General features: G+C 38.5%; 4 protein-coding genes and 1 non-coding gene across 9 annotated transcripts; 4 read left to right on the top strand and 1 right to left on the bottom strand.

Moving 5' to 3' along the window:
- Window positions 1-993: 993 nt before the first annotated feature.
- On the bottom strand, window positions 994-64,075 carry RAB10 (RAB10, member RAS oncogene family). The gene is made up of 6 exons (XM_010948534.3): window positions 63,421-64,075; window positions 22,373-22,433; window positions 9,262-9,400; window positions 5,248-5,337; window positions 4,826-4,927; window positions 994-3,529 (listed from the first exon to the last, which is right to left on the bottom strand). Exons 1-6 carry the CDS (start codon window positions 63,545-63,547, stop codon window positions 3,446-3,448), a joined length of 603 nt encoding a protein of 200 aa, XP_010946836.1. The 5' UTR covers window positions 63,548-64,075; the 3' UTR covers window positions 994-3,445.
- A 3,449-nt stretch (window positions 64,076-67,524) lies between these two features.
- Window positions 67,525-67,686, top strand: LOC123614973 (U1 spliceosomal RNA). Its single transcript, XR_006722488.1, has one exon. It is a non-coding gene; the product is annotated as a U1 spliceosomal RNA (small nuclear RNA).
- Window positions 67,687-101,286: 33,600 nt separating this feature from the next.
- Window positions 101,287-136,106, top strand: KIF3C (kinesin family member 3C). Of its 2 annotated transcripts, XM_074341771.1 has the most exons (9): window positions 101,288-102,207; window positions 102,481-104,225; window positions 120,144-120,245; window positions 120,916-121,038; window positions 122,186-122,304; window positions 122,780-122,896; window positions 132,889-132,997; window positions 133,171-133,343; window positions 133,573-136,106. In XM_074341771.1, exons 2-9 carry the CDS (start codon window positions 102,690-102,692, stop codon window positions 133,664-133,666), a joined length of 2,373 nt encoding a protein of 790 aa, XP_074197872.1. In that variant the 5' UTR covers window positions 101,288-102,207; window positions 102,481-102,689; the 3' UTR covers window positions 133,667-136,106. The 2 variants fall into 2 exon arrangements, with proteins under 2 accessions (XP_010946840.1, XP_074197872.1); XM_010948538.3 differs by having other exon boundaries at window positions 101,287-104,225; window positions 132,892-132,997.
- Window positions 136,107-150,894: 14,788 nt separating this feature from the next.
- LOC105063863 (large ribosomal subunit protein uL11-like) lies at window positions 150,895-151,345 on the top strand. The gene has a single exon (XM_045511907.2). It carries the CDS (start codon window positions 150,910-150,912, stop codon window positions 151,342-151,344), a length of 435 nt encoding a protein of 144 aa, XP_045367863.1. The 5' UTR covers window positions 150,895-150,909; the 3' UTR covers window position 151,345.
- Window positions 151,346-167,855: 16,510 nt separating this feature from the next.
- Window positions 167,856-282,631, top strand: ASXL2 (ASXL transcriptional regulator 2). 4 transcript variants are annotated; one of them, XM_074341770.1, is made up of 13 exons: window positions 167,857-168,294; window positions 168,921-169,019; window positions 200,278-200,360; window positions 230,427-230,535; window positions 234,015-234,165; window positions 251,008-251,123; window positions 253,063-253,201; window positions 253,979-254,122; window positions 258,859-259,022; window positions 263,134-263,230; window positions 265,679-265,784; window positions 267,674-268,388; window positions 271,758-282,631. In XM_074341770.1, the coding sequence occupies exons 3-13, from the start codon at window positions 200,305-200,307 to the stop codon at window positions 274,233-274,235; spliced, it is 4,275 nt and encodes a 1,424-aa protein (XP_074197871.1). In that variant the 5' UTR covers window positions 167,857-168,294; window positions 168,921-169,019; window positions 200,278-200,304; the 3' UTR covers window positions 274,236-282,631. The 4 variants fall into 4 exon arrangements, with proteins under 4 accessions (XP_074197870.1, XP_045367789.2, XP_074197871.1 ...); XM_074341769.1 differs by lacking the exon at window positions 168,921-169,019 and having other exon boundaries at window positions 167,856-168,294; window positions 253,982-254,122; XM_045511833.2 differs by lacking the exon at window positions 168,921-169,019 and having other exon boundaries at window positions 167,856-168,294.
- Window positions 282,632-284,608: the final 1,977 nt, after the last annotated feature.

Below are 284,608 nucleotides of genomic sequence, written 5' to 3'. Positions count from 1 at the left end.
CTCTCCGCACTGTCAAGGACTGACCAGGACTCCCTGTTGTCTATCACACTGGCCAGTGAGACTCCTGGATTCCCACGCAAAACATAGCTTGTTTCTAATTTTTTTGTGGCCCCTTCCAAACCTCTCAGCCCTAGCCATTCAGTCCACATACCTAAGAACCAATTCATGTCCCTCTACCCTCAAAAAGCCACCCAACTCCTCTCGCCAACTGAACTTGCTCTTCTACTAATACAGCACTTAAAATCTGGATCACAACTATCTGGCTCTTATATATGGTTAGTTGAATACTGCTTCTTCTTTCTAATCTAGATCATAAATTTAAGGGCAGAGGTCATGGTCTGTTTTCCTGTACCAATCTCAAAGGCAGAATCACCGGCCCCACCCTAGGCACACAAGAATGTATGCTGGCGGGAGTGAATACAGAAGCATTAAAAGTGCTCTGGGTGATCCTTATAAAAACTGCAGTATGGAAAATATCCCATATATCCTTCCAGCAGAGGTAATCTTAACAAATATTCATTGACTAGTGAGCCCTTAATACAGGGTCAAACATTTCTTTCACCACTACTACATATGAAGAAAACCAAAGTTGTTGCTCCAGCATGAGAATGGTTCACAAAAAAGTAGGAAACACTTTACATGTTTCAGATAAGAGGACAGTCACTGCTAAAAACAAGGATTCACCCTTCAGTATGCAGCCCACCTTGGTGGCCCTGGCTCACAAACTGCCTTCAGTTAGAGCTGGCCTCTGGCACATTCCAGTATTGTTAGCTGGCAAGTGACTAGGGTTGTGCTCTGACACCAGGATCTTTTTATTAATGCAGTTTCTTCCGAAAATAATTCTTGAAATTGCCTTCCCACCTTTTCCTAGCTTGAAAAAGTTATTTCTCTTCTATTTCTGCTCCTCTAACATCGAGTTTGCTATTTTGCATTATTTTCAGAAGGAATCTTCCATCTTCAACTCCACAAATAAATGAAAACCAAGCCACACAGTTGGAAATCAAGTTTTGTTTTTATATGAACAGAAGTAGACCATCTAGAAATATTTCAGTTTATTTAAATTGTTAAGTAGAGTATGAAACCGAATTTGTAGCTAGTACCAGAGAATGGACTTAACTGTTTGGTGTTTAATGAGAACAGCTTCTACACAGGATCCCAAGAGACTTACAGAAAAAGGGGCAAAGCCCTAATATTAAGCAAATAAAACTCATGTTTCAAACAGGTTATACAAAAATTGATTTATACTCCATTTCCCTTTTTTTGATATTTAGAAAGTGCAGATTTAACAAAAGGTAGCCATATCCTTTCTATATACAATGCCGATTATAATTATGCGAACAACAAAACTGTCAGTCTGTTACCCAAAAATCCCAGTGTTTAGCTCTCAAACCTTAAGTCACTCAACTGAATAAGGATTAAAGAGGGTTAAAAATAAAAAAGCTACTGCCACATTCCAGATAAAGGAAAGCAACAAACACATTAAAATTAATCCAACAAGAGGAGGTTTAACCTAAAATTTTTTGAGAAGCTTAATTTAACATCATTTCATTTCATTATTATTTTTAGTGGAAAATTAGGGATTATTTGGCAATGCTGCTTTTACTAGTAGTAAACAATGATAAAGTCAAGTGAGGGGAAAACCTATCAACAACCACCAGTGAGGCATATAAAACTGTTTTTAGAGCACTATCTGAAAAATTCATGGATGTTCATAGAAGATACGTCCCTGTGTTGTTTATGTGCGCCAAGAGGGCATTAAAATGCTATTCACGACACAGAAAGACTTTTCAATGGAAGCTGCTGTCCTAAACTCAGCCTCTGCTAGAAATGAATCATGCTATTCACAATTATTTCAACAAAGGTATCATCTTAGGATGCTAGCAGCATAGCAAACCTAACTTACCCTATCCTAAAGATAAGCAATGAAGCCAAACTAGAAAAATGAAGTTAAAAAAAAAGGACAGGGTGAGAGACAGCTAAAGATCTTATCTTTACATGAAAAGCCTTTGTTGTCCTTTTCCCAAATCCATGGTGATACAAGTTTTCCAAAGGGATGTGAAGATAGGACTTAATAATAGTCTAAAGTATTTCTAAATCTTAAGGTAAAGACAACTTAACACTGAAAAAGTGTTCTTCAAAGGCCAAATCCCAATATATTTGGCAGACGTTAATAAATTTCACTCCTCTGTCTCACCTTTTTGAAACAACCTTTACTGGGCTACCACACTGCTAGAGGAGTTGCCAAAGTGGAGACTACTCAAATTTAGGTTAAGAAATTTGTTCTAGGAAAGTGAACAGGCTAATTAGAAAGACAAATATACCTAATTAGAAAGACAAACCACAACACCCTCCAAACACTAGTGCATGCAATTAACTCTTCCATTTCATAAACTCAATGGAGAGACAGGAAGGGAACAATGAGGGAAGGAGAAGAGGAACGTGAAGTCAAACAGCAAACAAAGGAATCTGGGACAGAAGGTTTAGGGGACAGAAAATGAGAGGAAGACACAATTAACTGACATTTGATAGTAGGCAGTTAGAATTCATCTTTCAGTTTACTTAGCAAGTTAAATCAGTGCTTTGTGTTAAATCTGACAAACCTACAAGTTTGCCCCTTTCATTTTTAAATAACTCATACCACGAAGTGGTGAGGGAGAAGCAAATAAAGCAGCATGCAGAAAGAGACACGAGGAAAAAGTGGCCAAGGAAAAGAACTGGCGGTAGGAATAGTTTTAAATACCAAGGCCACTTAAATGAGACGCAGCAAACCAAAGCCATCCTTTCTGCATTACCCTTTGTCCTCACTTAACTACTTTGAATATTATAGCCAAGCAAACCACAAACATTTTAATGCTTTGTATTTCGATGATATGTCTCCTGCACATGCTTCCACCAAAACAAACAAAAAAAGGAAAAACCAAAGAAGTTCCTTTCCACATAAGGCACAGGACAAAAATAACCCCATTTACATATTCAAGGCGAAAATGAGTGTTTTCCTGGCTTTTGTTTCTTTTGCTATGTCTATAGATTATAGGGACTCAAGCACATTATCCATGACAGAAAATTCCACTGTTGTACAAAATAAAATTGTTAATTCTAACTTTTATTCTTATACAATTTGCAGAATAGAGTTGAAATGATTGCTATAGGTTTTAATGTTGATAAGAACTGGATTATAATACAACTGAAATGCAGTGGTGAGTTGAGCAAGTACATTTAAAAATGAACTCACAGACATGATTTTTCTATACATTTTTTTTGTTTGAAGAAAATTATAAAGTCAGCAAGCAGTCACAGATGAAAGAACAAATAAAATAGGTGGACTGGATAGTTAAGATGGGGAACAAAAATATCTGTTTAGAGTTAAAAATGGACAGAGTGGTTTATTTTGCAGCAAGAAGAGAAAACAGGGTGGTGGATGGCAACTGATGGAACAGGAGACCGCTCAGCAACATTTGCTCTTCCAGCCTGTCACGCCTCCTCCACTGCTGATATCTACGTTTTCACTGTTGGGCTCTTTTACAGGGGTCTGCAACAAACACACAAGGAAAGCAGCCCGTGAAAAAACACTGCCGCGGGTAAACCAAGATCAATAGAAATATTCTCATAAATGTTAATTTATGTAACAAAATGCAATTACAGTCACATGAGATAGGTTTTCTCTCTCAGGCAAAGTAAAGAAACAGAAGCTTTGTTTCTGATCTTCATTTTGCCCTCTTCTTCCACGTTGGGAAATGTCCAGAGGCCTCCTGGCTTCCCTTTGTAGAGCTTCTGAAGTCTCTGCCCTAACTCCTGTGAAGAGATGTTACCCCTAGCCCTCCCCCCTGAGTACTCACTGCTTAAACAGCATCTAGCACATGTATAAAGCCAGTGATGGATCATGTCTAATTTCAGAGACGTGAAACAGCCCTTTTCTGTTTAGTTTTACTTGCCTTTTGAGACTGAAGCTTGTATCATGGTACCATAGCTTTAAAAAGGCAATCTCCACTCTGATATACTAACATTAAGTGGAGAAAATAGGGTGGGGCAAAACGCAAAATTGTATTATTCATGTTAAAAATGGTTACAGAAAAAATGAAAAGGAGAGACACCAAAATGTTAACAGTAGTAATTAATCCTTAGGTGAATTTATGAATGATTTTATTTTCCCCTTTGTATAATCCTGTATTTCCCCAACATCCTAAATACTACTTTTATAATCAGAAGAACATACTATTTTAAATGGATAGCTTATACCGTATGTATGAAAGCAAAATTTTCTTAGGGATAGCATACCTACAGTAAAGTATTCAAGTCTTCACTGTGCCTAGTGATGTATACGCCATGAAACCACCAGATCAAAACACAGGACAGAACATGCCCCGAGAAGGCTCCCTAGCGTCCCTCTCCAGCCAGTACTACCCTCCTAAAGGGAACCAGTACTTGGATTTCTATCACCATTGATCTGTTTTTTCTGTTCCTGATCTTCATATACATAGAACCATATTTTACATATTCTTTTGTGTCTGACTTCTTTTTCCTTTTACTATCAGCCTGGGTGATTTATCCATGCTAGTGTGTGTGTAAGTGTTTTTATCCTGTTAAAAGCTAGGAATTTTAAAAGGTAGGAGTACTGTTACCACTGCTAGATCCTACAGATTTCTAGATGGCTCTCTGTTCCAATTCCTTACTTCACTTTGGAGGATTAGATATTGGCGACAGGTAAACGTTTAGAAACAGTACCACCCAAACCCAATTTCTGTATGTAAATCAAGTACTTTAGAAAAGCCTAAAAGTTCAACTGTGTCGCCAGGTACCTTAGCAGTAAATAAAAACAGAAACTTACCTTTCGAAGAATATCTTCAGCTAACGTGAGGAACGCCTTTTCGATGTTTATATTTGCTTTTGCACTAGTCTCAAAAAATCTAATACCATGCTCCCTTGCAATCTAAAACAAAAGCAAAATATCATCATAAAATTATCAATATAGGTTGCCAACTGATGACTTTTGTATCTTAAATGATATTATTATTCTAAAGGTAACAGTCTCAACTAGGTTATAGAAAACAGGTTATTTCGATGGGCCAAGACTCCTTCAAAAATAAGCAAACAAAAAATCAACTCAAACAATAAGCTGTTGTTTCCAACAGCATTTTAAAAAGAATGTGAATAGCTCAGTGGACTCCATCACCACTATGGTAAAAACAATCAAATGCAATACCATCTTCACAAGGAAAGGGCAGCATATTAATTTCATTCAGAGCTTACCTGTTCTCCTTTTCCTTTAGGGACAACTCTTTTATCGTCCATATCACATTTGTTTCCTAGTAACATTCTTTCCACATCTTCGTTGGCATGCTAAAATGAAATAAAAAATTAATTTACACACTACCATGAATTATGGCTTAATAAAAATGACTTTTTCTCAATTTATGGTGTCATTTCTTTTCTTCTTTTTTTTTGTAATAGAGGCACTGGGGATTGAACCCAGGACCTCATGCATGCTAAGCATGCACTCTACCACTGAGCTATACTCCCTCTCCACTTCAGTCATCTATAGTCTGAAAGTTTTAAAGCAGTCATCTTGAAACCATATGCTAAAAGCCTATACAAATTCTTAAACTATCTAGAAAAATAAACACAATTCCTAAGGCATATCCCTGGTCAAATATTACTTCCCCCCTATAGAAGGCTGTCTAGTTTCTAGTTACGTTCTCAACAAAAGAGAGGATATATGCAAAAGATTTGAAACTGTAATTTCTTACCCATAATCTAAATCTAAGCTGGATCATGATTCTGGATAATGTGTATTACCCTATTAAGAAGCCTTAATTAAAAATTTTACAAAGCCCTTAAAGTCTCAAAAAGCTATACTGCCAGGGGATCTCATGCACAAACATCAGTTAAAATAAATGTTTGCTCCACCAAAGTACTACATCTTCTGCAGAAAAAGAAAAATCCATCTCTAAAATTGGTATGAATTTCAAGGGACCCTGAACAGCCAAAACGATCTTGAAAAGAAGTATGGAAGATGCATACTTACTGATTTCAAAACTTACTACAAAGCTACAGTAATCAGAACAGTGTGTTACTGGCATAAAAACAGATATGGACAAATGGAACAGAATTGAGTCTAGAAAAAAACCCTCATATACGCCATCAAGTGATTTCCAAGAAGAGTGCCAAGACCACTCAATGGGGAAAAGGATAGTCTTCCCAACAGATGGTGTTGAGAATATAGACATCAACATGCAAAAGAATGAAGATGGAGCTTTGACTAATACCATATACAAAAATGAACTCAAAATGGATCAGAGACCTAAATATAAGACCCAGAACTAGTAAACTCGTAGAAGAAAACATAAGGAAAAACTTATATGACACTGGACTTGACAATGAATTCTTAGGTATGACACCAAAAGCACACGCAATGAAAGAGAAAAAAATACAAAATAATTACATCTTCTTTAATTTCTTTTAACAACATTTTATGGTTTTCAAAACGTATAAGCCTTGTACTTCTTTGGTTAAATTTTTCATTTCTTTTTCTCTTTCTGATGATATTGTATATGAAATTATGTTCTTAATTTCATTTTTGGATTATTCACTGCTAGTGTATAGAAATACAACTGATTTCTGTATACTGATATTTGTTTCCTGCAACCTAATTGAACTTGTTTGTTATTAGTTCTAATAGTTTCATTTCTTGGTGGATGTGCGTGGATTCCTTAGGATTTTCTACATACAAGATCACATCATTTACAAATACAGCTTTACCTTTCAATCTGGGTGCCCCCCTCCTTTTTTCCTGTGCTTAAATGCCCTGGCTAGAACCTCCAGTATAGTGTTAAACAGTAGTAGCCAGAGCTGGCATCCTAATCATGTTCTTGATTATAGGGAGCAGGTATGATGCTGGCTGTGGGACTTTCACAGACATCTTTCATTAGGCTAAGAAAGTTCTCTCTACTTCTAGTTTGTTCAGTGTTTTTTATCACGAAAGGGTGCTTGATTTTGTCAAATTGTTCTTTGGGTGTCTGTTCACATGATCATATGCTTTTCGTCTTTTATTAATATGGTGTATTACACTGACTGATTCATATGCTGCATCCTGAGGTAAATTCCTCTTGATCACGATGTATAAGCTTTTCTTAAATGCTACTGGATCAATTCAGCTATTAAAATTTTAATTTCTATAACATAGTGAAAATTAGCCAAAGTCAATCTCTTACATATCAGAAGGTTTTTTTTTTTTATGGCTGGGTTTTATGTATCTTAGTTCTCATGCAGAGAAGCTTAAGCCATCCAGCCTATCAAGTTAAATGCATATGCCTGTGGCATAATAAAAACATATTTTTGGTCTTTGTCTTCATTCCTAGCACAGAGCTCCTAATTTCGTGAGTGATAAGAGTGTATCTTTTGTTATTCATAACAATCTGTTTTCTATTAACCTAAATTTATGCTAATGAAGGACTCATGGCAGGGTCCCTACAGAGCTTCATAATAGAGGCTGGTCACCAAAAGAACCAAACACTGAGGGTTGGAACTTTCAGACCCACATCCCAGGAAGTGAAGGGGGCTAGAGATTAAGTTCAATTACCAGAGGCCAATGATTTAATTAACCATGACTATGTAATGAAGCGCCCATTAAAACCTGGAAACAATGAAGTTGAGGTATCTTCCAGGTTGGGGAACACATCAAGGTGCCAAGAGGACTTGTGGTTGCCGGGGGGATAAATTGGGAGATTAAGATTGGCAGATACTAACTACTATATACAAAGTAGATAAACAACAAATTTCTACTGTATAGCACAGGGAACTATATTCAATATCTATAATGAAAAAGAATATGAAAATGAATGTATGTATATGTATGACCGAAACTTTACGCTGCACACTAGAAATTGACACAACATTGTAAACTGACTATACTTCAATTAAAAAAAAAGTTGGGAATATTGGTAAATAAAAAAACTAAATAAAAATAAATAAAAATAAATAAAATAAAATAAAATACTAAAAAAAAAAAAAAAAAAAAAGTGCCAAGGCAGTGACATGTCCAGAGACAGCCTGGAAGCTCTGTTTTCTAATACTCATGCATTGCCCATGCATTTCTTCTACGTAGCTATTTCAGAACTGCATCCTTTACAACAAAATCATAAATATAGTGTTCCTGAGTTCTGAGAGTCATTTGAGTAAACTATCGAACTTGAAAATGGATCATGAGAACCCTGAAATTTGCAGCCAAGTCAGACAAAAGTGCAGGTAAGTCTGGGGACACAGGACTTGCAAATGAAGGAAGAGCAATCTGTGGGTCTTAGACATGTGGAGTCTGAAGCTAAACTGAGTAGTTAGTGTCAGAATAGTGTCAGGTGATATCACAGAATCGGAAAACTGGTTGTTGCTACAACACTGCATAGTCTCTATATAAACTGCTCTTATTACACATGCTACTTGGCTAAACTATAAAATAAAGGCTAAGGCAATTAAAAACGGAGGCTTCTGCTTGTTTCCAAATCTGTGTCATTAACTGATATTAAATACTAAAAGGCTTCTTGTAGAAATGGAAAAGTTAGTCATGAGCCTTTAGGATTGCTACCACTGAAGATATTATTATCCTGGGTCTAATACTGGCTAAGACTTGATCTTTGTGTATCCAGCCAAAACTTGCTTTTAAAAGTTAGTCTTAATGAAATTCAAAGCACAGAAGGCAACAATAAGACATGAAAAGTAATTCCAACAAGAAGCTACCTATGCTGGAGCACAGAAACAGACGTGCTCTGACACACAACTTAACTTTATAAAAATGGACATCTTCACATGAAATGATATGGCACTATCTTCTTGGTTAGGTTTCTACCACATTAGTACTCTGTATATTTCAAAATGTCTAGAAGTGATATGACATTTTTATAACTTAAAAATATATTTTTTAAACTACTATCGAAAATGTAATTCATTCACTCAATAAAAATTCACTGAGAAAGAATTCGTTTAGAGAGGTGTGTTAAACCACTAGTAGCTTCTATTTGGGGCCATCTTATAAGATCATTGTATAGAGTTTTAGGGTAATTTGGTAATTGCCTTGAATAGGATTCTAGACAGATCTGCCCAAAATTTTAAGAAAAGGTAGGCCAAAAAGTAACATTACCCTATAACAAGTAGAAATACTCAATAATAGTGATAGTAACACTATATCCTAAAGATCAATTAGAATACTTATTCTTCTTAACTAAGTGCACAAATGTGTGCTTATGTAGGGTTTATGCAATTTCTAGGTCTTACCTCATCTATGTTTCTAAGCCATTTGCTGATGTTTTCAAAACTTTTACCATTGGTGATGTCATATACTAGCATGATACCCATTGCTCCTCTGTAGTAGGAGGTTGTGATGGTGTGAAATCGCTCTTGGCCTGCCGTATCCCTGAAATAAACAGCCAATAATTTGTATTGAGCATTTGGATATTACTACATTCTAGATAAAGGGCAAGACAGTAGAACAGTATGGTAAAACAGAGATTAAAATCCATTATATGACACAAAGCACAACAGAACCATTACTCAATTAATTCTTAAACAGTAAATAATTAAAGTTATTCATAAACATATGAATGCATAAATACTTTTTAGTCTAAGGAAATTAACAACCTACCAATACTGGGTGAAAATCTGGAAGGGAAAACAGTCAAAAGTGACATATAAAATTCTTGAAGTTATTTATGAATAATAAAATGAATACCAGTAAGTGTGATTTTAAAAAGTCTTGGAATTCCATTTATCTAGTTCCATAATGTAATACAAAAGCATGTGGAATTTTTAGAACATTAAAGGGCTATATGATAGTATAAACAAGTTAACCTTTAGAATCATTTACAAGAAGCTGTGAAGATAACCTCATTTATGAATAACAAGACAAAAATATGTGAATAGCAGTACTTTTCAATGCCGGCTGGCCAAAGATTTAAGAGACATATTTTGCTCCTGAAAATTTTCCCTCTTGTTTGCATCACTTCTTTTTATGGATCATTATAATTCGCATATATGCATATTTTAGTCTCCCCTATCTTTTCTTAAAAAGCAAAATTCAAACAAATAAAAAATTCCATTCTCAAATCTACAATCCCCTCCAACTAACACTGCACTACTCTGTTCTCCTTCCCAGCAAACTTAAAAAAACAAAAAAACTTTTATTTTAAAATAACTATTGCCTCACAGAAATTTTCAAAAACAGTACAAAGAAGTCCTGTCTCCCCTTCACTCAGCTTTCCTCAATGGTAACATCTTACATCATAGTACAAAAGCAAAACCAGGAAATTCACATTGGTACAATCTATAGGCCTTATTTAGAGTTCACTTTTTTACAGGTACTTGTGTGTTCTCTGCAATTTTTTCAGGGGGTAAAGATCTGTGTATTCACCATCACAAATACGACAGAAAACTGTTGTATCACTTCTCTCCCCCGCCACCCAAGTCCCTACACCCTGGCTAATAATCTGTCTTCCATTTCCATTTCCAGAATGTTATATAGAAGGAATCATGCAGAATGCAACCTTTTGAAATGGTCGTTTACTTTTTCTAGCATAATGCTACTGAGATTTACCCAAGTTGTTGCATGTAATACTAGTCTGTTCCATTTTACTGTTGAGTATACTCCATGGTATGGATGTATCACAATTTGTTTAATCACTCACCTGTGGAAGGACCTGTGTTGTTTCCAGTTCTGGGCTATTACAAGTAAAGCTGATATGAATATTCATGTACAAAAGCTTCCATTTCTCTGAGATGAATACTCAGGAATGTTACTGCTGAGCCACGTGGTAAATATATGTTTAACTTTCTAAGAAACTGCCAAGCTTTTCTAGAGTGGCTGTACCACTTTACATCCCCACTAGCAATGTATGAGAGATCCAGTTTCTTTGCATCCTCCTCAGCATTTGGTTTTCTCACTATATTTTAGTTGTTCTAACAGGGCACATAGTGACAGCTCATCATTTTAATTTGTATTTCTCTACAGCTAATGATAAATATTTTTTCATGTAATTATCTGCCATCCATCTATTCTTGCTGGTGAAATGTCTATTTATATCTTCTGCCTATTTTCTAATTGGATAGTTTGCCTTAAAAAAAACAAAACTATTGAGTGTTGAGGGTTCTTTTTCATACAAGTCCTCTGTCAGGTATGTGGTTTGGAAATATTTTCTCCAAGTCTGTAACTAGTTTCTTTTGACAAAGTCTTTTGTAGAGCAAAAAATTTTTATTTTGTTGAAGTCCAATTTATTGATTTTTTACCTTTTATGGGTTGTGGTTTTAGTGTTATGTCCAAGAACTTCTCACCCAATCTTATGTCCCCAAAATTTTCTCCTATGTTTTCTTCTAAGTCTTAAGGTTTTACATCTTATATTTAAATTAATGATACAGTTTGAATTAATTTTAGCACAAAGTATGAATTTTAAGTAGAAGATCACCTTTTTGCTCATGGATGCCCAATGCTCTAGCACCATTTGTTGAAAATGTTTTACAGAAATATCCTTTCTTCACTGAATTGCTTTTACACCTATGGCAAAAACCAGTAGGCCATGGTTCAATCTATTTCTGGGTTTTTTATTGTTACAATGACCTGTGTATCTATGCCTCTGCCAATATGGCACTGTCTTGATTAATGTAGCTAAAAAAGTCTTAAAATCAGGTAGACTAGTTCCTCTCACTTATTTTTCTGTCAGAGTTATTTTAATTATTCTAGCATTTCCGTATACAATTTAGGACAAGCTTGTCTACACCTACAAAAAAAAAGTCTTCCTAGCAAACTTCTTTAAATAGTTACCTCTAGTTTCTGCCTCTTCAAATTTATTCCTTAACGAATTCTAATCCAACTGCTATTACTACAATTCTACCAAGACTGCTCTTCCTCAGTCTGATTGGCAAAGCCAGTATCTAGTCCCTTTATACGTACAGTAATCATTCAGCAGGGTTCTACAGAGTTACCACTTTCTCTTGAAACATTTTATTCTCATGACTTTTCAGAAACCACGTTTCTGCTCATTCTCAGAATCTTTTTTGCTAGCATTCTAACATTCAGAGGTGTAGGAGCTGACATTCTCTACACAGTAGCCAAAGTCATCTTCTTTAAATATAGTTTGATCTTACCATTTTTCTGCTTAAAAATTTCCAATAGCTTCACTGGGGAAATAATGGAACTGAAACAACTGGCTATCTTTAAGCAAAAAAATGAAGTCGGACTCCACCTCATACCCTATACAGAAGTTAATTTAAAACAGATCTAAGACCTAAATGTAAGAGATAAAATTCTAAAACTCTTGTAAGAAAACATAGGGGGATATCTTCATGATCTTAGCTTTGGCAACTGTTTCTCAGATACGCTGCACCAAAAGCACAAACAATGGGAAAAAAATAAGTAAACTGGATCTCGTCAAAATTAAAAAGATCTGTAGTTCCATAGACACTATCAAGAAAAAGAAAACCCACAAAAGGGAAAAAAATATTTGCAAATCATACACTGATAAGGTATATCCATACAATGGAATGTTATTCAGCCATAAAAAGTAATGAAACATTCATATATGCTACAACATGGATGAGCCCTGATAGCATTATGTTAAAGTGAAAGAAACCAGACAGAAAAAAACACATTGTATAATTCCACTTATATGAAATGTCCTGAATAGAAAATCTACAGAGACAGAAAATAGATTAGTGGTTGCCCTGGCTGAAGGGTTTGGGCAGGATGGGCAGACTGCTAAAGGGTATGGAGTTTCTTTCCAGGAGTATAAATATGTTCTCAAATTGTGATAATGGTGAATATATTTTGTAAACATACTAAAAAACTATTTAATTGTACACTTTATATGAGTGAATTATAAGATATAAATTATGTCTCAATAAAGCCATTACAAAACAAACAAATGGAAAACATGACTAGGCTGAAAAAACAAACCAAAACTCCCAATGGCAATTCATTATTACCAGGACCAATTCCAAAATTCTTATCCTGAAGTTTACAAAGTGCTACTGGATTTGCACTTTTCACCCAAATTCTGAGGCACTCCTTTCCCTGACAGCTAGAGCCACATTTTTCTCATGTCCTCAAATTCACAAACTTGGCCCCACCTGAGAGCCTCTATACTCACTTTGCCCACAGCCTATACATGATTGGCTCCTCATCTCTGCATTTTAACCATCACCTTTTCAATGAAGTCTTCTCTGCCCATCCAATTTAAATAGTCATCCAGTCTCTCTCCATTCCATCTCCTTACTTTACTTCTCTGCATACCACTTATTACAGAGTTATTCACTGCCTTCCATGCCCTCTAAAATACAAGTTCCATCAGAGATCTGTACTGTTCACTGCAGAATCCACAGTATCTACATGGTGAGTAAGTACTCGAATGTCTGTTAATGAATCCGTATTTCAAAATCTTACCCAGCAGGTTCTTCATTAAATTTTAAAATCAAGGCACTCCAATCTAGTCACAGAACCCTTGAAAATACACATATTTTAAAAATAATGCTCACATGCCTAAAAATATGAGTAGCAAGGAATATAACAGAACTACCAATACATCAATATTCCTTATACTTAACTGTGGTGTACATTACATGTTCACACATCTGCCATCTATCTATTTATCCATCAATTCAAATATATACCAAGTGTCTACTGTGTGCTAGGCATTATGCAAGAATACATACAGAACATGGGTCTGGAGTCAGATCCAAGTTTATCCTCAGGTTCCAATCCTTTCAGCTGGGTGACCTTGAAGGTATTTAACCTTCCTGGATCTTTGGTTTTTTCACTCACAATTAGGAGGGATAACTGAAGTTATTTGTTACAGATAACCCCAAAGAACCAATAGCATAAAAATATGCAAAGATGTAATAGTATCATTATATGTGACTCAAAATTTAATTGTGCTTTCAAAGATGTCCTAAATAATAACGACCTCTGTAGATGCTCTACGTCTATGGCATGAAGAGCTCTCTCAAGTTAACACTTGTCTATGTTTAAGCTGTAATCAATACTGCCTTAAAAGGAAAACCCTGACTTTGCCTGAAGCCTATTTCTGCATAAAGGTAAAATAAAATGGTTTTTCATTAAGCCAAGTTAAAGATCTGGCTGGACTTTTCAATTTTCTTAAGAGAATCTCAGCCTTGTCACTTGCCCGCTTCATGTCAAAGTATATGGATTTGCCCTTTAAAATAACACAAAAATCTCATTTATTCACTCTACCAGTATTTACTACTCTAGGCTCTAGAGAAAAAGCTGTAAACAGAGCAAAAATTCCTCCCTTATTAAGAGTCTATATTCTATTGGGGGTTGGGAAAGAAAGGAAGGAAGGAAGGAAGAAAGGGAGAGACAAGAGAGAGAAAGAAAAAGAAAAAGAAAGAAAGGGAAGGAAGGAAGAGAGAGAGGGAGGGAGGGAGGGAGGGAGGGAGGAAGGGAGGAAGGGAGAAATTTATTTCTGGAATTACACTTCTTCAGGAGGAAAAGTGCCAAAAAGGCAAAAAGTAGAGACTAGGCACTGATGTTGGGGATGGTGTAAGCAAGCGAAATTGTAAACAAGGGAGAGGAGGTGAAGGGAATAAGGATGTGAGCCATATAAATACCTGCAGTAACAGCGTTCCAAGAAGAGGGAAGAACAAGTGCGAAGGTTCTGAAGCATGGTTGAAGAACAGTAAGGAGATCAATGTGACTAGAATGGAATGAGTGAAGGTAGACTAGTAAGGAGATAGAGAGATGGGGAAGGGAGTGCAAATCGTATAGGATTTTATAGGCCTTGGCAAGGACCTCAGCTTTTCCTCTGAGTGAGATGGGAAGTCCATTGGAAGGTTTTACAAAAAGAAATAACCTGGTTTCAGAAAAGTTGTTCTGTCTACCATGTTAAAAATGGGTGTGTGTGTGCAAAAGCAGCTAGCAGGTAATGAAATATCTATCTAAAAACTGCCAAAAGAAATGTCATTTAACAAAAACCATTTAACTGACTCAGTCTCAATTCTACATTGTACCCTTAAATTAGGTTAGATCAGTAAGACGCTACACACACACACACACACACAAGTACGTACATACGTATATGTATGCATTTGTATTTATATATGTTCTTAGACCACAATTTTTATCTCCATTACCTTTAATTGTTCTGTCAACTAATTAGAAGCATTACAAGTAGCTTAATGAAAACTTACAGTGCATTAGTTATGATCTGTTCTTTCCTCCTTTCTCTACATTATTTCTAAAAAGAATTAACAATACATTGTTGGTAGCCCTCCCTCCCTGACCCCATTTTTTTTTTGTGTTGGCCACCAATCACCAAGAAGTTTATAGGGAAATTTCACAAACTGACACAGCAAATGAGTTGTCCTCCAGGGATAGTATTTTTACATCTTCCATTTTTCTCAATTCTAAAATCTTGTTTTATTTTATTAATCTTACCCATTTAGTTACAAGTTGCCTTAAAAAAAGGTGTAATTATATATGCTTTCATAAAAAAAAACAATAAAAATGTGTTCTATCACAGTAGATATAGTTTAGTTCTTTTCTGAACTGGTAAAAAGTTTAAATCAACTAATAATTCTATCCCCTTAGAGAGGGGTTAAAGTTTCCTACCTAAAATCCCAGCCAAAAATGCACTTGTCCAAGACAAAGAATGTACAGGACCTGGGTTTCCAATATCTAAGAGCTATAACGTAGAAGGGATACATTTCAATTTTGCATCTCAACTTCTGTCATAAGTAATAAGAATTTAGGGAGAATATCTCCCACAGCATTCCACTATGAGTAACACCCTCAACACTTCTAGCTGTTACATGCTTCCTACTTCCCCATACATTCACATTATAAAATTAGTAAATTATATACACACCAGTGTCAAATCCATGACTAAATTCTCCACCAAGAAAGAACACACTATAAAGAAACTACAATGGCATCTTGAGAGGAAATTTTATATTATAATGCTGGTTAGTTATGAAATACTAATATAAAAGACACTGAAATATTAATGACCCCTCCGAAAAGAAAGATAATCATGGCAAGCTACTCCATCTGTGCTTTGATTTTTGTCTCCTCCATCTTCCAAAACCTCTTACACCCTATGCTATCCTTGCTAACTTTTAAAATTATCGTTTTCCTTGATCCTCTTAATACCAGCTCCTACCAACTGTTAAGGCAGTCAACAATTTATTTCAAACAAGAAACAGAATCCCTGCCTCACTACCTTAAGGCTAACTGGTGACCCTTTGCTCGGGGCTAAAAATAGTCAAAGCTGCTTATTCATGCTCAAAACATTTTTAGGTTTGCATACACACATACAGTCAAGGTCTAAAGACAGCAGGTTGACACCAAGAAGCAAAAGCAGGTGTTGATTATCTGAAGAGCAATTAAACATTCCATATGTTCACATTATCTTTTTATGTCACCATATTACACAGGGTTTTGAGCCTGTTTTCAAAACCACTCCCTTGGTTTTCCTTTTCTATTAAAATTTTTTTCTTCTCAGTCTACAAAGCATAATCACATTTCTGAAATTATAAACCAATGGCAACTGAATTTTCCTGACATAAAATAACAGATACCCAGCTGAGAGAATGCTGTAAAATCCTTTTTTTCCCAACTGACATATAATGGAAGAAGTGATATTTTCCCAGGAACTAAAACAGCTTATTTCCTTAATTGTTAGTCCCACATGCAGGGTCAGGGAAGCTGTGTAGTCTGGCTGCTATTATAACTGGTATTTTTAATCTCAGCAATGACAGCACTAGAACAGGCCAGAGACAACATTAATCTGCTCTGTAAGGCAGAGATCCCAAATTTATTAACTTTGTGCTTTTGGTAACATAATAAAGTTATTCCTCACATATATGCTATTTCTCTACACTCTAAATACCATGGGTTTAAATTATGCTCATCTTCATCCCCCAAAAAGGGTCGAGATCAAAAGCCTGATACCCGCCCTTGCAGAGCTTACATTCCAGTTGGGACAGGAACAAACAAGTTAAGTAAATATCTAATCCCAAATTGTGATAAATGTTAAACAAGGTATACAGGGTGGAGTGGTGAAGAATAACATGGGGGGAGGAAGGAAGTAATCTAGATAGAACGATCGGGGAGGACTTCTCTATAGAGCCGATGCTTAAGGTAAGAAGTGAAGTATGAACATTGAGTCAACAAGTATTTATTCAGCATCTGTATCTGCCAGGCTCTGTTGTAGGTGGTGATTATATAACCACAAATCAGACAAATGGGATCCCTATCCTCAAAAAGCTTACATTCTGGTTGAGGGGAAAATAAGGAATATATTTTTAAAATATGGCAAATTTAGATACTAAAACTTGCTATGACATAAATAAACTAGAATAAATGTGACAGTGCCTAGAGGACTGGGGTTGGTTTAGCTAGTCCATCATGCAGGGGCTCTCTCAGAGAATAATACTGAACTGAGACTGAACGAGAGAAGGCAGCAGCACAAAGATCTGATGAAAAGCATTCCAAGCAGAAGGAACAGCTGAATTACAAAGGCCCTCAGATGGGAACACGTGTAGCATATGCACGAAAGGAAAAAAATGGCCACAGGGGCTGGAACAAAACTGGTAAGAGGTCAGAAGGGGCAGTGGCCAAAACCTGGAGTTTTCAAATTTATTTCTGTTGAAATGGGAAGCCTCTGGAATGGAGTGGTACCTCAGAATGCTTAGTCTAGCTACAGTTGGGTGGGTTGAGGGGGGTCTACAGGGCATGTACAAAGGTCCTAAATTGGAAAAGAGCTTGCTATGTTCATGGAATAGAAAGGAGATCAGCTAGGGGTAGAGAGTATACACACAAGGGAGCACAAAATAAGGTCAGAACGGTGGGCGGGGGCCCACTCTAAACTGCGGAAGGAGTTTGGATTTGGAATTTAGACGTTCATTTGAAATATAATGTAAAGTCAAAATGGTTATAAACAGGTGAAGGAATGACAACCATGATCAGTTTTACATTTGAAAAAGGTTTCTATGGCTGTCACATGGGAAAGTAATGGAAGAAGGCAAAAGGGGAAGTAAGGACCTATTAGAATATTAAAAGCCTACTGCAATGGTCCAAAAAGTAACAGTGACTTGGACTGGGGATAACAACGGATGTGGCATATTGTGTGTGGAGTCCAGACGTATTTTAGAAACAGAATCAACAGTACTTGCTAAGTTGGATGTTGGGGTTAACGGAATGGGAAGACTCAAAGATGACTCCCATGTTAACTGGCACTTTGTGTAGGTAAATGGTTAATTCCTCTACAATGTGATACTACTGGTTTCTGGAAACTGTGTTGAAGGTTAAAATTTGCTGCTGGTACAAGATACAGATGCTAACAGTGGCAAAAATTTCTGACCCCCCCCTTAAAAAAAAACAAACAACAACAAAAACAAACAAGAAAACAAAAAGAGAAAGAAAAGGGAGACTCAGAGTCACTGACTGTTTTCCTGGCAGGACCCACTGCTCTATGGAAAATGTAGACAGCAAGAGATACTGTGGTAGAAACTTTCTAGAGATCTGAGACTTTAAAAGCCACAGCTGCTTCTCTATCAACCAAACAAGCTAATTTTAGGCCTACCCACATGTGCCTTGGACAGAGTGAGACCCATCTACACTGTTATGTAACAGCTAACCTAGAAGATTCCTGGAAAGAAAGGGAGAAGTGAAGATCATTCAAGGAAAGAAAAATAAGACAAAGCTTTAGCACAGACTAAAGAAAGCTTCCAAAACTAATATTCAAACACAGAATAAGAATTTTTGATGCCAAAACAAGAATCTAAATACATTCATTCAAACTAGAGAGAGAGAAAAATCACTATGCTTTTTAGTAGCAACTGGAAGCAAAGCAGTAAAGCTGAGGACAGCATTTTGAATTTTGTTGTCATCATAAGTTACGAGCAATGGGGTTTTAATATAAAAGCATTCTTGAACTACGTGGCTTATCCCAGATCTCTTAACCTGGCGCTACATGACTTCTTTTCTCCCTATAATGTTATATGCATGCCAACCCAAAGAAATAAAATCAGTTGGCATAATGCTAATCTATTAAAAACTATTAATCATAAATTGTAACCAGTCACTCCGAAACTTTATAAGAAAATGGATATTTCAAATTAAAAGCAGTCAGCTGTATACATGAACACCTAAACTAAATCAAATTTTCCTTCTGAAGTGTTTTTTTTCCTGAGAGAGGTTCTATTTAAAATATCTAAAAATTACCTCTAAATTAGAAATGTTACCATTTCTGTATACTTGAGTTTTATGGGTACAGGAGACATCTTTTCTAGATTAATCTTGAAGGACACACAGGACGACTTACTATTCCAAAAGAGCATCTTCTGAGGAAGGCTCTCTTTTTAAAAACAAGCGTTAGTTGTTATGTTTACTCCTAAAAGCTACAGAGACTAAAATGATAGGGGAAAATAATGTTTAAAGCCACAAGGTCAAGAAAGAGAAGGGAAAGTTTGTGGAAGACAGAGTATAGAAGCAGGAACAGGACATACTCAGCAGGGCAAAGGTTTTATATATTATATAAAGAAAAGTATACCTGAAAAAAACATTGTCTTGTATGCTTTTGTTTCTGTTATATACATACTTACATATACATGTACATGTATATTAAGTCACAGAGTCATAATGTAAAATGTATCTTACTGTCAAAAAAGTTTGAAAATTGTCTTAAATTGCGTACAATTGAGAAGAGAGGCAATCACTGAGGCAGAGCCTATGAGGGGCTTGAAACATGTTATGTAGGGTCAAGTTCAGAATAAGATGTGGGGCTAAAAATAAAGGGAGGGGGGAGCTAGTTGAAACTCAGAATAAGTAACTGACATCCTTTCCCTTGAGGTCACTTTAATTATAATGAAAGAGAATATGAAGCATATTTCATTTGCTGAATTATTTCTCAAACGGGGAAAAATCAATGATCAAGTAGATTATGCTTCAAAAAGAATCATTAAATATTAGAAAATGCTTTAAAATGTCTAAATTTTATTTAAATTTGTATTAAATTTTAAGGATGTTATAAAGATTGTATTTCTAACTACATGGTCAGGAAATGAAGACATTCTGGTTAGACACATTCTACTTCTAATTACACCAAACTTTTTGAAACTGTCTTTTGCATTCTGGGACATTGTTCTCTTCTAAATCTCCTTCTAACTCTCCAACTATAGCTTTGCAATTTCCTTTGCAAACTTCCTCCTCTGCTCAAAAATGCTACTATTATGGGTCATTTCCAAATGATAACAGCTATGACTTCTTGAATATTAATTCTACATCAGAGACTGTTTTAAGTGCTTTACATGTATCATTCGTGTATCCTCATAATCATTCTACAGTAGGTCCTATTACAGTAAAACCTAAGATAACACGAACTCAAATTTAACACAACTGCTGACTGGCAATGAAAAAAGGAAAATGACAGTAACTGAAAAGAACAGCAAAATCAATTGACAATTTGTACTGTTTACAGAAGGCAGTATAGCAATTAAGAATGTCACTCTCAACCCTACATTCTGAGATTTTAATTGCATCCCAGCTCTACCATTTACATGTTGTCAAGACTTCGGTTAAATCATCCCAAAATACCTCCATTTCATTATCCATAAAACAGGGATAACCCAAGAGAAAAGGAAACATTTGCCTAGACAAAGATTTACAGTGAATAAACAAGTTGTGATATATCTTAACAGTGAAATACTACTCAGCAATAAAAAGTAGAGAATTCACTGATACACATAAAATCATTGATAATTTTCAAAATAATTATGCTGAATAAAGAAGCCAGACCCCTTCCCCCCAAAGAATGACAAAGAAAAAATTACATTATATGATTACATTTGTATATAGCACTAGAAAATGGAAACAGGTCTAGTGACAAAAAGCAGACAAGTAGTTGCCTGGGGACTGGGGATAGGGAGGAAGGAGAGATTACAAAGAGGCTTGAGGAAACTTTTGAGGTGATGGGTATGTTCATTATCTTGATTGTGGTGATGGTTTCAGATTTTTACATATGTCAAAGCTTACCTAAACTGTACACTTTAAATACATTCGGTTTACTGTATGTCAGTTATACCGCAATACGGCTGTTTAAAAAAAAAAGGAACATATATTTCACAAGGTCACTGCATTTATTGCGTTAATACATATATGTAGAATACCTAATATTTACTGAAAAATACTGCATTATAATTTTATTTTCATTATTAGTAACATTTTATTTCATTTTTTAAACATCTTTATTGTATGATTCCTGTACAGTAAACTACACATATTTCAGACGTACAATTTGATGAATTTTGATAGATGTATACACCTGTGAAACCACCATCACAACCAAGGTAGCTAACATTTCCATTGCTCCCAAGAGGTGCAAATTTTGAACTCCTGATTTGTCCTTTCCCATCCCCTTTACCATCTGGTAACCATAAGTTTGTTCTCTATGTTTGTGAGTCTTTTTCTCTTCTGTAGGTAGGTGCATTTGTGTCATTTTTTTAGATTCCACATATAAGCAGTATCATATGCTATTTTTCTTTCTGACTTACTTTACTTAGAATGACAACCTCCAGATCCATCCATGTTACTACAAATGGCATTTTATTCTTTTTTATGGCTGAGTAGTATTCCATTGTGTCTATATACCACAACCTCTTTATCTAGTCATCTGTCGATGGACACTTAGGTTGTTTCCATGTCTTGGCTAGTGTATACAGTGCTGCTGTGAACATTGGGGTGCATGTGTCTTTCTGAATTATATTTTCCTCCAGATATATGTCTAGGAGTGGGATTGCTGGATCAGATGGTAAGTTTATTGCTATTATATATTGCTATTATAACTTTAAAGTCTATGATTCACACCTGAATATAAATTTAAACAATTTTATTGTATTTCTATGGGGCTAACCCTATACAAACTAGTGAAAACAGTAATGCCTTTAAAAAGTTATAAACACATTAAAGAAAATAAATATTTTAGCTTAAGACTCTCAAAACAACAAAAAGATTATATTAAATTTTTTATATTGAGTACGAGCAAAGAATTGTGCTAAAGGCATTACATAGATTATTTCAAGTAATCCTTATAACAATCTTTTGAAATAGGTGCTATTATCTCCATTTTACATATGAAGATAAAAGAGCCTTACAGTGGTATGTAACTTACCCGAGGTCAGTTGCTAAAAAAGCTAAAACACTCAGCCAGATTTCATGGATTCCAAATCCATGGCAACAGTTTTTTTTTTACTTCACTGAAAGAAGGTCACCTGACTGCTGGCTTAGAAAGGGAAACCTAAACAGTTGACAAGGAAGGCTATCACTTCCTAATCTTTAGGAACTTAACATTCTACTGCATGAAGTGAGTCAATTAGCATCACTTACCATATCTGTAGCTTGATCTTCTTTCCTTGTAATTCAACTGTTTTGATCTTAAAGTCTATTCCTACAAAACAGGGAAAAAAAAGGTAAATTGTATCTATTGCTCTGAACTTGGCTACACTACAATTAATCGGTGTAAAACACACTTTCAAAATCTTTGTTTGGTTCTGGAAATTCCCTAAGTATGCATTTCTGAGCAAATGTATCCAATTTTAAACTTGAGTAATATAAGATCCAAGATGGGAGAAGAAATAGTTATATAGAGGGAGTGAGTTATTACAATTAAGAAATTTTTAAAATTCTAAATATCTAATATTTTAATGAAAAAAATAAAAAGATGTTTCCTATTAGGAAAAAAATATAGTCTTCACTAGCTTGCAAAGCAAAAGAATACAACCAGGGATAAAAAGGATCATTTCATAATCATAAACAGGTCAATTAAGAAAGCATAAAAATAGTAGATATTTATATATCTGGTAACACAGAGCTTCAAAGTACATGAAGCAAAAGTACTGTAGATACCCCAGGATCCGTCTGCTCTTTAACTTAAAATCTTCAGCTTGGAGGCATTAGCCTGTTTCCCATACCCAATCAAAAGAAAAAGGGGTCATTTGCCTGACATTGATAAACCTCAGACTATGTCTACAGCCCATACTTTTGTTCTTTACTGAGAAAACCATCCTCAAATGACCTGGTTGTCAAGAACAACTCTGAACAAGACTCAACAATCCCAGTTAGGCACACAATTTGTTAATTAATCTTAATGACAAATCTGACAACCAATACTATTCCAGAAAACTTTCCTGAATAGAAGTGAAATTAGGACAGTCTGGAAGCTCTATACCCTTTGGGATAGAAACCAGGTACAACTGGAAAACTTTCAAGAAATTCAGGCTTTTTTAAGCCATCTGCCTAACTATTCAAGATAGAAACCTCATCCTAGACTCCTTGAGTTTCTCTCTCGATCTCATGTTATCTGTCCTCAAACTAATTAGCAGTAGTTGAAGCAGTTCTTCATTCTTTTCTGCACAGAAACCCTGCTGATGTTCCTACCCTTCTGGCCACTCGGCAGCCTTCATTAACAGTTTCTCCTCATCTCTCTGACCATTTCTGAAAATTGGAGTGAACTTCTCTTCTCCTCATTTCATGGCTTTAAATTCCACATACACACTGATAACCCTCAAATTTATTATCACAGCCCAGACCACTCTCTGTACCCCAAACTGTACCCAACTGCTTACTATCTCCAAATCCCATCTTTCACAAAGACTAAAAACAAAAGTCCTTAAGATAGTTCATAAGGCCATATGCATTCTGCTCACCTCCCCCTGTCCACTCTGACCTCAGCGTTTTCTGTAACATCTTATTCTTACCCAACTAAGGGTATTGGCGGCTTCCTTGTTCCACACACAGATCAGGCAGATTCCCACCTCAAGGCTTCTGTATATACTGTTCTCTCAACCTGGAATACTACTCTTCTCCATCAGAGCTCCTTCCCCTAGCTAGCAGATCCTAAGCTGCAACTTTTCCTCATGTCCCCCACTCCATGTCCATTGTTAATACTCTAACCCTCTTCCTTACTTTTTATCTTTAACATTCCTTAAATAAACTTTATGCATTTACTTATTCCTATTGTGTATTTTCTGTCTCTCTTTGACAAAAAAAAGATCCAACAAGAGTGGGGATTTTTATCTGTTTAATTCTGTTAAATTCCTAGCATCTAGTGCAATGCCTGACATATAAGCAGGCATTCAAAAAATGTGTTGAATAAACAGATAAATGATGTTTTCTAGAGAAAGTAACAGGGTCCCCAAGAAAAGACATAGATACTTCACCTTTAGAGTGAAACTCATCATTTGACAAACTCCACAACTGTTCACTTAGCTTCCAATGAGCTTTTTAGAGTTTCAGGCCAAAACATGGAAAAAGTTCCAATGAGATACTAAAATAAACAAGCAAAAACAAACAAAAAAGGGAACCTGGAGGAGACAGGTGCAATGCATAGGAAAAGATACAGTTCCTTTTATCTTTTCAGAACAAGATAGGTGGAAAAGGTAGGGGAGAAAAAGAATTTGAACTAGAAAACTCCTGGAAATTAAAGAAGTAGAAATAACATATTCAACAGAAAGGCTGTAAGAGAAAATTGATTTCTCCCAGAAAAATACAATAAAATGACAAAGAATGAAATATATGTGAGATATGACAAGTTAGAAGATCAAACCAGGAGGTCAGACATCTAACTCATAGAAGTTCAAGAAAGAACAGAGAAAATGACACATAGAATATAGTAATTTAAAAATTATGCAAGAAAATTTAACAAAATCAAAGGACTCTATTTTAGACTGAAAGACTCACCAAATGCCTAGCATAAAGAGTAAGATCTATACCAAATTACATTATTGTAAAATTTAGGGGCTAAAGATACTCTCAGGAATAAAGATAGTATTATAAAAGCTTGCAGAGAAACAAATTAGGCTATATTAAACAATCAAGAATAACAACTCCGAACTACTCAGACTTCTCAACAGCAACACTAGAATCCAGAATACAAAAAGATAATGTCTTGGGGGGAGGGTATAGCTCAGTGATAGAGTGCATGCTTAGCATGCATGAGATCCTTGGGTTCAACCCTCAATTCCTCTATTTGAAATTTTTCTAAAAAGATAATGTCTTTTAAAAGTATTTTTGAACTATAAATAGCCAAATCAAATGAAAGAGTAAAATAAAGGCATTTCCAGACATGATAGATCTCAAAATATTTAGCTCTCATGCATCTTTTATAAGGCAACTACTATGAAATAGGAAGAAAAGAAATCCACCAAAGAGAGTGAAGTAAAGGGTAGTTCAGACTGGCCTAGAGAGCAATCAGTTCAGAAAAGAATGAGGACAGAAAACAACTGGACAGAAAAAAAAGAGAAAGTTCTAAGAGGTCTGCCTCCTAAGAGGGGGAGAGGATGAAATGGCATCAATGGAGTTTGTATGAAAAGAATTCAGAGGATTTGGCAATTCTGTTGTAGAGTCTAGGATAAAGTATGGATAGTGCCTTGAAATCTATGCATACGTAACAAAGAAGAAACTATAAACTACAGTAAAAACAGAAGTTATCCAAGAAAGGAAATGCAATTATAGTATACTTCTTGGTTTAGAGTGAACAAACACATGTATTATAACTATTTGAGAAGATGAAGTGAGAAGCCTCAAGAGTATCTGGTGGTATAAGAATATTTAATTCTTACCTTCCATAACAATAAGAAAATTTCTCAAATTAACTTTTTAAAAAGTTAAAAACATAGGACTAGGGAACATGGGGTTGAATATCATAAGAAAAAGCCAAAAATGTTTGGGAAAGATAACACCTAGGTGATCATGGAACAGGATTTATTGCTGTTTCTCCTGTTGTCATTGGCCTTGAAGTGCTAGCTGACTTCTAAAACTTTGTAGTTGCTATATTAATAGAAATAAAAATTCAGTTAACAGAGGAAGAGGTATGTTTATAAATGTTCTCTCCACTACTCAAACACTCCAACTGGATCACTGAATTTCTAGCATGGCCCCAAGATACCCCTGTAGTCTCACTCCTTCTAGTCTTCCTTCTATAGTCACCCTGAAACAAAACTTTTACAGCTGTGCACTTTCTCCAAGCAGTACCTTTGTCACTCCAGCGTGTACTTTCTATACCCCCAAACAAATGTTGGAAAAACCTATACTTGAGATAGGGTAGAAGTTTTTGATAAAATTTAGGGATTAGAGTAAGATCAATAGCTTAGTCACAAACAGAAGCTAGGAAAACATATCACCCTTTAAGATTCTGCCAGGAGGAATCAGATTCTCCTTTAACACTATCACTTATTAAATGACCACAGGCTAGAGTAAAATTATAGGGTTTAATCCAACCAGTGATTCTTTTTCAGGTTCTGCTTATGTAAAAACATAGTAAAGGAAATCCCCACTTTTTACAGATTCTTGGGCCCCAGTTCAAACAAGTTATTTCAATTTACTGGAGTCTAACTCACTTATCAATGTTCTGCTCCTCAAGAAAGTGAGAAACAATATGAGCCAAAAGATGTGCCTTAATAATGTTGCAGGAGCACCATCCAGTGGCGAGAAGAGTAACTGCAACTTCTAGCCACTACAGGTATCAGTTTTCCAAAGCTTGGCTTCTGATGACACACACATCAATACATAGTAATTAATGCAGGCAGAAACAACCTATACAACAAACTGCAGACAACCAAAGTTTATAACAACTTATAGCTAAATATTCAATATCTGTGCCTTAATATCTGTGGTTATTAACAAATGGAAATCAAGTGTTTTCAAAACATCAGAAAAAAATAAAAATTATATACCTACAATCCTTTGAACTTAGCTTAGTCTGGAATTTAAGAGATCAAGTCTAGTCCTAGTTCTGTCATTAACAGTATAAATTTGGAAAAGGCCATTTCCCAATATGGACATTAGTTTCTTTACTAGGATGCAGATGTGAAAAAGCAGAATGCAAAAAAGTTCCCTCTGAAGATCCTTCCATATAACAGTAATAGCTTAGTAAACACTCTGATAATTTACAATGCGTCAGGCACTGTTTTAAGCCCTTTGCATAGATTAACTTATTGAACCATCAGAACAATCTTAGCCCATACTATTATTTCCATTCTACAAATGAAGAATAAAATAAAAATCAACAGCAGCAGCAAAACAACAAAAATACCCAAATACCCCACTAATATTTACTGGATATTACTAAGCATGTCACATATACCGTCTTGTCTAATATTCACAAAAACCCTTTGAGAAAGTACTAATATGCCTATTTTACAAAACAGAAAATTTATGGTAATTTACTTAAAGTCACAGAATAGGTGGCATAACCAGAACTCAATTCCATGTCTGCTGGATTTCAGATAATGCACACTCATCACTACTTTAAGTTCAGTAACCCCATTTTCTATTGAGGTAAAATGCACATAACATAAAATTCACCATTTTAAAGTGAACAATTCAGTACATTCACAACATTGTGCAACCACCACCTCTATCTAGTTGTAAAACATTTTCATCATCTCAAAAGGAAACTTCATACCCATTAAGCAGTGGCCTTCCATTATCCCCTCCCACTACTCCCCTGGAAGTCACCAGTCTGTATTCTGTCTCTATAGATTTAACTATTCTGGATATTCTGTATAAATGAAAACATGTAACAGGTAATCTTTTGTGTCTGGCTTCTTCCACTTACCATTTTTCACGGTCCATCCACATCACAGCTCAAATCAGTACCTCATTTCTTTTTATGACTGAATAATATTCCATCATATGTATATGTACCATAATGCACTTATCCACCCATCTGTTGATTGGATTGGGCCATTTTCACCTTTTGGCTTTGGTAAAAGTGTAGCTATGAATACACATGTGCATGCGTTTGAGTACTTGTTTTCAATTCTTTGGGGTATATATAAGGAGTGGAATTGGTGGGTCATATAATAATTTTATGTTTAACTTCTTGAGGAACCAATGTTTTCCATAGCAGCTGCACCATGTCACTAGCAATATATGATGGTTCAATTTTCTACACCCTAACAAATGCTTATTATTTTCCTGTTTTTATTTTAAGTCATCCTAGGGGGTACATATGACGTGGTGCCTCACTGTTGTTTTGATCTGCATTTTCCTAATGATTAATGATGCTGAATATCAGTTCATGTGCTTGTTAGCCATTTGTGTATCTTTGGAGAAATGTCTTGTCCTTTGCCCACTTTTAAATCAGGATGTCTTTCTGCTGAGTTTGTAAGCGTTCTTTGTATCTTCTGGATACGAGACTCGTATCAGATACATGATTTGCAAATTATTTCCTCCATTCTGCAGGCTGTCTTCATTTTCTTGATTTCCTTCGATGCATATAAGTTTTCAATTTTGATGAAGTCCAATTATCTATTTTTCTCCTTTGCTGCATGTCATAACTCCACTCATTTTTAACTTTTGAAATTCAAGGACAGGATACATGCCTGGGAACTGAGAAATTACTGACAAAACCAAAGCTAAATTCAACTTTTTCCAACTACATCCTAAGCTGTAATAGAGGGATAATACAAGCATTTCTAGTGTAATGTAATATATGCCTATACATGTATTATCTATGAACTATTTCATGTCATAGTAATGTGTGTTTCAGTAGAATAAATTAGACTATATACTTGGCACTGAACGAAACAGGTAAAAATCCTCTGTTGAGGCAATTTACATTCTGGAGAAGAGAGACAATCAATCAATCAAATGTTAATAGTGTTAGTAGTGATAAATGGTATAAACAAGAATGGAGGGAGAGCTATTTTATATAAGGAAATCAGGGAATGTCTTACTGAAGACCTTTGTGCAATGACCTAAAGAGGTTTGGGAACAAGCCATGTGAATATCTGGGGAGTGTTTCAGGCACAGGAAATAGTAAATACCAAGGGCCTGAGGGGGAAATATGCTTGAAGTGTTCAAGAAAGATAGTTAGGGGTTTGAGTACGGTGATAATGAGCCTTCTAATCCATGAATGTGGTAGAGTTCTCTGTTAAACAGTCATTTGAGCTTTATTATGATTAGTAACTTGTTAGATATATCTAATTTTTTTAGTGGTTGTGCTAGGGTTTATAATATACATTTTTAACTCAGCAGAGCTTATCTTCAAACAGTATTATACCACTTCTGGTATTAATATAAGAACTTTAAGCTCTCTCAGCAGTATTCTGTAGTTTTTAGTGCCTAGGTCCTTGTACATATTTAAAGTTTCATTTTCCAGTTGTTTACTTCTAAATATAAAATTCTTTCTGTGTACTGACCTTCCATCCCGTAAACTTGCTACATTAACTTATTAATTCTAGCTGCTCTTTTTTTTTTTTCGGGGGGAGGTTGCTGCTTAGAATTTTCTATGTGGGTGTGTGTGTGTATGTGTGTGTGTGTGTGTGTATATATATATATATATATATATATGTAATGTATATATTATATATATATACAAAATCAGGTAGTTTGCAAACAGGCACTTTCATATCATCTCCCTTTTGAAACTCTGACTTGTTTCTCTTGACTTATTGTACTAGTTAGAACCTCTAATATCCAATATATTGTTGTTTTGTACTTGATCCTTAAGAGAGAAAGCTTAGACTGAAAGCTTTACCATTAAAGTATGTTAACCTGTACATCATTGAGTAGATTGAGGAAATGTTCTATTCCTAGCTTGCTTAGATATCATGATGCAAAATGAGGCTGGCATTTTGTCAAATGTTTTTCTATACCTATTAAAAATGTTCATGATTTTTCTTTATTCCATTAAGGCAGCTAACTAAAACTGATTGAATGTGAAGACAACACTGGATTCCTGAAAAAACCCCATGTGGTCATGACATATATTCATTTTATAAGTTCCTGGAATTGATTTGAAATTATTTAGATGAGAGTTCTTATGTACGTGTTCATGAAGGACATTTCAATGCTAATTAGGAACAGGTCTTATCTTTGCCTGGTTTTCGTATTCAAGACAAGGCTGGTTCAATAAATGATCTGAAAGTGTGCCCTCCCCCTATATTTACTGAAAATAGTTTAAGATTGCTATTTTCTTCCTTAAATGCTTGATAATATTCACCCAGTGAAGCTGCCTAGGCCTTGTGGTTTCTTTCCAAGATTTTTAAATTTAAGATTCAATTTCTTTAATATATGTCTACTTACTTCAACCAATTACTCAAGATGAATGGTGAAATATCCAACTATATAATTGTGGATTATCTATTTCTCCTTCCAATTCTGCCAGTTTTTGCTTTAGAAGTTTTGAAACTGTTATTACATACATAAGTATGATAAACTGACAGCTTTATCAGCATGAAACATCTCTATTACTGAAAATATATCCCTTGCTCTGAAACCCACTTTGTCTGATATTAATAGTCATTTGAGCTTTTATGGTTAGTAACTTATTAGATATATCTAACTTTTTTAGTGGTTGTGCTAGGGTTTATAATATATATTTTTAACTTAACACAGCTTATCTTCAAACCATATTATACCACTTCTGGTATTAATGTAAGAACCTTATAGCAGTATACTTCTCTTTTCTCCCCTCCCATTACTGGGCTATTAGTTTTTAAAATTTTTTATCCTACATGTTATACTTCTACATTTTACTTCTAAATATTATGAATCCTATAAAACATTAAAATTTTTGCTTTAAAGAGTCAATAGTCTTCGAAATAAATTAAAATTTGAGAAAAAAGTGTTTTATATTTCCCCACACATTTACCATTTCTTAACCTCTTCATTCCTCTGTGTAGATCTGAGTTTCTAACTGGAATGCTTTCATTCAACCTGAAAAACTTAACATTTTCAATAGTGCAAGACTGTCAGCAAGAGATTCTCTCAGGTTTTGTCTGGAAAATGTCTTTATTTTGGTTTTATTTTGAAGGATACTTTTGTTAGGACTGAATTCTAACCTGACAGTTTTTCCCTTTCAGAACTTTATTTTTTTTAAACCTTTATTTATTTGGGGGAGGGGGGTCAGGTTAGTTTATTTATGTTTTAATGGAGGTAGTGGGGATTGAACCCAGGACCTAGTACATGCTAAGCACACACTCTACCACTGAGCTATCCCCTCCCCGCTTCCTTTCAGAACCTTAAATATATAATTCCACTGTCTTCTGGCTTGCAACTATTTCTTCATCTACTTCCCCGTCCCCCTTTTGGGAGAAACATAGATTTAAGAAACTTTTTATTTTGAAATTATCTTAATAGAAAAAGTTGCAAAAATAGCACAGAGTTCACATATATCTTTTATCCAGCTTCTCCTAATGTTAACATTTCATAACCATAGTAGATTTATCAGAAACAAGAAAGTAACACTGGTACAATGCAATTAATTTAACTATAGACCTAACCTATCAGTTTTTTCACTCATCTCTTTGTATTCTAGGATCTAGTCCAGGTTCCCACTTTGTATTTAGCTGTCATGTGTCCTGAGTCTCCTCCAATCTGTGACAGTTACTCAGTCTTTTCCTGTCTTTCATGATCTGGATAACTTTAAAATACTGGTCAGGTATTTTGTAGAATCCTCCTTTATTTTGGGTTTGTCTGATGTGTCCTCATAATTAAAGGTTTTGCATTTTTTGGTAAGAATACCACAAAACACCACAGATCTACTGTTTTACCTTTCCTGGTTCATTGTATCAAGGAGTATATATTGTGAATGTCTTCTTTCTGTTATATTAACCTTGATAATTTGGTTGAGGTAGTATCTACTGAGTCTCTCTCCACCGTAAATACATTGTTTTTCCCCTTGTAATTAATAATTTCATGGAGAAAATACTTTGAGATTATGCAAATGTTCCTCTTCACCCCTTTACCCACTGATTTTACCATCACTGGGCTGTGCCTGTGATAATTATTACTGCAGTATTTGTTAAATGGCAATTTTGTGTTTCAGGCATTGCTTTACACTTATTAAACCGGAATTCTTCATTTACAATTTGTCCCTTCTACCTACCTGTTTATTTGTGTTTATACAGACTAATTTGGACTAAGGGATATCTTATTCTACTGGTAATATGCAATACTATAATTTCATTTCAGCTTTGGCCATTAGAAACTCTTTCAGCTTGGATCTTACATCCTTTTGAAATATTTCATCCTTTTCTGAGCACTTCTTTGTTTTCTGGCACCAAAGATGTTCCAGGAGCATCTAGCATTCCCTGTACCCCAGTTCTGAAATCAACCCATTCTTTAAAGAGCCCTGGTTCCTTTTACTGAAAAATTGTATGTCGAGTCCAAGAACTGGGCACTAGATATGCTCACTGCTACCAGATAGTTACTGCTTCTTCTAGGACCTCCCAGAGGACAGACTGAAAATATATTTATTTACTAATCCATGCATATATACACATGTATATTTCCATAATCATCTGTAGGTATAATATATAAAACCATGAGTTCGTACTGATAATTCCGATCACAGTTCAACAACAGATTTCCTTCTAGCCTTCTTTCTTTCCTTACTTGTAACCTCTTTAACAATTAGAAAACCCTGGCTCTTATTATCTAAAATATATATTTACATGTTCAATCCTACTATATACATAAAGTAGTTTCAGACTTGCTAACCCACACCCTAATGAGAAATCAGATTTACTAACTAAAATACATTTTTTACAGTTCTTTTTAGTCTTACAGTATCTAGTCAAAATACTGTTTTCTAAAGTTACTTTGATTATTCTTTTCTTCATCCTCAGTGTGGTTATGTTGCTCATTTTTTGGTTCACATTGTTTTCCAATAAAAGTCAACAGTTGTTCTTATCTTTGCCCCTCTGTACATATAATGTTGTCTTTTTTCCCTCTGGCTTCTCTTAAGATTTCTCTTTGTAACTGGTTTTTAGCGACTGAATTACTATGTGCCTCAGTGTGATTTTCTCTGTTTATGCTACCTAGGTCCATAAAGTCTACAGGATTATAGCTTTCATCATTATCTGGAAAACTTTCAGTCATTATTTCATCAAATACTTCTTCTGGAACCACAGCATTCCCACCTCCCAACCTGGACTCCAAATGCACATATATGAGACTACTTGTTAATGTTTCACACATCATTGAGGTTCTCTCCCCCATCCCCCCACACCAGACTTTTGCTCCTCTGTGCTTCATTTTGGATAGTTTCTATTACCTTACACTGATCTTTTCTTCTGCAGTGTCTGATCTGCTTTTAAGCCCATCAGCTGAATTTTTCATTTCAGATACTGTTTTCCAGTTCTAGGAGTTCCAATAGCTCTTTCTTATATCTTACACTTCTCTTATGTTTATGCTTTCTTTTAAATGCCTACCTCCGTCTTCTAAAACCATCATCTCTGTCACTTCTGGATGTTTCCATCAACTGATTTCTCTCCTGGTTAAGGGTTACATTTTCCTATCTCTTCATATGTCTAGTAATTTTGGATGATACGCTGAACATTTTGTATTTTTATTAATGTATGCATTTTTTTTCAATGTTTTGTTCAGGTGGGCAGCTAAATTAATTGAGAATCAGCTTAATCCTTTTGAAGACTGTTTTTCAGCATAGTTTTAACGTAGGGCTGGAGTAGCCTCTTCTCTAAAGTTACTTTGGCCCTACTCCTAAGGAGTGCCATTTCTGAGTACTCACCCAAATGGTTCTGCTATTCAATGAGGTCTCACCATTCTGGTTGGTCAAAAACTAGAATGTCTCCCAACCCAATGTAAGTCCCAATACTTCTACCAAGTCTCTAGTAGTTGTTCTTCCTCTAATAGTTAGTTGTTCTTTGCCCAGCCCCTGGAGCACCACCCAGCTTAGTATCCAGCCAAAGATGTAGAGGAACTCCTCTGTAAATTTCTGGATCTCACCGTGTAACTTCATCTTCTGTGGTAATCAATCCTGCAAATTCCAATCTCTTCAGTCTCTCTCTATCTGACTTCTATCTCCTTGGCCCAGCAAGACTGCCACACCCTGCTTAGGTCCTAAATGGAATCTAGCTTCAGAAAGAAAGCCAGGGAGATTACAGGACTGAATTTATTTATTTTCCTTCTCTCAGGGAATGCAGTCCTGCCCTGCACGTTACAAAATACCTAAAAAATCAGTTTCATGTGTTTGTTTCAGGTTCCTAGCCGTTTATGGCCAGAGGGCTAGTCTAGTACCAGTAAATTACTCTGTTAGGCCCAAAAGTGGAAGTTCTCAACAGCTTTAGTGTCTTTCAAGGTTAAGCAACCCTTCATCTTTTTTGGAGTATGTTCCAGATCATTTGAGAACCTAATGAAAATCACAGATCCTTTGCCCATGCCCTCTCACCAATATGTATACAAAATTTGAAGTATAATTTCAGGGCATTCATAGTCTCTGCCCCAGGCCCTCTGCCTTCGATTGTTCCAGAGGGTTGTAATTTATGGTACTAGTGTACTACACTATCATTCTTTCAAGATTTTAGGGTCAATTTTTGTTCATTGAAAACTTGCTAAGGCTGGAATTAAAAAATATGAGCCAAGGATTTTTTTTTTTAAATCAAAGGAGACATTAAAAAAAGAAAAAGAGTATATTACAAAGTTCAGAAACAATCCAGCTATCATTCTTTCTCTACCTACAGCAGATAATATTTCTCACAATCTTCATAATGATATACTGGCAGTTTGATACTATAGACTGAAGAAACAAAGGTGAAGTAATCTGGATTTTGTACCTGACTTCCTAAATAGTGTTCTTTCATTACATGATTAATGAAAAGCAAATCATTTTCTTTTACTATTCCAGATCTAGTCCCTAGCAACAGCAATATTGATGCTGAATCATAAATATCTCTATTTCATATACATACTTGTCCTTCATTCTTCTTTAACTGTCAAAACCTGGCATTCTTCTAGGACACTAGTCCTTACAGTACAAGTCAGCTGTCAGGCCAGATGTGCATGAATAAATATCATCTCAGAAGTCACCCCAGTTCTATGTACTCAAAATAAATACTTGCTGATTTAAATAAGGAAGGAAGTTGAGAGGGCAGAAACAGAAGGGTGAACAGGAAAGGTCAGCATTTTGGGATGCTTGATATTTAATTATCAAAAATCAATTGACTGGAATGTAAGGGTTTATTTCTGAACTCTCAATTCTATTCCACTGATCTGTATATCTATCTTTATGCTTGTACCACACTATCTTGATTACTGTAGCTCTGCTTTAAGTTTTGAAGTCAGGTAGTTTTTCTTCCAATTTTGTACTTCTTTTTCAAGATTATTTCGGCTGTTCTGGGTCTTTTTCATTTCCATATGAATCTCAGGAGCCACTTGACAACTTCAGCAAACAAGCTAGCTTGGATTTTGACAGGAATTGCACTGAACGTGTAGATCAATTTGGGTAGTTCTGCCATTTTAATATTGTCTTCTGGTCCATGAACACTAGGGTATCCTTCCATTCACTTAGATCTTTTTTAACCACTTTCACAGTATTTTCAGTGTATAAGTCTTGCACTTCATTTGTTAAATTTAATCCTAAATACAGATTCTTTTTGATGCTATTGTAAAAATGGAATTATTGTCTTAATTTAATTTTTGGAAGTTTCATTGTGAATGTATAGAAATATATTTCACTTTGTATATTGCTCTTATACCTCATTTACAGACTTTAAAAAACCAAAGTAGCTATTCTAAAGTAACTGTACATTATATTACATTAAAATTGCATTCCAAATGACAATAAAAGTCATCCTAACAAAAAGTAATTTTATCCAAGTAAACCAAAGAAGTTGACATCACACAGTAATAAATAATAAAGCCCAAGAACTGCTGTGTCTCTAAGTCAGGATGAATAAAGTCTTATTCGTTACACACTAATTTTAGAGAAACTCCTCTAATTCATAAGGTCATTAAGATTTTCACAAGCACTACAGTTGGAGAAGACAGCTGGGATATCTGATGAATTCCACAATATCAGTTAAGAGGCAGTAATATAAAAGCAAGAGAAAAAACACCATAAAAACAGGAAATTAATATGCGTCTTTATGCACAAAAGATGTGATGTCTTTTCTCAACCTGCCAGATAAGTTTTCTTATTTGAAAATATAAAATTTCCTTTAATACTTATATTTGTAATATCCATATAGCATTTTAAATATTTACTTGGAATTTGCATTTTACCACCTACCAAATTTGGTAAAAATGAAAAAATATATAACCAATTTACATTTACATCTCACACAATTTCTGAAAAAAAAGCAAAAGCCATAAAAAGGTAAAACACAATCACACCTACTATGTCTTTTTATGTCTTTTTTTGTTTTGTTTGTTTTTGTATATAGCGGTTAACATCTGCAAATCTCAAACTCACAAATTTATCCCTTGCCATCCCCAAATATTTTCCTTCCTTCCTTCCTTCCTTCCTTCCTTCCTTCCTCCCTCCCTCTCCCTCTCCCTCTCCCTCTCCCTCTCCCTCTCCCTCTCCCTCTCCCTCTCCCTCTCCCTCTCCCTCTCCCTCTCCCTCTCCCTCTCCCTCTCTCTCTCTCTCTCTCTCTCTCTCTTTATTATTGTATCATCTATTTTATTTTGGCGGGGAGGGGAGGTAATTAGGTTTATTTATTTTTAAACGAGATACTGGGGATTGAACCCAGGACCTTGTGCATGTCAAGCATGCTCTAAACCATGTGAGCTACACCTCCCCCTCACACTTACTATGTCTTAATTATTTTGAATTCAAAATTAGTGCAGTAGAAATAAGCTTTGCTTTGTTTCACAGAGGTCATAAGATTTATTTCATTGGGGTTGGGTATTTTCAGAGGTAGTTTTAAATTTGGCATGAGGACTTAATTCCTTGAGTCCCTAATGAATTTCTCCCATTCCTTTATTCCTGAGCTTTCTTTATAATGCTCCTTTGACACTCTTCTAAAAAAGGAAGGAGAAACTTTTTCATGTCAAAGAACTGAGCAAGTAGATTCTATGATAAAACACCATTTAGCTCCTTTTGCTGTCACTTCCACTGCCCAAAACTTTGAAGGCACCTTCCATTCCAGAAGATGGTGTTCTCCAGAACATGGCAGTATTTTCTTATATTCTTACTTGGTACCACACATAAAGAGTAACTTTGTCTCAAATAACTATCATGATCCCTACCAAAGCTATTCCAATCATATTTTGATGATCTGTTAGGTTTACACTATACATCAATAAGCAAATACAAGCATAGTACTGACAGTGAATTCACTTTAGAAATTAAGAAAGGTGTACGGAGCACAATGGTGAAAGGATGCAGACAAACGTGGTCTCTGCCACATACTAGTTGTGTTGTATTGGGTGAAACTTTAACTTCTCTAGGTCTGTTTCCCCCACCCACAGTAGGAATTATAATTTCAATCACCAATGTTGTGTGGATTAAATGTGTAAAAAGCCTAGGTCAGCATATAGAAAGCCCTCAATTAAACTATTAAATTGGTTCTGAACAACACTCTAGCTACGTAACTTCAGCCTTCTCCCAGTTTAATGTTTTGCCATGAGTGAGTCAAACTGTCCATCCACTTTTTGGCCTGCCCTTATCTTATTCACCTAATACACCGCCTTGATCCAGACCAAACTGTATCCCAGGCAGCAGCATGACTCGCAAGTCAGCAATTCTCTTCTCAATTTTCCCAGAACTTCTAACCCTCTGTTGCTTTCTACCTCCCATCTCCTTTTATTGGGATTTACAACTTTTCACACATTAAAAGTCTTTCTAAACAGTTAAAAGGACTTCACATTCCATTTCTAAAGGCCACCAAATCTTCAGAATCTAGCACTTAGTTAACTGTTTCAAAATTATTAGTGCATAATGCTTATTACTCTCCACATAATGCCATGACAACTTGTTATTTGGTCACAATACTTTTACTTCAGAATAACATTTTGCAATAACATTTGTTTATTCTGTATTAGATAAAACATAGCTACTTTAAATTCCTGTTAATTTACTTGACTTCCCCAAATCTTTGCATCCTCCTCCCCTCTAGCTTTCAGATGAGGTTTTGCTTAATGTTTTCCTTTTTCTGGTCTTAACCACCCCCCCACCTCCCCACCCCCCAGTTTCAAGTAACCTCTTCTCTAGCTGATTTATCAGAGAAACAAAACATCTGGTTAAACAAATTAGATCTGTGCCGATCCACACAGGACACCGCCAGCCAAAGCACAAAACCATTTCATTCCAACAGAGAAGTGGGAGGAGGTGGGTGGGAAGGATCTTCAAATGGCCATCAGGCAATAAATAATGGAGGAGATGAGAACTATTTTCCCTACTGGAAAATAAAGGATAGTTCTACTTTTGACACCAAATAATTTAGGGGACATGACTTGTTAAGAATGTGTGATGTGGGGGGAAAGGGAAGTACTAATAAAATTTAAACATAATGTTCTCTAATTCCTCAGCAATATTCCACTTTCAGTTATCTCAACTTGGCATCTTTTTTCTTCTAGTCTTCAGGAAGCCTGTACTTTCATACTGCTGAATGTAACTGCTTCAAAATTTAGAACCAGGCTTGTCTCTTCAAGACCTCCAAATTAATCTGAGGCTCCACCCCCAACAAATGTGAAAGAAGAATCTCTGCCTTTTCCCCCAACTTCTTTTCCCTCCCAGAGGTCTCTGACTTTTGTTAATGTTTTTATTTTATCTAACATTTATATACTGCTTACTATGTGCCAGACATGTACCAAGCACTATATATACATACTAACTCATTTAATCCTCACAGTAGCTTAGAGTTTTTGTGGATGAGAAAAACTAAGGCACAAGGAGGATAAGTAATTTACCCAAGACTAATTTACACAAAGCTACTAAGTGGCAGGACTGGCATTTTAACTCCATCAGTCTGACTCCAAGTCCATGCTCTTAACTATGAATGCCACCACTTCCGTTTTCAACCTAAAAAAATAAAATCTTCAACTTACAGAATGCCTGTACAAGAAATTAGAGCAAAACTTCTCCCTCCTTTATAGGACCAATCTTATGTTGTATCCAGAGGTGATGGATGGCAAAGAAAAAGTGGGAAGAGTTAAGAGAGTCTTCAATCCAATAAAACACTACCAATGCTACAACAGCCTTTCAATTCACTGTTCCCTTTCTAAAGCCCCAAGGTTGTATGTAAGTTATTTTGAACATCATTTAAGTCACTTTTCTCCAAATCTCTTAAAGAAATGTTGCTTTATTCTCTCACAGAGGCATTACGGCTGGTACATTGCTATTTCTCTGTATGTAGGACTCTACAAATCATCTCTTGGACCATGCTAATATAGGAACTACAAAGACAATTCATATACCCCTTAGTATAGTTCCTGGCACATTGGTTAGCCTAAGGGTTAGATCATATTACTTTTATTACAGATAGGAAACAAAGGCCAAGAGATGAAGTTGTCTCCCTATTAAAAAAATATACTGTTAACAAAGCTAGTTTTCTGTTTTCAGTACAAGGTTCTGTCTACCACTTAAACTACCAAAAGATTACTACAGAGCAGAAAAAAGAAATAAAGCATTCCAGTTTATAGCCTCTGGAATTAGTTTAAAAATCCAAGGATTCATTCAGTCACTCAACTCAATCTCCCCATTCCATAACTTTCATCAACTACTCTTTCTTCTACTCTTTGTGCTACAGAACAATGATAGAAGGCACAAATCTAAAAAATTCAAGCCCATTTTTAACTTACATTCCTTTATATCAACCTCCTATTAATTGGTCATCTTGGTTATCTTTCATTGCAAACACAGAACAAATAGGGACATATTTTTCCATTTAAGGGTTCCCGGACTGCTAAAAAGCAAAGCATTCCACTTATAAACTTTTAAAATTAACTCTATTTCTAAACCAAAGAGAAATTAATAATTGTAATAACAATATAGAAAACATTAATTCCAAATTACAAAGGAGTACCCTCATCTGCTCTTTCAGTTACCTGAAACACCCACATGCCAGAGTGATAAATGCTTCTGCTTAGTGATTCCACAGCACGCCTACAGGAAGTCCTCCTTATCTAGATTCCAACTCACAAGGTTGCAAAAAAGAAGCTAAAGTTATAACAACATGAAAATACTAATAAATGGACAACTTAATGTTGTTGGTTATTGTTAGTATGTCTCTCACCAGATGTTCCAATAATACAGTGTAAACTTAACTACAAAGAGAGAGTGGAAATCCAGTAAAAGATGCACTGAAAAATGATAGGGAAGAACTGCTAAGCCACTAACAAAGGAACAGATAGTTAACAGATAAACAAAAATAGGTAAGAACGGCAGTAAAAGTGGACCTAAAATTAAAATTATTATGGGAGGAAGGGTATAGCTCAGTGGCAGAGTGTGTGTTTAGCGTGCACGAGGTCCTGGGTTCAATCCCCAGTACCTCCATTAAAAATACATAAATAAACCTAGTTACCCTTCCCCAGAGAAAATTAAAATAAATAATAAAAAATTATTGTGAATTATTATGATTAAGAGAGTCCCTTGAAGAAACCAATAAAACTTTTAAACATATTTTTATGACTCTTTATGTTCATATTGTAAAAGTCAAAAGATTCAAGGATCTTATTTATACTATTTTCTCAGAAAAAGTCTGCAACCATTCCAACACTAGATTCTTTTTCTCAGTGCTAAACAGTAACCAAGAATTAAAATTATTATCTAAATTTTGTCAAATACAAAACAAACTTGCTTTCGTTAAGTTTTAATTTCATTTCTCAACAATTTCCCGAATTTGTCTGTTTTCTATTATTTGCTAGGAAATATTTTCACTGTTTTAAATGGATTCCCTTTAATCAGTATCATTATTTCATATATTATCCTATCATCTGACTTTCCATTTTGTGTCAGTCTTTCCTACTAGATTATAAATTGAGTTAGGATGGACCATAGAAGCAACAAAAGAGGTACACCACTTCTCAAACTTTTTCTTGAGGGACCCCTTTACATGCCTAAAATTACTGAAGATCCCAGCAAGCTTCTGTTTATGTAGATAACGTCATTAATATTTACCATATTGGAAATTAAGAAAATTTTAAAATATTTATTAATGTATCTTGAAATGATAAACCATAAACATACTTATGAAAAATAACTATATTATCCAAAACAAAAATAAGCTTTGTGAGAAGAGTGGTATGACTGTACAGTTTTGTAACTTTAATGCCCAGCTTATTAAAAGACTACAATTGAATTATCGTATCTGCTTCAGCATTCAATCTGTTGCAATATGCAGTTTTGTTTGAAATGTATGAAGAATATGACATATATAAAGAAAGCCTAGTTGCATACAGATATGCAGTTGGAAAAAGAAGTATTTTAACAGTCTATTCAGATCATTCTAAATATTCTTCCTTGACACTACAAAACTCAACAAGTGGAATTTTCTTAAAGATTAGCTGCAATGTGGAATCTAAAATCATGTCAATGAATTTTTCATTCTGTTACATTAGATCCATCAATTACTTTACACTTTGAGTGGATTTTTTTAATCCATGTACGATTTTATAACATATATTGGTCATTTGGAAAAAAGTGGTTCACTAAGCTACACAGTCCTTCCAAATGTTGACACATCTCATTACATAACATGAAAAAATTCATATTTGTTAATATCACCATGGACCTCATCAGGAAAATCTCTAACAATTGGAAAGCTGTCAAGCTCATGGAAGCAGATTCAAGTTATCCAAATGTTTAATTTTCATTTAAAAGCATGAATTTGTCATTGGCAACAAATACTACTGTTCTATTCATCTGAGAAAGTGTCTGCCAAATACTCAAGTTTAAATAACCGTAGGACGCCAATTGTTCTTTCAAGGATAAATGGTGTTCCATGAAAACGGTGGTCAATTCAAACAATTTTACAAGGGTTTTTCCTTGGAACAACCATAACTGTCTCAGAATGAGGCAGAAATATTTTAATTTGCATCCCACTTTGTCACACAGAAAAAGATGTGTGTTCATAAGTTGAGATTTAATAAAAGTGAAAATTGTTTCATTAAGGACATTCTTAAGTGAAATTAAGCTTTGTTTTTCTCCTGTGCGTCCATGGTGGTGAAGAATATATAAGAATATAACTAGTCCAGCTAAATGCCACTGCCTTGATTCAAGCTTAAGACCAGCAATTTTACACACCACTGCTTCTGTACCATGGTGAAAATGGCAAATGGAATCTTAGAATTAATACGAAAATAGTTTTGACTTTCTGGTCAAAAATGATCCCCATGTGGGATCTGTGGAGATTCGAATTTTGAGAACCACAGAGGTACACTAACATTTATTGAGAATTTACATGCTGTACAATGTGCTGGACGCTTCCAGTATGAATTTCAGTTGCTCCCTGCAACAGTCTTCAAAGATGTGTTTTTTTAAACAGATGAGGAAATTTAGGTGGAGCCAAAAAACAAATTCAAATGTTTCTAATTGCAATGCTTCCTATTACCATGTTTAAAACCTGGCTCTGATATACCTGACATATTATCAAAAGCAAGTTATTTGCTTCATCACGTGAGATGATAATAGTTACACCTACCTTGCTCTCTTCACAGCATCGTTCAAGGCTAATAAGAAGCAGAAGTACTCTTTTCCTAAACTATATTAAGTAATATGAAACAAAAATCAATTCCAAAAAGGAAAAAAAAATCCTAGAGTTTCAAAAAGATGTACAGTCACTCTATCATGTGATTGTGAAAACTTACATACCTGTTTAAAAAAAGATAAAACCAAATTTAACACTGTATGCTCAAATCACAACTTTGATTTAATCTAATCTTTCCCACCATTTCCTACTGAGCTCTCTAGCTTATTCTTCTAAAGCAAGCTCTAATTTCTGAACTTCCCAGAAGAGCCAAAACCAAGTCCTCTATACTTTGTTAAAAGGCCAGGAAGTCAAACCCAGAAAGAGAGAACCTTAAGGTCAAGAAGGCCAACTACTGTGATAAAATCAAGGATGCATAACTTCAAGTCCAAGGAGCACGATCATTAAAATAACAGAGCTCTCACAGAATACCTGTAGTTATACAGCCATTATAGCTTAGTATAATAGGCAATGAAATGTAAAGATAAATCTAAGACTGACAAACACCAAAGTACAATGCTCTAAAACTATGACTGTTCAAAGCTATCTGAGTAAAGTTTTTTAAACGCTTTGTTATCTAAGACATTAATATCTTCAAGGTATGTCTCAAAAAGCTTGAATTATGTAAAAAAATAAATCTGAACATGCAAAGAAAGACTGCAATCCAAGAGTTCCAGGGACAGTTAGGATTATCTTTTTTAACTACAGATGTAAAGATGCAGTTTAACTGATGCAACTAGGTAGATTCTTGCTACTGGTGACAGGACCACTAGCTTCAATCACAATTCAAAGAAGAAATTAAGACTGCTTCTATTAGGGGGAGTGAGTATAGCTCACTAGTAGAGCACATGCTTAGCATGCACAAGATCCTGGGTTCAATCCCCAGTATCTCCATTAAAATAAATAAATAAGTAAATAAACCTAATTACCCCTTCCCCACAAAAAAACAAAACAAAAGACTACTTCTATTAAAGCCAACTTTTGGTGCATAAAAATCTCAAAGCATCTCAATGCTGTTTTGAGGGAAAAGAGATGGCACTGGACACTAAGAGTGTATTAACAGTCAAAATTAAAAATACATATATATGAGATTATAGACAGGTATGAGGCAAATCTGAAATTCTCAAATTTAAAACACCAGGAAGTGTATCAGTAGTCTTGTCCCTTAGCTATAGTACATTGTACTCTCTCCTCAATGACAAATCTGCATGAACTGATAAACTGCTCTGCAAAAAAACAAAAAACAAAAAACAAAAAACAAAAAACAAAAAAACCCCAAAAACCTTTTATTAAAATACAATAAATAAAACATACATACAACTCTTTCTTCTGACTTCTACAGAAGAGGTATGAAATGTCATTAAGTTTGTTTAGCTGGCTTTAATTAAGTCTTGCCCACACAGTCTGAGAAAATGACTCAGCAAGACTCAGACCACATGTTAACTAGAGTTAAGCAATTACCACAATTAAGTTAAACATACATTTCTCTAGCATGTCCAATTTACAGATAAAAAAAGAGACTCAGAGGTTAAATAACTTGCTTAAGCTCACAAAGCAAATTAACCATGATTAGAATTCTGTCCCCTGGCTCAATATTCTATTTGGCACTAAAAAACCATTTCCAAAAACATTAAAGGCTCACTGTCAGTCACCAAAAGGTACTGTCACATATACTCTCTCTCTCATGATCCTTAAAGATTAAGTCACTCAATATACAAACAAGAGTTTAAATAAATACACTTTTGATAAGTCTTTAGGAAATTCTGACTCCAGTCCATTCTGCACATTGTGTGGGCCAACCACCCTTTTAAAATTTGAATCTAACCATGTCACATCCCTGCTTAGACCTTCAATGGAATTCAGATCATTAGCATGGATTACCAGGCTCTAGATGATCTGGCCAACACCTACCTCCTCAACATCTACTGCTTCTGCTTGCCTTACCTGACTCACACCTGCAACACAGACCTTTCAGCGCTTTGAACTAGATAAACTTCTTCACTCATCATGGACCTTTTTATGACCATTTCCTGTTTGGAATGTTCTTCTTTCTCTCCTCTTTTCTCCTACCTAACTTCTAGTAATACCTCAGATATCAGCATAAATATCAATTCTTCAGGACCAAATTCCATTAGCCACCTCTCCATTCTTTGAAATAGATTAAGAATAAAAATCTGTGTATTTTGATTTCACAATGTATTTCCTATTCACAGCAATTATCTAACTAGAGAATTATTCTGATTTGGGGTTTTTGTTTGTTTGATGAATAAGTTAGTCCCAGGGTCACTACAAGTGCTTTCTAAAAACACCAAATAAGCCTTTATGTGAGCAACAAGCAGGAATACAAATCACCCTAAAGCATATGGTAAAAAGACTGGAGACTTTTCTAATGAGATTTTGGTTCACAACTGGACTTATAATTATGAAAACATTAGAGAATTAGACCTTGAGCAACTACTGGTCTTGCCATAGTTGCCCCTCCCCAATAAAGCTTTATGGATAAATAAAAAAATAACAAAAAACCTATGGAACACTTTATTTATAACTGTTACAAAAAAGCTGCAATATTCTACCAATTGGTGAAAGATAAGCTTTAGATGCTAAAATTCAGAAATACACCGACTTAACTTTAAAATCTGTGATCAAGCTGATGATAAATATGAATTCAGGCAGCGTGTAATTCCTGTTACATGTCATCAATCATACTTTGGAAATGTTTGAGTCTTTAAAGAACTAAATCTAAGTATCCTAAAATGGTACTGAACTTTTTTTTTTAAATAAATGAGTCTTCTAAATTTTGGTTGCATTTTTAAAAATCAGATAGAAGTATCTATCAAAGTATTCAATGAACTAAAATGTCAAAAACATCTTCAGATTTTGAAGCCTTTGACAAATTTCAGTTACTGAAATAAAAGTCTGCAAACACGGAAGTGTCAAACAAAAATGTCAACAATTTCCAATGTGTAAACCTGAAAATGCAACTTAGAGGACTGCAAAAAATTATATTTAAAAAACACAACCATACTGGAAAAAAAATTCTTGAGAGATATACAAGGGACCTAGAATTAGAGAAACAGCTAATAAAGGTACATGAATATGACAGAAGGAATATTCTGCCTGGGTCATGTTTTTAATAAATACTTGATGTTAAAAAAACAGTTTTACTTTAATAAATATTCATTTTTAAGAATTAAAAATTCTTATTTTTAAAAAGTTTTAGAATAGATTAATAATAGTATCAAGTATTTCAACAAATCATGTAACTATTTTTAGCACCCCCTTTCACTCTCAAGACTGTTTCAGTGTGTACAAAAAATTACATGATCACTCGAGGCATTAGGCATATTCATTTTTCTTCACTGTCTCTCCAAGACCGTCCACAGTGCCCACAGTGAGTGAGTACTGAATATATGTTTATTAACTGACTGAAGAGCTTATCCCTTCAACCTTTCTAATAGAGCTTATAAAGATTAGTAGAGACCTCACATAAATGAATTCACAAATAAAGGGGGGAAAATCCCCATCCCCATCATACCATTAACTATTTCACGTAAAGATATCATTAGTTACTAGTTGCCTAAATTTAGAACTCTAATGGGTCCCTTGCTCTCTCATCAGTCTTGTCCGCAACATCTAATGACATCAAATCTTTAATATCTTATTTCTCTCACCTTCCCAACTCAGAACATCATCTCTCTCTTGGATTCTACCCAGCATTTTGCAAGTCTGTCTCTCTGCCTCCATTAACTCCCATGTTAATAGTTTGGTATATATCTCTTCGTGTTCTTTTTCAGACATCAAAGTACAGACACAGTCATCCCTCGGTATCAGTGGATGCTCAAGCCCCTTACTGAAGACCTTCTATATCTGCAGATATAGTGGGCCAACTGTAGCACACTTTTTGAACAGAAAAAAAGTCCTACTTTATTTTTTTGATCTTGTTGCTTATTTTATATATAGAAGTTTGTATCTGCTAATCCCAAACTCCTAATTTATCCCTCCTCCACCCTCTTCCCCCTTTGGTAACTGTAAATTTGTTTTCTATGTCTGTGACTCTGTTTCTCTGTTTTGTAAATAAGTTCATTTGTATTATATTTTAAATTCCACAGAAGTGATATATGATATTTGTCTTTCTGACTTAAAATACAAGAACCATATTAGATATATACAAAACTGTGTTCAATATACAGTATATAAAAACGGTATGAAATAATATAGAGAAGTCAGGTAAGCAGATAAAGTGGACAGGGAAGACTTCACTGATAAAGTATTTGAGCAGACACTTGGAAGAAATGAGGGAATAAGCCATGCGAACACCTACAGAAAGTAGCTGAAGACAGAACAAGCACAAAGGTCCAGAGGAAGGAGTACGCTTGGCAAGTTCAAAGAACAGCAAGGCAGCTGAAATACCGGAGACTGGACAAAGCAATGAGTTAGGAATAGAAGATGAGAGCAGAGAGGTAACAGGAGATGAAATGACATTGAGCCCTAAATTCTCTGAGTGAGATGGATAACCACTGAAAGGTTCTGAACAGAAGAGTGACGTGATATCAATTGTTATATAAGCTACTGGAGATGTCCTGTCAAGAAGAGGAAAAGAAAGGGGGGAAAAAAGAAGAGGAAAAGAAAGGGAGCAGGGAGATCAATTAAGAAGTTTGTATAATAATCCAGGTAACAAGATGTCATGGACCAGGATGGTAGCAGTAGAGATAGTAGGAACTGGGGAAATTCAGAAGGCAGAGCCAAAAGAATCTGCTGATGTGGGATGAGAGGCATCAAAGATAATTCCAAAGTCTTTGGTCTTGACAAATATTTGAGTGAATTTCTACAATAGTCCAGGTCCTGTACAGGTTGTCCCATTATTCCATTTAAATCAATCAATTTTGCAAGGTAGACATTATTAGCCTCTGTCTAAAGAGAGGCTCAGAGAGATTTTAAAACCTGCCTGAAGTTAGAGATAACACATGTTAATTAATCAAATTTTTTTCACTACATCATCCTCCCCTTACCACAATGGCCACTACTCCTTAACTTCCTTGCTGGATTCCTATCCTGTCTACACTTAAACATTGGTATTTCTTACAGTTTTCAAAAAAGTCTTCTCTTCTCATTTCATATTCACTGAAGCCACTATGACTTCAACTACTTTAATTCTCCAGACTAGATTCTACCCCTTACCTCCCAGACATAATATACAAATGTCTACTGAACATATTCACCTAGAAATCCCTACAGGCACATGTCTCAACTCAAAAACTTACTATCATGCCTCTGAGACCTAACTCACATATTACCTAAGTTAGTGGTATCAATTCACCTAGCCAGTGGTAGGAGCATTAGGAATATGTGACATGGATCTAATCCTGCTACTCACTACCCCATCTATAGACAACCTGACTGCCAGATCATACAAGGCCCTTCACACTTGGCACCACATAACTTCTAAACACTTTATGCTCTAGACCCAAAATGCTGATAAATAGGGGACTGGTGGACTAAATCGTGATACATCTGATGAAAACTAGGTAGCAGTTCAAAAAAATGCAATTATTTAACACTCATAAGGAACAATCTCCAAGATACATTGTGGGGAAGGAAAAAGAGAAAAATATACAATTATTTCTGTGATGTATTTAATAGTAAAATCTTTAGCTTGTATGGAAATCATCTAGAGGGCTCTATCAAAATACAGATGGCTGAGTCCTACTCAAAGAGTTTTTGAGTCAACAGATGAGAAGTAGAACATGAGAAGCTGCATTTCCAGCAAGATACCCAATGATGCTAGTGCTGCTGTTAAGAGATCCACACTTTGAACCACTGTCTTCACAGTCACTGCACATTTCAAAAAATGGATCATTCTTTGTCAACTTTTAAGAAAATCAATCCACCACAGATTGTTCAAATTTCCCAATGGCCAAGGAAAGTCAAATACTGTCTTAAAAGCAAACCATCCATTGAAGCAGATTCGTGGCAGTTTTGTGAGAAAATTTAACTGACAAATAGCAAGGAGGATGAGCCAAGCTGCAATACTACTCCACAGTGCATTTCAAAATCTACAAAACAACATATGCACAGTTGCACTGCATGTATCATTGCATGTATCATGCAATAACCAAACAGGCACACTGACACCACTGCTTTACAGTTTATGTGTTTTACAGTAAAAGAGTCAAGAACAAATTAACAAAAAATTTTAATTATTTGCTCTGGAAATTAAGTTAGCTATAATGCTTTCCTTAAAATCAATGTTTAAAACCTCCACTTTTTTCTTTTCAGCCACTCATTTCCATCAACCAACAAATTCACCTAATAGCAAATTATAAAACAGACTGTATTTGAAAATACAGTTCCCTAACAAATTCTCACTCAACTGAGCAACGTTAAACTCAGCAAATTTGATGAAATCCAACAGAAGGTCAGGAAAAAAAGGCAAAATGTTTGAAGAACAGTCCACTCAGCAGGAACATTTTTATGGAGCTAAAGTATCCCAAAGGAGACAGAATGTCAAGGATGAGGATGCTACCTGAGACCAAGGAAAGTTTTGAAAGGGCAAACTGTGCTTAAACTAAATCACTGCTGGAGTTGGAAATCACCATTCAATAAGAAGACCACAGACTAGGGCAAAGAGTAAGAACACTGATATATGTATACTGCCTCATCACTAATGCTGTCAATACTGCTTGCTAAAGAGCATAACCTAGCAAAAAGTAAAAATCAGCTCAAGAAAATGTGTTGGGAGCTAAGGAAGAAAGTTTAAAATGACTTGTGATTAAAAAAAAAAAAAACCCTGTAATCTGTGACACCTACACATAAAAACATCTTAATAAGAAATTTTTTTCAGAAGAGAAACTGAAGAAAAATTAAAGAGGGGAAGTCATGATATTATAGTGTAAAATATCAGTTACACTGTAGTTTATCAAGTTAACACTGAAATTATTTCTATTTCCTTAAGCACACATGAACCATTAGTTACAAATACCCCACAAAGGAAACAGTTCACATGTTGCTTATAGTTACTTGTGCTATGTAAGATATTACTATTAAATTTTTATTAGAATATTTTATTATACAGAGAAATACAAACTGCTAGACTCTGATTTATGATCCAGAAAGCCCACTATTCTCAAGGGAGGCATATCAAATTGAGAGCATGGTTGACTTCCTGAAAGTCCATCTTGAAGGTTAGATATAAGCCAGTTTCACTAAGATGCTATTTATGGTTCTGACGTTCACATATCTCTGCAGACCCTTTTTGAATCCATTTAAAATAGAGAAGTTACTTCTTTAAATGTTTCATTCAATATGGAAAAAAAAATCCTTATATTTATCCCCCAAACTGGTTCACTCACATTTTAAAGGATAACCATGCAGCAATCCTAGTACTTGAGAAATGGTAAACAAATTTTAAATTTACCTGATCCAGGTTTATAAATTTTTAAAATTTATTTATGATTGTATTGTTTAATTATTTTATTTTGGTGGAGGGGGGAGGTAATTAGGTTTATTTATTTTTGGAGGAGGCAATGGATATTGAACCCAGGACCTTCTGCATGCTAAGCATGTGCTCTACTACTGGAGCTATACCCTCCTCCCAGACTCGTAATTTTGTTTGGATTATATTCACCCTCAGACTTCACTTTTCCATCAATGCATCCTAATTTTTTTATTTTATGAATATAAGAAATAATTTTTATTATATTATAATAAATCATTTATTCAGAATCTTGTGAAAAATTATTCCATAAAAGTTAAACTGTGATTATACATAAGGGACCAAAACTCATTTTTATGTCTCCAAAATATATCAAACTTTCTACCTTGACAGAGACTACTGAAGACAAAAGAAATTCTTCCTATTGGCTACAATCATCAATTCACAAATCTGTAATTGTACAGTATAGTAATACAACTTTTAATCTTCATTTTAGCTTTCCTCCCTAAGTGTGTATCTGGTCTCATTTCCACTCGCTGGACGTGTCACCTGCATAACAGCAAAAGTTCTGCTTCTCTGGACTTAGTAATTATGGTTAAAAATCAAAGTCAATAAGGCACTAAGAAAACACCAAGTACTGTATGTGGCTTTAACTTAGGGGATTTGTAAACATACTGTTTGTTTTGATCTGGACTGTATTCAGAGATCAATGTAAGACTAGCCTCTAGACACGTGTAGTGTTATTCACTAGCTGGCTGTTTAAAACTCTACATCTTAAAAAAAAAATTCTGTCTTTCTTGAGCTATAGCAATTATAACTCTGTAAGAAAAGAAAACACAATAGAAAAATAAGATGTCTTAAAGGGCATAAAGCTTGTATTTCCCACAAATGTGAAATGTCTTAGAAGAGCACCAAAGATACTGAGAATCAGATTCTAACTTCAAGTGCTGAGACAGCAGTGGTACTTTGGTACACTTTTCAAAATTCCCCACCAGAGCTAAAATTCCACGGGACAGGCACCAAGTCTGGACTACTCACCACTGCATCCCTGGTGCTCATAAGAGGGTGCCTGACACATTGTAAAGCCTCAATTTTTTTTTTAAATAAACAGCAAAAACTAAGGCTTACAGCTTAATTTCTTAATTTATTTTTGAAAAATGACTATGTTGCCCTTGAAATACAGATCTTTAATCTATTTTGAATGAGACACCACATCATATACAAACTCTCTTAAGAGACACAAAAGCAAATGTTATCAAAATATTGGCAACTGGTGAACCTAAAGGAAGGATATAAGGGGATTTACTATAAGACGTATCTTTTCTGTAGGTCTGAAATTTTTCAAAAAAGAAAAGTTTTTAGAACTCTTATTCACTTAAGCAAAGAGCTAATGCTTGAACAATTATTTTGATTTTATACTTACCTTCCATAGCACTCATGTCCATTTATTATGCTGAGTATATACCTCCACACACAAAAATATGCAAAAAGAGATAACTGGATTTTTAAAAGTTCACACATTCATTAATGTCTAATTTAAGGGAGGCAAAGGCAATTTAGTACAACTGAAAATATATAAAGAGGCAGAATAACTCAATACTCACACTTCATAAGGACAAATATTTACTGAGGAAGTTTCAAACCAACAAAAATCAAGAGTGGAACATGCTGGGGAAACTAGACAGCTACATGTAAAAGAATGAAATCAGAACACTCTCTAAAACTATATACAAAAACAGACTTAAAATGAATTAAAGACCTACACGTAAGACCGGAAATTATAAAACTTCTAAAGGAAAACACAAGCAGAACACTTTGACAAAAATCGTAGCAATATTTTTTTGGATCCATCTCCTAAAACAAAGGAAGTTATCAACAAAACAAAAAGACAACCTACTGAGTAAGAGAAATATTTGCAAATGATATGGCTGATAAGAGGTTAATATTCAACATGAACAGCTCAAACAACTCAACATCAAGAAAAACAAACAATTCAATTTAAAAATGGGCAGAAGAACTAAATAAACATTTTTCCAAAGAGGAAATGCAGATGGCCAACAGGCACATGAAAAGATGCTCAACATCACTAATCATCAGGGAAATGCAAATCAAAACCACAATGAGATATCACCTTACACCTGCAGAATGGCTATCATCAAAAGAACACAAATAACAAATGCTGGCAATGATGTGGAGAAAGGGGAACCTTCATACACTGCTGGTGGGAATGTAAATTGGTGCAGCCACTGCGGAAAACAGTATGGAGTTTCTCAAAAAAACTAAAATAGAACTACCACATGACCCAGCAATTCCACTCCTGGGTATATATATCTGAAAAAAACAAACACTAATTCAAAAAGATACAGTACACTCTAATGTTCATAGCAACATAATTTACAATTGCCAAGATATGGAAACAACTTAAGTGTCCATGAATAAACGAATAGTTAAAGAAGATGTGGAGTACTACTGGAATGGACTACTACTCAGCCATAAATAAGGATTAAATTTTGCCACCTGATGCAACATGGACAGACTTGGAGGGCATTATGCTAAGTAAAATAAGTCAGAGGCAATGATAAATACCTTATCATTCAATGCCAAGTGCTATAATATATGGGACATACTGAAATCCTGACAGATTATTAATTTGCTAAACCATCTATTTTGTTGTTTAGTATTCTATAAGACAGTATACATAAAGAGAAGAAGATTGAAATTTAAGACTGCAGTCACACTTTGTTCAAAAATCACAAAATACTTCCCCCTCAAGTAAATCAGCCAAGAATTAAACATCTAAATTAAAGCTCTTTCCTTTAAGTGGCACTGTTTTACAGTAGTGGAACTACTGATTCCCTACTGTATTCATTTGACTATCCTAAATAACAAAAATATCACTATTCTGAGGATGGACTGGATATGCACAAAAACAGTAGCAAAGTATCATTCACCCCTAATTCTACTGGATGTTATGAGTTAAAACATGGAATCAAAAATCATTTGGAGTAAAAAATTACTTCAAATTCCAGTTAAAACAGTGAAGATCTTTTTGACCCCTTCTCTCCAAAGTCACACTGAAACATTAAGGAAAACAAGAAACATAAAGTCTACCTTCATTTCAATGAATAGACACTGTAACTAACCACAACAGATGAAGATGAAGTTTACGACCTCAGAATCCACTGAAGATACCAAAGAGGAGCAAGCCAATTCACATCACAGAAACCTAGAAAAATTTAGCAATAGAAAGTATCAGGTACCAGGTGGAAAGTGAGGGCATGATTAAAGGTTTATATAAGGATACCCCAACGCCTAGCCTCCATCTCATATAGCCAGGTAGTACCACTCCTCAAGACCTAGTAGAAGTCTAAAGGTTTATTCTCTAGAAAATCTGAAACAGACACACTCTGAATTCAGGAACAAGATGCTCAATAGAGTGTGGAGATGAAACTAAAAACAGGGAGATTAAAAAACCCCACCCATGCTTACAGAGCTTGTAAACATCTTTTCAACCACTCATTCTTAATTATGAATGTATACCCTAAAATCACCAATCATTTGAGGAAGAACTCTAAAATAAAATGTAGAATAAAAGAAACATGGGGCTAGGAAGCGGGGAGTGGGCATGGAAAACTTAAAAGGAAAAAACAGCCATGAAATGGAAGAAAATATCAAATAAACCATCTTCTAAGAAAAGATACTATATTCATAAAAGAACAGAATGCTTAAAAAACAAATTTTAAGGAATAAAAAAGAAAAAGCATTAGAAACTTAAACACATTACAGCTGAAATAAAATCTTCAATAGAAAAGTTAGAAGATAAAGTAGAAGAAATCTCCCAGAAAGTAAACAAATTAACAAAGCTGGAAAATAGGAAATTATACAATCAATCCAGGAAGTCCAACAACCAATTAAACACAGAAAATAAAGGGATAAAAATCATGGAAGGGGAAAAAATGTAAGAAAGCCAGAAGTCATGGACCTGTAAAGGAAAGGCCCACCAAGTATAGAGAATGATGGGATTTACTACTAGGAAAGAAGGAAAGAAGGAAGGAAGGAAGGAAGGAAGGAAGGAAGGAAGGAAGGAAGGGAGGGAGGGAGGGAGGGAGGGAGGAAGGAAGGAAGGGAAAAGAAAAAAGAGAAAAAGAAATACCTACCCACTGAGGTACATAATCTGTTACCATGAATTCAAAAATTTAAAAATCAAAAAAATTCGAGACAAACCAGGTAATAAACAATGGGTAACTAGAATGTCATGGGACTTGCCAGCAACATCAGAGGGTAGAAGACAAGAGTAATGGTTTCAAAATCATAAGGGAAAATTGTTTTCAAACTATAATCCTAGGCTGTCAAACTTTCAGTTGAGTGAAAGGTAAGAATTTAGACACTGACAAACATGGAAAATCTCAAAAAAATTTCCCTTGCCATGCACCCTTTTTTAGCAAGAAGCCACTAGAGGATAATATACAATCCAAGGCAGTAAACCAAAGACAGTATCACACACAAGAAAGAGACTAAGAGAACTGAAGCAGGAAGGAAAAAGACCTGGTGGGGAGGTATATTCCCTCATGTTTTGACTGTGCAGAAATTCATTTTGAGAGGTTGTTGGAAGATGTAGGAAGACTTGATAATGAATAAAGGAAATTAATCAAATAAAGAGAACTTTCAACTTCAGAGAAAAGGAAACAGTCATAATAGACTATCTGGCTTGACAGGGAATATTCACATGGGCATATTAATGTAACCACTAAATAATCAATTTAACAAAAAAATTGGGATAAAGACTGGGAAGAGATTATAAAAGGTTAAATTTTTATCTAACATTAAGTTAATGACGTAAGAGATGGCTGTATAGTATATCATTTTAAAATACAGAGGTATATAACAGAAGTGCTAGAAGAGGCTTCTAAAGAACAAGATTAGAGATGGAGAGGGGATGGGACAGGAAATTGCTTTTTTTGTTACCATAAATCTTTTAGTAGTTTATTTAACTTCAAATATGTGTATATATCACTGATAAAAATTAATTTTAAAAACCTTTCAGCACAGAATAATTTAAAAAGAGTCAATCACTAAGTCAACTTTCAAATCCTATAGGGTCACAGAGCATCTGTGAAGCCTTCAGAATATCTGCATCAACTGAATGACTACACGAAACTTTAAAGAAGAAATAAAAAAGCCTGCACAATCACTAATGGTACTGGAGCAACCAAATATTCATCCATGGACAAAAAAAGAATCTCAACCTAAACCTCATGCCATGTACAAAAATTGACTCAAAATATATCAGGCTCACACGTAAAACATAAAACTATTAGCCAGAAAAAAAAAAAAAAAAAGGAAAGAAAATCTCTGGGATCTAGAACTAGATAGAATTCTTAAGACACCAAAAGTATGATCTATACAAGGAAAAATTAATAAATTCAACTTAACCTAGATTTAAAATTTTTGCTCTGCGAAAGCCCGTATGAAGACGGGGGAAAAAAGCTACAGACCAGAAGAAAATACTTGCAAACCACATATTCAACAAGGGACTAGTATCTAAAATGTATAAACTCTCAAAACTCAATAGTTAAAAAAAAAAAAAAGAAAGAAAGAAAGAAAAGAAACAATCCAATTAGAAAATGGGCAACTGACATAAATAGCTATTTCACTGAAGACTAAACAGATGGCAAACAAGAACGTAAAAAGTTTTTTCAACACCTCTGCCCACCAGGGAAATGCAAATTAAAACCACAATGAGATTATCATTACATATTTACCAGAATACCTAAAACACAAAACAGTAACACCACCAAATGCTGGTGAGGATGCAGAGAAACTGGATCACTCACACACTACTGATGGAAATGCAAAATGGTACAGCCACGCTGGAACTAGTCTGGTAGTTTCTTAAAAGCTAAACATGCAATTACCACATGACCCAGTAATTGCACCTAATAGGCATTTATCCCAGAGAAATGAAAATTTATGATCATACAGAAACTTACAAACAAAAATTCACAGCAACTTTATTTATAACAGACCAAAACTGGAATCAGCCCAGATGTTCCTCCATGGGTGAATGGCTAAACAAACTGTAGTTTTACAAGATATTGAATATAGTTCCCTGTGCTATACAGTAGGAACTTGTTGTTTATCTATTTTATATATAGTAGCTTGTATCTGCTAATCCCAAACTCCTAATTTATCCACCGCTTCCCCCTTTGGTAACCATAAGTTTGTTTTCTATGTCTGAGTCTGTTTTGCAAATAAGTGCATTTGTATCATTTTTTTAGATTCCACATATAAGTGATGTCACATACACATACACACACAAAAAACTGTAGGAAATAAATATCATGGAATACTATTCAACAATAAAAAAATAACTACTGATGCACACAACTTGGATGAATCTCCAAGGAATTGTGCTGACTGAATGAAAGCACATCTCAAAGGTTACAATCTTTATGATTCCATTTATATTACATTTGTGAATAACAAAATTTTATAAGTGGAGGACAAATTTTTGGAGAGAAGTAGGGGCAGAGGGAAGAGAAGGATATAGTTTAAAAAGAACAAAAGGAAGCCCTGTCCCTTGGAACTGTTCAGTATCTTGACTGTGGTGGTGGCTACGTGAAATCCTCACAAGTGACAAAATTGCAGAGAATTTAATAAATACTCACACACGAATGAGTACAAGTAAAACAAGAGAAATCTGAGTAAGACTGGTGTGCCATGCCAGATGACAATATTCTGGTTGCGATATTGTACTACAGTTTCACAAAATGTTACCACTGGGAGAAACTGGGCAAAGTGTACAAGGGATCTCTCTGTATTATTTTTTACAACTGCATGTGAATCCACAATTGCCCTAATAAAAATGTGAATAAAAAAAAAAGTCTGTATAAGCATTGCTATTGATATGAAAGAAACAAGTCAACACTGTCCTCTGTTCTGATTTTGATACGTTGTACATTCTGGGTCTCTAGAATAATGGTCTTTCCATTTTCTAATGTTTTACAACCTTGGATGCTCTGTTTCTGGGTCATATTGGAAACTCAGTGTTCCATCACCAGTTGCAGTTTTCCTAAAAAACATGGGTTTTCATCTCTGAAAAGGATAAACATCAAGCAATCACTTTTGCCTGTAACCCAAAATACATGGCACTATCTTCAAAGAAAATATTTCTCTCATTTCAGATTTCCCTTCAGATGAGTTTTCTTCACCAAAATTTTACTCTAATCATCTTTTCAAATTCCAATTCTTATAATCCAAATTTAAATAACTTTATTTCATTAACCCCCCATATTTACTTTTTTGAAGGAAGCAAATCCATGACCTTTACTGTTATCAGTCTTATTTCAGACAATGTTCTCAACACTCGACAGCTCCTTTACATTCTTCCTTTATGACTGAACCATCTCCATAAGCAGTTTTCCCATGCAGATCTCTTTAGCTAATCATTCAATTTCTATTTTGTGCTAAATAACGGTCTCCTATTTGTAAATCAACACTCGACAAGCCTCTATTTCTCTCTTAATCACAGCTGCTACCACAGCACTGACTGGGCATCTCTGTACTGTTAAAAGTTGAAGCAGACTGTCAGTATTTCTCCTATCATTCTTTCCCTTTTACAAACCAAACAGGAATATCAGAATTTCCTTTGCCACATCTAGTATACCATTATACACCATAATTCTTGAAAATAATTATTTCTAACATTATCAGCTCAGCTCTGCTACATTATGCTCTAAGTTTGCAAAGGACAAGTAACCTGAACAAACACCTAGATATTCGGTGCTGAGACTTGTTACTTCTCCACTTCTGTCAAAACAAAGACAAAATAGCAACAACAAACCACTGCAACTCCACTTTTCAAACTGAAATTGATGAGTAGGAGAATCATGCTATCATTAATTTTGTTTTCAAATAAAACAATGACATTCTCAGGATGTGAAACAGGGCCATGAACACGACTGGATCTAGATTTTAGTCAAAACTCTTTCACTAATTAGCCATATAATCTTTTGGAAGTTACTTCACTTCACCAGTCTCCATTTCCTGACTCTTAAAATTCATTGCAGGGTTCTTTCCTGTTAATATTCCATGATGCTAATATTCCAAGTTCTATGTAGATACACACAGCAAAAAGACAAACCTGCTTTCAGTATGCAAAAGTACAGACCAGTGATACTAAAGCATGAGAAAGTGAGGAGCTATCTGTGACTAAGTACTCTTTTAGAGAGCTGCATCAAGTGTCAGAGTTTTTGTCTTTTGGGTTTTTTTTTTTTTTTTTGGTAGTAAAATATACATAAAACTGACCACTTAAGTCATTTTTAAAAATTGAGGTAAAACACACACACACGCACAAAATTTACCAACATTACCAGTTTTAAGTGTACAGTGCAACAGTCTTACGTATATTCACATTGTGCAAACAGACCTCCAAAACTTTCTCATCTTACAAAATTAAAACTATATCCATTAAATAACTCCCTATTTCCCCCTCCCCCCAAGTCCCTGGGAGACTATCACTCTTTCTCTCATTCTACTTTGTTTCTATGAATTTTATAACTTTAAATATCTCAAGTAAGTAGAATCTTGCAATACTTGTCTTTTTATGCATTTTAACCTTTTTCAGTGTACCATTCAGTGGCATTAAATATATTCACATGGTTGTGCAACTATCACCACTATCCACCTCCACAACTTTTCATCTTCCCAAACTGAAACTCTGTAGACTTTAAGCAATAATTCCCCATTAACTGAAATTCGGTACCCATTAAGCAACAACTTCCCATTACTCAGTCCCCAAGCCCTGGAACTACTATTCTACTTTCTCTATGAACTGACCTATTCTAGGCGCCTCATGTAAGTGATTTTATACAGTATTTGTCCTTTTGTGCCCGACTTCTTTCACTCGGTGGTGTTTTCAAAGTTTACCCATGTTGTAAAATCTATCAGAATTTTATTTCATTTTAAGGCTGAATAATAATATTCCATTCTATGTATATCCTACATTTGGTGTATCCATTCGTTTATGGACATTGGGGTTTTTTCCACTTTTTGGCTATTGTGAATAATGCTGCTAAACAGACAATAACAAGTATGGGTGAGGATATGGAAAAATGGAACCTTGCTGCAGTACTAGTGAGAATGTAAAACAGTGCAGCCATTGTAGAAAACAATATGATGGTTTCTCAAAAAATTAAAAATAGAATTATCACATGATCCAGGAATTCCACTTCTAGGTATGTACCCCTAATTGTATGAGGAAGTTCATTTTTTATGTCAGTCATCCTAATGAGTGTGAAGTAACATCTCACAGTGCTTTTGATTTTTATTTCCCCAATGACTAGTGATGTTGAACATCTTTCCATGTGCTTATTTGCCATTTGTGTATCTCCTTTGGGAAAATATTTAGTTTTTAACCAATACTAAGAATGTGTTCAAATGAAAGAAAGTCCTTAGACATTCTGGTATTCCTGCAGCATGAGCTACTGCCTGAGTATCACAACAAAGTCCACATATATTTAATGCGGAAAAGGTTTTGTTCACTTCTCTCAAAAGCAGCTTCTCCATAATGGGCTGTTCAATTTAATCAACCAATTCTCAAATGGAGGTTAGTGGAGCAAAACACTCAGAAAGACAACAAAAAGGATGCACAAACATTGTAACTCTCCCAGAAGCAAGAGCGTTTACCAATTTTTTGCAAAGAACCCAAAGAGATGGGAATTCCACTTCCCAATGAAAGATGTTCCCTACAGAAAAGGTATGAAGTCTAGGGGTAGGGGAAGGATTAACACCACCAAAAGGTAACATTTTCAGTAAACCAGCCCACTAAAAATTTCTGCTTTGGGACAAGTCCATATAAGCACCATGTCACTAAAGGGTAATGCTTTCCTGAGCTCATACTGCCAAGAGGGTTATATCCAAAACTACCAGTGTAATCTGCTCATCCAAAACCAGTTAACTCTCTTTATCAAATACTTTTCAAGCAATCTTTGGATTTCCAAGACCAGTTTTACCTTAAAATTATTCTATTAGCCAAACAGCTAACATTCTTAAGTAAAATCTGATCCCAATCTACTACACATATTTAATGCTCAGAAAATAAACAGAAGGGAATTTACTAAAATAAAACTAGCCAATTCTACATTAGAGGATCCTGATTATAATTACTACTTATAATTACTACCTGTCTGCCTGCCTTCATTCCGTATTTATCATGCACTGACTAAATGCAGGGACTCTTCTAGGTACTTAGCATCTATTGGGGCGGGGGTGGGGTGGGGTGGAAGGGAGACAAAGCTCTCTGACCCTGTGCAGCTTATACTCCAGTGCCCTTGTATTCACTTTGAGATTGGTGAGTGTGGAACATACAAGTAATTCATTTTTGCAACTGTCGGCAATAAATCTGACCATAAATATAATTTCTGACATAGATGTATGGTAATTGAAAGTATACAGAAAAAGTGAAACACAATAGTCTTTGTGAGTACTGTAAATAAGCACCATAAACCTATAAAAATTCTTCCTTCCAAGAATCAATAACCAACAAGTAAAATAACTGTGCCTAAAATGAGGGCTGTGGCCTTGTATCAGCAACTTGGCCCTTCTAAACCCCTGCAAGGTAACTACTTCTATTTAAACTTCTCAAAAAAGAAGTTTTGGCAGTCAAGTCACAACTCAAATTTCAGTATCATTCATAATTAGAGAATGCTCTAGATTAAAAAAAAAAAAGCAAAGCAAAACCAAAAAAACTCATAGTCAACTAATGAAATTTAAAACGTCCTAAAAGTAGTATACATTCCCAGTATCTCTAATCATCTGCAGATTAACCAACTGGCTAGTATATACTGTTTAGACATGCATTGTCTAATATGGTAGCCACTAGCCACATGTGACTAATGAGCACCTGAAATGTGCCCAGTCTAAACTGAAATGAGCTGTAAATATACACAACAGAGAAAAAAGTAAAATAGTTCAACTATTTTTTAATCTTGATTACACAACAAAATGTAAGACTTTGGATGAGTTAAAATATATTAAATACTTCTTTTACTTTTTTAATGTGGCTACTAAAAAATATTATCTACACGACTCATATTTCTTTTGGATAGCACTGGTGCAAGATAACAGCAGACTTCGAAACCTGCGCATAGAGCCAATACATACAACGTGCTGGAGCTGTACTCAGAATTTTATACTCATGTATTTATTCACTTCTCAGCTTACACTGTTCAACATATCTTACGTATCAAAATATCAAACATTTTTACATCAAAATATGAAAATTTCAGAGTCTAAAGTGAAAAAGCAGAGCACTAACAAATATTTGAGTGACCACCTTGTGCAGGGCATTCAATCCATAAAGTAACTTGTTCTGCCACACTTAGGCAGCATAAGGGTCACATTTCAGTATATAGCTAATATGCATGCACTGTCTTTCCACAGTATGTCTGGCACCATTCTAGGCGCTTTGCTTTCATTTACCCATAAAATCCTCACAAGTACCCTATGCAGTAGGTACTATTGTTAACACTATTTAAAGAAGAAACTCAAAAAGACAGAGGTTAAGTAACTTACCATAGGCCTACAACTAACAATCTGTGTAACTAGGATACCAACCCAGAAGGCTTGATCCAAAATCACCACGTTTTCCCTAGTGAAAAGACTACACAAAAAGATTGTCATTATCTTACAAGACTGGGTTTTAGTTGTGGGTATACACCAATTACAAAAAGACTGGAGTAGACGGAGTTCATGTTTTGCTTCCTACTCTCCACCCCTACCCTTCTCAATGGCAGGTTAAAGTTGACCACATGAATTAAATCCCTGATCTTACTACAGGTTTATTCTACACTCCCTTTTCCAGAAAGGCCCTATCCCACTCCTCTGGTCCAAATCCTATCTGTCCTTCACTTCATTTTAGACACCAGCTCCAAGGAAGCCTACTCAGACTCCCCACCCCTACATAGGCTAATCACCCCTGCTCCCTATGCTTACCCACGCTGTAGCACTTTCCACACTCTACTGTGATTGTCCTCACTAGACTGCTCAAGAGGTCTATTGGGTTCACCACTTATCTATCCCCAGTGCCTAAAACCGTGCCTAGCATTAGGTGTTCAGTAAATATTTGCTGAACTATCTAACCACCTGACCCACCCAGCTATAGCTAAAAGTGGAATATTAAAAGTAAACTTAGTGGTAGGAAGTGCTAACCCACAGGCAGAGCACAAGTTCTAAGTTTCATGAAATTTATGACAGGTCTGAGAACAGCATGACACTAAGGAAATAATGATTACAAAGGCCCCTCCCCCCAGATAAGGGAGTAAAATCAAAATCTATTTAAAACGATCACTTGCCCGATTTAATTTCAGCATAGTTCATTTTATGAGAATGAATTAAGCAGCTGACAAATATTTATCATGACATCCAAATCAACGATTCTAGTAATGCAGTAAATTGTTTGAAATCAGTTTACTTTTGACAATTCCCAGAGTTCAAAGCCTGCAATTGCTTTTTTAAAAACACCTCAATATAAAAGTAGTTATACTTAAAGATGAGTTTCATTGCCCTCCCCTACGTTGCGTGCTGGGCCCCAAGTGACAGGGATAACCATGTATGTGTCCTTTAAGATATTTATTATGCGTGGGAGAAAAAAATGTTTCACAGACAACTCATTTAACACAATTTGTGTTAATGCCACTAAATTTTCTCAGCAGAGTCACAAGGGACTTTCCTAGAGCCTTCCCTTTTCTTTTCCTAAAGGGGAAACCTATTTAAAAGGTCAGTCTTTAGCTCTTACTTTCACACTAAATAATTTTGAAACATGAGGTGAAAGTATATTCAAAGTCCTAAGGCTATGACTGGCAAAACACTTCCCTGTAAATTCTAGCGTAAAATAGAAGGGAGAACTTCATTCTTTAGGGTTCGAGGACAGAAACTGATCATCTCCATCAGATTCCTGATTCTGTGGATGTCTCGAAGAGCACTGAGCAAACAAGCCATAAAGTCCCACCCCAAGCACGAAGAGCCTCCGATTGTTTGACACATCAATGGATTAGTCAACGTGGGGCAACTCACTTCTAGAACTCCCTTCTAATTTGTTTTAATGACTCCTAACACAAATCCTCAGGTTTCCTCTAAGTTACGACCATATGGAATCTTCTCTTTGCTCTCAAGTATAAATTCAGGCCTTTACCAAATGATTCCTACTGTTTCAATCCCAGTCACCAAAATAAATCCCTTACAAATATCGTACATCTAGTAACGCCACACAAACATGGAAAAAGCCAATTCCATTGCTTAAAGAAATAGGGTTCTGGAACGCTGCTAATGCTGCATATTTTGTAACAGCAACACTGAGCAGAGTGGGAGACGTGAAAGCAAAAGACCGGATGGAAAGCATGGGAAGACCCCACCCCAGAAAGCTCGATTCAAACAGTTACTTGGGTCTGTCGCTTGGAATCGGAATCACTGAAACAAAGGCGTATATTACGGGAAACAAGATGTCTGGAGTAAAAGAAACCCTTTGCAGCTGCAGAGACCGTATACCATCCTCCCACAGGTCTTACCTATGGTGGAAATAAAGGTGGTATTGAAGGCATCATCCGAAAAACGAAAAAGGACGCAGGTCTTCCCCACTCCCGAGTCCCCGATCAGGAGCAGCTTAAAAAGCAGGTCGTACGTCTTCTTCGCCATTGGGAGGAGCGGCTCAGGCTCTCGCCGCCGGCGGCCCCAAGGGATCGGTCCCTCTCACTATGGCCAACTCCTCGCCCGGGCGTTCTCAGGCCGGAGGACCGGGGAACCGTGGGAAAAAGGAGGGCTCGAAAGGGCGCGGGCGACCTAGGAACGACCTCCTCGAGGAAGCCCCGACGGTGGCGGCGTCCGGTGCCTCTGAGGGCGGCGACCGCAGCTCCGCAGCCTCTCCCAGCCGCTCCGCCCGGTTCCGGGGAGTCGGTCGGGACAAAATGGCCTCCCCTCCCCCCTCAGGGCTGCTCGGCCGGGACGCTCCCACAGGCAAGCGAGCAAGCTCAGCCGTCGAGGGAGCGCAGCAGGCGTGAGGACAGTTTGTCTCCCGAGCAGCAGTCCACGCTAGGACGCGGCGACGGCAGCGAAGGCGGACACCGAGCCGACGAGCTCAGCTACATAGCCACAGGAAGCCAAGCCGCCCCGGCCAGAGCCACCTTTTCCCCGTGCCCTCTCACGCCGGCGTGCGCGCTGCCTGAGACGCACGCAAGGACGTACGCCCGCCCTCCCCTCGCGCCCTCGCCCTGCGGTCCGCCTCTGCGCACGCGCGCCAGAGGGTGTTGGGGCCCGCGGGGGCGGAGAGTGGCGCTCTAGGTCTCCGAGCCTCTGTCCAAGGCCCCGCGGAGACGAGAGAGGGGAGGGGCGAGAGAGGGCGAGGCCTCGGGCGCGCTCCCTGTGGCCGCCTGATAGGACGCGCGATGTTACGAGCCCGCCCTGCGGGGAGGCGCTGCCTAGTGACTGCGCAGGCGCGGCATGCAGAAGTAGCCCCTTGACACCCCTCGTTTTCCTTCCTGTGGTCGCTTTCGGGGCTGTGCTAAGGATGCTTCGAGCCGCGTTTGACGTGTGTGTCGAGCTGAGGGTTTCGGCGCAGCCACGGGTTTGGGTGGCCGTATGTCCCTGTGTAGCTGTAGCTCGTAAACGCGAGAAAAAGTAGCGCCCTGGGTCATTTAACAGCCTCTTGGCTAAAAGGAGGCGAACCCTGGAGTGCCCTCCTCGAGGCTGTCGTGACAGGGGAAACATTACAGGTTTATCCTGGTTTACTTAAGGAGCAAGAGTTGGCGTTCAAGAGAGCAGGAGTTTGAAATGGGAAAAATTGGCCACGCTGCTCGGGTTGGGATGATGTAATCTGTCTTGGAGGGCGAGAAGAGGGCCGAGAATACCTGGGCGCAGGGAGAACCTCCCCGCCAAGTGGAAGCGTAGGTACTGTGCTCTGCTTAGAGAACCCGGTATAGAACTTGGCCGTCCTTTCGGAATGGGGAGAGCCCGAGAGCACTGTACAGAGGAAGCGGGGCCCTTCCCTGCCGCCAAAGTCGAACCACCAGTGTCCCAACCCCAACCCCAAGCTGCCTGTCTCTTGCACTTTCTTTTCATACGCGTACCATCCTTCCTTCCCTCTCACTATCAGTCTTTTGTATACCTCCCCTTTCCTCTTCCTTTCTGTGGTTTAAATATTCGTACTCCTGCCCTACCTTTCTCGGTATGCTTCACTGCTCCAAAGCACACCTAGGGTGTGATGGTAGAGTAGTTGAACCTGGTGGGCTGGTTCAACCTGAAACGGGAGAATACCCTGAGCCGGGAGAATATCCTGAGACATCTGGAAGGCAAGAAACAGAATGGAGAAAGAAGTAAAAACAGCACTTTTACACCCTACCACCACCACCAAAATGTTTGTATTTTTAATACATAATTAAAATTAGTCTTTCAGGCAGTTAGGATAATCATGTTTCAGTCTCCCAGTCTTTGAAGACTTGTCTTAGGGTCCTCCTTCCCAACCACCTCTAAAGCTTTGTTACTGAAGATGCTCGTCTTCTCTGATATATCTTGCTTTTCAGTTTGTTTCTGTGATTGCTCTTGCAACTTAAACTTATCCTCTGTGAATCATTCTTTCTCCAGTTGGGAATGTCTTGTTAGGGTAATACCAACAATTCTAAGGGAGCCTAGACCTGCAAATCACAAAATGAGCTATGTTTAGTGCTTCACAGTTTTGTTTTCATGAATTCAGTAATAACATTTAGCACCTCAGGAAAATCTTCAGTGTTAGCTTGATTCTTCCTTTCGAGATAGTTTGATTGACTCAAGCCCCAATGTTGTGAAGCATTTTAGAAATGTTATGATTTTTAAATGTAGAATGCCTCATTAATTCCACTACATAAATGTTGGGGATAGTGGGCAGCTAAAAATGAAAAATAATTTAAAAAAATCATTCTTTATCACAGTCATTTCCAACAGTTTTATCAATTAGAGCCTTTTCTCCACGGACTCAATAATCTGGGGTTTTAGGAATTAATTATACTTACAAATTTTATTTATTGGGTCAGGATCCTAGAAGTTTAGAGCTGTCATATCTTTTTCTTAAATACCATTATTGCGGTATGGTTCCTGTACAGTAAACTACACATATTGCAGATGTACAATTTGATGAATCTTGAGAGACGCATAAATCCATGAAACAACCACCACAATCAAGATAGCTAACATTTCCATCATTCCCCAAGAGGTGCAAATTTCAAACTCCCGATTTATCCCTTCCCACCCTCCTTAACCCCTGGTAATCATAAGTTGTTCTCTATGTCTGTGAGTCTGTTTCTGTTTTGTAGATACATTTATTTGTGTCCTTTTTTTTAGATTTTTTAAATTGATGTATAGTTGATGTACAATATTAAGTAAGTTACAGGTGTACAATATAGTGATTTGTAATTTTTAAAGGTAGTACTCCATTTATAGTTATTATAAAATATTGGCTATATCCCTTGTGTTGTACAATGTATCCTGGTACTTTATTTTATACCTAATAGTTTGTACCTCTTAATCCGCTACCTCTATATTGCCCCTCCTCCCTTTCCTGTCCCCACTGGCAACCACTAGTTTGTTCTTCATATTCTTGTGAATGTTTCTTTTTTGTTATATTCACTAGCTTTTTTGTATAGAGCTATCATATCTTTTATAACTTTTTCTTCTTTTTTCGCCCCACCCCTGCCCAGCCCGTGGGAGTCAGGGCTTTAAAACTCCTTTAATTTTTTTGTTGTTGTCATTGTTGTTGCACATTTTGGTTTTGGTTTTGGTTTTGGGGGCGGTAATTAGGTTTATTTACTTATTTATTTTAATGGAGGTACTGGGGATTGAACCTAGGACCTCATGCATGCTAAGCACACACACTACCACTGAGTTGTACCCACCCCCCATTAGAGTAGTCATATCTTTTAAATCACAGTTCAACTCTTGCACTTAATTTATAGATGTCTAAGGCTCAGAGAGGTTAGGGACTTGCTAGAGGTCACCCTGGTAGTGGCAGAGCCAGCACTATATGCCCAAGGAAAAAGGGAAGAAAACCTCCATGGGACATCATATTATGTGAAGGTGAGAATTGGAAGGCTCAGCTAGGACTTAGTTTTTGGCTTCCCTAAAGTTCATTAAAGGTTTTGCTGGAGTGAAGCCTAAGCCTTAAGCCACCTCTACCACTGAAGCCTCTAGAGTGATCAAGGCGTGATCTCTGAGTCTAGGAAAAAGAATAAAGGGGGGGTCTTTGTAGGCCTAAAAGGTAAACCTAGAGTTGTGAAGTAATATGTGATGACTTGAAACTTAGTGAAAGAAAATACCAATGTAATACCAGCTTAGGGTTTATACCTTTTTTAAAAAAATTACTCCATGCAGAATCTAATCCAAATGTTTGCAAAGCCAAGACAGAAAATAGTTATATTTACATGTCCATGCTAGAAGTAATTATTTCTATATTTTTTCTGGAAAACACACGGCTGGCCAGCTTATGGTTCCAAGTCTTCAGTTTCAACTCTCAGGACATGCCTCAAAAGATATTGATTCAGGATCATCTTTATCACTCTTCCCACATATATTTTCCAGCCTCTCTACCTTATTTCTTCCTCTTTAATTCCTCTGCACCTTGCTCTCTCTCTTCTTAAGAATGGATTCTTATACTTATCTGGCAGGGGAGATACCATGGTCACGAAGGTGGTTTTCCCAGGGAGAGGCTTATGCATTGCACTCCAGATGTGCTGACCCCTGCGATTTCCCCAAATGTGGGAAACTCAACTGCATAATTTGTGGGGGGGGGAGTCCGTTCACACTATCCCCTAAAAAAAAAAAAAAAAAAAAGAATGGATTCTTCCCTTGAATGACAGCCCCACTGCTACTGCTACATCATCACCTTGCTGTAGAACATACCCCTCTGTTCTCTGGAACTTTGCCTATTCACAACTGCATGGTTCACACTCCCATGCTTCCCTCAGGGCCTCCCTTGAGGTCTTTGACCTTCCTGATGCTGAGGACTGATTGCCCAGAGGCTGCCACTGTTCTTATCACCCTAGCCTGCATACTCTGCCTGAATATCTTGATTTAGTCTTACCTCCTGTTAGGGTATTGCCTCCTGAGCCTTCCCCAGCACATAGGTTGTGTTTGTTCTAGTCTCCTCCGGTGATAACTCCGTTCTGAAGTGTTGGCCTCCTCAGCTGACACTAAAAGGGCTCCAGGCCCTGGCCAGTTAACTTTATCTTTTCTACTCTCTCACACACTAGTCTCTAGACAGGCTGAATTAGTTGTCTTCTCACAGTGACTATATAGCGTCTTGATTTCATGCTTAGTTGAATGTAAAATGCACCCTCTGCTCACCCCAACTACATTCCTTCAGTGTCTACGTCCTCACCCTAGCCTGTCTTCCCAGCACTCTCAAAAGAAGGAATTTCTTGTTTAAACTCCCATAGCACTTTTAAAAATCAAGTATGTTTCCCCATTTTCATTTCCACAAATAATACATATTTATTTTTAGAAACTTAGAACCTACAGATAGGCAAAACAAAAATTTTAATTATTGAGGGGAGGGTATAGCTTAGCAGTAGAGCGTGTGTTTAGCATGTATGAGGTCATGGGTTCAATCCCCAGTACCTCCATTAAATAAATAAACACATAAATAAACCTAATTACTGTTGGGCCCACTGACGTCCTTCCAAGTCCAAGGACCCCCATTTCTGGGCTCTCAGATGTCTGCCTGTGATCCCTCAATAGATAAAGTACTTTCTTTACTGGGCATGTTTCCTCTAATAAATTATAACAGCCCTATGTGCCTAATCTCACAATAGCCGAAGCTGGCCTGTTTCAGCCCACGTTATCTGAGTCAAACCCCACAGCCCTTCATGGACCCTAAACCTCCTACCTCACCTGCGACCAATCAGAGATTTGCGCACAAGCCGATCAGGCACCTTGTGAGTTGACCTTATAAAAGATGCCAACAACCGGCCCTCGCCCTCGGTTCTCACTGCTTACGCAGGCATCCCTCACCAGTGTGGCCGGCTGTTGCCTATAGTAGCATAACCTAATAAACTCCTTTTCCATTCTCATACTTTATCTCTAGTAAATTCTTTTACCAACCCACGCGTCACCATGTCACTGACCAGACACCCTGCTGTGTCCCACAAGAATTACCTCTCTCCCAAAAAAATTTTTTTTAATTTAATTATTGAAAATTCTACTCCCACAGATAACCACTATTGGCATCTTGGTGAATAACCATGTGGCTATTCTTCTTCCCATAGCTCTTTATTTAGACATTTCTTATGACACATTTCCTGAAAGATATTTACATCCATATCTTATTTTCTCAAACTAGAACATCCCTAGGGGCTGTGGCTATTGTATACATCAGTTTGCTTAGTGCCTTGAACATACCAGAAAGTCAAAATGTTTATTGAAGGAAAAAGAAAATGAAACTCAGAGACAGGTTTCCTTTTTTTTTTTTTTTCTTGGAAGACAATACTAATTTGGAGACATTTTCAAAATGCTGGGGAAAAAGTTAAAATTCAAAAGACATGAATGGGAAGATAATACCTTTGGAGCAATATTTTGTTAATTTAGAAAGCACATGAAGAGCTCTCCTAACTCCATAATAGAGTTTATTTCTGTGAACAAGAAATACTGTTAGGACTAATGGAGCAACTGTGATGCAGTGGAATGAATGCTGAACTTGGAGCCAGATACTATAGACTCAAGAAGCAGCTCTGCTGCTGACTGGCTCTGTGACTTAACCTCACGATGCTTGTTTTCCTCTTATGTCAAGAACATAGAGCACTTCATGAGATTGTTTTAAAAATTAAATAAGATAATGAAAGTAAATATACCTTATACAGTGTAAAACACTACACAAATATAAATGATTACTATTATTTCTAAGAGGTTAAGAGTGATGAATTGCACCATAAGGAAAAAGAAAGCAGAAAATTATAAGTTAGAATACTTATCCTGGAAGAAAAATGGTACCAAAGGAAGCTGGACTAGAACGGGAATAGGTCAGAGGGAGAAATGAAACATTAAAATTGGGAGAAGCAAGAATTGGAACTGACTTGAGTTGTGAAGGTTTAATGGATGGAATCATCGAAAGGAGACCAAAAGAAAGAAATTCAGTGGCTGAAGGTAGCTGACACCTGCCCTTAGTAAAAAAAAACTTCACACCATCAACTCCAGTAGATGAATCTCTAATCACCTCTGTTGGAGCAATTGGTCCAGCACAGTAGTTATAAACATGGGCCTTGAGTTGGCTGGACCTAAGATTCTATACCTGTCACTTTGCTGGAGACCTTGGGTAAATTACCTAATCTCTCTAAACCTGTTTCCTCCTCTGTAAAGTGGGGTAAGATAAAAACTACCATATGGTTGAGTGGGTATTAAATAAGACACAGTGTCTGGCCTTTAGTTACTGTTCAGAAATGTTATTACCACCACAAGAACCGAGAAAACTTTTTCCATTTGCAGATCACTGATTTGTTGAAAAAAGCAAATCTAGAGGGACGTAAGTTTTAAAAAATCACATGATTTGGAGACATGAAATGCATTCTATTAATCCATGGATAACACCAAGTGTTGGTGAGGATATGGAGAGGCAAGAACTTCCATACATAGCTGATGGGAGTATAGTTTGGTCCAGTCATCCTGGAAAGCAATCAGACAACATTTAATCAATGATGTGCATGCCTGTGACTCAACAATACCGCTCTTAGACGTGGCCAAGAGAAGTTCTCATATAGATTCATCACGGCTTTTCTTTGTACCAGCTAGATGTCGGTATCAATCTAAGTGTCTGTTACTAGGAGAATGAGTAAATAAAATGTAATGAATGCAAACTGAGTTAGTCCAGATCCTAAAGCGTTGGCTTGGGTTTGAAAATTGGCTAATATGACAACTCAGACCCAAATCAAGATTGTTACCACTACAGTTTATTAATAAGCAAATACACAAAGAACAAGGCCTTCCTAGTTCTCACAGAAACATGCCCAAATTCTGATGATTAGTACAAGCCATTCAGGGGAAGAAAACTGGCCTCTAATGAGTTCAAATTAAGGACTAAGTTTTTATAAGATTAGGTTTGGGGAAGGGTTCAGGCAGCATTCAAGGGTCTACCATCTACTATGTAATAAAATTCCTGTTGTACTATTGGACCTACAGCAGGCCTGCCCATGGCCTACCCCACATGCTGTGGAACACTGTATAATAATATTAAACTACTAACTAGCTGCGCATTCAGCAACATAAAGACCTGAAACAAAGGAAACAAATTGATGTATAGTACAATGCCTTCCATGTAAATTAAAAGCATACAAAACCTATATTTTATGACGTTTCATACATATTTAATAACATGCATCAAACACACTAGAGAGGGAACCTGTGGAGGGGGAAGACAATGAGAGGGGAAGAAGGGAAAAATATAAAGTGAAATAAAACGAGAGGGACATTGCACAGACTAAAGATGTCAGTGGTCAGTGTGCTGAGGGTTAAGTCAGTGCTCTGCCTCCTAGATCTAGATTTTTAAACAATAGTGAGGAAGGGACTAAAGTTGTACACGGAGAGAGACAAAATTGGTATCGATACTCCTACAGATACCAGAAGAATGGCAAAGTGAGAAAGAGAACCCTAAATATTTGGTTTGGTTTGATAATAAGAATACAGATTCTGGCTGTTTGCTTTTACGCCTGATTGCCCCATAGCATAATGGTAGTTACGCAAATTTTAAAATTTGTGACAGATTTATTTAATCACGTTGATTGATCGCAGATGATCAGACTTCATGGACTTGTCTGTTCACAAAGCTTGTGCTCTGCTCTCAGCTGTCACCTGTCAGCCCTTGACCAGTCCTGTCTGGTTCCAGCTTTTCAGACTAAGCACTCAGTTATTTGCAGGCTGCCCCACCTCCTTCCTGATCCAGAAAGAGGGTTGGAAGCACGGGGTATCAAAAGCTCTCATGCTACATACCGAGTTAGACACTGTCAAGATAATATCTGAACTCAGCCATCTCTTTTGTCCAAAATACCCCCAGGAAGAAGCCACCCTCTCACCCATGTAGTTTGTGCATCCAGCGTTCCATTACCTTTGGCCCCACCTCCAGGCTCTGGTGTTCTGACAACCAAATGGAGATCCTGCTTCTTTGCCTTGTTCCTACCAGTGCTAGTTCCCCACCCTTCACCTATATTCACACTCACTTCCTCATGCGACAGACATTTGTCAGGTCTTTGGCTGCCCAGCATTGAACTTCTTTCCTTTGACTGGGAAACTCTCCACCATGAGTTTCAGTACACAGAGCCCTCCACCCACTGTATTCCCTTCCTCAGCACCCACCCCCATCACGCTCCCAAACACAAATCTAGGCTCTGGAGATATGAGCTGGGCTCTGCCTGTCCGAAGCACCAACCCAAAACCTTGACACAGGGGCAAAGGACACAAGGAAGCAGGCACGGTGGGGTGTGCACTGAGAAGACAGTGGGGTACCGCAGCAGCACTTGGTTCCTGGGCACCTCTGGGCCCCAGAGCCAGGTGGTACCTCCATCCCATGCTGGCCACAGTCATGCTGCAGGCTGTGCAGAATCTCCTTGGTGTCCAGAGGGGACAGTGATGACCTCATCGTCTGGCCTCAACACACTGTATGTGTGACCGTATCTGCACCCCAATTCCTTAGCCTCGTTCTCCAGGCTTCCCAGTAATTCTGAGAGCTTCCCAATAGTCTTTCAATAAATTTATTTTCTGCTTCTATTTGAAAAGTCAGTCTGAGTTGCAACCAAGTTTACTGACTCCTATGGTGACTCAAACTTTGCCTGACACTCCCCCCATGTCCACTTTCTGTTTCCCATCTTCTGCTGCCCTTGCCACTTGGACCTGCCGTGCCTCTGCTCAGACTTGGCCCCTGTCTGCCAGTCTGTCTCCCAAGGATGCTGTACTTTTGATCCCTCTTTCCCATGTCTCCACTGCCTCCCTCCAGCCCCCTCCCTAGGGCCCAGGCACCTTGTGTTCCCAGCCTGCCCCGAGGCCTGGACAACTAGACAGTCATCCTAACCCTGTTGTGATGTCAGCAGTGGACTTAGTGCTGACAGGGCAGGATTACTCAGATGGTGGAAGGAAGGGTCACCAGGAGGAAAAAGGGGTATAAGAAGAGAGATGGGAGGGCAGCAGAGACACTTACTACTTTTATATTTTATCTAATAATACAATTTGTCATTTATGGAGTTTCTGCATTGTGCTGGCCCTTCATATGCATGACCTCACATTCATTCTTTGAGCTAGGGACTACTATAATCCCCATTTTCAGATGAGGAAAACAGATGAAAAGAGGGATGGAATGAAATGATGCCTGGGATCACCTTTAAAATAACTGGACGGATGGGAGATGAGCAGGATGAGGATGAGGATGAGGATGAGATAAGCTTGCCCATGGGTTGAAAATTGTTCAAGGTGGATAACAGGTATACAGAAATTCATGATACTATTAAGTCTAATTTGTATGTATTTGAATTTTTCCATAATTAGAAGTATGTTTTGTTTTCTTTAAAACTTGATCAAACCCATACAAATAGTAAGTGATAAAGTTAGGTTTGGGTCCCAGGCCCTCCTGATTTCAGCAGCTGCTCTCTTAACTTCTAGGCTGGATTCCTGGCAAGCTACCTAAAAAGATCTAAGAGGGAAAGATTAGTGATTTTCAGAGGAGTCAAAGGGAATTCAAAAGACTCCTGACTAATTTCTGCTCCTGTTTTCTAGGTATATTAAGGCAAGAATCAACAGGCTATGGGCAGATTATTAATTCCCCATGCCTGCAGCTTGTTACAAAGAAGATGCCCTCACTTTCTCTGCCTGCTTCTGAGTAGGTGCAGAAGCAGCCCATAAGAGAGCCTTTGGCAGCCGAAGTTTTCTAAAAACACCCAGGCAACAGCTGTCCTTGGCTGTCACCTGACTTGCCAGGCCCTGAGTCAGCACCACTCCTCCACCCAACCCCCACTGCTGAGCCAGATCTGACTTGCCCTTTCCCGGCTGGGCTGAACCAGTTGGCCCAGCCCTGCCCTGCCCTGTCCCAGCATCCTCCTCAGTGGGTGGCTGCTTGCTCCCTTACTCTCACCTGGGGTTCCCACCCTCGAACAGCCCTTGTCCCACAGAGCGGCACCCTCCTGCTTGAAATTTTAGCTCTGAAGGGAGCTGAAAGACCGCCCCTGAGCTGTTGGCAATACGGACAGGGCTCAGGAGCCTGTCGCTGGGTGGAGAGGATGAGCTGGGCCCCAGCATCTCCTGCCATCTACCAAAGGTAGTCTTCCTTCTTTTGGTGACTCTGCCATTTGCTTTAGGAGAAAAGCATAAGAAAATAGAGACACCTCCCCTCTCCTAGAGAGGAGGATTCCACGCTCAAGCCCAGAAGAGACCAGGGTTGAGGCAATCTGAAGACCAAATTCTTGGTCTGTGTTTTTGCAGAGAATGCTCATTGTCCTCGTATCATACCCTTTTCTTGGTCTGGATGTGAAGCTATGGTAAATGCTGACACAATACATTTCCCAGGTGATGGTGCCCAGGCACTGTGACTGGAGGATACAGACATTGACCCCACTGCTAAGTCACTAAGGTTAGCCTTCTCCCTGATGCCAGCTGCATCCCTCAGGCCAGCCTGCTCTGAATCTTGGCGCTGCTGCCACTTAGGCATGTGTGACCTTGGTCTAATAACTGACCTCTATGAGACTCAGTTTTTATATCTGTACAGTAAGAATAAAATACCCACCTTGCAGGTTTATTGTGAGGCTCAGACAAAGTTGAGTTCATATAGCACTTAGTAGGCACACAACACTCATCAGTTTCCTTTGCTCTGCCTGGGGACTGGCTCCTGCTCAAACTGGACCGACATCAAAGCTTTCAGGCCTGAGACCAAGTGCTGGCCCAGCTCTTATGTCTTAATTCCAGGCATTCAGACCTACTTTCCCATGATTCCCACAGGGCCAGTCATTTTCTGATCATCTGCCAGCCCAGCCCACACGACACCACTGTCCTGACTCCCTGATTCTACACACTCTTAATTTGTCCCCTTGGCTACCACCACACATTTGCACCTGATTATTTCTGTGTATCTCTCACTAACCCATGAGCTGCTTCTTCCCTTTCTTTAGCTTCAAAACTCCTGAATGAGAATGTACCAGGGCCCCTTCTCCCAGCATCTTGTTGCACATACCCAGTTTCTAAGGACCCACTGCCTTGAGTCTCCCACACCCAAATAAATAGCTGGCTCCATCATTCCCTCCTCCCCTCGCCCCTCTCTGGCCAAGGGAAGGGTGTTTCAGCTCTCTTACCAGGATCAGGGCTTTGTCTAAGCACAGCAGTTTTCAGTCCCTCTGAAAAACTGGATTAGAAGCCACAATTGGGACAATATTCTCGGCGTGGTTTGAGCTGGTAGAAAGGTCCACCACATCTCATGGTGTGCATATGTACTGAGGTGAATGTAACCTAATATATGTTAGGACTTTGGCAACTGTAACATAGTTTTTTTTTCACATGTACCTGTATTTTATTTCATTTGAAATTTTTTCTCCTTTTTCAGTTTTATTGTGTAGAATTATTACAGTTCGACTGCACATACACATTATATTGAATGTAAATACATATACACAGTATACTGCACATTTTTTGTAGTTTACGTATATGTACTGATTATTGTTTCTAAGAACAGATTAGAGCTTTAGCTTTTTAATCTTACATAGTTATCAAAGGAATAAAGCCAACCACAAAATAAGAATCAACAGGATGCGGTAATCCAATCATAAAGGACAGTCAAATGTGCTTAAACATATTAAAGAAATCAATCATCTTAGTTATAAATAATAAGTAGCTCATTTGTGTCCTTATTGTTTTTAGTTTTTAGATTCCTCATATAAATGATGTCATCTGGCATTTTTCTTTCTCATAGTGTTGACTATTTTAGGTTTTTGGCCAACTAAAACTCCTAGAGCTTTATTCATGAACTGCAGATGTTCCCCGCGTTTTCTACTGTTAAAGCTGATTTTATAACATCCAAATTTAGTTTTGCATCTATTTATCTGTGCTATCATTTTGTTATCAAGATTATTTTGGATCATTAACAAATAAATTGCAAGGAAAAAAGTGGCAAATGGGGCAACTCGTAGAATAAAAGAGACTTAACAACATATCGACAAGTCACAATGTATGGGCTTTGTTTGGACCCTGATTTAAACAAATGAACTACAAAAAAAAATTTTTTTTAATATTTATGAGACAATTGGAAATTTTTTAATGGATACTTTATGATGTTAAGGAATTACTGAGTTTTCTTTTTAGGTGTGATAATAGTGTTAGAGTTTTGTTCTTAACACATAGGATGTCTGGGATTTACTTCAAAATAAAATGAGGGAAGGAAAGTTGGGAGGGGGAAATAGGAGAAACAAGACTGGCCATGAGTTGAAAATTGTTGAAGCTGGATGACTGGTAGATGGAGTGTGTTATACTGTAATTTCTACATTTGTGAATGTTTGAAGTTATCCAAAAGAAAAATTAAAAGAAAATTATTTTGAATCTTGCCTCTGTCATCCAGGAGATTAACTGCTCTTAGTCCTGTAACCTCCCTCTACACAATAAGCCTTATTTCTGTATCTGTATCTAAGTAGTTAATAAACAGGTCGACCAGGTCAGGACTAAGAGCACATCTCTGTGACCCACCTAGATTCACTAAGTTGACCCATTCGTCAGTCATCCTTGGAAATGGCTGATCAATGAACCATGACTCCAGTTATCCAGCCTTTGTTAACAAAGATATCATGAAAGACTTGTCTAGTGCCTTGCAAAAATCAAAATGCAAAATGCCAAGCATAAGCCTTACCTGCCATTTTTACAATCTATTTTTTTTAGTTAAGAGTTTTGACCCATTTGTTCTAAGTGAATTAATGTTAGTTCCAGGTATCCATCCCTCTTTTCCAAAGCACCCAAAGGTGACTTGTTCTAAATAATCCAATTTTGAAATTAATAGCATAAACAATACCTCATTGTATTTTGTCCCCTACCATAATGCTGGGGTCAATACACACCCCTGGCCATACACATGACCCAGGCCACAACAAAGTCTTGTCCTGGATTTTTGTTGGGAAAAGCATTTTCTTTCCCTGCTAAATTAGGTTGTAATCTCATAGACGCTGGTGACCGTTTTTCCACCACTTGAGGAGAGTCTGCCTGAGAATTAAGCCAACACAGAGGGAAGCAGAGCTGAGGGCTGGGAAGAATGGGGTTCTGGGATTACATCATTTGAGCCTCTAGACTTAGTTATGCCTAAAGTCAACAACCCCTGTAATTTTCAGCTATGTGAGCCAATACTTTCTATTCTTTTTTTAAACCAGTTTAAGCTGGATTTCTGTCACTTGCAAAAGACGTCCTGGCTAATACATTGTGTGTATGGTTGGTTGAGCAATGGAATGCATAATATAAAATGTTTCATTTTGTGTAAGAATTTTTGTATGATCATATTGTACATGCAACATTTTTAAAAATGACCTTGTTGAGATATCATTCATATACCATAAAATTCACCCTTTAAAGTATACAATTCAGTGGTCTTTAGTATAGTCACAGAGTTGTGCAACTATTACCACCTTCTTATTTTGAACATTTTCCTCACCCCTCACAAAAGAAACTATATCTGTTAGCCATCACTTTCCAACCCTGCTCCCCCTACAACCTTCCCTTAACCCCTAGCAACCACTAATCTGCTTTCTTTCTCTATGAATTTGCCTATTCTGGACATTTCATATAAATAGAATCATACAACATGTGTCCTTTTGTGACTGGCTTCTTTCACTTAATATCATGTTTTCAAGATTCTTGCATGTTGTAGCATAAATCAGTACTTCATTCCTTTTATGGATGACAATTTTATTCTGTGAACATACCACATTTTGCTTAAACATTCATCACTGATGTACATTTCTATTGTTTCTGCTTTTTGATTATTATGAATTAGGCTGCTATGAACATTTATGTTCAAGTTTTTATGCAGATATATGTTTCAATTATCTTGGGTACGTACCTGGGAGTGGAATTGCTGAGCTATGTGCTAATTTCCTGCTTAACTTTTCAAGGAAGTGTCAAACTATTTTCCAAAGTAGCTGCACTATTTAAATTCCTACTGGCAGCATATAAGGGTTCTAGTATCTCCACATCCTCAGAAATACATGTTATTGTCTGTCTTTTTTATTTTAGCTATCCTAGCAGGTGAACTGGTAACTGGTATCTTATTGTGATTTGGGGTAGCATTTCCCTAGTGATTAATGATGTCGAGCATCCTTTTATGTGCTTATTGCCATTTGTATATCTTCTTTGGAGACATGTATATTCAAATTCTTTGCCCAGTTTTGAATCATGTTGTCTTTTTAATTTGTAAGAGTTATGTATATATTCTGGGTACAAATCTCTTATTAGATACATGATTTGCAAGTATTTTATCCTATTCTGTGTGTTTTCTTTTCATTTTCTTAATGGCGTCCACTGAAACACAAATATTTTACATCTTGATAGTGTCTAATTTATCATTTTTTCCTCTCACTTGTGCTTTTGACATCATGTCTGAAAAACCTGTCTAATACAAGGTCAAGAAGATTTACTTCTATTTTGTCTTTGAAGCATTTTATAGTCTTTAGCTCCTACATTTAGGTCTATGATCTATTTTAAGTTAATTTTTAATATAGTGTGAGGTAGGGATCCAACTTTATTCTTTTGTGTGTGGCTATCCAGCTGTCCCAGCACTACTGGTTGTATTCTTCCCCCACTGATACAACATTGTTTTTGTAAACATGTTTTACTTAGAACAATATTAATATGAGTTTATATTCTCTGATCACACCCCAGTCGCTTCTGTCAACAATGTCGCATGCTGGAGATTGGGGAGGAGCGTGATTTTTCTGTGGGTGATTAAACATTTAACTATAGAATATGATGAGTATGTGTACAATGATGCCCAAATGTTAGTGTGCATAATAGTCACCTGGGGAAAAAATATTTTTAAAGGGAATTCCCAAGCCCCACCCCAACCTACTGCATCAGAATTTCCTGGCAACATTCTGTCTCTTACATACATAGAATCATAGAACATTAGGGCTGGAATTGTCCACATGGTCACAGATTAACCTTGTCATTTTCAAATTCATAATACAACCAGAAGATGATTGACTCTGCTCTTATTCCCTTTACACAACAAGGCCAAACTGAACACTTCACATCCCCCCAATACATTCAAATTCAACAGTAATTATGACTAATGAGATTTTACTAAAGACTTCATGGGAAGATGAAGAGGAGGATTACACCACTCACCACAATGCACAACTTAATTAGATCCCTCCATTTGACTAGCTAGACCTGTTCCTCCTCCAGGAGCCTTCTCCCTTATTACCTTATGGTCAGGTCTCTTCTCTTCATCTCTCCTACTATACAGCTTCTGAAATTCCTTCTTTTTTTCCCAGGCCATTCAGCTATGGTCTCAAGTTTATACACACTCAGCAAAGTAAAAGTACAATAGCTTCCTGAAAAGCAACAAACTATTCTTCCTCAAGCATGCTCCTTGGGAAAGTGGGAGGTGTCTTAGTTCATCCCATGGTCATAGAGCCATATCATATGCTTTATCCTATCATAAACAGTTCCTGAAGGCGTACGACGAACAAGACACTGGGTAAGTATCTCACAAAATGACTTACTTCATGTCATATAGAGCTCATTAATGGAGGCAAATCTGGCATAGAACTTTCATTGTAAGGTTCAGAACACAACTTCTGAGGCACTGCTATTCAGAGTCTTCCATTTCTTTTGCTTCACAGCTCTGTGGGATACATGAAAAAGATCTATCATTTCATCTTTTAAAGATAGGGAGATGTGGGGGAAGGGTATAGCTCAACTGGTAGAGCGCATGCTCAACACGCAAGAGGTCCCGGGTTCAATTCCCAGTACCTCCTCCAAGCGGAGATCAATGAAGAAACCGAATTATCTGCCCCTCTGAATAAAGATAGGGAAACTGAGGTCCAGTGACAGTCAGTGACTTTGCAATTCAGTTAGTGGAAGGTTTTGATCTGGGGTCTAGGATTATTTATCTTTAGCAGGATAAGTGAAATTGTGCCTGAAATCTCACGGGGAAGCCACAGTGGAAAATGTAACCAATAAGGGACACTGTGTAATCCTGGATGCTGTAACACGAGGTCAAGCCTAAAGGACTGAAGCATGATGGCTGATAAGGAGCATGGAGAAAGGGGAATGGGAGAGGACAGACAGTCAATGTTCCTCCCACAGTGACAGGAAAGAGATGGCAACATTGGGCAAGGCAGGATCCTGTTTGGCAAGGGACATCTGTCCCCATGTGGGAAAGCATGACTCATTGGGGTGCCACAGCTCAGAGACACACTCTCTTAAGATCTTCCAAGTCCCCTTAGTCCAGTTCTGTATTTACCAAGCAAGCCACAGATCTCCTTTTGAATTCTGAAGTACATCTTCCCACCGAGTACAGAAAGTGCTGACTGGGGTTGCTTCCAGCCTATTGTCAATTATATTTTACAGGATGAATGAATAATGCTGCATCTAGTCTCTTTCTCATGAGTTTGGTTTAGAGTGAGTTTATTCATTCAATATTAATTCAACAATTACTGAGTGCCATCTACATAGCAGGCATTGATCCTGGCTCTTGTGCTGCAAGTCAGAGAAGATCCCTGTCCTCATGGAGTGCACACGCTATTGAAGGGGTGCCAAGTAACAGGGGTGCCAAGTAACAGAAAAGCAAACCAATCAACAGGTAATTTCAAACTGTATATGTATATATACAGATATATATATAATATCTCTTTTGTTCATTGAAATATTGCTGGTACCTCACCAGCACATGGCAGACAGTTGTTGCTCAAAATACATTTGTTAGCTAAAAAAAAAAAAAAAAGACCAACAAGAAGTAATGGAAAGATGACCCTCTGAATATTAAGGTATAAGAATCCAATTCCTTCTTCAAGGCCCAGCCTCTGCAAGATGGAAGAGAGAAGGTCTAGGGAAGGGGCCATGCTAGGCTGAGGTCTCCTGTCATTTGTTAGCACCAGTGTGACCTATAAAGACTGATGTCTGTGCTATTCTAGGAGAGAAGGTGTCAGAAGGAAGGAGGAGGCTTTTGGGGGGTCAGGTATGATGGACAGAGGAGTCTCCACCTGCTATATGTGGTGGCTTGGCCCCAGGGATGGAGGCAGCCAGTAGGGGATACTCCTCTACCACCCATAGCTCCTCCTGGTACTGTGTGGAAAGTTGGCATGGAGACTTTGAGACGTGTATGATATAACTAGCATTTGGGAAATGGTGGGAAGAACAGCGATTCGATACCTCTACCTTTTATTTCTCAGATGACTAGGAGGGGTTTCTCCTCAGGAAGAAGGAGGAGAGGTTTTAGGGATCTTTACCCAGGGCAACCAGGGTAGAGGTGTTGAGATTGTGCACTGCACAAAGGCACCACATTGAAGGAGGCAAGCTTCATGGCCAGACAGACATATACCAACCTGAATGAAAACAGGCAGGCAGCCGTAGACAGTCTAGGCCTCCTGGCTAGAGCAGTCCCATCTTGTAAACCCCCACTTGCATACATAGCCATGCACAGACTTGAGAGCAAATGCTTGCACACACTCACAGCCAGTGCGCAGCCATGGCTGTCTCAAATGCACTGTGGGTATACCTGAGGTCTCTTTTCTCACCACGTGCTGTTCTCAGAGGCCCAAGTTCTAACACTCACCCATTCCCGAACTCTAAACTTGACATAGTTCATCTCGGAAGCTGAGGGAGGTGTGAAATGGTGGTGGGCTCACCACTTCACAAGGGTGAAGAAGTGGCATTAGGCTGTGGGTGAAAGAACAAGAGTGTGAGCAGGCCTGAGCCCAGCCACGGTTGCGTCATGCTAGGACCCTGTCAGGCTGCCTGGGCCAAGCCAAGGAGCTGAGCCAGCACATGATTCTACACAGCTTGTGCAAACAATATACTAACAAAATGTTTTTAACTCAAGAAAGTTCTCCTAACTTGCAGATGCTAGTGGCAGCCCTGGCTTTGCCCTACATTCTTCCTCCCTTCTTTTTGTATCTTAATAAGTTGTAGAACTTCTGCTTCCTCTTGGATTCCAAGGAGACCGATTCTGAAAGGCAAAACTCTCGTGTTTCCAAATCTCAGCTAGCATAACACATTAAATAAAGTATACAAAAGGGCTTTGAGAACATAAAATACTAGTCAGGGATTCCAAACTCTTATTCATGCTGGAGGCAAAGAGGCAGCAAGCAGTTAATCTACATGTGTAAAATGAGCCTTTATTTATTGATTTTTTTGAGGTCAGCTTCACTGAGGTGTAATTTACATACAATAAAATTTACCAGTTCAACGATTCTTAGTAAATATATACAGCTATGCAACCACCACAACAATCATGATACAGAATATTTCTGTTACACCAGAAAGTTCCCTCATAGCCCTTAGTAGTCAATCTTTTCCAACTTCTGACCCCTGGCAACTACTTATCTACTTTTATCACTGCTGTTTTGCCTTTTCCAGAATGTCATATAAATATAACCATACATTTTGTAGTCTTTTGTGTCTAGCTTCTTTCTCTTGGCATAATGCTTTTAAGATTCATTCATATTGTGCTTGTATCAGTAGTATCTTTTGAAGTGCTGAGTAGTATTCCATTGAATGGGCATACCACACATTGTTTTTCCATCCACCAGTAATGGACCTTTTGGGTTGTTTCTGGTTTTTGGTTATATTTTAACTAAAGTATCTACAAACCTTCATGGACATGTTTCTGTAAGACACATTTTCCCCTTTCTCTTGGGGAGAGAAACTACATAATTCTTTTCCAAAGTGTCTGTATGATTTCTGCATTTCCACCAGCAACACCTGAGAGTTGTTCCACATTCCTGCCAACACTTGGTATTGTCATTTTATTTTTAGCATTTCTAGTGGATGTGTCATGATATGTTATTGCGGTTTTAATTTACATTTTCAGAATAGTTAATGAGGTTAAGTATCTTTTCATGTGCTTACTGGCCATTTGCATAGCTTCTTTTGTGATGTTTCTGTTCAAATTGCTTGCCCACTTTATTTTGGACTGTATGTTTTCTGATAATTGAGATGTAGGAATTATTTACATATTGTATATTTAAGCCCATATTGAATATATATACTGTAAAAATTTTGTCACAGTTCATGGCTTATCTTTTTACTTTTTATCCATGTCTTTTGAAGAGAAAAAAAATTTAATTTCTATGAAGTCCATTTATCAAATCTGTGTTTCATAATTTGTGATTTTGGTGTCATGATCTTTGCCTAATTGAATGTTACAGAATTTTTTTCCTATATGTTTTCTAGAAGTTTAAAATAGTTTGAGGCCTATGATCCATTTTGAGTCAAGTCTTATGCATGGTGTGAGGGATGTATTAAAGTTCATTTTTTCCCATACAGCTATCCCATTGTTATACCACCATTTGTTGAAAAGGCCATCGTTTCTCTATTGAATTACATTGGCACTTTGATCAAAAACCAATTGACTCTGTTCTGTTCCCTTGATCTTAATCAGGGGCTGGTAAATTCTGCCTACCATTTGTTTTGAAAATAAAGTTTTATTTCAACTTTGAGATTAGATATGAGATTAGCCATGTTTATCCATTGTTGCATTGTCTATGGCTACTTTCCTGCTACACTGGCAGAGTTAAGTAGCTGTGACCAATACCACATATCTTGCAAAACTGAAAATATTTACTATATGACCCTCTAAAGAAAGCATTTGCTGACCCCTGATCTATATGTCTATCTTTATGGCAATACTACACTCTTGTTGCTTTCAAGACTTACTCTTTATCTTTGGCTTTCAACAGTTTGATTATGATATACCTTGGCATGGGCTTCTTTGTACTTATTCTGCTTGGTGTTTGTCATTTTGTCTAAAATTTTGTTTTCAACCAAAATTGAGAAATTTTCAACCATTATTTCTTCTAATATTTTTTCTTTCCCACTCTCTCTTGTCTCCATCTGCTATTCCAATTGTATGTATATTTGGCCATGAGATATCATCTGAGAGGTCTCTGGGACTCTTCTTTTTTTTCTCAGTATTTTTCTCTTTGTAATTCACCTTGGATAATTTTGAATGATCTATCTTCAAGTTCACTGACTCTTCCCTCTCTCATGTACATGCAGCTGTTAAGTCCATTGATGAATACTTTATTTCAGAGATTATATGATTTAGCTTCATGATTCCTATGTGGTTCCTTTTTGTTGTTTCTGTTTCTATGAAAAGAGTTCCAATTTCTCTGCTGAAATTTGCATGCAACAAAACAAATTTTGTTTTATTTGACTGAGGGTAATTAATAGCTGCTTTAAAATCCTTGTTTGTTAATTCCAACATCTGTTCATCTCTGGGTTGTACTTGATTTATTTTTCTCTTGAGCATATGTTTTATTTTCTTGATCCTTCATTTGCAGATAACTTTGGATTGTTAATTTTATGAGTGTTATGAATGTCAATGTGTGGAGATTCTGTACACTGCTCTCATAATGGTTAATTTTATGTGTCAGTCTGGCTAGTTCACTATGCCTAGATATTTGTCCAAATGTTATTCTGGATATTTCTATGAAGGTGGTTTTGGATAAGATTAACATTTAAATTGGTAGGCTTTGATTAAAGCAGATTACCCTCCATAATGTAGGTGGGCCTTATCCAATAAATTAAAGGACTTAATAGAACAAAGATAACCTCCTCTGAGCAAAAAGGAATTCTGCCACATACTACCTTTGACTCAAACTGCAACCCTTCCCTGGATCTCCAGCCTGCCAAGATATCCTGCAGATTTTGGATTTATCAAACCTCCATAATTAAGTGAGCCAATTTCTTAAAATAAATCTCTCAATGTCCCTTTCTCTGTATACACATATGGATGCACACACAGTTGGTTCTGTTTCTCTGGAGGACCCTGACTAGTACAGTTACGTTTCTCCAATGAGTATTATTTCCTTTGCTTTCACAGGTAATTTCTTTGGCTGGGATGGAATGGTAAATCCTGTTTCTTATGCAGCATCTTCATCCTTTGTTCACATCATTTGTCTTTAGCTAAGCTACTTTGAGTTAGTTCCATGTATGTGTTTCAAGCATAAGTCAGAGATATGGGTAGACAGAGTTCAAAGATCTCCTCTCTGGATCTTTTCTTTCTGAGGTTCTACTCTCTCCAGTCTTCACTGTTTTCCTGAAGGTTTCTTTTTTCTGCCCAGATCGTAAGGACTGTGTGTTTTTTTCTTATGAAAAAAGCCACCTGTTCTTTGTGTGCATCCTGGGAGGCACCTGGCCTTGGGCTCAGTCCGTCTGCTTCTGTTCAGTCTCCATGACCTGCAGGGTGCCAGCTCCAGTCGTGGTTCAGTTTGCCTTTGGCTGGGCTGCTTTGTGTGCTCAATTCATGAGTCAGCAAGGTGGGTCAGAGAGGTAGGTAGAGAGTCTTTACTGATTCTGCTCTTGCTCCAGTATCTTCAGGTAGTTCCTTTTTGTATTAAACCCAGATTTTATCATTGTTTTCTACAGGGAGGAATCATGTGGTAGAGGCTTACTCTATCACACCCAGAAGCAGAGTCACAGTGTTTGTATTTCTGAAAAAAAATCTATTTCACCTTCACTTTTGAAAGATTATTTTTGTTCTTGGTTGGCAGTTTTTTTCTTTCAGTGCTTTAGAGATGTCTCTCTTCTCTTGGTCTACATTGTGACCAACAAAATGTCTGCTACCATCCTTATCTTTGTTCCTCTGCACATCATCTGTTTTTTCCCTCTGGTTCCTTTTAACATTTTCTCTTTATCATTTATTTTTTTAGCAATTTGATTATGATGTGACTTGATGTGATTTTCTTCCTGCTTTCTCTGCTTGGAGTTTGTTGAGCTTCTTTGATTTGTGAGTTTGTAGTTTTCATCAATTTGGAAACTTTTCAGTCATTATTTCTTCTAATATCTTTTCTGTCCTCTCCTCCATCCTACCCTCTCTTTCTGGGACTCCAGTTACATGTATGTAAGGATGCTTAATGCTGTATCGGCCCTCTGATGTTCTGTTCATTTTTTAAATCAGCCTATTTTTTCCTATCTGTGTTTTAGTTTGGATTGTTTCTATCACTGTTTTCACAGTCAATAATCTTTTCTTATTTAATGTTAGTCTTCTATCAACCCCATTCAATGCACTTTCCATCTCCGGGATTTTGATTTGGGTCTCTTTCATGTCTTCTACTTCACTCCCACAATGCTCACGCTCTCCTCTACCTTCTTGAAGATATGAAACATATTTATAATAGCTGTTTTAATGTCCTTGAGTACTATCAGCAGTATAATTTCCGGATCTGTTTTGATTGATTGATTTTTCTAATGCTTCTTTGAATAACAGGTAATTTTTTAATCGGATACCAGATATTTTGAATTTTTTATTTTGGGGTACTAGAATGTTTTTGTGTTCTTTTAGATATTTGGGGGTTTTTAGTATGGGATACAGTTAAATTACTTGGCAACAGTTTCATCCTATCTCTGTTGCTTTTAAGCTTTTGTTAGGTGGGTTACATTTGTGTTTATCAACATTATTTGAGGAGAATTTGAAAGGTGATTCACCAGGTGAAGATATGGTGAGAGGGAAGGCAAACAAAGGCATTCTTGGCAGAGGAAGCAATATATGAAACGGAAGTCATAAAAGGACCTAGCTCAGAGTTGCCTGGTACAATTGTGCATGATTCTTGGAATTGCTTTTCATTCCTTCATCTATGGGAATGGCACCTCCAGGAATTATGCAGTGCACAACCCATGAAGCTGTACACAGCAGCCATGCCTGTCATGGCTAGGGATGATAAGAAATTTGCTATGACTGGAAGGCGGGGTGGGTAGGATAGAGAAGCAGGAGAAGCCAGATCCAGAGCTGGGGCAATATAACTGACTCAGATTTTGTCAGAGGCTTACTTCAAAACTCCACCCTACCCCCACCCTGACTAGATGAGGGATTGTACAAGCTTCTTCCTCTTGGATCCCTCAGTTCTCTGAGCCAACAGAACTGGGGCCGAGGTGAAACCCAAGTCAGGAAGGAGAAATGCTGAGCGTGCTCCAGCTTGTCTTGCTACACTACTCTGGTCTCAGCAAGTTGAGGAACCAACACCGCATCCTTCCTCTATCATGGGCTTCCTCTCTTGCTGCAGCCTCAGCACACTCCACTGCCTGGGAAAATGAGGTAAATCTGGATGGGAAGCTGTGCCCACCTACCTAACACCTTGGTTTGTGCCACTGAGTCACTGGAGGGGGTTTCTGAAAGCACAAAAAGTGAAAGGAAAATTCCCAAGTTCCCCACGTACCTTCCCCATGGCCTGCCAGAGTGAGGGGCACTCCTCGAAAGATATCTCTTGGGTCAACACTCTTTGTAAGCCCTCATTATACTTCGCGTGTGTGCGTGCGTTATATGCTTAGTAAGGGCATTAAATGGTTGAAGTAGGGCCTCCCTGTTGGGCTAGAAAGAATTATCCACTGTCTGTCAGAGAAGGCATGGCCTCTTCTGGAAGGTGAGATTCATGTTTAAGCTCTGACTTTCTTCTGGTTGCTTGGGCAAAAAGCATATTCCTTAATAGCTAAGACATGGAAGCAACCTAAATATCTGTTGACAGATGAATGGATAGGGAAGCTGTGGGGGGTGTGTGTGTGTGTGTGTGTGTGTGTGTGTGTGTATACACACTACTCAGCCATAAAAAAGAATAAAATAATGCCATTTGCAGCAACATGGATGGACCTAGAGATCATCATACTAAGTGAAGTAAGCCAGAAATAGAAAGAATAATACCATATGATATCACTTATACATAGATTCTTAAAAATGACACAGATGAATTATTTATAAAACAGAAATGGGGAGAGGGTATAGTTCAGTGGTAGAGCACATGCTTAGCATGCACGAGGTCCTGGGTTAATTACTCAGTACCTCTATTAAAAACTTTTTTTTAAAAAACCCTAATTACCCCCCAGAAAAAGCCCCCAAATAAAACAGAACACATTCACAGACACAGAAAACAAACTTATGGTTACCAGGGGGGATGTGGGGAGTGGAGGGATAAACTGGGAGTTCAGGATTTGTACATACTAACTACTATATATAAAATAGATAAACAACAAGATCCTACTGTTTGGCACAGGGAACTATATTCAATACCTTGTAATAGCCTATAAGAAAAAGAACATGAAAAGGAATATATATATATATATTTATATAACTGAATCACTATGCTGTATACCAGAAATTAACACAACACTGTAAACCAACTATACTTCAGTTCTTCTGTACTTCAACAATAACAACAAATAAAACAAAAAACAAACAAAAAAAGAACTGAAAACATTTATTTTAAAAAGTGTATTCTTTAAAGTAGAAACTGGGACTAATGGAAGGGTTCCAAGGAATGGCAGAGTGAGATGCTCTCTTGGCTCTGGCAAAAAAGGGAGAAGTTTTAGAGAAATAAGTGGTAGTACGACACCTCCCCAAGGAGGAGACAAAAGCCAGGACAAGGAACCCGGGAGAGGTGCCATGGTTGCACCAGGATTCCAGGACTAGCGTCTATGTGCTGAGATCAGATGTCAACTGGAGATCAGGCCCTGGGACTAAGTTAACCATGGTATGAGTAGATACCTTTCCAACCTAGCTATTTGGCTTATCTTTCTCCTTCTTCACAAGGCCAACTTTTAAATCAACCAACAGGGATATACGGCACACCTAAAATGTGTTCCCTGTGGCTTGGGCCTTATGAGGAGTAGAGAACAAAAGACACAGGCTCTCCCCGCAAGGAGGCTTCTAAGTAAGTAGAGGAAGGAGAACACAGCGTGTGACGGAACAGTACGACTGGTATGATGTTTTGTTTCTACTTTAAGCCCGAATGAAAAGTAGCATGAACTCCCTGAGCAGACACCAGCTGGGCAACAGTGAGAGTGTGAGGCATCCCAGGAGGAGGGGAGGAGCTATCCCGATCCTGGGACTCAAAACTGTTTCCAGTTCATCCATAAATGTTGCTGATCCATGTGAGTTGTCAAATAAACTGTAATATCCCTAAAAAATGAATAAGCAAGATAATGAAAGACCATCTCTAAATACACGCTAAACAGTGTGGGCTCAGGGGAAATCCACCGGCACCCAAGAGTCTCCCGGTGCCAGAAAAGGTCGAATTCTCACTCAAGTGAGGGCTAAAGTAAGGGTAGGCTTGGTATAAACGAACAAAGAGCATCCTGGATAGGTGGACAGAGCAGGAAAAAGGCAAAGAAATAATCACCTTCAAAATCATTCCCATTTCCATTGAATTTTAAAGTTTTCAAAGAAACTTCGTAGCCCTGCTCTTTTTCTTTCTTTCTTTTTTTTTTAGTCTTCCCAGCAGCCTCAAACACTTGGCAGAACAGAGATTCCTACTCACAAGGAAAGAGAGAACTAAAGAGTATCTGTGGATTTTGTTTGCTCAGCCTCTCTCCCTTCCATCTAGGATCCTGGTTTTCCTTGGGAAAACATCTCTCTCTATTCACAGACCATCTGGGGTTCTGACTCCACCCTTGAATCCAGGGTGAGCCTAACCAGACCTGGTCTACCACTGGCCACAGTAGTTCAGGGATGGGACCCAAGTAGGCTGATGAGATTCACATCCAGAACATTTTCCAGAATATCAAGGGAAGAAAATAAAGCCAGTGCAGAGGAAAGCAGCATCAAGAGATCACTTCCTGGTGACACTGTTTGGGTCCTTAGATCCAGTTGTGCCTGAAGCTAGATTTATCCTAGGATTTTCTGAGAGATCCTCAAGCCATTACATTTTCTTCTTGATATAAACCAGTTTGAATTTGGTTTCTGTTACTTGCTACTAATACAGTCCTGGCTGATTCAGAAAGCTTAGACAATATATTTAAATTCAGAGAGCTAATAAATGACAGAGTGGCAACTAGCATACAGGTTTTGTTTCTGATCCTGTGTTCTTAGACTAAGTGTAATAACTAGAGTGACAGTAGTGTGGGAGAGGATTATTCAGCATGGTGGGGCTGGGCTTGACTACAAGACAGTCTAGGAAGTCAGACAAGGAATAGGGAGCATCAAAAGGTTCTTGAACAATTTAAAAGAGACATTTAAAGAAAATAATGGTACAGGCAATGTTCTGCTTCTTAAAATGGGGGATGGTTATAGCCCACATACAGTCACTCTAAATTATGCAGATATGGTTTGTACGCTCTTCTGAATAAATGCATGATACAATGTATACTTTTGAAAAAATGAAAAAAGAAAATAATGTGTAGGTGATGGTCTACAGAATGGGATGGAGAAGAGAGACCTTGCAACCAGAGATGCAGGAAGGAAGCTGATTCTGAGGTGGAGGCTTAAGGTAAGGAAGGTATGGAGTGGAGCAGTGGGAATAGGGATGGAGCGGGTGAAAAGGTAAGAGAGGCTTCCTGGGTGAATGAGGGCATGAGAAAACTCTAGCTCCAAATACTGGTAATGATGACAGAGACATGGTAGTTGAGAGTGAGGACCTGGTTAGGGATGTGGTTACATTTTGAAACTGTTCGGGTGTGAACATCCAAACCATGGATCTGTAGCATCATTTGGTTGGAAGAAGCAGAACCCTCCTCGAGTTAGCTCCAGTGGGGATCTGGAAAGGCAAAGACGGATACTCCGCCCACTGTGTCTCTGGGGCGCATGTGGTCTTTCCTCTGCCCACCAGGTCCTTCTGCTTCCTTGGAGGGAGGGCCCCCGGGCAGAAGCTGGACTGTCCCAGGAACCCCCCAGGGAGGCAAGACCACTGGTAAAGGAGCCAAGTGAAGCACCAATGGAAAGTCTTTCAAAAATGTCTAGAAGTAACCACTGGGTGACAAACAGGTCCTGGTGTCCGTGTGGGCAAGTTGTAAGGAAAGCGACAGAAAAGAGGGCCTGGCTTTAGTCTGGGAAAGGGAAGCAGCAAGGTCAAGGTCTGAGCCCAGGCATGCTGACGTGCACGAGGGTGTGAGAAGGCCTCATGGCCTGTGACATTCTCCGCAAGACTCTTCCTTTCAGCTCAAACAGGCTCCCCCATCCCCAGCTCCTGGAAGCCTCCCTTCCTCCACTTCAGACTCCTTCAAAGCTGCTCCCTGGCTCCCCTCCTCCGCACTCCTCCCACGTCAGCACCAGGCCTACCCTGCTGGCACTCCTTAGAAACGTGCTAGCAAGGTCTCCAAGGACATCCTGGTGGCCATATCCTGGCAACAGACACTCCCTAGCCCTAATCTTTCATTCATTCATTTTTCATTCATTCATTTACTCAAACAATATTTGTTAGGAGCCAACTACTTGCCCGGTGCTGGAGAAACAATATTGAGCAAAATCCATTAGGCAGAGAAGTTCTCGGTAGGGCCAGTGTCTACTTCTTCCTCTCGAGACGCCACACAGTCATGCGTGCGCGCAGATGCGCACACGCTCGCAGGCGCATGCGCACGCTTTTTCTGTTTATGTCCTCCGCAAAGCCTCTGAGTAGGGATGTAGCTGCCAGGCATGCAATCTACGTGGGACACAGACAAACGAGGAGGAAGTTAGGCCAGTAGCCTAAGGAAGCTGGGGAGGAAAAGGAGCCAGACAGCCTGGAGGCGGCACCCCAGGACCTACGCGTCGGTCTGCTGGCCATTTGCTAGTGACCCGACGGAGAAGGACACACTGCCAGGATCTCAGGTTCTGGCCACTTCAGGCAGTTCTTGAGGCAAGTCGCTTCCCAGAGGGTCAGAGAGGGACCCAGGGGGCTGGTTCCAGCCTTTGGGGAGGCATGCAGTCTGGGCATGTGCCCACTATATCATACTGCTTCGCCTAATCCTGGCCTTGCTCCTGGAGCATAAGCTCCTAGAATTGCCCCCAGGAAGGAGGGAGTCTCTGGGCCAGACCCTGAGCTCCCGGCCAGACACTGGCATCTTATAAATACAATGAGCCAGCCCATCAGGGCTTCAGCTGACTGAACACTCAAAGGTTCTGGTGACAAAGGTCCCAGAATTTTCCTGTCTTTCTCTTTATGTAACTCTAATTATATAAAGTAAATGAAGAATAAAGAGGAGAAGGAGAAAGAAGATGGGGGAAGGAGAAAAGGAGTAGGAAAGGAAGGAGGAGGTAGAGAAGGAAAGCGTTTTTTAAAAAGCACGGCCCTGATAGGAGTATTTCTTTGCTTGAAACCTTTTAATAACTTCCCATTGCTCACTCGATAACCACATCCCCCTTCACTCTTCTCTCCCTCACTCCCCACCCCTTCCAGTCATATGGGGTTTCTGGAGCCTACAAGGATGTGTTCACACAGGTCTTCTGGGAAATTGCCCCATGGGGTTGCAGCAACTGAAACAAAGAAGGCACCATAACGGTCCTATCATAAGGAGCATAGAGAGCTACAGAAAGGGAGTTTTACTCCTAGGTCTGTGACTAGAGGACCGTGGGAAAATCATGGTCTAAGCCTCCATTTCTTCACCTGGTCTGTGGTCAGGGAAATAATCCCTTCCCTACCTGCCTTGCTGGGTTATTGGGAGACTCAGGTGAGGTAAAGAGCCTGGAAACCTTTGTGAATTATCAAGTACTGAACAAATAAGGGATTGTTCCTTTGCTAAGTAAATTACCTTGAGAAGCGTCAGAGGCCCACCTCTTTCATCTCTCAGCAATTTTCTTTCTAATAACCTGTTATGTCATTATAATACTTGACACCTTTCAGTGTACTTTTATCAATATGATGTCGGTGGTTCTGACATCATCTCTGTGCAGTGGCTGGACAGGGCTGCCCCTTGCTGGGCAACTAAGGGCACAGGCTCAGAGGGGTGAAGTTACCAGAAGGCCCATTGTCACGGGGCATGCTGTGGCTGAGCCAGGCCTGAGCTCAGGTTTCCTGACAGCAGCTCAGGCCTGCTCCCAGCTCCTGGAGCCGCTCTGCTCCCAGCCCTTACCAGCTGTTCTTTTAGGTTCTAAACCTTCAGAGGGTACAGGCAGGGTCTTCTTGGGGGATTAACTTCCCCATGGCAGTTAGCACGGCCTCTGATGGGGCTATTTCAGGGGACACTTAAGCTTTTGCTGGTGAGACAGGCTTGGCTTTTGAAAATCTATACAGCTGAGGCCCATGCAAGTTTGCCCAGATTCCTTTGTCATTTGGCTCTGACAACAGTCAGCCAACAGTCAGGCCAGAGGTGTACGTTTTGTACCACTTTGGAATCCTTCCTCCAGGTGTGATTCTAGCCACAAAGCGTGCTAACGCCTAGTACTCCACAAACACCATTTGAAGGCTCACTCTCACAGCCAGCAAGTGTGTCCACGTCCAGTCACTGGGGTAAGGCAAGACAGAAACACAGGCGTGCTCCCTGACCTGGAGTTGCTCACAGCTGGAGAAACAGCTGCACATGGGAAAAGAACAGCAGAAAAGATGCTGTGAGCACCGTATCAAGGCCGGGGGGTGGGGGGAGAGGGGACACGATGACCCTCCTGGATAAGAGACAATATGAGCTCAGAAAGACTGAGACCTCTGGGGACTGGGAGGCGCTGAGGAAGCTTCCTGGCAGAGGACACCCGCCCCCTCCCCCAAGTCGATCTCGATCTCGGGGTCAGACTGAAACATTCTTGCTCTTTGTGAATCACACGGGGGAAACCGCCTCTGCAGCATTCCAGGAGGCAAAAGCCGGCCCTCCATCTGACTGCTGATTGGCGGTGGTGTGAGTCAGGGGAAACGGCACCAGACAGGCAGTCCGGAGATGCGAGACCCCACGTCTTGATCTACACAAGAGGCAGAGAGATTCAGGCCCTTTTCCTGCCAAGGTCAGAGGCCTGGGTGGCCTGAGTTTGGCCTCAAACCAGGTCTCCTTCTGTTGCAGGAGCCTCCCATCAATTCCGTGATTCCAGAAAGAAGGCAGGCAGCAGGAAGTGGGAGACGCAATCTGGAATTCAAGAGAGCAAAGCTAGAATGAGAGCACTCCAGGTGGGCAATACCTCCCACCCCATGGCAACCGCCACATCCTTTCCTGAGTCCCAGAGGGGTTGAATGAGACTGAGAAGAGTGATGGGAGTTGTTCCTACAACATTTATAATAGTTTCAAAAAAAAAAAAAAAAAAAATCAGAGACAGCCTAACTGTGCAATAGGGAGAGTGATCTGAAATAAATCATGAAGTTAAGCAGCCATTCAAAACAACAAAGCTTTTCAAAAATAATATAAAATAAAGATTGATACATGTGTTTGCATGAAAATTAAGGAATCCTGATTATAAAAAGGTGCCACGAGAAGAATGAAATGTCACGCCACCAAGGAAATGCTTGCAACACATTTTTATAAGCAACAAAAGGCTCAGAGCCAAAATATAAAAGAACTCTTTAAAGCAGTAAGAAAAAGAAAGGTGACGCAGTAAAAAAAATAACCAAGAGACATGACAGTGCAATTCCCAAAAGAAGACACAGAAATGCCATGTCATAAGCATGTGAAAAGCTGCTCACCTTTATTTACTGTCAGGGAAGTCCAAATTAAAGCCACAATGAGATACCAAATATCTAAAACTAAGAATGTCAATATTAAGTGTAGTCTCTGATGGGAAGCGCCTGGAACTCTCACACACTGCCAGCACTGCAGATTGTTATTCCCACCTCGGAAAGCAGTTTGACAATATTAACTGAAGTTGAAGACATGCATTCCCTACAACCTAGCAATCACACCCCTGGGTACGTGTGCAAAAGAAATGTGTCAAGTGTGCACAGGAGACGGGAACAAGAATGCTCATGGCGGCATAACTTGTAATAACCCCAAACTGGAAACAACCCAAATAAATGTCCATCAAGAGAAAAATGATAGATGGTATATTTACACAACAAAATATTATAGACTAGTAATGGATGAATGCAAGCCAGACACAACCACGTGGATGAATCTCTCAAATGAAAGAAACCGGAAAAAAGCCAGACACAAAAGAATACACACTTCATGAGTTTATGCAAACCTCAGAACTGGACAAAACAAAATCATAATCTTTAGATGGGAAAAGAACAAAAAGAAGCAAGCAGGTGATATATTCGATACCTTGTCATAGCCTATAATGAAAAGGAATATATATGTGTGTGTGTGTGTGTGTGTAACTGAACCACTATACTGGTACACCAGAAATTAATACAACATTGTAAACAGACTATACTTCAATTTTAAAAAAAGATATAAGATGAAGAAAAAGACACCCATCAGTGGTATTTTGTTTTTCAGCTCAAATGGGCTACAACAAGCCTCTGACGACATTAATGGTGAAGGTGAAGGTGTAGGTGGAGAAAAGGTTTTAGGACTTCAATTCTGAACCAGTGGTTTGGTTCTTGACTTCCTAGTTTTGTGATCCTGGATAAGCCAAAGGTTTTTTTAACATTAAAGAAAGACAACAATCTCTTCTGTCTGCCTCATGGGTTTGTTTGAGGATGAAAGTTGATAATTTTACTACAGTATCAGAATTGAATTTCATGTATATCTCCCTAAACTCATTGCTTCTGGGAGAATATCATTAAATTATCATTGATGAAAATGAGGAAATCAAACAAAACAAACAAACAAAGAAGCAAGCAAGTGATTACTATAAAACCCAAGAGAGAGGTTACCATAGAGAGAAAGGAGGGCACTGTGACTGCAGAGGGTCCTGCTGGGACTCCTGGGATGCTGGCAATGTTCTTTTTTTGGCCTGGGTGGTGGGTACCCTGAGGTTGTTTTATGATCATTCTTTAAGTGGAATATTTATGTAATGCAGCTTTCTGAGTGTGTTTTATTTGACTGAACTATGTGAAATTGAAAATATTCAACGATTTTAACCTAATGCTTAAACCTAATGGCGATTTCGTGTGGTTCAACCTAATATTTCACAAGAAAAAATAACTTCAATTATTATTGTATTCAGTGAAGCAGCCATTCAAAATGCAGGTCATGAAGGCTGTAAATAACTTCATTCACTCCTTTATCCATCAAACAAATATTTCCCAGGGGCTTGTTGTGAACCAGGCGTATTTCTAGGCACTGGGATACAGAATAAAATTCTGTCCTGGTGCTTGCATTCTAATGGGAAGATAATGTGCAAACAGATATTGAAACACCTAAGATGTCATATTTTGATAAGTGCTATGAAGAAAAGCAAAGCAGACTAAGGATATAGAGGGTGGTGAAGAGAGATTTGAAAATGGTCAAAAAGGCTGCTCCGAAATGACACTGGAAAATGCAGCTGAATACAGTCAGAGAGAAACCACGTGCAGTCAGGGGAGGAAAAGCCTGCAGCCAGGAAAGAGCAAGTGCACAGGCCCTAAGGCTGGAATGCGCCTGGCAGGGCAGAACAAGGAGGCCAGTGTTACTGGCTCAGACTGAGGGAAGGGGAGAGGATGAAGACGTGAAATGGGAGAAGTAAGCAGGGACCCATCACAGAAGGCCTAGGCAGCTTGGCAAGGGACTTTGGATTTCATTCTGAGAGTGATGAGAGGCCACTGGAAGGTTGAGAGCAGGAAGTGGTATGATTTGATTTGTAGTCTAGAAGGAAGACTCTGGCTGCTCTGTGGAGGAGGGAGTGGAGGGGGCTGTGGAAGCAGGGATTCCTGTTAAAATGCTACCGCAGCATCCAGGCAAGAGATGGAGGTGACATGGACTAGGGTGGCAGTGTGGGTGGCACGTGGTATTTTGGAGTCAGGGTCGATAGATTTCGTAGGTAGACCCCAGATGGGATTTTTTGATGGATGGCCTGTAGGGGAAGAGGAAAAGGAGTCAATAATAAGTATAATTTTTTTTTTGAATAGGATACACCATTCTATGTATAGTATGGTCAAAACTCTTCAAAACATGTTCTTTCCTTACTTCTTTAATGAGAAACTTAGGCACAGCAAAGCCTAAGGAATGCACCTGGGGAGACAATATTTTCACAGATAGATGAAGCACCATAAAAAAGGCAGAAGCTAATTGCCACAGGGGGTAGGGAAATGAAGAGACCTGGAGGAGGCAGGGAAGTCTTTACAAAGGAGGGTGGAGTTGAAAAGGGTGTTGAAAGAAGAAAGTGGAGTTAGTCCAGGTGGGGAGCAGATTGAGAGCTAAGGCTGGGGGCCCAATACAGGGTTGAGGAAAGAACACTGGCTTTGGAGTTGGAGAAATTAGGCTCAAGTCCCAATGTTTCCAGTTACCACTTGGGTTAGTGTGACTGTTAGAGAAAACATTTGTAACCCACATATTAGGTGCTCGATAAAGGGTAGCTAATAAGGACAGCTCTTTTTCAGTGTTCAGATTTTAAATTTTTTTCAGATTTTTCTTTTCTTTGTTTTGGGGGTTGGGAGTGGGGGAGTTGATGCAAATCAACATTCCCATTCACCAGAAATTATAGCAGAGACAGGAGAAAATAAACTATTGGGAAAAGAGGAGCTATTCATAATCTAGACCTGGGCACAATTGGGAACCGTTGAATTAGGTAATCTCAGTGATTGAGAGCCCAGAAACTTGGATATCATCCAGTGATTTTGTCACATGGTCATATCTCCCTCTGCTGGTAGAATTTGGTTTTGCAAGGTGAACCCAAATCCTGAATCACTTGCATCTGAAAATGTGCAGGCCTCAGGATTACTGAAGAGCTAACCCTGGCTTCTTGGTATGATCTCACTCTGACTCTTACTGAGACCATACTGGAAGAAAATGCTGATATGGGGATTCCCTGGGAAAAAAAGAACTTTCATTGTCAAAGGAAACGCAGCAAAGGCAGCTTCTTCCTCCCACCAAGCCAACAATGGGTGTGAATTCCTAGGAAACTGTCATTCAAACCGGGTCTGCGAAGTAACAGTTCTACCATCTTCAAGGTAAACTCTCCCCATGGGAAAGACCCCCTGGGTTGCAGGTTTGGAGTCTAAAGACTGTGCCACTTGATGACTGAGTTTCCTTCCTTAGTCATTTAATAAGCCTGAAGCTTGGAGTCCTCACAATATGGGGATATTTATGTTTTCCCTTTTCCTGGGGCTGATGTGAGGACTGAGTGAGAGATATATGTGATCATAGTCTATTAACTGTGAATCACTCTACAAATATAAGAGTTTATTACTGTCACTTTTTTGTCTTGCGTCCCCATTTTCTTGCCCTGGAGTTGGTGGATTCATTCGTTTAGCAACCAATATTGATTACCTAAGGGATAAAGAGTACTGGGCTAGATATATGGGAAGGAGACACAAAGACAAAAATCACAGTCCTGTTTTCAGGGGGCACACATAAGGTGAGGGAGACAGATTCAGCTGACCAATGTACTAGTCAGACTAAGAATACCTTGAGACTAGTTAAACGATGACCTATAGAATCATGAGGAAAGGAAAGATGAGTCAGAGGGTAGAATCAGGGGAGTCAAAGGTTTCCCAGGATAGGTGATAATTATACAAAGCATGAATTCATGTTCATTCATTCATTCATTCATATTTTTTGAGCACCTACTATGTGCCAGGAATTAGACTACAGGTGGTCCCCAACTTATGATGGTTCGACTTATGATTTTTTTATTTTACAATGGTGAGAAAGTGATATGTATTCAATAGAAGTGCTACTTCAGATTTTGAAGTTTGATCTTTTCCTGGGCTAGTGAGACGCGGTACGAATCTCTCTCTCGTGGCTGGGCAGCGGCAGTGGGCCGCAGCTCCCAGCCAGCCATGCGGTCATGCAAGTAAACAACTGATAGACTTACAACCATTCTGCCCTCATACAACCACTCTGTGTTTCACTTTCAGTACAGTATTCAGTAAATTCCATGAGATAGTCAACACTTCATTATAAAAGGCTTTGTGTTAGAGGATTTCACCCAACTGTAGGCTAATGTAAATGTTCTGAGCCCGGTTAAGGTAGGCTAGGCTAAGCTATGATGTTTGGTAGGTTAGGTGTATTAAATGCATTTTTGACTTAAGATATTTTCAATTTACAATGGGTTTATCAGGATGTAACCCCATCACAAGTCAAGGAAGATCTGTAGTCATTGTGGATACAAAAATGAAACACACGTACTGTCTTCACAGAAAAACAGAGGAGGTAGATGAATAATTGTTTAATTACAATTATGCTAAGTTCTATGAAAGAACTACAGGGAACAATAAGAACGTATTACGAAGGGACATAACCTAAGTGAGGAAGTTAAGAAAGGCACCCTAAGGAGGTGACATTCAAGCTGAGAGCTGAAGGACCAAGAGCAGGTATCCAGACAAAGATGGTGAGGATAAATATTCCATGCGGCAGAAACAGAATGTGTAAGGGCCCTGTGGTAGGAAGTTGGAAAGGTGCTGAAGAAGGTCACTGGAACTAGAATACAGGGAACAAGATGCAAAGTGGGATGAGATGAGACAGGAGATATAGGCAGATACCAGGTCTTATAGGGCCTTGGGGCCTGCATTCATGAATTGGACTTTAAGAGCAGTGAGAAACATTGAAAGGTTTTAAGCAAAGGGTGACATAATCAGACATGTATTTTTAAAAGATTACTTTGCAGAGAATGGGTGGGTGGAGGTAAGAACAGACCTAGGGAGACCATATTGGAGGCTATTGTGGGAGGCCAAGCCAGAGAAGATGATGACTTAGATTGTAGTATTCAGTGTGGAAATGGAGAAGTTGATAAATCTGAGAAATAGAAAGTTGAGCTGATAGGATTTGGTGTTTGAATAGATATGTTGAGGATGGGGGAGCAAGTTTGGAGAGGAGGAGGATGAGTTTGGTGTGAACAAGTAGAATTTCAGGTACTTGGAAGCCATCCAAGTGGCTTTGTCCATTAGAGAACTGGATATATAGAGTTGGAGCACAGAGGAGAAGTCTGGATTGGAAATACAAATTTAGGAATCATTTAGACACTAAATGAAGTCATAAGCTCTAGTGATCACTAGAGGGTGGCATCGGAAGAAAAAGATTTAGGACCAAGCTTTATTGAACTCCAACATTTAATGTTGGAGTTGAAAGAGGTCAGTTAGCTAAGGATTGTGGAAAAAGGAGACACAGAATGTGAACAACCTTAAATGCAAGGGACAAAAGGAAGGAGAACTACTATTTCCTGAATGCCTTCTATGTCCTGGGTGTTTTCACATTCATTATCTTGCTTAATCCTCATGTAAACCCGGTGAGTCAGGTAAGCATTCTTTTCCTCACTTTTCCCACTGAAAAAATAGCTGTTCAGAGAAGCTGAATAATTTACTTAGGGTCACACATCTTGTAAGCAATGGGATTCCAGTCTCCTTCCCGTGTTGGAGGATGTGGGCAAGTGCCTTGCCAGGTGGTGACCTTGGGTGGGGAGCATAGGGCTGGATTCTTTTCTATCCAGCACTATAGTGCCAAGCAGGTTAGCCAAGGCAGAGAAAGGGTAGTCCAAAACCCAAAGCCAAGTGCAACAAGAAAACAGTTCAAGAGCCAAATGGTCCATTCAGAAGTCAGGTTGCTAGAGCCAAGAGAGGTTAGTCTACAAAGCCAAAACCTCACCCAGTAATTGGTCCAAAAGCCAAGTTAATCGCAAGCAGTAGAACTTGATCAAAGAGAGGGCTAAGGCAGGCCAGGAAATTTCAGAAGTGGGGAAGCCACCAGCTAAGCTTCAACCTTCCGGATGAGCTGGCGTTTGGGAGCTGGGGATTTGAAGACAGGGAAGAGGTGAAGAGACAGTTTTTGTAGAGTTGAAGAACTAAACAAATCCTCCATCTGGATCTCATTCAGAGAGTGAGGACAACTCAGCCCCATTGCATAGATTCAGTTCCCCTCTGCAGAGTGGAACGTGGATAGGAAACCAGCTTGGTCCCTGGACTTGAGGAATTATACCTGATTTGTATCCTAGAGGAAAAAATATGAAGAGCCCAAAGTGGAACACCAAAAACAGACCTGGTCTCTCCAGGATACTCAAGGAAGCAGAAGCTGTCAGACAAACCCAAGCCAGGCCACATGCATGTATTGAGGACTTGCTTTAAAAAGAGTCTTCTCATTGGTACGATACATTATGATCCATAATTTCACTTGAGTCTCAGAACGACTTCATCAAGAAACTGTTATTTCTCTCCCCTTCTCCAATTGTTTTAAACAGACGAGGAAACTAAGGCTAGAAAAAGGTAAATGACTGCCCAAAGTCACACAATTGGATGGAGACCAGAGCTGCAACTTGAATCCAAGTCTTGTTTTACACAAATTCTGGGTCTCTGCTATGGAAAAGAAATTGGTCGGGGAAGGCTGCACAGAGGAGGAGGTTCTTGATCTGCCTAAGTGGCAGGGCACCAAGTACAGAATGGTGAGAGGGTCTTCTTGACAAAGGCACAAAGGTGAACACAGCAGAGCCAGAAAGAAACAAAAAATGGTTCCTAGAATGTGAACTCCTTGAGGACAAGAAGGTCCTGCTACTAGAATGAGGCCTGGAATTTAGCAGGTGCTAAAGCTGTTTGAAGGAATGAATGTCTAGAACACAGGTTCTCTATAGGAAATTAACTGGAAGTGAGGCTGCGAAGTGGCAAGAGTCAGAAGATGGAGACGTTTTTATACAATATGGAAGGCTGCTGTTGGAGGAGGGGAAAGGACCAGGGTGCATGTGCAGAGAAGATGTGGGGAGAGAATCAGCTGGAAGGTGGCTCCAGGGGAGAGAAGACAATGAAGGCTAGAAATAAACCAGGGTAGACAGAGAAAAGGACAGATTCAAGAAACATTTAGGAGTTAGAATGCCTGGCGATACTTTTAAGGGTAAGGATGACACGTACAGGTCTGCAGGCAGAAAGGCATGAGCAGAAGAGAGACAGAGGATGCTGGCTGTGGAGGGAACAAGTGTGGGTAGTGGATACCCCGCTCCCCCCGCAGGTAGGCTGCAACCTCAACAGTCACTCCTGGGGTTGCAGGCCAGAGAGGGAGGGGCCTCCCGGACTGGAGAAGTCATTAGCAACCTGCCAGAACCGGGTTAACAAAGGCAGGACTACAACTCCCAGCATGCCACAGCCTAGTGGGGTGACGGCGGGCGGTGGCTGCGCTGCACCCGCCTGGTGGGCGCAGGACCTGGGTCGGCACCAGAGCCTGTCATTCCGGAGGGGTCTGCAGGGGTGCGGACTGACGATGCACCCGGGTCCCCAGCGCACTGGCTGCGCGGGGCTCGCGTCTCCCGCCCCGCGGCCCCGCCCCTTGCCCCACCCCAGCCGGGCAGCTTAGCTGGGGCCGCAGCGCGGCGGCAACATCACTCTCGCCGCCGCTGCTCCGCCCCGTCCCCTTCTGTTTTTCTCTCATTCTCCGGTGGCGACGGCTGGGAAGGCGGAGGCAGAGGCAGCAGCAGCCGCGCTGGCTGCAATGAATGATCCCCCAGCTGAGGGGGAGGACGCCAGGTGAGCCTCTGCCCTCGGGAGGGCCGGGACCCCCGGCCTCCCAGGACCTACGGCCCCCGCCATGGATCCCTAGAGGAGGGGGAGGACGGGGAGGAGAAGACAGCTCTGCCACCCACCCCCATCCCATTTTCCTCTTCCTTTATCTCATTGTTGCCGTAGCTGTTTACGGCAGCTCTCCCTCTGCCCCAGCATGGGGCGGGCTCCGGGAACTGCCATTCGGCAGGCTGTGCTCCCGCAGCTGCCCGGGGATTCTGCCTAATTCTTCCTCCCCAGCCGGTGCAGCGAGGACCGGAGAGCGGTAGAGGCCCGGACTGCAGCAGCGGCGGGGCCACCTCCCAGCATCCCCACCCTAGGAGGCTGCATGCAGATTGAAGAACGGCGCCTGGGGGCTGGGCTGAACCCGCTGATCTGGACCTAGGGAGGACAGCAGGACTTCCCAGGCTGCAGAGGGGGCCTGGGGGCAGGAAGGACAGAGCAGCAAGATGGCCAGTAAAACCAAAGCCAGCGAGGCCCTGAAGGTGGTGGCCCGGTGCCGCCCCCTCAGCCGGAAGGAGGAGGCTGCTGGTCATGAGCAGATCCTGACCATGGACGTGAAACTGGGCCAGGTGACCCTGCGGAACCCCCGCGCTGCCCTAGGGGAACTGCCCAAGACCTTCACCTTTGATGCCGTGTATGATGCCAGTTCCAAGCAGGCAGACTTGTATGATGAAACCGTGAGGCCCCTGGTAGACTCAGTGCTTCAGGGTTTCAATGGCACCGTGTTTGCCTATGGACAGACTGGCACAGGCAAGACCTACACTATGCAGGGAACCTGGGTGGAGCCCGAGCTGCGCGGGGTCATCCCCAATGCCTTTGAGCATATTTTCACTCACATCTCGCGCTCCCAGAACCAGCAGTACTTGGTCCGGGCTTCCTACCTGGAGATCTACCAGGAGGAGATTCGAGACCTGCTCTCCAAGGAGCCTGGCAAAAGGCTAGAGCTGAAGGAGAACCCGGAGACAGGCGTCTATATCAAGGACCTCTCCTCCTTCGTCACCAAGAATGTCAAGGAGATCGAGCACGTGATGAACCTGGGGAACCAGACCCGGGCGGTGGGTAGCACACACATGAATGAGGTCAGCTCCCGTTCCCATGCCATCTTTGTCATCACCGTGGAGTGCAGTGAGCGTGGCTTAGATGGCCAGGACCACATCCGCGTAGGCAAGCTCAACCTGGTGGACCTGGCTGGCAGCGAGAGGCAGAACAAGGCAGGCTCCAACACAGCTGGTGGGACAGTCACACAGTCCACGGGTGGTGGCAGTGGCGGAGGCAGTGGCAGTGGTGGAGAGAGGCCTAAGGAAGCCTCCAAAATCAACCTCTCTCTGTCTGCCCTGGGCAACGTGATTGCTGCTCTGGCAGGCAACAGGAGCACCCACATCCCCTACCGGGACTCCAAGCTGACCCGGCTGCTCCAGGACTCTCTGGGGGGGAATGCCAAGACCATCATGGTGGCCACCCTGGGGCCAGCCTCTCACAGCTACGATGAGAGCCTCTCCACCCTGCGCTTTGCCAACCGGGCCAAGAACATCAAGAACAAGCCCCGGGTGAATGAGGATCCCAAGGACACGCTGCTGCGGGAATTCCAGGAGGAGATCGCCCGCCTGAAGGCCCAGCTGGAGAAGAGGGGGATGCTGGGAAAGCGGCTCCGGAGGAAGAGCAGCCGCAGGAAGAAGGCCGTGTCAGCCCCGGCCGGGTACCCTGAGGGCCCAGTGATTGAGGCCTGGGTGGCAGAAGAGGAAGATGACAACAACAACAACCACCGCCCGCCCCAGCCCATCCTGGAGTCAGCCTTGGACAAGAACATGGAGAATTACCTTCAGGAGCAGAAGGAGCGGCTGGAAGAGGAGAAGGCGGCCATCCAGGATGACCGCAGCCTGGTGAGCGAGGAGAAGCAGAAACTCCTGGAGGAGAAGGAGAAGATGCTGGAAGACCTGCGCCGGGAGCAGCAGGCCACAGAGCTGCTCGCAGCCAAGTACAAGGTAAGGGCCCCAGTGGGAGCAGGGGCACTCCAGAGGTCCCCAGAGGGACCTGGGCTGGCAGGCTTTTCTCTGAGGTTCTGTGGCCTGGCCTGAAGCAAAGTGTCCTGCCCTCCTGCCAAATGCTCCCCTGGAGAAGCCAGGCAAATTCCTATGACTCCAGGCTGCCAGGCAGAGCCTCCCAAGAGCACCTAGGAGGGGGTGCACACACACGCGTGCACACACACACACAGCAAAGCAGGCAAGTAGTCTCTCAAACCAGTGAGCTTGGGCTGGTCTGACCTGCTGCATGTGAGTCTCTGCCAGTGGTTCCCAGTATCCATCAGGTCTGGGGGATGCCAGGCGGGCCCTCCGCCTCTTTGGGTGTGTGTTCTCACTCTGATGTAGCCTTCTCCCCGTGATGTCCTCTCTCTGCAGCACCATCAAACCTCACACCATTTTAATATCTGACATTTTCACAGTTTACAAAATGCCCCGCCTCCATGATCTCATTTGATCCTGATAGTAGCCATCGAGGTACTGGTTTTAAAGCCCCATTTTACAGGTGAGGGACTAAGACTCAAGAGAAGTGACATGACTGAGGTTCCATCCTACAAAATGACACAACTGAGCTGCAGCCAGTGGCCCTCGTGCTCTTTCAGTTCTTGGATGGCAGGACGGGACCATGAACGGGTCTTTCTCCTGTAAAAGCAGCTCCTGGGCCCATGCGGTGCAGGGCCATTGCTTGGTAGCTTCAGAAGGTGATCGTGCAGAGGATAGGACATACTGGAGACCTGCGGTCTAGGCCTGGCTGTACTACAGCTTTTTGAATGACCTTATGTAAGTTGCTTCTTCCTTTCCTCAAGCCTCAGTTTCCCTTTTTATAAAATAGAGAGTTGGCCTGGGTGATCTCTGAGGCTCTTCTAACCAGAGAAGTAAAACAACTGGCCCCCACACCCAGGCCTCATCCCAGTAAGAGCCACTTCCCCATTGCTCTGAGAGACATCAGGGCCTCAGTGTTCTTCCTGAGCTGCTAGCTTCCCAGGCCCTGGTGGCGCTTAGCTCCGGAGGCTCCCCTGCCTGGCCAACCACAGACCCATTAAATTTCAGTGTTGCACATGCCTCAACTCCACGTTCCAGGCATTCCCAGGTCCTGGGAGCCCTCGACACTGGTGATTGGAGGAAGGATGCAGGGAACCATGAGCTGATGACTTGCTGGGGAGAGCAAAACCTTACCATTTCTTATTCCCTGTCTGGAGTGTGGGCTGGGGAGTAGGGAAGCCCTGCCTGGAGAAGGCGAGTGGCAGCCACTGGAAGAGGGACAGATAAACTGCATGCCGTTGTCTGTGTTATGGGAATGTGCCGCCACACCAGGGGCGCTGGCTTTGCTTGTTTAATATTTAATTCACCTCCAGGAGCTCAGTAAGTGTTATGCTGAGCCACTTCCTCAGAGAAAGAATCAGGGGCCTGTCACATTTGAAGCCATCCTGAGAGAGGCACAGTATTAAAGACAAGACAGTTAGACTCAGCTCTCCCTAGGAGGAAAGGAATGGGGCGGTCTGGTGCTTTCCACTGGGAAATCTTTCATGGGCAACCTGTCATCGGATTCATTACCAAGAGCCCCACCACCACCCCTTGCTCCCCTTCCCCACGCACCCTTAAAGCTGGGAGGCAACAGAGCCTAAGAGAGTACAGAGGTATACTTCAGCCCCGAGGAACTGGGTGGAGGGGATGGAGCAAAGGATCCAATGGGGTCCTTTCCATTGGGAACAATGGGGTCTCCATTGTTGGCCACTGATTGTCTCCCTCAGTAAGATTCTTGGACCTAAGGCGATGTGGGCACAGATAATAAAGCAGTCAAGAGATCAGGGCGGCCAGCACCAGAATTCTTGCGCCAGAGGCATAGCCCACAGAACCCTGCATCTTATAGCTGCAGGGGCCTTGAAAAACTGCGGTCCGAATTTGCTAGGGCCACATATGTGAGTTGAAGGGACCTGTACTCTTTCTACTTGGTCCAGCTTCTTTCCATTACACCAGAATCCTGATGTTGTTACCTGAGCTATTTGATGTGCAGAGTAATTTTTTATGTAACTTTTTTATATCTTCATCTCATGGAATCCTCCCAGCAACCTCAGGAGATGGGTGTAACTATTTCCGTTTGACAGTGATGAAAACCAAGGCTGGGGAGGTTGCGTGACTGTCTTGATGACCCTGGGCTGATGGGCAGCAGAGCCAGGACTGGAGCCCAGGTCCTCTGAAGGCCCCAGACCTCTGCTCTTTCCCAGTCTTCACGGATCCCTCCGTGTTTGCTCTCTGTGTGACTCAGGGCAAAAGCCTTTGCCTCTCTAGGCCTCGGGTTTCCATTCTTCCGATGAGAAGTCTGACACAGCTCCCTGGGGACTGGGTGACATGGTCATTATGTGCCAGGCTTTCAGATATAAGTGAAGGGGGAGAGAGGCCTGGGAAATTCCAGGAGGGGAATGATTCCACATCCTGTGACTTCTTATCACACCCAGCCCAGGATGAACAGCAGCCAGCAAGCCCAGAATGGAACCTAGACAGAGGACCCCAGTCTCCTTACAGTCCCCAAGGCACTGCTGGTTCCGCGTTGGGTGTTTCTGGGATGGAGGAAACAATTTGAGGGCTTGAGGGCTCTTGAGGGATCCACCGGGTAAAGCTGGGAGGAGCATGTTTGAGATAATCCCAGGCCTGCCTGTTTCACAGGATTGTGCCAAAGATTAAATGAGATCATTAGTGTGTGGGCATTTGAAATAAGTTGAAAGCTCTAAATAGATGGAGGGCACTAGCAGCCACAGGGTGGCTTCTGTCTGCCACGCAGGGCAGGGGTCCAGTGTTCTCCAGGACTGACATCTTTGTTGTTAGCTTAACTCTTTCCTTCCCCTGCCATCCCTGCTGCCTTGCCAAAACCCTGCAGCCCTGGGAGCAGAGCCGGGCAGGAAAGATCTGGGAGACCTCGGAAGGCGAGAGCCCTCCTGGATATTAGCTGAGTTTCTGCGCCCCGTCTGCAACGCACTCCAGCTCCCACTTTCTGAGCTATGACATCAACTCCCCTTCGCGCCTCCCCCCATTCCCTGCTTCCAGTCACACCACCCCGGGGGGCAGCTGAGCGGTAGCTGATGCGACCCAGTGCCCTCATTCACTCTCTCTGACTCATCCTTCAGTCTGTTTCGCCTGCTTTCCCTGCCCGCCACCTCTAGGCTCCCCGTTCCCTTTGTTCTGCCCTCACTATGTACAAACACTATGCCTGTCTCCTTGGAGTCTCCTTTCATCTCTTTTCATATTTACTGCGGACCTTGGGGGATGAGAGTCTGTGCAAATGTGTGTGGGTTTGTGACTGTCATCAGTGCATGTTTATCGGTAGTCATTAGCCGTCCATACTTGTGTGGGATCTCCGGGGGGTCTTGATAGCATCCTAGACCTAAGAGGTCGGGGGAGTTGGTAAAGTCACAGACAGACCCACAGCTGAGGTTATGGCCATGCACAGTGACAACTCAAATGTCTGTGCCCAGTGCACGTACTGCAGTGAGGACTGGTGGAGGCCCGTTCTAATTGTGCGAGAAAAAATTTTTAATGACTGTTTTAATTTTGAGCTTCATTTTTTGAGCGCTTGCACTAGGTGATTTCTAAAGCTTTGATTCTAGAGACTTAGAAGGAAAGGAGGGTGTTTAGGGGAGGCAGGTTACACAAAATGCAGGCTTGAACTGAAGAGAGGAGTGGAAGAGATAGAAGTAACAGCTCTGCTCGTTGATCCCCAAGTAAGTAGGTCTGGAGGGAGAAGAGGGGGGTGCTTGGCTGGAGCCCAGCTCTCTCTGTGGCGGGTGTGGAAAAGAGACCCTGCAGAAGCAGCCCCATAAGCCAGAGGGATGAGGTCATTACAGAGTCCAAATTGCTTTGAATTTTTACTGTCTCCTTTGTGGGCCCCTTTTCTTCCTCCCATTTCTCAGCATTGGGATTAACCCTAAATGGGATGCAAGAGAAGTTTCAAGCCTGAGAAACAGCAATAATAAGGAGTAAGAATAATGCCATTTACTTAACACTTGCTATATGCCAAACACTGGACTGGATGCTGTATACAAATTATCTCATGGAATCCCCACAAGCACCTTCGCAGAAAGGTGTTATTACTGTTCCCACTTTATACATGAAAAAAAAATCTGAGGTTTTGTGACTTCCCCAAGGCCTCATGGTTTGTATATGGCAAATCTAGTTGAGCCCAGGTTGGTTTGACACAAACTTTGATCCTCGTTTATGCTTAAGGAATTAGGAATGTCAGGTTGGGAACTGGTTGCTGGGGAGGTGGTGAAAATAAAGGAGCGAGTGTAAACGTGTTGAATTTGAGGTAACAGTCTGGTGGGCTGCTGGAGGTGACTCGGGAGTTTAGAAGCAAGTACAGGACTGGAAGTGGAGGTTGAGGGCTCGTCTTTAGAAGAAGACTCAAATAGACCCTTGGCCCTCTGTTCTAGACCCTCTCTCCCTTTATGTAAGTGACTCCCAAATTAAGGTCTCCTGTCCTGGTCTCTCTGCTGACCCTATTTTGTACAGTGCTGTATCCAGAGCAGAGACCTCAGAGTCAGGCAGGGCTGGGTTTAGTGATTTACTAGTTCTGAGACTTCAGTTTCCTCATCTATAAAATGGAATAGTAATAGTACCTATATGTCATAGTAATGTTGGGGGAATGAAATGAGATAATCAACATTAAAGCACTTTGCATGGTTCCTGGCGTGTAAGAGTTCAGTAAATAATAATTGTTTATTACTGTCATCTGCAGCTACCTAATGGATGTTTTCTCTTGGCTACCTTCCTGATATGTCAAACACATCACATTTTAGCTTGGCATTCAAGGCCTACCAGAGTCTGACTATAATATATCTCTTTAACCTTGCTTGCCCAAGTTAACCAACTAGTCTACCCAATCCTTTGAACATAGGATGTACCTCACTGCCCTTCTGCTGACTGCACTGTTTTTGTATCCTAGATTGTCCTGATAACCAGGGAGTGGGAATTAGGGGAGCAGGTTAAGCTCAATGTAAAGAAATTCTCAGCAGTTAGAACTGGTCTACTTCAAGAGATAGTGGGCTCCGATCCCTGGAAGTGTCCAAGGAGAGACTGAATGTCCGAGTGCTCCAAAGGGAGTCCATGTATCAGAAAATCCACTGAACTAGGTGATCTTTAATGTCCCCTCCTCTTCAGTGTCCTTCATTGTTAAAAGCAGTGTTTTTTTTTTTTTAAGCAAAATCTGAAGTGTTCAGTTCATCTTTTTGAGATTAAGATCAGAGGATCTGAATATTAATGTATGAATTCAACCAATAATAGAAGGTATTTCCAGCTCTCTATCATGGCCAATCAGAGAAAGACAATGAGAAAAAGAAGAGAAGAAAATGGGGGAAAGACAGAAAAGAAATAGAGGGGGACGGTGAAGAGGGGAAAGAGAAATGGAGTCACAGAGCTGGGGAGAAAGGAGAGTGGGTAAAAGGGTGGACAGCAGGGTTTCTGGGGAGAAGAAACCCCAACTGGGAGACAAAGTGCTCTAGAAGAGAGAGTTAAATGTCAGCATCATTCCTCTGTTCTGATCTCAATGTTAATCTCCAAAAAGCGCTGTATCCTGTCTCCGGAGACTCCCCAATAATCCAGGGAGCATCTGAGTTCCCAAAGCTGGTCTGGTTCCTTCCACATGTCCCCAGGGACACTAGCCCCACGCCAGACACACTGCCCCCATTCCAGCTGAGTCTTCCACTGCCCTTGAGAGAAGCTTCACGATAGCCAGTGACCAGGGCTCCAAGCTGGGTCTGGCATCTGGTCAGAGTCCATGGCCTCTTAGCACCGGTGGGAACAGTGACTTACACTCCTTCCTATCCTTGGTGGGTGTGATCAGTTAACAGAATTGCCATGAGGTGGGGCATTTTGTAATATAAAGACTTGACTGGCAGGAACTATATAAAATTAATACATTTCCATCAGAGGTTCTGGGCTGCAAGTTATGTTGAGGCTCAGGAGGCCATTCGGTCCAGTATTGGGTTTCTCCTGATGTGCGTTGGCTGGAGGAGTGTATTATCATATTGCCCTTAGTCATTTCCAGCCCCCGGATAGCGCAAGATTGGATGAAGTGGCTGTGATAATGTTCTCATTGTGCTCTGAGGACCAGGAGGAAAGGCCTGGAATTCAGCTGGAGAAGGGCACCCCTCCCATCTGTGCCCTGCCAGCCTACTGTCCCTGGCCAGTCTGTGACGTTTCTAGAACTGGCTGGGCCTGAGAGCTGCTGAATCAGGTGGCCTGTGTAGATAAGAAAATGGCCTCTCTTCCCATCAATCCAGCCCTCAGCCAGGGGGGCTGCACAGGGCAGACCCCTGTGCTCAGAGCTTATAGGGCATCTGCGCTGGTGGTTTGGTGTATCTCAAATTTTTAATATCCTGAGAAATTCCTGGGCATTAACTCCTGCTCAGACTAAAGAGTTACTTTCCAGTTGTCTCCATTTCCTCCCAGATATACTCAACAGAGGAGTACCAGGCCCTGGGTCAAACTGTTTCTGTAGTGGGAGGTAACGGACCTGCAGGCTTTCTGCTTCTTCAGGTGAGCCAGCAGAATAATAACAGCAACAGTTGGCATGATAGTGGCGGCTCCCCTTTCTCTAGTGCATGTTTAATGCCAAGTACTCGCTGTATTCTTTGTGTGCCTTGTTTTATTCAGTCCTCACAATAGCACCACGAAGTAGTCATGTTTCAGTCTCCATGTGACAGGTGAAGGATACTGAGGCACGACAATTAAGGAACAACCCAAGGTCACATGCCAGAATATGAGCCTATGTCTGCTTGACTCCAAAGCCCATGACCTTCCCCTCCACCCTGTATCACCAACTCAAAAACGAAGGCTTCATGCCAGATCCCAGCTAATAGGTCTCTGTCCTTTCACGTGATGCAAACCCCCAGCCTCTGACCTCAGCCTAGTACTAGTCATTCATACAATCAGCAAATCTTTTCGAACACCATGGCCAAGAATGTAAATCAGTAGATATGGCTGACTTCGTCTGTAAATTATTTAAGTTTCTGGAATGAATTATGAGAACTTACTAATAGTAGTTATCTCTAGGGATTTTAATAGGAAGGGGGTTTTATTTTTCACTGTATGTATATTTTTATAAGCCTATATTACTTTGTTAATTAAATAAAAGCAAATCTAAATTTTTAACAGAGGGAAACTATAAAAGAAATGCATTAACGTGTGGTTGGAGGATTGAGTTAAAGTTCATCTTTTTGAGATTAAGATCAGAGGATCTGAATATTAATGTATGAATTCAACCAATAATAGAAGGTATTGAATAAAGGTAATGAATAATTGAGGGAAATCCAGAGTTGATAATAATACTCAGTGATCCCCGGTTATTGGTAATGCTGTGACCTTGGACAAGTCACTTCACCTCCCAGGGACTGTAAGACATTATCAATAGATGATTCCTTGCTTTCTGCAACATTTGCTGATTCACCTTGGAAGCGGTGGGTCAGGAGCCCAGGATTAGAGATCAGCCTGGGTGAGGGGCAGTGAGGGCTGCAGAGGGATGACCAAGCATTGCCGGGAAGCTGGAGGTGGAATGACCCAGGATCTGTAAAGTACTGAGTCTGCACTTTGTGCATCCTTAGGTCTCATCCAGTTCTGACACTGTAGCATTCTGTCGTCTGGCTGGGCTTGCGTCCATGGTGCTGGAGAGAAACCCCCTGGCATGTCACAAATAAGTGAGGGAAACAGATGAGGGGAAGGATCAGATCTGAGGTGCTCGTGGTTTTCTCACTCAAGTAGATGAGCTGCTTTTTTCCTTCCTGCTTTTCTCCAAGGTGGACTGAAGTCTTTGTGGGCATCCATACCCTGTCGCGGATGAGACCGGAAGTAGAGTCCTGCTCACCTCACTCCCCAGCTAATATGTTTCCTGATCTCTGATTGTTCTTGATGAGAGAATGGCTAGCATTTGAAAGATTATTTATGTTGTGTTTTGAGTCATCCAAGGAGATGCAAGGCAGGAAACTCAGACTCAGGCTCCTGGTTTATGTCCCCTACTACAGGGAATCACTGGAAATAGCACTGTTCTTCCCTTCACCATGGTCTCATTTCTTCTTCCCTTACCGCTGGTTCCTCAAGATCTACAACCTGAGGGCCACAAAAAGAGAAATATGTCTGTGATGGTAGGAGTGGCCGTATTTCCTAAGAGGTGGAAGCAAGGACTGTTGCACTAGTTTTGTTTTGCTCTTTGTGATGACTGGTGGGTAAGTGTCCATCAGGTACTGATACAACAAGTAACCGCAGGCATTTGATGGTACGTTATCAGTTACCAAGTATTTTCACATCTATTGTCCAACTTGCCATTCTTACCCAAAGCCTGCAAAGTTACTGGATATTTGTCCCATTTTACAGATGAAGTCCAGGGGGCTGATGCCCTAGATTTCTTACAAATAGGGTGGTAGAGTGTGTACCAGGATACAGGTTCTCTGACTGACACGCCCAGCGCTCTTAAATCATCCACCGAGGAACTTGCGAGGTGGCCCTTCCCACAAGCCTCTCTCGGGGACGCTGGTGATACTGACGGCCTCCCCTCAAGCATGCAGTTTATAGCTCGATCCCACTTATGTCTGAGGCTCCCTTGAGAGCTTCACAGAGGCAGAAGCATCTTCAGCAGAGCTCTGCCTATTTCTTAGCTGGAAGAGAAAGAAATGGTGCCCTGAGCTTTCCCGAGGGTTCCTGAGTTGGCAAAGGTGCAAATACCAAATGTTGCTTTTCTGCAAGATGCCACCCTGCCTGAACCCAGGAGAAAGCTATGGAACAGGGAAAAGACCACTGGACTGGGAATTAGGACGCTGGTCTTTAAATATCACTTCTGCCATTTACTGGCTCCATCACCTCGAGCAAGTCGCTTCACCTGTCTGAGCCTTAATTTCCTTTTATGCCAAATGGGAATCATACTCGTTATCTTAAAAGGCTCTTGTGATGATTAAATAGGATGTCACGCAAAAAGGACCTAGCCCAGCCACAGGCACATTGCATCTGAGGCTTCTGTCTCCTGCAGAATGTCACAGATCAGCTGGCAGTGGCGGGGCAAAGCCTGTCTGGCTTCTCTGTAAAACCATACTTGATGGTACCTCCTTGGAAGAGCGGCTGGCTGGGTCTGGCCGTCTCCATTCTGGCTTTCCAGAGCAGCACTTCATAAGGGCTGGGGCTCCTTTCTCCTCCTGGCTTCGCACTTCAGTTGGAAGAGGAAGAAGCGAGCCTTTGAGTATCCCAAGCTGTGTCTGCAAGCGGACATGATCCCTGTGGTGATCTTGGCTGTTAATTGTCGTATTAGCTGACCTGCCTCTAATACCTGGGATCAAGACCCTAATCAAATTGGGAAATTATTTGGAAAGCGCATAGTCAATACAGGAGCAGCTACACAGACAGATTCCTTAATTATGAGATTCCAGGCTTAGAATACTCCATCTCTGAGCCTCAAATTTTCTCATCTATAAAGCAAAGAGGGTTGGGGTCAATGATTCCCTGAGGTCAAGGCCTTAGTTGTCCTGTGATTTTTATCCCTCTCGCAAGAGACAGACCATGTCCTTGGAGCCCCCAGCTCTGTCTTTTCCACCCCCACAGCTTCTGCTGGCCTTTTAGTTACACTGAGCTTATTTAGAACCAGTAGAACCAAACCCAGTCCTGTCCAGAGGCCCACCCACTTGGACCTTTTGCCCTGAGAAATCACAAAGGCAGCATTAACGGGGGCAGCTAAGAGCTCTGGGAAAATTTCCTGGGAACTCGGAACCCCAGCTTCCCAGCCCCTCTGCTAAGTACCCTCTAGCCTGAAGTGTGCCTAGGGATTTGAGACATCCCTGTCCCTCCCTGCCCTCCATAGGTGATACTTAGGGACAGAAATCTCTGAGGAAAAAGAGATGACCACTGATATCTTCAGAGAAATGAAGAAAATAAAAAGCAAAAGCAAAAAAAAAAAAAAAATAGCTGTTTCTTGGCAAGGACTGGAATCGTGCATGACATATTTTAGAGTGTGGGGTGAAGCCAACAGCAGTAGACTGAATCTGGGGAGATGGGGGTGCTGAGACCTTGCACCTGGATTGGGGCGCATCCCCAGATTTCGTGCCAGGGCCAGCCCCCTCTACTAGCACAAGACAGGTTCTGTCGGGCAGGCTTGGCTGACTGGGGGCTGGGCCAGTGGGCAAGACTTGGCGAGAAACCGATAAGGCAAACTCAGCTGTCATTCAGACCACGTCCGTGCTGGGTCCCAGCAGGGCAAGCAGACAAGCATGGGGCAGGGGACAAGTGGAACAGGATGATATGGGCAGTCAGGCATTGTGCAGAACTGTCTTCGTGGAGCCCAGGGCCCAGCCAGAGGAGAGATCTTGCAGCAGAGTTCCAGGTCCAAGGAGGAAGCCTAACACTCAGGCTGATTAGCAAGAACCAGCACAGAAACCAGCCCCGGGAATCAGGTCTTGGGGGTGGCAATGGGAGGAGGCTTGGGTCTTGGGTGCCCTTGTAGTCTTGGCTGGTGCATCAAATTCCAAGCCTGATTGGCAGCTCAAATTCTGCCTGACAGTGTCTTCCTAATGGGTTTCTTGAACTAAGTGGGAGTAGCTGGAGAAGGTGGGGGCTGAATATACAAAGAATCAGGTCCATCTCCTCACTTTAAAATCACCAAAAAAAAAAAAAGCATAAAAGAGCATGTCGTAAAAGGAGAGATCAGACCTCTGTAAGCCTACCACAAAGGTATAGAGAATATAAAATTAATGGGAGGCTCAATTTTATACCTATTATTATAGCAAAATTTAAAATAATGATAATACTTCATGCCTATGACCCTATAATAAAAGTGGTTCCATTATTTATTGCTAGTGGTAGTTTAAGTGGTATAAACTGTTATAAAGGTAACTTGACAGTGTGTTCTAAGATGTACAAAATGTTTATAATCTTTTGTCCACTCCTGAAATTTCCTTCTAAGAAAGTCATCTAAACAAGCAAAAAATTATATGTGTAAGAGTATTTATTATAAGCATTAACCAAACAACCAAGATATCTTAAAATGGGGATTAATTAAATATAAATTATCCATTCTAAATATTATTGCAGTCATTAAACTTATAATCATAAACCTTAGGGGAGGAACAGGAAATTCTTGAGATATTTGATGAAGTGGAGATAGCAAAACATGTATTTATACCATGTCTGTAGATGTGAAAAATGATGTGTGCCTATGGAAAAATCTGGAAAATAGGGGAAATAAAAGAAGCTAAGTAGCTATGATGAGGAGTATGTGAAAGTTTTTTTCCATTTTATTTCTGTGGTTATTTTGACGTTAGTGCAAATATTTTTTTCTGAAAGCAGAGGACAATAAAAGATTAAAAATGTGTCCCCAGAATCCCTTAATGAACTGGGAAGTATTTAATCCAGCACTCCTGAGATATCATATTTCATAAATTTATTACCTTCTGTAAACAGAACTTCCCTTTGTTCTAAAAACTCAAGGTACAAGCTCTTACTCTCTGTACCAGGGATTGATTGGAAAAGCCTGGATCTTTCCTTTTCACACCTGTTTTGATGGTATAGTTTCCAGGTCCATCCATCCTCTTAACCTTTCTTTGTCTTTGCAGACTAAAGAGTCCTATTTTCTTTTTTTTTTTTTTTTTTTTTTTTTTGAGTCTCTTATAATAGCCCTTGGATGGTTTTAGCTGCCCTTCTCTGGATCTTCGCTCTCCTTCATGTCCCCAGAGATGCAGTGAGTGAACGACACACAGTACTCCAGATTCAGCTGCATCATAGTTTTATATTTGGGTGGAATGATTTTTGTGTGGTTTCCAAAAAGCCTTCGTGATGGTGCCTGGCCAGATGCTATTGGCATTTTTAGCTGTGGCAGCATGTTAAGCCAGTGTCTTCTGGGAACAGTAGAGAAAAAACTCCCCCCTCTTCTCTCTTTTTGGTTTATAACTGATTGCTCATAGCATTTACTGAGTAGAGCTAGGCATTCTTCTTCCCCAAATATAAAACTGTGATTGAAGCTCATCTGGCATTTTTTGGCAACTCAGAAATTCTCTTGCTCTTTATCATCTGCAAGGATTTGGGGGCATCTTCGACATTGGTATTTCACCTTTCACCCTTTCTTGCAAGATTTCTAATGGAGATCAGTCCCACCAGTTGACATTTAAACATTTTTTCCATCTAGAGAGAGGCCTGTTTATTTCTGTTTCCTTTCCCTAATCCACCTCCCTGTGGTGAGAAAGTATTTCCCTTTTTCTATCTCCTTTCCACCCCCCCCACCCCCATGTAACTTTGAATAACCTCTGATGTAGACCTTTGCCAGAAGCGTTTTAACCTCTGAAGTTCTGGCCACCGGCTTCCCCACGGACTGGAATAATCTATTTTGTCCCTGAAAGAATTCTTGGAGATCAGTCAGACATGGTTTCCTCTTGCTGGAAACATGTTGCTTTCCTTTGAGCAGGTTCTGCTTTCTAAAGCACGCCGCACAATGTCTGCAGCAGGAAGAGTGTGGGCTTTGGAGCCAGGCAGACCTGAGCCTAGAGTCTCCATTTAAATTTAATGGCCATGATGTGACCTTGGATGGATTACTTAACCTCTCCGAGCTTTCATCGGGAAAATGATGGTGCTAATAGTCTTCCCCTTAAAGCATGTCACACGAGTCACCTGGGGATCTCAGATGCTGATTCACGAAGCCTGCATAGGGCCTGAGAGTCTGCATTACTAACAAGTTCTCAGATAATACCAATTCTGGGGACCGCTAAAAGCAGTGATTCTCAAATTTGACTGCACACTGAAATCCCCTGGGAACCTTCAAAAACCACCAATGCCTGGACCTCCCCACTTGCCCACCTCCAGTTCCAATTTAACTGGCAATGGGGTTTAGCCTGGGCACTGAGCCTGTTAAAAGCTCTCCAGGTGATTCTAATGCCCATCAGACGTTGAGACCCACTGCTTAAAGGGTTATTAGCAGGAGTAAATGTGAGGCTCCTGGCACATAGCAGGTGCAAAGAAAAGAATGGTTTTCTTTCTCTTGGTTCTTTGCCCTGTGCTGCTCCCTCCACCCTCGTCCCGAGTCTTTAAATCAGGCAGGAAAAAGCAGGGCACCAGCTGTTGCCCTGTGCCTTCCTTACTAGCATCTGCTCTAGGGCATCTGGCTTGGGAGTTCTCACTGCCACTCTTGAGGGGAAGGGACCAAAGTAATCCTGCCATGTGGCCCGGCATTGGGAGTTTTAAAAGCTCCCCAGGTGATTCTAATATGCAAACAGTTTTAAGACCTAGTGTCTTTCTGTTAGATGGCAAGGAGTGAAGACCACTTGGGCCACATAAAATGCCAAGGGAATTGCAAGGACTCAGGGCTGGGTGGACAAGTGTGTCCTAGAATGGGAGACCAGGCCAGACACCAGGTCCCCCCACATGCCATTCCCTGATAGTTTGAGGGATGAGTTGTCCATGGCCTACGGCAGTCGGGGGCTTCCTCCAGGTACGAGCAGAGCTGCTGCCTTCTCTCCTTCTCCCTCTTCACACCCAGCCCATCCCACCTGCCAGGCTTCCCAGATGCTCAGGCCCTGCTGCTCTGCCCCTTGGCCAATGAGCGGGAGTTGACCACTTAATGTAGGAGGACCTGGGCTGAAGATCCAGTTCTGCTCTGGATGAGAGAGCCCAGAGAAAGGACCTGAAAGGCACCTCTGAGGCCACCCCAACGATTTCTTTTCAGTCACCTAACATGTATGGAGCACTTCCTACGTGCCGGGCACTGTGCTAAGCCCTAGGACTCCGATATGAGTGAGGCATGATTCCTGATCTGAAGGAGCTCACAGAGGAGACAGGATGTAAACAAACAATGGTACAATATGGGAAAATGATAGGAAAGTGTCCTGGTTATTGAGGAGGCCCAAGGGAGGAAACGTGCAGAGTTGAGGGAATCAGAGAAACCCTCCCAAGATGCTCAAGCTGTGTCTTGCAGAAGAAGTAGCCGTTTCCCAGGTGGACGGGGAGCAGGGAGAGATGCCCAGTGTTGTGAAAAGGCACAGCCCATTCAGGGGGCTGGAATTCTTCCCGTGAGGCCAGAGCACAAAGCACACATGGGAAGTAAGCGAGGCCCACCCTCGGGGCCCATAACTGCTACAGACTTTGGGGTTTATCCTGTGAGGAATGGAGGCCCTTTCAATAGTTTGCAACAGAGGAAAGGCATGTTCAGACTTGATTTTTGGTGGATCCCCTTGGGTGTCAAGTGGAGAGGGATGGAAGGGGAGACTGAGGCAGTGGGGAACTCATTGCAATGATCCAGGTGAGTCATGAGGATCACAGTGACGTCGGCAGTCATGAGGATGAAAAGGAGGGAGTGGTGTGCGTCATGCTGAGAAGACAGACTTGATGGGATTTAATGACTGGCCAGATATAGGGGTGAGAGAGATGCAGGGTGGGGCCTTAGCTGATGGGGGGAAGGTGCCCAGGGCACAAAACTTAAGGAGTCGCTCACTCAACGAGTGGACATGTGCCAACTTTGAGTGAGAAGGAGTCTTGGATGAATTGAGGTCTGTGCTATGGGGGTGGGTACCTGGGGAGACGCTAGCCAGAAGCGGGGCCTGCAGGAGGTGCTGGAGCAGCAGTGGCTGTCTGGCGAGGGTGCCTTCCTCTGCAGCAGCTCCCCTGCGGCAGCTGGGACTGGCCCTGCTTTGCTCAGTGTCCTCTGGCGTCCTCATGTAGCCCAACCTTTGACCCTCCGAAATCAGCCCTCAACCCCTGCTCTGCCCTCCAGGATGGATGGGGCCCTCACGGTAGCACAGGGACCCCCTGCTTTGAGAGCCCTCCCCCAGGTCAGCTGCTTCCACTGGGAAGAATTCCAGACGGGAGGCAGCCAATTTCTTCTGGTGGCTCAAGGTGATTTCAACCTTCCGGGAGGCCTGGGATGAGATCAGAGGACAGCTGGGGTGCCCTGGGGCAGCGCCCTCTGATTATCAGTAGTGAAAAGGCATTTTATGTAGTCACTATGGTCACCATTTACACAAGTCCATCATTATTTAAGCTTCAGATTCAGCAAGCGCTTACAGAATGCCTGTGCCAAGCACTGGGCAGGGGGCTTCACACAGCACGGGGCTCAGTGGGGAGGCTGGGGGAGGGCTCAGAGCTCACCTTTTTGGTAACTAGTTGTGTGACCTGAGGCTAGTTGCTCCCAGTTCCTCCCCTTGTTGGCTGGGGTCTCTGAGGGTGAGGATGGAGACACCTGGCCGAGGGTGCTCAGCCCATGTTTGCTGGCCATCTTGGAGCAGAGGCAGTTCCAGTGTTACAGACGTGAGAGAGGAAGGGGTCGCTCGGCCGAGGCTGGGCAGTTAATGGTGAGCCCAAGTCTTCCTGGTCACCTCCAAAGCTCGTGCTGCTTCTAGTGTCCCATATGCCCCTTAGTGTTGCAGAGTCTTCTCCCTCTGGCTTTCCTTCTGCTCTGCAGCTGCAGATGAGGGCCTTCCCGCTGCCTGTGTGAGAGCCCTCTTCCTGAGTCGGGAGCCAGCTAGTTAAAGGGTGGGCTGCCCGGTGACCGTATCCTCTGTCTCCCCGCCTCCTGAACACCAGCTGGGTCTGAGTTGCCAGGATTAGATTGCCGCCCGCACTCCCTTCCCAGGCATGATGAACCAGCCTTCCATCCGTATCCAAAGCAAACAGATCAGGTGCCCTGTATTCTCAGAGGGATTCCCTCTCTTTGTCTCACCTAATGGTACTGCCGACAATAGGAGCCTTGTGCAGGGCCCCAGGAGGCTGGAGGGGAAACTTCATTCTCAGTGGGGGTCATGAGGCCCCATGTGGACCCCAACTTGTGTCCCCTCCTGGAAGGACCACAGAGCAGGGAAGCCAAACCTCTCAAGCTGGGGCTACTGTGGCCCTTTGGAAAGCCCCGCAGCCCATCTCTTCACCCCTCTGTGTCCCCAGGCCATGGAGAGCAAGCTGCTCATCGGGGGCAGGAACATCATGGACCACACCAACGAGCAGCAGAAGATGTTGGAACTGAGGAGGCAGGAGATTGCCGAGCAGGTAGGTCTGGCGGGCTTCAGGTCCCTGGCGGGTGCAAGGCCCCGAGGCCACGTCTGGGGGACTCAGGGCAGTGAGTCATCAAGGACTCAGGATCTCTGGAGTTACAGTGCTGGGAACCTAGGACCTGCCGCCCTGCATCCCATGGTCCACCTGCCCAGGGGCCTGCTTCTGGTAGCTGGTGGGTGAGTGCAAGTGGTGGCTCTCTGTGATGTCAGCCTCCAAAATTCACCTGGCATGAATTCCTGGGCCCTCCACTACGAGGGTGTGAGTTCTTTGCCAACTGAATGACTGTGTCCTAAATCATCAAGAACCACGGTTTGTTGGTCTTACCAGTCAACTGTGATACATGGGAGAGGCTGAGGCAGCTGGGGAGCCAATATGCTGGGCATCTGTGTATGTGGTTGACACCCCTGGAAGGCACCAGCCATTTGGGCTGAGGTCTCCTTCCTCTTGGGGCAGTGGCTGGTGAAAGCATGGCCATATGAGCTGAGAAGGTTCAGAGAGGCTCCACTGAGGATGGGGTGGGAGCAATGGATCTGAGACACGGGACGCACATGTGGCCACAATGAAGCCAGCTTCTGTGCTAAGCAGACCGAGCCAGCCCCCCGAGCTCCCTTGGCCCTCCCCAGCACGTGCTGCTCCACTGAGCCCCGTACCCTGCTTGGCCTAGAAACGCCGCGAGCGGGAAATGCAGCAGGAGATGATGCTCCGGGACGAGGAGACCATGGAGCTCCGTGGCACCTACACGTCCCTGCAGCAGGAAGTGGAGGTCAAAACCAAGAAACTCAAGAAGGTGAGATGCTACAGCAGGACAAGGTCAGAGTGCGTGAGGGCCTGACAGCCTCTGCCCAAGACAGGCACCTGCCCAAAGGGCGTGTGCTTTAGCAGCCCTGCTCCACTTGGCCTGAGCGGCTCACACCCTGAGTTCTGTTGCCTGGGTGCTGGGGTGAGGAGCGGGGGTGGTGGGGGGCCAGTTGGGGTGGAGTAGAGCCTTTTCTCTGGGGCTGGGCAGGGCCCATAGGCGGGAAGCACTTTCATTTCCACTCTCCAGGGCTGCCATCCACGTGGTCCTGGGTAACCTTCCCCTTTACAGTGTCACCAGTGAATCAGAGTTTGGAAGTCCAGGCAGAAAGCAGGCCAGGGGAGTGGTGAGGAGGCCTGAGGAGGCACAAGCCTGGGAGAGCCCAGGGAGGAAACACAGGGCCCCAAGGACACTAAAAGGGATGAGAGTCTCGGCCACCAGGGCCCTGCAGAGTCCATGGCTTGGGAAAGGCATGTGCCTGAGCCGAGGGTCCAGGGCAGGAAACAGCAAATTCCACCTGGATTCTGGAAGAATCTGAGAGTCCTTAGGGTTGCTGAGGTGGCTGCCCCAGAGCAGGCCAGGCAGAGGCCCAACGATGGTGGCAGTTTCCAGGGACACACCTTTCAGTGGATTAGGAGTGGGACAGGGGGGTTAGTGCTGCCCTCCACACCCCAGGGCTGCTGGGGAGGCAGGAGTGGGATGGGTCACCTTCCAAACTGGCTCCCTCCCTTCCCTGAGCCCTGGACCAGCGGTCCTGATGCTCGGGTCCTGATGCTGGCTCTTCTGTTACCTAGTTGTGTGACCTTGAGCAAGTCTGTGCCTGAGTTTCCTCATCTATAAAAAGAGGGTGTTGGACCAAAAGGCACCTTGAGTCCCTTCAAATTTGAACATTGCCAGATGTGGACAGCAGCTGAGAGGGAGCAGGGTAACAGGCCACAGTGCAGGAGGGACAGGGCAGCCCTTAGAATAACCTGTTCCGATTCCCGGTGGGGCCGGAGGGAGTTTCAGACTTGAGCCCTGGCCTCATACTGGACTGGGCTGGTGGACCATGAGCCTGCAGCTGTGGGGGCCCAGGCTGGGTGACCGGAGCCTCGGTGCCTCACTGGCCAGCCCCTGAGCTGCACCTGTCCCCACCCAGCTCTACGCCAAGCTGCAGGCGGTGAAGGCGGAGATCCAGGACCAGCATGACGAGTACATCCGCGTGCGACAGGACCTGGAGGAGGCGCAGAACGAGCAGACCCGGGAACTCAAGCTCAAGTAGGGCCCCCCATCCGCCATCTGGGGCCCTCACAACCATCCCTCGGCCCTGGGCCTCTCCCTTCCAGGCTCCTCTCCTTCCTGAAGGCTTCATTCTGACTGTCTGCTGGGCCATATGTCTGCATACCTCAGGAATAGAGTGTGTCTGAGGGATGGAGGGGGAGCCGTCTGGAGTTTCTCCTGCCTCCTCTGTTTCCTCCTGCCTCTCCCTTCATTTGATGAACCCCGCAAAGTGCATGCTGGGTGCCGCCCCAAAATACCTCCTAAAGCCCTAGCCTATATTCTTTGCATTAGAAACCATGACTTTCAAGCTCTGTTGTTACCATTGGGATCCCCTCCTCCCAGCTTTTTGGTGTCTCTGCCTTCTCTGTTCCTTCTGCCTCTCTGCTTCTTGCTTCTCATCTTTCAACCTTCACTTACATCGTGTGGTCTCTCACTCCCCAAATCCCCATCTCTACATCCTCCCTGCTCCCAGGTATCTAATCATCGAGAACTTCATCCCCCCTGAAGAGAAGAACAAGATCATGAACCGGCTTTTCCTAGACTGTGAGGAGGAGCAGTGGAAGTTCCAGCCCCTCATGCCTGGCGGAGCGTGAGTCTCTCACCGTGTGTCTGAGTCTAGGGGCTCACGAGCTCACCCCAGGTTGCGGGTGGCCAGCGGCCTATGGGGAGATGGAGTGTTCCATGAATTGGGCAGGGCTGGGAAGGATGCAGTTGGAGGATGGGCTTCTCAGGACCTAACGTAGGCTTTCCATGAAGGAAGGGTATTCTGACAAATACAGAATGAAGGAAGTGTCTCCTTGGCCTGCGTTTTAGAAAATACCCAGTGAGGGGCCTAAAGAGGGGAGGAAGAGCATCTCAGCCTCTTGACAGTTCCAGTAAATGCTAACATTTGGCCAGTCTGGTGAATATTCATTTGTCAGATGCCAAAAACAGCAACAAGGTAATATTGCCAGGCATTTATTGTGTGTCGGGCACCATGGGAGACTCTGCAGACAGAAGGTCAATCAGACACAGAGCTCACAGTCCAACGGGGAATACAGAGTAGGAATCAGACCAGGAAATGATGGAGGTGTGAGGGCTTTGTAGCCTCACTCAGCTGGGTGATTCAGCATTTCCACCTGTTTCCTCATCATAGTTCTTAGGTACAGTCCGCATCCATTGGCTGGGTGTACAGCTCCCTCTGCTGGTGGCCGTGAAGAACAAGGTTGGCTATTCAAACCCAACAGAATGACTGCCTCACCCAGCCAGACCACTGTCCTTTAACTGAAAATCTGCGTACAGAGATGTTCAGGAGGCTGGACACCAGTGCACTCCCTGGAGATTCTTTGCTCTATCTATTCTAGGAATATTAATGCCAAGTTAGGGCAGGAGTCTTCCAAAAGCTAGAGTGGGAAGCTAGCTGTAGAAGTCTACAGCTTCTCCCTGGAGCATCAGATGCCTACTTACTCTTGTCTACTTTCTGAGGGGCTGATCCTACCCAAGGCAACACTAGGCAAGTTTTGTAAGTGGCAAGTTCATGAGTAAAGGACTTTTCGATGGTGTCACTTTGGATTTAAAACCCACCTTTCCAATCTAAGTAGAGACCTGCAGTTGTACAGCATCTAATGTGGAAGTTCTCCACCCTGGCTGCAACTAGAATCACCTGTGAGCTGGGTACCAGACAGTCTGATTTAAAGGGTGGATCCTGGGACTTAAAATTTGTTTTTCAAAGCTTCCTGCTGATTCTACAAGCCAGGTTCAGAAACTATCACTCCAGTGCCATCTGCTGGAAGAAGACCCTGGCGAGGCTGCTGCTCTGTAGGCTAATGTTGTGCTTTAAAAGTTCTTGAATTTGTAGGTAGAGGAATTTCTTTACATTGGATAGGGATGAGATGAGAAAGGCTCTGAGAAGGCATGTTTTTTTAATTTTTAATTTTGAAAAATAAGAATTGCAAGAATGGTAGAAAGAATTCCCATATACCCATCTCCAGATTCACCAGTTGTTAGCATTTCGCCACATCTGGCTTTATTAATTTCCCTTCCACCCAGCCATTTGAGATTAAGTTGCAGTCAGCCCTTTACCCATATTTCGTAAGAATGAGGACATTCTCTTACATAATTGCAGTACAGTGATCAAATTCAGGAAATTCTGTATTGACACAAGACTATTATATAAGCAATATTCAATTTTAGCTAGTTATCTCAATAATGTCCTTTATGGCAATTCTCCCCACCCCCGACTGGCCCACCTACGATGGTGCACTGCATTTAATTGTCATGCCTCTTCAGTCTCCTTTAATCTGGAACTGAGAAGGGATCTTGATTTGAGTTTTGGAAGTTTCATGCTTCAGAGGAGTTTATTCATTTCTCAAGCCATTGCCCCTGCAATTTTCACTTGACCGCCTCAGCACGCAAGCCAGACTTCAAAGCATGGTGGGTTCTTTACCTGAAGCTAAGACAAGCTTTCTGCTTAATATTTATGAATTTCCGTTTTTTATTTCTGTTTTTTTTTCTAAGTTCTTCCTTTTATGAAACTTGAACTTTTCAATTAGAAAACATTTTAAATCGCATGTTTCTCTTTTTTGCAAAAGCAAATGTTTGTCATACACTGGAAAACCATTCACAGATTTTTAAAATTAAAACAGCTGTCTTAAAATAGTTCATGTTAAATAATTTTTAGAGTAGATTCCAGGAATATCTTTTAAAAAGGAAGTTGTTTTCCAAAATATAGGTTAGTATCTTTACTTACTGTTGAACTACTGCCTTTCCTGGCCTCTCATCCCTCTCTTTGCTTTGAAGATGAATTTGTGCTGTTTACATGCTCTTTTGTGGGCCTCTGAAAGCCCCCTTGACAGCCCCCTGTCCTGAGTGAGACCCAGAGGAGCAAGCTAGCTGCTTTTCCCACCTTTCCCTTCTCTTGTGATTTCCCCCACCCTTTCCCCCCAGCATCCTTCCTGCTCTAGGAAAGTAATGCAAAGAAAGATTCAATGTTTTCTTTGCCATTAGAAAGCCTGAAAACTCGGATCATTCCTCAAAAGCTGCTTGCTTGAGCTTACTCTGCAGCGTTTTCTTTTCCATAACTCTTTGGGAAGAATCAATCCTGACATATATCTCCCTTTGTCTTAAATCTGCGCACAGCTGCTCCCCAGCCTGCATTTGCTGGGGTATATTAGCAATGGTTCTAACTGAGTCTCAAATAGACCGTCTTCCCTCAAAATTTCATATTAACAATGTAAAAGAGATAAATACCTTCACAAGGTTTTTTTAAAAATTATGGTTAAGTATATTCACAACTTAACTATGTGGTTTTTTACAGAATATGTATGTACCTCCTCAGAATACATACAGAGTATATACTTTTGTGTAGAAAATATCAAAATATATCTAGGTAAGGGTAAAAGGTATTAAGGCAAGTGTGACATCCCAGTGTTCTCCACTGTACTTAAGTACGGATGATATAAGCAGGTATTATAGATTTAAGAAAAAATTCCAGTAAATAAATTACTTCCAAAAGACTTACTAATAAATACCAGGTAATCAACTACATACTATTCTGAATTACTACTACAAATTATTTTCTTTTGCTTAATCATTCTTTTCTTTTTCATTGCCCATTGTCTGATAACTGCAATAAATATTTGTCTTCAGAACTTAAAAAAAAAAATCACAAAAAGACAAAAGAAAAGTAACAATAATCTAAGAAGTTTTTATGTGAAACAAAAATTTTTAAGTACTTTTTTTCTTTTTTTTTTTTTAGCAATAGTTGGTGGTTAAAAGTAAAAACAATTCCGTCCTAATTAGAATTCCCAAGTGTGATTGTGACTTAGCACAGAGAGCCCCGGGGTAGCATCATGGTTTGAGAGTTGCTGGCCTGGACCTCTGAGACTATCTGCCCCCAGCCCCTCCTCTCACCACAGAAGGCTGAGGGTGGGAAGGTCCTTGGATGCAGCTTCCTCCACTTCAGTGAGTCCTGGGGCTGGAGGCTTTAAAACAAGCTGCCTCCCTGGGAGGAATTGGGTCCCACTATTTGCAGCAGAACTTAATCAGGGCTGAAAACTCTTTCCAAAGCATATTTAACTAATCAGGACACTGTCCCATTTGCTCAACTCAAGTGTGGAATATTTTGCTTCACTTTGGCCTGTGGTATTCTGGGGATGAACATACCAAAGACTGCTCAAAAGGAGAGGGAAAAAGCATTGTTGGAAAGAAATTACCTCAAGTCATGCTCTTTAGAAAGCTTTTGTTGAAGGGATCCAAATTGGAAGGGAAGAGGCAAAATTGTCACTATATGCAGATGACATGATACTAAATATAGAAAACCCTGAAGACTATACAAAAATTACTAGAGCTGATAAATGAATTCAGCAAGGTAGCAGGTTACAAGGTTAACATGCAGAAATCTGTTACATTTCTTTCCACAATGAAATATCAGAAAAGGAAAGTAAAATAACAATCCCTTTTAAAATTGCTTCAAAGAAAATAAAATACTTAGGAATAAACCTGACCAAGGAGGTGAAAGACTTACGTGCTGAGAACTATAAAACATTGATAAAGGAAATTAAAGATGAATTAAAGAAATGGAAAGATATCCCATGCTCTTGGATCGGAAGAATCTATATTGTTAAAATGGCCATCCTACCCAAAGCAATCTACGGATTTAATGCGATCCCTATCAAATTACCCAGGACATTTTTCACAGAACTGAGACAAATAATCCTAAAATGTATATGGAATCACAAAAGACCCACGATTGCCAAAGCAATACTGAAGAAGAAGAATGCTTTCGTTGTAAAAAACAAAACAAAACAAAACAAACAAAAAAAAACTTCCCCCTCCTCCTGCTGTAGCTACAAGCCTTTACCCCACACACTCTTCCCCGGGCCTCTCAGACAAGGAGTTATTGTCAGGGAGCTCTTGAAAACATGCTGGTATCAACTTATTTTGGAAGTCTGTCTCTTTATTCTTTTTCCCTCCACTGTTTCTTTGCCACCCCTGGTTGATACACAACAGCTTCAGGTGAGGTGCCTTCCACAATCACAAACAATTTCGTGTTCAAGTTACTTTGAAAAAAAAAAAAGTCTGCAGCCAGCTCCACCAGTAACTGTTTTACAAGTGTGACCTTTTCTTTTTGGTGGTGCATGATAGACTTCATTTTTAATTGTGTTTACACAAAACTGTCTTCCAAGCGTTGTGTGTTTGGCAATATCTGTAGCCCATCGTTGACAGTTCACAAAATCCTATTTGTAACTTTAGCCCTTTGGTGTTTGCAATCCCTGCCTCGTGAGAGTCTTTTCAGAGGCGTCGTGGTGCTGTAAAAAGAGATTAGACTTTGGATTAGAACATTCTAGTCCCTGCTCTCCCTTGAGAAGGCTTTGTAACCTCTCTGAATGCAAGTTTCTTCACCTGCAAAGTTGGAATAATAAAACAAAAGTCCCTGCAGGATTGTCGAGGTGGAAGTGAGATCACATGAGGCTGCAGACCAGCGCCAGGCACAGAGGAGATGGTCCAGAAATGGTTGCGATCATCCCAATAAGCCCCATCCTAATCGTGGAGACGCCAGAGAAACCAGTTTCCGTCAACCCCTAGGAGTGCCGTAGAAGGGCAGTTTGGCTTGTTGCTTTTCTTTTGGATTTTGATTTTTTTTATTCAGACTGCCTCCAAGTTGAGAGAGGGAGCTTTCCTCACTTTAAATAGAATCGGTGTAGAAAGTTAAATTGGTTTCGTCACAGAGGCAGAGTTTACCTCAGAACCTTCTCAGCTCTGGGTTGACTCCCTAGTTTCAGTCCCAGGACTGTGACAACTGAGAGTCTGAAACAAGGAGAAATCTTAGCCTTCCCAGGCAGGATGTGGGAAGTGTGCAGGGGAAAGGGGAAGAGGAGTGGGAGGCTCGCCATGCAGGGGGTCCCACAGGGGGACAGCTGACCGCCTGCGAGGTCGGAGGGACCAGATCATGGAGAAAAGTGGGATTTGCTGGGGCGGGTGCCTGTAAAGGACCTGGAAGGAAAACAGCCGACGATGTTGGATGCCTGTTTTCAGAACAGGAGAGGAAAGCGGGTGAGCATACAGCTGATAATGAGACTCAGGTCAGCCTGTGAGGTGGGACTGAGAGAGGACTTTTTAATATTAAAGGAAAAAAAAATGATATTGTGATAGCAGCTATCTGGAGGGAGGGTCCTAAGAGAACTCTTAGGTTCTACTCAGCACCGGATAACTGTTGGTTTGAGGGGCAGATACATGCAGAGCCAGGCCGCCGTTCCAGGCTCAGTCAGCCACAGTCTGCTTACTACAGAGGGATCAGTTGTGGAAAGTAGGCCTGGGGCACAGGAGAGAGAAGATGGGAAGTCTGGTGTCCCAATTACAGACTCCCCTCCCCCACCCCTCCTTCCCACCTGCCACCCAGAATAGCCCTGGCATCTTTATTGGGTCAGGCTGCCAATTCACACTGAGCCATTGCTCTGCTCGCCCAGCCCTGTCCCCCTGTCCTGTTCCCAGAGCCTGCAGCCTTCAGAGCATACTCGGGCTGTGTGTACTCCCGAAAGACAGCACAGCATCATAAAATTATTTGGAAAGTTTCAGTTCTGAGTCTTTCCTAATTGTATGGCCTTAGATGCAAAAAGCACTTCCCTTTTCTGAGCCTCAGTCTCCTTGTCTGCCCTGTCTACACCTCAGGAGGTTGCTGTGTAGTTCAAATGGAATGCATAGATGTACCTTATAAATGATAAGTTATTATTTTACTAATTTTCCCCCTCCCCTCCCACCGAGGCTGCTGCTCTGCACCGGCACAGCCTCCCACCTCTCAGAGCTGGGACTTCCACAGCCTCATCTTTCCTTGTTTTCATCTATAAAGAGGGGTCAGCAGGGACCCTGAGTGGGGTCCAGTACTCTTATGTACACTTGATAAGAAACCATGAGAATGCTGTTTCTCATTACTCTCGGCTGCAGAAGGCAGGCATTGTTCTGTTGGCTCCTGCACGGCTTGCTCTATTCAAGGACAGAATGTCCTATCTCTGAATCACTCAGCCTGTTTCTTCTCTTCTGTCTTCTCGCTGTCTGCCTTTTGGCTTTTTTCATGCTCATTTGTATCCCTGTTTGAAATTAGCAAGCGGAATTGAGAATAAATAATCATCGCAGCTGCCATGTGTTGAGCCCTTGCTGAGGGTTTATCTTTAATCTCAGCAGTTCTGCAGGACTGGGATGAGGTATCTGAGGCTCAGAGATAATAAGCCACATCCCAAGGTAACAAACCTTTAGGGGTAGAGCCAGCATTCAAACTCAGATCTACCAGACTCCAAACCCTGTATTTTTTTTTTTAATGGAAATATCTTTCTTGCTTTCTTTCCTATCTTTTTTTGAATAATAAAATACCTCAGACCCACAAAGTTGCTGAAAGTAAAAAATCTAACATACCCTGAGTTGGCGAGGGTATTGAGCAATAGAAACTTTCTCATGGGTATAGCCTCTTTGAAAAGCAATTTGGCAATATCTAGTAAGTGGAAAACGCACATTGGAACCATTCCATTTCTGGGTATATACCTCAGGGAAACTATTGAATATGTACTTGAAGATACTTGTGCAGAAATGTTCACCATAGCATTGTGTTAAATAGAAAGGGTGAAAAAAAGGAATTGACCTAGATGTCCATCAACAAGAATATATATAAAAAATATATATATAAGATGCTATATTGAAACCTTAAGATAATCAATGTAGTTAAACTTTAATAATCTAATCTAGAGTGGCATGTATAAATGTAGAAAACATGTTTGTTGACCACAAAAAAATGTAGTATGTATACTGTAGAGTACAAAATTTAGAAATAGGCATACAAATACCATATATATTTTTATGAATATCCACATATATAAAGTATACAAATATGCATGATATTGATAAGCACCAAACTCGAGAGTAATTAACTTTGGGGAAGGAGAGAGATGGGAATCTTAAAAATTCTGTCTGCATTTTATTTCTTAAAAAAAATTTGGTGTTAAGTAAGATTTAACAAAGCTGGATGTAGGCATGAAGATATATATATTTTTTCTATGCTTTTCTGCATATTGGAAATAATTTATTAGATGTAAAATTATACATATTCATTATAAAAAATTTAAATATTTCAGAAAGGCATAATATGATGATAATTAAAAATCACCCATAATCACACCATCCAAAAACAATAACTGTTAACATTTTGTTGAGTATCCAGACTTTTTCTAAGCATCCACACATGTACACACACCTCTTTAAAATAAAACTACATTTTATCTGCTTTTTTACTTAACATGTTGTGGAAACCTTTTCATGTCTACATAGAGCCATGAAATGATTTTAATGACTACATAATATTCCTTCACATGGGTAAATAATAATTTAACTGGTCCATATTGGTACACTTTTGGGTTGTTTCTAATTGTTTGCATTTGTAAATAATATTGCAGCAAACATCCCTGCTTATAAAATTTTTGTCCCCATCTCTGATTATTTCCTTAGGAAAATTCCCAGGAGTGGGAATTTGGATCAGAGAACATGCACTTTTTAAAAGCCAAACCTGAGTTTTGTTTCATTGTTTTAGAAATAATAGCTTTATTGAGATATAATTCACATATCATAAAACTCACCATTTTGAAGTGCATAGTTCAGTGGATTTTAGTATATTCACAGAGTTGTATAACATCACCACTATCTATTTCCTGAACATTTCATCCCTCCAGAAAGAAACCCCAAATCTGTTAGCAGTCACTCCTCATTCTCCCCAATGTCCCCACCCCTAGAAACACCACCAGTCTACTTTCTGTCTCTGTGGACTACCTGTTCCAGATACTTCATATGAATGGAATCATGCAACATATACTCTTGTGTCTGTCTTTTACTCGGCAAAATGTTTTCAAGGTTTGTCCATGTTGTATCATGTTATCAGTCCTTTATTCCTTTTTGTTGCCAAATAATATTCCACTCTATGGATATACCATATTTTATTTATTCATAAGTTGATGGTCATTTGGGTTATTTCTACTTTTTGGCTATTATGAATAATGCTTCTATGAATAGTCATATACAAGTTTTTGTGTGGGCATATGTTTTCAATTCTCTTGACTATATATCTCGTACTCTTAGGTCATATGGTGAGTCTATGTTTAGCTTTTTGAAGAACTGCCAAACTGTTTCCAAAGTGGCTGTATCATTTTATGTTCCCACCAACAATGTATAAAGGTTCTAGTTTCTGTCTGTCTTCACCAACCTGTATTCTTGTATCTTCCTTAATTATAGTCATCCTAGTGGCTGTGAAGTGGTATGTCATTGTGGTTTTGATTTGTATTTCCATAATGACTAACAGTGTTGAGCATCTTTTTATGTGCTTATTGGCCATTCGTATATCTTCTTTGGAGAAATGACTATCCAGATCCTTTGCCCATTTTTAAATTGAGTTATTTGTCTTTTTATTGTTGACTTTTAAGAGTTATTTATATATTCTGGATACAAGTTGTTTATCACATACTTGATTTGCAAATAATTTCTCCCATTTTATAGGTGGTTTCACATTCTTTATAATTTCCTTTGAAGCACTAAAGTTTTTAGTTTCAATGAAGTCCTAGTCGTCTGTTTTTTTCCTTGGTTGCTTGAGATTTTTTTTAAATTTAAGTATAGTTGATTTACAGTATTGTGTTAGCTTCTGGTATACAGCATAGTGATTCGGTTATACACATATATTCTTTCAAATTTTTTTTCACTTTAAGTTATTACAGTGCTTGAGCTTTTGATCTCATATCTAGAGAACTATTGCCTACCCTGAGGACATGAAGATTTAGTCCTCAGTTTTTTTTTTCTATGTATTTTATAGTTTTAGCTCTTACATTTAAGTCTATGATTAATTTTGAGTTAGTTTTTTTATATATAGTACAAGGTAAGAGTCTATTTTTTTTTTTTTTTTTTTTTGCCTGTGGATATCCAGTTGTTCCAGTACCATTTGTTGAAGAGACTGTTCATTCCCCCATTGAATGGCCTTGGTACCCTTATAGAGAATCAATTGATTGTAAATAAAAGGGTTTATTTCTAGACTCAATTCTATTTCACTGATCCATATGTCTGTCCTTATGTCAGTATCACACAGCCTGGATTACTGTTGTTTTGTGATAAGTTTTGAGACTTGGAAATGTGAATCCTCTACCTCTGTTCTTTTTAAGATTGTTTTGGCTATTTTGGAATTTTTGCACTTCAAGCCTGCATTTCTAATCAATTTTGTGTTTACTCCTATGAAGGAAAATCAAAAAGCAGAACCACTAATTAATGGTTTTATATAGTGTATGAAGTCAGTCTATGAGTCTGACAGCTAAACTAAGATTAGATTTCCTTTCTTCATCCTAGCCTTCAGTCAAACCTTTTCACTGTGGGAAAAAATTGAAACAAGGAGAGTGAAGGAATATGTGTCTCCTTGTGTTACACGAGGTTTGAGTTGTCAGGTTGTATTAGAGCAAAGAGAAAAAAATTCCAGACCCCGCAGTCTGCAGGGCCCTGTGACTACCTGGATGATACTTAATCCATTATGATGTCATTTTCCTTGTGTGTTTGGAGGAAATCTGTTTTAATGTAGCCTCTTCCCTCCAGCAGTAACAGCCAAATGAAGAAGCGGCCAACGTCTGCAGTGGGCTACAAGAGGCCTATCAGCCAGTATGCTCGGGTTGCCATGGCAATGGGGTCCCACCCCAGGTACAGGGTAAGAAGCTCGGAAGTGGATGGGGGGAGGGGAGAGAGAACCCAGGGGAGGTGATGCTCACAACCTCCACTTCCTCTTCCTGCCTCATCACCCTTGCTACTCCCATTATTTACCAAGTGCCTGGAAGATGCAGTCATCAGGACCACTGCTCACATTTGGTATTCCCACCATAGGCTGAAAACATCATGTTTCTGGAGTTGGATGTGTCCCCTCCAGCTGTCTTTGAGATGGAATTCTCTCATGACCCAGATCAAGATCCCCGTGCGCTACACATGGAGAGACTCATGCGGTTGGACAGCTTTCTGGAAAGACCATCCACGTCTAAAGTCCGAAAGTCCAGATCCTGGTCAGTACCATCACTGTCAGAGTGGACTTAGAAGGCACGGAAACCAGGTGGCTGGTTGAGGCTAAGGAGGGTTTTGGTTGTACCCAAAGGGCATGAAGGGAGGGTGATAACTGGAGCTGTCAGCCGACATGCTACAGTGACGGGATGAGGGAAAGGAAAGTCCTCACTTTCCTGCTTCCTGCACTTCCTCGACCTCCCCTCTCACCCATCTCATCCCCACCCACTACAGGTGCCAGAGTCCTCAGCGGCCCCCACCTTCCACCACACACGCCTCACTGGCCTCCGCTGCTCTGCACCCCACGACAGTGCTAGACCACGAGTGACAGCCCTCAGCCAGACTGCCCATCCAGCGACTCCGGGGACGGGGCAGCCAACCCTGGACCATCTCGCCTGCCGCTCGGTGTGCGTGCGTGTGTGTGTGTGTGTGTGTGTGTGCGCGCGTGTGCATGTGTGTGTGCATAGGTGTGAGGAGGGTAGAACCTGGCAGTCCATGCCACTGCCAGCCCTTCTTAGCCTCCTTTATTTAATTAATGTTATTTATTCGTGGAGCTGAGTTCGTGTGGGAGAGATGCCCTCGCCTGAGCCTGCCGGGGTCACCGCCTAGCCTCCTTTTCTCTGACTTTAGACCCCCCTGCCCCAGTCAGACCTCGGGCTCCTCCCCGTCACTTGCCCCCAGAAGGAAGGCGGCTAGTACCTGAGAAGAGGGTACTTTTTCTACCTGGCTCTCTCCATAATCTCCATCTCCTCCTACGCTGACGGTGAGCAGCTCCTGAGCACTTTCTGGGACTAGAAAAATGCCAGGTGACCACTGAGGACAAGAGACGTCCGTCCTGACGGTGTTGAGCTTGTGCTCCCAGCGGAGAGAGCCCTGCTGGCCACCTTCTGGGCCTCAAACCTCTTTCGGCTTCTTGGGCTCCTTTTCAAGGACTTCAGTGACCTCATCCACACAGCCCATGCCGTTCAGCTTTGGCAAGAACTCATAGCTTCCCAAACTGCTTCCTGCCCACCTTCCCAACTCATGGATGGGAATTGTGAACTGAGCAGTTGCTGCCTCCTGGGGACCTGCAGGAAATGGAACAGTCATGGAGACAACATGGACAGTCATCAAGGGAAGTCCCTCCTCCGGGTCCCTTTGTTTCTGTCCCCTCTGAGAAGTAACTTTGGCCGACCACCAGTCAGGCCAACTCCCCATCTTCGAGATGCTGCTTCTTCCTGCTTTTGTCATTTTCCCTGCAGCTGCCAGGATCCCAGTTCATAGTGGGAGGGATCAGTGTCATTGTCCCCCTGGCTAAACAGACATATCGGAATCTGTGGCTCTTCCCATCATTGAGAGCAGGAGATGGAGACCCAGACACAGCCTGCCAACTCTGCCTATCACCCCTGTTTCTGAATCACGTTTGTTGGGCACTGTTTTGTTGAAAAGACCAACTCTTTCTTCAGTGTTGTGCAAATTGGTCGCTAGGGAAGTACTCTTCACTTTCCTTTGTGACATCCCAAGATGTCTCCAGGTATCTCAAGTAAATTTCTACAAAAAAAGGAGAGAGATTTAATTTTCATTGACTTAGTTTTTAAGTGTGTATTTTGATGGAAGGGTGGAGAGGTAATCATGAACAAAAACAAATGGTTTAGGATTTCAAAATGCCCTAATAGTGGGAGCCTCCAGTTCCTAGAATACGAGGAGTTTAGGCATAGGGGTAAAGGCATGAAACTGACAGATCCGCCTGGAATTTGGTGTGTGGAGTTGGTGATGGGGGTCGATTACCTGCTTGTTCTCTTTCCATCAGGAAATGAACCCTTGCACAGTTCGAGTTCTGCTCTAAGGACCAAGCTATGGTTTGGTTTAATTCAATGATGCTGTCATTTCTGCTGTAACTGCTGTGACAACTCAGTTACCACTTACTCCTGTCCTTCAAGGAAAGAACATTTTTCATCAGAGCCCAAGAGATTTTTTGAGACTCAGGATTCAGATCAGAGGTTCAGCTGTGGCTGGGACAGGAGTGGTGTGTAGAAGTCGCCCAGGTGGCCTGGGCGCAGAGGGACCTCCGAGCCTGCGTTGAGCAGCCTCTCCCACTGACCTCTTTCTCGTTTGTGGATGAAGCTGCACGTGTTACCCCCGTTCATCACTTGGACACATCGACTCTGCATTTTCTGGTCACGTGACCCTCACAGTCTTATTATAGCACAATATACCCAACTTCCCCATCCCCAGTCTGAGGGCTGGACCCAAGGTGTGGTCAGAGGAGGAGCTCCTGCCTGCAGTTTTGTGTACGTGTGTATGTGTGTGAGTGTTTGTGTGTGTGTTTACCTCCACAGGGGACATTCTACACTCAGTGTAAGATATGCTGGGAACAGGGCCACTGGGGTGGCTGGATCTCAGTCTCTCTGTCTCTGTCTCTCTCTCTTCTTTTCCTTTTGATGTTTCGAACATTTGATTGACAAAGTGAGGGCCTTGATTAGGACCAAATTTCCATGTCTGTTGCTATGGTCTTTATTTAGGACAAAAATTAATAATGCAGTGGCCCATCCTTGTCACTCTAAACACATGACTATACCGGACATATGTAATATATAAATATATATATATAAAACATTACCCTCTGTCTCCTTGGCTTAGGATGAGATTCTCTGTTGAGCTGAAGTGCACCTGCGGCCCAGTGCGTCCAGCAGCCCACAGGCCCCAGCCCTGTTCAAATTAACACAGTCGATAATAAAGGAATGAGTATCGTTACAGAATTGGTTGCCTGCCTTCTCTTCCCTTTGATTCTTTCTACTTTTGTTTTCTTTTTTTATCTTCTCCCTTCTCTCTCTTCCTGGTTTTTTCCAAGAGGGGTTCAAGAGTATTTGGAGCCCAGCTGCAGTTATCAGCACCTCGGAAAAGAACTGGCTGCTCAATAAAAGGGGTCTCTGTCTGACCAGCAGTGCTGAGGGGCAGGGCTCAGGCTCTGGTCTGAAGTCTGTGTTCAAGCTATGGCAGCACTGTTCGTGTTCTAGGCTGGTGGTCCCCTCCAGTTAATTCTGAGCTATTAGCAGATTTCAGAACTGTCTATATGCTGTCCAGATTAGCTGTCAGTATCATTTGACAGCTCTGCCCCATCTCCTTCTCCACGTATCAGCCAAGAGAGATTAAAACAGGCAATAATGTGTTTAAAGCACATAGATATGCCTGGCGCATGGTGGGTGCTGAATGAAAATAATTAAAGACTAGCTTCCCCTTACCCTCTCTTCCCAGGCCTCTTTCCCTCCCTCTGGGTTCTAGCTGTCGGCTCCCTGTAGCATGGAGATCTTACAGGAAATGAGAAGTAGCTGCTGCTGAAAAACAAACACGAAGCCTCTGACTCCTGGGAAAGCACTGAGGTAAGCCTGGTGCACAAGGGACGGCCGTGCGCCCACTGGGGCACTAATGGTTTTCCTGCAGGGGTGTTCTGCCTCTGCGCTGGGCTCCAGCACTGAGTTCTAAAAGAGTTCCGGGGCTCTTCTGCTGGAGAGGGACTTGCCAGGTGTTGTGTTGGGTACCTTACACACACATGGTCATTTAATTCTCCCAGGTGGGAATGATCATCACTGGTTTACGGATGAGATTTAGGGAAATTAACTTGGCTAAAGATGTGTGGTTAGCGATGGAACCGGACTTCATATGTTTTGATTCTGTGCCTCATCTGTCTAGCCCATCAGAACTGATAGGGACCCTATGTGTTTTACAGGTAGTGCAAGCCAGGGTCACAAGAGCAGAGTGGTGAGAGTAAAACCAAATCTCCAGATCCATAACCTTGAGGTCCTATTTAAAAAGCACTCACTCTTCTCATTAGCTGTGGGCTCACTTGTGTGGCTGAGATACAATGTTCTAGAGCACTGCAGAACAGCCAGAGGGCAGGAAGTCACCTTTGGCTGGGTGGGACAGCTTGCTTGTTGACAAGGCAACTGCCATGTTTCTCTTCTGTCAAGGTTGGGCGTCTGATCTCCACAGAGTGACTTCTTTCTGTTTTCAGATGCCAAGGGCCTGGGGTGTGTGTTAGTTAGAACTCTTGGCCACTACTAAAGATTCATTTAAGCTGGCCAGAACAAAATAAAGAGACAGAAGCCTGCTGTGGACTCCAAGGGCAAGGACAGAGCCAGACCTCAGGAACAACCTGGTACCAGGGACTCAAATCCCACAAAGACCCTCTCTATCTGACCACCCTTCTCCCTTCTGTGTGTGGGTTCATGCTCTTTCCTCAGCTGCTCCAGTTGGTGACAGAAAGTCCGTCTGCCGGCAGCTCTGTTCACATAATCCAGTCACTCAGAGAGACTTAGAATCTCATTCCCAAGGCCAAATTCATGGCAATGTAATTCCGATTCAGTGGTTTGAGGCAGGTGGGTGGGAACATGATACGTGAACAAGACTGCCAGGAGTCCTACTGCTGTAACCATGTGTGTACAGGGTGGTGGTGGTAAAAATATATTCCTTAAAAAAGTTGATGGGGGTACCAGTGGGTGTGAAATGTGCTTTGGGCAGTCAACAAAACAGATGTTCCCGTCCAGTGTATCCATCACCCCGGATGGCTTAAGAAGAACTTGCTCTGGGCTCATCCTTTTTTTCTTCCCCCTGGCCATTTTTCTTACAACAGATCACCTGCACCAAAATTACCACCCTCAGAGATTCTGCTTCATTAGGTCCAGGATAGATCCATGTGATGGACTCCACAGGTTGCCTTTCCAATATCCATTCTTCCTTTCTTCCTTACTTGCAAAATTATTTTGTTCAGGAGGGCAGTGCACCCAACTAAAAATACTCATATTCCCAGACTCCCTTACAGCAATGGGGAGCCATGTGGCATGGTTTTGGCTGAGGAGATGGAAGTGGAAGCTGGCTAGGGATTTCTAGAAATGTTTTTGCTTTTCTTGATATAAACATTATCCATTTCACCTCTTCCCATGTCCTCTACCTGCCTAGATTTCAAATGCACTTCCTGAAGTACATTCTTTCACTGAACAAATATTTATTGAGCACCTTTTACCCATATATTCCAAGTACCGTTCTAAGTGCTGGGAATACAGCAGTGAACAGAACAGGCAGAAGTCCCTGTCTTCATAATGCTAACATAGAATGGGGAGAAAGACATCAAATGACAGCAACTACTGCATGTCTGATGGCCAAGTGTATGTGGCCAATAAAAACAGAGAAGGGAGATGGGGAGTTCTAGGTATTGATGGTGGTGGTGATGGAGGTGAGGGAGGGGTGCAGCTTTAAAGCCCTTACTAAGAAGGTGACAGCGAAGCAAATTGCTGAAAGAGGTAAGGAAGTGGACTGTAGGAGAGCAGAAGCGAATGCAGACGTCATGGGTGAGAGGTGTCAGGCTTGTTCAAGGAGCAGCAGCCACATGGCAATCCTCAGGCAACAAGCACAACAGGGAAAGGGTGACGGAGTGGAGAAAGCGGGAGACCCGAGTCCCTGGCAGGGTATGTGCTGCTGCACTGCTTGGCTCTGTCCGCTTCCAGACTTCTAATGGTGCTCGACAAACCTCCGGGCTTTAAGTCAGTGTTAGGGAGACTTGCCAGGAATCTCCATTTGAAAGGAGCACCTCCAGGTGATTCCAGTCAACACTCACTCAAGTCTGAGAATCTCGTTGGCTGCCATGTGTGGTTCTGAGTCATGCTCACGGTGGGCCTGCCCTTTCCGCACCAGCACAGGGGCACCTGCCTGTGTCAACACCAGGGCTGAGCTCCAGGGTGGAGAGGCAGAGGGCACAGAGCCACCTGGGGGCACCTGGGAGCCCCTGGAGCCCTGGTGCACAACCACATGGCCCTTCCTTACCACTGGGTAGAGGGACCAGGGGCTGCTACCTCGTTTGGGCTAGAAAACCAAAGTGATTATTTGTTAATATCCAAGGCTTCCATTTTGCAATAAGGAGAAGTAGACCCAGAAAAGGAAAGTGGTTTCCTGAAAGTCACACAAATGGTCAGCAGGCAAGCGGGCCTGGAAGGCACGAGGGCTTGTTAGTCTGACGCACTATTTACATTTTTTGTTGTGTTTATTTGTATTTAAATGATTTAAAACTCAGAGTGAGGGTATAGCTCCGTGGTAGAACTCATACTTAGTATGCATATGGTCCTGGGTTCAATCCCCAGTACCTCCACTGAAAAAAAAGATTTAAAACTCACAGAATAGTTGCAAGAATCACACTAAGAACTTGCATATACTCTTAGCCAAGAGACCCCATTCAAGCTTTGCCAACTGTCCCAAGAATGACCTTTACAGCAAAAGGATCCAATCCAGGATCATGTGTTGGGTTAGCTGTCATGTCTTTTTAGTCTCCTGTCTAGAATTCCTCAGTCCATTCGTGACCTTTATGTCACCCTTAACATTCTTTAGTATTATAGGCCAGTTAATTTGTAGACTGTCCCTTGATTCAGGTTTGTCTGATGTCTCCCATGATTAGATTCAGGTGCTGCACAGAAGTGACACTGTGATCCTTTCATTGTATCCCATCAGGTGGGACGCGATGACATTGCTTTGTCCTATTAGTGGAGGTTTAAACTTTGATCATTTATTAAGGTGGTGTCTGGCAGGGTTCTTTATCCATTTGTAATTAAATAAGCATTTTATGAGGCAATACTGTGAAACTATGTAAATATCCCACTCCTCTAAATTTCCCCCAAAATATTAACGCCCATTGATAACTTCCTGCTTGAATTAATTATTGCTGTATGGTTGCCAAATGATGGCTTTTAATTGCATTTTTTCCTTCATTTATTAGTTGGCCCTAACTTGTTAGAAAATGCTTTCTCTTCTCCTTATCTGTTTTGTTGGTTTGCTTATTTATATCAATATGGACTTATGGATTCCTATTATACTCAATCAGTTATAATCTATTATTATTATTATTTGTTTTGATACTCAAATGATCCCAGATTTGGTCAGCGGCAGTGCTTTCAAACTGGCTTCTGTGACTTTTTGAAATGTTCCCATTAATTTTTGAGCATTTCCTTATTTTCTGGCACACAAAGATGTTCCAGACTTATCACAGGAGTCCTGGTTCCTTTTAGTAGAGAATGGTACACTTATTTCTAATGGCAGTTGCTATTCCCAGTCTCAATGGACAGAGCTTGAAAAAATATATGTACATAGTATGAACATAGTTACACATACGCACACACTTTACAGTTGCATTGACTTCATGTCTACCAATCTAATGATGAGTTCATTGCCCCAATTTCAACCCAGCATCTAGGGTTCATTCCAGTGTTCCTGTTTTTCATATTTATAACTCCTTTCTGTGACAGTTGAAAACCTGGCTCCCATTAACACCAATATTTTTACTTATTTGCCCAATTCCCTTGTTTGTGGCCGATTTCTTGACCCCTACAGGGCTGCCACCCTGCTCAGCTGTCCACCTCCCGTGAGCGCCAGGGTCTCCACCAGGCCCTGCGCTGTGCAGCGCTGCCTAGTGACAGAATGACGGAGGAGGGAGGAGGGGAAGGAGGAAACTGGGGGGGGGAGGGAGCACGTTAACTTGGTAGCAAAAACCCTCTCATATTTTATATCGCTCTCTGCCTGCTGCAGCAAATTTAGAAAAGCACAAGAGGAGGAGAAAAGACAGGATATGAACTGTCCTACTCTAGGGGTTTACAAATGGAATAGTCAGGGAGAAGTTCTTTCTCTTTTCTTTAACTGAAGTGTAGTTGATTTACAATGTTAGTTTCAGGCGTACAGAAAAGCGATTCAGTTCTACATAGATGTATATTGTTTTCAGATTCTTTTCCATTATAGATTATTACAAGATATTGAATATAGTCCCCTGTGCTATACAGTAGGTCCTTGTTGTTTATCTGTTTTATATATATTAATATGTATCTGTTAATCCTAAAGTCCTAATTTATCCTTCCCCTGCCCTTTCCCCTTTGGTAACCATTGTTTGTTTTCTATGTCCATGAGTCTATTTCTGATTTGTAAATAAGATTTGTATCACTTTTTTTTAGATTCCACATATAAGTGATATCATATATTTGTCTGTCTCTGTCTGACTTACTTTGAGAAGTTCTTTCTGAATGCTAAGAGCAGAAAAACCCAGTGTGCTCACCTTCCTGGCTCACTTTTCACACATCTGGGTTTCACCTGGCACTTGACCTCACTGGTGAATTGGCTGTAGAGGCCCCTCTCCTGTATGCCCTTAGGCAAGTCATTCAACTCTCCAGTCCTCTAAGTAATGACCTTCCCCTCACCACCCCGACCCCAACCAGCAGTTACTCAAGATAAGAGACACTCCAAGGAGGGAGGGTATAGTTCAGTGGAAGAGTGTGTGCTTAGAACGCACAGGGTCCTGAGCATCAATCCCCAGTACCTCCATTAAAAAATAAATAAAAATAAATAAACCTAATTACCTCCCCCCAAGTCAAAACAAAACAAAAGAGAGAGAGAGAGAGAGAGACACTCCAGAATTTATAAAGAATACAGAGTCCTCTAATTGTAATGGGTTATCATTATGGTTGTACCAGGATATCAGATCAATTGCCTGAATGGAGATAACAAATAATTGGGGCTTAAACAAGTCTGAAACTTTATTACTCCCTCAAATAGTAATATGGGTATAATTGAACCAGGGCTGTTTTGAAGACTGATAGGGCTATTCCATAGGATTAGAGACCCACACACCTTCCACCTCATTGAGTCAACATCTTTAGAGTGTGGTCCTTGTCCACGTGGCCAAGATACTCATCACTACATCTGCATTCCAGTCGCTGGAAAGGGAGAAAAGGAGTAGAGGGTGTCCCCTGCTCCTTAATGGGAAACTGGAAGTTGCATATTCCCATTGGCCAGAACTTTGTCACACCTACCTTCCAGGTAGGGATTTTTGTCTTTATTCTGAGTAGCTAATAATCAGGGGTTTTATTATGGCACAACTCTATGGATTGAGCCTCTTCTTGGTCACAAGGTAACCCCTGTATTCTCTGGGCTCATATAATGACTTTTGCAAAGTCCAGATGTGTCTCAGCCAGGGACAGCAGAGCCAAGATTTGCAGGACTTGGACCTTATACAATTTCAGGAAAGAAGAAGGAGAGCTCTTACTAAGAAAAGGAAAGAAAATAGTGAAACAAAATTAGGTTTAGAAGTGAATAGGTAGAATGAGAAAATAAATCACAAATTACACAATTTAAAAGCTGACAAATACCACAACATCACAAAATTCAGAAAAATAATATAATATGTTTATTATTTCAATACCTGACAGACCTCTCTAAAACTTCTTCCCTGCATTTTCTGACTGTGCCATTTTTGGATGCCCCTGAATGTGACAATGATTTTGTGAAATTTTCTAGCCAAAAAAAAAAGGAAAAATAATCCAGTCTTTCTTTTAAAATGGTTTACTGAAATTTTCTTTAATTGGTAAGAGTTTAGAAACGTTTCTTTCTGCTTCAGCTCATCGGTAATGACATCTAAATTCTTAGAATTATGGTTAAATTTGGGAAAATGTAAAGTTTCTTTCATTTATGCATTGTAAGATTTCAGGGCATTTCAACTTATTTGTGTGTATGTGTGTGTGTGTGTATGTGTGTTTGTATGCAATAACTAATCTTAGATTCTGTTGAAATAATAATGCTCATTAACCAGTTTGTTGGCAATGTCCTAATTGTAATGGCTTATTATTAATTTTTTTATATTGTCTTCATATGTCAGCATTTGTGGGAAGGCAAAAAACCTATACACAGACATACTGGCTCATTTAGTAATGCCACAAGGATTCTGATAAATTCTCTTTTGCACAATTTCCGTCAAAAACAGGGAGAAAATGAATTGTGTGTTTATGATTATGTGCCCTGCGTCACGGACATTCGTGACAGGAGGGAACTTCCATTTTGATCAGGGCTTGATAAGACTCAAATTGTCCACTTTTACTGATTTCCATGTCTGATAAATTGGAAGGATTTTCTCAGACCAGCTTTTGGCTTTGTAGATTTCAGGCCTTGTCTCTCCTTCACTACCCACTGATGTCTGGTGCCAGACACTGTGGGACTGTCTGTTACCAGTTTGTGGTCTCTGGCCCTGAGCCTTCATATTTTGCCACCAGAGTGGGTGGGTTGGCAGAGTGAGTGGTAAGAGTATTCCCTGCAGTCTTTCCTATAATAAGTCAGCTAGCAATATTTATCCATACACTTACTATACATCTAGACTGGGAACCACATCAGTCTATCCCATTAAACCAAGCTAAGTATGTCCCAACTCCCCTTTAGCTAGATGCAGCCATGCCTTGAGGGTATGAGGGAAGGAGGAGTGGAAAGAGTGGTCTTAAGTGACTACAGTAAAAATATTTTACTTTTAGGATTTGTTTCTTCCAGTTCTACTGAGCATTGTATAAGTTTAAGGTGTACAGCATAATGATTTGACTTACCTACATCATGAAATGATTTCCACAATGTTTAGGGAACATCATCTCATATAGATACAAAATTAAATAAATAGAAAAAACTACTTTTTTTCTTGTGATGAGAATTCTTTTTTTTTTTTCTAACTTTTGGGGGAGGTAAGTAGGTTTATTTATTTTTTTACTTTTTCTCCCCACTTCCCCTAGTTTTTTTAAATGGAGGTACTGGAGATTGAACCCAGGATGTTGTGCATGCTAAACATGTCCTCTACCGCTAATCTATACCCTCCTGTGCCCAAGAATTATTAAGATGTACTTTCTTAACAACTTTTTTATCTACATACAGCAGTGTTAGTTGTATTTGTCATGTCATACATCACATCCCTAGTACTTACTTATAAATGGAAGTTTGTACCTTTTGACTGCCTTCATCCAACCCGGTCCCTCCCACTTCCCTGATCCGTAACCACAAATCTGATCTCTTTGTCTATAAGTTTGTTTGTTTCTTTGTTTTGCAGTAAAATGGACTTACCACACTATGTTACTTGCTGGTACACAAAAAGTGATTTAATATTTCTACACATTTCAAAATGATCACCACAATAAGTCTAGTTATCATTTACTTTTAGAATTTTTAAAGAAACATATGACTGTATGAAGACATTGTCAGGGCGCCTCACTGGACTGGCAAGCAGGGCATCCTGGGGTTTAAACTTCGGTATCTTCATAGTAAATCCACCTCAGTCCCCACAGGTGTAGGCAGAGCTTTTATGGCAGTGGTTCAAGGTAGACAGCAACTTTGCATTCCCCTTGGCACCCTAGCCCTGCCTTTTCTGTGCTCCCCTCCATACCACTTCAGCCCCAACTCTCATCCCAAAGACCTTTCTCCTCCTGCTAGAGAGAAAGTAAACAGGCAAGTAATCACCATGGACAAATTTCTTAATGTACAACTTTTTTAAATTATAAGAGTCATACATGCCAAGTCAGAAAATTTGAAATAAATAAATGAACATATACACACACAAGAAATTAAACAATACTTAGATAAATATTTTCAATATTTTAATCTACGTATTGGGCCTTTATTAAGAATGGGTAGCTCAGAGCTGTCCAACCCACCCTGGAACTCTGCCCAGCCTCTGTTCACAGGCAGCATTCATGGAAGGCTGAGCTTCTCCAGAGTGTTGCGGCGTAGCCTGTGTGTGTGTGTGTGTGTGTGTGCGCGCGCGCGTGTGTGTCCATGCACATGCACTCATCTGGGCATACACAGGTATACACACTCACACTACACATCAGGTACTGGTATAATGTGTGATCTATTTGGCTGGCACTCTTCTCTTTCGAAGATGCATTTTAAGCACGTTTCCCCACATAGCCATGTGTTTGATCTCTCTCCAGAGAGAAGTAAACTATGTAGAGATCCTACATACTCACACAGATGTTCATTTAAAAACAAAAAAAATTTTTAATGGGGATACCAGGGATTGAACCTAGGACCTCATGCATGCTAAGCATGTGTACTCTACCACTGAGCTGTACCCCAAACTAGACATTCATTTCTGATGCCCAATATGTGTGATGTCCCTTTCGCAAGCCAGTGCCCGCCCTGGAATGTAGCTGGGTAAAGAAGACCTTTATTTAAAAATAAGCATAAAGTCTGATGACACAATTAAACTGCTCTCACGGGAGGGAATTTACATGCACGAGGACTGCCTGCCTTCCTTCCCCTCCACACCTATCTCTCCCCGCCCCTCTCTGTCTCTCGCCAGTAGCTCACAGCAGGTAAATCAGCACTTTAAGAAGAAAACATAGAATATTTTTCATTTCTTGAGAGAGAAATGATACTATATTTTACCTATTTACTTTTTAAATGAAGAATGAAGAACTAATAATGTATACATTTACATATAAAACACAGTTTTTATGTAAACCTAACAGTTATATGGAAAAGAACTGACTTCAGTTCTGCAATTCGGCTGGTTTCGTATTTGGCTGGCTAAGGTACTCTCAGAGAGAAGAAATGGGTTTGTAAAAAAGAGATAGAGAAAGAAAGCTATGAGAGAGCTATCACCTTGAAAACAGGGCACTGGGAGAGGACCGCACCCAGGCAAGGAAGTGGTGGGAGGTGAGCAGGAACCGGAGAGGAAGGGCTTTGTGCTCAAGCACCGACTTGACTCTCCAGGGTCCTGGGAGCTAAAGCAAGTGAAAGCTGACCTTTGAATCCTTTTGACTCGGGCAGGAATTTCCATGGCATCTCTGTAAAGGAAAACAGGTTTTCTGCTTTTATTATTAACTTTTGAAACTTCATGCTAAAACAATAGTTTAATTCCCCCAGGGAATTCTAAAAGTTTTGCAGCCCTGGAAGGCATGACTTGTGCTTCAGATATTCTCCCTCCCGAGCGCACCTGTCAGTGGAGGGGTATGACAGCTCCCTTTGATCTGCAGAAGCTGCCTGACTCATCTTTGTTCTCGCAGAGATCAGGGCTGTCGTGTGCCACGGTACTGACAGCGCACAGTTGTTCGTGGCCCTTTCCCCTTGTCAGATTCAATCCACATTCTGATTGCATTTCGTTCTAGTAGCATGAGATGCAGTGGAAATGATAATAAAAACAGTTCAGGGAAAATGACCCAAAGGAATAAATTGATTTTTGCCCTCAGTGCAGCAGGGAAGAGGCATTCGTCACTCCCAGGCTCTCCCAGCTACCAGAGCCCCGACCAACTCCTCACACCTCCCAGGGGAATGGCAGAGCTCCCTGGCCGCCCCCACTCAATTTGCTTTACAAAGAGAAAATAATTCGGGAGCTGTTGAAAACCTGCATTCTCTCTGAAAAGGGGGAGAGAAGGGAGGAGTGAAATATTTAAAAAGAGAGCTAGAGAATGAAGAAGGATACGATATCCAAAAATATTCAACTGACAGGCGCTTACATACACCCCCACGTACTTACACAAACCCCCTGTTACCAACTAGAAGATGGAATCCAATTTGGGAATGATAATTTACAGTATCCGTCAATTCATCAGTAAAGGGAAGGATTATAATCATGGCATTTCAGAAAGGACGAGAGCTTCATTCATTCACTCATTCTATGACTACTTGCTGATTACCTACAAGAAGCAAAGTGTTATGCTAAGTGTCACTCCCATCAGCAATTCCTCACCACCGCATAGCTCCCATTTCTCCCCATTTCCACTCCCACTTCCCCTCCCCACATCAGCCTTGCCCAGGATGCGCAACAGCATCCTAGCTGGTCTGCCAGCTTCTCCCTTTACTTTCACTCCCCTTCCTGCCCCCACGACACACTCTCCACTCAATAGCCAAAAAAAAAAAAAAAAAAAAAAAAAAAAAAAAAAAAAAAAAAATTTCATGGCAAATAGTTTATATGTAAAATGTGAAATAAGATCATACAAGTTCCCTACTTAAAATTCTCCTGTGGCTTTATGTTGCCCCTTAAAAACTGGACTTTCTACAACAGCCTGCAGTATCCTACACGATCTGATTCCTGTCTACTTCTGTGACAATCTTACATCACTCCTCCCTCTTTAAAATACTCTGCAGCTACCCTGGCACTTTTTGTTTGTTTGTTTGTTTTGTTTTAACAATGAAGTTTTATTCTTCGATAACAATCTTTTTTTAAAAGTTGAAGTATAGTTGATTTACAATTACCCTGGCCCTTTTAATGTTTTATTTTGCCCCTCAGATATGCTGTGCTTGTTCCCTGCTCAGGGCCTTTGCACTTGCTGTGTCCTTGTCTTGGGGTGCCCTTCCCCCAGATGTGTAGATGGCCAGCTCCTTTTCACCTTTCAGGTCTCAAATCAAATATCACCTTCTCAGGGAGGTTTTCCCAGGCCACCCAGACTAAACTGGCTACTTTTTCTACTCTGTTACCCTTTTCTATTTTCTAAAACATAGCACTTACAATTACCTGAAGGTATTTTATTTATTTGGTTGTTGACATATTAGTTCTCAGTGTGGTCCCGGGACCAGCAGGTTTAGCATCACCTGGGAACTTACCAGAAGTACATATTCTCCAGCCCTACTCCAGGCCTCCTGAATTGGACATTCTGGGGATGAGGCCCAGAGATCTGTAGTTTCATAAACCCTCCAGGTGATTGTCTGATGAAAAATAAAATTTGAGAACCACTGGCTTATCACGATTATTGCTTCTCTCTCTCATTACCCTCAGAATGTAAATCCAAGAGAATTGGAAGTCCAGCTGTCTGGTTTGACACAATGCTACCAGCACCAAACACGTAGCAGCCACTCAATAAATCATTGTTGAATGGTGACAGATTGAGTGAAAGAGTGATCTGGTGCCCTGAGCTCTGTGTTGCGGGGGCAACATGGGACACATTTAGCAGACAGCGCAGTGGAACTGGGCCACAGGGGTCTGCTTGCCACCTTCCACGAGAGCTTTTATCTGTACAACATACTGATTTTGCAGGCTAGATAAACCTGAATAAGGAGTTCTGAGGTTAAAGAAACACTGGAAAACTACGGTTCAAACAGTTATGAATTACAGCTTAGAAACTGGGAGCATGTTCCAAGGTCCTTCTCAGAGAACCAGAAGGTTTGTAGCTTGTATCTAATTAGAGGACAAGGATAATATCCTTTTCTTTTCAGTTCTGAACAGCTCTTACAACACTAATCCCAGAGCAGGCTGCTGATTGACAAAGTGGCTTTCTCTTCCCTCAGCCTTTCTGCTTTATATCAATCCTGGAATCTAAAAAAAAAAAAAAAAAAAAAAGCTCTAACCCAATTAATCCTGCCTCCAGTGATTTCCAAAAGCTTTCAGATTGAAACACCAGGTCAACCCCCAACTCAGATCAGGGAGGAAAAACACCATCTTTGCAAAAGACATTGAACTTTAGAAAAGGTTAGATCAACAAGCAGAACAATGGCAAGGCCTAGGGAACCTCTCCTTGGAAATAATATGCTGGCTCAAAGCAAACACTAGGGGCCAGGCACCACGCTAAGCACTGGGGTTACAAGGACCAGGAGTATAAGGTTCATGTCTTCAAGGAGCTCACAATGTGGAGGAGAGCCAGGCATGTACACAGATAGAACAGAGTGTTAGCAATGAGATAATGACTAAGTGCCTGGTTTTCCAAAGGAAAGATTCCCGGATGAGGTGATATTTGAATAGATCTGGAGAGCTGTGTCTTGCTTGGTAGGCAAGAAAGGGCAATCCAAGCAGAGGAGACAAAAAAATGTGAATGCACAGAGATGAAAAAGGGCAGGGAAGGGTTCAAAAATGGCTAAGAGAAATGACTGCATTGGTTAAAAGGTAGATATACACATTTAGAGAAATTTGAATGCTGACTGGCTATTTGATATTAGGGATTCTTGTTACCTTTTAAAGATATGATAATGATTAGTGGTTATGTTGTATCTTATGTTTCGGGGTTACATGTTGAAATATGATTTCTGGATACAATTACATGGTAGCTGAAATTTGCTTCAAAATAACAGGGGAAGTGCAGGAGAGTGTATGAATAAAGATGAAATGAGGTTGGCCCTGAATATTTGTTATGCTATTATTGTTGTATTGCTATTATACTATTTTTTATATTTCTGTATATATTTGGAATTTTCTAAAACAAAAAGTTGAGAGAGAGAAACACTGCTTAGCACAGTAACTACCATTATAATAAACAGTCAACAAACATCTGTTTCTTTTCTTGCTCTCTTTGATGTGTCGTTAGAGGCGAACCCCATACTACTGCTTATAAGGACAAGCTAGAGGAAGAAGCTAAGTGAGTCCACTGAAGCTTTTCCTAACTGAGCCCTGCTTCCCAAAGATACTGGGTTTCCCACTACCTGAAGCAAGGGCCACAAGAGTTGCCCTTCCTTACTGTCACACATGGGAGGGGTTATTGGTCTCTAAAGTATTTGCAGGTTTATTTCCAGGGAATCCTGCTGAAGGCCAATTTGAGATGAGACATCCTTGATTAGGGCTCTGCTGGAGCTCCAGCTCCTGGGCTCACAGAAGGGCAGACAAGTCAGCCTCCTTGGGTTTGCCTTTCTCTTTTACAAGGACTAAGCTCAGGCAGGCAAGCAGCATCCCTGGGGAATCTTTTGCACATGGGCGTAGCTAGAACACAACTTGTAAGTGAGGAAAGGATCCTTAGGGAACTTCAGTGGAGCATAGCAGGAGGAAAAGATCTTATCCATCACTTTTGGTCCTCTGACAGACCACTTAGGCAAAATTGGAGAAGAAAAAAAAAAAGATTGTGTGGGAGAAGTTGGTTATAGAATATAACCATTGCTTCTTTCCAAAGTAAATCTCGGTGGGAAATTGGAATACCCAGGCAGGGCTGAATTGCTTTACAGGTAGAATAGATGACTCGCTCTTGCCTGATTTGAGGGACCTGAGAATAGATTCTGAAAACAATTTCCTTAAATACCACAGGGAATAGAAATATCACCATTAGAAGTATTTCTTTGGTATTAAAATTCACAGGGGGAAATGCATTGTGTATTTATCAGTTACAATTATTATTCATAATTCTCTGCTAATAATGTTTTAAATTCATGTGGCATTCTGAAGCTTATAAATAATTTTTATTTGCCTTATCTCATCCATTTCTCACGAAGGACCTCTACGTTAGCAGGTAAGAGTTTTTCCATTTTTCCCCAGATCTTTTTTTTTTAGTTAAAAAAAAAGTATTTATTTATTTTAGTGGGGAGGCAGTTAGGTTTACTTATTTATTTTTAAAGGAGGTACTGGGGATTGAACGTAGGACCTTGTGTGTGCTAAGTATGTGCTCTACCACTTGAGCTATCCACCCTCCTCCATTCCCCAGATCTTATAGCTACTGGGGCTTGAAATCAAACTTTTAAACCCCCAGAATAATGCTGTTTTCTACATGTTTCAGTTAAGTATCACTGTATAACAAACTACCGCCAAACTTATTAATTCTCATATTCTGTGGGTTGCGCTGGGCAGTTCTAATTTTGCATGGAGTCATTCTTACAGCTGCATTGGACTAGTGGCTGGACTGCAGCTGCCTGCTGGGGTCCCTTGCTTCCCACTGGCCTCTCCACGTGGCTAGCTTCGACTTCCCCACAGCATGGGGAGGGGGCGGTTAAGTTAGTTGGACTTAGGCAACAAACTTCCAAGAATGAAAGTGGAGGTTCTACTTTCAGCTTTTGGCTTGGAGGAGGCCAAGGTGCAACTTTCTTTGGTCGTCCTGAATCCGGGTTCATCTGACACCAGCTGCCTCCACCATGCTGCCTAAGTTCGACCCCAATGAGATCAAAGTCATATACCTGAGGTGCACTGGTGGAGAAGTCGGTGTCATATCTGCCTTGGCCCCAAAGATCGGTCCCCTGGGTCTGTCTCCAAAAAAAGTTGGTGATGATATTGCCAAAGCGACTGGTGATTGGAAGGGTCTGAGGATTACAGTGAAACTGACCATTCAGAACAGACAGGCCCAGATTGAGGTGGTACCTTCTGCTTCTGCCTTGATCAACAAAGCCCTCAAGGAACCCCCAAGAGACAGAAAGAAGCAGAAAAACATTAAGCACAGTGGAAACATCACTTTTGATGAGATTGTCAACATTGCCCGACAGATGCGGCACTGGTCTCTAGCTAGAGAGCTCTCTGGAACCATTAAGGAGATCCTGGGGACTGCCTGCCCAGTCTGTGGGCTGCAATGTTGATGGCCGCCACCCTCATGACATCATAGAGAACATCAACAGTGGTGCAGTGGAATGCCTGGCGAGTTAAGAACTACAAAGGAAAATGATTTAATAAAGGGTTATTTGACAACAACAACAACAAAAAAAGTGGAGGTTCTAGGGCCTCTTAAGATCTGGATTCAGAGACTCAGAACACTACTTCTTCCACATTCTATTGGTCAAACCAAGACACAAGGTCAATGCAGATTGAAAGAGAGAGAAATCAGACCCTCTTTTGATGGGAGGAGTTGTAAGAAATATTATAAAGGAGTATGGATACACAAGGAGGCATGAGGCCTGATTCATTGGAAATCTTTTTCTTTCTTTCTTTCTTCAAAAAAAAAAAAGCCTTATTTTGTAGGAGAGTTTTAGATTACAGAATAATTATGTAGGTAATTCAGAGTTTCTGTATACTCTCTACCTGCTATTAACCTCTTACTGTAATATGATATCTTTGTTACACTTAATGAATCAATATTGATGGAACATTAACAGCTCAAGTCCATACTTTATTCAGATTTCCTTGAATTTTGCCTAATGTCCTTCTGTTCCAGGATTCCATCCCGAATATGACATCATACTTCGTCAGCATGTCTCCTTACACTCCTTTTGGCTGTCACAGTTTCTCAGACTTTCCTTGTTTTTGATGACCTTGCCAGGATTACCAGTCAGGTATTTTGTTGAGTGGTTCCTCAACTGGGCTTTGTCTGATGTTTTCCTTGTGATTAGACTATGGGTTTTGGGGAAGAAGACCACAGAGGCAAAGTGTCATTTGTTTTGTTTTGTTTTATTTTGAAATATATAAGAACTTTATTTTTGTTTGACTGAAACATTATGCTGTACACCAAGGACTAATGTGACACAAAGTGTCATTTTTATCACATCATATTAAGAGTACATACTATTAACATGACTCATCAGTGTTGATTTGACCTTGATTTCCTGGCTGAGGGAGTTCTTGTCCACTGTCAGTTTACTCTTTTTTTTTTTAATCTTCTTTCCACCCCATGCTCTTCAGAAGAAGGTCACTATGTACATCTCACACCTAAATGGTGGAGAGTTATGCTCTCCTTGATGGGAGACCAACATCTACATAAATTATTTGGAATTCTTCTGCATGGGAACGCTGTCTCTTCTCCTCTGTGCATTTTTTTTTTAATAATTTATTTGTCAGTATGGACTCCTAGAATTTATTTTACACTTTCGGTTATTTATTTTGTTGATCAAATTTTTGGCAACCATGTTTAATCAACTATGTCACTACACTATAAAAGCAGAATAGGATTTTTTTTAACTTTAAAAAATATTACACACATAGAGAAAATTGTACAAACCTCAAGCATACTACCTGATGAATTTTCAGAGACACTCATGTAATCAGCATCTAGATAAAGAAACAAACGATTCTAGCTGTCCAGAAACCCCCCTCATCCTGCTTGTCAGTCATTAACCCCCACAAGAGTAACCACTATCCTGACGTTTTTTTAAATTGAAGTATAGTCTGTTTACAATGTATCAGTTTCTGGTGTACAGCATAATGTTTCAGTCATATGTATCCATACATATATTCTTTCTCATTATAGGTTACTACAAGATATTAAGTATAGTTCCCTGTGCTATACAGTATCAGCTTGTTATTTGTCTGTTTTATATATAGTAGTTAGTATCTGCAAATCTTAAACTCCCAATTTATGTGACTTCTGATAGTATGGATTCCTGTGGTCTGCTGTTAAACTTTACATAGATGGAATTATACAGTATGCACTCTTCCATGCCCCTGGCTTCTTTCACTCAGTATGATGTTTGTAAGATTCACTCATGTTGCTATGCTTTGTTGAAGAGCAGGCATTCTCATTGTGCAGAGTTTTCATCTTCAGGCCACCTCACCCCATTGGGAAATGGGCTAGGTTTCCCAAACTTATTTGATTGCTGTCTTAGGTTGAAGTTCTCAAAAACAGACCCTGAGACCAGAACATAAGTACAAATAGTCCATTGGGAGTTGAGCTCAGAAAGTGCCAGTCAGGGAGTGATGAAGGAAATACAGAAGAGAGAAAGCCAGGCAGAGGAGTTGACAAGCATCTGGAGCTCAGTCCCTCAAGGTCCTCCATGGGGTTCTCCCCAGGAGTCCTCCACTGGGTCCTCCACGAGGTCCTCTGGGAGACTGTGCAGAACTTATCTCAGAGCTGTCCCCCAGACAAACAAAGAAGCTGGGGTATTTACATACCAACTCCTTTCAATTATTGCTGGAGAGCTAAGTACATTAACACTGTGGCAATTACAGTCAGCTTCCAGTGTGGGTTAAAGATGCACCTACAGCCAGAGAAAGCCGGTAGGCACAGGGTTGCAGGTGCCAGCAGGAAAGTCATCAGAGTGAGGGGAGGTCTATGCCAAGGGAATAGGTGCAGGGCAAATGTTATTCTTTGTTCCACTCGTATCTTGTAAAATTAAGTCCATTTTGCTGTTGATACTTTAAGGTGGTAGTCAGCAGCAATATCCAAAATAAAAATTAACTGACAGATACAAAGTATGTATCAAAACGATAAAAATTTTTAAAACGTGGTGGCCAGAAAGGGTGATTTGGGGATGTGGAATGAGTATTTTCATACTTTGATAGTAGAAATCTAAATTGTTTAGTTTTTATGGAATGGAATCTGGCAATGTCTGTTAAAAATAGGTATTCCAGAGATGATGGATGCTCATTAAACCTACTGTGGTCATCATTCCTTGATGTACATAAATCAAATCATTATGTTGTACACCTTAAACATAGACAGTGCTGTATGTCAGTTATATCTCAATAAAACTGGGGAAAATAGGTATTTCATTGCAACTACTGGATAAATAAGTTCTGGAAATTTGTACCTGCAGCTGTATTGTTATTTTATTTGTCATTCCCCTCCTCTCCCACTCATTCTGGATCCCCCTCACCCTCAGTCAACATTTTTGCTGGTCTTGGTTACTTGCCTTCATCCTTGAGGAGTTTCAGATCTCTATCCTTGAGGGATCTGAGTCTTTGGTTACTGAGCCTTTGCCTGAGAACCAAGTGCTCCAATCCAGCAGATCCTTCAACAGGGAGCCATGCTGGTGTTTTGAGTCTCCTGGTATCAGTGCTAACTCAGAGGTCTTGAAAGATCTGGATATTCCCTTTCCCTCATTGTTCAGTTATTCTAGTAAATGACCATAAGTCCTTTTGTGGATAGATTAAGGGAAGCAATACTGTATTATTGCAGCATTTTAGGGTTCGTCCTCAAGGGGACTGGATGTCTCCTTCAATTGATGGGCTCTAGGTGTGAGAATTGACTCAGGTCTGGAAACTAGGTGAGGGATTATGATTTTCCGTCATAGTGGCTGACCTCAGCTTTCTACTCACTCATATTAGTTTTATATTGCCACATAATAAATTACCACAGACTCAGAAGCTTAAACCCTATGTTATTATCTTACAGTTTCTCTAGGTCAGAAATCTAGGCATGGCTCCACTGGATCATCCACTTGAGTTCTCACAAGGTTGTAATCAAGGTGTCAGATGGGCTATGTTCTTTTCTGGAACTCCTTTCTGGATGGAGCTCCTTTCTGGAGCCTGCAGTACTCTTCCAATTGACATAGTTGTTGGTTGAACTCAGTTCCTTGCAGTTATAGGACAAAGGGGGATGCTCCTGGCACAGTGCCCTCTCTCTTATAGGCAGTTCACTTTCCACTAGCTTGCTTCTTCAAGGCCACCAGGAGGATCTCTCAGTCCAGTTGGTTAAGTCTTTTATAATGTAACCTAATTAAGGAAGTGACTATCCCATCACCTTTGCCATCCATGCTCTACTGGCTAGAAGCAGGACACAGGTTCTCAAGAACAGGGGATTACATGAGAGTATGACTCATGCGGGGAGGTGGCTTACCTTAGGATGTGTCTGTGCGTCTGCCATATTCATTCTTGGTCTTTCTTTGATTATATAAGTTAGGCAGTAGCCTTGTTGTCTACACAAGTATCTTGTTCCCAGGAACACCATCGTCTATTAGCCATTGACCCTTGACTCTGATGATGAGATGATGATCTTGTGACTTGCTTTGACCAATAAAAATGGCAAAAGTGATACTGTGTCAGCTTCAGAGCCTAGGCTTTGAGATGCCGTGCATCTTTTGCCTTTGCCCTTTTGCTATGCAGAGATCTCCACTGGACAAGGAAGGTGGTCTAGTCCAGGAAAGGCGAAAAAACTAGATGGAGGAATACCAAAGTGTCCCAAGCCAACAGCCAAATTCAACTTCAAGACATGTAAGTGACACCGGCTTGAACCTTTCAGCCCAGCTAATTCTGCAGTTGAATGCAGCTACTTGAGTGAGCCCAGGCAAAACCAGAAGAGAAACCACCCAGCCCACCCATAGAATCAAGAGAAATAAGAAATCATTGTTGTCTTAAACCACTGGTTTTGGGGTGGTTTATTACACAGCAATACGTAACTGAAATACATATCTCTACACCAACTCTGGTCAATCATTGTTTGATGGTTGCTCCTAGGGGCACTAGGACCCTGACTTTTCTGGACTGCCCTGCTCCTGAGTCAAGCATGCTCCAACAATCGGGGAAAATTCTCAGGCAGAGAGTCTCAGATGTTTGCAGAAAGGAGCTGCCAGCAAATATAGGAACACTGAGTGTTGAGCAGATATGACGGAGACCAGCCTTGTTTGTTACAACCTCAGAACCTCTTTTTCTCCAACTTGTAAACAGTATGTGGAGTGGGGGTGCGGGGTGGAGAGGAAGAGGTTTCTTTGAGGAACCAAGAACATTGGACTGGATGGTGCCTCTGAGAGATACCACCAACTAGGGGAAGAATTTGCAGAGCATAGACTCAGGGCCTGTCCTCTTTTCAACTTCTCTGACTCTGTACGAGAGCTGGAGTTCTCACAGCCAGCTGTCAGCCTGCATGCCTAGAATCCCACCTTTTGTTTGCTCTCAGATTCCTCTCCATTTCTCTCTGCCTTCTAGTAGGTGAGCTCACTTATCATCCCTTGCAGGACTCCTCACTAGGCTGCTATCAACCCAGTTGTCATTCTCACCAGTCAGCACCCACCCATCTCCCAGCCGCTGCCTTTGAGGTCTCCACCAACTCCAAACCCTGTCCTGTTCAAAACTAGTTCATTCAGCGTTTCTGCTGTTTGCCACATCAGTATCAGTGTTTTTCCCGAATCAGGACTTCAGGATCTTGATTTTTAAATCTTTAAAAAGAATTTGTCAAAAAAGATCTCATTGATGAGATGAAATTACAGAAAATCTCAGGTGTGATTTCCTCCGTTTCTGCATTGCAAAGGAGATTATATTCAAAGTTGCAAAAACTGTGATGCCCTAGGCTGCAGAGGTGTTCCCAGGTAACAAATGTTGTGAATTAACATTTCAGAACATCTTTGGAAGTTTACCAGAAGAAATCTTTTTTTTTTTTTATTCTGTCTGAACACTCAGAGAGATAGAAGCAAATTTTGTGTACATACTAAGATAAGCTGTGTTCCTGTATTTGGAATATAAGGAAGTGGTTCTACAAGGGACTGACCAAATGAATTTACTTCCAGTTTATTAAGACCACAAGAGCAAAAATTAAAGCGTTTTGTATTAGCTATGCAGAAACACTCGGGTTTGAAATATCTAAATGCAGGGGAGCTATATCTCAAGTGGTAGAGCTCATGCTCAAGCATGCACAAGGTCCTGGGTTCAGTCCCCGGTACCTCCACTAAAAATAAATAAACAAGTAAATCTAGTTAAAATATCCAAATGCAAAGAAACTCACTTTAGAAGAAAATCTTAGTCTTACATCAAAGATCAGAATACAGTATATTATTTACCACTCCTATGAACTGCAAATGGTGGCAAAAATAAATGAGTTTGTTCCATTTTTCTCCTTTTTTTCCTACCTCTTATGAGAGCTAGTTAACATTTTTGAGCGTCTACCATATATCAAAAACTGTCCCATTAGTTTAATCTAATCCTCAGAACAACATCCACTATGCCAACTAGTTCTAGTTTAAATTCATGACCACACATCTCAAAAGGAGTCTCAACGCTGCCAAGCAACCCTACCACACTTCTCCAGCATGTTCTCCAGCCCATCCTCCAACAACTATTTCAGACATTCTCTACTCTTCTCAGATCTCCCACATCCTCTTCTGCCTCCTCAGTCCGAACTGCCTCTCCTTTCTGGTCCTAGATCCCTCTCCACCTCACTCCATTCTAGGTCTTCTTTATATCCCACTAGATCTTCTTTATATCATGTACCAAACTCTTTCCTCTGGCCTTTGAAATTCCCCTTCTCTCTAACTGGACTGCTCCACACTCATCTTCACAGGGATAGTTTCTTCTTGTCTTTCTTGTCTTCTGTCTCAGCTCAAATGTCAAATTCTCCAAGAGGCTTTCCTTGTAAATCTAAAGATGCTCTTACACCATCACTCCCTTGCACATCAAGTTGTTTTATTGTCTTCCAGGCATTTATCATCATCTGATAATTGTCTTGTCTATTTATTTCTCCCCTATCTCCACTTGAATAAAGCTCATGACAACAGGGCCTTACCTACCTGGTTTACTTCTGTGTTCTCAACATCCAGATCTGAGCCTGTCACAAAATAGGCTCAAAATGAATTTTTAGGGAGTAAACTATCCCAATTTTGGGCAAATGAGGAAACTGAAGATCAGACAATCTAAATAAGTTGCTTAAGTTCGCTCAGGTAGTAAATGATGAAGTTGGGACTTGAACCAAAATCTTTTTAGGTCCAGGTTGTATTCCTGTCCATGCAAAAAAAAATCTTTCTTACTAGGATAAACATTTAAAAATGTATTTGGCCTCTGAGGAGGTCTTGTGAATGTGGACAGCATGTAAGACCACGTCAGAATGAATAGTCAAATTCCTCAGGCAGAAAACCAAGGAGATGCCGAGGACATCTGGCTGGACAAAGCCCTGTGGTAACTAAGGAGCAGAGCAGCCCGGCTATTCCCAGCTTGCTCCTGGCTGGCTTCCAATTCCCCTGCCTTCCTTCCTGCTTCCTGCATCTCTGAGTCTCTGACCACCTGCAGTTCAGATCAGTTCAGTACAGGCTCTGGTTTTCCCTTCATGCCCATGAAGTGAGCTAGTTCATGCCTGTCAATAGCATCCAGATTTATGCTCTAGAGAACCTGGAATAGGATATTTTCCATGGGGGTCTATCGACTAAATCTGTGTTTATACATCAGCCTTAATTCTCAGGAAGCTGCCTTTTTTTTTTTTTTTTCCAGAAAATGAAAACCTTGTGTTGACTCTTCATCAATCCTTAAATTGACTTGTAAACAAAAAGGGAAGGAGAGAAAATGAGGACTGTTTTGGCTGTTGCCTTAATCAGCATTCAGGGAAATCTTCATAAATCAGCTAGAGTCTCAAGGAATGCTGGATTTCAGGGATTATTTGTTGGATTACCTTCAGAAACCAAAATCTAGACAGGTTACAGTATTATCAGCTATTGAATGTTCATATACCTGGCATTACTCTAAGCTCTTTATGTGTATTTTATCTTTCCAACAAATGTATGAAATAGATACTATCAATATTACACCCATTTTACACATGAGAAGACTGAGGCCAAGAAAGTTTTTTGTGTTTGGATTTGCCAGAAGTCACACCCTTATGTGATAAAATTAAAATTTCATCCACTTGACCTGACTCTGGAGTAGAGGTTCTTAACCACCCCACCTACCACCTGCTTTGTGTTTGTTTTTTCACTATAGGTTCCTTTGGCAGATTGCTGAGGCCCATGGACCCCTTCTCAGAATCTTTTTCAATGTGTAAATAAAATACACAGGATTACAAAAAAAAAAAAAAAAGACATTTATATTAAAATACAGTGATCAGCTTATTAGAGAAAAAATTTGTGATATGGTAATACATGTGCTTCATTGTTAATGCCTCAAACAATAAGATCTGGTGGCAGGTCTAGTGATACTGAAACTGTGAAATTATGATAAATGCAAAAGTACTTCTGTAATATAATATGAAAATATCTGTGATTTCTATTGGTGACAAGGTCATAGGTGACAAATCAGTTTAAAGTTAATGAAAATAAAGATGTAATTTGTCTAAGCTAATGGACCCCCTCCCTTGGACCCCAGGTTAGGACGTGACACCTGACCAAGAACCTGAGGACATAATGCCCCCAAAAGTGTTATGAAGCCCTCCTAACTGGTCTCCCTGATTCTCTTTGGTGGGGGAGGGAGAGGAAATTAGGTTTATTTATTTATTAAAAAAATTTTTAATGGAAGTACTGGGGATTGAACCTAGGACCTTGTGCATGCTAAGCACACCACTGACCTATACCCTCCCCTGCTGTTTCTAATCTCATTTATTCTCCCTGCCCCATCCACTCTTCACTGGCTGTCATTCTAAATCACAGTCTAAAGGTTTCCTCTTTGGAGACTTGCTTTGCACCCACCCTAGTCCTAAGCCCCATAGAATTTATCACCTTTTCATCTATGTACTTTAGGATTTTGCATATATGTTTATGATTACATGTATGACAACATATGGTATTCAATTTGTTTATAGGTCTTGTTTACTTTAATATGAGCTACTTGGGAGTAGGGGCTGTGTCTTGCTCATTTATTAATTTATCTACTTTTTCATTTAATAAAATTATATTGAGCCTCTAATATTACAAGGTATTATTCTAGGCACTGGAAATATAATAATGAACATTATAGACATAGCCCTTGTCCTCCCTGTTTTGCCATTTTGCATTCATTTCTGGTCCTCTGTGTTTGGTGTATGGTCAAAAGATACTAAATTAATCTGTTCGATTGAATTGGATTGAATATTTCAGGTCCTATTACTAGTTGGCAGAAATTGCCCCTAAAATAAATATCTCTTGAGAAGTTCCTCAATTTTCATATTCTCATATAAATTGCCAGGTATATCGCCGACATTCAACACTCAATTCCTTTTCTCTCCTTTCCTCTTGCTGGCGCAGTCACCAAGTAAGCAAAATCTTGTTCCATAGTGAAAAATGGAAACAGCTGGCTATTTGTAACTTTTGCAGAAGGGAAGACGAGTTGAGAATGTCTAATTTTGTCCTCTTTTCTGGTCAGGTACAATATATAAGATACAATAGCTAACATTTATTGATGGCTTACAATGTATCAGGTGTTATTCTAAGCACTTTATTATATCTATTACTTCATTCAGACCTCATAATAACCACTAGCAGAGAGAACAGGGGCTTGGAAAATTTAAGTGGCTTGCCCAACTTCTGATAGGCAGAATGTACTCAGGTGGGGAATTCCAGCCCAGGCAGTCTGCCTAGCATCTCTTCCTGTGTGCAGCCACTGCTATTGAATCAATGTAGGGTCAGAGGTAAGGACTTGGAACAGCCCTGGAACAGCCTACAGCCTGCCTCCTGGCTATGACCTAAGCAAACATGATCAAACAAGCAGGGTTGAAATGGCAGGCTGGTTAAGGCTGAAGTCTGTGGCTAGGGTAGAGCTAAGAAGGGCTTCAGAAGCCTTGTGCTCGGACACATTCATGTTTATACTGTGTATTTACTACTGTCTTTTTGAAACAAGTGATCAATTTATTTCCCCCTGGAATTAATGTTGGTTCTGCTGTATCTGAGGCTACAGGAAAAAGTTTCTTTTTTTAAGATAGCATTATGTTGTATTTATTATTTAATTACTTTATTTTGATGGGGGGAGGTAACTAGCTTTATTTATGCTTAGAGGAGGTACTGGGGATGGAACCCAGGACCTCATGCATGCTAAGCAAGCACTCTACCACTTGAGCTATACCTCTACCCGGAAAATGTTTCTTAAAAAGGAAATTGTCTTCGGATTATCATTAGACAGACTGGATAATTCTACCAAACTGGGGTATTTTTTAAAGTTAATTGTAATGAAATCTGATTATCATGTACAATATTTACCTAATCTAGGCCCCAACTAAAAACATAAAGCAGAAATACAAGGAGTACCTGAGTATCTTTTTCATATATGAACAGAAGTAACCAAAAAAATATTTTTTCCTTCTCTAATCAAAAGCTATAGTGTGGCTGAATGGATTAAAAAAAAATAAAAACACAATTGTATATATTTACACATATGTAAGGAGGCAAAGGTAATGGCCACAGACACCCAGACTCTGGTTTACCCTCCCTGAAAAATCAAAATAAAAGAGGAATATCCTCTAACTTTTTCCTAAATGGCTATAACTGAATTATGTAAACATCGTTTATTGCATAAAACTTCATTTCTTCCCTGATATCACTTTCATCATAGTAATACTAAGCTCTGTTTATACCAAGGCCTGTTTCTAAATTATCTATGGTATTCTGTCCACTAATCCCAGTCAGTTTTGGAACCAGTTTCCCTAGTTTTGATTATTGACTCTTTTTGTTTTAAACAAGATTATTATTTCTTAAAAGTATGTTTTAAAACCTGTGAGGCAAATCTTCCCACATTGCTCTTGTTAAAAAAAAAAAAAAAAAACTTTATTGAATAATTTTTATTTCTTATTTGAGATAAATTTTAATTTTATTTTGTTAAAATATACCCAAATAAATCTCCCTAAGATATTAATTGGAATTAAAAGCATTTAGAATAGTCTTCTTATCTAAGGTCATTTATTTATTAAGAGTCTTATTCTAGTTCTCTCAGAAATGAGTTATTTATTTCATATAGATTATAAACTATCTGGACATTTTTCTTCTTGACAATTAGTCCTAATTTTAGGCATGAGTGTATAAAATATGTATATACGGGTCTGCTTATATGTGGTTTTTTTCAACAAGTATAGCACCTCTATTTTCATTTTACAGATCTTTAAGTGTGGGGAGAAGTTTGTTCAATTAGAAATCATAATATGTGGAATCAAAAGAACTAGAGTTTGAGGGGAGGGTATAGTTCCAGTGGTTGAAGTCCTGGGTTCAATCCCCAGTACCTCCTCTAAAAATAAATGAGTAAATATAATTACCTCCCCCTCGAAAACAAACAAACAAACAAACCCAAAACAAGAGTCTGAGTCATGAGTCTAACCAAACTGTTTCAGCTTCCTGCCCTTGGGTGAGTCATGTTTATCTATTCCTTTGTTTTCCAGGCAGAGGTATTACTGTGTGGGGAGACTGAACTATTGTGAATGGAGCTTTTTAACCTCTCTAATTAGTTATTACTGGTGTACAGAACATCTGTTGATTTTTTAACATAAATTTTTAATTGTGGTAAAATATACATAAAACTTACCATTTTATTCATTTTTAAGAGTACAATTCAGTGGCATTAAATACATTCATATTGTTGTGCAACCATCACCACTATTCATTTCCAGAACTTTTTCATCATCCCAAACTTAAACTCTGTACCCATTAAACAGTAAGTCCCCATTTTCCTCTATTCCTAGACCCCAGTAACATTTGTTAATTTTTATACAACGATGTTTAATCAGGACTTTTCAATGAACTCTTTTAAATTTTAAATTAAAACTATGTTTTAATTTGTATTTCACTGATACTCATGAATGAGATATTGTATTTATACGTTATTACCTACATGAATTTCTTTTGTGAATTGTCTATTCGTATTTATTCTTTCTTCCTTTTGGAGCAGACTGATGTTTCAGCAGAGGCACTAAAGTGTGCTTTTTCTCGTGGGAGAAAAACAATTTGATTCAATACATTTTAGATTGCTTCCCATGGGGCAAGCTATTCTCCACTATGAATCTGATTATATTCTGACCTTGGGTCCTTTCTCTTTCCACACAAAGTATAAAATCCCTCCTACTCCCTGAAGCTTAGCCCATTTGGAAGATTTTCCCTCATTGCTGTCTTTCGCGGTTACCTGAGTGGATGGTATTGCAACTGAGGTCCATTTTCATCTTGCTTCTGCATACCCAGCTGACCTATACATGAACAAGCTTGATTTTTCTCTTCCTTTGTCAGCTGGTCATAAGGAAACCTCCCATGCAGCCACAGTGTGAGCTGAAGGAGGGGTATCAGTGCAGCAGCGGTGTGTGACTCGGGGACCTGGACCCTGTATTGTGTAGCTTACTTATGCTCTCTGGCCTGATTGTGCCCAGTCCCAGATGGGCCACTTCCCTCTTACAATGAGTTGCTGTTGGGTCCATCTGACATTATCATTTGGTAGAACTCACTGACAGAACCAAGCTCATAATAGACATTCTTTTCTGGCTGTGTGGTCAGGAGCTTCGTCTCTACTGGGGCTCAATGTCACGCCAGGAGTGCATTTTTCAAAATGTGTGTAATTCTTCACATTACATTCAATTGATTGAATTTGTGGTGGTCTGCAGTCATCCTTTGGCAACCAAAAATAATGTCTATTTTATCCCTTCCTTTTTTTTTTTCATCAGATGGGACCATATCATGCATATGATTCTGCACCTTGCCTTTCTCACTTTAATATTTCTTAGATCTCTTTCTATGAATGAGTAGCAAGGATATTTTCTCAGTATTATTTTTTAATGAAGTATAGTTGATTTACAATACTGTGTTAGTTTCAAGTGTACAGAAAAGCAATTCTGTTTCTTATGTATATATATATTTATATTTCTGTATATATATTAGATTCTGTTCCATCATAGATTATTACAAGATATTGACTATCATTCCCTGAGCTATACAGTAGATCCTTGTTGTTTCAGTACTGTTTTTAATAGGACTGAAATGTTAATTATAGGAAATGTTAACTGCAGGAGATTGGTTACAATAATTGTAAATAATCCAAACAATGGAATTGAATGTAGCTCTTTAAATTTGTGCTGTATGTTGGAGTTTGAGGCTGTTAACTGGCCCATTTTGGCAAAAAATGGAAAGATTCATAGAGGAGGTAAGCATATGGAGATAAAAATATCACCTTCATAATGGTAAAACTGTTGTAGATAAAACAGCCTAGGTGTGAGGGCCAAATGGGCATGCTAGCACTTCCTGTCCCCAATTCCCCAAATCTAGACCTTAAGATACCTCACCTTGGTGAAAGAGAAGAAGTATTTAAGGAGGTTAAATACTTAACTACACCGGTCCAGCACAGGGAGGAAAGCAAAGGGAGTGAATTCTTTATGTTTATGGTCTTTCAATAGCTCAGCTGCAACAATCAAGAAATGTGATTCAATGACTATCTCTCCCCAAACATGCAGGCACCTCATCCCTCTTCAGACTAGAGAATGAGTAAGGAAGAGAACAAGAGGCCAGGATGGTTACTCTAGGGCATTTCCTCCATATGGAGATATCAGGTATTGTATTAATATATCTCCTGTCCTTCTAGGTTCATGTTTCTTAAAATGGAAATATAGTCTGCAGTATAGTTTAAGTATAAAAATATAATTAAACAGTATGTGTAATATGATTCATTTTCATTAAATGATACATATATAATGTTTAAAAATAAATATAAAATCGAGTCATTATACATGCTATTTTGTAATAAATAAATATGAAAATAATCTGGGTGATTTCTTTGTGGTGGATTTAAAATTTCTTCTTTCTTTTAATACCCTATTGCTGCATTGCCCAGACCCCCTTCCAATATACATATCTTCCAGCTGGTGTGAGTGTTGGCAGCTGAGGGCTCATGGCTGCATTTTTCTCAAAAGAATTGCCCTTGGTCAATAAGAACCATCTTTCCTGGAAATGCCTGCGGGGTTACAACTGACCTCCATTCCTCACCAGGGAAGGAAAGGGAAGGCCTTCTTTCCTGTAAGTGTAAGACTGTTTGATAAGAAGATACAAAAGCCTTATCTCATATCTCAAGGTGGGATAATTCTGTTGGGGCACTCATGCTCAGCTGAAGTATCAGGCTGAGGCTTGGCTTGAGCTGAAACAACTTCCCTTAGCTTCTTTTCCTATCGTGCTTCCTTTATATCCTCACAGGTTTCTCCTCAGAGCACTCCAATCAATTAATTGCATGAGGAGTCAAACGTCGGCCTCTGCTTCTACAGATGTAATGAATATCTACGGAATTTTTATGAGAAATTTTGTAAACATGAAAAACGGTTATTTTTATTTTGAAAATAAAAATCTCATGTGGATTTCAAAACAGAGCATGGCTTGGGTTTGGGGTTGGACATTTGTAGCATGAAAATTCTGACTTCATTTTCTGTAGAACACTGAGCTAAAGTTTGTAAAAGCAGGTCACTCACATAGAGCCAGACCTCTATTTTTTAATGTAGAGGAGAGTTATTGTTACACTTAGAAGGACAGAAGGGTAAGTGTAAACTGTGGAGGTAGAGACAGTGAGCGTAGGCCACACTTTCAAAATATTTATGGGCAAAGAAGAGAAAGAAAAATAATTCGGTAGGGTAGGGTAAAGAAGTTTCTTTATTTAATCTGGAAGGATTTTGAGTAGGCTTGTAAAAGATGGTGGAGGGGAGTCAGAGCTAGAAAATAATGAAAAAATAGGCATAGTTTATGGAGTACCATTGCAAAGAAGGTTGAGAAGGGATGGAGTCCTGTATACAGTATGGTGTACAGTGTACTGAAGGCAGGGTTAGCCTATAGTAAAGAGAAGGAGGTTAGGATTAGCAAATTTATAGCTAAATCTAGGGGCTGAACAGAGGCAAGGTGAGACTGCACCTAGGGGCCACTAATTTTTATATGATGAATGAAGCAATATTATATTATTATGAAAATCAATATTATTAGTCAAATGAAGAGGCAAAAGTAGAAATAGAGCTAAGAAATTCTGACTTGATTAGAAATTAGGGAGAGTGTTGTAGTGGGAGAGGGTGGGGTTTTAAGAAGAAAGATCTGTCATCCATTGAAGGATGGGTTTGAGTAGGTGGGAGCAGAAACAGAACATTTAGGGAAATCCAGAACTTGAGTGGAAATGAAGTGAAAAGATGCAAGTAGGCATAACAAATTGAATCAATACACATTGGGACAAAAATACTTTCTGGTGTATAATTTAATAACAACAACAATAATAATAAACTACTCAGATCTGTGAAAGATTAAAAAGTAGGAACTGCAACGCCACAGTGCCTACTCTTGAAGTTACAATTTCAGAATGGAGCTCCAGAAAAGCAAAGAAAGGACAGTGGGAATATCTGCCCCAGCAGGATGTGAAAACAAGCTGAGGTTAAGTGCCCAGGCAACAGGGCTAGATGGCAAGCCCCAATCAATGGCTGGGAATGGAGATGGGCTTCTTGAATTTACTATAGACTTAGGCTTTAGAGGGAGATGGTATATACTTCGATAGTTATGGATAGTTCTATGAGTTACTAAAGGAATTTGTGAAAATATATCCATATCAATTACTAATTTGGGGCTGTTCGATTAATGACTAAAGGAGAAAGACAAGGAATTATCTAGATGACCTCTCAAACTCCCTATTAAGACTTTGTGTGAGTGTGTGTAACAGATCCCTTTTGAAATATTAAGGGTAAGGTATGAATCCTTTTCTAGAAAAATGCACAACACACAAAATGTTGTCCATAATTTTAGGGGATCCATGAACTTCTGAAACCCATCCATGGGCTCCAAGTCAAGTATTGTTCTCAACTATCTTTTCTCTTAAAAGTCAGCCCAACACTCAGTCCTATTTTAGAATATAGTAAGTTTAGTAGATCAGAAGCAGCTTCTGAAAGCAGGTGGATTTGGGAGATTAGTAGGCGTGACTACACATTCTTTTTTGGGGGGAGAGGGTAATTACGTTTATTTATTTTTTTAATGGAGGTACTGGGCATGCAACGCACACACTCTACCACTGAGCTATACCCACCACCCCCATACAGTTTTTTAACTTTGTAAAGTATAAAGACATGGACCATGCAACAGAAGATGCCACATTCTGATCTTTAAGGAAGCCGTTAAGGGCATTACAAATAATGGTTTCCGACTGCAGATACAGCTGAATCATTCAGTAAATATTTACTGGGCGCCTGATATGTACAGGCACTGCGCCAGGGACTGAGATCACCAAGATAAAAAAGACACCATTTGTGTCCTTGATGAGACATTCACATGTAAAAGCGTGAATGTAGTTACTGGCGGCCTTAAAATAAAAGTCATCCAAGTTGAGAGGCACTCTGGGGAGATGTAAAGGGCTCTGAGCCGGCAATTTAACATTTGGTTTCACCACGTTCTAGACTCGAGAGTTTGGCAAGTCACTCAATCTCAAATTGCTTCGTCTATCAAATGGGGTAATCAAGTAGACGAGAATTGTTCCAAATCTTCAAAAAGATAACCTCTGTAAAAAAAAAAAAAAAAAAAAAGGACAAATAAAAAACACAAGTTCGAGGCTTATTAAAATTGATAGCTCGGTAGGTCACCCCTAGAAGGAAGAGCTCGGCTCCTCCCAGTCTCTATAACCACCGTGGCGCCCCGCACGCGGTCACAATCCGTTCAATAAACCTTCCCGGACGGATGAAGTTCCGCTTCCGCAGGCAGGTTTTCACTGTAGGCGTGAGCGCCGGACGCCCGACCCAGAGCAGGGTCGGACCTTCCCGACGCGCATGCTCCGCAGGACAGGCAGACAGCGGAAGGGCGGGGGAGTGGCCTGGCGCCGCGGACCGCCGCCTGGTTCTCCCTGCAGCCCCGCGCGGGTGGCGGGGGCGCGCGCGCGCTCGTTCGCGCTGCCGGCTGCGTACAGTAGTGACGGCCGCGCGGGAGCGGTCACATGACCGTAGCGGCTGCCTGTACAGTAAGGACCCAATATGGCAGCGGCGGTAGCAGTGGCAACGGCAGCAGGAGGACCGGCCGCCCCATAGACCCCCCCCCCGCGCACCACCCCCGCCGCTTCCTCTGTTTGGGTGCTCCTCCGGCCTGACTTCCCCTTTCTCCCACCTTTCCCGGCACCGCGGGAAAAACAGCGCAGGGCAGAGCAGGCAGGGAAGGCGGCCGGAGCCCGGACACGGGAGCCTCCCAGTCAGTTCAAGACCCGACATGAGGGAAAAGGGCCGTAGGAAGAAGGGCAGGACCTGGGCGGAGGCCGCCAAGACGGTAAGGGGGAGGGGGGCGAAGGGGAAGACCGGGAGGATTTCGTTCCCTCTCGCCCGCCGGTCGCAGGGGAAGGGAGGTCAGTGGCCCTGCGACCCGGCTGAGGGGGCACAAAACCGCGCGGCGAGGGCGGCGGTTAGTGTCGGCTTGTGGTCCCTGTGGGAATGGAGGCGCTCAGCGGAAGAGGGTCCCGCCGCGGGGCTGTGGCTTCTCCCTGCGTCTGCGACGAGTCCTCTTGGTGTTTTGAAGCTGCCTCTTGGGGTCACGATGCTCTCACCCCCGCTCTGTGGTAGCCCCCGCCCCGGCATGGGGAAGTGTGTTGTGCTTGCACAGTAACCGGTTCTTCTCCCTTGTGCGGCTCAAGATCCCCCACTGGATGCAGATAGGAGAAGGCTTGTGCGTGCACCCAGCCCCGGAAAGAAGAGGGGAGCGCTGGAGCTGGGTAGAATTGACCCGCTATAGCGGACATGCCGCCTGACCCCGGGCCCCCTGCTTGTCTGGGCTCCCGGATCCGACCGCAGGTCACGAGGCTCTTGTTTTATATTTGCTGTTGGAGCTGAAAGTGCAGAAGGTGTTTAGAAACGAAGTAACAGGTGGGACTTGTAGAATTTTTTTTTCTGTTTCCGTAGAGACCTACTCCGAACAAGGCAGCAATGCATGGTGGGACCTGTAGTTTACCCGGCCTTGACTTTTCCGCAGCTAAAGTGATGGTGGCTTCACGAAACTAAGTAATTAGTGGATAAAACCACTTTTTTTTTCCTTTTAAACTTATTACAACGAAATTTAGAGGTCAATTTTTAAAAAGTGGAGTATTGAGAATGAGTAACAACTTTTATTATGTTATATAAAAAAACTTAAAAACGTCTCTGTATGTAGAAATGAAACGTTTGGAGAAAGTCAAGTTCATTCCATCTTTGAGAGTGCAGCAGAAGAGTAATAGGACATAAAACAGCAGCATTTTAGTGTTGGGCAATGAGAAGGTGTGGAGGCATTATCTCTAATGGTGAATCATGTCAGTAATACTTGTAGAACGTGGAGAGGTCTTTTAAACGAACCTTTATTATATTTTGTATTTTTTTTTTTAGTTTCCTGATTAGGAAAGTAACGTTCACTGTGGGAAAATTTTGAAAGTTATAGAAACATATAAAGAAGAAAATAAAAAATGTATTTCACCCCTCAGAGCTCTGTTAACATTTTGGTATATTACCGTCCAGCCTTTAAAATTATTTCTCCAAATCTGAGTCCTGCTGTTTATTCAGTCTTGTGCATTTTTTGGTAAACTTTATGTTTTGAGGGGTTGATGAGTCTTAAACTTGTATGCCTGTTTTAGTTGGAAATGTGGGAAAGTTAGTGAATAAATAAAAGCACATTTTATTTGTTGAGTGTTTTCACTTACAACATACCTTCATAACTGACTGGTGGTCGTTTCCCTCTGAAGAAAAAACTAGAAATAATTTTTTTGGTGGTGAGGAAATTGGTCCTTCACAAAAGACTATTTTACTTTGTTCTACTTGATCAATACTACCTCAAGACTTCCTTTATTAAAAGAAGGATGGTAAATTTTATTTATAGGTAAGCAGATCCCAACCATAGTTATGTTAATTTTAAGTCTCTAGAGTCTTGAATGCTTTTTGAATTATCTCTTTGGATAAAATAGTCCTATAATTGGGAGATTGTGACAAATAGGAAATATTTGCATCTACTGTTTAGATTTTCCTTTAATAAGTTAGCATATTTGCTCATTTATAATAAACATTTCATGCCCTAGCTAGCTAGTTAAAAGATGGAAAGACTAGCTTAATCAATAGAGTTCTGAGTGAGTTCTTGAAAGGATTAGTATAATAGTGGCTTGGTATTTTTGATTTTGACAAATGTATAAAGTCTCAGTCTAAATAATAACGAATTTTAGAAAGAATGGTGACACTAAAACTTTTTTCTTTTTTTAATAGCCAAAATCTAGAAAACACTACTCTTTTTAGCTAGTTTTGTCATCTGTGAAGTGAGGACTTAAACTAAACCTCAGTGTTCAAAAGGTTTCTGTTTGTAGGAGAAATAGGTAGAAGTAAATGTGAGAGAAATAGACAAAAGTAAGTCTTTAGTATTTTCAGGCTACAAAATGAGATAAAAAAATTAGTGATTTGACAAATGGAAGTAACTTTGACCTAAATTAGGAAACTGTATATTTATAAGATCAAGAGGACCAGGAGAAATAAGTCTTAAACTTATTTCATAGGCATTAAGGTCAAATATTCTAGGAATAGTATTCCAGAAAGAAAAAATTAAAATTTTTTATGAATTCAGGCAACATCTGCTTTTATTTCATTGTGTTTTTGATACCTACATTGCAGACCAATCCTGTTTTAGGGAGCATTATTAAAATGGGGTTTTATTCCTGACCAATAATATAACAACAGATAGATAAAATTATTCAATCAATTATATGTGTGTATATATACATATTTGGGGTGTGTGTGAGTATGTGAGAGCTACCTAGTTTGATACAAGGTTGCTATGAACAACCTGATAAAATAAGATTCATAATTATTATATAATCGTAAAATTATATTAAAAGGCTGATTAAATGTGTAGACTAGTTCCAATAACTAAGGACACCGGGCAGAAAAATGGAGTTGAGCTCCAAATGAACTTGAATGCTCATTTCACCACACAGGATTGTGTCCCTTCTGATCTTATATTTGTCTCATGTAAATAAACTAGTTATGACACAACATTGTAAAATGATTATAAATCAATAAAAAATGTTAAAAAAAAAAGGTAAAGACTCCTGAATATTTTCAATAAAACATGATCTGATTCAAAAAATAAATAAACTAGTTATAAAAAGTATTATTCAAGTATTTTGTTAACGGTCTTACATGTTTTAAATTTTAATAATGGCAGTGATGGTACTGATGAAGTGTTTTGGATGAGAGATCTGTAGTATAGTGTTTGGTGCAAATTTAAAAATTTAAAATTTGAATTTAAATAAAAAAATTTGTAGTAAGCCAGAGATATTGAGAACCATTCCATTGACTTTAGAATTATGTTCAAAGTTATGCTCATTAAAAAAAAAAAGATGTTGTATCATGTAAATATTTGGTGACATCCCTGAGGAATAGCAGTTTTTGCAAAGCAGAACTTTCAAAATAGTATAATCTTGTTGATACTGTTTTCTTTTTTATCTTTCCCTTGTCACCTGCCACAACTAGGGGAGCATTCAGAGGGAAAAATGTCCTTTCAGGACAAGTTTGTTGTGATTGTAGATGGAAACAACAGAGAGGCAGACCTTAAGAGATTGCACTAGAGGTACCTTTGGGTGTTTTTGGAGATTAAAGAGGTCACAGTATGAGAAGTGAAGTTACGTGTGTTAGAGATGAGGCCCACAGTGAACTGTAGCATCAGTCTATAGCATGTGATTTATAGACTGAAGAAAAAGTGTTTTTTTTTTTTTTAGATGCTATCTATGTAGACTTCACTGAGTGATTTATATAACTTTGGATGTACATAGATTTTTATTTATGTCTTTTACCTCAAGTCATTTAATGTTAGGGAATAAGATGGAAGATAGGAGATTTCTTTTAAAGGAGTAACACAGGCTAATTATAATTACTTTTATGTAGGCAGTATTGAAAATGGAAAAGAATTACTTAAAAGTAAAATAATAAAATATATGATTATGTAAAATAAGTGATTAGAAAGGTAAAATAATGATTAGAAAGAAAAACATCTTAAAATACAGTTTAGAAATTTTCAGTGCTCTTAATCTTTACCATGAATAATTTTTTTCTTAAAAAGTAAGACTAGAATTCTAGCCAGGCCTGGTTATGTCTCCTTGGGTATATATTGACCAGGCCAGAGTCCTTGCAAGTTTGTATTTGTATTATATTTGTAGTTGTGTTAGAATCTCCAGAAGAGAGTGTGTATCTTGGAAAAACATATTAAAGAAATCTATTGTTCTTGTAATACTGTTTTATAGAAAGTAAAACTGGACAAAATCTTTTTAGTTTGTGGAAGACAGAAAAAATAGAGTAAGATTGTAAAGAGTATGGGTTAAAAACTGAGAAACTGCCCTGACCCATAATTTTCAAAACAATAATTGCATATTTACATTATTTTAAATTTCAACTTTATCGAGGTATAATTGACATAAAATTCTAAGATATTTGATACTTTTCTGAAATTGCTCTCTGCAAGTGTATTTGTGCTATATGATTTGATGTAACATTCTTTGCTTGAGAGATCTTCCTTCCTGCCATAGTATTGAAGTTAAGTTCCCCTGTGTTTTGCTCTTGAATTTTGTGTTATATTTTCAGTTCATCCTTCTGCCTTGTTTTTTCGTTCCTATCTTGAAAGCCCACAAACAAACTAAGGAAAAGGAAGGGAAAAAAATCTTTTTTGAACACGTAAGTTAAAAATTTCTGTGAAGGGTGTGGCTGCTGCTGCATCTCCTAGAATTATGACAGGAGCTGAGAAAATGATGTCAGATTTGCAGAAGTCCTTGCTATTTCCTCATCCACAATCTATCTACTCTTAAAAGGCTGTGCGATTTTGCTTTCGGTGAAAGGATATTATGTTTTCACTTCGGAAGCTGTCTGAAAGGAGGCCAGTGTGTGGCAGATGTAACTACAGGGAACTGATTAGTTAGGTTTAAAACGTGCTGTCTTTGTCCTTTTTACAAAAAGACCTCTGAATGCCCCTCTAGTTCTGTATTCTTTCATTCCATATCTCATAGAGGCCATCCTCATAGTTTTTAGTATTGTAGTATTGTGCAGTTTAGTATCTTTAGTTAAGTTTGATTTACTATGTTTTCAGTGTTTTAAAGGTTATTGAATGTACTTAATTTTAGAACTCTTTAGACATGACTTAAAAACAATATTACTTTAAATTGAGTTTCTGTTACAGTCATATAGGATCATTATTTTAAAAAAGTCAAAGTTTGTAGAGAGTTAAATCTTAGATGAGTCACTATACTGAAAATAGGGATTAAGGGAAAGTCTGCATATGCAAATATTGAAAATAATTTAGTTACCATACTGAAATTAACTATAGTTGTTAGCTTGAATGTAGCTTTCTGGACTTTCAACCCTGTATATGGAAATATGCATAAACATGTATACCTGTCTATATTCTGTATACAGTTCTTGAATTTGCATTCTTTCTGAATGTCATGGATGCTTTTTAATGCCATTACATATGTAACTGCTTCATTCTGTTTAATGATTTCTTAATATTCCATTGTTTTTGGATGTACATCATTTGAAATAGTCATTTATAGTTTTTTTTCCCTCTTGTAACAAATACCTCAGTATATACATTTAGGCATATGTGTATGTGTGCATGTATATTGTGTGTATGTGCATTTGTGTGAATGAAATAGTTAAGATACAGAGTTTGTGAACTTAAGTTTGTACCAATTTATATTCCCCACCAAAAACTTGAGGGCTTCACTTTTTTCCCCACTTTTCTCTGTAATCCAAGAAACATATCAGTGTTTACTCTGTCATTTTGATATATTAACAAAGCATTTACTTTGTTGTTCTGTTTAGTAGAAAAGTTCTATATCTGTGCTGTCCAGTACACTAGCCACTAGTCACATGTGGCCATTGAGCACTTGAAATGTGGCTAATGTGACTAGGGAACTGAATTTTACTTAATTTTAATTAATTTAAGCTTAAATAGCCACATTTGTTTTGATTGAACAGTGCAGGTGTAAAGTAACTTCCTATGCTTATTGCTTATTTGTGTATTTTTCAATAAACTTGTCTGTTCAGCTCTTTTGCCTTTTTTCCCTTTCTTCCTGGTCTTTTTTTAATACTAATTTCTAAGGGTGCTTTGTAGATTAAAGAAACTGGCCCTTTGTCGTATGTGTCGCAGATCTGTTGCCCATTTTTGGCTTTTGACTTGATTTATGCAGTTTTTTTTTTCCCTGCCCAAATATTTTGTGTGTTAATATTAAGTAAATTTCTCAGTCTTTACCTTTTGTGCTTTTCTAAAAGGTTTTAAGTCCTGTTAAGAGAAACTTTGTCCACTCAAAGCTTATAAATTGAGTGCTTTTAAAAAATGTTTAGCCATGAAGGCATATCTCCCCTAAAGAAAATACATATTTTGTTGTGGACAAGTAGGAGGAAATTCAGTTTTTATTATATCAGTAAGACTGTGTTCCTTGAAGGCAGAGACTTTAAATATTTCTACCTGCAGAGCTTAACTCACTTTCTTGCAGATGCGTACTAAATCTTTTTTGTTGTTCTTCACCTTTTTAAATTAGAGATAACAGAAGACACTCGAGAGAGCACTTTTAGGAGAGCACAGTATGAGTAAAGTTAACCAACTATAGTAAGTATTGTTTGCCAGGAAAGCTGATTATCTCTCTCTTGTTTGTGAAAGAAAGTTATTCCAAGACACATCAAGGTATTTGCTTCCCAACACCCTTTTGAATTACATTTGGACATAGGAAAGTTTCTGTGGTAATTCTTCTGACCTTGCTTGACAAAACTAAAATTGGTTAATGGTAAATACATGTGTACTTAGTACTGAACATCAAGGGACATTGTGAACCTTATTAATTATAGTATCTTCTCAGTAATTTGATCCATCTTTTAGTATTAGTTATGTTGTGAAAGACTTTTCATTTGAACATTTTCTGACTACTGACATTAAGCAGTTGATGCTACGTTTAGAATGGACTTTCATTGGAGTTTGTAGCCTGGGATGGCCCAAATCGTCTTGAATCTTTAACCCACTGATGTCTGAATTATTCAGTAGTTGGGTTAGCCATATTTAGTTTCAAATAAAGTGCTTAATGGTGTTAGTGAATTATTCTAAGTGGTAACATAAAATTTTAAGTTTATTGCTATTGGTTTATAGTGATTAGTTTCCTACCTGATTTGAGTGGTTCTGGCAAATTTTCTAAGTTTAAGTGGATGGATTAGATTTTGGATTAGTTTAGTGGATGGATGAAATCGATTAATATGTTAGGAAAGGTTTTCTCCTTTATATTTTTTATATGTATGTTTGTGTGTGAGGTTGGAGGGTAGAGAGAGAAGGTGTAAAAAAGAAATGAATTATAAGATAAAGATAATAGAACACTTCATATATATCATTAATTACCTGTGAAAGACATAATGAGGAGAATAGGACTATTTTTAATAGCAACTTGAGAATAATCTTAACCTGGATCTGATTCTGTGTCTTAAAAATTTATTGAATTTATTATATCAGCTTGGACAAGTTATTTAAATCAGTGCTCAAACATTAATGTGTAAAAGAATCATCTGGGGAGCTTGTTAAATGTAGATTTTTATTCATTAGGTCTGCAGGGTAGTCAGATTCTACATTTATAACGTTTGCAGGGGACACTGGTGTGTTGGTTTAAGGACCACATTTGGAGTTGGAGGGATTTACACTATCTACATGTTCTCAATTTCCCCAACTTTAAAATAGACATAGTAATAGAATTTACGATTTGAGGTCTTAGGTGATTAGGCTGAAATGTGTGAAAAGTTCTTTGTACAACGCCTAATATTTTGTAAGCTCTGTTAGTGTTACTGAAAAATTAATAAATACTAATAATTTTATATTTCTGAATGGGAAGACTATTGTAAAGATGTTATTTCTTAGCAAACAGGTGCAGAGGTTTAAAACAGTTCTAATGAAAAGCCTTCTTGCCGCTTGTTTTCCAAGGTCAATGTGGAATCACACAGAGTTAAACTAGCTATGGACAAGTTTGGGAACCCACTCAAAGATCCGTCTCCTGCTTCAGGAGATTCTGCCCCAAATCCCACGCTTTTATACATCGTGAACTGCTGTGAAGAAGGCCATGTGGCAAGGAATGGCAGGCAGCCTCTAGGAGCTGAGTGACTTCTGGCCAAGAGCCAGCAAGAAAACAGAAAGGGACGGAAGCCTGCCAACAAGTAAGCTTGGAAAAGGATCCCAAGCCTCAGATGAGTTCACAGTCCCAGCTGTCACTTCAGTTTCAGCTCAGTGAGACCCTAAGCAGAAGACTCTGTTAACTCATGCCCAGAATCCTGACACACAAAAAACTGTGAAATAACTTTGTGTTGTTTTCACTTAAGTTTCATAATAAAACATAATCGCAAAGTAAGTTTGTGTTGTTGAGGCTGTATAATAGCAAACCAATAGTAATACTAAAATTTGGTGGAAGGGGGAGTATGGCAAAGTTGGTCTCAGACATAGTTTGGCCTGGGTATTCAGGAATGATAGATTAAACATTTAGAGGTGAATATGAGTAAGGATATTCCAGGCAGAGGGGAGAGCTGAAAAGCGGGAAGGCTGAAAAATGCAGCATATGTTTGATGCCTGGCTTTAACCTTTGAGTATGATGTAGTGAAAGAGAAGGCCAGAAAAGGTAGGTTGGGGCCCAAATGTGGAGAGGTGTAGAAGTCAAGTTGATAAATATTTTTATTCTAGGAGCTGTAGAGGGTTTTTATGCAGAAAATAGAAACATTTTCTGTGTTTGGGGCCATTTGTGGGATATAGTGTAGAACTGGAGAGTCTAGCTATAGAGAGGTTATAAGGGGTAGAGTAGGGCTCTCTTGAATTAATGGTGAGAGGGGCTATACTTTTTTGTGTGTGTATCATTCACATTTTTCTCATTCCATAGCTATTCTACGTACTCCTATCCCACTTACAAGTTTCCATCAGAAGCCATTAAGTTCTGCCAGTCTCCTGAAGTTTTTGCATATATAGGAGGTTCTGGAATGCTCTTCAAACACAACAAAATTGTAGGAATCTTGCTCCATTTGTTCTAGCTCATGTTGATTTTTCCCTTTCTCTGAATTCCTATACCACCGTTCTTTCCACACCACTCTCCTCTGTACCACTGGTCCACAGGTTTGTTCAAGTGGTAGTATCAATTGGGAATATATGTTGTACAACTCCAGGGGGAACCGTTCATATTGTATTTTATGTGAACATTGTTTCCGGGAGTTGTGCACCACAGCGGCTCTGGGTTCCATGATGCTCTTTGTGAAAACACCATTAAATATTTGTGTTTTTTTTTTAAGACAATTTTTCTAAATATTTTAGACAATTTTTTAGACAATATTTTTCTGACTACCCTACTGTGAAATTTTATACCACATATACACTGTATATTTGTTTATGTACTTTATGTATATCTGCTTTATAAATAAAAAGTATAAATATTTTTCTCTACCCCTGCCATCAGTTTCAGCATCCTTGGGGGTGATTTCTCTCATGAGAATGTATGTTATAAATGATCATTATTTGTAAAATACCATTATTAAGAACTTCTTGATCATAAAAATAAATGACTTGATGCAGAAAAAAATTTGTGAAAACATCATTAAACATTGATATATTTCTGATAAAAAGTTAAGGACATTTTTGCTAGGAGGAAACCTAGTACAGTTTTGTATTATAAAAGTCTTACCTTGAGAACAGATGAATGGGCAGCAAGAAGGGCAACTTTCCTGATCTTTGATTTAGTATTGGATTTGCTGCTTATGTGTTTCCCAGGTCTGTTTTCTAGCAGGCGAGAGGTAGCAAATGACAAAGGTTTAATAAAAATGTTTCCTATTAGCTCTGTGATTTTTTATAAACACCTATTTTCAGGTTGAGGAAGCTCTCTTTTATTTCTAGTTTGCTGAGAGTTTTTGTCATGAATGGATGTCAGATTTTGTCAAATGCTTTTTCTGAATCGGTTGATAAGATCATTTGCTTTACTTTTTAGACTCTTAATATGGTGGATTACATTGATTTTCAAATTTTGGATCGGCCTTTCGTTCCTGGGAAAAATCTCACTTGATTGTGGTGTATTACACTTTTTATACATTGCTGTATTTGTTGAGGACATTTACAGTTATGTTCATGAGGGATAATAATCTGTAGTTTTCTTGTACTGTCTGTGCCTGTCTTTGGTATTAGGGTAATGCTGACCTCATAAAAAAAGGAAGTCTTCCTTCCTATTCTATTTCCTGAAAGTGATTACAGTCGATCCTCACTATCCATGGATTCAGTACAGTCTACCCTTGAACAGTGCAGGCATTAAGGGCGTCAACCCTCTGTACAATGGAAAATCCTTATGTAACTTGTAGGTGACCCTCCGTATTAGCAGTTCCTCCGATTCATGATTCTGCACCCATGGATTCAACCACCCTTGAATTGTGAAGCACTGTAGTGTTTACTATTGAAAGAAATCTGTGTACAAGTGAACTTGTGCAGTTCAGACCTGTGTTCAAGGGTCAACAGTATTTTTGAATTCACCTGCTTGCTAAAATATACCTCTAACCCCAAAATCAGTACTCAGGGCACTTTTGCAGTCATTCGTGAACATTTGCTGAGTGGCAAAACATTTGTCACCTGTTGCTGAGCTCTCTGCTGAAGATGAACAAGGTGATGCTCTGCCTTCTTGTTTCAGCTCAGAGTGAAAATGTGTCTTTTTTATGGTCTATTTAGTGCCATGAAGTTTACATTTTTGTACTTTTTGTTGGTACTCTCACTATTTAAAATGGCTCCCAAGTGTAGTATTGAAGTGCTATCTAGTATTCTTAAATGTAAAGAAGCTGTGATGTGCCTTAGGGAGAAACCTGTGTTAGATAAACTTTGTTTAGGTATGAGTTACAGTGCTGTTGGCCATGAGTTCAATATTAATAAGTCAAGAGTATGTGTTAAGTAAGGTATCGTTAAACAGAAACACACATAAAAGCAAGGTTATGTATTGATCATTTGATCAAAATATGACCAGTGGCTTGCGGGAACCTAAGTCTGTATTTCACTTAGGAACAGTGGTTCAGTATTTGCTGGTTAAGTGCTCTTGGTGGCTTTGTAGAACATAACTACTGTGAATAACGAGAGTGGACTGTATGTAGAACAGGTGTTACTTCTTTAAATGTTTAATAGAATTCACTAGTGGAACATTCTGGGTCTGGAGATTTCTTTTGTGGAAGCCTTTTAACTATGAAGTCAATTTCTTATGTAATTATAGAACTGTTCAGATTATCTGTGTCTTCTTGTGTAAGTTTAAGTAGTTTGTGGTTTTCCAGGAATTGGTCCACTTCATTTAAGTTGTTGAATTTACGTCAGTAGAGTTGTTTGTAGTGTTCCCTTATCATTTGCTGAGTCTGTAGTGATTCGCAGAATCTCTTTTTATTGTTGATGTTGGTAATTTGCCTTCCCTTTTTTCCTGTAAGAGGTTTATCAATTTTTTTGATCAATTGAAAGAACCAGCTTTTGGTTTCATTCATTTTTCTCTTTTTCTATTTTCAGTCTCACTGATATTTTTCTCTTATCTTTATTATTATTAGTGATCACTTTTCATTCTCCCCTCCCACCAGCCTCTGGTAACCACTGATCTACTTTCTGTATCTGTGGATTTGCCTGTTCTGGACTGTTCATATAAATGGAATCATAGAACATAGAGTGTTTTGTGTCTGGCTTCTTTCATGTAGCATAATGTTTTCAAAGTTCATCCATATTGTGGCATGTATCCTTTTTATGGCTGAATAATATTCCATCATATGAATACACCACCTTTTATATATCTGTTTATCAGTTGTTGGTTATTTGTTTTTGTTTTTGTTTTTCACATTTTGGCTATTGTGATTAATGCTGCCATGAATATTTCATATACAACTCTTTGTTATCAGCGTGTTTAGTTCTTTTGGGTGTATATCTAGAAGTGGAATTGCTAAGCCATATGTTAACTCTGTGTTTAACTTTTTGAGGAATTACCAAACTGTTTGTCATATCAGCTGAACAATTTTACAATACTGCCAGCAATGTTTGAGGGTTCTAATTTCTCCTTGCCAACATATGTTCTTTTTTTTTTTTTTTAAATAATGATAACCATTCTATCAGTGTGAACTGATAGCTCATTGTGGTTTTGATTTGTGTTTTCCTAATGAATAATGATATCGAGCATCTTTTCATGTGCTTAATGGCTGTTTGTATATCTTTTTTTGGAGAAATGTCTATTCATGTCCTTCTTTAAATCCTGTTTTAAAATTGGATTATCTGTCTTTTGTTGATTTCTTTTTGTTGTTGTTGATTTCTAAGAATTTCTTACTCTTCCTCTCTCCCTCTTTCTTTCCTTCCTTCCTTCCTTCTTTATTTTTGGAGGGGAGGTAATTAGGCTTGCTTGCTTGTTTGTTTGTTTGTTTTTTAATGGAGATACTGGGGATTGAACCCAGAACCTTGTGCATGCTAAGCATGTGCTCTAGCACTGAGCTATACCCTCTCCCCTAAGAATTCTGTATATACTGCATGCAAGTCCCTTATCAGATGCATCATTTGCAGATATTTCCTCAATTCTGTGGGTTGTTCTTTGACTTTCTTGATGTCTTTTGGCACACAGAGTTTTAAATTTTGAGTAAGGGTTTATTTTTATTCAATCATTAGATAATTTCTGTTTCTCTATTTTCATGTTTACTCGCTCTTCTGTTATTGATTCATCCAATGAGGTTTTTTTGTTTGCTTTGGTAATTTTTTCAGTTCTAAAATTTCTTTTTTTTTTTCTTTATATCTTCTATGTCTTTGCTGAGACTTTGTATCTTTACCTTCATTTCAAGAGGGCTTACCCTTACTCGGAGTATCATTTTTATAATAGCTACTTTAAAGTCTTTGTGAAACATTTCCAGTATCAGTGTTACCTTGTTTGTGTCTTTATTTTCTTTTCCTAAGAAAGTTGAGATTTTCTTAGGTCTGTGAATACCAAAGTAAATTTAGATTATATCCTGGTCATTTTGAATATTGTGTAATTGACACTCAGCATCTTGTTTAAGTTCTATGGAGAATGTTAACAGTTTTATTTAAGCAAGCTGTTGATTGAATTGGGTTGACACCTCAGGTTCTGACCAGCCTTCTGTGGGTTGTTGTTTCAATGTTAGTTAAGTTTTCAAAACCTTTTTATTGCTATTTGGATTTGTCTCTGTGTGTACTGTTAGTGGACTGTCTGGGATTTGAGTGGTGGTCTTGCCCATGGGTGGTGAAACCATGGCCCACTGCCTGTTTTTAATCAATAAAATTTTGCTGGAACACAGCCATGCCTATTTGTTTATTTATTTATTTTTTTGTGGTTGCTTTCATACCAAAATGGCCATGTTTAAGCAGATGCAATTAGAGACTGCCGAACCTACAAAACCTAAAATTTCCTATTTGATTTTCTTATAGAATAAGTTTGCTGATCCCTGTTTATCCCATAGTCAATTCTCAAAGTCCTTCTGTACTATTCTGGGTTCAATCCATGTATGCGCAGCCCAAGTGTTAGCCAAGGTATTCATAAGCAATTTTAAGAGATGACTTTTCTTAGTTCTTTTGTCTGCAGACTTCTCAGTATTTATGATTCCCTGTGGGCTCCCCTTTTTCATTTATTTGTCCAGAAGTTTGGGGCTTTCTGTATCCCATTCTTCTGTGTACTTCCTACAACAACTATGCCTCCCTTGGGCCAAGCAGCAGGAGATGTAAGAGGGAAAAAGAGCAATGGGATTTTGTCTTGTTCTCTTAGGACCACAGCTCCTCTAACTGGAGGGGAAGATTTCTTTCCTTCATAGTTTTGGGCACCTGCTTTCTTCATTGCTGTTGTTTCCACAGGATTACTTGGAGTTTGAGCTGTGCGAGAAGAGGGAAAATTAAAAATAAAAGGAAGAAAGAAAATGGGGAAGTTTCTGCTTTGTCTTTAAGCATTAGGAGACTCCTGTCCTGATGGAAACTCTATGCACACTGATGCCCATTTATAGGTTTTGGATTGTGTTGAGTTCAAATTGAGAGATGCTGGAGAGGAAAAATTGGTAAAGTTACTGCCAGTTTGGAAGTGCTTTGCATGCAGGTCTCCCTCAATCTGCCTGCCTCCATTTATAGTGTCTTTGTCTGGTTTTGATGTTAGGGTATTGCTGGTCTCAGAATGAGTTAGGAAGTATTCTCTCTGGTTCTATCTTCTGGAAAAAATTGTAGAGAATTGGTGTAATTTCTGCCTTACAAATATTTAGTAGAATGCACCAGTCACTCTTTCAGCCTGGTGCTTTCCGTTTTGGAAAGTTACTAATTATTAATTAAGTTTTTTATATTGTCTATTTCTTCATGTTGAGTTTTGACAGATTATGTCCTTCAAGGAATTGGTCCATTTTATCTAGGTTGTCGAATTTGTGGACATAGAATTATTCATAATATTCCTTTATTATCCTTCTCATGTACATGGGGTCTGTAGTGATGTCCTCTCTTTCACTTCTGTTATTAGTAATTTGTGTCTTTTTTTCCTTTTTTTCTTTCTTTTTTTTTAAATGTTAGGCTTATTGATTGATTATATTGATCTTTTCAAAGAACCAGCTTTTGGTTTTGTTAATTTTTCTCTGTGATTTGCTGTTTTCAGCATGACTGATTTCTGCTCTCATTTTTATTATTTCTTTCTTCTGCTTAGTTTGGGTTTAATTTGCTCTTCTTTTTCTAGTTTCCTAAGAGGGAAGCTTAAATTACTGCTTTTAGATCTTTTTCTTTTCTCATATAGGCATTCAGTGCTGTAAATCTCTTTCTATGCACTGCTTTTCCTGCATCTTACAAATTTTGGTAAGTTATATTTTCATTTTCATTTAGTTCATGGTATTTTAAATTTTCTCTTGAGATTTCTTTACTCAGAAGTGTGTTGTTTAATCTCCATGTATTTGGGGATTTTTCCAGATATCTTTCTGTTATTCGTTGCTAGTTCAATTCCATTGTGGCCTAGGAGCAGACAAAGCCTCATTTCTAGTCTTTTAAATTTATTAAGGTGTGTTTTATGACCAAGAATGTCCTCTATCTTGATGAATGCTATATGTGAGCTTGAGATGAAACCATTTACTTTGCAAAATCCTCAGCTGCTTCATTCAGGTTTTATAGCTACGTTCTGTGGGAGTGCCAGGGTGGAATATACTTACCCCATCTTACCTGGAGTTGAAATCCATCGTATGTTTTAGAGTATTTCCTTTGGAAAGATTAGAAATATAGTTACTTGTAATTTGTTGTTTGATATATGGCTTTACTTAAGGACTGTACCAATTTATAACGCCACCAGCAATGTATCAGATCACTAGTTTTGCCACATAGTGGATACATTCTAAGGGTGACATTTTTGTTTGAAAGTTCTGAGAGATAGCTAGTAAGTTCATCTCTAATGAAATAATACTGCCTTACATGGCTAGAAAAGTTTAATTAAACACATATGTCAGTCTGAAGTTTTCCCTATAGAATTCGGGTTTCTACGTGTGTTCACTTTATTTGTTACCACACTGCCCCTTTACCAGCTCCACTCTTAACATTAGAGTTTTTTTGTTTTTGTTTAATTTTCCTTTGGAAAGTAGACAAAAGACAACATGGAGATGAAGAATACATGTGGCTGCTATGAAGTGAGGCAAGGCACCAAGTTAATGTACTCTGGGAAGGGATAGAGGTAACATTTTCTTCTGAAACCTTTTCTGGCTTTGTCCATATAGAGACCAAGGGACACAATATCATTATGAAATATTGTCAATTTAAAAAAATCAAGTCCTTAGATTTCTAAGCTAATGGAAGGAGCAATTCTTTGGTGAATGGCTTAGGTTGGCTTAGGATAGGATCAATTTGCAAACACCAAATCTCAACGTCATATCATTGGAGATTCAATATATGGAATATTTAACTTGATTAAATACTTCTCGAAGACTTACCATACGCCGGGCACTAGTCTAGGATCTGTGGATGTAGCAGTGAGCAAAATCAGGGGGGAAAAATATCCTTGTCTGCATGGACCCTAATATGTGGATGGGGACTGAAGACAGAGAATATGGTAAATAAAAAAACTATATATTATGTTAGTTGTAAGTTCTGTGCTGAAGAATTAAGCAGGATAGCTGGGGAATGCTGGGTAAGTGGAGCAGTTTACAGTTTAATCAGGTATTCAGGCAAGGCCTCACTGAGAGGCTGACTTTCTTTTTTTTTTTTTTTTTTTTGGTGGGGGTAGGTAATTAGGTTTACTTATTTATTCTTAGAGGAAGTACTGGGGATTGAACCCAGGACCTCATGCATGCTAAGCATGCACTCTACCACTTGAGCTATACCTTCCACTCTAGAAGCTGACTTTTGACCAGACATTTGAAGGAGGTGAAGGAGCAAGCTTTGCAGATACTCAGGTAAAGAGCATTCTACACAGAGGGAGCAGTCAGTGCAAAGACCTAGAGGCAGGAATGTGCCTGTCTTGGTCTGGGAACTGTGAGGAGGCCAATGTAGCTGAAGTAAAGTGAATGAGGAGGAGAGTTGTAAGGAATGAAGTCAGGGAGGCAGCGTGTTCATTACTAGGTCTAAACTTTGTGTCCTGGAATTCTTGGTAGATTTTCCTGTTTCAGTTTACTTTCTAGTTCCTCTCATACTGAATGTTCTGCCTAGATAACTCAGGGTCTTCTGGAATGATTCTGGATTGGCATTGGCCTGTGGAAGATAGTTTCCGAGGAGTATCATCCTTTTTCTCTGTGGCAGGGAATGGCCAAGCTTTCAACAAAACGATTATAAAGTCCTTCAGAGGCTTTGGAAAAATTGTGACATTTTTGTTTTGAGCTTTAACGCAGCCATTATTCAGAGTATATCAGTTTCCTGGTTTGTTCAGTGTTCTTTATGCTTTATTTCCACAGGAATTTACTTCTGTTTGTATTATGGCAACGAGGATCTATATGTCTGTTGGATCAAGTATTGTTGAACTTGTGTTTGACCTCCCTCACAGGATAGCAGTTTTACTGTTAAAGTATTAAACATCTATCACGTATGTAGCAGAAGTAATGCTAGCTAACTCATACCAAAACGTGATAAATAGGACAAAAAAAGGAAAACAGGCTAATTTTACTAAGCATATGTTTATGTAAATTATAAATATAGCAGTATAATAAAACAACATGCCATGATTAGTCAGAGTTTATTCCAGGAATGCAAAGCTCTTTTGTTACTAGGAAATTATTAACTCATCAGATTATCTGATCAGAAATGAAAAACTGTATGTAGAGATGAATACTTGTCCCAACTACCTGGGCAAGCATTTTATTTTCTAGACTGCCTTGTATCTAGGTGGTACCAAGTGACTAATTTTCCAGTAGTAATGTGTGTCATTTCTGGGTCAGGGTATTTAAGAACAGTGTGCCCAATGGATAGGAATCAGCTGCATTGAACTGTTAATAATCTGTTGATCGCTGAATAACTGTTAATAACTGAATAGTAACTTATATTGTGTTAAGCTAACGAAATTTTGGGATTTGATTGTAGCACCTAGTGTTACCTTACAGGTATGAGGTATATGATTGTCTCACATGTCAAAAAAGCAGTTACTAAAATTCAATATCTGTTTAAAACCTTTTAATTAAAAGAAAGTATTAAACTTATACATACCCAGGCAGATAAACTTAAGTAGAATTTATTTCTATGTATGGGTGAGTTAGATATAGTTGACTCTTATGTTTAGTTTACTTAAATTTATTTTCCTCCTAAAATAGCAGTCTTGGGAATAGTGGAAATAAAACTCACCATATTGCGTTTTGTTTTTTTTTTAAATAATAAGATACAAAAAATTCCATTACTTGACTGTCTTTTTGAGTTTGGGCAGAAGGATACTTTTATGACATAAACAGTATTTCAGTTTAAAAGCCAACATCACAATGATGATGAAACACTAGAGACATATATATGGAAAAATGAGAAATACGACAAGAAAACTTGCTATGACTACTTTTTTTTTTTTTTTTTATTTTGGGGGGTAATAACGTTTATTTTATTTATTTAAACGGAGGTACTGGGGATTGAACCCAGGACCTCATGCATGCTAGGCACGCACTCTACCACTGAGCTATACCCTCCCCCATGACTACTTTTATTTAGCATTGTTTTAGAAGTCATAGCCAGTTTAGTTAGGTATGAGAAATAAATGAGGCATAAACATTAAAGGAAGGAAAAAAGTTTCACTGTTTGCAGGTATTGTGATTGCTTATTTAGAAATCCCAAAAGAATGAACTAAAAACCTGTTAGAGATTTAAGTAAGAGTTCAGAAAGGTGATTGTTAAAGTAAGTGTATATTAATAGAGTGCCTGTGTATCAATAATTAACAAAATATTATGACAAATATAAAATATTTGGAAATAAGTTGGATAAGACATGTACAGGATCTAAGTCTAGAAAACTATAAAACCCTGGGAAAAGACAGGAAATACTTGAAAAATTGCAGAGAGCCAGTTTGCATCTGGATGGGAAGATTCAGTATGATAAAGATTTCAGTTCTTGTCAAATAAATTCATAAATTTAAATCAATTCCACTTTGGCAAAACAAATCAAAAGTTCATCTGGGTTAGACTAATAATAGTTTTTTAAAAGAAGTGTAGTGAGACATAAATTATATTACTAGGTATTAACATGTCTTGCAAAGATCCCATGATGTGCATTTAGACAAGACTGGTAAATAGTATAGATATGAAAGCCCAGAGACAGTCAAATACATGTAAGAATTTCAATAAACAGGCAATGTTGAAACCTAATCATCTTGAGAAAAAAAATTATATCCCTGCTTCATACAATATACCAAAACATTATGGAAGAGATGACTTTTTTTTTAATTAAAAAAATGAAGCTGTAGAACTAGATGTGAGTAACATGAATATTTACTTCGTGGTGGTGTGGATAGTAGGTATAGGGTTGTATAGATGTATACAGGCACAAGTAATAGATGCTTGTGGCAAAAAAGCCCAGTACTTAAGGATATAAAGACTTTCACATCTCCAGCTCTCTTTCCAGTAGAAAACACTGATAATGGTTTCTAAGATAAATTGTTAGACACTTTTTTTTTTGCATATATATAATACCACCCTTCCCCTTAGTGGCTAAGGAGTTAAACTATATATATAATTCTGCAACTTGCATTTTTCACATAATAATATGTGACTGTCTTTGCGTATCTGCACACAGAGGCTACATTGTTCTTTTTCATCACAATATTTTAATATGAAAAATTTAAAATACACAGCAAAGTTGAATGAGTTTTACAGGGAATACCCACCATATACCCACCACCTAGATTCTACCACTCACATTTATTATTGGTCCATTTATCCACATTGCTCTTTAAAGTAAAATTGTGGTAAAATGCACATAACATAAAATTTACCATTTTGATCATTTTAAGTGTACAGTGTTCAGTTTATGCACATTGTTGTACATCTAATCTCTAGAACTTTTTCATCTTGCAAAACTGAAACTCTACTCATTAAGCAACTCCCCATTCCTCCCTCCCTCCACAGTGCCTGACAACCACCATTATACTTTCAATTTTTTTGAGTTTGACTGCTCTGGATACCTCATATAAGTGAAATCATGCAATGTTTGTCTTTTCATGACTGGCTCATTTCATTTAGCATAATGTCCTCGAGGTTCATCCATGTTGCAGCATGTGCCAGAATTTCCATTTTTAAGGCTGAATAATTTTATTGTATGTTTATACCACATTTTAAAATCCATTCCTCTGTCAATGGTTAGTTGGTTTGCTTCTGCCATTGGGCTATTTGATAATGCTGCTTGTGAACATGAGTGTACACATTTCTCTTTGAGATCCTGCTTTTGATTCTTTTGCATATGTATATTTAGAAGTGATATTGCTGGATCATATAATAAATCAGTTTTTAGTTTTTTGAGACAAACCACTGTACTATTTTCCGTAGCAGCTGTACCATTTTACATTCCCATCAACAGTACACAAAGGTTCCAATTTCTCCATGTCCTTGCCAACAGTTATTATTTTCTGTTTTGGTTTTTTTTTTCATAGTAGCCGTCTTAGTGGGTGTGATGTCTCATTGTGGTTTTGATTTGCTTTCCCTAGTGATTAATGATTGTAGTATATCTTCTTTGGAGAAGTGTCTTGTTCAAGTCCTTTGCCCATTTTTAAATTTCTTTTTTCTGTTGAGTTGTGAGAGTTCTTTATAAATTGGATATTAATCCCTTACTGTTTTACAGATATTTTCTCATTCTGTAGGTTGCTTTTCATTGTGTTGGTTGTGTCCTTGAATGCAGGAAAGTTTTGGTGTACTTTAACTTGCCTATTTGTATTTCCGTTGTCTGTGCTTTTGGTGTCCACATTGTTCTTTTTGATGGTGGCATGTTCTATTATTATTTGATTATTCGGCAATGTATTTTATTAATTACTTACTGGAATTTAGGTAGTTTCTAGTTTCATGATGTTATAAACATGGTTTTACAGTAAATATTGCTGTACATATTTAATTGTGTACTTCTGAGAATAAAGTCATTGAATTAATTTTTACATTGGAATTACTGGGTTGGAGGGTATCCATCAAAGCCTGGAGAGTGCCAAATTGTAGTTCAAAAGAGTTAACATTTTACAGCAGTGGATGATAGTATTTCCTCCCTTTACCCTGTCAAACCCTGGACTTTGAGTCTTTTTCATCTCTGCTAATTTAGTAGGTGAAAAAAATCTGGTTTTGATTTCTATTTCTATATTTAGGCCTATATGGCTGTGGTTGAACATCTTTTTAGATATTTACTTACCACTTATATTTCTGTTTCTCTAACCATCTATTTATATCTTTTGCCAGTTCTTCTTATTTTTTTTCAATCATTGGTGTTTTTCTCATTGATTTATAACACCTTTCTCTATATGTGATATGTTTTCCAATTTTTTCAACTAGTTTCTCTTTAGACTTTATGGGTTTGTGCGTGTTTTTGTGTGTGCCTGTGCATACATGCAGTACCAAGTTTTTCATTTTATGTAACATAGTCACTTTTAGTTGTTACTCTGGGTTTGAGTCATTCTTTGGAAAGCATATTTAACAAAAGCAGAACCCATAAAGGACAAGATTTGACCACATAAAAGTGAAAAAAAACTTTTCTGGATCATGATAAGAAGGTGTGGGAGGGTAAAAAGGAAGAAAAATCACCCACAGTCCTACCACCCAAAGGCACCTACCATTGATATTTCAGCTTAATTTTTTTCCCCCAGTTTTCCCTCCCCTACTTAACCTTGTTTTAGTTTGTGGAGAGTCTTTAGTTTGTAGCATGGTCACTGAGTGACCCTGGGGAGATAACACTCCACTTACTGATTGGGGAGGAATGGATGCCTCTTCTTGCTTGAACTCTAGTGAGATTCGCTAGACCTCCTGTCAGCTAGTAAGGAGTTAGGAAGGACTGAAGCTAGAGCAAGGAGTATTGGTATTAGAAAGTCATCATGGTGAGATTCAGAAATCTCATCATATAAAAGTGACCGCAAGTTGCATTTTCTTTCCCTTCTATTGGGCAACTTTCCCTCACCATTTATTAAAGTTCTCTTTTTCATAGTGCCTACAGGTCTTTTTTTTTTTTCTTTACAGTTTGCAAGGCAGAAAAGGATATCTTAATCCTTTGAACCGGAGCTTTAAATAGAAATCATTGTACCTGTTGGGGGCTATTATGGTGGTGGCAGTATTAATCGCTGTAAGAAAGAACGCTGAGTTTTCTCCTTTAAAAAGGTGAAACTTAGGAAATCTAAATTGGGATTACTGGGTTATCTATCCTTTTCAGGAGGCTTCCTTCTAGTTCTCTTTTAATGAGAACCTTAACTATTTTGTTTCAGAATAAGTGCATTTCATTAATGTAGAGACAAGAGTAAGACGAAAATAACTAAGAATGATAAAAAAAAAAAAGGACTTGTATATAATTAATTAATTGCTGAAATTATTTTAAGTACCTAAGGTAATTGAGAAGGAAGGGTATCATTGACATTCTAGCAGATTTCATGGATGAGATGAGATTTTGTCTGGGCTTGGTTCTTTTGAGCAGGGATGTAGAAGTTCAGATTCTCTTTGACATTTGAGAAACTCTACAGTCTTAAGACAGTTGCCTTGTTTTGGCAGCTTCAGGGCATTGCTCTGTCTGGTTTCTGGGACTATTTTGTCATATGGTTCAGTCGTTTTTTACAAAGCTTAAATGAAAAAATCATGAAGTATTTTGTTTTTGTTTTTGTTTTTGTTTTGCTATAGTATGATTAAAAACTTTGTGAGTAGTAGGCTAATCATTGCCAGTGTTCACCGTAATTTGCTTTACTATTATGAACTTATGTGAATAGATTCAGAATATAGATTTGTCATTTACTTCAAGAGTTTCTAATCTTGATCTAGGAGTGGGTTTTATCTCAGGACTGCTTTGAAAATGATAGAAAATCTATCTCAAAGTAGTAGAGGAAGAAAAGGGAATTTATTGGTTTATTGCTGAAAAATATGGAGGAAGAGCTTCAGGTATGGTTGGATTCAGTCTTAAAATGTGTTATCAGGATTTTATTTTTCTCTCTGTTTGTTTGTCTCTGGGGTGTTAGAAAGCTGTTAGCTTCAGTCTCACATCATTCAAGTTTAAGCCTAGTATAAGTCTAGCTGGGGCAAAAAAATGTCTTTTACTTGTTATTCTGCCCCTTTAGCCTTAGCTTGAGTGTTCTTCCCATTTCTGAACTACTTACTGTGGCGAGGTTTCATGCTTTGTTGCATATGGATTGAGGGTGGAGGAGGTGGGGTGAATCTCCAAAAGAAAATCAGGGCCTTTTAACCAGAATGTTGAGTGGTAGGTGTAAATTGCCAAAACCACAAATCTACCTTACACATTATGGGGTCTTTGGACTCCCAGAAACTAACCATAAAAAAATTGTATTTTTTTCTGAACAGGGTCTTTGTAGCTCTTATCAAGACTCTCAGAGGGGTCTGCACCCATATAAAAGGTTAAGTATTTTATGGATCTGGGGAGAAAAGAGCATTTCAGCTGAGGATAGGCACTTTACCAAAGGCATACATGAGAATCATTTTTGAGAGACAGTAGAATTTAAACCAGTGACGATAATATGTTGAGGATAGTAGAGTATAAATTTGGATGTTGTAGATGACTTATTAAGTGATGAAACTATAGAAGATGCTCAGATATTTGTTGAAATTGACTAAATATGATTAAAAAATCAAGTAATTTAAGAGAATAAGAGAAATGAATCTACAAATAATAAATTGCTTCCTTCTTTTCCATAATTATACCTTTCATTTAATTCTTTGGTCTAGATGTTATAGTTGTGCTTTCTTTCCTGGTCCAAGATTTTTTTTTGGTGTAGGGATTAAAAACAATTTTAATGACTTTTTTTTTTGTGGTTTTATTGCATTACAATCAGAATGTAAGCTTGAACACATTATAGGTTTTGTAATTATTGAGGTTTCCAAATAAACAGGCAGTTTTTCTAAAAATTCCATTAGTGATTGGGAGAAAGGGTAGACTTTTCTTTGAAGAATTTAAAGTTTGATATATCTTAGAAATCACCCTTACTGGATTTATTATTCATATACCCTTATTTCTGTCTTGTAATCGTAAATGAGAAATGTAGTAGATGGAAGGTTGGGATAAGAGATACACCCTAACTTTAATTAGGATCTATGATTGCTGTACCAATCCTAATTTTTAGTGTATGGTTTTTTTATTGGAAAATTTTATCAAGGATAGGCTAACAACCCTAGAATTTGGAACCTACTTTTTAGCTTAGACACAGAATCCTTTTATTGAAATTCTTTTGTAATAGTAACACATTATATTTATAGAGCAGTACTGCCAGCATTGTTTCTTATTCCTATTCCTTCTCCTTTGTTGGCTGGACCATGAATGAAATCTTGATCTTCCAACATGGACAAGAGTCGGACAAATTAATAATGTTATATAAGACAGATGAGACATGTATTTTGAGCTGCTGGAAATATTTTAAGGGAATGTCTCAATATGTAAGTCCTTTAACTTTTTTGTTAGAGATTATTTTTGTGAGCTATTGGCACTTTTAACGAATTTTCCCTTTTCTCTCTTCTTGATTATCTGGCTAATAATCTGTCTTGTGGAAAGTTTAAAAACAAAAGTGTGAAGAAGCAGGAAAACATTATCTTAATTCTAACACAGAGAGGCATATTCTTAGTCATTTTGGGGCCAGAGTTCCCTTTTGGAGTTTAATGAAAGCTGTGGTTCTTCTCTCCAGAAAAAGATACAGGCAATAAATACTGTATGTAATTCCAAAGGAGTACATGGAATCCTGAAGCCAGCTGTGTGTCCTGTGGGCCTAGACTATAAGTTAATAATACTTACCTAAGGTAATAATATCAACTTTTTGACATTTATTTCTAATCCATCTGTTTTTTCTTTACTTAATTGAAATCTTATTATGTATTCCATTTTGCGTGTGGGTTTTTCTATGTCATAAGCATATACTCCTCATTGAAAACTCTGCTTAAAGATAGCTTTAATGGCAGTTATAATATTGTTTTCAATTTAGAAATAATTTACTGAAACATCTCTCCTATGTTTCAGTTATTGTCTAACTGGAAGGCTATAAAGATAAAAGGCCTGTGGTTTCTGCTTTGCTCTTAAACTAAAGACCTCTTTATGAGGGGAGTTAAATTGATTTACTTTATTATCTTAATATTGGGAATTTAGATTATTTATTTTTATAACTGTTAAAATAATACTACAGTGAACACCTTTTGTGCCCAGATTTCTTGTATACTTCTGTTATTTTGCTTTTTGTAGATTGCTTAGAAGAAAAGTTGCTGGATAAGAGGATGTCAATCTTTGAAAGACCCTTAAAGTTACATGTTCACCAAATTGCTTCCTAGAAAGGTGTGTCAGTTTACTTTCCCAGCTGTGTAGTGTGTAAGTGCCTGTTTTACTCAACCCTCAAAAGATTGAATATTACCAGTTTTCAAAATTTTTGCTATTTTGTTAGATGACATAAACTTTCATGTCTAGAAAGGAGTGGGAAAGTTGTGTCAGGTACAGAGAACAGCGTGAACAGAGGTGGGATGCTGGCAGTGAGTGTGTCCCAGAATACTGGAAGGTTGTTACAGTTTATTCCTTACACAGTTGGCACTCCAAGCCCGCTCTTGTTACCAGCTTCTCGAGACAGAGGCTGTCAGCAGTCTCTGAAAAGGACTTAATTCAGGATGGTTAATGGAATAAACTGTATAGTCCGTGCTACAACAGCTGGTTCCAAGGCCATATGGCTGTTCATCATTTCCCTCCACACCCGTACATTCTTGATTTCCTTCACCCTTGGACAGACTTCAGCTTATCTAGGTGGCTTGCCTGGTAGGGTGACCCAGACTATCATTCCTGAAGGGTCTGAGCCCCTGTCTGCCTTTCCTTTATCATGCCTTTGCCTTATGCTGCAGTTTTTATTATAGGCTTGGAAGCATTGACACCTTGGGGTTAGTTACCCTGACATTATGATAACTCCTTTTTAATTCCTTTTTTTTTTGCCTCCTGGTCCACCAGCAAGAGGAACCCAAAGTTGTTAACTACAGATTCACATTAAGTCTTCTGATTAAAAATATTTCCCCTTGGGAATAAAGATCTCTAATCCTAGCAGAGCCTGAAGTTGCAGGAATGGAAAATAGGTTTTTTTAATTTGGTCACTGGGGTTATGGGAACCAATCCTATTTCCTCTCACACCTTTGTACTATACTTTCAGAATGCATTTGTTTCTTCTTGGAGACCAATCTTATGTTCTATCAGGCTTACTCCTTCTTGGTGGTGCAGTGTACGGTGAGATCAGGGCTCAGTGCCTATTGTTAGATTTTCTTCTTTGTGAAATAGAGTCACTTGGTCTGAGGTAGTGTTATTCCCCATGTTGGTAAATTAGGTACGTTTGGATGGTGGTACTGTTGGCTGAGGTACTGAAGGCAGGGAAGGCAAACTTATCAGAATGGTTGTCAATGCTGGTAAGGGCTAATTGCTGCCCCCTCAGAGTGGAGGAGGTCTGGTGTCATCAACTTGCCATCTAGATGGTTAGCTCATCTCTTTGAAGGATTGTAACAGATAGGGGGCTCAGAGTTTGCCTTTGCTGATGCAGAGTTGGACACTCAGCAGCAACAGTAGCTAAGCTATATCATTTTTGGTGAGAAGAAGGCTTTGCTGATGGGCTTACACATAGCCTTTATCCCTGTCACTGTGACTTCTTCATTTGTGGACCTATTGCATGCATACAGGGTAGTTTATGACAGGATCTGGAGCATTTATTCACTACCAGCTCCACTCTCACTCCCCAGTGGTTGATTTAGGATTTTTAACTCCAGCAAGGATGCCAACTCCCGTGCTCTTCTGGGCTGCCCTGCTGTTGTTTGGGCTCCCTGGGCTTCAGAGAAGTGTCTGAGGCAGAAAAGTGAAGAGACTTACGGACCCATGAGATAGGCTACTCTTAGCATGGGATGGGATACTGTCAGTATAAGTGAGGACTGCCTGTAGGAACTGTGGCTGAATTCATCCATGGGCTGAGGAGATGTGATACAGGGCACCAGCTGTTTTGGTTGTATATGATGCAAAAGATGGGAAGCAGCTCCAGTCCATCATTAGGACACTGGTTAAATAAATTGTGGTATAGCCACACAATGGAATATTATGCAGCTGTAAAAAAGTAGATGCTTTCTATATAAACATAAAGACCTCTGAGATGTATTAAATGAAAAAGGTCATGTGTTGAATATCGTTTATGACTTGCCTTTTGTTTGCAAAAGTGAGAAAATAAAAATACATTTGCATTTGTTTATGATTAATTTTAGAAGGATACACAGGAAACTCCAAAGTGTCTGAGGAGGGGATTGCTGAGAACGGGAGGGAGGAGGACATGGGGAAGGAGATGGGGAGAATGGGAAGGGATAGAAAATGAGGGAAATGAAACTTTTTACTTACTGCTTTTTTTTTTTTTTTTTTTTTTTTTAACATATTACCGGTTTGGTTTGGTTTGGTTTTGTAATTGAAACCACCCTGGTGAAGTATTTATTAATAGGGTTGAATTTGATTTTCCATGTGACTATATAAACTAAATCCTCTCATGTCTTTTGAGCTGAACTAATCAAATAGGTATTAAATATTCCCATGCCTGGCAGCTTGTCACTCAGTTCTTATCTTAAGTGTTGTTTAGTCACTGAGCCTCACTTTTCAGTTGAACTCTCTTCCCATTGGTCATCAAACTTACCAACTTGTTTTATTTTGTTATTGTACTTACCATTATCTGAAAAAATTTTTCTGCTTACATATTTATTGTCTATTTCTACATTAGAATACTAAGTTCCCTAAAAGCAAGGATCTGCTGTGTGTTGTTCACCATTTCTTGGCATCCTGTTTTTATTTTTTGTGTGATGGGTTCAATGGATGTGATATCTTTTCCTCTAAGGATGGATTTATTTATTTATTTATTTATTTTGCAAACAGAGAACTTATATTCTTTCTTCTCCTCACTACCCTCTCCTTCCTGCCTCCAGCCCTCTCTTTTGGTTATCACTTCACTGGCTCTGGTGTTTTGGTCACTTCAGGCATTAAAACAGTCTGATTCTCAGATATGAATAAGCTGCCTTTAATACAAATCATAACTTCCATCCTAACCCATTTTCAGGCTCCTTTTTTTCCCTTAATTTGTGCTTCTCTTGAATTTCACCATTTCTACATTTTGTTTTAATTTCTTTAAATATCAACTTATTGAGGTGTAATTTCCATGTAATACAATGCATACATTTTTAAGTGTACAGCTGAATTCATTTTGACAAATGTATACACCTGTGTAACCACCATCCTAGTCAAGATACGGAACATTTCTATTCATTTCCCTTTGTAGATTTGACAAAGCTTGTTAGTCCATTCGTGTTTTATTATTTTATAGTTTCCTCCATATTTGAAATATTGCATAAGTTTTAAAGTAAGAGTTAAATGTTCTTTACCTTTGTTTCCACAGTTCTTTATATCTTCTTAGTATTTCTTCTCTCATTATAGTTGTCCATCTTTCCCTTTCCCTGCTCACTCTCCACCCTGGTTGTGAACTCCAGAGGTTGTTTCTTATTCATCTTTGTATCTCAAGGTTTTGGCACTTAAGAAGCACTAAGTAAATGTTTGTTACAGTAAGAGTTAATTTTAGGAGTAGTGTGGATGTGTAACTGACTGAGGCAGTATAGCTTAATGCTTAGGAGCAAAGAGCTTTGTCCTCCATCACTTACTAGCTGATGTGACCTTGGACAAGGTACTTATTTTCTCTCTGCCTCAGTTTTCACATCTGAAAAAAAAAAAAATACCACAGTGGTTATCCATCTCATAGACTTACTGTAAAGGTTAAACGAGCTAATATATGTAAAGTACTTAGAACAGTATCTGACACTTAAATGCTAGACTAGTATTAACTGTTATTGTTATTAATTCTTCAGTTTGGGGGGAACTAGGTGTTGAGAACTTTTTTTGGCTGAACCAGGGAGTGTGTATATCATTCTTGGATAATCAGGTAAGAATCTAAGCTAGCAGATTAGAATGTCTTGATAGAGCGGTTCAGAATTGAGGGACCTTTAGGTAAAACTATACCTCTGAGTTTACAAAGCCAGCCTCTGTAATCTTCTCTGAATATCCATAGCTGCTTTTCTGTATAGATTTGTATTGAAATATTCTCAACTCCTTCTTACATTCAGGTTTCTGCTTCTGAATCTACATACGTATTTATGTTTGCACTTACCTTTCATCCTTCTTTCATGTTGGAGGGAAAAAGGCGTTTTTACTATTGTCTAAAGCTAGTCCTGCCACCTGTGTTCCTCATTCCATCAGTATGTATCAGACCTATCCTATGAAAGGTACTAAAGGATCCTACATGAACAAGACCCTCATGGAGCTTATGTACCAAGGGGCAAGACAGATGATTTAAAATGCAATGATAATAAATACAAGTGTGATAAACCCTACTGGGGTATATGGAGTTCTACTGTAGGAACAATGATTTTTGAAACCACAGGAGTATGAAAATGCCCAATGAGAGCAGAAATTGAGATAAGAAGAGAGTCTTGAGGAAGATCAATGTTCAAAATTGTGGGGAATGAAAAGTTGCTGGTGGAGAGGTAGGAGGGAAACAAGAAGGAGAGTCTGGTGTCACAGAAGCTGAACAGAGGAGTGTATCTCAGGACAGAGGTAGTTAGTGATCAACAGATACTGCTCAGCAGCCCGGTAAGGTCTTTTCCCTCTTTTCAGATATTTGGCTCTATCGGTTGTTCCTCTTGTTTAAATTTCATGTTTCCTTATTATTACCTGTTCCTATTATTCCTGTTATCACCTGTTCAGCTCCTGAACTCACCTCGTGTTTGTGTAGAGATTTTGGTAGGTGAGGGATACTGCATTGTCTGAATTCATTTGTTTCTGAGTGTCAAATTAAGTAGCACAAGTTTGGATAAAGAGAAATTTGTCAAACTATCTGAGTGTTTGCCTCTCATCTAGGGATGGGGAGAGTTGGTATAGCTAGGGATACTTGCGTTTCCTTTCACTTTGGTTCACTGAAACTTGTTCAGGTCCATTTGGCAAAACAATTATTCCTTGACTCCATGTTTTCCTTCACTGTTCTACGAAGAGTTGTTTTAACTTCTTGTGCCTCTGGATCTCCCATTCAGTGCTGACCCCCCTCAAGTTTGATTTCTTCCCTCGTGATTAAATGGAATCTGAACTTGTAAAACTATGAGCTCATTGTTGCTATATACAATGGATTTTGAAGTTGCTGTCTCAACTTCTAGGCGGTTTTTGACATTGCTGACTACTTCATCCTTCTTAAAATGCTTTTGTGCTTTCTGAGGCCCATATTCTTCTGGTTTTCCTTTGGTCACTTCTTAGTTTATTTGCTAACTTTTTTTCTCTTAAATATTGGTATATTTGTTCTCCAGCATAGACTCTCATCCCTTCTCATTCTGCATGTTTCCTGGGTGATGTCATTCACTACTGTGACATTAAATTAAAGCTTTTGGACAGCAAATAAGCCATATGACACTAATATGAATCTGTGAAGATGACCATGTTTTTATTGGTACATTTTAAATGTAAAATAAAATCTAGATTACACAAAATTCAGGTTCTGTATATCTGGAATGAACTCATAAGTGCAGCAGTAATTGAAATGTTGAGGTTATTTAGGCTAGAGTCAAACTCAAATGTTAGGGGCTGTTTACATTATTTTTGAATACTCAAAGTATAAATTTTATATCCTTTTTTAGCTGGTTGTGAGAATCTACAAGTAAAGAAATGTGTTAAGCATGCTTTAAACAACATGTATTTTATTATACTTTGATTCTGTGTAGTGTTGATTTTAGCTCTTTTGAACAGTTAATTCAGTTTGTCATAAAGTAGTTTCCAAAAATTGTTTTGAAGTTCCGTGAACAATTACAATGGAATGGTTTTTTGTTTGATAAACACTGCCCTCCTGTGGTTAAAATAAACTAAATGTTTTGTGAAACTACTAGGGTCTTTCCACTTAGATTAACTTGTGGTAAATGATGTAATAGTAATGCAATACAGTAATAGTATTGTAATGGTAATATAATGGAGTATCATAGTTTTGCTCAGAAATATATGTGGCCATTTTGTTTTCCTCTCCATTTCTCCCTCTTGGGTTTCTCTAGTGTGTCTGCACATTTTTCTCACTGTTTATGTACATTTTCTTATTAAAAATTAAGTGAATTTAAAGAGTTAAATATAGATGGAAAAATATTAAGCTATTGAAGGGAGGGAAACTACACTTAAGTGTGGAAGTGCTAAAAGAAAAGACCAATAAGTTATAGTAATACAGCTTCCATGGAAAAGCAACAGTAATAAAAAGATGAAGAATAAACTGGGAAAAGTGTTTGCAGTGAAAGTTTTAATATTTTTAATATGAAAAACAGAGCTTATACAAATGGCCTATACACATGTGAACAATGGCTATGAATAATCAGTTTACAAGTGAGGAAATAGAATAATCAAATCACAAAATATATTAAAATTTATAATGGTATTCCATAAAGAAGTATTCATAATATTCTTAATGGTACTTCAGACAAACGAAAAAGCCATCTTCACTTGTCACCTTTGGAGTATACTAGAAAAATCAGTTAATTATTCTGAGAATTAGTAAACAAAGGGACAGAATCAAGCACTTACCCTGCTTTTTTCCTACATGAATTGTATGTATTTCAGATAACCAAGTAGTAGATAGAAGAAAGCATTTCTTTTCAGAAGGATTCTAGCTTACAAATGAAGAAGGAAAGATAGACTGTCACCATTTTTCAACACCTAAATAAAATGAATCTAAGTAGTGATCATCAGTGGCTACTAAAACAGGTTGGAATGCTGATGGGAAACTTTGAAATGGGTGGATCAGGAGGACTGTCTTGATTTATCATGACGTCTCAAAAAAAGAGACCACAGATATTTTGGTGTGTTCTGATGTGGTGTGATAGGAAGTATACAACACTGCCTGTGAAGTTTTTTTTTTTTTCCCTTAACTAAAATCCGAATCTGAGCAACCCTCTAGTAATTCTAATTTTTATGACTGCCTTTTGAGTCTAGGCTGAGTGGTCCCAGGGGAAACAAAACTAGGAAACTTCCTGCTAGGTTACTAGTTGTAGTTGTGGTTCCCTCCCCAAGCCAACTGCTACCATTTTCAGAGTCCTCAGGTAGCTGCTACATGCATTCTGTCCAGGTTTTTAGCTGTACTCAGTGGGGGAGACAGGATAAACTATGCTTAACGTCGTCTCTACCAGAGCCAGAACACAGATACCATTGTAATTTCATTATAACTGTATTGGTAATTTGTTTTGGTTAAGAAATTACTGAGCATCCAAGATGTACTAAACTTTGCTGGAAATTTAAAGATGGATAATCTTTAAGGTGCCTCCAGTAAGTTTACAGGTAGGCATATGATGCAGGGGTTGGAGGCAGAGAATAAACATAATATCATATTATGCATTAACAATAATTCAATTATTAATCTTATTTTTAAAATTTATTTCTGCTTAAGGATTTGATTAGAGAAGAGCCTATTTGTATTGCATTATTTTTTTGCTTATTATCCTAAAATATAAGGGATGAAAAGTCTGAATTTGTATGTGCTGGATGAAGTTAGTACATAGTTGTAATAAGAATAAGAAATACAATTATGTATGTAATTATAATAAGAATTTAAAATAAGAAGAAATAATTTATTATCATATACTTGTTTCTCAGGTCTTAGAAAAATACCCCAATACACCCATGAGTCATAAAGAAATTCTTCAAGTTATCCAGAGAGAAGGACTAAAAGAAATCAGGTGAGTTATTTAAATATTATTAGTAATAATTATAATACTTGATTACAGTATTTTGTTGTTTATAGTTGTATACTTTAGTCCTGAAGGTTGGTTATTTAGTAATAACTCTTTGTTAATGTATGATTTATTCAGTTGTCAGATCTTTGGAGTTTTCAGTCATAGCACAATTACAAAACCAGAAGTAAGTTAGAAGGTAGCTATCTTCACACCCATGCACTTTAATTCTTAGGAAGGCCTGGAGCCATCTTCAAGCCTTCATCTATCAGTTCAGGCTTTTGATTTAGTAATTTTGGTCATTAGCAAATGAAAAGTATTCTAGTTCAGGAAGAATGGTAGATTTAGACAGTTTAGGAAGAAATAATCTTGGCCAAAAATAATTAAATGGAAGGTTATATAAAGCAGTATATATTTCAAGCAGCTGTCTTACTGTGTTCAAATAAAACAGCCTGGGGTCAGTTAATATAGGTCCAAACATAAAACACACTTTAATTTCTAAGAGCTTTATTATATTGTAGTAGCACATAATGGTCACTGTTCATAGTCAAGACCTTCTGTCATTAAGAAATGTTAAAATTATGTTTAATATACTTTATATGTTAAGGCAGAAATCTGGGTGCCTGCATTTAGAGATATTTTCATTAATAGAGAAAAAGGTTGCGGTGCTACTAGTTGTTCTCAGCTAGGGGTTGATATTGTGTAACACCTATAGGGAAAGTATTTAGGATTTTGTGGGGCTATTTTTGGTTGTTACAGTGACTAGAAAGGAGGGAGCACTATGGCATTAACAGGCGCAGGAACAGGATGCTAAGTGCCTTTCTTGTGCAGCACAGTCCTTCACATTAACCTTAGATGCCAATGGTGTTCTTATTGAGAAATAGTGAGCTCAAGGGTGGGGTATAGCTCAGTGGTAGAGCATGTGCTCGCAGGAGGTTCTGGATTTAATCCCCAGTACTACCATTAAAAAAATAAAACTAAATAAAAAAAAAAGAAATAGTGAGCTATATTGAAATATTTGTAGATGGACAACAGTATTTTTTTTTGATAAATAGCTATTGCATATTCCAGATTTTAATTCTTATTTTCTTTAACATGAAATTCAATTTGAGATTTTTTAATTGACACTTCTTTGCTAATGCAATTAAAATTTTTTTGGTTCTGACTTGTGGCCAAATGTCAGTAGATTGGGAATAAATTAGGTTTGCTTTGTTAAGATGAAATAATTAAGTATAAATTAGTATAGCTCTATGAATAATTAATATGTCTCTGAAAAATTGTGTGAACATTTATAAATTAAAACATTAAAATGTATTTGAAAAATTAGCTTTTAAACATATTTCTAAACTTCTAAGAATTAATCACTCAGTTTATTGATGACATCATTCAAAATTTTGTTTGAATTTGATTAGATTTATTAGGTTAAGATTAAAGTGTGATACTCATTTAATCACAGATCAGTTTATACAAGGCTACAAGGAGAAAATGATAGTGATTTTAGTTACTCTGAGGAACAAATTCTGTTAAGGTATTCTAATTTTTTTTATAATACTTTAAGGTTTTGTAGGATAGGAATGAGCTAGAGATTTCGTTTCTTTTCATAAAATTAGAGTTTTGATACACACTGGGGACCAGGAAATCTGTTGTAAAGAGATCTGACTCCATCAGTGTGCCCTCGGTCTAAATGCCAATTGCAAGGTCGTCCAACTCTAACACAGTAAAACTGTGACTTTAAACTTGTCAGTTTATTTCTAGGGAGCAGGCAAGAAGAGTAAATAAGAAAGAATACTAAGTAAATAAAGAACAGAAGGGAAAAAGGAAGAACTTAAAAAAAAGTAGCAAGATGGTGGAGTCATAGAAAACGGCTTCTGGCTTCACTTTGTGACAGCTTAACAAGTGGCTATTCTTGGTTAAACTTTATTGTGGTGTTACAGTTATGTGACCACAGATCAGTACTTTTTTTTTTAACGTCACCAGTGACTTCTACTTTGTCACCTCCATGAGACTTTTAGTTGTTGCCTTTCTACGTCTCGCGTTATTTAACACAGATGACTACTACTTCTTGAAACTCTGAATCATTACCTGAAGGGACCACAAACATTCCTGCTTTCCTTCCTTCCTCTCTAAGCTCTCCTTCTCAGTTTTGTTTTTTGTTTTTTGCTCATTATCTGTTCTCTAACTGAGTGCAATTTTGTCCATCACTATAGCTTTTGTGTGTGTGTCAATTTGGTTTTGTCAATTCCCAAATATGTAGGGAAGCTAGTTCCCACCTCAGCCTTTGTATGTGCTGACCCCTTTATTCAGTTAAATGTTTGTTTTTCTTTTTTTAAGGTGTCAGCTTGAATATGTTTTTTTCAGATTACTTTGGCTGACTTTCTGATTTAGATTACATTTTCCTTTTTTAGTTTATTATATAGTGTTCTGTATTTTTCCTTCATAGCACTTAAGATTTGAAATTACATATTGTTGTGATCTTAAAAAAATCATGTAGTTTCTATAACTTACATTAAGCTAGTAGCTCCATGAAAGCAGTGACATTATCTGCGTCCCCTCAACCCCGGCACATAGTAGGTATTGAAAACCCACTTGTTAAATGAATATATGAAGTGTCAGTGATTGGAAGATCACATTCAAATGTATTTATAGCTTATTCTCTTGTTGTATGATGTGTCAAATGGTAGTCTCATAATCTTTGTAGTTTTCAGATAGACTATGGAATGAAAGAGATATTATGTTTATTGAAGATGTGCCTTACTGTTTTATTTTCGTTCCTCAATCCTCAGTGCATGGCTTTCAACTTTTTTCCCTTTGCAGTTTTCCCTCTGCCTCCCCATTTTGAAGAATCTTGCTTAATTTTGATTATTCCATACTATATTATTTTATACTATATTAAAATGGAAACAGCTCAAATGTCCAACAAATAAATGGATACATAAAATGTATATACATTCAGTGGAATATTACTTAGCCTGAAGGAATGAAATTCTGATACATACTACATAGATGAACCTTAAAAACATGCCAAGTGAAATAAGCCAGACACAAGAGGATAAATTTGTACACTTTCTTTTATATGAGAATACCTAGAATAGAGACAAAGTGGAATAGAGGTTACCAGGGGCTAAGAGTAGGAGAGAATAGGGAGTTAGTTTAACTGGTGTAGAAATTCTTTCTGGGATGATGAAAAAATTCTAGAAGTGGATAGTGGTAATGGTTGCACAACATTGTAAATGTACTTAATGCCTCTAAATTGTACACTTAAAATGCTAACTTGTATATTATGTATATTTTGCCACAACCAACCAACAAAAAGAAGTATTAAAAATGAAGTAATTGGCTCTTGGGTGAGAAAGATTGAGGTACTGGTCCCTTGAAGAAGTTAAGTGATAGGATTGGAATTTGACACAACATTTTAAAATGACTATAACTTAATTAAAAAATGTTTTTAAAAAATTTTAAAAAAAATCATGTGCCTAAATTATGGAATTTTGTATGAATTAATTAGAAACATATACAGTATTCTTAAAATATTGTAACATTTAAATTAAATACTCTTTATAACTAAGCATATTAGCATTTAGAAAACAGGGAAAAAATAAGATCCTTGAATTTTACCCCCTCCAATAACTTACGACTTTGTGTATTCTATTTTTTTTTTTTTTTTGATACCTAAATGTACCCCTTTTAAAGATAGTTTAGAGTTTCCCATGGGAGTCATAGGGAAGAAAGAAAATGTGGATTTTGTTGTTTCAGGTGAAAGGGATGTTTTGGGGTGTTCTAAAAGTTGGTTAGTTCTGTTTAGAAAAGATAAGATGTTAAAAGGGTTGGAGTAGCCCCTAGGAGGAAGAAAAGATTAAAAGATTTTTAAAAAAACAAAGAATTTGAGACTTGTTGGTTGTAACAGTTATTGATAATTTAGATAGGTGCTCTAACTGTGGAATTTGACTATCTATAAAAACAAAAGTTAATTTCTATACTGTTCACCAGTAAGTAGTTATTTCAGAAAATTAAAAATGTTTTTAAAAAATTTGTTTTGATATCAAATATAGAAATACAGCCTCATTGTTCTTTCTCTTAACTAATGACAACTTGGCAATAGTTCCCTAGGGTTGAGCTCTTCGACACATAATTGCTTGTTGCAAATTTGAAGTACTGTTAAAACCATTTGAAAAAGTTCTGTAAGCTTTTAATCATTTGCATTTGTCTAGACAGTTTCCTTTTTAAAAAGTTAATAAATAGTTCATTGAGTTTACTTGGTTGAAACCCCCCCCATTCTCATTATAGCTGATGTGTTACTGATCCTAGATTATGCTGTATGTTTATGTGAATCCAAATATTGAAGGAATAGTTAGCTGTTTTTGTTTCCCTCTCACAACACTTCACTAGAAATGAAATTCAGGATTCAGAGAGACAGATACCTACTTGATGCATTTTGGCTGTGTGTACTTCAGTTTCTTTCCAAGATTTTATTCAGGGTTTTATTTTACCTTGAATGAGTGTAACATGTATAGCAAATGGCTGACATTAGCCATCAATATTTAAAATAGTCTTTCAAAAACTTAAGATATTTCCTTTTTGTCTGAGGATGTAGATTTTACAGTTTACAGGAAAACTAACTCAGCGCCCCCCTTTCTTCCTATTTTCTCGTGACTTAAGTCCATACTTCTTCCTGTGATTACAGACTGCCCCCACTGATCATGGAATTCAAACCCTAGAGCAATTCACACCCCAGTCTCACGAATATACTCATACAGCTTCATGGAGCTGTTTCTGGGCTTTGGGGCATTCTTTCTTTTTTTAAAAATCTTTTAAAATTAAGAGTTTGTAAAAGATGTTCTTTGCATCTTTGAGCTATATAGTTCTGTAGTGCTCAGGGTCCAGTCAGCAGACAAAAGCTACATGGTAATTTAAACAGGGAAGTTATTAAGTTAACTGGTTAATTTATTAACTGTAAGTTGTTAACTGGTTATTAACTGGTAACCAGGAATTAACTACTAAAAGGTAAAGATAACACAGAAGAACACAGTAATAACAAATAGGGGGCAACTGCTACCTCTAGGGCTGAGACACTGTGCCCCGGTAAAGAATAACTTTCAGGGAGTCCCCTCCATGTTCATAGGTTGTGCTCTCCCTGGAGAAGGTGAGGCTCTGGTCCAGTAAGTTCACTGGTGCCATAGCCTAGGGTGGCACATAGGAAACCACTTTCTGGGTACTAGAACTTGCTGGAAAGCCTCTTGCTGGGCACTTGTCCAACTCACTGGGGACCAGCAGAGGCACCAGCAGGATTTTCTGGGAATCCACCCATAGGCATTTTGTTGAACGTTGCTGAAAGGTTGGTGCCACTGAGTGTCTCTCATATTGCTGGGTGCTGCATGCCAAGAGAGCAAGCAGGCAAGAGCACACTAAAACTGGGAAGAGAAGGCCCCCTTCTTTCTTTCTGCGATGCTCTCCCAGCTCTCTACTGACAAAACTTAACACTGAGCCAGCTGGCAAAGGAGAAATGTTTATAGGGTCCAGTTCCACTACTACAGAAAAGGGCAAAGAAGGCTGGATTTAGAACTAAAAGTCAATAAATTGATAACTGGCACAGATGGCTTCATTTGTTTTTCCATAGAATAACTGGAATCATTGACTGGTCCCATTTACCACTTACGGTTACTTGATTTCTTTCCATCTGCGCCACAGCTAAACTGATATGGTGTTATTGCCTGAATAGGAGGATCTAAGATTTCTTACCTTTACTCAGGACATTGAGCCATCTTTTATCCTCATCTCTTTATGAAAAAATCTTGACAGTCTTTCAAAAAATCAACTCAGATATTACCTCCACAAAGCTGGTGGCCTTTTCTTCAGTTCAGTGTATCTTCTTCTCTCTCAGTATTTTTTTTTAAAGGAGAATTATCACCTTTTATTTTAATGTTATATAGTAATAGTAAGTAGATTAATACATAATTACTATTAAGTAGTTCCCTTACTAGATTAATTTTTTAATTAAGATTATGATCAGTTTCCTTCAGGAGACTAGACAAATACCTCAAGACTAAAGACAAATGGGACTTCACTATTTTAATTATTTATTCATAAAATTACAGAGAAAATAGATAAGAAATATCATAGCTGTCCTTTTAAATGGGAAATTCAAGTTCTTTATACCTATGATTTAAAAAATGAGCAACAAGTATGTACATGGGAGATAGAATAAGAAAATTTTAGAACTGAGATGACTTTAGAGATTATCTGATTCCAATTCATAATAATTTTGATAGAATGAGGCCCCCAAAAGTCAGTGTCTCCAAATTGGAATTTGTTTTTTCTTGAAATCCTCCCCTATTCTTGTTTTCTTTTGGGCTAAGTTAGAATTTTATTAGTTCAAACTTAGAATATATGTAACAACTATATAAATTATGAAACACAATAATAAAAACACTTGTGAAATGTCCTTATCACCAGTTCCATTGGAGCTGCCTCTGTGTTTCTACACTATCTCATTCATTTCCCTTATTTTGCCGTTTAGGAATCTCAGTACTGTGTTGAGTAAGAATGGTGAGCACATACTTCCCTGCCCGCTTGTTCATAAAGGGAGAGCATTCAGTCATTCACCACTAAGTATGGTATTAGTTGTAGGTTTTTTGTGGATACTCTTTATCAAGGTGAGGAAGTTTCCCTCTGTTAGTCTCCTAGGGCTGCTGTACCAGGTACCACAAATTGGGGTGACTTTAAACAACAGAAATCGTCTCTCAAGTTCTGGAGGCTAGAAATTGGAAATCAAGTTGTTGGCAGGGTTGGTTCCTCCTGGAGGCTCTGAGGAAGAATCTGTTCCATGCCGCTCTCCTAGCTTCTTGTGATTGCCTGGAGTTCTGTGGCTTGTGTACTCATCACCCTGTTCTCAGTCTCTGTCCTTACATAGCATTCCTGCTGTGTCCACATTTTCGTCTTCCTAGGAGGATACCAGTCATTGGATTAGGGCTACCAGGATGATGTCATCTTAACTTAATTACATCTGCAAAGACCCTATTTTCCTAAATAAGGTTGCATTCCCAGGAACTTGGGGAGAGGGTATATCTTTTGAGGAGGAGCACATGTCATCCCAAATGTCCTCTAATCCAAGTTAGTTTAGAGTTTTTACCATGAATGGGTGTTGGTTTTGTCAAATGCTTCTTATGTAATCAGTTGATAATGTCCATATGATTTTTCTTATTTAGCCTATTCATGTGGCAAATTACAGTGATTGATTTGTGAATACTGAGCCAGCCCCGTACACCTGAAATAAATCCTACTTGGTTGTGAAGTAGTATATAATTTTTTAACATGTGGCTGCATTTGGTTTGCTAACATATTGTTGAAGATCTTGTTTTTAAGTTCATGAGATACTGGTCTTTAGTTTTCTAACTTTTGTACTGCTGTTTGGTTGTAACACTGATGTCATAAAATTAGTTGAGAAGTATTCCCTCTTCTATTTTCTGGAAGATACTGTATAAAATTGATGTTCTTTAAATGTTTGGTGAAATTCTCAATTGAAACCATCTGGACTTGGAGATTTCTTTTTCAGTAGCTTTTAAGTAACAAATTTGACTTATTTAATGGTTATAGGACTATGCAAATTAATCTGTTTTATATTGGTTGAGTTCTGATAGTTTGTGGTCTTTCAGGAATTTATCCATTCTTTCTGAATTGTCAGATTGTACTATATCCTCATTGTCCTTTTAATGGCTGCAGAATAGTGACACATCTGTTTTAATGCTGATACTGGTGATTTTTATTTTCTCTCCTATCTTTGTCAGTCTGGTTATAGATTTGTTATTTTTTTTCAAAAGGCCAGAATTTTGTTTCATTGATTTTTCTCTATTGTTTTTGTCAATTTTTTAAAAATCATTTTGTGACTCAGGATATGGACTGTTTTGATGTATGTAAATATTCCATGCATGCTTGAAAAGCATGTGTATGTGTTTTCTTCTGGTTTTGGGTAGAGTGTTCTGTGAATGTCGGTTAGGTCATTTTGGTGAATAGAGTTGTTCAAATCTTCTATATCCTTATTGATTTTCTGTCTACGTGTTTTATTGATTATTGAAGAAAGGATGTTGATGTCTCCAAGTATAATTGTACATTTGTTTATTTCTCTTTTCAGTTATTTCAGTTTTTGCTTTATGTATTTTGAGTATTTGTTGTTAGGTGCATATTACATCAAGGGCATTAAGTTTTCTTAGTCAATTGACTCTGTTATCGTTTTGTAATCACCGTCTTTATCCCTGGTAATATTCTTTGTTTTGATGTTTATTTGGATACTCAGAGTACTTTTGATTAGTGTTTGTGTGGTATGTATTTTTTCCATTCTTTTAACTTACTGTCTTTTTATATATAAAGTGAGGTTTTGATGGACAACATGTCATTTTTTAATCCAATCTGGATGATCACTGATATGATTAGATTTAGTCTACCACTTTATTTATTTTGTGTTTTTCCTTTTTGTTTTTTAATTCACTGTACCCCTCTCTACTGCATTCTTTTGAATTATTTGTTTTGCAAAACCTTACTACTGTTTAGGTCTCTTCATCCATTCCCTTTATGTTATAGCTGTCGTATATGTTACATCTTGTACATGGACTGCCTCACCAGACAACATTACTAATTTTGCTCTGCAGCCATATATAGCTGAAAGACTGACTACATTTACCCATATGTTTACCATTTCTTTTGTTCTTCTTGCTTCCCTGAAGGTCCACATTTCCCTCTAGTACTGTTTCCCTTCAGGCTGAAGAACTTTCCTTCCAGTATTTCTTTTAGAGAAGGTCTGCTGGTGATGAATTCTCTTAGTTTTCCTTCGTCTGAGAATGTATTTTGTTTGTTTGTTTGTTTGCTTGCTTGCCTTATTTTGAAGGTTTTTTTTTTTTTTTTTCTGGGTATAGAATTTGGTGTTGATAGTTCTTATTTTTCAGTGCTTTAAATATGTTGCTCCAACTGCCTTTTGGCCTCTTAGATTTTTGATGAGAAATACCTGGTTGGTTGAATCATTGTTCTTCTATAAGTAATACATTGTTTTGTCTGGTTGCTTTCAAGATAATTTCTTTACTGCTTAGTTTTCAGCAGTTTGACTTTTAATATGTCCAGGTGTGGATTTCTTTGTGTTTAATCTGTTTAGCAGAGGGAGGGTATAGATGAGTGGTAGAGTGAGTGCTTAGCATGCATGCATGAGGCCCTGGGTTCAATCTTCAGTACCTCCAGTTAAATATATGTATGTATATATAAAATAAAAATCAGTAAAATAAACCTAATGACCCCCCAAAAAAGTAAAAAAAAAAAAGTTTAAATAATCTGTTTAGCATTCACTGATCTTCTTGAATCTGTAGCTTTATATCTTTTGCCAAATTTGGCAAGTTTTCAGCCATTCTTCAAATATTTTTTTCTTCACCACATTCTTTCTCTTCTACCAACATTGTGATTACCTCTGGGTGTTTTACCGTAGTTCCCTGAGTCTCTGCTCATTTTTTTTGCAACCCTTTTCTGTCTGTCTTTCATATTGGATTGATTCTGTTGCTGTATTGTCACATCCCCTGACACTTTTCTTTGTCTTTTAAATTCAGCTATTGAGCCCATCCAGTGAGATTTTTTATTTCTGATGTTATACCTTTTAATTCCAAAATTTCTGTTTCATTCTTTGTTTATGGTTTCTCTCTCTGCTGAAAACTTCTGTCGTCCCATTAACTTCATTTATCTTTACTTCATGGAGTATAATGTTAACAAATGCTTTAAATTTTTGTCTGAAAAACCTAACATCTGGATAATCTCAGATTGGCAACTGTTGATTGTCTTTCCCTTGAGAATTTGTCACATTTTCCTTGATCTTTGTTTATTGATAAATTTGAGGTTGTATTCTGGGTTTTTGAATATTGTGTTGTGTTTAGTCTCTGTTTTTCTGTTAAAAATTTCTGGAGAATGATAATTTATATCTCTTTTTTAAGTAGGTAGCCCAACTGTTCTGTCTTACCTTCTGTAGGTGTTAGTCATGTTAGTTCAATAATCAGTTCAGTTTTCAAAGCCTATGCTCTGCAGTTTTGGATCTGTACCATGCATGTGCCACTCAGGTTTAGTCTGAGATGTGAGCAGTGATTCAGTTTTCAGAGCCTTTGCTGTGTTGTTTGGGAATGTCCTAAGTATGCAGAGCTCAGGGTCTTGTGTGGGAATTAGGGGATTCCTTTCTCTAGTTCTCTTCTTTTGGGAATCCCTCCTCGCACCCTCCCCCTCTTAGAATTTTATTTGTCCCCTGCAGTAGTACATCTCCTCAGCTAGGGCCTACTTTTTAGTCAAAATGGTGAGGAAAAAACTGTAGAAAACTCACTCAGTTTAGCCAACTCTGAAATTAGAGGGTAGATTCCACATGACTGCCTTCACTTATTAGACCAACTGCATAGTTGAGGGTTTTTAAGACTACTCTCATGGCTTGATAATTTGCTGAAAGTACTTGGATAACTCACTGAAAACTGTTAAACTCCTGGTTTTGGGAAGGATACAGATTAAGGTTTACTCAAGGGAAGAGACAAATAAGGTAGCGTCAAGATATAGTACCTAACACAGAGCGCCCAGTCATTCTTTCCCCATGACTTAGGACAGTGTTAATTCTCAACATCAGGGTGTGACAGTAAGCACAGAATATAGCCAACTAAGGAAGCTCACTTGAGCCTTGGTGTCCATAGTTTTTACCGGGGGTACATCATGTAGGCAGGATTCAATTTTCAGTGTCTAGCCTCTCTAGTGGTCAACTGATAACCATGTGACTCAAGCCCCCATGTAAATCACATTGTTGGTGTGTCTCAAAGCCCCACTCCCAATTACAATGTTACTATCTGGCTGGTCCAAGACCCCCATAGGGCCTAGAGATTATTTCTTAGAAGCCAAGGGCAAGGCCAGACTTTCTTATGGTAAGAGTAAACTCTTTACTACATACTTCTATATGAATCACATTTTGACTTCCAATATGCCAGCTTTCTTAATTTTCAGTGTTTTAAGTAGCTGCTTTTAAAAAATTGACATAGTCTTAAAAGTCAACATTTTAGGGCATATAGCTCGGTGTTTTTTGTTGTTTTTTTTAAAGATATTCTCACCCAAAACATCTTCATTGCTTCCTAAAGAAACCCTGTACTCATTAGCTGCCTCTCCCCTTCTTTGTCCCAGACGACCTTCCCCATGTCCCAGCCCTAGGCAACCACTAATGTACTTTCTATCTACATGGATTTGCCAGTTTTGGATATTTCAAGGAATGGAGTCATACAATATGTGGTCTTTTGTGACTGGCTTCTTTCACATGTTATAATGATTTGAAGGCTCTTTCATGGTGTAGCATTTATCAGTACTTCATTTCTTTATTGCTGAGTAATAGTCCATTGTATTCCAAATGGCACATTTTGTTCACCCATTCATCCTTTGTTGGACATTTGGTTGTTTCCGCTTTTTGGCTATTATGGATAATGTTACTATGACCATTCATGTACAAGTTTTGTGTGAGAAGTTGCTCTGTATTTTTGACCACAGTGTTTTGTTGTAACTAGCCAGAGAGAGAGGGGGAGAGAGATGCTGTTGTCGGCCTGCTCTGTCTTTACCAGCACCAGAAGTCCTAGTCAGTTTTAAATCTTGAAATTGAATTGATCTTTAAATTCTAGGAAACTTCATGAGTAACCCACAAATTTTAAGTCAGAATCATTGAGTTTCTCACTGACTTAGAATAGAATTCTAAATTTTGGTGTAAATGTTGCTTTCCAGTCATTTTTAAATTACAGTAAGGGGAGGTTATCACAAATAGTTGGGTGTAGGCCATTTAACATAGGTGTCTTATGACTAGGTGTTTGGAACCTCACTGTTGACTAGTTCCTTAATTGGAGCATAGTTTTTCTACCAAATAAGTAAGTGGATGTGACTAGAACACAACAGACCAGTGTGAATCCATTGGCATGGTTAAATGTTTAATAAGCATTGCTCTCTCCAAATGTATAATCAGTCCCCAAAATGGAAATAATAAACCTACCCCAAACACATTTATACCTGATAATTATGAGATGGTATATAGTCTGACATATATTTTAGATAAATATAATTTATAAAAAATGGATTATAGCAGTTAGAAGTTGAAGGGATTAAGGAGACTAATAAAGAGGCTGCCCCTTATATAATATATGGTGGTGGTTTGGATGGGGTGAAGATAAGCAGGGCTGCAGAGAATAGACAGATTTGAGATAATGTTTCAGGACTTGCTGATGGATTGGATGTTGAAGGTGTAAGGGAGGAGGAAGTGGAAAATTGTTTTCTAGACTTCCTGATTGAACAGCTGCCACTTACCATAAAGAAGAACTGAGAAACTGGGAAATTGAAAAGGGTTGATGAGTAAAGAATTCATGGAGAATATTAATGTTCTGAATCTCATGAGGGATGGGGGGGGTATTCAAGTATGGGGAATGGTTTTTGTTATACATGTTAGGACAGCAATGAAAAGGTAGCAATGATCTGGAGCTATAGTGTAGGTATCTGTTTTCCAATAATACCTAATACCTGCTTAGCTTTTAAATTAGGTTGCTCATTACTTACTTGTCACCTGTGAAACAAGTCAGGCAGTATTTAAAAGCATTGGTGTTTTACAGAAAAAGACCTGGAAGAGAAGTTAAGTGCTAATTACATAGTTGTAACGGCAGATTTGGGGACAAGCAGATGACTTGGATGTGCATTCCTTAGAAATGAAGTTTATTTAGTTCTATTACAACATTATGCCCCTGATTAATAATACCCCCAAATGGGTAATCTCTTTTGCATTCCTCATCCTTCCCCAATCTGTTTTCCAAACCAGTTACATTATTTCAGTCATAGAATGATATAGCTGGAAACGATGATTGGAATATTATAGTTATACCTCATTTTATTATTGAAGAATTAAGGCCCATGGAGATTGAGACTTGGCCAGGGTCGTGTAACTTGCTCAGTGAAAATAGAAACTCGGGCTTACTGCTTACTTCTGTTTTTTTCAGTACATACTGCCCTACATCTATAATTCTCCCTACTCTTCTGATTAGTATATTTGCTCCATTATTTTTCAAATAAAACTTATACCATGTGCTAACATGTAACAACATTAGGTTAGGTGCTATCTAACTATAAATTGCTTTCTGGAAGAATTTGAAATAAAAACCCCAGCCATTTTATAATAACTTGGCTTCTGAAGGGCCAGTACATTTTTAATGAACTTATTCTAATGGAACATTTAAATAGATCTTTATATTGTTGTCTTACAGAGCTCAAATTGTTATCTAGCAGGGAGTTTTTCTTATGTTTCAGTCTTGTATCCCAAGCAGGGTCCTTTAGAGTTGCAGTTGTAAAGATCTGGGAACCGCCTAGCAAAGATGCTCAGATTGAAATTTTACCTCTTTGGAGAAGCCCTGATTGTATCTGTATTAAATGCATTTACTTATGAACAGAATAATCTCCCTCACATGGTATTTAAGTATGTTTTAGCTCACCTCATACCAAAAACTAACCTGATTAACTAACTTTTCCCTCATCTCTTCTTAAGTAAAAGTATATAGCAAGGGAACTAAAGTCAACATTCTGTTACTGCTTTTCAGCAGAAATCGTTGTCCCTATAGACCACATCATTTGACTGTTTGCCAGGCTGAATTGCCTTGAGGTATTCTCACTAGAAAGAGCTCAGTTTAAGAAGGAAGAACATTATTAATTAAATTGATAACATATTTATCTAAGGTTGACTGATACCTTTGAATTTGGCCTGCATTTTCTTTATCTGCTAGTTACAGTTTGCTTTCAAGCTCACAAACCTTGTTGGGGTGTCAAAAGGAATTAATTAGGAAAAAACAACACAAAATGCTTGGATATTGACAGAAAAGAGTATGCTTATCTGTTGTTTTCCAGCTTCATAATGAGTTCCATTATGGATCAAAGGGAACCTTAGAGTCTATAGCTGATGGCTTTATGATGGCTCCTTGAAATTGAAATGCATGGGAAGAATATTAAAGAATGGGGAATATTTATGGTATCCATACTTTAAACTACTGTAATAGTTTTACTCTGCCAAATAATTAAGATACGGCAATTGCTATCTGAAGTGGTTTAGACTGTTGTTGTATTTTAAGACACTGATATTTGGGGCTAACTTGTAAATTCTAAAGAGGAAATTAATGTTTTATGTAGCAAAGTGGAGGGTGGGTACTAATTTGAAGATTGTGGATATTGGTGGGAGGGGAAGGGAGAGTTTATTGTGCTTTGTGAAGAAAAATTAAAAGTTCTTTTTTTTTCCCCTCCTTTCATTTTCTTGGGGTGCATTCCAACTTCAGAAGGTAAGAATTTATTCTCAAGAAGTATTATACATTTATAAAGCATTCTTTTACAAGTTTAATTGAACTTACCTTTGGATGCATGATTTTTACTTTATAAAACTAAATAATTAGTCTAAAAACTTAATTAAGATTAATATTACTATGTAAATGTTTATATGTACCGTTTTTTTGTTCTTGCAGTTTATAATAATCATTGTTTGGTCATACTTTTAGAAACCCAGTCTACATTTAGTTTTATTAAAATCATTTTGACTTACTAACATTGGGATACCTAGTATTCAGCAGATTAGTAATGAAAATAATGTAGAGATTGGAAATGTGTGAACTAATACTTCCTGTGTGGCTATAAGATAGAAAATATATATTTTTATGCTCTTACTGATTTATAGAGAATATTGGTAAACCCTTGAAGGGAATGTCATTTATTTAAAACCAGGCCCAGAACAGGTTAAAATTCATGGTCTTTACCGAATTGGCTTTTTGTCTGTGTTGACGTAACATTTTAGACATAATTCTGTTAAGTAGTTTCCATATTATATTATAGTCACTTATTATTATTATCTCGTTTGCCTGTCAGACTTGACAGTAGGAACCATATGCATGTGTTTTCATTTCACTTGGACATGCTTGGCTTCTTTCTAGTTAGAGCTTAATAAATCTTTTTAACTCCAGTTAAATTTACATCCATTAAGTTCATTTACAAGAACCTATTCAATTTTTCGACTATCAGTTTATGGAGGAAACCTTAATTCAGGTTGTACAAACAGTTAAAACTGTCATTTAAAAAATTATAAACTGGGTAAGAAAAAATATTTTTGAGGTGGGTTTATATTTAATTAGGTTCTTTAGGTATGAATAATAGAAACCAAATGTGAATAACTTAAGCAAAATGAGATTTATTTGAAGAATGTGGGATAGCTCACAGGCTCAAAGGAAGGAAACAGGCTCTGCAATTAAGAGAACTATGGCAGCTGCAGAGATTGGATCACTTGAACTAATGGGTGGGCTCATCAGGGCATTCCAACTGAGATGAATTAGTCTATGCCTACACTGCTCAAGGTTAAAATTCAAGAAAGAGTGAATTTGGGTGGCCCAGTGTCCAGGGATGGTGAGACATCTTGATGGACAGTCCTACAAAGACTATTTTCAGTGGGGTAAGGCATAGTTCCCCATAGCAAGATTGCACATTCTTTCCAGAGGAAGAAAGATTATATATTGACCAGGCAGAAACTGCAGATGTCCACTACATTGCTTACTGTAGAAGATACGAGTACAATAGAAGAACATAAGCCACAAGCAGTTGTAAGAAATAACCCTTTGTGTATTCTCCCAAAGGTAACATTGTGCAGTACCACAGGACAGTTATCACAACCAGAATATTGCTTTTGATACAGTCTGCCTAGTTTTACTTGTATTCATTTGTGTGTGTGTAAGTATGTGCATGTGTGGAGGTGTATTTGGCTCTGTGCAGTTTTATCCACACGTATAGATTCGTATGTCTACTACCACAGTCAAAACAGAACAGTTCCATCAACAAGAAGATCCCTTGTATTGCCATTTCATAGTCACACCTAACTCCGTAGTGCCACCTCTTCCCATTCCCCTCATCCCTGGAAACCACTAATCTGTTCTGCATTTCTATAATTATGTCATTTCAAGACTTTATGTTGATGCAATCATATACAGCACGTAGCCATTCGGGATTGGCTTTTTTTTTTTTCAGTGTAATTCCCTGTAGAGTGGTCTAAGTGCTTGTATATGTCAGTATTTCACTCCTTTTTATTGCTAAGTAGTATTTTACAACACAGATATACCCCACTCACGGACATATCATTCACCCACTGAAGGTCATCTGGATTGTTTCCGGTTTTGGGCTATTACAAGTAAAGTTTCTATGAAAATTTGTGTACATGTTTTTATGTAAACATACATTTTCCTTTGTCTGGGATAAATGCCCAGAAGAGTGGTTGGCGAGTGATAGGTGCATGTTTAGTTTTAAAGAAACTTCCACACTATTTTCCAGGTGATTGTACCATTTTATTTATATTCCCACCAGTAATATGTGAGTGATCTAGTTTCTCTTAATTTGAAATTAATTTCTTATAAAGAGCATATAGCTGTGTGTGTGTATGTTTTAATTCACTCTGCCAGTCTTTGCCTTTTAATTTATGTATTTACACCATTTACCCTTAAAGTAATTATTGATATGTTGGAGTTTGTGTCTTCCATTTTATTATTTGTTTTGTTTCCTCTGTTTCTCTTTTCTTGCCTTCCTATGAATTCCATATGGGTTTATTTATAGTGCATTTTTTGGTATCTGTACATAGTTTTCTTTATCACAGTCTACTGGTATCAGCATTTTACCGCCTTGAGTGAAGTGTGGGAACTTCATTATTCCATTTAAGTTCTTATCAGATGGTATTATAATTTTTTGTTCCAATCATCAAATCTAAGTTTAAAAACTCATGAGAAGAGGATAGTCTATTGTACGTACCCATATTCCTGCTCCTTGTGTTTTCTTCTTGATGCTCTAGTATTCTTTCTTTTATCATTTCCTTTCTGTTTGAAGAACTTCCTTTAGTCATTCTTTGAGTAGGTTCTGTTAGCAACACATTCCTTTAGTTTAGTTTTACTTTGTCTGAGACTGTCTTTATTTCTCCTTTGTTTCTGGAGAGATTTCATCAGATACAGAATTTACAATTGACAGTTGATTTTGATCAGCACTTGTAAGACGTTGTGCCACTTCCTTCTGGTCTCTGTGGTTTCAGATGAGAAATCTGCCGTCATTTGAATTAGTGTTTCCCTGTGGGTAATGTGTTGTTTCTCTCTGACCACTTTCAGGACTTTAAAATAACTTGCTGTTTAGAAATTTAATTATGATTTGTCTTGGTGCTGGACTTCTTTAATTTTATCTTATTTATTAGATTCACTGAGTTTCTTGCATATGTAGGTTTATTTTTCACCAAATAAGAGTTTTTCAGCCATTAATTCTTTGAATACTCTTTTTCTCCTTTCCTTTTGTGACTCTAATGATACGAACTTTGAATCTTTTGTTTTATCCCACAACTCCCTGAGGGTCAGTGAAATTTTTTTGTTGTTATATTCTCTCTGTTGTTCACAGTGGGTAAATTTTATTGATCTGTCATTAAGGTCATTGATTGTATTCACTGTCATCTCCATTCTACTGTTGAGCCTGTCTAGAAAATTTTTACGTTTCTTGCTGTGCTTCTCAGTTCTATATCTTCTATTCACTTCTTTTCCTCACTTCAATTTCCTTGCTGATATTTGCTGTATTTTCATTTGTTTCAAGACAATTTATAAGTGCTTATTGAAGCATTTTGTGACAACACTGAACATCTGTTTCAGTGTTGGTGTCAGTAGATTGTCTTTTCTCATTCAGGTTGTGATTTTCCTGGTGTTTGGGTATGATGGGTGATTCTTCTATTGAATACTGGATATTTTAGCTATTATGTTAGAAGTTGGGTGCTATTAAATTTACATATTTTATCTAAACAGGCGTTCACACTGCTTGGATTTACCATGTTAAGTCCTGGATTTTTTTGGTGGACTGTGGTTCAATAACATTTAATTTTCAAAGCCTTTGCTGTGTTATTTTAGTTTTCTTGTTTTATCTGGTGGCACAGAGGCTCCCAACGATCTCTGCTGCTTCTTTCTGAGAAGATGGAAGGGGTTTCCAGAGACCAGGCTGCCTGATGCATCTAGATGTAGGGAAAAGGGAGTCTCCCTACTTATGGGGACAGAGAGGCTTCTGTGCCAGATGCTTGTGATGGGACACCTCTCCACACCCCCGGCTGCTAGCACCACTGGGCTGCTCAGCATCTCAGGGGAGAGAACGAGTAGTCCCAGGCCCATGAGGGTGAAGAAGTTTCCTGGACTGGGCTGCTTCTTGTGGTCTGATCCCACCTCCTGGTGTCACCTTGCCTCCTAGATTTCAGTCTTTATTTTTAAGACTTAAGGGAAGATACTTGAAGTCAAAGCCATTTAATTATATAAACTTTACCATAACTCTAAGTTATTTCTGTAAGTTGGAAAAATGCCAGAAATTGGTAAAATTCATGGATCAATTGACTGCTTTAAAACTCTGAATCTCGACTTAAATGGCTGTGTCAAGACTGACAGCTCTTGTTCAAAAGCAAAAAATAATTGTAATAAATAACTGGTTATTTAGATGTATAAACTATATTGCTAAGTGAACAAGAAATACCAAAAAGGACAAAGATATAAAATTACAACAGATTCATATTTTTTGATGTACTTAATCAAACCTGTTTAAGTTTATTTTCTCCCCAGCTCATTTCTTTCAGAACTGTTTCCATAGCTAACATTGACAAGTATTTTATCTTCAGCTCCTGTTTTCCTCACCAATTCTTCTTTTACCTCAAATAATATGTCCTCACTGCAGCATTGTATACCTCTTTAGTTCAGAGATACATGCTGTTTAGGAACTTGGTCCAGACTGTTAAGAAACATTAGCATAATGATTAGCCAAAATAAAGGCAGTTGATATTTCTTTATATGCAGTAGTTACAGAGTCACCTTTCTAAGGAGCACTATGTCTGTCTTAAAGTCTTAAAGTCTACTTTTTTCTTACTTATTTCTCATAAGATTGAAAAGCAGCATGGTGTAGGGAACCAACAGTGGAAATGGCTGTGGACTAGACAGGGGTCCAAGTACTTTATGTTCCACATATTTACTTTAAAATAACACATAGAATCACTGGGTTCTTTTTCCCCCCTCTCCTTTTGAAAAGATTTTGCTACTGGTAGTGGACAAACAATGCTTTTTAAAAAAATTGTGGAAAAAAGACAATAATAGAAAAATAAGGAAAATGATGATTTATATGAAGTGTTAAAAGGATAGAAAGAGTATATGAACACAATTTCTGAAGAATCTTTTTTTAATTTCTATGACCTCCCTCTCTGTGTTATTCTGTTAATCCAGACTTCTCATTTGTGGTCCCAAGGTGGGCCTCCTTCTCCAAGAATGCCTGTTTAAAATTTTTTCTTGTGTACCCTTTTATCCTCTCTCTAGTGGCTTTGTTCCCATTTGTTTTATGGTATGTTTGCGGAGGAAAATAGTTTGAAGAAACTAATTCACTGAAATATGGATGGGTCAGAGGCTACTTTTTAAGTTTAAAAACTACATTTATGTTATTTCTTTTTTAAAAGTAGATTGGTTGTTAACCCAAATGAACTTCTCATTGGACAAATTGCAGGTAATATGACCAGGGGAAAACAAGCAAAAGATTTTAATGAAAGAGTCTAAGAATACAAAACATTTTCAGTGACTTTAAAACCTACCAAGACTATTTATTAATTTAATGATTTTTAAACTCACTATTTTCCATCATAAGGGTGCTTTTGAAATCAATTTTGTTTTGTGTGCTCTGTCAGGTAAGCATGCTACAAATCAGTTCTTGGTTTTAAAGTTATTTGATGCTGATTTTTTTAGTTTATATGTGGATAATGATTACTCTGTATTTGTGTGTGTAGATATATGTATATCATGTGAGTGAACGATTCTTATAAGATTATTACCTTTTAACATTTAAAATTGACCTGAAATAGGGCATTTAAACATCTGGGAAACTAGATAACTCTGCATTTCTTTTAGCCTTGAAAGTCTGAGCTGTTATTTTAATCCTATTGAAGTTTAGGGGATAGAACTTTGAAGGATAAATACAAAGTGTATGATAGTTGAGCCAAGGGTAGGGAAGCTGACTATGGCTTAGTTTTGATGAGGCAGTTCTGTAGGAGGGAGTATAGAAAAATGAACAAGAGATTGGGATTAAAGTAGGCAGGGTAATCTATTGCAAGGTGGAATAACTCCAGGAGTAAATAAGTTAGACTTTGTAGTCCCTTAAAGCTCTTTATCAAAGGCTTCAGCTGGTGATAATAAATGTTGGAGGACACTGGTCAATTTTGAGGATGGATTGTAAAAGTTTATTATGATAAATTTCTTTAGCTTGGTTGCAAGAGGGAATGCCAGTGAAAACTGGAAAAGGAGACTTCAGGGTTTCTTGAAGAGTCTTAAAGTACTTGAAGGTCTGTCATATGGATTAATTAAGAAATAATGTTAAACTTTTTTTTCCCACTTACAAAGATAGTTTATTGCAAGGACATTTTGGTAAATGCAGACAGTACAGAAAATCACCAAGAGGAAAGAAAAGATACTCCCAGATTTTTCCACTATGATTGGCACTGATATAGCATGAAATCGGGACTAATAAATGGAGTTAGAGGAAGATACTTGGTTTAGCTTAAGGAAGAATTTATGAATAATTGGAAATGCTTGAGGATGTAGTAAATCTTTACCACATTATGTGCTTGTGCAAAAGACTGGATGACTCCCTATTTATGATCCTTTAGGAGGAGATATAAGCATCTGTAGGTAAATGGACTAGGTGACCATGTCAACCTGTGAATTTTATCTGATCTTGTGTGTAGGTGTTTGCACCTGAGAAATGGTTACGTAAAATAAGAATAAGGTAAAGAATGATTGTGTGACCCAGTAATTCCACTCCTGGGTATATACACAGAAGAATCAAAAGCAAGGACTTGAATAGATACTTTTATACCGATGTTCATAGCGGCATTATTCACTATAGGCAAAAGTTGGAAACAACCCAATGTTCAGTGACAGATGAATGGATAAACAAAAAGTGGCATATATATTCAGTGGAATATTTTTTAGCCTTAAAAACAGAAGGAACTTCTGACATATGGTACAAAATGGATAAACTTCAAAGACACTATACTCAGTGAAATAAACCAGACACGAGGACCAATATTGTATGATTTCATATATATGAGAGACCTGGAGTATAAATCAGATTTATAGAGACAGAAAGTAGAAGGGTGGTTGCCAGCAGCTAGTGTAGTGGGAAATGACGAGTTGTTTAATGGATGTACAGTTTCAGTTTTGCAAGGTGAGAGGAGTCCTGGAGTTTGGTGTGTAACAATGTGCATGTACTTGAGTGAAAGTTAACTGTACACTTTGAAGTTATTGAGATGGTAAATTTTATGTTATCTATATTTTACCACAGTAAAGTAGGATTTCGTTGTTATTTGAGTAGGATACATTTTTATCTATGATGGAAAACAGCCATCATATTTTATTAGTAGGAAATAATAGAACATTTGCCTAAAGCAGAGGGGATGAGCAGAGGTACTTCTTTAAATTTTTGTAGAAGGTAGTAAATGTTTATTTTACCCTGTTAAATTTAAAAGCTAGACAGAGATAGAAGGTTGTAGAATACGAGTGTGAATTTTTAAAAAATTTCTGCTTACAATGTGATGATACAGAATTGGTATAACAAGTGAGTAAATTCTTTAAGCGTGCCAGCAAGGGCTTTTAGAATAAGGAGGGCTATGCACAAGATAAAGCAAGCTAAAGATTTTTACTGAGAGTTGATGGGCCTTGTATATTTATGAACACTATTGTAGACATCATTTACATTTTTATTTTGTATCTTGCGGCTCCAGGAAGAAACTAAAAATGAAAGAAAACAATAGTGAATGTGTCTAGACTTTCAGTGGAGAAATTTGGCATGATTAATTATGAGAAAAGTTATCACTTAATTTTTAGAAGAGATATCTTGTTTTTTTTTGAAAAGTGTATGAAATCATAAAACATTTAGAATGAACATTTTGCTGCAAGTGCTACTGCATTTATAGTTGAACATATTCTTGTAAATCCAGGAGGATTGTTCACTGACAAATTAGGAGACGTAAGTTCTAAACCTAAGTTTCTGATTTTGTTCAGTTCTTGATAGCAAAATTGCAAATGTGGCTAAATTTTTTATGTTACTGTGCATTTAAAATTTGTACCAAGTTGCTTCATCTCTCTGGTAGAAGGGAAATGTTAATTAGTCATAAATTAAGTGATACTATAGTGTGTGTGCATGCTCTAGGAAATAAAGAGATCATATCATTTGGCTGTACTCATTTATTTTTTACATTAAAATATAAGAATGTGTACTTAGGGAAACTTCCACTTTCTTTTTTATACCACCAGCACTTAACCACCATGCTGTTAATGAGAAACCAAGTTAGCTTCTTTCCCACATTGTCTTTTTAAAAATCGAAGTATAACATACATACCATAAATTCCACCCATTTTAACTGTATAATTCAATGATATTTAGTAAATTTACTGAGTTGTGCAACTTTCACTATAATCCCCAGTGACATTTCTCATACCTGTATACAGTTAATGCTAGTTCCCACTGCCAGCCTCTGTTCTGCTGTTTGTCTCCATAGTTGGCCATTTCTGGACATTTCATATAAATGGAATCATATGATATGTAGTCTTTTGAGGTTAATCCATATTGTAGCATTTATAAGCACTTCATACTTTTTCATTAGTCCAATATTGTTTTCTTAGACTTTTCTCATATACAATGCATTTTTTAGCTTTTAATTTTATTTTAATTATTAATTTCAGACTTTAGGAAAAGTTGCAAAAGTACTACAAGTAAATCCTATGTAACTTTTACCTAGATTCCACAAATGTTAACATTTTATATACTTTCTTCATTATTCTATCTAGTTTGTATTTCTGAAATAGCAGAATAAATTGTAGACATGATGCCCTATTCATGTTTAAACACGAGTATACTTTCTAAAGGCAAGTATATTCTTTTACACAACCACAGTGTAAGTATCAAAATCAGGATATTAATATAATACTACTATCTTATCAGACTATTTAAATTTGGTAATTCTTCTACTGATGTCCCAATCCAGGATCACACATTGCATTTGCATTTGCATTTAGTTTTCGTGTATCTTTATAGTCTCTTTTAATGTGGAAACATTCTTTACAGTTTGCCTTTCATGATCTTGGCATTTTTAAAGAGTTCAGGCCAGGTATTTTGTCGACTGTCCCTCAGTTTGGATATGTCTGATGTTTACACATGATTAGATTCATGTTGTGCATTTTTGGCAGGAATGTTACAGAAGTGGTATGTCATTTTCATTACATCATATCAAGAAGCATGTGATTTCAGTTCATTCTGTTAATGGTGTTGACTACTTTTGATCACTTAGTTTGTGTGATGTCTGCCAAGTTTCTCCACTCTAAAGGTATAATTTTTTTCCCTTTTGTAATTAATGGACATCTTGTGTGTGGAGGGAGATACTTTAAGATCATGTAAATATCTTGTTTCTCGTTATTTCTTTGTTCACTAGTTTTAGCATCTCATTGTTAGTTATCTGTTGCTGCTTAATAATATTACCACAGATTTAGCAACCTCAAACAATACACGTTTATTATCTCAGCTTCTGCTCTGGGCATGGCTTTACTGCGCCCTCCACAAGGCTGCAACCAAGGTGTTGACCAGGGCTGGATTCTTATCAGCGGGCTTAACTGGAGAAGGAACCACTTCTAAGCTACATGGTTGTTGTTGGGATTCAGATCCTTGGGGTTTATCAAACTGAGGTGCCTCAGTCCTCAGCTGGTTGTTGGCTAGAGGCTGTGCTGAGTTCTTTGCCACTAAGGCCTCCCCAACCTGTATGCTTCCTCTGAGCTAGCAAGGGAGAGTCACCTCCCAAGGATACTGCAGACTACTGTAATGTAGTCACTGTCTCACCCCCTCTGTTGTTTTCTGTTGGTTAGAAGCAAGTCATAGGTCCCACCCACATTCAAGGGGAGGGGATTACCGGGGTGTGGGTACCAGGGAGTGGGTATAATTAGGGGTCATTTTAGAGTATATCCACCATAGCTTCCATTGATAGTACTTGCCTGCAATATGGTTGCCACATATGGTGATTTTCTGATTATATTATTCCTTCTTTATTTGTTAGTTGGAATTCTACTGCAAGGAATTCTCCCCCATTCATTGATTTGTTTATTTATTTGTATCAGTATGAACTCATAGATTCTTCTCGTATTCTGTGGGTTATTATTTTCTACTATTATCACTTATTTTATTGCTTAAGTAGAAAGTAGCAGTTTAATTACTGCACAAACAGCATTAAGAGAAGTCTTTAGTGTTGGTATCTAACAGATTTGAGGTATAATGAAGTATTTATCAAATTACTTTAGATTAAAGGTAAATTTTAGCATGTAAGATATTCTATCAGAGATCTGCAAAGCCCTTTCAGTTCCATTTGAAAATACACTCTGATGTAACAGACTTTTCAAATCATCATCAAAATGTCATGATTGCCTTTATATTGATATTTTTCAAGTGAAAAGCTAGTTTTCCTCCTAAAGATCATTGCCATATAATTTAAATGGTTAAAAGTTTTGTTGATATGATCTTAACATATTCATTCTAAAACTACTAGATCTTCCCAGCTTCTTCATCTTTCGCTCATCTCTTGTAAACACTGTAGGCAGAATCATTAGCCAGTACAAAGGCCAAGAAGTCAGACGAATTCTAAGTTATAAATGGAAAGAAGACTAGAGTAAATCAGAGCAGAGAGAGTGTGGGGGTCAAATCATATTGATAGTTCTAGACTTTATTCTAAGAACATTACGATACTGTGGATGAATTTTAAGGTAGCATGACTGTATTTGTTTTTAAAAGGTCAGTCTGGCTTCATAGTGGAGAATTGTTGGGGTGAGTGAAATTACTATCACTTGAGATAGGTCGGGAACACTGGAACACACGAAACTGGATTAGGGGAACAAGTTGTTAAACTAACTACCACGATTACTGAATCTCTTCTCTGTGACATATGCTTTATATACATTATCTGTAATCTGCACGGTCAAATTACAAAGTAGATGGTATTTCCTCTGTGGTTTTTTTTTGGTGGGGGTACTTAGGTATATTTATTTATTTATTTACTTTTTAATGGAGGTACTGGGGATTGAACCAGGATCTTGTTCATTCTAGGCATGCACTGTCACTGAGCTATACCCTTCCCCCTTCCTCTGTTTTACAGATGAGAAAATTAAGAGTGTTTAGAGTGACTTGCCCATGGCCACACTGAAATTTGAATTCAGATTGGTATGAATACACAAATCTGATCTTTTTTTTTTCCCTTTGCCACACAGTGATATCTTCTTTCATGAGTTACTATATCTTGTTTCATCTGAGCAATGCTATTACAGACTTCTGATCTTTCAGCCCTATTGGCTACTTGTAAGGAACTACTTTTACTAGCAGTATAACTGAAGTTACTTCTGTTCTTGGGCCTTGGGCATGAAGCATCTTAGTGTATTTCCTTCATGAGATAGATTCAGTGTAAAATTATAGCACTACACTTGTTCCTCTCCTTAAGAGAACTGTCCCCTCCCCCCAGTGTCTTGAGCATAGTCAAGAAAGATTAGATGCTACATTGCCTCAAGATAGTTACGTGATCGTTTTGTTACTTGACGTCACATCAGTATTGATTTCCTCAGTATCGGGATTTTATCACTCATGCATGTGATGCCTGTTCCTTCAAGTTATTCAGTTATTTTTTAAAATTATATTATTCTGAAGTTACTTCTCTTGAAAGTATGTTCCTGCCATCGTGGGCAGTGTAGCCTATTTTCTCTGCCATTGCTTCATTATTCATGAAAATAAACTCTGCCAGGATTCTCTGACTTCTTATATTTTCCTGAAATCAAATCTAAATTTTGTTTTAAACAGTACAGTGGGTTTTTCAAAACTTTATTTCCTTCAAAGGAAGAGTACACCAGATTTGCAAGGAAAAGATGATGGTGTCTGTGTCTCTGTTACCACATCTTTTCACCAGATGTGTGCACCATTTACTTTCATTTTATGAGTTTTATTTTAAGGAGTTTTTTTGGTTTGGTTTGGTTGCATTGGATATTTTGTTTGGTTTTGGTTTTGGTTTTTTTTTTTTTTTTTTTTTTTTTAATCTAGGTGCTAAATCGTTCTCTCTCACCTAATTTATATTCATAATTCCAAAATCCAAAGTGCTTGGAAAACTTTTTTCATGCTTTTGTTACTAAACTTCATTTGTCAGCAGCACTTCTCTTGGACAGACGTGAAACTATATGTAGTCTTTGTATATCCCACTTCGTGTGATTATTCATGTATTTCACTGTGTTTGGTTATGGGATTGCTGCCTCTAATCTCTCTGGCATATCATGTTGCCTTTCTAAGATCCAAACAGATTTTTGTGTCTGAAACATTTGGCCTTATGTGTTTTTGCCAGGGATTGTAGATCTGTGTGTATATTGATAGGATTGATTACAGTGTACTGTGGCAGTTTGTTCCCTTGTCTGTCTCTCCTATTAGACTCTGAACTAAGAAAGCTTTCCTCTTTGGATCCACAGACTCTCATTTATTGGGTACTTAATAAGCAGTACTAAATAGAGTGTGTACTTAATATTAAAATTGAATACCAAAAATTGGGGCAAACCTTTACCAGATAGGTTATTGAACTCTAGATTATAGCATGTTTCCTTTTCAGTTGGTTATACATTCTTTTTAAGCAGTCTCTTTCCTGTTCTGTTTGTTTTCTTTCTTCTAACTGGAATCTTGGCTTTACTATTTACTAATAACTACGTGATCTTGAACAGTTTACTTAACACCTCAATACATTCGTTTGTTCATTTGTAAAAATGGTGTCATAGTTTTGCTTGCCTCAAAGGATTGTTGTGAGGGCTAACCAGAATGCTTCCTGGAATTCACCACTCCTTTTGTTGTTAATGTAGCTGCTATTGATTCATATCCTGTTGGTTACCTTACTAACTATACTAACATTCTCTTACTGACTTTGAGATCATTTTCGTGCTTTGATACTTTTAACAATGCTGGAGTGTTGTTATACATTCTTAAGTCCTTATGGCCTTATTTTTGTAGGATAGATTGAAGTAGGATTGTTGGATCGGTGGCTCATATTTTAAATTTTAGTGGATATTTCCATGTTACTTTCCTAGAACAGAATTGAGAAATGGATAGGGAGAGGGTAGCAGTTTTCAGTCCTACCAGCAGTCTGTGAGAGTATTCGTTTGCCCATAACCTTACTAGCAATGGATTTTATCAATTTATTTTTTTTGAATTTTAAAGTAATTTTAAACTCACAGGAAACTATAAAAATAGTCACATGTGTATCTCACCCATCTTCCTCCAACGGTAACATCTTTTATATAACTGTAGTACAAGATCAAAACCAGGAAATTGACGTTAGTACGGCACTGCTAACAAAGACTTGAATCCATTTGATTTCTCCCGATCTGACCAATGGTATCTCAATTTCGTTTGGTTTTCTTTGACCACTGTTAAGTTTGGGCTTCTTTTCATGTATTCTATTGGCCATTTACATTACATGTTCATATTCTTCATCTATTTTTTCTAATGGCTTGTTTGCGTTTTCCTCAAAGAAGTTCTATCAGGACTATTCATTTTTTGTCTGCCATTTGTTTCGCATTTACTTATTCCAGCTTTGTATACTTTGTATAGTTTTGTTGATGATATTTTCTTTTTCTTGTACAGAAATTTTTGTCTAGTCATTAGGGTTTTCTTTTGTGGTTTTGGGGTTTTTCTCTTATGTGGAAAGATTTCTTATCCTATAGATTGTACTGTTTGCCTTTAATATCTTCTACTTTTTACATTTTGGCCTTTAATCCATTTGGAATATGTTTTTATATATACTGTGAGAATTATTGTCCCCAGTGTACAACATGATATGCCAGCACTACTTATTAAATAAACTATTTTATTTAGGACTCCTTCAGCTGCTTATGACTTAAAACCTCAACAAAATTCCAGAGGTACGACTGGCTTTAGGCAAGGCTTAATACAGTGGCAAAAGTAATATTGCTAAAAAATATATTGCTGTTTTCCTCTTTTCTCAGCTCTGCTTTTTTGGGTGTTGATTTTTTTTCCCTATAATCGTTGCTTCACCCTTCCTTTCTCTGTCCTATGTGTTGTTCGACCCCAATTCCAGATATTTCCCTCATGGTCTTATGACTGAAAGTTTATTTCCTCATGCTGCTCAGGGGAAGAGAAAGGCTCTCTTTCTGAAGCTTCCCTGGAGAGCATGTTTCTTTCCCAGATGCCCAAGTAAACAGCTCCTTAGATTGCTGGCACAGAATGAGCCATGTATCTTCCTGAATCTGTCACTGTGCAGGTTGGGAGAGGAGTGCACATGGAAATGGTAATTGGCTTTTCCAATCAGGAAATGCTAGTTTAACAGCTTGGATTTACACTTTTGATGACCATGGAGTTAAGTCTGTCTCAATTTCATGAGAATGAGAGAGGGATAATGTTTCACAGGAAATTTTAGGTACCATCTCCAGAAGAGGGAACAGATGCCAGGTCATCAAACCACAGGTGGCAATGTCATGACCCAATCTTCCTCCTACTACACAGAACTAGTACCTTTTACATTTATGATTCTCTGTTTCTGTATTTTCTATTTTGTTTCACCAGCAGTCTATAAGAGTGCACATTTGCCTATTTATTCTGCCCCAGAAACATACTGCTTCAGTGGTAGTGGCTTAGTGTACGTCGTAGGCAAATCTCTCATTATTTATTTCCTAGGTATTTCTTGGGCAATTTTTATGTATTTATTTGATGCAAACTTTGGAATTCTGACTAGAATTGCCTTATGTATATTTTTAACTTGGAAATATCTAAATTAAATTAACATACCTGGAAAAAAAATCCTGGAGAAACTCAGCATTTTTTTTTTTTTTTAGCGAAAGGTTTTTATTTTCTTTGTTGTCCTCCATCTTTTCAGTTTTTGACCCTCAGCACTTTCACAATACCAAAAGACAGTGGACACATGGCCCTGCTCTCCCCTACAGAGAACTCTTATCTTTAGGTACCCAAGATATCTAACAGCCTCTTGCTGTAGGCTTCTTTGAGTTATTGAGTAGTACCTGGAAATGTGCAAATAAGCTGCCCTCGGGTATTGTGAGTTTTTGGTTTTTTTTTTTGAATTTAAGGATGCCACACATCTCCATTTAGATTACTGTAGGCAAATGAAATTGATTACAATTAGAAAAGAAAATAATATAAGTAAAAATATTTTTTACAGATAATTTATAGTATACCTAAAACTCTAGAAAATATGATAAATATATATTAGATTTAGTAAACATTTTAACCAAGTTTCTACATAGAAGATGACTATTCCAAAGCCTATTTTATACCTTTAAAAAGTGATCTGATAGGTAAATACAAGAGACCATAGTAATATATACAAGTATGGAATCAGTACGTTGTATACCTGACATTAATATAATGTTATATGTCAATTCTATCTCAGTTAAAAATAAATACAAGAGACCATGGAAATGTATTCTTTTATGACTCAGATTCAGTCTGGTGCAGCTGTATGCAAGGAGATTACTATTTATTTGTGTGTGTTTTCATTTTCCTCAGTGTTTTACTTATGGACATTTAAAGCATGTGCTAAATGAAAAAGATTTTTTTTTAAAAAAAGATCTGATTTTATTGAGGTATATTAACAAAGACAACTGTAAGTGAAATTAAAGTCTTTACAAGATAAATTTGTAATACTTCTGTGAGGTAAATCTTTCTTGACTTAAATGTTAAGTGCTGAATCAGGATTAAGAAAATTAAAGAATTTATTTTTTCTTTAGATTTTTGGGAATGAATTTTATATCCGTTTTCTTCGTGACAGTCTCCTTAGATTGATGGACTTTTTATAGTTTATAACGTGTCTATGTCAGATGAGTGTTGACCAGTTAATTTTATCTTAATTGTGTTACATAGGATATTCAGAGACAGAAACTAATTATGTTTTTTTCTTTTCTTTCATTCTTTTTTCTTTTTTTCCTGTGGCAGTGGGACTTCCCCTCTTGCATGCCTGAATGCAATGCTGCACACAAACTCCCGAGGTGAAGAAGGCATCTTCTATAAGGTTCCAGGTAGAATGGGAGTATATACTTTGAAGGTAAATATTTTTGTTAGGGAGTCATTTAAAAAGTAAAAACAGGAAGTGACTGCATATAAATAATAATTGCATTATAGAGACAGAATTCTGTTCTTGAAGAACTCACTTTTAGGAAGAGGTAAAGTTTTCAACACTGTATCCAATTTTTTTTTTAATGTGTAACCATCTGTAGGTAGGTCAGAGAAATACTTCATTTTTCATTCTTTACTGTAGTATTATTTTGAAAGGATGAAATGAAGATGACTTTCAGTGACTTTTTAAAGGGCCTCACACCATTTAAATAATAATGAGTGTTACTGTGGAGCATACAACCTTGATCCTTTTTTTAAAAAATTTTTATTTTTTTATTGAAGTATAATTGATTTATGATATTGTTAGTTTCAATTATACAGCAAAATGATTCAAGTATACATTTTTTTTCCAGATTATTTTCCACCAGCCTTGATGCTTTATATTACTTTCTCATTTAATTTTCCATTACAATTCAGAGTTGTGGTTATTATTGCTTTATTAAAATGGAGAAAGCTGAAGTTTAGAGGATTGGATTGGCCAGTTGGCCAGATAGTATCAAAACCAGAACATGAACCCAGATCTAACTGAATTCCCATGTTCTTTTACCATAAGAGGCTTGCTAATTTCTAATTTCTGCAGTGAAAAGAGACCTTGACTTATCAGTGTCCTTTCTGTTACAAGAAGGAAAAACAAATGATCTTGAGTAAAACAGATAATTTATTAGTTCATATAACTAAAAATTCTAGGAAAAGTTAGCCTGAATTCAGGATCTCAAATGATTGCCATCAGGGATGGGTCTCTCTGCTTCCTTTGGGCTTCATTCTGAGGTAGGCTCTCTCCTCATCATACCTAACTTCAGTCCCAGCCCCCATTCTGCAAGCTGTAAGTGTGGAGAGCAAGTCTCAGGAACTGAAGCAGGAGCCCTTTAGTTAGTTCTGATGTGGCTTAATTGGTTTGGCTTGGCCCATGTGCCTATACCTGAATGATTGCCGTTGCCAATATATTGAATCTTCTGATTGACCACTTACTCTTTGGTTCATGATCACCCTTGATGAGAAGGTGTGGTTAAGCCCTCTCAAGCCAGATGAATTGAGGAGAGGGTTGTTTTCCAAAGGAAATTTGTCAGCAGAAGGAAAATTAATGCTTGGCTTGCAATGACTATGTCCATATGTATGTGGGACTCTGTCCCCTCTTAACTATGTAGCTTTAAGCTGTAGTCCTTGCTATGCTCAGTGGTTGTGTGTAGCCCACTAACATTAAAAAGATCAGACTTACCTATAATACTTCCTTTTAAAACACTTCGCTGAGCTTCATGAGGTTATAGGAATCTAGTCCCATATGGAGCTTTCTGTGTTTCTTTTAGGTTTTAGCTCTTCTAGACCTTCCATATTATTAATAATGTTTATTAAATGCCTACTCTATACTGGACACTGTAGAGGCTATAAAGAAGGGTAAAACTATGGTCTCTGATCTCTTGAAGCTCACGTTACTAAAATAATTGCAATTGCATACTGACAAAACGTACTGTGCTGTAAAGTGCTGTGATAGTGCAGGGAAATAAAGATTCATCTTGAATAAAGGGATCTAGAAGTTTTTGTTTGTTTTTATTTTTGTTTTTTTAAACTGAACTTGAGTTGAACTTTGGTAGATAAGTAATGGGAGGAAGGGCCTTCCAGCACAAGGGACTAGCTTAAGCAGAGGCATAGATAAATGGATTCAGAAGAGATTTGAAAGTAGAGTAAATTGGGGTGGTCAGACCATAATCTGTGTGTGAGGTAGTGTGGTAATGAGTCAGGATGGGTAAGTGTTAGGTGAAGAACAAACTGGAGGCTTTTGAAAACCTGACTGAGCAGAGAGAGAGAGGAGGTTGGGAGGGTATGTTCTGAGGAAATGGCAGAGGTTTTTCAGGAGAATAACAAGATCAAATCCATGTTTAGGGCGATAATTCAAGTAGGATAGACTTAAGGGTAGAGCAGGAAAACTTGTCAAAAAGATAGTTGTGATTGTTTGGAAGCGATAATTGGCCTTAACTATGAGAGTGATGAAAGAGTTGGAGGCAAGGACCATTAGAGAAAATGTAAACTATTTGGAGTGAGTAAAAGAAGAGTGCAGTGATTCTAATATTTGGGGTGTGAGTAGATCCTGGAGGGGTCACAAGTTTAAGAAGATAGTTCTATTTGTATTTAAAATACATGTTGAATTTACATGTCAAGAGGTCTGGTTGGCAAGTAACTCTATAATAAAGTTTCCTGGATTTTGAAGGAAAGAATAGGAAAATAAGGGATGTATATTTTAAGAAAGTGTGTAACATAAGAAATGGTTCTGAGTGAAATGGCACTGAAGTATAAACATAAGTGGAATAAAAACAGTTCCTTATTAGACCAGTGAGTACTATCTTGGCTATAATGTCCTGAGTGCAAATTATAGGTAGGAGGTAATATGTCAGAATTGTTTTTTCTCTGATTATAAAAATTAAATTATATGGGAAAACAAAAAAATACATTGAGTGGAAAAAAGTATCATCCATAGTTTTATAACTTAGAAATAACATTCACTAATGTGTTTATTTATATGTATATATTTTGTATACTACATAAATAATAGTAGCTAATATTTGTTGAGCTCTTATCATATGCCAGGCACTATTCTAAGCATTTTACATTTACTAACTCATTTAATTTCAGAATGATCTCTTAAGGTAGGTGCTATTACCCCATCTTATAGATAGGGTAACTGAGGCATGAGAGTTTAAGACTTTGATCAAGGCTGCATAATTAGGAGAAGGTAGATCCAGAATCCAAACCCAGAAGTCTTAATTTCCTAGTTCTTGATCTTGTAACTACCCTATTACATCTGTCACATACTGTGCTGACACAGGTATCCTTTCTGATGAGCATTCTCACTATTCAGTGGAGAAAACAAAGATTCATGTGATTTCTTTTCTTTTCTTTTCTTTTTTTATTGATTCCTTTTGTATTGACTCATACTACTTACTAACCACTTTCCAGGAACCAATTAGATTGAAATAATGCACTATCTCTTGCTATCCAGATACTTAACTGAATTTGCAGTACATAATGGTTCTTACATACACACAAATATGTATAGTACATGGATGGTGGATGTACATACATTTTTTAAAGATTGTTATCATATAGTTTTTTTATCCTGAACATTTCATCATTTACTTGGACTTAATATATACCAAGTTTTTGTCTAATTTAATCCTCTATATTGTACCTGCATAAGATTGTCATGTATAATTTTTATCTTTGGGTGTAGATGGAAACATCAGCTAATTTGACCCAAAGAAGAAAGATGACAGGAATTCAGAAAATATTGCTACTAAATCTTATAATACTAAAAATTAATCAGCACAAATAAGTCACAGCAATGCATATCAGAAATTTAATTCCTATTTGCTGAAATGATAATGATTAATCCTAATTGGATGCCTACATTTTCAGAAAGATGTGCCGGATGGGGTGAAAGAGCTATCAGAAGGTTCAGAAGAAAGCAGTGATGGTCAGTCAGATTCTCAGAGTTCTGAGAACAGCAGCAGCAGCAGTGATGGTGGCAGCAACAAGGAGGGAAAAAAGAGCAGGTGGAAGAGGAAAGGTAAATCCACCTGATCCCTCAATAAAGTACTGAATGCTGGAGGATAAATGCCCCTATTAGTCATTCTTGTTTTTCCAGACCCCGGGTCAGTCTCTTTCCCTTACCAGTTAGATCAGTACTGTTCAGTAGAGTTTCCTGCAGGGATGGAAATGTTCTGTATCTGTGCTGACCAGCTCAACACAGTAGCCACTAGCTACATGTGTCTACTGAGCACTTGAAACATAGCTAGTGTGACTCAGGAACTGAATTTTTAATTTTATTGTAGCTTAAATTTAAATAGCCACATGTAGCTAGTGGCCATCACATTGGACAACATGACCCTAGGTTTTACTTTGGTTTATTTTCTGTCCTTGGCCACCCATAGCCTTTTAAAGGATGCTCTTAATTTATTTACTTCTTTAATCCTCTCTTCTAAAATTTGAGCACTTAATTGCTCTAACAACTCTCTCCTTACTAGGAAAAGAATGCTTTTCATTTCTACTAGCAAAGACTAAATTTAGTCTGTTGGTCTTTGCTCTCATCTCCTGCTTGGTGTCTGCTTCATAGCTTACCCAAAAAACTTTAGGGAATAACATCTTTGTTACTGCAGTTTCCCGGGGATGAATTTTCCACCTAAGGATACATTTTGTTACCTATTCTTGCTGATTATTTGTAGCTTCTTGTCAAGAGTCTTTTTGAAGAGAGCAAATTGTTTTTACCCCAATGTTGATAATTTTAGCTGTACGTGGCAAAGCAGATTTTAAGCCAGTTCATGCTATTCCGTTATAAGGACCAATGTAGTGAGATTCCAGAGCAGAGTAGACATCCTAGAGTTTCCCTTGTTTGGGTGTCCTCTTAGGTTTGAGTTACAGGTGAGCTATCTTTGGATCTAGAAGCTAGAGTTATGTTTGTTGGAATACTTGACTCATTAATTTTAAGTGTCTGTAGAACTATTGATTTTGAACTATATCAGAAGAATCATCTGATTCATTACCATGTCTGTGTTACTGAGTGTGCTACTCTTGGAGAAAATTTAGATAATTGGTAGCATTATCTGTGTTCTCTGATACAGCTACTGCACATGCAATTTGGGTAAATTTTGTAACCAGAAGATTTTAGGTTTAAGATCACAACCACTTGGAGAGCAACCCAGACCTCATATGCTAAGAACAAATGGAATAAGGCAAGACAGAGTTGGGAACTGTGACAATATTTTTAATATATATTTAAAGTAATCCCTGTCAGTAGTGGAAAGAGGTGTGTCCAGGACCTTAAATTTCTCAGAGTCCACTAAAGACCCTTTTTTTTTTTTGAGGAGTGGAGCCAAAAGTGTTAAGGGCTGTGTCTCTCCTCTGCTCCTCCCCAGTTGACATTTTTCTTCCTAAGTTTGGAAGTTGTTGATCTAAGATTAGGAACCAAGCATCAGACAAGAGAAACAGATTCATACTTTCTGGATGTGGCTGGAAACGGAAATCAGTATTAAAGGAGGTCAGACTAGTAAACTGGGAACAAAATCATGGTCTTAGAGATCTTTGCTTTTCATTTGTCACATAGGCTACAGTAGCTGTTTTCTGAGTAGTGGCTGTAACATGGTTGTGAAAGGCTGTTTCTAAGAATTGTAGGTAAATGTATTGTGATGTAGGAGGATCTAAGAAATAACCGAACTCCCTTGTCAGTAGCTTAGTGAATAGATACCTTGCCCCACACCCAGCATAATAGTATAGGATACTAATAGCAAGGTAATAGCATTTTCAAAATTATGATCCAGATAAATTATTTTTGAGCTACCTCTGATTCCTTCCTCTTCTAGAAATTGTCACAATATTAAATACTTATCCTCAGTTTACGTTGAGATGTTCAGTAAAGATCTTTTCTAATTGTAGCCTATTAAACTGAGAATAGGCGGGCCACATGTGGAGTTTGGAAGTGGAGATGAGAGGTGCGCATGATGCATGGAAGTCACATTTACTCTTGCAGCTCTAATATTAAGAAATGGATAAATGCTGAGCTAGCAATAATGAAGAATGATTTAGTTCTCATAGGTTGTGCTCTCATTCATGGGTCATACATATGGCATAAGCATAGAAACGTAACATTTTAGGTTTATAGTAAATATTTATGAATGTTTTTGTAATCCAGTGCAAATTAAAGTGGAAAACACGCGGTTAGCAGTGATAGGAGCAGCATACTGCAGAACAGTTCTAAATCAGTTGCAGTTATTAGTAAAGGTAAAACGAACTAAATGTGCCTATTCCTTGTTCTTATTTAGGGCTTTTTCTCTCAGTCTGACATCATTTTATTTCAAATGCTTTGTAAGACAGGAAGAACACTGAGATAGTATCAAAACCCACTTCCTTTTATGTACAAAAATAAAGAGCTCTGACAGCAAAACTGATACTTCTAGTTGAAAATCGATAGAAACTCTTGATGTAGGTCTACCTTTCAGCCAAATGGGAACAAAGAACAGAACTTTGAAATCCAGTCCAATATTAAAACTAGCTTATTGATTTCTGTGTAAGGTAGAAGAACTCAGAATTTTGTAGTTTTGGTTCCTAATTTTCAGACAGGAAACAATGTTCAGAGAAGAGCTTTATGGAATTCCAAGCCAAGGTAAGATGGAACAACACCAGAAAAAAATGTTTAAAACTTTTTCTGTTGCCTTTTTTTGTAGGATTGTAGCTAAGTGAAGCTCTGCCTTTTCCCTAAAATATAAACACTACAACATGAAGCAACTCAGAAGTATTATTTTTATCTTCTGATAAGGTTTTATTAAATTTTGGTCTGCTTTAAAAATGTCTTAAAAATTAATTATGTGAAATTACACTTTTTCACCTTTAAGAAATTATCACTTCTTTCCAGGAATATGATCTAATGTTAATTTTACTGCTTATTCAGATATTTGATACATAGTGTGCTTGAAGTTACTTAAAATACCATTGACCTGTCTGCCTTCTAACATCATTTATATAAATGTTTTAAGTTACTGAATAGGGGTGATTATGTATAGAAATGTCTCCTTTAAAAAGTATCCTGGAGAGAAAAATGCCTTTGGCAGTGTTAACTGATGTGCGGAGAAACCTTTGGGAGAGAGTTTCTCTTCTCTCTGGGGTGGTTGGTGTCTGAGTTGGAGGTTTTAGCTCTGTTAGATATTAAAGACAGCTATACTATTAGGACCTGGATAGGTAGGGTACCCAGGAGCAGGGGAAGGGTTCAGGTATGGACTCTTCATCTTTGATTAGGGGGCTGTTTGGATATAATTAGGAGCCATGGCCTGCCCAGTTAGGAGTGGACTGCACTTGGTGTGGAAAGAAAGGACTTAGAACTAAAAAACGGTCTGTTACTTCTGGAAATGAAATTCCTCTAAAGAAAGATGATTGTGAAAATAAAAACTCCCTTAGTAGAAGGATTGCCATTTTTTGGACAATTAAAACAATTCATGGAACTTAAGTTGTTAACCTGTCTTTCAATTATTAGTCCTTCAACTAGATAAAGCTCAGTTTGAATTTTGATGTTACTGCTTCATTATTTCTGAGTCACTTCAGAGGGGCCCATTAATTGTCTTCAGGAGAAAATAAAACACTGAGAGATTATTTACTGAAGCTTTAAATTTAAATGCATCTAATGTGAATAGTCCATACCCTTTGACCTTGTTTAAAATAATAAGCATTTGTTGATATGGAAAATTCTCAGTGCTATAAAAGTAGTACCTTCTCAGTGGATGATACATAAATATCCAACAGCCTGAAATTACCCCAGTGAACTGTGTAGAACTGGCTCTAATGAGCAAGCCTCAAGTTCCAAAACTTGTTTCAAATATTTTTCTGAAAACACTTAATTTTGAGTTTAAAAAGACTTCTCTGGTAGGTTGCTGTTTGGTTTTTGAGTGTGGCATTTTTGGTTTTTTGGTCTCTCTTCTTTTAATGGAGGTAATGGGGATTGAACACCAAGACCTCATGCATCCTAGGCACACACTCTACCACTGAGCTATACCTCATCTCCCATTTTTGTTTATTTAAATCGAATAATGAGTGCTGATCTTTTGATCAGAACTTGTTACTGTTTAGTTACATCTATATATTTATATGAAAGCAAGTTTTTTTTTTTTCTAATCAGGTACTAAATGTGTTCTTAAATGAGTGCTTTTAATCTGTTGAGCAGTCTGCATTGGAGGACAAGTAGTTTAGGATATAATCTTGAGCATTTTTGTTTAGGCCATTAGTTTATTTGCAAAACCAAATAAACATCTCTCTTTAAACTACATGTTACACTTACTCTTTCTCCAGTACATCCTATTTGCCAGGTATGTGGGAAATTTGAATAAGGTGTGGCCCCCACCCATATCTTGAGGTATAGAACAATAAGCAGATAATTAGCAGATAACTTAATAAGTAGTATGTTTTTATATTTATCATCTATGGCAGCATTAGAGAAGGGAGTAGTTAACTTTACCTGGATTAGTAAGTATTGTATGAACTCTAGAAATTTTAATATACTTTTCTTCCCTTGAGAGTATAATCTCTAGGGAAGAGAGGCTATATCATGGAAAGAAAATATATATAAAGGCAAGAAGGTGGAAGTGTATGAACAGTATTCTCAAAAAGCTATAGGAGGTTAAGTTTGGCTCGAAGAGGGGATTTGTGGAACGAGAGAAGGGGGAGAAGTTGGGATCAGACTGTTCATGTTTAGTGGTAGCTTCCATTATTTATAGGTGATTGGTGTGCAGTTAGATATGTAGTGTGGATTAGAAAATGGCCACACTGCTGATTTGACCAAATGTTCACAGTGACATATCAAGAGGAACAAGATTTTTGTTTATAGACCCTTCTCTGTTTGTTTCATCCTATTGTCCATTTAGTATCTGGGTTAATATACTAGCTTCTTTATTTGTTTTTCTGCTCACTAGTATTCACGTTAGTTCAATTTATTTCTAATCACCGATGCATAGGTTAAAAGAATTAATTTCCATTCTACCGTTGAAAGTCATTTGTTGTGGGTAGTGTATTTCCTTGGTGCAGGATGACAGTTTTATTTGAATTAAGAAGTAAAACTGGTAATACAGAAATATGACAGATTATTTTTCTCTAAGGGCCGCTTTGTAAGAAAAGATTATATACAGGGACTTGATACAGCTAAAATGCACCTTTAATGTTCATTTCTCAAATAATGTCTTATTTTTAATATCGTTATCCTTTTTAAGATATAACCCTAGGAAATCTTGGTTCCTCATTTTGTAACTGTGTGGCCCTGTTCCCATGCCTTCCCACACACCCCCTGCCCCATCCCCACCTCCCGACTAGCCTTTTACTCGGAAACTATTCATCAGGAAGGAAACCTCCCAACACATTGTAGATCTATACTTATGTAAAATACAATAAAAATGGCCCAGCAGTGTCAACTTTTTATGAAAGTCTCTAAATGCTTAGTCTCCCTTTTGTACTCATTTTCATTGTTAGTCATTTAGATCATCTTTTATGCAAAGCATTTTCCAGTCTTTGTCATTTTTCTATGGATTGTCGTCTTCTAGTGGCTTTTTGAATATAAGCCATGCAAATAACTTCTTATTCTGTGTGGCCTGTCTTTTCACTCTCTGAAACATAACTTTTGATGAACACAGTTTCTTAACTTTAGTATAATTTAATACATCCTTAAGAAAATCCGTTTCCCACTGACATGAAAGTAGTTTCTTCTGGGCCGTAAAACACTCCTTGACAAATTTAAAGAAATATAAATCTATAATGTCTGCTCTTAGATCCCAATGGAATTAAACTAGGAATCAGTAGCAGAAAGATAACTGGAAGATCCCAAATATGTGGAGGTTAAGCACATACTTCTAAATAACTCATGTCAAAGAAGAAATCTTGAGAAATTTTGACATACTTTGAAATAAATGAAAATACAACTTAATAAAATCTGTGGTATGCAGTGAAAGCAGTGCTTAGAGGGAAATTTACAGCATTGAATGCATCTATTAGAAAAGAAGAAAGAAGTAATCTGAGCTTCCACCTTAGGAAATTAGAAAAAGAAGAGCAAATTACACCCAGCTTAAGCAGAAGAAAAGAAATAAGAATTAGAATAGAAATCAATGAAATTGAAAATAAGATATCAGTAGAGAAAATCAATGAAACCAAAAGCTGGTCCTTTGAAAAGATACTAAAATTACTAAGCCTCTCCCCAGGCTAAGAGAAAAAGGAGACAGAAATTACAAATATCAGAAACGAGAGGCCATCACTACAGATCCCATGGGTCTTAAAAGGGTGATAAAGGAATATTTTGAACAATTTTGTGCCCACAGATTTGATAATCTAGATGAAATGGATCAATTTCTTGACAAAGTCTGTCAAAAATCACGGAAGAATGGACAGTCTGAGTAGGCCTGTATCAATTAAGGAAATTGAATCAACAATTATTTCCAAAGCAGAAAGCACCAAGCCCAGATTGATTCACTGATGAATTCTTTTAAACATTTAAAGAAGAAACTATACAAATTCTCTGTAATCTCTTTCAGAGGATAGAGGCAGAGGGAATACTTCCCAGCTCATTCATGAATCCAGCAAGCCCCTAATACCAAAACCAGACAAAGACATTACAGGAAAAGAAAACAACAGAGCAATGTCTCTCATGAACATAGGTGCAGAAATTCTCAACAGAGTATTAGCAAATCAAATTCAATGATGGACAAAAAGATTTATGCATCACTACCAAATGGGATTTATCTCAGATATGCAGGAATGGTTTAACATTAAAAGATCAATTAATGTAAACCATCACATCAACAGGCTAAAAATAATGTCGCATGATCATATCAACAGATGTAGTAAATGCATTGATAAAATCCAACACCCATTCATGATAAAAACTCTCAGTAAACAAAAGATAAGTTTCTTCTATGTGTGTATGCTTGTATATGCGTTTTAATGAAACATTTATTCTTACATGTTTTACATTTAGATTTCCAAACCACCTGGGATATTTTTGGATTATGTGAGATAAGGATCATGGTTTTTTTTCCCCCCATGTGGCTATCCAAATGATCCAGCAGCATTTTTGAGAAGACTCTTCTATCCTGCACTGCAGTGTCCCCTATATCATAAGTCAGTTGACCATACATACATTTATGGGTCAGTTTCTGAACTCTGTTATGTTCCATTGTCATTTTTTTTCTGCCCGTGAGCCAGGACCACCCTGTTTTAATGACTGTAGCTTTATAATTAGGTTTGATATCTAATAGTTTTTCTATTTTGTTTTTCAAGAATTTTTTTGTCTCTTTTGGCTCATCTCATTTCCATGTAAATTTTAGAATCAGCTGGTCAGTTTTCACATGCACTCTCTCTCATTAACCTGCCAGAATTTTGGTTGAGATTGCATTAAATCTGTATGTCAGTCTGAGTTCTGTTGGGTGTTTACATTATTAAACCTTTCAATCTGTGAAAGTGGCGCTACTGTATTTTCTGCAGTTTCCTTAATTTCTTTCATTAATGTTATAATTTTCTTTATATGGGTCTTTATACTTTTTTAAATTAGATTTATTCCTTGACATTTTTTATTCTATTACAAATGGATTTTACATTTTTTCATTTCATAATTGTTTATTGCTGATATGTAAAAATACATATAGTTAGTTTTTATGAATTGATTGTTAGTGTCTGTAAAGGGGCTAGAATTCTATCCAGTTTGTAAGCTAACAAGTTAGTCTTACACTGGTTCATGCATGTTGACAGAAGATACAAGACTCCTGAATCAGAGAAGAAGGACTACCACTCACAGCATAGCAAGCAGTATGAACATTAGCATATTTGTTGTGTTGGTTCCTCTTTACCCTCCCAGGGTTGATGAGATAATGGACCCAGGTACATGGTACTCATGCAGTGAGTTTCTATCTTAGCCAAGGAACACTGAGATTGAGGGATTCAGTTAATGTCTCCCTCCCTCCCTTTCTGTTTTATTGAGATATCATTGATATACAGCAGTATGTAAGTTTAAGATATATGGTATATTGATTTGACTTTAATACATCATGAAATGATTACCACATTAAGTTTAGTGAACATCCATCGTCTCAGATATAAAAATTAAAGGACTAGAAAATTTTTTCTTTGTGATGAGAACTCTTAGGATGTACTCTCTTAACAGACTTTATAAAATAAAACAGCAGTGTTAATTGTATTTATCATATTGTATATTTGTATCCCTAGTACTTATTTATATTATAAATAGAAGTCTATATCTGTTCACTGCCTTCATCTGATTCCCCTTACCCCAGCCTCTCCACCTCTGGTAAGCACAAACCTGATCTTTTCTTTTTAATGAGTTTGTTTTTGAAGTATAATTGACCTATAACACTATATTAGCCTGGTACACAACATAGTGATTCAGTATTTCTATACATTTCAAAATGATCACCATGGTAAGTGTGTTGTCCTCTGTCACCATACAAAGATATTACATCATTATTGACTATATTCCCCGCACTGTACGTTACACACCCCTGTGACTTAATTTATTTTGTGGCAAAGTGTATACCTCTTAATCTGCCTCACCTATTTCTCTTTTCCCTTCACTACCTTCCCTTCTGGCAACCACCTGTTTGTTCTCTATATCTATGATTCTGTTTCTGTTTAGTTATATTTGTTCATTTGCTTTGTTTTTTAGATTTCACACATAAGTGAAATCATACAGTAATTTTCTTTTGACTTACTACATTTAGCGTTAATACTCTCTGCATCCATCGTTGCCACAAATGACAAGATTTCATTCTTTTTTTTATGGCTGAGTAATATTCTTTGTGTGTGTGTGTGTGTGTGTACACACATGTACATATATACATACCACATCTTCTTTATCCAATATCTGTTGATGTGCACTTAGGCTGCTTCCATATCTTGGCTATTGTAAATAATGCAATGAACATGAACATAGGGGTGCATGTATCTTTTCTAATTAGTGTTTTTGTTTTCTTTGAGTAAGTACCCAGGAGTGGAATTGCTGGATTAGATGCTAGTTCTGCTTTTAATTTTTTTTTGAGAAATCTTCATACTGTTTTTCCATAGTGACTGCACCAGTTTACATTCCCACCAGCAGTACATTTGAGGGTTCCCTTTTCTTTACATCCTCGGCAGTACTTATTTTTTGTCTTTTGATGATGACTGTTCTGACAGGTGTGAGGTAATATCTTATTATGGTTTTGATTTGCATTTCTCTGATAACTAGTGATGTTGAGCATCTTTTCACATGCCTGTTGGGCAACTGTTATGTCATTTTTCAGTGCTTTTAAATAGTAAATGGAAGCAAGGCTGATTGGTCTGGGAGGAGTTGCTGCCTTCTCTCATGGTTCCTCACAGTTAATACAACCCAGGTGAAGAGCATTCAAGGACTTGCATTCCTGGCATACCCAGCAAGTACTTTTAGAAACACTGATGCCCATGGTGGATTGCCTCTGCCAACATTGATACTGTATCCAGCAACATTGCTAAATTATTATTTTTTTTTTAGTCTAATGGTTTACAAATAGGTTTATTATTAGGACTATCTGCATATACAAGAGTGACATAGAACTGGTAGCATCAGTCATCCTTTTCATTCTCTATAGTTATAAAGTAAAGTTTTGAATATTATGCCATTTTAAGAATGATGCTGACCAGTGGTAGGTTATTGTAGACATTCTTTATTAGATGAAGTTACTTCCTTTCTGTTTGAAGTCTGCTAAGAGGTTTTATAATGAACAAAAGTTGAATTTTATCAGTTGCTTTTCCTCATCTATTATTTCAGTATATTATATTTTTTCTTTTATTCTGTTAATGTGGTGAACTATGTTGGTTTTATATATTAAATGGTAAACCATCTCATATTTCTCAGATAAACCAATTATGATATATTTTGTTTGTTTTGGGTTTGGGTTTTTTTTTTCTTTAAACACTTTATTTTTTATTTTTTTGTTTGTTTTTTGGGGGGGGACTAGGTTTATTTATTTGTTTAACAGGGGGTACTGGGGATTGAACCCCAGGACCTTACGCATGCTAAGCAGTGTCCTCTACCACTGAGCTATACCCTCTCCCAATTATGATCATTATTAATCCTATATGTCACTAGATTCAGTTTGCTAATATTTTGTGTTTGACTTTTTTGTTTTGTTGATGAGAAAGATTAGCCAGTATCCCCTCACCCCCCCCCCCCAAATAATGTCCTTATCAAAATTTGGTATCATGAAACAGATTGGTAAGTTTTTCCTGGTGTTTGGTTCTCTGAAAGTATTTATATAAGACTGTTGGTTTGTTTCCTTAAAAGATTTAGAAGAATTCACTGGTGGAAACCAGCTGGACCAGAAAATTTCTTTGTGTGGTGATATTTTACTTATAATTAGATCTTAACATAAATGTGGTAAAATATACAGATCGTTAAGTCCTCAGTTCACATACACATATGGGAATGTGAGTTAGAGTAAGTGAAAGTAATCAATACAATTCAGTGACCTAGAGGAAAACTCTGGCAAGAGTATATTAAAAATATTTTGTATCAGAATTTGAGTTATAGCCAAAGCAGTTATCAGGAAACAATTTATAGCATTGAATCAATAAAAATAAAATAAGCATAGAACTAAAAAAGCCAGGAAAAAAAGACTAACAAACCAATAGAAAGCTGAAGAAAGAATTAATAAAAATAAAATGGAAATTACTGAATGAGAAAAGAGAAAAATAGTAGAAACAGTTGGTTTTAAAATAAAATAGACAAACTTCACTAACCTAACTTTTTTTTTTAAGAGTCACAAATTCGGGTTGAAATAAATAACAAAACAAAACACTTAAACTACAAGACTTTTCCACAATGCTTTAAAAACTTAAATGAAATGGGATAATTTTCTAGGAAAATAGAATGTACAAATACTGAACCTGATGGAGATAGAAAGTCTAAACAATAAACTTCCAAACAAGCAGAGCTGTGGAAGAGCTCGTCTTCAAAGGAGCACCATACACACCTAAATGGGTTTTCAGGAGACTTCAACCAAATGTTTAATGATGAAACACTCTTAATATTTTAAAAACTATTACAGAGCAGGGAAAAAGATTGTCCAGAAACAGAATCTTTTTGGAAACGAATTTTCAAAACTTTCCAGAGTACAGAGCTGTCTTGTGAATGTTGAAGCAAAATCTTAAATAAAAGATTTAGTGTATAGAATCCAACTGTACATTAAAAATTATATGTCATAAGCAAATGGGGTTTTTGGATTCTATGACTCACTACTGGGAAATCCATTATTATTCACCGTATTAATAGAGCTAATGTGTAAAATCGTATTTCATCTCTATAGTTGCTGATAAGGTCTTTGAGTAAGTTGAGTACTCAAACCCAGAATTGATAGATACTTTAACGTGATAACTTAGTTGAAAAACACTAGCAGCTTACTCCATAGCTAGAACAAAGAACAGGGTGCCTGCTATCTCAATTCTTATAAAACATGATGTTAAAGGTGTTTACTTAATACAAGTAAGCAAGGGAAAGGAGGTGGAACAATAAGCAACAAGAAAAAGGGAAAACTACCTCTGTATAGATGATACGATTATGTATCTGACAAACTCAAAAGAGTCAACGGAGATAAAAACTGATTAAAGAAGGGAATTGAGTAAAGTGGTAGGATGTTAGTAAAATTAATGCATAGCAACTAGCCATCACATATATAGATAAAAATCAGTGAAAAAAGGGAACATATTCATAATAGCTACATCAGTAGCAACAAAAACTCTGAGCATGACCTTTGTAAGATCTGTGCAAAGGTCCTAAAACAACTGAATAGCCAAAAAGATGAAAATTCTTTTGTCTTTCACACCATGTTCCGGGATAATTTCTAAACAAATTAAGAGATATAATATGTAGAACATGAAATTAAGTCCTAAAGGAAAGCATGCATGAATTCCTTTTAAAACCTGAAAGTATTAAAACTTTTCTAACTGCTGTTTCTGGAAGCATATGTTTTTATCCTTTGACTTAGCAAACCCACCTCTAAGAATCAGTTCACGGGTAACACTGTCCACAATACAAAATAACGTAGCTTAAGATGAGTGCTTAAGAGCAGTGTAGACTTGAACATGCATCAGAATCACCTGGAGAGCTTATTATGATGCAGATTCCTGAACCCCAGCTTCAGAATTTCTGGTTCAGTAGGTATGGGCTGGGATCTAGTAATTTGCATTTCCATCTGATGTTTAGATAATGATGGTGATGTTCTTGGTACAGCACCTTAGGAACCACTGGTTAAAATACTGCAATAATAAGAGCAAAATACTAGAAGTAACTAAAATGCTCATCAGAGTCCAGTTGAAGAAATTATGGTACATCTGCAAAGTGGAATTTTATGTAGCTATTGAAAGAAATGTAGAAGATCCCTATGTTCTGTTCCCCAGGATACATTAATTATATTTAAAGAATAAAGGTGCTGGACAATTGAATACATGATTTTTTTTGTTTAAAGAAATGATTAAACATATTAAAAATATATATATACTATGTCTTCACCAAAACAAAAATACAAATAAAAAGCAATGGAAGGCTGAAAAGTAATATAAATGATTTCCTATAAGGGAAAGGAAGTAATAAAATGGTGCAGACAGGGGAGGGATCTAGACTTATACCGAAGTAACTTTTTATAGCTTTGCATAATTAAAACAACTAAACATTTAAAATGTCCTTTTGGGAGGGAATGGGGTACTAGCTCAGAGGTAGAGCGCATGATTAGCATGCACGAAGTCCTGGGTTCAATCCCCAGTATCTCCATTAAAAAAAAAAGTACTTTCTAGAAATATACAACTTAAAGCAAACTCAAGTATATGTCAAGTTTGTGGCATAATGACATAGATAAGTTGCTTTGGGATATATTTTAGGTGTAGGAGACCAGACACAAATCTTAAACTGCCTTCAGTAATTATATTGAAATTGTATATGAAATCAGATCTATAATAGAAAACAAATTAATAATTACAGTAATGCTATTAGAAACCAGGTTATCTGGGAAGAAGAAAAATGATAGAAATACAAATTCTGAGAAGTGAAATGACACTCCTATAATCGTAAACTCCTATTTGGTGTCTGTGCATGAATTTATTTAACTTTCTTTTTCAAAAAAGCTGCTTTTCTTGTTCAGATCGTTGAGAAGTTTTAGAACCAGTGGTAAACGAGTAGCATTAAGCACCCCTAGTGTGCAGTGCATGGTCTTTTAATATCATTTTAAATTAAAAAATATCAGGGCTCCGTGGACAAGTGGGTGATCCAAGTGTGGGCAAAAAAAATTATGCAAGATTTGCTTAGGACTCTCTTTCTGTGCCAAATAGCAAGGGAGCACTACTGGGACCGTGTTGCAAAGATGGTTTACAGCTTGAAGGAGCTCCCGCTACCCCCAAAGGGGACAGTTTGAGTGCCAACTTTGTAATAATTGCTTTGATTCAAACATTTCAAATATGTAGACATCTATTATGAGTTGATAATGATACTTAAAAAAAATCTGTTTTAAGTGCTATATTAGTTTTCTGAGGCTGCTGTAGCAAATTACCACAAACTGGCTACCTTAAAACAACAGAAATTTATCTATTTTCTCACAGTTCTAGAGGCCAGAAGTCTGAAGTCAGGGTGTCAGCAGGGCCACACTCCCTACACAGGCTTTGGGGAGAAATCTGTTCTTTGTATTTTCTAGCTTCTGGTGGTTGCTGACATATTTGCCTTGTGACCACATCCTCCAGTCTCTGCCTCTGTCTTCACATGGCCTTCTCTGTGTCTGTCTTGTGTCTAAGGACACTTATCATTAAATTAAGACCCCCTGGGGTAATCTAGGATGATCTCCTCATCTCAAGATCCTTAACTACATCTGCCAAGACTCCTTTTCCAAATAAAGCAACATACCCCGGTTCTGGGGACTAGGACATGAACATGACTTTCGGGGGCCACCACTCAGCCCACTACAAGTACTTATTCTGAAAATTTACCAAGTTCAAATTTTGGTTGTGCTCCTTACTAGCTATGTCCTTTGACAGGCTAATTAAATTTTCAGGTATGTAAAGTTTAGGTAATATCACAGTATGCAAATATGTTTATTTAATATTTATGTATAAATATATGTCTTTGAAAATCTTTTCATAATTTTATTTGCATAGAAAAATGTCAGTAAAGAGCCTACCCAAGTGTATTATTTAGTTATCTCAGAGGGTAGAATTAGAGGAGATTGGGTGGGGTAGAAAGAGAAGTTGTACCCACCTTAGAGGGTAGTTATAAGAAGTCAATGAAATTCTGTTCAGCTGAACCTAGCACAGCATTAGGCACATAGACGATGTAATTCCTGGTTTCTCTAATAAAATTGTGTCTTGAAGACAATGTAGATACTAAAAGAAATGAGAAGAGATGAGTTTCTCAACATGTGTTAAAATCTTGTTTGCTGTCTGTCATTGTGAACCTTTAATATTTGGAAGTTAGAGCAAAGTTTAAGTTGCATAGAAATTATGAGACCAATACTTAAGGTTGTCATTTCTGGGAGATCTTCCTCATTGGTGGGTCTTAGAATTTTCTTGATTTATTTCAATTGGCTTTGAGATTCATTTGTGGTTTCATTTGCTAGAAAGGGCTTTTGCCTTAAACGGAAGCATTTCAGTTTGCTCTGGTAATTACATATAGCTTTATTGTCTCTTTTCTAGGCTGCAAAGTAGAATTCTCATCTTCTATAATGAGGTCATTTTGGTTTGTTTTATGTTTGTTTTCAGACAGTATTTAGGGCAGGTGAGGAAATGTATATTCTCAGATTTCTGCAAATAATTAAGAAGAAAGTAAACATAGTTAAATATTAATAGTTTTTAACTTTATTTTCATAATACCTCTTTAAAAAACATTGGTCATATAAAAAAGACAGATAATAGCAAATGTTGACAAGGTTGTGGAGAAATTAGAACCCTATACATTTCTGGTGGAATTGTAAAAATGGTGCAGCCATCTTGGAAATCAATTTTGTTGTTCCTCAAAAAGTTTAAACATGGAGTTAGTGTAATACCCAGCAATTTCACTTTTAGATATGAACCCAGGAGAATTGAAAACATATGTCCAACACAAAATCTGTCTAATGAGTGTTCTTCATATTATTTTTCATAATGGCCAAGAAGAGTAAACAACCCAAATGTCCATCAACTAGTGAATTAAAAAATGTGGCATATGCATATAATAGAATACTATTTGATGATAAAAAGGGATAAAGAATTGGTACATGCTGTAAAATAGATAAATCTTTAAAACATGCTAAGTGAAAAAAGCCTGTCACAAAAGAGCACATATTGTATGATTACATTTATGAGATGTCTGGAACAGGCAAATGCATAGAGACAAAAAGTAGATTAGTGATTGCCTAGGACTAGGGGAATGGGTGAGAGGAAAGAGAAGTGACAGCTAACCAGTACAGGGTTTTTCAGTGGGTAATGAAAATTGATTGTGATGATGTTTGCACAACTTTGCAAATATATTAAAAAGCCATTGAATTTTACACTTTAGGCAAATTGTATGGTATGTAAATTATATCCCAGTAAAGCTGTTATTTTAAAAAATGGGTCAGCATCTAAGTGTACCAAGGATATGATTTCTTTTTGTTGCTCAACCATCTCAAGAATTATCCAGCTCCATTTTTGTATGTTATGATGAAACCTTTTTTTTTTTTAATGCCACACTATTGTATGTCTGTCCTTTCCCATATATAAACTGTATTATAGGGCTTGGGATAAAAAGCTGAGGTTAAGTGATAGGTCACCTTCTTAATATTGTCTACAGTTGTCCTCCTTAAATGTTATCTACTGTGCATTCCTTTCTTAGAACATCTAAGTGTCCATTGAAATGCTGTATTCCAAAATTTGTATATTCCAATGAACTACGTTTCTACATTTTCATGTCAAGTAGCCTCCTACCTACAAACTTTATATGATATCTTAAAGCTTGTTAACCATACCGCAAAATGCCATTTTTGCTGTCTAGGCCTTTTCAGTCCAGCTACTATGAAAAGAGAAGGCATTAGTATACACGGACTTTTCAAGAGTCTTCACTAGCAGTAGTGATTATTATTTTTATTATTAAGGGATCTGTATCAGCAATTTCTTGATCTTTTATCATAAATAATACATTGTCAAACTTTATAGAACATAAAGACCTAATTGGAATTTTTATAAGAGGTGTAGGCTCTTGAAGGGAAAACCCTCATTCACGTATGACTAAGGTTTGACTAACCTCTGATGATGTATAAAACAGCTAGTGATGAAATAGAGAGTGGTTACACCCTGTGCAAACCTACATTGATTCCGTTTGAGAAATCCTAACGCACCCTTTTACACTGGTGGACCTATAACTATTGATGTAAGAGATGAATATAAGAATTAAACCTGTGGTAGAGTTTCTGAGGTGGAATGGCCTCATTGCCTTTATTTTGAAGACGGGGAAAACTGGGATCCACTATGTCAGTCTAGGGCTCTCACTGTGTCATGTTACTATTAGACTTACCTTGAGAACATACATACTATCCAACAGGCTCTAGAATCTTTTCCAAGCTTTATCTCACTTGATGACTCATAGTTTATATTCTGCTTCCTGCTTCTTCGATCAATTCTATTGAAAAATTATAGAATGAAAAGTAATAAATACTAACACCCATCCCTTCCCCATCCTATCATCCTTCACTAGAGCTTTCTGAGGAAATAAACTGAAAAGGGAGGCTGTTTGCAGTAGAACTCCAAAGAGAAGATCCTTTCCAAAAGTGTTTGGTCACAGTTCTTAATACAGGTAGCAGCTTATGATTGGGGAAGGAATGGTGCTTGATATCAACTCTGATAACAAAACTTCTCGTTGTTATTTTTCCCTCCCTAGTATCGTCTAGACTGTCACAGCCATCCTCTCCCCAGTCAGGCTGCCCATCACCCACCATTCCAGCAGGTAAAGTCATTTCACCATCACAGAAGCACAGCAAGAAGGCACTAAAGCAGGTAATGATGCTATTCTGTGTGTCAGAAGTATAATCTACTACCTTAAAAATGCACATTTCTGGCAATCAGTGAAAATTTCTTGAAAGGATGTTAAGTCCTTTTAAGGAGAAATTTTGTGCAGTTTCCCAACTTGTGTTTAATAATCTGTGCATGTCTGTGTTACAGGTTTATGGTAGATGTTCTATCATATTTGAAAAGTTCCTCATTAGTTTCCAGTTTGCTATGAGGGTTGTGTGTGTGTTTAATTATGAATATGTATTGAATTTTTCAGTTTGGTTTTCTTCAGCGTTTATTGAGATGATCAGGTAGCCTTTCTCTTTAAATCAACTAATATACAGAATTCCATGGCTGGACTTTATAATGTTAATCTATACTTAGCTCTCAGGAATAAACCCTATATGTTTGTTACATACTTTTTTAATATGTTATAGAGTTTTTTTTTTGTTTTTTGTTTTTTTTTTTTCAGGTTTTAGCTTGATTTTGTTATTTTTTTGTACCATCCTTGTACAATTTTGGGGTCAAGATTATTCTTAGCATCATAAAATAGGTTGTGTAGCTCTATATTTTTCTAGATTTTTGGAAAAATTATAGAACTTTCAGGGAAAAAATAATTTCTATAAGTCTTACCATTTAAAATTGTTTTCCTAGCATTTCAGTTTCATATACTATTACTGGTCTCTTGAATTTTTTCTTTTTGAGCCAATTTGGGGAATTTATTTTTCTTTAAAAATGGTCCATTTCAAATATTTTTCATATGTTGGTATAAAGTTGTACATAGTATTTATGTTTCTCTTTTGTTCCTCAGTTATCACATTATCTTATTTTTTCCCAGTGGTACTTGCTGACAGTTTATTTTACTGGGTTTTTCAGAGAACTAGCTTTCAATTTTGTTGATATGCAAATTATCCATAAATTTAAATTTGACTAATAATTAAGGATGCAGACTACTTTTATCTTCAGATTGGTATATAAATTAGAGCTTAATTATGATACCAAGCATTGGCAAGTATGTGGGAAAATGGCTACTCGTAGTTTGCTGGTGGAATATGAATTATTATAGCTATTTTGGAGACAAATTTTGTGATATTCATTAAAATTTACTAAAATTTCAAATGCACATATCCCAGGACTGAGCAGTTAAATATTTGGAAACTTATCTTAGAAAAATGTATGTATTCATATATACAGATATGCACACAGAAAAATGTTTGCATTAAAGTTTGTAATAGCAAAACTTACAAGTAACCATGTGTGTGTATACATATATATAACATATATATGTATATATGAAACTTCATAATAAACAATGGTGTATCCCTATGCTAAATAATTATACAAGATTAAAAGTTTACTTTGTAATGAAGTTGTTCTGTATGTATAGACATGGAAACATCACCACACTATAATATTGAATCACTGAAATTAAATTGTGTTAACATGTATGGCATGATACCATTCATAAAAACATAGATACCCACAAAACAATAGTATGTTTTAATAGAAACATGAATATATATATATATACACACATACATAATGTAAGTGTAAAAAAAAGCTCAATAAGGAAAAATTAATTGATGATTGTGGTTACCTCTGAGGATTGGGGAACAAGACTGAGTGATAGAATGACTGAAAAGATCTAATTTTCTGCTACTACAAGAATGAGAAATCCATGCCTTACTGGTGATTTTTAAGTTCTAAAAAAAGTTAATGAAGAATTTTCACATTTATATAAAGGAGAACATTGGCAAAAAATATGCAAACTCTTAAGGGTCATTAATGCCATGTGTTTAATTGGTTTAATTCAATTTTTGTCTACTTTGATAGAGTTTAAAGAAATTGGATAATCAGCATGCTCCTCATGACTTAGAAAGAAGTCATTTATTTATCACTAAAACCTGATTTGTTTTGTTTCTTACAGTCAGTTTTCTCTTTACAGGCTCTAAAACAGCAACAGCAGAAGAAGCAGCAGCAGCAGCAGCAGCAGCAATGCAGGCCAAGCGTGTCCCTCCCCTCCAGCCAGCACCTCTCTCTGAAGACTGTCAAAGCATCCAGTGACTCTCTACCTGCCAAACCTGGTAAGCAGACTAGGTGTCTTTTCCGTGGAGGTTTCTTCCAGTATATATATTTTGTATATACCAAATTTGTGTACTGTATCATTTGTTTTTAAATTACTGTATTTATTTACATACTTCTTGTACCACTGAATCATCAATATAAGTCTAGAGTAAACGGAAATTTATGCAATGCACTCTTTCAGTCATTTAAAAATACATCACTGGGATTTGCATATTAGAATGAGATCAATGGCTAACTTCCACTTTATCTAACTTAATAATATTTGGAAGCCTCTAATTAGTAACTTCATAAAGCTGATACTCAGGCTGAACTCTCCACCACTTCTTTCCTTTAAAAATAAAAGGTTTTCCTAAGAATACGTGCTGCCTTAGAGTTTTCATTGGACATATCCACAGGCCTTTGGATTTTTTGTTCTAGCTTGTTTTTAACCTAAGCTGGTCTAGATGTAGACATTGTGTTTTATTACACAATTCACTTTGATGCCAGCTGATTATGAGTTTGCCAGGTTTAAACTTTGTCTTGCAGAACTTTGCCTTTTTGTTAGGAAGGAAATTTGCCACCAGAAGCAAATAATGTGCTGGGAGAAGGGACGAGATTTTATTTTACTTTTTGACTCTTAATTCTCAGACTCAAAACATATATGGGGGGGGGTCACATTGTGTCATGCATAACTTTTTTTAGTTAGTGTTAAATGATTTAATTGTTCATTTGTTTGATTGATTAATTTCTATCTATGACCTTGGTGTCACCAGTCTTTTGTATATTTTTTCCCCTAGCAGTATGGGAAGGAAAGCAATCTGATGGACAGTCAAGCAGCCCTCAGAACTCAAACTCTAGCTTTTCTTCTTCAGTTAAAGTAGAAAATCCTTTGCTAGGCCTGGGGAAGAAGTCATTCCAGAGGTCTGACAGGCTCCACACACGTAAGTTGATTTACAAAGACTTGAATTGTCATGCTTTGTCAGCTCTATATTTGAAATTCATCAACTGCTTGCTTTAATTGCTACTTCTGGTTCACCTTTGAGCTCCTGAATATTTTCATGTTCTTCCTACCCTGCCCTTATCAAACTTCAATTCAGAATAAGATCTATCATGAGCCATTTTGTGGTTTATTTCTCTTCTGACAAGAGATTTCTTTATCTAGCATTATTTACATTTTATCTCTAGCTGTGTACAGAAAGGTGCAGAAGGGCTTATGATTAAACATGCCAAACCTTTTTCCTGCTCCCTCTGAAATCCTACTAAAATGAGAATATGGAAATACAAAAAATTAAACCCATAAGGGTGAAGAAAACAAGGAGACACCAGATGGACAGGCAATATCAACAAATTTTGAAAGATGACAACTGGATGGGTCTTTCACAGAGCTGAGGAGCAGATGCCAGCTAAGGCTGCAGAGCACCAGAAAATTTTAAGAATTGGAGATATCGTGTGTCCTAGTAAAGAAGGGTGAGGCATAGGGTTGAAAAGAACCTTCTTTGAAAGTTAATAGGAAGCAGTTTGGTGCCTCACCCTAGCAGGAAACAGGAGGTTTAGTTTGAGGTAAAGTTAAACCATACAGACTTCAAATTCAGAGATACCACACATAGCTGAGGACAGATAATGAGGCAAGAGAGTGGAATCAGGGAATCAAATAAAACACAAATACAGCTAGTGATCCTCCTGCTCACTTGGCCTCTGTAATGTTAGCAGTAAGGCGTACTTCTACCTCCACTACTTTGTTCCTCCTCCCCACCTATGCTCTGGTAGAAGATGGGGAATTGGTACCTAAAGAAGTTGAATAGCTTCAGAAAAAAATCTTCAGACAAATTTATAGGTTCCCAACTAAACAGAGATCATCTTGATCACACTTCTGTGGAAACTGACCAGTCTCTAGGACACACCCATGTACCCAAAATTTCCAGTCAGCCTTTTTAGTGCTTCTCTTTTACTTGTGATCACTAACGATAACCTTTGAAGAAAACCTCCCACCATGAGAGACAGAATCTGAAATACAGACTCAGAAGAAACAGACAATTCAATGAGAAAACTTTAAACTAATAACTTTAAAAACTATGATCTCCACAGGAAGAAATAAAAGATGGTTTTTGCATCCATGAAAGAACAATACTGTTTTAAAAATCAGAAAGAGTTCCATGATATTAAATAATGTGGTAGCAGAAATAAAAAATTATAATAGAAATACTTAAAAGTGAAGGAATTTCCCAGAACGTAGGTTAAAGGAGTGATTCAAAGGAAAGAGAAGGTAAGAAATTGGGAACATCAGTCTAGGCTGTCCACTATCTTAAATAGTAGGACCCTCAGAAAGAAAGAACAGAAATTGAAAGGGAGATAAATGATAACAGAAATAATACAAGAAAATTCTGTAGAATTGAAAGCCCCAGATTCCAGACCAAAAGTACCTAAAGAAATGTGAACATAAAGAAACCTATTCCATGGCACACTCTTTTGAAACTTTAAAACATCCAGTATAAAAGAAGAACCCAAAAAACCTCCAAAGAGAAAAAAATACTTCACCTGTAAAGATTCAAGACTTGGGATGGCAGGCATCTCAGCAGCAACGTAGAAGCTGTAAGACAGTGCAGCAATGCCAGCAAGATTCTGAAAGAAAGTTACTCTGTATTCATTTATATAGTCCAGACCCTTCTAAACTATTAAGTATGAAAGTAGAATTAATATTTTCAGACAAGTCCTTTGTAAAAATCTTGTTTGAGTCTATTTGGGATGGTAAATTATCTGTAAAGTTAACAGTTTTTATTCCACATATTTTGAAGACACTTTATTATTAGACATTTTCATGTTTAAAATCTTCCTAGTGGGTTGAACCTTTTTTTAATTTGCCTTATCAATCACTGATTAAGTTTTTTACGTAAGGTATCTTTTGTTTGGTATTAATAAAGGTACACCAGTTTTCCTATGGTTAGTTTTTGCCTGTGTATTTTTACTTTTTTTCATTTTTGTGGTTCACGTACATTAGATATTTCTTTACACAGCATATAGCTGGCTGAATTTTCTTTATTTTTAATCCAGTGTGTAAATCTCTCTTTGGTGAGCTTTTTATCCATTTACAGTTATTGTGGTTATTAATCTGTTTGGACTTTTTTTTTCTGCAGTCTTATTTTTTTCTGTTGATCTTTGTCCTGATTTCATTTTTCTTGCTTCCTTTTTTTTTTTTTAATGAATAAAAAAATTGGGGAGGCTTGACTGAACTTTTTTGCTATTTGTCCATTTTAATTCCTTCATTGTCCTTTTCTCTCTCTGTTGAGTTTGTTATACATTCTATTTCTGTTCTGCTAGTTCTAGGTGCACAACATGATGATATGATATATGTATATAGTGTGAAATGATTACCACAGTTAACATTCATCACCTCACATAGTTACAATTTTTTTTTCCCTCAAGGTGAGAACTTTTAAAATTTATTCACTTAGCAAAAAGTAACCATCTTGATTTTTCCTCCAGAACAGTGGGAGTACTCTGTAACAATTTAGCACTGATCTTTTCTGTCTGGACTTAAATAATAGTATCTGACATGTCTGTTCGTTGTTTTTAATCTCACAATCCAGGCACCAGAATGCTATTGTTTTATGCAAACAGTGATGATGTAGATTCATCTTCATGTCTGTCTTTCTTCATTATATTCCACCCCAGCCTTTTGCGGTGATTTTCCTTCCTGTAGTACAGTTTTTTGAGAACTTTATTTAGAGCATGTCTCTTGGCAGTAAACACCCTCAATTTTTTTTCTTTCTGTAAATGTCCTTGTTTCATGTTCATTCTTGAAGGAGAATTTAGTATATATACCATTATAGATTCATGGGTATTTTTTCTCTACATTTTATAGTTATCCATTTGTTCTGGATTCCTTTATTAAGAAGCTTGCTGTTATTTTGTTCCTTTTAAAGAAATCTTTCCCTTCCTTATGGATGCTTTCAAGCTATTTCTTGGTCTTTCATGGGCAGTTTACTAAGCTGTGTCTAAGCATGGGTTTCTTTTTATCCTGCTTTGAATATGATACGCTTCTAGATCTTTAGGTTTGTGGTTTTCATCAGTTCTGGTAAATGTACTGCTGCAGATTATTTAAATACTGCCTTTTTTTTTCCATTCTCTTATTTTTTTCTTTCTGGGTCTCCAATCAAGCACTTATTAGACCGTCTCATTCTGTTATTCATGTTTCTGCTAAAACTCTCAAAATAGTCTATCTTACCTGTCTTTCCTATATTCTGGATAAATTGTTTGGCCATAACTCCCTCCTCTTTAATCCACTCATAGTATCTGATTTCAACAATTTATATCCTATTTTTTGTAGAAATCCCATTTATTTTTTTTTAAGTCTTTGTGTTCATTTCTGATTATTTTATTCTCGTCTTTACAGTTACATTCTTTTTTTCTTTAATCAGTTTATACATAGCTATTTTGTATTCTATATATGTGACATTTTCAGTGGTAGCAGTACTTCTAGGTCTAAATCTTTTATTTCTGATTGCTGTTGACCCTGTCATAGTGGCATACCTTCTGGTTTGTTGGGCTAATCTTTGTTAGGCAGTGCTGGATTCTAATATGTAGGAATCCTATGGGCCTCAGTTAAGGGAAATCCTTTTGTAACCGGGGAGATTCCTTTTGCTTGTTGCAGGAGCCAGACGTTACATCTTGGATTGTGTAGCTTTTTTCAGGTATTCCTAATTGTAGAGTTTATGTGTCCTAGATTCCTATGTACCTTAAAATGTTGCTGTATATTGTTAAGTTTTCTTCTAATAAGATTATACTGATCTCAGCCCCACCAGCAGTATTCGAAAGTGGTTTTGCTTTTTCCCCACATAGTCCCATCACTGTATTGCAATATTTGCCATTTGTTAGACCAAAAGATCTTCATTGGTCTAACTGGCATTTCTTTAAGTATTAATACCTTAGCATCTGTTTATGGTTAGTCAACTGTGAGTTGCCTATTAATTCCTTTTGCTCATTTTTCTCTTGGTGATATTTGTCTTTTTTATATTGATTTATAAATGCACTTTTAATAAAATATCAAGAATAGTAACCTTTTCTCATGGCTTGGAAGTATTTTTCCAAATTAGCCTTCTATTTATAATTTTTTTTCCATTTATGTTTTAACCTTTGTGTACTCAAATCCATCAGTGTTTTGAAAGACTGAAACCTCCTAATTGTGAATAGATTTCCTGTAACTTCTAAGCTATTCAATCATAACATTTTTAGCTAATGCAAATTAAAATTGATAAAAATAATTCTCATGGGAAGAGAAAAAGGGCCTCAGTATGATTTATAGAGAGATTTGAATTTTTTTATTTCTTAATCATTCTGTGTTTGTGGCATTTGTTATAAACTTCCTCAGTTCAATTTGAGAAATTATCGAGTCTCAAAAGTAAAATGCACTTTCAGTATGGCAAAAGGTTCACTTCTACAGACCTTATTCCATTTTTGCAGAGAAGATAAATTATATTCTTTTACCCTTTATGAATGATTAAAACTTGCTTTGTTTCATCTTGGAAGAAATTTCTAAGAACATTAGGTATTACCTTCTTCACAGTGTGATATTTTAAAGTACTTAGAATTGTGGGTTTTTTGCACTGCAGAGCAAGGTATAGTTTAGATAGAAACAGGAGTGTGAAGGAGGCTCAAGTGATTCTTCTCCGTATTTTTATAGGGCAAATGAAGAGGACTAAATGTGCTGAAATTGATGTTGAGACACCAGACTCCATTCTGGTTAATACAAACCTACGAGCACTGATCAACAAACACACCTTTTCAGTCCTTCCTGGAGACTGCCAACAGCGACTGCTTTTACTACTTCCAGAGGTGGATCGACAGGTACGTTAACTTCAGGCACGTTAGCAGTTTTATAACTCTGCTGCAGCTTCCTTCAATGATCACCTTTAGAACTACTTAGACTTTTAAAGTGGCTTTTTATGTATACCTGTAAAGAGGTGGCATCAAAGGTATTAGACAAGAAATAATATTTTTTGTGTAAGTGTTCTTAATAGGTTGGCCCTGTAAGGCTTTATAAAGGGAAAGAACCCTCTTACCAGAATGTCAGGATTATGGTAAATTATAAAAATTATATAAAATTTGTCTAGTTATTGTATTAGGATGTAGACATCCATAGAATACAGTTCAGGAGGTTAATTTGTTAATTTAATTCTTTAAATTAACAGTTAATTAAGAAATTAAACAGGGTTTTTTGAATGGATTTTTTTGAAAGGGTTAGGAATGTTAATTATTTTTTATTCTTTTGTTAAATTTTTCTAAAACAAACACTTGTTGCTTTAATAATAACTTTAAAAATCCAATATAAGTTATATTCATTAAAGAAAAAGGGAGCTTGACAAAATATGAAAGGTTTAGAAGAGTTTGGGCAGGGACCGGAGTAGTTTAGGTTGGTCAGAAGTAAAGTAAAGGTCCGAGACTTAGGCTTCCATCAGGGAAAGAGTGACTGGCATGTCACCCCTCCTTTTTGATCTTCTGTTTCCTCCTCTGCAAAAGGAAGATAAGTTCATCATGGTTTTATAAGATTTATTCGATTCTGAGACTTTTTTTTTTAACATTTTTTATTGATTTATAATCATTTTACAATGTTGTGTCAAATTCCAGTGTTCAGCACAATTTTTCAGTTATTCATGGACTTGTACACACTCATTGTCACATTTTTTTCTCTGTGAGTTATCATAACATTTTGTGTATATTTCCCTGTGCTATACAGTGTAGTCTATTCTACAATTTTGAAATCCCAGTCTATCCCTTCCCACCCTCCACCCCTCTGATTCTGAGACTTTTTAAATTATGATCATTTCTAAATACCTACTATGTTCTAAGTAATTTGTTAGGCTCTCCTCCTTTTTTCTAGTCATTATAAAAACAAGATGAAAGGGAGTTGCTTTCCCTGATTTACAATGAGAAAACTAGATCTATTTCCTAGTTTATAGTAAGATTAATGGAGTGCAAGTAAGTTATACAAATCATTACAGTTAATTGACTATACAGTCAAAACTAAATCTTTGTCATTCTGAAAATCATCTTTCTACTGGGCTGTATTGATACCAATTTCATTTTGCTGTGAATTAGCACATGTAAAAGCAGATCAGCTTCCATTTCTGGGGAGTCCAAAGAAGTCAGGTATCCTACCAGCAGTAGGGACAAAGAAGTAAGTAAAACTGATCCTTCCCAGCTACTGTTCTCCTCAACTTAATACTTTGGGAGAAATTACAGCTTTGGGGATGCCCAGTTTTGGTTTGAAACAAGTTAGGAGACAAGTTTTGGCAGAATTTTTAGAGAATGTCTCTTCTTGCTAGGAATTGCTCACACCTCTTTTAAAGACTCAAGTTTTTAGGTTGGGAATAATACACAGGACCTAACGGAGGGTCTGTCCGTAGAACTCTAGTGCAAGTTTCTCAGAACTGTCTTGACGACTGGCCCTCATCCTCTCTCAGAAGGAGGATTGCCATGTGTAATTTTGGAGTTAAAAAGGGCCTTGGAGCTTACCCAGCTTTCCATTGAGTGCAGTCCTGTAAGGTTACTCGCCTGTCTTTTTCAGTTCCTATGGTGGGAACACAGTATCTGAGAAATACTGCCCTTATGTATAGGGAGTATGGATTTTATTAGTGAAATTCTACTCCATTATCAGATGAAATTTGGAGTTTATCAAAAATTCTGGTTATTACTAGCATGAAACAATATTGGAGTGTATGTACCCAACAATGAACAATGGAAAAACATTATTTAGACCAGAGAAGGGAATAAGGGAGGGGCATGGATTAAGACACCTCTTTTCAGATTTATTTGAAGCTCTGTCTATGGAAGAGGTAAACTTCTTTGTTTCTCCAAAAAGCCGATTTTGGGTTAAAATAACTTTTTTTTAAAAACAATTGGAGCTATTAAATTGTAGAATGGATTGACTCATTTTGGAGTAACTTGCTGAGCACAGGAATATTCAAGGAGAGGTTGGATGACCTGTTCTCATAGGGAAGCCTGTTACTCCTCTGCCAAATCTATAAGTACAAGTCAGCAGTCAGCAAACTATAGCCCACAGACCAATTTCAGCCCACTGTCTGTTTTTGTAAATAAAGTTTTATTGGCATACAGTGAGTCCCATTAGTTTGCATATTGCTTATACCTACTTTCATGCTACAATGGCAGAGTTGAGTAGTTGCAACATAGACCATATGGCCTGCAAAGCCTAAAATATTTGTAGTCTATCCCTTAATGGAAAAGTTTACCAATTTCTGCTCTAGAGCCAGGGGGAAATAATGTTGGCCCAGATAGGTTTACAAAGTAAAGTGAGTTGAATTCCTTAGGGATTCCTTGAATCCCTAGGATGTCCAAATAGTTACCTAAATTTTCTTCAAAAAATTGTGACTTAAAACTTACATTTAGGTTTTTAATCCATCTAGAATATTTTTATATTGCTCTGAAATTGTGATTCAGCTTTATTTTCTACTGACTAGATAGCCAGTTGTTCCAGCACTACATATTTTTATAACTGTCTTTTTGCAATTTGTAATACCATCTTTGTTACGCATTCTTTTCATTTATATGCAGTATGTATTTATAGGCACTCTCTCCTCTTCCACTAGTTTCTTGGTTCACACTAATGCTAGTAATAATAGTTTTCATTGCAGTGGCTTTGTGTAGTATGTTTAATAATTGGAAAGGCAATTCCCCCCTCTCGGTTTTTCATATTAATTTTTTTTCCATATGAACTTTAATATTTTATTAATGAAAAATCTGCATAGGGATTCTGGTAGGAATCTAGATATTAACTTTGAGGAGAATAGCAACTTTATTAAGTTTTTTTTCACCTAAGTTTTTTCAGATCTTGTGTTTTAGATCCTTAAATAAAATCTTATGGTTTTAAACCAAGATAGGCAATCCAAAATTGTAGTGCAAAGAAGAATCTTAAAACTTTTTGTCAAGACATCACAAATCAAGTCAGTAGACAGATAGATTGGGGGAAATATTTTTAAATTATATAACAACTTCAGTATGTATAACATGCAAAGATTTTTACAAGATAGTTAAAAATAAGCAGCCTCAAAGAAAAATGAGCAAATGAAATTGGCATTTCAGTAGATGGCAAATCTGAGTATTCAATAAACATGCAGAAAGATACACAAAACTCTTGTAGTCGGGATGAAGGAAATTTTTTTTTAAATCATTTCACACCCATTAATAGCCAACAGTTAAATCGCATGTTAACATCTCTTGGTCACAGGGAAAAGAGTATGCTCATATATTTCTAGTAGGAATGTGAATTGTTTTAGCCTTTTTGGAAAATAATCTAACTATCTTTAGTTACATACACACAAATATTTCTTTGCTTTCAGAACCTATCCCAGAGAAATACAAGCACCTAGTATATTCATCTTTATTGGAGTGCTTATTGCAGCTTTGGTGATTATGGGAAAACACTGAAAACAAAGTGTATATTTATGGTTAGGAAATTGGTAAATGAATTGAGGGACATTTATACAATAAAACAGTCCACAGCTATTATACAGAAGTTAAAGCTATGCCAGTTGACTTGGAGAGACTTCCACATTGTTATTATGTGAAAAAAAAGTAAGTTTCAGAATAATGTATGTAACTTGGTCACAGTTTTATAAAACAAATAATGAACCTCTCAGAAAAAACCTCTTACCTCTGTATTTATTTGCAGATGATTCTTTGAGAATAATTAATCAATGGGGAATGAAATTGAAAGGCGAGGAAGAAGGGAGGAGAGGTAAAGAATAAAAAAAATTTTAGAAAGAAATAATATTACATTATAAAATAGAAGTATCCATAATAAGCAGCATGGTATGATATAGTCATGTTTCTATAAAATTTAATGTACATACATTGTTTTCTACAAAGACAGGAAAGTCAAATTCCATATGATACATTTGGCTTTCTGTCTAAGCTTTCTGTGGCTTATTCTTTGACCCAGGTTGGTCCAGATGGTCTGATGAAGTTAAATGGCTCAGCCCTTAACAATGAGTTCTTCACTTCAGCAGCACAAGGCTGGAAGGAAAGACTTTCAGAAGGTAAGTGTTCAACTTCACGTGTCACCTAGGGTGTGTATGCACTTGGACAGCATGTTGGCACCCCTGCACCTCAGTGGGTATTTGCCCAGTTTTGGAAGGTAAAGGGCAGGATGTTTTGTAGGCTAGAGCTAGCTATTCTATGTGGAGCACATTGCTAGACTTTTATCTAGAGCATGTGACTAGGTTTAGCTCCAGATGGAGTCCAGCAATGTGTTCTTTTAAGGGTTTAAAGTCACCTGGGAAACTTATAAAGTACTGACTTCTAGACCCTATTCCTAAAGAGTGATCATTAATTCTAGCTTAATGCCTAGGAACTGAAATTTTAATAAGCAGAATATATAGAATTAGAGTTATTTTATGGTGCTGTGAAATCATGTTTTGGTAAGTGGTGAGATAACCTCTTACTGCCCAGTCTCAAACTAACAGTAAAAAGAGTCACTAAGAACATTTTTTTCAGAAACTGCTATATTAAGAACTGTTTCACCTACTGTAAAATTCACCCATTTGAAGTGTACGTTTCAGTGGCAGTCAGAACATTTTAATAAATACAGATTGTGACCAAGAATTTCACTGATCTGCCATGTATGCCATGTTTTCAGTGCTGATCTAACAAATTCACTGAGGGTAAATTATAAAGCATAACAAATTAAGTGATTTAACAGCATTTGCCCAGCATGTAGCATCAGTCGCTATCAGCATTACTTAACCCTGACTGCTCATTATAATCAATTGTGGTATTTTTAAAAGTACTGACTCCCAGACCCCACTCTCAATGATTTTGCTTTCCCTGAGCTTCAGTGTTCTTTTTTTTTTTTTTAATTTCCCCCAAATGATACCAGTATTCAGCCATTATTAAAATCACTGACCGTATTATTTTTATTTCAAATATTATGTTTGTTTTTCAGTACACATGGAATACAGACTAACATTTGAAAAGCCATATGAAGTTTTGCCAAGGAATAGCTTGTGAAAACAAGTGTGAGAACCTTAGAGATAAATACATTTTTAAGAAGGGCTACTTAAGGAATACTATTCATTGCTGACTTTTTGTTAGATCACTGACAATTAGAGTTAATTAACCAGCTAATTAATATCTATATTTTTCATTGTAATTGATGATTTTTCCCTTCCTGTTTTTCTTTTTAGGGCAAATTCTGTGTAGAAGGTCATCTCTTGCTGATTACTTTTGACCTTTCAGTCTTTCTTAAAGATTTCCTTCAGCAGAGACTCCCTTTTTCTGAAAGAATCAAAATCACATAAGCTCTTTAAAACATACCTGTTACCAGTACCTTTCTTTAAGGATAATTTGGATTTATGCCTCCTGTCTCCCAGCTTTTTAAAGTAGTTATTATCAACAGTGATACCTTGATTGTTGTCAGTGTTAACTTTTCTGTTTTGCATATGACTAGGGACTGCTATAGCTATAGTCATGCGATCATATTTTATGAGCAGCAGGAACTTTGTACACATGTGAACAGCGTTTAGTATTGTTTATTCCTCATTCTATCATGCACAGAAGACTCAACCAAAGAGCAGAAGTTCTGGGTTGGATTCTGACAGCCAAATTCCTTTTCTCCCACTCATATGCCCAGGACTGTGATAGCCACACTTTTCCTTTCCCTTGTCTTATCCGCAGGAGGTCTTAAACTTCAAATCTACCATTTCTACCTCGTAATCTCTGATGTCCTGGGTATTAGAGAATAAAAGGAACAGCCTATCTGAGCGACAGGTTTGAAGATGGCCTACGAAGCACATTCACTCTTTTCTGCTGATGGAGTGAGAAGGATTGAGGTGGTTGCTAGTAAAGGAAAATAAATGGCATATTCAGAGCAGCTGGGTCTTTGGCGTATTGAGTATCTTATTACCAGGGCACTAGACTGGTACAATTTCTGGAACAGTTATAAAATTGACAACTCCGAAACAACTCCCTACCTTTTTACAGGAACCTCAAATGCCTTTAAGCAAGGGCATAGCTGTTCATTATTCACTTAGAGCTAAAAGGCCTAAAATATAAGTTGCCTTGGATAAACAGAACTTTTAAATAATAAAATGTCCAGTGGCATTGTTTACTGAAAGCACATAGCTGTTTTTCCAGTGGAAAAGAAATGAACAGACTCAAGGTTACTGATAAAACAAATCTGTGGGGAATACGATGCTTGGAGCAGGAGGGAGGTGCTACAAGGAAAGCCCAGAGAAAAGGCCTCAGTTAACCTCAGCTGAGTACTGCAAACTACATGAAATGGTATGCAAGTATTTTTATTTCACCTGATGGAACTTAGGTAGTTCTTCCTTACAGTAAGTGAGAAATTTGGGGAAATTTCTGTTACTTTCACATGGTAGTATAAGGACTCCTGCAGGATTCATTCATGTTTACAAACAGTAAAAAGTTGCAAATAGCATATTTCTATTGAATATCTTTTTTTTTCTTCTGGGGGGGATACATTACAGGTGAGTTTACACCTGAGATGCAGGTGAGAATTCGACAAGAGATTGAGAAGGAGAAAAAAGTAGAGCCGTGGAAAGAACAATTCTTTGAAAGCTACTATGGTCAGAGGTAATATCAAGACAGGTTCTGTAAACCAAATGTTAATTCCTATACATGTGGTCTGTTTACCTTTCTGGAAAATCTAGTTTGCAGTTTCCTTCCATTTTTTTCATTAATTATTTTATATTAAGGAAATTTTTTCTTCTTATGAATCTTAGATGCACAGAACAGGACTCCTCATAATCCTTGACTCTTGACACGTTACCATTGTGGGTGGTATGGTTTCTTTAAAAAAAAAAAAATCAACATTTAATTGTCTTGAATGAGTCCCTTTCTTTGAATAGATTGGCTTTTCTTCCAGTAACTTTATAATTTATAAGAATACTGAAGTTCTGTACATTTTTATAGTAGTCAATTATCCCACAATAGGGTATCTTATCTAGAATCACTGAGCAATCCTAGGAATCCTGTAATACGGTCCATCATACTCAACATGTAATTAAACAGCCCTTCCTCCGAAGAAGGTACTCTGGGAGATAGACATAGCTAAATCAAGATACAAACTCTTTTCGCAAGGGGCTGTAGTCTAAGTTGTTTTTTTTTTTTTAATCTGACAAAAAAAACCTTACTGAAATCTTAAAGGAGACACATAAACAGATGATAGTGGAGCTGTACTGTTCGAAGTAGAATTGAACACCCAGAGTCTTATTTGTTATTCTCACTTCCTTCCTTATGTCTACCTAATGGCAGCCTTCAAGGAGACTCTGTAACCACAGCTTGAGAACTAATGGCTCTTTTCCTTATCTCCGAGTAGTGTTCATTGATCTCCTTCATGGTCGTTTCGAGAGTGGTTCTTACTGAGATGGAGACCCCCATACACTGATTTTCTACCTTCTTGGTATGAGCTTTGAGCTCTTCTATAGAAATGATGGTGAATACATTAAGACTATTATTACAGGTAGTAATTATTCCATTGAATATTGTTCATTCCTTCCTTATTAGGCAGATGGAGCATTATGGCAGTTGTTGGGTTTTTCTATTACTTTTTGCCAGCTTTTTTGAAGGACTATATTTGATTACTATCCAGTTTTGTCCATCGCTATTCCATCTCAGGGGCACAGTACTGATTATTTGAAGTCTCCAAAAAGAGCAGTCTTGTTTTTACTTGTTATACAGTATTCTAAGATATTAGGAGAAGTCTGTAGTAACCACTACAGGGTAGCCTGGCTCTTAGCCAGGCCACATTATGGAAGTCCCAATTGGCCTTCACTCTTAGGATAACTCAGAGGCACTTAATCTCAGAATTTTAGAGCTATACCATGTGAAATTTAAACATGCTTTCCCTAAACTCAAGAGTTCTGATTTCCAACCTCCTGAGAACACCGACCGACAACTCTCCTGTTGTCTCCTTGGGGCCCCTTAGATTTCTTGGGCCAGCCTCTCTACAGGTACTGCAGGGCAGAGTTGGTCACAGTCCAGACACACAATCCCAGAATGCATGGTCTTTGTCTTCTTTTACTTCTCTGTGGGTAGTCTGTGATACATGCCTCTAGACAGTGTAGCCCCTTTGTAAGCAGAAGTAATAATAATAATTAACATTATATTGAGCTTTTATTATGTACTAGGTACTGTTCTGAGTACTTTACATGCATTAACTTAGTTATTCATCAGAGCAGCACTATGAAGTGTTTAGCCTCAGTGTACAGTTAAAGAAACTGACATAGAGAAGGCTAGTCACTTAGTATCACATGGTTAGTAGGTATCACAGCCAGGAGTTGAACCTAGGCACTCTGGCTCCAGACCCTTCACTAATAATAGTAATAGTGAAGATAATATATGAAGACTACCTACTAAGGATCAGGGGTTCTGCTAGGCGTTGCCATATACCATTATCTCATAATACCTTTAATAGCAGGGGCCATTTCTCAACTACAATATTTCTTTCTTCTGCCGTTTAGCTCTGGCTTGAGCCTTGAAGATTCAAAGAAATTGATGGCCTCACCCAGCAATCCCAAAGTAAAGAAAATCCCAGCTGAGCAACCAAAATCCATGCTTCCTTCAGAGGGCTCTCCTGTCAGTGTAGTCCCAGTAATTCCCCAGTTAGAGTCTAAAGAAGTACTGCAAATGCCATCACCAGTCAGAAACGAAGAGCACGAAAGCCAAGATAAGATGCAGCCAAACTCCAAACCCACAGAACCCCTACTTTCCTCAGCTACCAACACAAATGAGCTTAGCAGTGTTCCTCCCACCAAGTGCCCAAAGGATGAGGCTCTCTTGGAGCAGAAGCCAGTTGCTTCTGCTGAACAGGAGTCTGAAAAAGAGAATCATCTCACTACAACTTCAAATTATAACAAAAATGAAAGCCAAGAAGCTTTAATTACATCCCCAAGCAAACCCAAGAGTCCTGGGGTGGAAAAAACAGTCATGAAGCCCGTAGTAGAAGCAGGTCCACCGGAGACCACTGTGAAAGAGCCTCCATCAAGTCTGGCCGATCACAGCCCAGAAAGCCTCAAGAGGAAGTCTTCTCTCACCCAAGAAGAGGTCCCTGCAGGCTGGGAGAAAAGGCCACGTGTCACTGAGAATCGCCAGCACCAGCAGCCATTTCCAGTCTCCCCGCAGCCCTTTCTCAGTAGAGGGGACAGGATCCAGGGCCGGAAAGTACCTCCTCTCAAGGTAAGAGAGTGGGAAGAATTGAAAAAGAGAGATGGTCTCAACACTAAGTTTTTGGTCGTACCTACTAAATTTCACGTATTTGTAGTTTTTCTAAATGCAGAAGCAGTTGTATATATTTGATATTCATATAACTGTGGTCATATATGAGTAAAATTAAACAGGAATTTAGAACTGCATTCTTACAGATCTGTACTCTGTTGGTGTTTGAATAAGCAAGGTACCTGGATAGCTAATGTAATCCACCTCCGCTCACCCCTCTGCTGGCTACTCTTGTATTTTAAGACTGTTATGAAAATCTCATGTGACAAAATAAGTATAGTGAGAAACATGAAAAGGTCATTGGTGTGGTTAAGAGATCTTATTGTTCCAAGAGCCATATTTAAGTGTACCTTGGTCTTTTCTTAGTGCCATAACTGATTTGATGTTCTGAGGCTCTAGAACTACCTTTTTTGTTCCATCCTTTTAAAGGAAATGTGCGTGGCTGCCATGAGTCACCACTGGTTACTTGAGGGACTTTTAGTAAGATGGAAACTCTTGCTTAGGATGTGTGATTAGTTTATGTTCTAGCCTTACATTGCTGCATGTCAGAACTTTCAAATTTCTATAGCAGTGTCATTGTCTTAGTATATAACTGGGCTTGTGCCTAATACCAGTTTGTAGTTCATTCTTCATTTAAGAAATGGTATTTATTTATTAATGCATTTTATTAGTAGTATTTATTAATACTATTGTGTCTACTATGAGCCCAGGCACTGGGTATTTTTCATTCACATTAGGATATAAGTAGAAAAATAAGCCAAATAGAAGTACTTTTTTTCCCTTTTTTATTTAACATTTAAGTTCTGCCTGGAAACATCCCTTGGAAACAGTTGCTAGAATTTGACCTGTTTCATGCACTGAGACTCTTCTTTCTTATTTTGCTTCTTGTTACTAATAGTATGAGGTTCTCTGTTACTTTTTAATTTTAAGATGTGTGGTTTCAGCACTCAGGAATTTCTGCCCCCCCCCCCCCCCCCCAGTTTTCTACCATTAACATATGCAACATATACTATCAGGCTTTGCCAGAGATTTTGATTTTTAAGATAGTCACTTTTATTATTCATGTTTTAAAAATATTAGAAACCTTTCTCTACTGCATGTCAGCTTATCTCCAGACCTGACCTGAAAGCTGAGTTACAGTTCAGGTTTTACTTTATATAAATGACACTTGGTGAGAACCGTCATTTCTGTTTCCTCATCCGTCTGCTTCCTGCTAATCCAAAGAGGTTCTACACTGAAAATTTAAATCCACTGTGACCACGTTAATGTTACTTAACTTTTTTCCTTTTTATTAAACTTCTCCTTCCTCATTTCTCTAAAAAAGACTTTCTAAAAAACAAGTTGCTTTAGTAACTCTCTTACCGTAGACCCTATCTCAAAATCCTGCTTTCTTAGACAAAGTTCAACATAATTCATAACAGAACAGAATCTTTTAAACAAAATTTAAATAGAAAAAATTTGAATTTTATTACAAATGATATATGGATATGTGTATAAAAATTACATGCACATGTCTGTTCTATATATATGCATATCTATAGTATAAAATGTGCATATATATGTATAAGAGAGATGTAAAACTCAGACACTGTATATTTTCCATTCAGTATACGTTTGTAACAGAAAGAATCTGATTCCTTTGGTGTACCAGGGCAGAGCTTTTCAGTAAGTTAAAATTGTTGAATTTTTATCAGCGCCCAGAAAACCTTGAGTGGTTTTTGTGCATAAAAAAGTACAACATCTCATTTATTCCACATAAACAGATAATAGGACTGTTTACATAAATAACTGAAAATTATTATTTTTAAGCATTAAAACTTAACTAATTTTAATGATTGTTATTTAATGAACATGTTATTAATGATTTTCAGTCATTATGATAAATATCATTTACTGTGCTAGATATGTTGTTATGCTCAAGATTATTCTAATGTAAGATTATTTGTCCCATATATATACAATTCCTTTAAACAACTGTGCGTTTTATGTTCTTGTTTTTAATTGTCTAGTTTTATCTGTTTTTGTCTCCTTATTAGTGGTCTCCTCTAGATGGTGTTACCAAAGGGCAACAGTTGCTTCCCCTTTGAGCAGCTTCTAAAATGCTGTGTGCAGTTGGGTATAAAATAGTTTCAGCTTTAAAAGAGGGATTAAGTACATCTCATGATGCAAAATATGTGGACTTTGTGACAGATGTTACACAATCCTACAACTCTAACTTCTGAATGACAGAGAATTTTTCAGGGCTGTTGACCTTTTCAGAAATGGGTATTGCAAATAATGAAAAATCTTTAATGACATTATTATTCTCAATTTAAGGAATTCCAGAAAGATGACATGCATTTTCTTGGGGTTCGGTGGCTTAATTTTTTTTTTTAATGAAATACCCTAGAACATCTGTAACGTTTACTTGCTGTTTTAAACTCTGCCAGCTACTAGAAGGTCCAGATATTGATGCATTCTGATTAATTTCAGTAGGTTTCAAAATATTGTTTTGAACAGGAGTCACTCATTTCAGATGTAGTATTTTGTGATGTGAAAATCAGTGGTTTCAAACCTAGTGATGCATCAGAATCGCCTAAGAAGCTTTTTGGAAATGCATCGTTTCTCTAAGAGTGCTAATTTGCGATTTTAGGGATAGGACTTTGAGCACATACAGTTTTTTAAAACTCAACAAATAAGTATAATGCCAGCAGGGAATGAGAATGACTTTGGTAAACGTTATAGACATTAGGTACATACTCCTTTATATGGGTGGGCAGCATGGATCACATACTGTCTTCCTTCCAGTGCTGTCTAGAATTTGTGCTGTCTCTGTAATTTGAGGTAACTCAGCCTTATGCTATGTGTGTGTGTGTGAGTGTGTAAAGGAGAAGAGAACAAGAATTTTCCTCTGGACCTTGTTAGCAGAGCCAAGAAGTAAGACAGTAATTATGTTTTCTTCTACTTTATTTTTTCTGTTTCTCTCTCTTTTCTTTTACACACGTTTTAAAATGCAGATACCATAGAAAGGTCAGTGTCTTAAATAATCAACTGATGTTAGTAGTGGTGACATTCGGAGAGAGTTGTATTGAGAAAAGAGGTTTGAGACTTTGGGATGGGAGTGGATGTTGAGGGAGGAGTGTCATTGGCACCAGTAGAGGAGGTGGAAGGACCCTAAAGCAAAGCTGTGTTACTGTCTCCATGGTTTGGTCTCTTAGCCGCAGGCCTCCCGTCCTTGTCACAAGTGTCACATTGTTCACCATACTCTAAGAATTTAAGCCTTAATGAAGTTTTGTTACTTTTATAAATGAAAACTAAGCTCTGTTGTTTTTTCCTCCCTAATTCTTTCAGATCCCGGTCTCCAGAATCTCCCCCATGCCGTTTCCTACATTTCAGGTCTCTCCCAGGGCTCGTTTTCCAGTCTCCATCACTAGTCCTAACAGAACAGGAGCCAGAACTCTTGCAGACATCAAAGCAAAAGCCCAGCTGGTCAAAGCACAGAGGGCAGCAGCCGCCGCCGCCGCCGCCGCCGCTGCAGCCGCCTCAGTTGGAGGGACCATTCCGGGACCTGGCCCAGGCGGGGGACAAGGGCCAGGAGAGGGGAGTGAAAGGCAGACTGCTAGAGGAGGGAGTCCAGACTCAGACAGAGTCAGTGAAACTGGAAAGGGCCCCACACTGGAACTGGCAGGAACTGGAGGCAGGGGAGGTACGAGAGAGCTTTTACCCTGTGGTCCAGAGACTCAGCCCCAGTCTGAGACCAAGACCCCAGGCCAGGCACAGCCTCACAGTGTCTCTGGAGCACAACTACAGCAAACCCCCTCAGCGCCTGCAACATCCGCCCTCAGTGGAGCATGCACAGGTGTCCGGTCACCAGCCCACACTAGCGCACCCCCACCAGCTTTAGGGAAATTCAGTCGTGAAAAACTGAATCCCATCAGGGCAGCAGCCACAGTGGCCTCTCTTAGCCACCCACAAGGGCCCAGTAATTGTAAGCAGGAGAAAGCACCTCCTACTCCTGCAGATCCTGCTCTAATCTCGGGTGCCTCGCCTGTTCGTTTTGCAGCCAATGGCACATTTGAGCCCAAAGCAGGTTCTACTAAGAATATACCAAACCCTTCAGCCTCAGCAGAGATAAGAGCTAGCGCTTCAGTGGATATGACTCCCCCGCCTTTAACATCTTTATTGACAACAGCCACTTTAGAAAAGCTTCCTGTGCCCCAGGTCAGTGTAACAATAGCACCTACCGGATCAGCTCTGTCTTTGAGCACTTTGCCAGCAGCTTCTAGCCTTAAAACTCCAGGAACTTCTTCAAATATGAATGGACCCATTTCAAGGCCTAGTTCTAGTATCCCTGCTAATAATCCTCTGGTAACTCAGCTGCTGCAGGGCAAAGATGTTCCCATGGAGCAAATTCTGCCTAAACCTCTCACCAAAGTTGAAATGAAAACTGTTCCACTAACTACAAAAGAGGAGAAGGGGATGGGAGCACACGCAGGCAGCAGTGTAACAGAAAACAGCACTAGAGAGGACGTTAATGAGAGACAGCCCCATCCAGCTACACAGCAACTGAGTAAAACCTTGCAAAACAAGCAGCTCCCCCAGGTCCCAAGACCTCTTCAGCTCTTTTCAGGTAAGGATCTGAGGGACTCTAGCATTGATGCACACCAGTACCAAGAAGGACTGAGTAAAGCAACCCAAGATCAGATCCTTCAGACTCTGATCCAAAGGGTTCGGAGGCAGAACGTTCTCTCATTTGTGCAGCCCTCGCAGTTCAACTTTACTCACTCAGGTTTCCAGTTAGAGGACATCTCCACAAGCCAGAGGTTCATGCTGGGTTTTGCTGGCAGAAGGACATCCAAGCCTGCAATGGCAGGACACTACTTACTGAACATTTCCACCTATGGCCGGGGTTCAGAGAGCTTTAGGAGGACCCATTCTGTAAACCCTGAAGATCGGTTTTGTCTAAGTAGTCCCACTGAGGCCTTGAAAATGGGATATCCAGACTGTAAAAATGCAACAGGAGATAGTAGCAGCAGCAAAGAAGATGATACTGATGAGGAAAGTACTGGTGATGAGCAGGAATCTGTCATGGTAAAGGAGGAGCCGCAGGCTTCCCAGAGTTCCGGCAAGTATGAAGCAAGTTCAGGACCCCACAGTAGAGAAACCCTACCCACCAATGATTGTTCAGCTAAAAAGAATGTGAAGGCAGAGACACCAGTGCCTGAGCAAACCACTCTAAGCAAGGAGAATTACCTGTTCACTAGAAGCCAAACATTTGATGAGAAGACCCTAGCCAGAGATTTTATTCAGGCAGCACAGAAGCAGATGGCTCATGCAGTGAGAGGTAAGGCCATGCGTAGCAGCCCTGAGCTTTTCAGTTCCACTGCTCTTCCTCTGCCTGCAGACAGTCCTACCCATCAGCCTCTACTCCTTCCACCTCTGCAAACCCCAAAGCTGTATGGAAGCCCCACACAGATCGGGCCCAGCTACAGAGGCATGATCAACGTCTCCACCTCGTCTGACGTGGACCATAACTCTGCTGTGCCAGGGGTGCCTGACTGTAGCCAGGTATCTAGCAATGTCGGTGATGTCATGTCCTTTTCAGTGACTGTCACAACCATCCCTGCTAGCCAAGCTGTGAATCCCAGCAGCCACGGCCAGACCATTCCTGTTCAAGCCTTTCCTGAAGAGAACAGCATAGAGGATACACCTTCGAAATGTTACTGCCGATTGAAAGCCATGATCATGTGCAAGGGATGTGGAGCTTTCTGCCATGATGATTGCATTGGCCCCTCCAAACTGTGTGTCTCCTGCCTTGTCGTTCGGTAACAAGACTAGAAGGAGAGTGCACTGTGAGGGAGGCAGGAAGGGGGGAGGGTAGACAGAGGTGATTTTTGCGTCCTTTTGGAATCACAGAAATAAACAAGTAGGTTTCAGTTGTCTTAAGAGACAAATGTTACTTAATCAGGAATACAGAGTACAGATCTCACATTTTAGAGGAAGAGCACCTTGTATAGTAAGTCCAGGTCAAGCAAGACTTTGTGAATTTGTGACAAGTTTGCACTTAAAAATCATGTAAATATGTCACATCTTTTTTTAACATTTTTCCAGGTGTTTAGGTAATAATGTATTACTTCGACTTCAGATTGGTATTCCACTTCGTGTGACTCTGAAAAGTTTAATGCCATACATGGTAAAAGGAAGTGATTTCCCTTTGGCTCTTTCCTAAGAGGCTAGGGAAGGGAAGGAGTGAAGGAATGGTCTGAAGAAATGACCATTCATGCTGATTCTGTCTCAACAGCCTGACTGCAGGCTTTACATAGATTATTCAGGCTTCGCAGGATTTGGATTCAGGGTTTACTCAGTCCCTTCACCTTAGATGGAACCTTCTTAAGTTCAAATTTCTGATGAGGTATTAATTTCCCAGGTAGTAGTTCAGACTCTGAAAGTTCTGACTTGGTTGTTGGCTTCCATAAAGCAGAACTGTTGCCAGGCACTCTGCTTGTAGTTTGTGTACCCCTGCTTCTCCCTCAAGTCCCTCCCCTGCCGTGAAGCAGGGAGTGTGAGCCACAAAAGGTCCTCCTCGCTGGGCCCCTTGTGTTACCATCGCCTGTGCAAGGCAGAGATTCCAGTCAGAATCTCCAAAGGCTTGATCATTTGTGGGAGCTTACAAACAAGTTTGAAATACTGGTAAAACTTAACGGAAAGGTATTAGTGATGGGGAGATTTGAACTATGTGTCTTGTTGGGTAAGTGGAGTAAAGGTGCAGAAACTGTTGAACTGAACACAAGGAACTTTGGAAACGATTTTAACACTAGAAACAAGGGAGGCCCTCATTTCCTCATCTCTCCCAACCTGTTACCTGCTGTTCTACAATCAGCTGTTGCTACAGGTAGAAAAACTGCTTATGCCACGTTTGCCCATTCTGTCAAACCTGTTTTGACCTCCCAGGCATCTGAGGAGTATGGGAGTGATCTTCATACTACTTTGAACATACACGTGCACACACACACAGTAAAAGTCAGACATTTTTTTCCTGTTTTAGAAAACATGTTCCCTGTTTTGGATTACTGCTGTATACGCACCAGAAATTTCTAACGTAAGGGGGCTTTAGTGAATGGCCAAGGGAACATCTAGAAAGGAAGAGAAATCAGCTCCAAATTCTTGTTGTTTGTTTTTGTTTATTCTTTTTGTTTCCTTTTTTGTTGGTTTTATAATCCTGTCTAGTGACTGAAGAATTTTTGAGTACATATATTTAGGTCATGATTAAAGAACATTAAAAATAAATCTACAATTCACTAGAATTTGGTATTTAAAGTGGAGGGTTGTCAGTGTGCATTATTTGCAAATCAGTCTGAAATCTCCTTGTTTCAGGTGTGTAAAGGACATATATTAGTGCATCCTAGTACAGCTGTAGTTGTACTTAATAGTCAGGATGTGATATTTACAAAATGCAGAACAACTTAAACTCGTTAATTAAGTCACATTCCAGATAGGGGAAAGTAGGCAGTAATGATCTTTGCTTTGCCCCCGTTCTGCTACCCACCCACCCCTCCCTACCTCACCTCCTGCATTATACGTACACTGTTTTGTTTGTTTTGCTTTTTCCAATACTTTAAAACCTATGAGAACTATTTACTGTTTTTTATTTCTTGTTCCTCGGTTTTTTTGTGGGCCAAGGCAAAGATAAGGATTAATAGCTGTGTTTCAGTTTCAGCCAAGATAATTTGATGTCCTTCTAATAAGTTCCCTTTTCCCTCCGGCACACACATAGCTAAGAGATGCAAGGGTCTGCAAGGGTCCAGGGTAAGGAGAAAGTCCTCCAGCCAATAACCTCAGAAACCATGGTTCTGTTCCCAAGCTTTCAGTGCCCTGAGTAATCCAGAGGGGTGTTAAAAAGACCTGTTGCTGGTTAAAACTCCATTCCCAGCTTCTTCACTCCCCACTTTAGTGGCAGGACTGGGGTGGTCTGCCTGTGAAAAGTGGTTGGCTGTTTCAGAACTGACCCCATGCTAAACACTCATTACCAATTTGGATTTTCGAAATGATTTTCTTCTTCACATCTTTCCTATCATAGAAAGTCTCTCCTCCATGGTTCTCTTAATCTGAGGATGGACAGACTAACGAGGAAAGGAGGAAAGGCATCAGGGATTTTCAAGTCCATTTAGAGAACAAACCACATCGTGCCTATTCATCTTGACCCAGGCTCTTGCAGATATGACCTAAGTATTACTATTCACCAGATTCTCTTAACAAATAGTACCTAGCTAATAAAATATTCACATTTATGAGTGCCCCCCCCCAAAGTTGTCAACTTGGTACATGGGTCAATCTTGACTGAAAAAGAGATAGATTCTCTTAGGTTGGTAGAAAATTGAATACAATCCATTTATCAATTTGTTTCAAAACAGTGGTTTCATGGAGAAGGTCATCTTATGTGCTGACTGAGCTGAACAGAAAAAAGGAAAATTATAATCTGGCCTTTTTGAAAATGTAATAGGAGTAAGAAAACCATTGAATTATTAGAATATGATATTCTAGTACCTTTAAAGCAGTCTTTATCGTAGGTTTTCAGTTACTTTACCTTTCAATTCAATCAGAAATGTGTCTAATAAGTAAGTGCTAGGCATATTTTTATGGTATTACGTTGCACTATTTCCAGTGACTAGTCAGGCATCATGCCTGATGCTTATGCCTCCAGGGTGTGCTTCTCAAGCCTTCAGACCTTCCACTGCAGGTCCCCTTGGGGAGACAGCATTAACAATATATCATCTCAGTCTCACGAATCTTCCAAGTTGTCTAGTGAAGAAGGCTTCCTGAATCTTAAAGAATTTTTGTTAAAATTCTCCATCCTAGTAAACAGAAAATAAAACCAGATAACCTGGAGTTGTTGTTCGCCCTACTTTAAACCCCTGTGTTGAAGATACTGAAGCTGTCTGTGGTACCCCATGTACCGTTTTTAAGAATAAGATCTGGCAGAAGGAAATTTTTCTTGGGGTAGGGGAAGCATACTAACATGGGCTGGGAAGGCGCACGGTGCAGATATTTTAGGAGTTATCACAGGATTAAATAGCCAAAGGAAGACCTCATTGCCTTCCAGGTGAAGGTATAAGTTTATACATATTAATAATCTGACCGTTTACCATCCTAATTGCTCTCATTGCCTTTCTTCACCTACAAGTCCTTAAAGAGCTCTTGGGTGAAATTATTTGTTATACTGAGGGGGTCTTCTCTGGTCATTACATCGCTATTTATTTCTAGAGCTCACTGTCAGTGAGCAGTACCAGGGTTGTTTTCTCTGTGACTTAGAGGTTTCACTTCACAGGAAAAGGAGAGGAAAGTCTCTCCACTGCATTACAACTATGTGCTAAGTAAAACAAGACTTGACCAAGGGTAGTTTTCAGCTCAACTTACAGAGTAGTCCAAAGAGACTGAGAAACATGATGATAGGCAGGGATCTTTCCTATTGTGTTTCAGTACCTACGTAACCTATTGGAAGAGCAATAGGCGCAACTGTTCCTAAAGTTGAAGTAAGAGCTTCATAGATTCTTGGTTACTTTATTTTTTTTAATGCTTTACATTTGATACAACTATTAAAGATCAATTTTAAAAATAGCTTTCCAGTAATATATTTTAAGTAATATATATTTTAATATCTATGTAAAAAGTGACAGTGGAAGACTTTGAATTTCTCATGTATGGTATGTTTAATGTAGGACCTCACTGTTAAGGCACAAATTATTTCAAAGGAAGTTACTCTAAAGACACTCAGATTATTTCCAAAAAAAAAAAAAAATGCAATAAGGGGAATAGTTTTGGAGTTTATTTTTTATTTTAAAAGAAAATTGACTTATTTACCACAAGCTATTATTTTTCCTTCTGGCTATAAGGTTTGTACAGACTGGTTTGGTAAATGCTAAACTTTTGTGTCTTTTGCCTTTTTAAAGGAATTGTTAACATTGGAATTGAGGGTATGTACAGAGAAGTTGGTGTCAACACCATTTAAAAAGTCATATTTTTTCACAAATATAGAAAAATCATTTTACATAAGAATTTTAAGTATTTGCAATAAATATATGTATATAGATTGTATGTATTCATATATTCTTATTTTTCATTTTATTATTAAGTAAAAGATAATTAAAGTGAAAATAAAAACCTTGGAGTTTTTGATGCATCTTGAGGTCTGACATACATGTGAGAGTGGTGGGTAAGGGCCCTCAGTTGTTGCCTTATACTACTATTGGACGGTCACCAACAGGTTGCATAAAAGATAGTAAAATGAGGAATTTGGTGATAAACAAATCAGGGTAGTGTGTTTCTTTCAAAACTCTACTGAAAATATTCAGTTCTCCTCATCTGTTAGTCTCTGCTTTCACCCTTGAACTGTTCTGTCTCCTAACCACCTAATGTTTCTGGGAAAGTAAAAACCAACAAAATAGAACGAAGTGCATTCTCTTTTAATGTGCCCATTGTTTGCTTCTAAAAGAATGGTAAGAAAATGTCTCGGGGGGGAAAAATAGGTTTTCCTTTCTCCACAGTGGTTAATAATTCATTAGCAAACAGTCACTGCCACCACCTTCCAGACCACAGGGTTTATGTGAAGATAATAGAACTTTCTTTTTCCCTTCTCTAAGAAGTGAGTTTCATAGCCAGTTTTATATTCTTCCTGATGGATCTGGAGATAAAAGGGCTAGGAGAACTTGAATGTTGATCTCCCTGTTGTCAGGAAGGGCATTTATGGTAATGAGGACTGAGCCAAACACTAGCAGAGGTTAACCATACCTAGCGATAATCTGGAGTCCTGCTGTCCAAGAGAAGCTATTTTGTGGTTGTAAATATTTGGTTTTAAGATATGATTGAGGGAGCAAAAGAATACCTAGAGAGTCTGGAAATAAAGGTATATAGCCCATTCTTTAAAAATGATTAACATACAACTTTATTGGTGACCTAAAAGGAAATACGATTGGAGTTTGAAGAATGTATCTTAATGACCCTCTAACACTTCTAGTTGTAAACTGGTTCTCCCCATAATTGCTCAGCTGTGGTTATTTTCACTGATAAAAATAACAATTTTTGGAAATAAGGATACATAGAAAGCTTTTTAAAAGGCAGCCTTACTATTTTTCAAAAAGAATTCAAATATAGGGTTGCCCAAAGACACTGAAGATAGTTTAGACATCTAAGAGAACAGCACTAAATCTTTGCTGAAAATACACCTATTTCTAAAGGAAAAATTTCAAGTCTCAGGGAGCATCTTTATCCTCATAATTCCCATATATGGTAGATATGAATGAAGGTGAAATACTTAAATGTGTGTGAACCAGACCATGATGAACATTTACAAATTTCTAGTACATACCAGATTGTACTGATTTAGATTGTAACTCTCCTCCCCACCCCAGCCCCAATTTCTAGTGCATACTGTTGTTTACTCCTACCTCACGGAAAGTAAAATTCATATTCAGGTAATGATATAGGACCCTAAAGGTATAACTGGACTACAGTTGAGTGAGACAGAGCAATATACCAGAACATAGCTTCTTGGATCCCCAGCTTCCCTTTGTTTACATCACAGAATTTTAGAAACCTGTGTTTGTTGCTTTGAACACTACTTGACTAAGAGTGGTCTTCATAAATCAAATTTCAGATAATGTTTCTAGTTGTTTTTGTACACAAATCATGTTATTCACTAATTCAAATATCTTTTGGACACCCGTGTGCTAAGCACTGTGCTAAAGTTCTGGTTAAGCAAGGTTGAAGAAAAGCAGTCATGTAAGTTGTAAAAGGTCTTCCTAAAGTAGTAACCATAAAGCGTGTGTCTAGTTCAGAGCTCAAGGAGTAATATATGCTATGTTATTTCCCAAGACGTTGGAGGTTTAAGAGTAAATGGGCTATGAAATAGAAGCATTTGAGGCATTGGGCAAAACACAGTGGCAAAACATGAGGAAAGAAAGGAGAGGCATTGCCCAGAGATGAAGTAAATGGAAGTGAGAAGACTTGTTAATAAAACTTACGTTTTTGAGAACTATCATTGGACGATCCAGAGTTATTATAGAAATTTCAGGAAGTCTCTTAGTGATAGCCAAATTGAGAAAATCAAGCTGAAAGCAATCCCTTTTAATTCTGTTCAGTATGTCAGTAAAGATGCTTCATCTTATTTCAACTAACCCTTTCAAATAACTATGGAAAATAATGCAGCTTTCCTGTCAAACCCAAAATAAGCTAAAGGGAATTCTAAAAAGAACCTTGATTTTCATCTTATAGACTGGCAAGAAGGAAGTGCATTCATCTAAAATTATTAGGGAGATTTCATCTGTGTTTTCTTCATAATGGATAGAATTCGTGTTTTTTATTTTTACAGGATTGGATTTTTTTCTCCTATTTCTAAGTCACAGGACTTTAATAAAGAGGCGTCAGCAAGACACTAAAGCCTCTATTAAGTGGCTTAAATCCTAATTCTTTAAGACTTTCTGGTAGAAAGGTTTTAAAAGGATAAATCATATTTTGTCAGTGCTTATTCTTAAATTTTCTTTACCCGTATTATTAGATTTGCAACTAGAATTCTGTATTCCAAAATATCCATGCTCACCTTTCAGTCAAAAAGGTATATTCCAGCACGTAATATAGTCTCAACTCTGTAAAGGAGGTAGGAGGGTGGATATCCTATATTTTCCTAATACTTAGCAACATTAAACAGAAGATTGGGTTTCTTTCATAGGCACCGTATAAACTAAGAAATCTATATCTCTGTGTAGCTTAACGTCTTAACCTAAAAAGGGAATCCCTACAAAAAGTTCCTTACAACAGAAAGGACAGACTAAACCAGGAAGAAAGATGATCAGCTCTGGAGATGGGCTGTGACTACATAGTGGGTTCTCCTGAAGAATAACTGCAAACTCGATTTTCCTGGTTCTTCAAGCTCTAAAGAAACTAAAAGGAATTTTTTAAATCCTAATTTTTCATCTTGACTGCAAAACCTAGAGAATGCCTAGGGGAGAAAAAAGGTAAATCCAAGATCAGATTTGAGTGAACTTGGAATTATTCCTTTACTGATTTTTTTTTTTAAGGTTTTGTGTTCCCATAACATAATGAATTGCCATGAGTGGAACATGGAATTTGATTTAAGACATTTTGTGGGCTAAGAAATGGTTTCCTATTGAACTATATTTAGAGGTAACTTTTGCCACTGATCAGGATTTAGGGTTGTTCATCGGTGTCTAAGTGATGCAGATGTTGGCTCATAAAGACTACGTTAAAACAACTTGAGTCAACACTTTTATTAACTTTAATCATGGATCCTCACTTTTAAATACTTAAATATTTAAAATTCAGATTAGCCCAATAAGAAAGCAATGCATTAAATGTTACCAAAATATCTGAAGATACTTTAGAACTGTTATTTACACAGTCCGTGTCCTTCCTATGGAAAGTGTGGTACATAAAATTGTACATTTCTTGGGTCAGTTCTTTTTGAAAACCGGTGTTTAATGTTTTCAGGGACCTAAAGCTGGGAAATGATGGAGTTAGACTTTGACCCTAAGTCAGTAATTCTTTTCATTTTAGGTTTTCAGCTATAGCAATTTGAAGACTTCAGTAGTGACCCCAGTTTAACCTATATGTAGTCACTTTGAACAAGATTTAAATTAATGAAACACTTCCGGAGTCTCAAATTTGGTCCCCTGTTTGTTGCATAGAGAGAGAGATTCTGGGCTGGGGAGGACCTGATAATTGTTCTCTGATAATAAACTACTGATTAAAGAGCAAGTTTGTTCTTAGGGAAGTCATGAAATTTCTAGAACCCATGAAATATCTAGAGTACATGACAACTGAAACTCTAGAAATTAAAAACTTTCAGCCATAAGTGCTATGACCTATTTTAAAAAAAAAAAAAAAAAAAGCCCATCTTAATTCTGTGACTCATTGCATCACACCTTGAGACTTTTCACCAGCACCAAGAGAAATCAGAATGGAAGAAATGACCTTAGGTCAGTCTTATTCACTAAAATCTTTGTGCACATAGGCCTTAGCACTTTGACAGATAAAGCTCTGCCTTTTAGCTCCTTTTCACTCTTTATCCCTCCCACTTTTAGAGTGTTCCTTTTATTGGTCGTATAAAACTACCTTCAGAATTGAATGTATAATAATGTTTCTGCACATGGACAAACTGTATTTTATCTTAATGACTCATTTTATGTTGAATAAAGGCATACAGTTTTACCCTAGCGACTGCGCCTTTTCTTTTCCAAAGAAACCAGACACCATATTGAATGATTTACCTGCTTGCTTTCCCATCCCCTTTACCTGATTGCACAATTGTTCCCGGGTCCTGGCTAAATTGGAGTACTTCAGAGAGTGCCAGTCTCTTCCGGCAACAACCAGAGGGAGTTAAAGAACTCAATATGAGACATAAATAGTGTGTGTATTTCAAAAATGAAAAGGAAATCCAGACTACAAAGCTACAGTAGTCAAAACTGTGGTAATGGCATAAAGTCAGACATACGGGCAAACGGCATACAACTGAGAGACCAGAAATGAACCCTCAAATATCTGGTCAAATGATTTTTGACAAGGGTGCCAACACAGGCCAATGAAGAAAGGACAGTCTTTTCAATAAATGTTGGGAAAATTTGATATCCACATGCAAGAGAATGAAATTGGACCCTTCTATACCACATACAAAAATTAACTCAAAATGGATCAAAGCCCTAAACATTAAAAACCAGAACTATAAAACTTTTAAAAACGAGATCTTCATGATTGGATTTGACAATGATTTCTTAGATATGATGCCAAAAGCACAAGCAACAAAAGAAAAATTGGATTTCATTAAAAATTAAAAACATGATTGTATCAACAGGCATTATCAACAGTGGAGAGACAACGTACAGAATGGGAGAAAATATTTGTAAGTCATATATTTGATAAGAAGTCAATATTCAGAATATTTAAGGAACTTCTACACCCCAACAACAAAGGAACAACTGATTTAAAAAGTACTTGAATAAAGGACTTGATTGAAGGACCTGAATAGATCTCCGAACAAGATACGTACAGGTGGCCAATAAGCACATGAAGAGATATTCAACATCACTAATCTCACTAGGGAAATGCAAACCAAAACCACAAGATACGACTTCACACACATTAGGATAACTATATTACCAAAAAACAGGAAAATAACAATGTTGGCAAGGCTGTAGAGAAATTTGAATCCTTGTGCATTGCTGGTGGAATTGTAAATAGATGCGACCACTGTGGAAAACTGATTGTTTCTCAAACAGTTAAGCGGAAGTACACTATGATCCAGCAATTTCACTTCTGGATATGTGCCCCCCAAAACATGAAAGCAGGAACTCGAACATATTTGTACACCAATGTTCATAGCAACATTATTCATAATAGGTGAAACAACTCTAGTGGATGAACAATGTGGTATATACATATGATGGGATATTATTCAGCCTTAAAAAGGAATGAAATCCTGACACATGCTACAACATGGATGAACCTTGAGGACATTATGCTGAGTGAAATGACAGATAAAAAAAGAACAAATACCATATGATTCCACTTATATGTGGTACCTAGAATAGTCAAATTCCTAGAGGCAGAAAGTAGAATGGTGGTTGCCTTAGAATAGGGGTAAATGGAATAGAGAGTTAGTGTTCGAGTTCTGCGGATGGGTGGTAGTGATGGTTGCACGACAATGTGAATGTACTTAATGCCACTGTACACTTAAAACTGTGCCCTTAAGAATGGCTAAAATGGTACACTTTATGTATATTTTACCACAATAGAAAACAAAAACAAAAGGATACTCAAAGTGGATAGAAAAATAAAACTTGTGTGACATTTTCTTTTCAGAGCAACCTGAGGTTAATTTTAAAAAGGTTTTATTTAAAGAAATAGAAGAACCTAAGTTCCACCAGTGGAGTTAAGAAAAACCCTGTAGCACTAGAGAAACTAGTGATGATTTAGAAAACCTATGTATCTTTGAAGAAAGCAAAGTTCTTGGAGACTAGCCTGTGCAAAGACTCAGAACTAAGTGTCCTTGGACCTAAGAAGTTACAGCTGAGAATGGAACCAAGTACAACCAAGAACTCAGACTGGTCCAAGTAGTACAGCCAGGAACCCAGAATGAAGCATCAGAGCTGATGGTCACCAGGAATTGATGTCAACAAGAAGCAAACACCTTTTAA

This window comes from Camelus bactrianus, chromosome 15 (assembly GCF_048773025.1).
Source record: "Camelus bactrianus isolate YW-2024 breed Bactrian camel chromosome 15, ASM4877302v1, whole genome shotgun sequence".
NCBI lineage: Eukaryota > Metazoa > Chordata > Mammalia > Artiodactyla > Camelidae > Camelus > Camelus bactrianus.
This window is presented reverse-complemented; position numbering and strand designations above follow the sequence as displayed.

What these genes read in the sequence shown, in the direction of transcription:
- RAB10 (XM_010948534.3), bottom strand. Translation starts at nt 63,547, where the DNA reads ATGGCGAAGAAGACGTACGACCTGCTTTTTAAGCTGCTCCTGATCGGG. An exon ending in CACCTTTATTTCCACCATAG is followed by an intron (nt 22,434 to 63,420) that starts GTAAGACCTGTG and finishes CCTGTTTTGTAG; the next exon opens with GAATAGACTTTAAGATCAAA. An exon ending in CTAAAGGAAAAGGAGAACAG is followed by an intron (nt 4,928 to 5,247) that starts GTAAGCTCTGAA and finishes CTTTTGTTTTAG; the next exon opens with ATTGCAAGGGAGCATGGTAT.
- KIF3C (XM_074341771.1), top strand. Translation starts at nt 102,690, where the DNA reads ATGGCCAGTAAAACCAAAGCCAGCGAGGCCCTGAAGGTGGTGGCCCGG. An exon ending in ACCCGGGAACTCAAGCTCAA is followed by an intron (nt 122,305 to 122,779) that starts GTAGGGCCCCCC and finishes CCCTGCTCCCAG; the next exon opens with GTATCTAATCATCGAGAACT. An exon ending in GGTCCCACCCCAGGTACAGG is followed by an intron (nt 132,998 to 133,170) that starts GTAAGAAGCTCG and finishes TTCCCACCATAG; the next exon opens with GCTGAAAACATCATGTTTCT.
- LOC105063863 (XM_045511907.2), top strand. Translation starts at nt 150,910, where the DNA reads ATGCTGCCTAAGTTCGACCCCAATGAGATCAAAGTCATATACCTGAGG.
- ASXL2 (XM_045511833.2), top strand. Translation starts at nt 168,238, where the DNA reads ATGAGGGAAAAGGGCCGTAGGAAGAAGGGCAGGACCTGGGCGGAGGCC. An exon ending in GAAGGAAAGACTTTCAGAAG is followed by an intron (nt 263,231 to 265,678) that starts GTAAGTGTTCAA and finishes GATACATTACAG; the next exon opens with GTGAGTTTACACCTGAGATG. An exon ending in GAAAGCTACTATGGTCAGAG is followed by an intron (nt 265,785 to 267,673) that starts GTAATATCAAGA and finishes TCTGCCGTTTAG; the next exon opens with CTCTGGCTTGAGCCTTGAAG.